The sequence below is a fragment of the Lampetra planeri genome, chromosome 1 (genome assembly GCF_965212315.1).
Source record: "Lampetra planeri chromosome 1, kcLamPlan1.2.h2, whole genome shotgun sequence".
Classification (NCBI taxonomy): Eukaryota; Metazoa; Chordata; class Hyperoartia; order Petromyzontiformes; family Petromyzontidae; genus Lampetra; species Lampetra planeri.
Genome location: NC_136107.1, coordinates 10213504 through 10483167, shown reverse-complemented (window position 1 = coordinate 10483167; position 269664 = coordinate 10213504). Strand labels below are relative to the sequence as shown.

Here is a 269664-nt window from a genome sequence, read left to right as displayed (position 1 = left end):
CAAATGCTCGCCCGAATCTGACCGACAATGCCCAACGAGCCCCCATTTGCCGCGTAACATGGCACGTCCACCGGGAGCAGAGGTCGACATTGGACGGGGAGAATGTTATAAATGAGATCGGAAATTATAGTCGCCGACGCTCCTGTGTCCACCAACACCCTGACCTCGATACCGTCTATGAATCCCGTAACGACAGACGAGCCGGCCGACGCAGCCACTATTCTGTGGCCCAACTCGGACCATTTAATTTCCCCCCGGCCCCGTACGAACCCCCCTTTCCGAACCGAATCCCCGGCCCCCAATCACACATCCTCCGCCGCAAAGCGGCGGCCCATGTGTGTTGTGTATGTAGGCCGAGCATGTGAAGTGCCGCGACTTGCCGGGGGTAGTTGGGACGACTTGGGGCCTTGGTCGTCGTCCAGCCCTGGTCCCGTGGCGCGCTGACGTGGAGCGCGGCACCCGGACGCCACGTGGCCCCTAAGGCCGCAGTTGTAGCACGTGACGAGGGACGTCGGAGGTCTTGGTTGCTCCAGCTTGCGGGTCGATCGCAGAGGCGAACGACCCCCCGACCTCCAATCCCCTGGTCGTGCTGCAGCGAACGCCTCCTCCCGTGGGCGAATGACTTGGGGCTCGGCGTCCACCGGGGCCGGAGCTGAGACCGTGGCAGAAGCGCAGACGATCACTTGTCTGCGACCTCGTGCGCCTGGATGCTCGTCGCCACTCGCAACGAACATATGTCCACCTCGTCGGCTGTGTTGATGGGGTCCCCCAGGTCCTGAGCCAACTTCAGCAGTTGTTCCAAAACCATAGCATCCTGCCCCTCCTCGTCCATATGAGGGAACGCGGCGTCCGCGAGAGCCAACAACGCCGTGCGGTAGGCGAGCGCGTCTCCGTGTCCGCCTTCCGTCGCTCGTAAAATTGGTGGCGGCAGGCCGAAGGTGGTCCGTACACCTTGGCCATGAGGCCCAACGCGGCCTTGAGCGTGGCCGATCTCGGGGCGGACCTAAAGGCCGCGAGCGCGTTGTCGTCCAGCATCGCAGGCAGTGCCCGCAGCGCCGTAGCGTCGGACCAGGCCTACATCTCTTGATGGGCGAGAAATCTTCGCTGGAATACGCCCCAGTCACCCCCTTCCGCCTTGAAAGCCGTCAACGTGGGAAGACGCTGCTGGAAAATAATGTCGTCCTCCGCCTCGTGTTTTTCCCGCGCCGCACCGTCGACAGGAGAAATGGTGGCCCCTATGACGGGTGTCTGATGGCGGCCCGTAGCGCACGCTGATGACGTGAGCGGCAGAGATTGGAGGACCTCCCCCACATGTTGCTCGCGATTCCCGCCAATAGACGGCCGCTCGGTAAAAATGGCGGGATTTTCAAAGTCATTCGTGTGAAGCACATTTTGGCGGGAATCTGCAACGCGACCCCTTTCGATGTCCGTCGACGTTCTCCCTCCTCCAGACGTGGTGATCTCCGCTAGGATGGACGCCGTGGCAAGTAGCAGCTCTGCCAGGCGGGAGTGCGCGTCGTGGAGTCCAACATCGGACCCAAGCTGCTCGTTGGGCGCCCATGAGGGGTCCTGTGGCGCCGGCATCTCCTCCTCTTCTCCCCCCGATGCCTGCTGGCCCGAGTCGTCGTGGTTTTCCTCCCGGTCACGCTCGTGAGTCCGATGAGTCTTCCTGGTATCCATGGCTGGAAGACTGTTTCACTTCTGACGCCAGTTGTAATATTGTAAATTACGGCGGGAGACCACTTGACGGGTAGCACACTTTATTAACACTTTTCTTTGCCACAATAACACGTGTGGTCACTACAGCTCACGCTACACGTTCCACCCGGCTACACACACACGGGCTCTCCAGCCCCGTAGCTTCCAGGGAAACTCACAGACCCACCCCAGCTTGGGTATGGATCACGACCACTGGGTCCCGCAGCCCGGCCCTCACACGGACGTCCAGCCGCGGGTCCCAAGGTCCCGCCTCTGAGCCACACAGGGTCCCGGCCCTTACAAGGACAGCTGGACTAGGGGTCTCAGGGCCCTATCTCTTCCTCCTCCGTCTTCCGTCTTCACTGGTCACCAACTCCCCGAGCACCCACGCGCATCGCCTTTTATAGTCCTCCGCTCCCGAGGGGACGGAGCCTATGCGGACCGCGATGCGAGCACCCACTCTAGTTGACCAATCACCACGCGCTGCCACACGATCCGTTTTGCCAGCGCGTGTTACCACCACATAACCAATCACCCCGCGCTGCCACATGATCCCTCACTGTCAGCGCGCGTCACCAATACACAGCCAATCACCACGCGCTGCCACACGATCCCTACTGCCAGCGCGTATCACCACTACATTTGTACAACTCTCGTCAATTCTGCATCTTTGCGAGCGATTGCGGCAACGTGCAACACGCGCAGCAGAATCTTCATGGCGGGCGGTGAAAGTGACCGTCATGAGGCCGAGCGCCCCCAGGGGACGTACATACCCCAGGCTGCCTCATGCTGAGACGGCGCCAATCCGTGCGTGCCAGGCCCATGTATATCACCTGCGTGATCGATCGCTGTGCTGTTTGTCTTGAAAGCCCCACGCGACTCTACTCTTCCATCAAAAGAACGGGCTTTTATGCACACTCACATAAACCATTCGAAGGTCAACTAATGATATATACAAGCATTCAATTCTAGTTACGAGCTTAGAAAACCTCAGCTGAATTACGCCATTCATATTCCCACGATTATTATGGCAGTGCTCGCCGCGTGGTGTGGAGCTGCTTGCCACGCCAGGATTTATTACGCCTCTCATCATTGGCAGCAGCTGAGAAACCGAGTTCAGAAATTAGTTTTGAACCCCTGCTGCTTGCTATAGGTTGCTCTAGAAGGACGCATCATGCCTGATTCCCATTATCGACAGTGCAACTGCGAACATAGAAATGTATAGCTTTTACGGACGATGACATCGAAATGAGACACGCTCCTCGCCCTTGCGTGCTTAAAAAATTGTTGTGTCATCATATATATACTTTTTTTTTTACAAAGGAAACCAGTACATTTTCATCCCCACTAAATTGTGTCCACTCCTAAAGGCAGTTAGGTTTCTCCATCCACATATCTCAATCTCTGTATACAGAAGAAGATCACTGTATTCGCCCTACGATAGCTTCACTGAATCCCAAGACTCATTCGGGTACTGCTGTGAGAACAAAAACAACCGCACGTAAATAAGAGTCTGCTGGCGGTGTACTGCCTGATGATATCTGGTTGCCCACGCCATTCATTAAAACATTACGTATGTGTGCAGTACTGTCTGTAACGTAAACATTTATGCGAACCATGTTTTGTTATTAGCAGGTCCATTACATTGCACATTCTTCCACCGTACAAATTGAATAACTGATCTTAACAGTGAGAGATTAACAAACGCGGTGAATGCAAATGTGCTTGTTAATATTCACAGTGAATCCCAGTGGGACTTCCTCGCCGCCAGACACTGCAGTTGCTGGTCTGTTGCAAGGCTGCGCCGACGAGCTTTGCCCAGTCGCTGCTCGATCGTGTGGCAATTCAGGCTGCAAGAGTTGATTCAACGAGTCCGATATGTCCATAGTCCAAGCATACTACAATTGCGCACGATGCACGTTAATAAGACGAAGACTGAGCAGCCAATCTTCGAACCTTCGTGAGAGCGTTGAGGGCACAGCACGATGAAAAGAATGACATTGGTAAAATGCCGTGAATAAAATGAGTGGCCGTTGCCCTTATTGGTGTGTGTGTGCGCCTGTGTGTCGCGCCTCTGCATGCGGCTACGGTGCTATTGAAATGCACATCCTTTCCATGATATACCATACCAATGATATCTCCATCGACACCGATGCTGTCGTTTACCATAATTAAAACAGACAGTAGGAACATGTCTTATGTTAGCATTTTTCAACCGGCGGAAATTAATGGCACAACCGGCATTATGCAAAATGTAACACCGAAGGTTGCATGCTGCCAATTGGTTTAATTTTTGTTCAACAGTGGTGGCATTATTTGATTTTCAAATGCTGGCACTGTGGCGGTCGTGCATAAAACGGTTGAAGAATGCCGTTTTAGGCGATGGTCAGTTAGAACGTGTTTTAGATAGCTTAGTTACTTCCGTCTCTGCTCAATGCGCATTGTTGCCTGGAACAATAGCTAATTAAGGATGTAATTCTGTTATAAGGTGGATGATCATATTGAGGTTTTTGTGTTTTGCGGCTGTGCTTGTGTACAGCTGACAACACATTACCAACCCTTGTGAGATTAAGTAACCCGTCACAACTACCCTTCAATTTTTTTTTTACAGTTACAGCTTGGCGCAGCAATGGTGAGCTTACAATGGTATATACCAGGGGTCGGCAACCTGCGGCTCCGGAGCCGCATGCGGCTCTTTTGAACCTTGACCGCGGCTCCGGGGCGGATGCTAGCGAGGGGAGGAGGCGCACTGTGACACCTGCTCTGGCGTTGCCGCTGCTGACAGGTCGCCGCTCCGCTCCACACTGCCCGCCCGGTGACAGGCAATAACATTGCTGTTGCTTTGTCACATGTTTGGAAGAAGTAAAAACCTTCCTGGGCAGCAAAGAGCTCACCTTTGCTGAGCTGGAACAGCCAGAGTGGCTGGAAAAATTACATTTTATGGTAGACATGACAGCACATCTAAACACGCTAAATACAACCCTTCAGGGGAAAGGAGGCACAGCCCTGCACATGCTGGAGGAGGTTTTGGCATTCGAGCGCAAGTTGACAGTGTTTGTCAAAGATTTACAGAGAGGTACACTGTCTCACTTTCCCTCTTTGAGAGAGTTCAAACAAAGTCATGATACGATAAATTTGGAATATTTCAAGTCTGCAATCACCACAATGCAAAGTTCGTTTGGGAAACGATTCTGTGAGTTCAGAGAGGAAAAAACGACATTATCCTTCCCTGTCACTCCCCTGGCGATCGATCCATCCCTATTGAATATGACTGCATTTGCAGGTGTAAGTCAACCTGATCTTGAGATGGAACTGGCCGATATAGCCGACAAAGATATATGGGTGTCCAAGTTCAAATGCTTGACCGCTACTCTTGAGGATGTTGCCCGTCAGAAGGCCATTCTGGCTCAGAATCATAAATGGAGTGATATTGAAAACCTTCCCAAACAGGACAAACTTGTATTCGAAACATGGAATGCCATCCCCAACACTTATATAAACATGAAAAAGTATGCATTTGGAGTCCTGTCGATCTTCGGCTCCACATATGTATGTGAGCAGGTCTTCTCCAACATGAACTATATTAAAAACAAACATCGATCACGCCTCACAGATGACAGCTTGCAAGCCTGTGTGAAAATGAAGGTGACGTCTTACAGCCCTGATGTGCAGACACTGTGCACTGAGGTTCAGGAGCAAAAATCCCATTAACCAGGTAATTTAGCTATTAATTTGCAAAAATATATTTTACATTGTTAAGTGAAAAAGTCCTTTTTTTATTCAGATTGACAGCTGACTGCACGATCCTGTATATAGCAATAAGGTAAGAAACAATATATGCAGTGTTATATTTGTTTTAATAGTTGCAATGGTTTTGCGGCTCCCAGTTTATTTTTTCCTTCGGAAACGGGTCCAAGTGGCTCTTTATGTCTTAAAGGTTGCAGACCCCTGGTATATACTTAACGGCATAAGTTTGATTTATGACCACGGTGCAGAGGAGGATGTAGGTTAGATCCTGACCGTGACGATGGCTGCATATTTGGAGTTGATGTGTTCTTTCCCCATAGTCGCGTGGATTTTTCTCGCGATACTCCGGTTTTGCCCTCAGTAAAATTGTTGAATTTCTCCGAGAACATGAATAATAAATAGCTATGTGCCGCATTACTTGCAATTGCAGCTCTCTCCGGCTGTGCTGAATAAGCAGCATTGCCTAAAACTCCATACATTACCGAAAAGTATCCCATAATTAGTTTTAATCAACCCTGTACTGAGCTCACACTTCAATGCTGCACCGAGATCACACCTCCGATTAGCGCGGTTGTCTACGTACAGTGAGGGAAAAAAGTAATTGATCCCCTGCTGATTTTGTACCTTTGCCCACTGACAAAGAAATGATCAGTCTATAATTTTAATGGTAGGGTTATTTGAACAGTGAGCGACAGAATAACAACAACAAAATCCAGAAAAACGCATGTCAAAATTTTTATAAATTGATTTGCATTTTAATGAGGGAAATAAGTATTTGACCCCTCTGAAAAACATGACTTAGTACTTGGTGGCAAACCCCTTGTTGGCAATCACAGAGGTCAGACGTTTCTTGTAGTTGGCCACCAGGTTTGCACACATCTCAGGAGGGATTTTGTCCCACTCCTCTTTGCAGATCTTCTCCAAGTCATTAAGGTTTCGAGGCTGACGTTTGGCAACTCGAACCTTCAGCTCCCTCCACACATTTTTTATAGGATTAAGGTCTGGAGACTGGCTAGGCCACTCCAGGACCTTAATGTGCTTCTTCTTGAGCCACTCCTTTGTTGCCTTGGCCGTGTGCTTTGGGTCATTGTCATGCTGGAATACCCATCCACGACCCATTTTCAATGCCCTGGCTGAGGGAAGGAGGTTCTCACCCAAGATTTAACGGTACATGGCCCCGTCCATCGTCCCTTTGATGCGGTGAAGTTGTCCTGTCCCCTTAGCAGAAAAACACCCCCAAAGCATAATGTTTCCACCTCCATGTTTGACGGTGGGGATGGTGTTCTTGGGGTCATAGGCAGCATTCCTCCTCCTCCAAACACGGCGAGTTGAGTTGATGCCAAATAGCTCCATTGTGGTCTCATCTGACCACAACACTTTCACCCAGTTGTCCTCTGAATCATTCAGATTTTCGTGGGCAAACTTCAGACGGGCATGTATATGTGCTTTCTTGAGCAGGGGGACCTTGTGGGCGCTGCAGGATTTCAGTCCTTCACGGCGTAGTGTGTTACCAACTGTTTTCTTGGTGACTATGGTCCCAGCTGCCTTGAGATCATTGACAAGATCCTTCCGTGTAGTTCTGGGCTGATTCCTCACCGTTCTCATGATCATTGCAACTCCACGAGGTGAGATCTTGCGGAGCCCCAGGCCGAGGGAGATTGAATTTTTTTTGTGTTTCTACCATTTGCGAATAATCGCACCAACTGTTGTCACCTTCTCGCCAAACTGCTTGGCGATGGTATTGTAGCCCATTCCAGCCTTGTGTAGGTCTACAATCTTATCCCTGACATAATTGGAGAGCTCTTTGGTCTTGTCCATGGTGGAGAGTTTTGAATCTGATTGATTGATTGATTACTTCTGTGAACAGGTGTCTTTTATACAAGTAACGAGCTGAGATTAGGAGCACACTCTTAAAGGGAGTGCTAAAGCTCGTTACCTGTATAAAAGACACCTGGGAGCCAGACATCTTTATGATTGAGAGGGGGTAAAATGCTTATTTCCCTCATTAAAATGCAAATCAATATATAACATTTTCAACATGCGTTTTTCTGGATTTTGTTGTTGTTATTCTGTCTCTCACTGTTCAAATAAACCTACCATTAAATGTATAGACTGATCATTTCTTTGTCAGTGGGCAAACGTACAAAATCAGCAGGGGATCAAATACTTTTTTCCCTCACTGTAGATGTCGGCTTGCCCACGCGTCACCCAGGCAACAGCGGGTTGATGAAAGGGGCTCCACATGGCAGAGAAGAGTGGTTTCTCTGCGGTACGGTGATGAGATGTTGTGCTTTGCTCAAGGTGATCGAGGAATATTTCTGCTGAGCCATCGCTGGATTGAGCAAGGCTGTAGTATTTCTACATTACATGGCAGATCATGGCAACGGCGATGATGCAGCTACGACTGAGCTCTCGTGCATTGCTCCTGTTAAAAGTAACGCAGAATACGTTGTCCTGGTTACATTTACACCTGGTGTAAAGTTGAACTCTGGCCAGGCCTCACATCACTGCTAGGAAGTCGCATTCTGATATTGAAGGCAGATTAACCAATCCTTCTGCATTGAGCAGCTGAGTCAATAGTAGCCGTAAATTTAATAAAAACGAGCACTTTAACACAAATATAATTACCCAATGAACAAACATAATACATTTTGAAATGTTCATAAACAAAATGTTCATTTTAATTACATTGTGTAGCCCCAGGTACCATGCTGTCAAACGTCAAGGCCTGACAAAAGACTGAGACTCTGCAGGTAATTCCCATGATAGGCTTCCACCCGACATCTCGTGAATGCCTCTGACAAGTCTGATGTTTTGTCTGAAGCAGCAACCGCAACGCGCTTTGTTCGCGCGGTGTTATTGGCAGCACCGAGCAAATTGCGTTCCCCGAGACTTAAAATACAAATTATACTTGTCACAATAATGTCAGCGGCTGTATTATTTTTTAAATCCTTTAATATACTATATCAACATAATTATAGCGGTGTCGACTGCACATGGCGTATGTCGGGATAACGTTTATTAAATAGAGTGGCAGCCACAACATTCTGAGGAAATGAGCTCAAATCCAATCCAGGCAAAACAAAACTTACTCTTCGGTTTTTTTCGGTAAAGTCACGTAGGTAAAACAATTGTAATACCGTTGAGGACTCTTGGACACCCGGGGTTGAGGCACACGTATTTATTCCGCAACAGTTGTCACAACCGCGGACATACAATACTGGAGGGGGTATCGGCCCCCTCACCCGGCTAGCTGGGAATACACTGCTAGCTATCTCTGACCTACCTCCTAGTCCTCCACTAACGGGCTAGGGGAGGCTGTCTGGCCCGACACTGGTAAGTCGGGCTACGGTACCCGGAGTCCCAGAGCACTAGCTCTGGTTCTCGGGACCACGCCGCTGGCTCGGTCCTGCGCGGCCCTGACAAGGGCGGCGTCCCAGGGGAGTCCAGGGCTCTAGCTAGACGATCTTCGGTCTTCACTGGTTTAGCTTTAACATTCTGCCCCGAGCCCTCTGACACATCCCCCTTTATAGTCCACCCCCGCTGAGGGGTGGGGCCCCGGGCTGCCTGGTGCGGACGTCGTTGAGAGCACCCCCCCCCCCCGTGCACTCACGTAGCCCCGCCCACTGTGTTTGTTTCCCATAAGCTGCCATGCATAACGGCTCTCTCTCTAACACCCCTACACAATGAATAAATTTATTTTATTTTATTAATTGTTTTACCTACGTGACTTTACCGAAAAAAAACAGAGAGTATGAATCCTTGCAGTCACGAAAGCTTCAAATCGAGAAAGAACAAAAATTGTTATGAAGCAATTAGAGACCCGGTGGCTTCGAAGTTCGCCTGTATAAATTGTTCGTTCACACGTGGCCAATTAAGAGGCCAACCGACTGCGCGAGCAAGCAGCGTGGTGCTAATGAAGGAGCTGTTAATGAAGGAGGTGGCGAGGTCACTGTTTCGTTTGTGCTGCAGTGCAGGCTTGGAGGAGCCTGCTTGATGTTAAGAGCTGGCTTGGGGAAGAGCTCACGGGGAGGAGGAATTTGCTCGGAGGAGCTTGGTGCTGAGAGACCGCAATTGACGCTGCGGCCGTTCATCCGTCCTCCTCCCCCCCAAGTGGAACCACCCTTGGAGGGGCCACCAGAGGAAGGAAGCAATGGGCGATTTCCTTTGATTAGCCCTCCTAAGGCACCTCCCCTGCGCGATCTCAACCCGATCCCACTTCCCCTCAACCACAAACAATGCCCCTATAAGGGCATGTGAAGGCACACTGTATAAAGCAATTGTTGCCTGGATCACCATTAGTGATGGCTTCACTGTAAATCATGTTCGGAGAGGGGCTGATCTGATATTTTTACAAGTTAGGGGCCGTCTATAAATGACGTCACGCACCTAGGGGGGGTGGGGGTCAGATATTTGTGACGATGTGTGACAAAGGGGGGGGGGGGGTTGAAAAATGTGACGTTACATCAAAATGCGCAACTTTAAATAAATATAGACAACACGTTCTACTTAATTAAATATACTTTTTAATAAATGTTCTCTCCTACAACATCAGAGTGCAGCGCCACATTAAATACGCACTACAATGACAATAGTTTAAAGCGATTTGAAGCATGTTTTATTTTGGGGGGGGGGGGGCAGACCTTTGTGACGTCATATTTGAGGGGGGGTGGTCTGACTTTTTGTGACGCCGTGTGACGACGGGGGGTCAAAAATTGTCCAAAATCGCGTGACGTCATTTATGGACGGCCCATTGTCTATTGTCTTTGTTTTAGAGATTGTGGGAAAATTCCTTAAAGTGATCTCTTGGATTGAATGTATTCTTAATCAGGATATTCTAACATAATCATCTTCTACACGTCCAACTGTTGAACATATATATACGTGTCCATCAATATATTCTATAGATAGGGCAAGTGCAGCAGGAGTGGAGCGAACAAGCATTAGTATGACTCAACACCCATTTGTATCGCCAGCGCTGATGCAAAAAAAAACACGATCTACTGTGTATCCATTTCTTTTGGCTGAGTTGACTTCAGTGAAGTCTCGCTCAGGCACTGATAACAGCTGTCAGTGTGTGCACATGGCCAGAAATCGAATTCGGGATGATTAGGTCTGAGCACCATACCGCTAACGACCTTACCACTTCGCCTCATCGTCGCACACACACACACCAGATAGTTACAATATTTGAATCGCACCCTCGTTGAGGCTTGTTCACAAACACGATTGCCCGCTCTGTGCGTCCATGGGGTTTGCAGGCTGCGTGTGCTGCCTGGCGTTTGTATGAGGCTTTGCGTTGGCACTTTACAGTGACCTCCTAAAGGAGGCCTCCTAAAGGAGGGCACTGCAAGGAGGTCACTGCAAGGGCATGCAGGGCGAGTAGCTGATATAAATCTCGCAGTCGCACTGGAAACCGCAGGTCACCCAATGTAGATTCAAAGAGAGAGAGAGAGGCGGTTACGAGCAAATGCCTCCAAACAATGACATTTACAGTCACGCTCCAAACAGGCAAGCAGTCCAGCAAATGTATGTATGCATGCACATATGTATGCTGAACTTCTTTCGCACCGTACATAGTCAACCGTGATAATCGGAGGTGCGGGAGAAGGACAGCAAACTAAACACAAACAGCAGAATATGGTGGCATGCCATTTGTACTCTGCGGAGATAATTCATTCCATCGGCCATTAATTGTCGGTTCGCTTCTGGATGAAGGGTTCGCCAAGCCATTGCTATCAGTCGCAGTCTTTAATCCATCGAGCCCCACACGCTTACAATCGCAGCCCCCCACATCAACAACGACCACACTCCCCAGCTGCACCCATGCGCTGAACCTTCAGCAATGGGAGTTCAACCCCGATGAAGCTTGGAGAGCAGTGTGGAGTTCAAAAGAACTCACAAACAAACACTGTGTGAAAGACCCAACGCAGAAGATCCCCGGGTTTGACCTTCCACGAAGCTCATGGTCCACCCTAAACCACATCCGGACAAACCATGGCAGATGCGGATACCTGATGCACAAATGGAAAATTAAAAACCCTCAATGTGCGACTGTGGTCATCCAGAACAGATCATACAACATATAATGATGCAATTCCCGATGCACAAATACAAAGGGGACATCACACCAAGGACGTGCGGTCAGGGGAGGCAGGGGAGGCAGAGCTTCACCTGTCATACTCCAATGAAAATAGCTGTTACGAAAAGTAAAAAAGAATGAACTAAATATTAAGATTTTTCCACTGATCTGTGTTATAAATGTTATTTTTATACGATTCCAATAACTTTTATAGTCAAAATCGCCAAATTTGCAGAGCTCTGCTGCCAATACAGGAAGAGACGAGAGGTGAGGCAGCGACGAGCTCAGCCTCCCCTCTGATTGCGCAACCCCTCAGTAACTGGATGGAGCGCGGGCAATAAGCGCGTGCCTGTTACTCTCTCAGTATGTCACCAATGTAATGTTTGTAGACCCCTTCATTTCATGGCCTCGCCTTCCATACTCCAGGTAACTTATTTCACGTATGTGTATAAAGATATTTAGGCTCGCTGGTCTCGTCATGAAACTGCAATGAAAAAGCACCAGGGGAGGCAGCTGTCACATCTGCCTCACTAAGGGGGCGTTTCAGACACGCCCCCTCAGCGAGGCCACGCCCCCTCCGCGAGGCCACGCCCCCTCAGTGAGGACACGCCCTCCTCAGTGTGTGAATCTGGCTCTGACACTAGCCAGTGCCTCCCCAGCCATTGACCTCACCGCACGTCACTACATCACACGATACACTCCACTGCTCCTGACGCGGTTGTCTGGCTTGAGATCACCTGAATCTGAAGCTACACTACGGCATGGAAATACATATGAGTCAATATTTCACGGTGATAGATTGCAGATGCGTTGGTGTACGTACTATAATAGGGTAAGACAATTGACAATTTAGACGGACTGGGTATTGACGTCACGCAGAGATAATTGCCTCTCTATTTTTCATACCCGCTATTCACATGCAGATGCACGCTGAGAGGCACACTGACATTTGTTGAAACGGAGCGTTGTGACACCGGGGCGATAAGAGCTTCCACGGCCACCTGGCGGGGACCGGGGGACGGGATGTCTCCGAACATCGATCGATGTAACGAACGCACATGGTTTAACAAAAAAAGGGCCACTCTTTCTTTCGTTTGCATGACACGCAATGCATTATCAAGCCATGATTGTGCGATTTCCGTATTTTAACGAAAGAAATCTCCGAGCACGTGCAAGCGAAACGTCGGACCTCACGCTGAACAAGTCGAGGTACAACCCGAAGACGCATCGGAGAGCTGCACAGCACAACTGCTAAAACCCTACGTGGTACAACTCGTTTTAATTAAAGGTTGACAAATATTGACAAATTAACGAGGAATGCAATAGGTATTGCACATGGACGCGCTGTGATGATTATGTTTACAGTGTACTATTTAATGATAAAGCACACACGCGTTAAACACAGGTAAGGATGTGTTCGTCACTGAAGGGAGCGCAGGAACACGGTGAAGGCCATTCGGCTGAGACGTTTACAATTAGTTTGCCTCTCCGCGACAACATTTAAAATGAAATGGTGTAATCTGTTATGTATTTGATAAAGGTCACTAAAGCAGCAACAACTCAATTTCAGAAACACGACATGTAAACATCACCTAACCTTGTGCACGGTACAATAAGCGATGTTGATGTTGAAAACGAAAACGAACAATGCTGATTTTCAACAAATAAAACGAGATTAAGTCGTCTGCCCTATGAATGACCTCTGCCAAAACGTGACATTCTGTCGACGCGACTTGTGCCCCATGCGCGCCAGCTCCTGCTGCTGAACTCGTGCCCGCTTCGCCACTGTGGGTGCCCACCCCCAACCCCATCTCTCAGGCCTTCTTCTTGTTGTTGTTGTCCAATCATAACTGCAATGCTTATCGACGCTTGCAGACTGTAACGGGACACGGTGTATCCATTGTGCCCTCTGTTGAGCTCCTATTTTAAGGCAGTCAAGTGCCTCGCAAGCGTTATTTTCTCTCCACCACTCCTTACTGTATTCCTCATCCACAACCCTCCCCCTCCTCGTGCGAGCCGCTGCGAAATGTTATCAAGCGCTTGGAGCTGTTTCCTTCCCGTGCGAAATTAATTGATCCCATTGTCCGATGCGTTGCAGCGCAGCAGGAAATTCGAGGTGGAGCTGAGATACAGCGCGAGGTGGAGTTGAGACAGATCGCTTTAAATGCTTAAATAATGGCCCGTCCGTCTGCATGGCGTGACACCCCCAAGCGACGAAGACTCTCCGTTACTTTCATGCAACCTTGCACCATCAAGCAGCAGGTCGGACAGAGCCAGCTTTGTGGGGGAGCAGGCAGCTAGGGAGTGCACTACCCACCCTCCCCCATTATTTATATCCAGATGGTGCTCTTTGGTGTCATCGTCATGAGACTAAGGACCTAATCAGATCTCTCGAAAAAACAGTGCGAGCCCTTTATGTTTAGAGAATGGCCCAAAGAAGCAGATATCACAACTACCCTTTTGAGTGGCTTCTGGTCCATATAGTACAGAGCAGCACTATCTCGCACACTCTTATCACAAAGAGCAATAATGCCTATTGCATGACAGTCAAACTAATAAAAAATGTTTTATCTCACAGCTGGAAGAAATCGAATTTAAATCAAGATCCAAAATGTAATATGATAATCAAAGGGTGACCAGCCTGAGACCATCATGACACTTGAGAACCTAGTTTAATCACAGGCGCGGTTCGTCCACTAGGGGGCTTTGGGGCGCTGCCCCACAAAGCAGTGCGAGATAAGAAATTATTTTTCAAGTAAAAATGCTTTCTGTAAATAGTTTTTTTTAAAAATCTAATTATCCTTTCATCGTTATTTGCCTAATAAAGATTAAATTTCAAGTTGTTCATATTTGAAACCGCTGCAACCCCACAGACTGATTTGTGCCTCGGGGAGGTCTAGGGACGGCTGTGAAGGCGTCCCGACTGAGAGATGTCCCCCTTCATTCATTGCGATCAGCTTTGTTTTTTAGCCCATTCAGGGCGGTGAAAAAGGCGTCCATGGCTGCAATGAGACGATGTCACAACGCGAGGTTGCGCTGTGCAAATATATAAGCTCACTCTCTCCACGCTCTAGGATTGTGTCGTGTGGACTTGAGGGTCATGGGGACAGCATTCGAGTGCTTTGTTTTTTGCTTGTTTCGTAACGTTTATAAATGCCTACTGTTGGTAGATAGTTCTATCACTTTCAAGGGAAGGCGAATAACGTGACGATGTTTTAATTAGAACACCACATTTCCAGAGGTCACTTACAGCAGCCCCGCCGTGTGGACATGCCACGAGCCGCCACTGCAAGTGGCCGCCCAGATTCTCAACACAGGTCTCAGTGGTACCAGCTCAGCGCTTGACTTCCTCCTCACCAATGAGCTGGAGTATATTGGTGAACAGCCGAGGCATTTTCTGCTTGTTATTTTCAAAGTGACCGGTGACGCTTCTTGAATGTGTGCATATGTAATATCCGTGCATTGTGCTGGGTGCAGTGGTATAGTGGCCAGCGCACCGTATGTTTTTTACAATCTCCGTGCTGTGTATGAATTTCAGTTTTTAGGAGACAAAGGGGGTAATATTGCACATTACTGGCCTAAATTAGCTATTTATGTGTGACTAATAGGATGGCCGCTAACAACATTTTCAACAACAGTCTAAAGCGCTGAATAATTCGCTGTGTTTTTGAAGACACCATATATATTTTATATCAACATATTTATCTATGTTGTACGGCGTTATGATATCAGTGGTCTGGGTCACTGCCAAGCACCATTGGCATTGATGTCTGAAACTCAGCCTGGGCCTCATCTCAGCCAAAAATAATTTACTGGTATGGTCTGCCAACAATCAGTGCTCCCCCTTGGGATACAAAGGTGGCTGATTGCGGTGTTTGCTATACCACCCATTCATTGTGTGTTGCTTGCCTTGACTGGTGTATTCACTTTAACAGTTCGCTGCGGCTGCAGAGAAAACTGTTTTATTATACACGAACACACTGTCCGTACAATGCAATTTAGTTGCATTTAATGTGAAATGTTTTACGGAGAGTGAAATGCAAAGACAGTAACAGACACGACAGAAATGGTAACATCAGCTCGTTTATTTTAACAAAAATAACACTATTATACCTACCGAAGGATCGTAATTTTATCATGGTGGTGGCGTCTGTGTGTTCCAATGACCCTCAGAGCTATGTCGCCTGGAGTCTTGTACTCCTGGTAGGGTCTACGTTGGCGAACAGGTCTGGGTTCCAGATAAATAACGGCCCCAAAAAAAGCCCCTTATGAGTGCTTAAATTTTTTCATCAGAGAACCTCGCCCGGACAAGGGAGACCGGGATACACCGCTGGAGTCAGGCATTGGGGTGCTGTTCGCCGGCAAGCGCCTGGTGGCCGGGTGACCCACGTAAGCCGGTAGGGCCCAGCCCGAAATGGCTACGTGGCGCCGTCCTGCGGGCCCATCATCCGCAAGACAAAGGGCGTAGGGGAAGGTGCGATGCCAGTATGACAGGGAGAGAGATGGTCTCAGACGGACCTGGACCTTGGCGATGGACACTGGCGGGCGAAGACCCCGGGGCCGGCCCAGGACACGCTGGCGGGACTATGTCGCTCAGCTGGCCTGGGAACGCCTGGGAATTCCCCAGGAAGAGCTAGAGTGTCGCCAGGGAAAGGGAGGTCTGAACTGCCCTACTCAAGATGCTGCCGCTGCGACCCTCGCTAGAACAAGCGGACTGAGAAACGAACGAACAAAGTATTGTTGGATTTGAGCGGCAGTCATGGCCAAATCTGATCAGGCCAGTTTTCCTTGGGTGTATGTTTTGTACCGGCCATGAGCATTCGAAACCTGCAAGTTCGCTTTTGTGAACTGTGATTAGTTGGTGAATACGTTACGTATTGATTAAAACACTTAATTTTACTATGTCATTGTTTTCATGAAGCTAAAGCTATAGATGCGCCCCATGCTTTGAATACCGCACACTGACGCGACTCCACATGCACTGGCGACAATGCCGACAGGCTGACGAAACTCATCGTTCTCCACGTGTAATATTTCCCCTGTGCTTATTTTGTATTGTGACCATTCTCTTTATATCCTCGTTAACATTTCCTCTACTTTCCATTGCATTTCAACCTAAATGAATAGATATCTGATAGAATAATAACTGCTTACCAGCAGGGACAGTTTCCATCCGTATATTTTTAGCAGAATTGCAGTTCTGACAGTTGATCTGAATTTATCTGAACACCAAATGCACAACTGCCATCGTTTTCTACATGACAGGACACTACAGATATTTCTATTTCAATGACATATTTCCAGAAACATCACCATACGCAAAGTGCCTAGAGGGACATTTCAAATTACATCAACCAATGATTGTGGCTATTTTAATATTATCTTCGTACATCTTTATTCAATGAACCGGTGTTAAGTGGTGTGATTTATACTGTTTGGCATTTGGAGATTAAAGGGTAATCTGGCGTGTGTACAACACACTTATTGGATGCGCGATCATGGACATCCATCTGTGGGATTAATGAGTCCAGCTGTTCGCGACGGCAAGGGAGGTGGAGTGGGCCCACGGGCGCATGAGCCCAGGGATGTGCATGGAGCAGAGGCACTTATCATCTGACCGCAATACACGGCTACCCGGAGCAGTCCACGCCCGAAGACATGAGATTGATGGCTGCCCCAGAAAGCAACCGCCCCGTATGGTGTGATTCATCAAACACGTTTGTCCGACATTGTGCGGGTGATTTGTAGGAAATATGAAAAGTATACACCAGGCCTCGTTAATGTTGTACCCGATAAGTGACTATTCATTAAATACAGTAATATTTAACTCGTGGTGAAGCATTTATATCCTCTGTGTGTGTGTGCAGTCTGTGAGATTAACATTTTTTTAAAATCAGAATGTCAATTTAGCTCCGGACTCTACATATATATATGTACATATAATAATACCGAGGATTAATGCGTTTAGTTCATACCCGTATCTGGTTGAGATGCTAAAATAAGGATTCCTACCTAATAAGCCGAACATCAAGTTTGTGCAATTTTGATGTTTTTACAAAAATATATTGCAATACTTTTGTAGGGCTTTGCAGTGTTCATACTATTTGAATGTTTAGTTACGTGCAGTGTTTATATCAAACCTTGGACAGACATATTCTCATCGTAATTTACAAAAACTGTAAAAAAATACGATAACATATATACTGCTGCCACTCTTCTATATCTGCTGTCACTCATGAAGCAACTGCAGTTGATATTGTAGAATGAGTGAAAATATCTAAACATGCCTTAAAGTCACAAAATTGTGAAGGAATGCAGCTTTCTCCGAGCAGGCAGTGACACTACCAGATTGTCGATCGGCAGGTGTAGTGAAGATAAATACATGCGCCTGTCACACCGACAGACAAATCACCCATTAAAGTGTCTCAGCAGCCGAGGCTGAGTCGTCACGACGGGGAGAAGACCGTGCAAGCAGTAAGTATGTGACCTTACTTCCATTAGCATATGCTGAATACTTTGCCAGCTCCCGCATGACGAAAAGTGACTGTTAGTGTGAACGAAAGCTTGCCCAGACATGAGACCCCCTCTGAGTTAATTGGGCAACGAGGCACAGAATGGTTCGTGGAGAAAATATTAATAGTAACTGAGAGAGGTCTTCCACACTTTACATATCCAGGTTTCCTTTAAAAAAGAGACTTTGGGCCCAACATTATTGTACCAATTGCAAAACAAACTTCAGTGATGATTGTACATGTCAAGTGCAGATTTTAATGGTGGAAAGTGGCTGATACTTGCTGTCGCCATTAAAGGCAAAGGTGAGATGAGGTGAGAGGCCAGGTGAGAAGGCGACAGAATCAGAAAAAAACATGGTGTGAAGTGAGTTGACCCCGCGGTCAGCCAAGCCGTCTCCTTCCTTGTCTTCAGGGACTCGCCTGCCCGGCTGCCCAACCAGAACTCCAATAAGGAATTAGAAGAGGTTATGCATAATTGGAAAGTAGGCTCGCATCCACTATATCCTTTTTCAATGGCATGTATGGTATCAAATAATAAACTTGCTTCACACCCCTCACTGCTTGTGATGAAATCTACTTTAATTGCATTACCCTGTGTCTATATAGAATTTGGTGAACTGAGGCCAAAATTGGCTATTTTTATGCTGTCTGGTGACCCTTGTGGTCCTTTACATTTACACTTGGGACCCAGAATACGAGGGCAGTTGTGGTTCAAATGGGACAATTCCCAAGCCATCAAGAGTGTTCGTGATGTCACACCATTAGCAAGTTAACAGATTATGCATTGGCTTATTGGGAATGTTTTGGCTTTTTTATGCAATTAGCATGATGTTTTTTTCCCTTTACAAATGTCAATTATTTCTTGAGAGAATTTCTCGTGATTAATGTGTACACAACCATTGGTACAACTGACTTAATACCAACAGCTGTATATTTATCAGTGCAAACCATGCAGAGGAATTAATTAACACACGATTACACAGCTTACACAAGACTCTACCATTCGGGCAATGCAAGTGAGTTATTGAACTCCAATGACAAACCAGAAAGAATTCACAGAAGATACAATCATTGTTCTACCGATATGAGGTGAAGATTACACTTGCAATGTAAGGTGCGCTGTATAAACAAAACATCATAAGCCAGTTAATTAATCTGTAATTATTTTTAGGCATCATCGTCACTACCTCTATGCCAAAACTATTATTAGTTGCAGTCCGAGCCATACTTTCTTTTGGGCAGCCACTGTTTGCCAGCCACAACTTTCTAATTTTCCAATTTTATTTGCCAAGAAGCTAATGTCATTATATTGCCGTTACACGCTTTGCTATAGCCTAACTATAATGTGCACGCAGCCGCTGCCACTGGATTCACTGGATTTACCCAAAATGTTCTGCCTCTTAACACATTTTTTTCCAGGTTGTAGGGTTACAATTGATTCCGAGAAATAAGAACAATTACACTGTACTCTTTGCTTCTTTCGATAAAGTCGCGTAGGTAGAAATAAGATAAATAAAATAAATCGCGACCTTTCAATCGCAACACAAGCAACCTTCATCAGGTGGAACAACCACAGCAAGAAAATGCTGAAGTAGGCGAGAGAGCTGCCGTGGCAATAGGTTATAAAGATAAGAAAGGGGGAGGCAAGGGGGAAGAGAGAGGGGGGGGGCATCTAGATATATAAACATAGACATAACTTCAACCGAGAAGATGGATACAAAGTGAACAATCATTGGAAGGATGTTATTAACCAGGTAATCCCTTGACAGGTTGTTGTTGTTTCCATCCTACCTGCCGTTTACTAGTACATTTTAAATCCCCCCCCCCCCGTGTCCCACACTCAGCTTCCCACTTCTAACCCCGCCCACTTCCCCCCTCAGCCTCACGTCCTCTTCCCCTAGCGCTCAGTCGCTCACGCAGCCCCCTTCCCCCTCTCTCTCCCCCCTCTCTCTCTCCCCCCTTGCCTCCACCTATATAACCTCTTGCCACGGCAGCTCTCTCGCCTACTTCAGAATTTTCTTGCTGTGGTTGTTCCACCTGATGAAGATTGCTTGTGTTGCGATCGAAACGTCGTCATTTGTTTTATTTTATTTCTACCCACCGAAAGAACCAAAGAGTATGGATTCCTGTAGTCACGAAAGCTTAAAATCAAGAATGATACTGTAATTACATTGGCATGTATTCACACCAACAGCCTTCACACCTGACAGTGCATACTCGTGCGGTCAGCACAGTAAGACACGATATTGGAGGTCGGAGCCCATTGTAAATATGGACATGTGGACGTATGTATGTATCGTATGTCGAACTTCGTTCGCATCGTACGTAGCCAACCGTGCTAATCGTAGGTGCAGGTTGCGATTTAATGTGCACTGGCATCCAATAATCGGTATCCACTGCCAGATAGGTCTTCAACCAAACTTGCAGTTCCAGCTTACCCGCACTCCATAGAGCCATGCTGGCAGTGGATGTTTCATCGGACCTTGATTTTCCGTATGGTCCCATGGGATTACGGCTTTGTGTCCTGTTATAAATGCCTATAGCGCCACATTGTGGGCTGCACGGTTTCTGGAGCCTCAATGCGACGCGAGTGAAAGAAACGCGAATGATCCATGGCAGATGGAGAGTCAAAACTCTGCCATGGCCTGATTTGTGGTCGACTTTTGGAGTCAGCATGCAATCGGTTTTCTTCAAATAACAGTGGGCTTTAACAACAAATTTGCCTGTATTTAGATTACTACTGGCCAAGATATGGTTCCATGACATAGCTCTAACCATGAGGTCATAGAGGCCATGTACTGTACTCAATAATCCTGGAATATTGAGTTTCCTAGCAGTCTCCCTTGGTTTATCATTTATGGATGGTTTTACCAGGTCACCATTTGAACCATTTTGGGTAAAATCAAGGTGAAGATAATGGTGAGCATAATGTAACAATTGCACATAATTATTGTACGTAGCCTACACATGCTGTGTAATGTAACATGATTAGAGTAGAGAGTTTTGTTTTTTTATATATATTTGTTAGACTGCTCTGTAGTAACCCATTGATGGATTGCAATTTATACGCAAAATGTCACAAACATTATGGGGCTATGCATTTGTTATGTATTTAGGCTATGTGCTAAATACATGCCAAATTAGGCTATGTGCTACATAAAAGCTGTATTCTCTGTATACAATACATCATTACTGTACTAGATTATTTATGTAACCATGTTATCAGGATGCATGAGTGGGACAAGACTCTATATCACTCGTGTCAAACTTCTGGTCGCGTTACAGTGATCGTGTGTTATAAATCATTTTCATACAGAACACTTGGTGCTGCCAGGAGCATGCCCTGGTACCAGTACACCGTTGTGCTCAGTACATCCCTTCTTATGAGAAGTGGGGGGGGGGGACTTCTGTGAGCGTGGCGAATGTGAGAGTGAGATTGGATATTGGATTACAGTTTCACAGGCAGGCCCATTGGTAACGATTACTCCCCCTGTGTGCCTGTCAGCGGGCACAGCCTGTTAGGACACGTTGACCTTCATGCAATAAAGAGTTGCAAAACAAAATTGTGGACAAAATAATAAAGAGTAAAATAAATTCTAGAATATGGTGTTGTGCTACTTTTGATATGTAGCTCAATGTTTTAAGGCTCTACAGTCGCAAAGCAAAATAAATAAAAACTGCACCTACTCAATGAAGGAACACTCGTGACATTTCCCACGTTATGGATCACAACTCTACAGAAAAATACATACGACAATAGCTGAAGAGACTACTGCTCATGAGCTTCCAAGAATGTCCCATGAACATGTGAGCATGTGGATAGTATTCTCCATAATGAGTCTCATATGTCCTCTCAATTTGCAGATAAATCCACACAATATACAAAAGGCGTAAGAGTGAATACCTGTGGGGACTTGTCTAATATAAAATGTACAGAGATGGGTCTCATGCCAAAAATGCTGGTGGTGAAGTAACATTGAGCTTTAGCTACCTTATGTCGTCCGTCACAATAAATTATTCAGCTTAAAAGGTGAGCCAGTTAAGTCTGATTTCACGTTAAGAAACCTTTTTCGGGAAACTAAACTTAGCCCTAACCCTACTTGATTATTACATTGGCAGCAAGGAATGCTGTCTTGTAAACATGCGGCAGAAGTGGATAGGGTTCGCCGTGTTCAGGAAATGAAATCCAAAATTTTACCAGCAGAGGGAGTCCAGAGTGATAAAATTAATAACACTAACAAAACATTTTTTGTTCCTGGGAAGTGTTATTTCCTAATTGCTAATGCCTCAAAAGTACAGAAAAAAGCTATTATTCCCCACAAACTTTGCCTTTGTGACCAGGGCAATGATATTTTGAAATTTACCTATTTTCAATGAGAAAATTGGCGAATTTGTGTCTTTTCGTTCCCATAAAGTGAGAAAAAAACAAAATGTGAATCAAAATTAACATGTATTTATACTAAAGTAATACAAAAAAGACTACAAATATTTAGACACCAAGGCGCACTACCACAGGCGGGACTGGCCACAGCGGACCGAGTTCTCTGTGGGGAGGAACAACGTCAAGTGGGAGCCACTGGTGGGCCTCCGGAAGGTGCTGATGGCACCACTGCACAGCAAATTGCGCCTTATGAAACAATTCGTAAGAGTTGTAGATAAGGAGTCGGAAGCCTTCAAGTACCTTCAAGACTTCTTCCCTAAGCTGTCTGAGGCAAAGGCCAGTGTCTTCGTCGGACCACAGATAAAGAATATCCTGGAGTGCAATGAATTCCCCAAGAAGCTCACTAGTAAGGAGAAAGCGGCTTGGAATAGCTTTGTCGCAGTGGTTCATGACTTCCTGGGCAATTACAAGGTCGAAAACTATGTGGAGCTGGTTGAGACTCTAATGAAGAACTACGGCAAAATGGGCTGTAGGATGTCCCTCAAAGCCCATATCCTTGATGCTCATCTTGACAAATGCAAGGAGAACATGGGAGCGTACTGGGAGGAGCAAGGCGAGCGCTTCCACCAGGATATACTGGACTTTGAACGCTGCTACCAAGGACAGCATCACAAGAACATGATGGGAGACTACATTTGTGGGATGATGCGTGAAAGTGATTTACAGTATAATCGTAAATCTCGAAAAACTACTCCTAAATCTTTTGTAGAAAATTTTGTATTACTTTAGTATAAATGCATGTTAATTTTGATTCATCTGTTGATTTTTTCTGACTTTATGTGAACGAAAAGACACAAATTCGCCCGTTTTCTCATTGAAAATAGGTAAATTTCTAAATATCACTGTCCTGGTCACAAAAGCAAAGTTTGTGGGGAATAATAGCCATTTTCTATACTTTTTAGCCATAAGCAATTACTAAATAACACTTACTACCCAGGAACAATTTTTTTTACATAGTGTAATACGTTTAGCATTTGAATAACATGCAAAACCATCTAAAATAATGGCTGAAAACACCATGAAAAAATAATTGAGCACATAAGTGTCAAGATGTTCGATTGGAATTGAAAAATGTTATATATCATACTGTAGTCGTGTAAAAGGTGATTTCATAAATTTATAAGACCGTGACATTTTTTGTATACATGTGTAGTGAGTCCAACTGAGTCGCAGACGTTGTCTTGGGAGCAACACTATTTATTCAATAAATCGACACAACATAACACAACCTACACTTGGGTGTTGAATGCTCATTTTAGCCACGCGACAGCAGAACTAGACACGGTTCGCTATCCCGGCCCAGGCCACAAGCTAGGTCCCGGACCGCGTGGCTAGAGGCTTCTTTTACCCGACGTGGATCTTCATCACCAGCAACACGAAGAACCCCGAGCCCCTCACGCCCCCCCCCTCCCCCTTATATCGGCCTGGGCTGGAGCTGGCTCTGCCCCTCGCCCCGCCCACCTTCTAGATCTCTCGAGCTCTTTCCTGAAGGCTCTCCGAGAGCTCTTTTAGACCACGTGACCGCCCAGCGGCCCCCATCCACCGGTGGCCCCCCTCCAATATCATCCGGTCACATGTTGGCAGGTCAACCAGCGCATCATGCCCCAATGTAACCCTGGCTGGCTGACACTCCCTCTCGCTCCCTCACCGGGAGCCCGCACACTGTACGTGGTGCCTCCGCGCTGACCAGCGCTCACCCAAGCCCCGCTAGGGCTGGTACTATGCCCAGTAAGCGGCTACACGTAATGCCAACACATTATCCGCCGTGGCTTCGTAAGTCCGGCACCACACAGTGACAATCACAGTCACTACACATGCATTCATACGGCGATAAACTCCCAAATAATGCTAATCTCTATGTCACCTCCTAGCCAGTTTCAGTTTCATTTATTAGGTATAGCCCTGTGCGCCATGCGGCTCTTGACTCGGGTGCAACCGCAACAAACAAAAACATGAACAAAGAACATCTTTAAGTGACTACGCGCAACAGAAAAATACAGGAAAAAACAGCAAAGTCTTCCAGAAAAAAACACTGTCTATCAACGCTGTGTGCAAAATCTCAGTGGGATGCAAGTCAAACAATAACAACAATTTCGATTAAAGTTATCAGGCTAACTCTGTACTTCAACAAACAATTGTGGATAAACCATTCGTTATTGAAATCACCAAAATAAAGCTATAAAAACAATGTAATAGTGATCATTGGTACTGTGATTCAAATTTAACAATAAACGATATACATAACATGAACGACCAAACTTTGCAGCCATAGCTGGCAGCATGAGTCACTTCATAACAGCAGGAGTATCAGCAGAACTATCAAACATTTTCAATAAACCTTTAAAGATCAGCACACTATAATCAAAACTCAAGATCATACTTAGCAGCGGTCATCCGGAGCGATGCATTTCATTTCAGGCCACTCTGCACAGCAGTGGCAGCTATGTGTACAGCTCCTCAAGAGCAGTTTTGAGTGAAGATCTCACAGGTAGTGATCCAAGTTGCAGTTAATTGGCGATAGCATTCCAGACCCTGGGGGCATCAACAGCAAAGGCCCTTCCTCCAATATTTGTACGGCAATAAGGAATGTGAAGCTGATAAATGAGCGAGGACCTTAGGTCACATTTGTTCTTCGAAACAGTAAGGAGATCCAGCAGGTAGTCTGCTGATTTTTTTGCAAGTACATCATTAAGAGATGTTAAGTTTGACCCGATGTAGAGATCGCAGTGGTGGGTCCTATATGGGCAGTTCAATGCAAATCTTAAGGCCGAGTGATAAATTGAGTCAAGCTTCTTCAGTACAGTATTGGGGGCTGATTTATATACGATATCACAGTAATCAAGTAAAGGAAGTATGGTAGCTTTTATCAATTCCAAACGGAAATGGGGGGGAAGCAATGCTTGTGTCGATACAGAAAACCAATTTTTTATTTTGTCTTTTTACCAATAGAATCAATGTGATCTTGAAAATTCAGTTTTAAATCAAAGATGACCCCAAGATACTTATAGATCTTGACTTGCTCTATTTGATAATTATTTAAGGAATGTAATTGGGGAAAAATAACTTCCTGCTTTAGTCCTGGTGAGAAGCATAGCACCTTGGTTTTGGAGGTATTCAGGACTAGTTTTAGGGGAACTAGCTGATGTTGTAGTTTGTTGAAATCACCCTGGAGCTTAGCCAGTAAACACGGAACGTCGGGCCCAACATTAGCATGCGGTTGGAACCTTTGGACCAACGGTGGCCCAAGGTGTCGTGTTTACAGTGGCTTTTTGAGCTTCAAAATTACGTATTGTTACAACCGATCCTTTTCTCCAAAGTGCAATGTATATAAAGTTAACTTTAAAACACCTACGGTCGTGTACATAAAACATTTTTTATTTTGGAAGGATGTTATATGTATTAACATCTGTATTGACTGTTTGAAGTTGTATTGATCCACTTTTATTATAAAATGTGTTTTCTGCAAAATTGTAGTAACGGATTGAAATGTGCTGTTTTCTGAACTTATTTTTACCACAGGTCTCCCTTTAAAAATCGACTTATGGTCTCGAAGGGCTGTTATCTGGTCATAAATAAAGGTCATCCATCGACAGTATCTAACTGGCTACAACCCTGCTGATGAGTCTCAGATAAGTCGAATCAGTCCAGTTATCCACTTAAACCAAATTCTGCTGTATTCAGACAGATATCCGAATGTAAGCATATATAAAATAAAAACTCACTACATTGGTCATGAACACCACCCGCCAATCATAAGTATAGGCTATACTACAACTGCTCTTCGATCTGAAAGAGGACCTTTGCCCAAAACATCGGCCTTGTACAATATTATAATGTATTTTGTGTTGATAGGCAAGTGATCGAGAATGTGGCAAGTTGTTTTTTTCTTTTATGCCTATGCATCATTATCAAGACAGTCCCTTCATATTTACGTTTTATTTAATGTTACTCACATTTTTTGCATCTTACATTTTCTAAAACATTTACTTTATTATACTTCAACGTGGCAATTAAGGGACCCATTCAGTGTGTATATAATTTAGTGTATTGCAAGGAGTTTACACATTTTCTCGCCAATGACACCCTACCCATCAACCAGGACCTCAAAAATGTCCCAATTTCCCCTTCACTGATCCTGGAATATCACCCAGTAACGCGAACGTAATGAATAAACACCTCATTTGAGACCCAAACATTGCAACCTCCTGGCTCTGACATTCCTCGAAGACACCGGTGGTTAACCATCGACTGCATGCGCACATCTCCATCGTGAATGTAAACTAAAAGACAACACGCCACAGCGGTGCGATTGTGGCCATGCAACGCAAACTAGGGGACAATATTATAGTGAACCATTGTATGATAATTGTTTTTTTACCCTTTTATCTTTCAAAAAAAGTGACCCCTTTTTTTGCAAACAAAAAAATATAACTCTGGAAAGTGAGGTTCCAATGGTGAACCATTGTAGAAGCAAAAGTAAAACTACACGAATTCTCACTCTCTCCTGAAGCCCTCTCGTGGCTCGCAGCAGACCTCGACGTTGGCATTGAGCTCCTTAACACATTGCTGCTGTTGCTGCTGCTGCCATCATGCGCAATAATAGAATAGTGTACTGCATTGCAAGAACGTACTCACCATAATACTTACAACCTAAAACAGCTCTTACGTTAACCCAACAGTGGGGATTGAATTACCACCAATTTTTTTCGTCAATCCACTGCGGTAATGGGTGAACAGTTGTACACGGTTGTACGTTACTAACTTTAATTTAATATTGCGTACCGCATACACTTGTTACTGTGTTACTATATACTGCTAATAATAAGAATATTGTTGTGCATATAATTGGTGGTGTTGGAGGAGGAGGAGGGAAAGGGCAGTGACGCACGGTCTCATGGCGCCGCCACGCGAGGTGAGTTGCCCCTGGGGTCTCGGGCAGAGCAAAACTACCACGAAAAGTCGCCAAAGTGGCGCTGGAGCGGCCGATTTCGTGTCAGAGACGTCGACAAAGGCGGCCACAAGCGTGCCAGTCTATTGCCGGGGCGCCGCTAAGCCGCCAATTTTAAACTTTGTCGCCGTAACGCGCGACGAGCGAGGAATTTTATTTTTATTTTCGCGGGGGGTGTGGGGCTTGACCGGCCTCGCCTGGAAATTGCGCCGCAGCCTGGCGCTAGGCCTCAGGCGGGGCAGCGCGGCGGCGATCGTCTCCCCCTTAAAGAAAGGAAATAATTTTTGTAATCGTTATTTAATGTCAATTATATATTTTTTTAAATAAAAAAAGTCTTCGTGCTTTAACATCGGGGCAGAATTGGCAATCTTTGTTGAAGACATCGAGATTTCCGGAGCCCGTTTGCGTAACTTTCACGCCGAGTTAATTTTGTTGAACAAAAAAAAGTGGAAAACTGTGGAGCCGGGTGAGGAGGCCTGGTCCGAGGTGGCAGCGTCAAATGTTTTAACGTGAGACAAAGCGGGACGACGAGCGATACAACACAGCAACGTTTATGGTGTGTTGATTTGTTATTTGTTTAATAAAAGTTCCGTCATTTCTATTACATAGGGCGGCAGCCAATTTCTTGGCAGCGCTGTCCCCATGCCTCGGCATTGTTCGACGCCACGGGGTTTGCGTTGTGCAGCGTTGTGCCTCGTTATTTATAACATTTGCCACTTTACAGTGGGGGCACTTTGTGGCAACAGCTGCATACTTTCTGGGGCCTCGGTAAACCATCGAAAAGCAACTTAAAGCGAAAGACGCGGTGGTGTTGACCCCAAGTAAACGTGGGGCGTAAGTTTACGACGCGAGCTGTAATTGCTTCTCTCCATCGCACAGAGAGGAGGGTGACCGCCCTCGTTTTGCTGTTCGTAGCCGTCGTTCTCGTCCTCTTTGCTGACAGCCTTGGTCTCTTTTTATGTCCACACAGTTCTGCTTGTCCAGGAGCTGACGGGAGGATGTGCTGCGTCCCGTTCACACGCGACAACAACGAGGCCGCATGCTTGAACATTCTTGGAGAGCTGTGAAGACGTTCATCTCAAAGCCATCAAAGAGGGCTTCTCGACTCGGATGTCCAGGAAACCAGAAGTTTTCCCCCCTTCTCTCTCCACTTCTTGTCGGAACGTTTTAGATCTGAAACCATCTTCAGATTCAACGACGAAAGCAGGAATTGAAGCAAAAAAAAGGGACCGGTAGTTTCTGTGTCGTCTTATAAAGAATCGAGTTAAGACAAACAATGGAGCAGAACATGGAGTATTTCTTGATGCAGGTCATGCAGAAGGATGTCAGCAAGCGACTGCAGACTGGGCAGGAGTTGGTGGACTACCTCTCAGATCCTGTGCGATCGTGGGATGTGGAGCAGGACCCATCGCTCCTGGACCGTATGGTGGACGGACTGACCGGCTGGGTTGGATCAAGCAACTTTAAGGTCAGTTTTTGAAGGATTCGCAGTGCCACGTGTTGTTGAAATAAAACATTATTCCGAGCTCGGGTATGCCCAGCTTGGGACATCTTCGGTGTCAAACAGTGGGGGTTATTGCTAACGTGTCTTATCAGCCAAAGGGAAGGCGATGTTGCCTGTTGTTACTGTACCTCTCTCATCAAGGGGTCGTTTTCCCCAATTCGTGGCTTGATGCTAAGATGATGGACAGGCCCTCGAGGTGTATAGAGTTGATGGACTTGTTTAGAAAAACGCTGACGTACCTTTCTTTTCAGAGTGTGAAGAACACTTGCTTATAATAGCCATGAAACGTTGAACTGATAGTTAATGTGTCGATTAATTCAAGGTGAATCGTGGTTTTCCATTACAAATTCCTTTTTGGCTTTTGTCTCATAGGCACTGAACCAACTTTCGACCATCACAAGTGGCCCGTTGTGTTGCAATATTATATTTTAAAGAGTTAAAACAAGCAATACTTGCGTTTCATTTGGCACTTAATGTTATGCTTCAAAAAGTCTCCTTTCAACTATAATTTTGCACATTCTTTAAAAATCATTCTGTAAGCTATACATATTACAGACGACCACATGACTTTATATGGAAATAGCTAATTTGCAAAATCCTCACTTAAAAAAAACATCTTTCCTGAGCAAGGAAACTCGTATATGTTCAAGATTTCATCAAGCAGTCATTGCTGTTACTTGAAAAAAAATCATTCCTTAATGCTTGAATGTAAGAAGCTGATTTACTAAGGATTATGCCGGACTGCCTTAGGGGAGCTAATCCCTCAGTCCTGCCCTGATCAGCTGTATAAGCTTTCGAGCAGTTCTCTAATTGCATTCCTAGTTGCTTATGTCATTGCTACTTTAGAGTACGTTTTGTGAAGCTGCCCAAAGTCGTATACAGTACGGTATGTCCATCTTTTTAAATGTAAAATATTTCATCGCCAACGTAAACCGAGGCGTAAAACAGTGATAATAATGTAATGCTTTACAAATTGCGAAAAATACCACGGTGCGTATGTTTACGTGGGGTGTTGCTTGTGTGCAATGGACCAAAATGCCCACGGTACAGTACTTGTATAGTTTTGTAGGTAAGTATTCTCAGTGAACTGATCTGGTGACTCCCAATTTAGCCGAGTGACCGAGTTTGACATGCCATGCCAGCTGAACCCATTTGACATGTGCTGGTCACAGGGCTGCTGAAGAAGAGAGGAACGGCTGTGGCAGCTTTTGTCGTACATTTTTTGCTGATTCCATACTTTTAATTTCCATTGCTGTCCCTTGGCCCTTTGTACGTTGTATTTGGCGGTCGAGGGTCTGTGGTGCTCGGTAAACGTGCGCCAGAGACATGCTTCAGTGAATGTTTGTGGGTTTGAGTTCATATATATTTAACAACTGGAATGGTACCGCAGATACAGTAGTAGTTGTGCCTGTTCGTACGGCACTCTGCAGCTGCTTGGCATCCAATGCAGCAACGTGTAACTAAACGGATTCATAAGATAGGGTGTACTTTTTGGTAACATTTTTATTTGCTATGGGCTGTTATTCTGTCACATGCAAGCTCGTCCATGAAATTGTGAAGTCATTGAAGTGCACAAAACAGTGTAGTTCATTTCACGAACATATGATGGCACCTCACTCTAGAAATTACGAAATATACTTTTTCCACATTAATCTCAGCAGTATACATTTTGTAAGTTTCAACGACACAGTGTTGCATCAAGCCAATGTGTATGCTCAATTAATGTCTCTAAAACTGGGTTTAGAAAAAAAAGAAGTTGAATAAAAAATGCCCTTTCTTTATGAGCATAATTTGAGTAACTTATCAATTTTTCGAAACAAACCTATTTCTATCTTGATTTGAAGGTTTCGTGACTGCAGGAATTCATACTCTTTAGTTCTTTCGGTAAAGTCACGTAGGTAGAAAAAAGAATAGATCACGACGTTTCGATCGCCACACAAGTAACCGTCTTCACCTGGGTTGACAAAGAGTAGAAAATAATTGCGTAATACTAATATTTGCTGAATTCATATACTGTGCTTCATGCGTTTTACAGCAGCTTCCCAATTCTAACTCTAATTGGATTGCATCAGTGCATGTTGCTCATTTTGACTTTAAACTCGTTCATCATCAACCACGCTGTCCACTGCTGGATGATGAAGGCCCCTCTAAGTAATCGCCATCCTTCACGGCCTTGTGTTGCTACAATATATCTTAACTATGAACTGGCCACATCGTTGCATCTCCTTAGTGGATGTTTTATTGATTGTTTCCTCTTGGCTGCAACTATCATCAGTCTTGACAAATGGCCCTCATCGCTCCTAACAATCCCACTTACCTTTACTCCCACTCAATATTACGTCTCTAATTCTCATCTGTTCTCTGATCCATGTTTTCATTTTACTATCTCTCACTGTATGATACACGTGCATGTTATCTTGCTTGTGTTCCTTTTTCATCGTCCATGTTTCCGATCCATGTGATAGCATCTAATGTGAACTGATGCAAAACATTCTTATTACATTTGTATTAGTCAAGTTGATCTGGAGCCCAATATTGCAGCCTTTATTACGTTCTTCAAAAATGTCCTGTCATTAATTCAGGAATGACTGTCCTTAGCATATCTAAGATGATAAAGAATTAGATACATTAACCTCCTCTCTCACTTATATATTCTTTGTTCACTAGGTCATTGGGAACAGACTAATGGGTAATGTAGAGGTGAAACGTTGTTTTCCGCCATCGACTACATGCATGTTATCAATCAGATCCTGGAAAAGACGTGATATAATGTTACGTGAATTAATGTATGTTGAACGTTTTTGCACCGTACATAGACAATCGTGCTAATCGGAGATGCTATGTGAATATAATCTAAATGCAACCACATCGCTAGATGCTGTACAGAATAAGTTGGCATTTATTTTAGTGAGAAAGAGGCAGTCAGACACCGGCTGAGGAAAATGGATGAGAAATTATATTCATCGACTTAAGCTTGTGGGGGCTGTGCTCGTTTTGCAAGACTACAAGTGCATCTTTGTTGTGGCCTACAGAGACTTGTGGCATTCATTTTGAAATACTTTTAGCTAAAAATAAAAATAATGAACATGTAAGCTACTTGTCACCCAAAGCAATTTAAAGTTTGATCAAAGGTCCAGTGTTTTACTGCCTTATTTACCAATCACGTGTAGTGTTTCATAGTCACTGAATGTTGTTTTCATTATGGCAAACACTTTCCTATTCAGTATGTTTGCTTAATATTCACCACATTGCAAGTACTAATTACTCAGCATTGCCACCTTGCAAACTGTTACACCGATTAATCCTTCTTGTCAAATTATACAAAAGTATAATATCACTTTGTCTTCTAAAATTAATTTTTCGAGCAAGAAAAATATCCAGACCAAAAATAAATATCGTGCATTCATTATTCTATAACGATGGCCTGGCATCATGCAGCATTATGGGAGGAGAGAAAGTGCATTCCCATGGCTGCTGACCGATAACTGGGACATTACTTAGCATTTTATATATATCTGAGAACACTTGCTCTTCATGGTGAATTGTAAAACAAAATGTAGAATCTTCTTTTGCAAAGCTGCTGTCCTTTGCATTGTGCTGTATCCCATACATATTCTCCATGTAATTTATTATTACGTATAAAGTAAAGTACTCAATTTAACATCAAAAGTATGTTTGAGGTGTTTTTGATGGAGTGAATTTGGCCACCAATTAATATGCACCTGTTTCCACAACAACACAGTTGGTAAATGTTGCATTGAGGTAGTTTACATGCATGAACACAGTGGCAAATTGACCATAGCCTTAAATGTTCAACAAGCGTATGCAGGCCATTACAGATTGTTTGGCATTCCCCCAGGTGTCCCTGCTTGGCCTAGAGGTGCTGGGTGCCCTGGTGGATCGCTTGCAGGATCGATTCAAGATGCATCTGGGCACAAGTAAGTCATAAGCATGCAACCTCTCACCATAACTTTGACTTTCTTTGGCTTTTGTTGGTCATTGTTAACGACAGATTGTGAATTATAAGCAGAAGAAGAATAGACTTTACCCTTTCTGGCAATAACACAGGTGTTAAGATGTTCAAACACCAAATAGGCAACCTATTGCAAGGCATAAAGTCTGCATTAACCACATGCTTGTGGTAAAATATGCAAACAAACGTGCACTGATAATATGCAATCGGTGACTATTTAGTGTTTGAACATCTTAACAACTGTGTTATTGCCAGAAAAGGGTGAAGCCTATTCTTTTGATCATATGGATACTGGCAAAAAGGTTATGTCGATATAAGCATGATGTTTTGATTGATGCATGTCAAGGCTACGATTTGCGAAATGATTGTGCACCATACTGTAACTTTGGCCTTTCAACACAAGCACAATTTCCAAAAGCCCGATGCTGTTTTACTACATCGTGTCGATTTATTATGTCACTAAATATGTTCTTTGAAAAATCACCAGTTAAAAAATAATGCGCAAGCAACTTTGCATCATTTATACTCTTAGGTTTTTTCGGTAAAGTCACCTACGTGACTTTTTTTCTTTACCGAAATAACCTAAGAGTATGAATCCTTGCAGTCACGAAAGCTTCAAATCTAAAATTGCATCATTTACCTTTGTTAAAACTTCAGCATTGTATGCAGGGACCAATCTCCTCTGACTTGCAAAGATATTTTGCATAAAGTTTTGTCAGCTGAACAGTACCAACAATATAATTATAACGAGAACAGGAAATGGGGTCAACACAACCCTCGTGTGTGTGTATTCCCATCAGTGTGTTCATATTGTATACTAGCTTCTTTGTCCCGTCCTATAACGGAAGTTGTAATATTTACAAAAAAATCGAGCAGAGTTTAATTGTATCTTGTGTCAATTTAATGGCAGTGAATCTTGCACAAGTATGTCATCAAACACTTCACTGCATTTCACTGTAGCACTGTATTAATGGCAGTGAATCTGGCACGAAACTATGTCATAAAACACTTCACTTAATGTCAATGTAGCACTGTATATAACTGACCTTCAATTTGTTCAAATCCACTGCTCTGATACTTTATTCTCTTCTGCTTTCGGTCGCTGGGGTTGAAATAAATTGGAAATCGATGCAATATGTGGAAAATCACCGAGAAAGGTCTATTTTACCATAATGTAGAAGCATAAATTATTATCTTACCTTTTGCCTCAAGTGCTGAATAAATAAATAAAGACACCAAATCCACTTTGTTGCTGCGTATAATTATTGATTACATTCACTATCAATGAAGAAACGTCAAACTTAAAGCAAATTTGCGTGAGTGTAAAAATACACCCGCTCATGATTATTAATGAGGGGGGTGGGCCTCTTTTGCAGTGACGTCATGTACGGATGTAGCACTGTGCCGCGTATATTTATTTTTGACTTTCTGTAAAGAAACGTCATATTTGAAGCAACTTTGCGAAAAAATATATCTTTCCGCTCGACTTTATTCCGCGCAAGTGTAAAAATCCACCCGCGCATGATTACTTTATTATTAAAGACGGGGGGGGGGGGGGGTGCGGCATGTGGGGTGACGCGCGTTACACACATTTCTGGGCTTTTATAGTAGTAATACATTGTCACTTCTGAAAAAGAGCTATATGGTACAGTTTGAGCAAGTCACGTCTATGATCTGGTGTTGGGTGAGTGTAGATATGATCCATAGCTCGGAGACAATCCAGGGCAGGATGTCGCGTCATGGGGCGCAGCAGCAGGGTTGACATCATCCTCAGAGCTATTGTGCTTAAGCTGCCGAAATCGCCCACAGCTGTTGTAGTGTCATAGCAAGGGACTTTACTGAACTAACATTTAAACAAAACATATTTGTACATTAAAAAAAATCCGAAAAGTTTAACAAATATAGATGTATTGTTTTGAGTAGGTGTGCCTGGTAACTGCACTAATTTCAATGACTCATTTTATAAGCATAAATCTTGAGAAGCAAGCTCAGACACGGTTAGATTTAAATTTTTGTGCTGTCATCGTCGCCTTGTGAAGTTTCGTATCTCAGAAACCAAAATACATTACCTGTAAAGCTACTGGCTTGAATTTGACACCTTCGGCTCCGCTACACATTCATCTTCCAACACTATCAGCAGACCGTGATATGAATATAATAAATATATTTTCACAGAATTCACACTTGCATTTTTTACATTCTGCATGCGGTAGAATTAATTAACACACGGCCGTCGTTGGCTGATAGAGCATTGTAGTACAGTTTGTTATTAATGTTCGGTCTGGCTCGTTAAGCATGACTTAAGTGTTGTCACTCTATACAGAAGACTGTCAGCTAAGCTTCAGCTGCCAAGACTAATAAAACTATGATAGAAACAGTGGCATGCCGTCTACACCCCACCACACCCTGCCCCTCCTCCCTCCCCTTGGGCTTGTACCCCTAGCTGCCTTCCTTTTGCACGCCTCTGCTTAAGGGGCAGCACATACTGGGATAGTCGTAGCATAAATCAGATGGAAGATGTGCTTGTCATGGAGGAAATATGTCACTGGCAAGCTATGTTGGTGTCAACAATAACTTCTAGGTGTGGAACTTTGTGGTCTTCAGAGCATATTTTGAAAATTCACGAATGCACTCTCAAAGTATTAGATCGTGTTTCAGATACTCTTGCCAATGTATAAATAGGTAATGATTTTTTTTAACTCCACTGTAATTCTCAGTCCAGGCATCGTGTATCGTTTTGATTCCTACTAAGAATCGTGCTAGCATTTTAAACATTGTATGCACGGGAGCAACAGGGGGAGCACATGAGTTGCTTTCATTTCGCGATCATTCACTGTATTGTCCCTGGATAACACATTCCTGCGGAGGGAGCTTGTAGGAACGTTGGGTTGCTCGGTCAATGGCCAGGGTCAACGGCGGCGTGGTGTTTTCCGCAAATATGCCCGACTGTGAGGGCGGGCACAAGCCAGCGTGAGTAGGTTAAACGTTGAGTTTTATAAGGGCACCACGGGGTGACCAGCCCCTCCCCTCCCACCCAGCCCCTCCCCACCCTCCCCTCCCCACCCAGCCCCTCCCTCCCCACCCAGCCCCTCCCCACCCTCCCCTCTCCACCCAGCCACATCCCTCCCATTTTTGGATGCATGACAGACGGACACAATAATTCCCTGTGGGCTGGTGTAACCAGGAGGTTCCTACCAGTATCATGCATGTAGTACATGGTGAGCTTGTATGATCAATATGATGTCATGTTCTGTCGGGTTGGGTCCTGTATGCCTCGGGATAATTACTGTACACCGTATTATATAGAATTTTATGCAAAACATAAACATGTAAATGCCAAGTCATTGAGGCACAAGGTACTGTGTACCTTTAACAGTGATGTCACACCTAATGTTTACACATGTATTCTAAAAAATATGTTGGATGATGAGCAGGCAGGTTTCAGTTTTCTCTTCCTGTCGACTTAACGTCAAAGTCACAAGGCATTACTCGTGCTGCTGCACGTGAATACGTTTGCTCCCGTGCCTCTCTCTTGCACTGTTTACATGGCGGATGCAGAAAGGTTATAAATAGCCTTCGACCATCGCCCTACAACATATTGAGCATGTGACATTGCTCTTTCAATCCTCGTATCTTGTTACTGGTTTGGGACAGCTGATAAAAACTGCTGAGTCTACTTGGAAAACGATCATGTAGGCCTTCCTACATATGTATATATACACACAACGACGTGCTTATTAAGGCCAACAATAAAAAGGGGGAAGTATGGCAAGGAACATGCCCTTTGCCTTCCTGTTGCTGATTTTTTACACACTGCACAAAGTGCAAATTTTAGCCCAAGTTAACCTAAGAGATGCCCAGGACCTGTTCTGATACCACTCGCCACTAATGCGAGCTATGGCTTGGAATCAAACTCAAGTCTTTGGGTTCATAGAGCAATGCACTCACCACTGCACTACTACTCCTTTTATACCCTCCCATCTATCCTAAAATGTAAACTAAAATAGTATAAATTGTGAACGCCATGTAATTTGTGTACTTTATATTTATTTTGAGCACATTTGTTAATATGTTGAACACATCAACTTTTGAAATTTTCAAAACTTGATATATTTAAACTGATGGGTTTAATATGATATGGCCAAATGTGCCAGGAAGGGTAGTGCTCATAGCTATTGGTGCATTGTGTCTTCACTCTTCAGTCCTGCCGTCCTTAATCGACCGGTTTGGAGATGCAAAGGATCAGGTCAGGGAGGCAACTCAAGGTCTCCTCCTTAAAGTCATGGACGTTGCAGCACCACCGCAGGTAAGAGGCAATCTATTGCCAGGCACTACTCTCACAGCTGTACTGTGACATTGTGACCAAAATGAAATATTGAGGACTGAACCAAGTGTGCTTATCTCTCAACTCATTGTGCACCATTGTGTAGGATTTGTGGATAATAAATCAATAAATAAGCTCGAGGTTGGCTATTTATCTATCAACTTATGCACCTTCTAGACTAATGTTTTCCAGTAAAAAATATAAACAGGCAAGCCATGAATTGTTTTTGACTCTCTGATGATCATCTTATTCATGTTTACCCCTGTTGGCCTTCCTGAGTCAATGGTGGAAATTTCAGTAAACCTATAGCAGAGACCAGTATTACAACTACTGTTGATTTCCCATGAAAGGAATGAGTCTACTTTGTCTGGGAATTTAACTCATGACTCGTGATATATTGCATGCTGCTCCTACTTACTTAACTATATCAAAACTGTTATGTGACACAGATGTGTAAGTGAAAATATGAATGCATCAAGTTGCATTTAATTTGAAAAACATAAGTGACAGTTTTAACTTGTAAGGGTACTAGCATAATAATTAATATTTCTTTGCTAGCATAATAATATAATAATTGGGTGATGTCTGCTGTTATTTTTGTTCACAGTTTGTTTGGGAGCGGCTGTTGGGAGCGTTTAAGCATAAAAACTTTCGCACAAGAGAAGGAGTCTGCCTGTGCCTCAGCGCCACCATCAACAAGTAAGGTTATTGGCGTGAAATAATATAGGGATTTTATGTGAGATGTCCCTGGCACGAAGCTCAAAACACTGCTGAGTTGATTGTTTTTAATGGCTTTTTTACACCTAAGAACCTGACATGCCCTGCATCTATCATCATTAATTTATTTAAATATAGTGGTGCATCAGCACAAATCACAAAATCCCAACACATTAATCAATAGCAATCACTAAATAAATATATCACATGTGATATTGCGGGCAGTGTACCTTCTGACATTTTAGACAATGGCTTGTTCATAGTACATACAACATTTACATCATATTTCTTTGGATATTTAGGTAAAGCCACGTAGATAGAAAAATAATAAAATTAATAAAAATAATAACCATATCACGACATTTCGATCGCAACACAAGCAATCATCATCAGGTGAAAAATATAGCGGGAGAGCTGCTGAGGCAGGAAAGGATTTATGTCAGCAGCGCTGCTAAGGCAGGGAGTTATCAAGGTTTGAGATGGGTGTAGCCCAAGGGTCAGTGGGCGGGGCTAGAGATGAAATTTGCATGTAAATGTAAGATCGGGTAAATCTTGACAAACGAAGCTGTAGGGGTGGCCATTGTATTGTGAGAGATTAGCATGCCAATGTAAGAAATTTGCTTGCAAATGTAAGCTCGGAGAGAGCTCGGAAAGAGCCATCGCCACATGGAGGTGGAAAAGGATGGCAAGCCGCCATTTACTAACACAGCTAACGGTGGCTGTGTTAGTGAATGTAACTCAGAGAGTCGAAAATAACTGCTCACATAGGTAGGTAGGAAGGGAACAACACAGCCAGTTATGACCTAAGCTGGTTAATAACATCCTTCCAATGATTGCTCAGTTTGTACCCATTTTCTCGGTTGAAAGTGTGTCGGTTTTTAAATATCTGGATGGCTTCATGAACGAATCTTTGCTGATAGCCAGTGGGTTTGCAGAGTACCTTCGTCTTGGCAAAATAAATTTTGTGTGTGCACACAGCGTTAAAATAATGATCAGCCACGGCTGAGGTATTGGTCCTACCGTGTTTCAGATCTGCCTTATGTTCACGAACCCGGTCCGAGACATGTCGCTTGGTTTTCCCAATGTAACTGCTGCCGCAGATACAGCTTCGTTTGTAGACACCGGGGTATTGCATGTCAGGGATCACATCCTTCACAGATAGGATCAAATCACGAATTGTATGTACTGTGTTGAATCGTATCTGGATCTTGTGTTTGTTCATGACTTTGGAAATATTTTGGTGACCCCTGCTATGTATGGCAAGGTGATGGTTTTGATTGGGTCCTCAGATGGTTCTTTCCCAACGGTTGGGGTGATAGCTTTACGGATTGTGTTGTCTGTATATACATTCTTCTTGAGTGCTTGGTGTACGTGTTCCAGCTCACTGGCTAGGTGGTGATTGTCGGAAATACAACGAGCTCTATGGTATAGAGTTTTGATGAGGGAATTCTTCTGGGATGGATGGTGGTGGGAGTCAGGTTTTGATGGCTGGGTGTATGGAATTGATGTGGTTGAAGAAATGGTCCAGAGCTGGTAGGCCACATGGCCAGATGACGAACGTGTCATCTATGTACCTTTTCTACAAGGACGGACGTAGAGTGGATGCCTGGATGGCATTTGTCTCAAATTTCTCCATGAAAACATTGGCTACAACTTGAGATGAGGGAGAACCCATTGGGGTACCTTCAACTTGTTTGTAGAATGTTCCATTCCAGGTGAAGTAAGTGTTGGTGAGGCAGTGTATAACCAGGGCTGGTACATCAGCATTCAGTCCTTGTTGGACCAAATTTTCAATGATTGCCCATGGTGTCAGGCACAGGAACTTTGGTAAGCAAAGATACCACATCGAAACTGATAAGCAAATCACCTGGAGATAGTGAGATGTCCTTAATTGAAGATCTCAAGTGAGCTGAGTTAAGTACAGCTGAGATGATCTTCCCAGTGAATGGTTGCAAGGTCTCAGACAGAAATCTGGCCAGTTTGTAGTGGGCGAGCTAATGGTGGAGACGATAGGACGGAGTGGTGTACCTTCTTTATGGATTTTTGGTAAGCCATAAAATCTGGGTGGTCTAGCAGCAGAGGGTTTTAAGGAAAGCCACGATGTGGTATTAATGATGGCAGCTATGCCAATGATGGCAGCTATACCAAAATCAATAGCGATCCTACCAACCGCCTGGTTACGAAAACCAAAAATATCATCACTGATTCTCTACATCTTTAATCGAACCAACCATCTGTAATGGCACCTGTTGCTATGCCTAAACATTCCAGAACCTCTTGAACAATATATGTTGCATAGCAACGTTTCAGAGTGTATAAAATACATCACTAATAAGTCAGTGTTTTGTGTTGGCCTGGTATTTGGGAATATAAACACTGCGTTGCCATGGTTTTATTCTCAGATGTTGATTGTTTTATGTTTTTACTCATTGCAGGTTTGGTGCCCAGTGTCTGACCCTCAGCAAGATTGTACCTCACATCTGCATGTTACTGGGAGATGCTAATGGCTCAGTAAGTGTGCTATGCACATATGAAGGATGTAGGCTTTTGCATCAGACTTTAACTTATTACGTAGGTTTCCACAGCCATTCTTATTATTAGTCATTGATTGTTTGGTTTGGTCCCAATGATCTCCACTAATTTATGTCGTTCAGACCTTCATCCGACACAGCCAGACATTTATTGCCACGTTTACAAGTGCTTAACACGCCAATTGTTCTTGTGTGAGCTCACCGGTAAGTGAAATAACAATTCTCATAATCAAATTTAGCCATTTGATATGACGTGTCATTTCAAACTACGTCAAACATCATCAGGACAAGATACAGCAAGTCAGAATAATCCAGGAAACCAGCATAACTCTGTAACCTGACCCAAGGTCTTAAACAGAATAAAAATAGAATATATTAATTTGTAATGGCTAATATCTAGTTTAAATCTTATTGGTTGATCTTGTGAGGTTGTGACTTCTACTTGCGAGCCAGGTCAGGTTAAAAGGTTTGTCTGACTTCCTGAATTGTTATGCTGGCTCCCTGAAGCTTGTCCTGAGGATATTTGATTAAACGATAATTGGCATGTTTAATGCTTGTATACTTGACAATTAAATTGTTTGGCTGTGTTGAGTGGCGGAGGGTCTTATGATACAAATTTTGTCATATCATCACATGGCCTGATCCAAAAAAATATATGAATCATCAGCCTTTTTTGTTCAGAATTTGTAAAACTAAATGTGCAATAACACGAGAGATGTATGTGCAAACGTCTCAGTAACTGTAGATACCTAAGTAGTTATTGTTTACCCATGAAGCTCGGTTTTAACGTCATGTTGTAAATGATGATACAATGCAATTGTTTTATGTGGCCTTCGCAATTTTTCATTTTGCTTAGATTTCATTATCAGAATGTTCATCTCTTAAATTTTATTTTTTCATAGTCCACATATGAATTCATCATCATCAGTCACCAGCCATTGCTAGTTGAAGGCATTGCTCTGCTAGCTGTCTTGGGATTAATCCAATGTTTTATTAATCTGCGCCTCTTTGGATGATTCAGTTTTTATGATATTGAGTGAACGAGATGGGGCTAGCCCTATGTAAGAGACAAGGCTGGAGGTACTTGTGGGTAGTTATGCTTGCTATTTATTGGCGACTGCTCTCCCTTTGTTGTCCCATCTGCACATAGGTACGCGACGCAGCCACGCTGAGTCTGGTGCAGATCTACCGGCACGTTGGTGAGAAGGTGCGTTTGGACCTCAGTCGCAAGGGCCTTCCTCAGCAGCGGTGCGTATCACGTGCCATGTGGTGTATCGCGTGCATGGCATTCGCTGAAGCTGTATTAATGTGACAATGGGCGTGCTCCATCACGAGCATAAAAAACTGACTCGAGCCGACATTTATACGCTCGCATTCTGGCTCTGCTTCAAATTGACAAATTCACAATGAGCTTTCTTTAACATTTGTTACTTTTGCTAAGGGATGATTATTTAAATCGGCTGTTCTAAATAAGTAGAGTAAAATACTTTGAACATGTTTTTGCTTATGCTTACGCAAAGGTTTCTCGAAGCCTCGAGAAATCCTATTTAGTTTTTGGTTAATTTGGTTGATTTGACCTGTGTTTACATACAGTGTTAATTTCTGTTTTGAATATTGTTTGCATACATTCAACACAGCTGACACTCTGGGTGACTGGTACACTCCATTCTGGCTGGAAAAAATCCAGCATGGGGCCTGCCATCCCCGGTGTCTGGCTGCTTCGTACCGCTCATTGTGTGTGTGTGTATACTTGTGGCATGAGCGTACATGGGGCTGACATGAACAGGGTAGGACTTGCTGTAATTTTGTAATAGGTCACAGGAAACACTGACCTTCACCTGCCTGGTTTGTTTTGGGTATTCATTGTCAAAACATCTGGAAACATGTATTTAACTATCACTACTGATAAGTGTTTTACTATAATTGTTCATATTATTCGCATGTACCCTGTCTTTAATATACATAACCATAATAATCTGTATCCAGTATATATATTTTTTTATATGTAATTGTAATGGTATTTATGCATATAACCTGCATTTGCTTTACATTGTCTTCTGACCTTGCTATCTGGAAGGTTGCTGCCCAGAGATTTCACACTATGTCTGGTTCTAGTAAGAGCTGACCAATGCAGCATTTGTAAAAGTTGGTCCTCAATTCCAGGCACAGGCAACGCCCCACATATGATTAACTGTGGCCAGTTTGATGAACAACCAGCATTTGCCTATGCCAGCGGCATACAGTAGATTACACAGTCATGTTCATTCAGCCCACTTAAAATATGATTTCTTTCCACCCTGTTTGCAAGTGGAGCGTATGTATGCTCATGAAAGGAGCATGCGATATCACATGCTTCCAATAGCCATCTTTGCTCATGGGTGGAAACTGCATGGGCAAAACAGGGGATCAGTTATTCTTTTGAAAATTCTAACTTGTTCTCGACGGAGTTTTTTTTTATTCTGCATGAATCCAGATACTTGTATTCAGCCAAGTGCCCTTGAAATTATAACATAGTTCGGCTTAGAATTGATGGATTTGAAAGTATTTCTTATAATGTGGTTAACTATATTTAAATGGCCATGTTGCTGAAAGCCAAAGGCAAGATCCTGTTTTGGGTTGCTTGATAGAGACTATTGTACCAATTTCTTTGTATACACTGAAAGTAAAGCTCTGTTTTGATAACTAATCTGAAAAATAGTGAAGTTTTACCAAAGTGTTGCAAAATTATTTTAACTAGATAATGAATAGTGTCTTCATTAAATCCACAGTTATATTGACAGTGCTTTAACATTCCCATGTTATTGGTTTGTGGTCAGCCCTTCTTGTCCCTCACCTATCCATAATGCATGGCTGTAGAATAGTACGTGTTGCATGAATTATCCCCAGGAGGGTATTTTATTTGCTGTGTATACACTTGTCCACAATATATTTCCTCTAAATAGGAGACTAAAAACAGTTGCTTTGAGATGCCTTGCTTGCACACCAACAAACAGATTTAGTGTTTTTCTTTGTGTAAAGCTGTGGTTTTGTAATGTTGTCTATGTCATTTGATGGTAATAGGAAGTAAGTAATCTTTACCAATTAATTTTCACTTGGTCGAGGGGCCCGTCCAGTTGTATTATAGCTCAGAATCAAGTGAAATGTAAAATCCTGACAAAGCAAAAGGCAGGGCACTTGAGGTTGCTTTTCTCATCGCAGCACATTCTTACACAGCAGTTGGACTCACAGGACTTGGCATCACATGAACAGCTTCTTCCACGCAGTGCCGCAGGAGCTCATTAGTGGCAGGACAAACCTTGTAGTAGGAAGCAACACAATAGCACAGCACAGCAGTGAAAAATTGGAACCAGTTTACTGGGCAAATGCTGCTTTCATTGTGCTTGCTTAATGTGTTTATCTGCGTCACAGGACGCAGTGTGGTAGCCACTTAAAATGGTGGCATCCTATCGGAATAAGATTGTAATTAAAATCTATTTTTATCTTGGAGCTCTCGAGAATTGTGGGTTCCATGCATAGTGATGCTGAAGCTTTTAGAACATGGTGTTACGATGCCAATGTTTCTATATGCCCTTTGTGTGTCCTGAATGCCTCCTGTGTTGTCAGTAAGAGTACAGTTGTAAATTCGCATGACAGCTAGAGAGGTTTTGTAATTACTTCGCACTAACGTGCATTCACCATTGTCGACCCCGCGAACGGAGCTGTTGCCGAAATAATAGTGGCTTCGCGGGGAAAAAAATACGTGACAAAATGACGAGGCGTCCGGGCTGTGTCACAGGTGTGCTGGCGCATGTGTGCGCGTGTGTGCTTGTGACCGGCATTCCAAGTGGAAGGAGGACTGCGTGAGCCAGGGGCTGCGGGAAGGGGCACAGTCGAGGGAAGGGGTGGGGGCGTTGCGTCGCGCAGGCTTATGTTTTATTCATGAGGGAATCTTTTCTCGTGTCATCGCTGCAGCTCTCTGCGTAGGCTGCACGAGCCGAGCAACCGTTGTGTGTTTACCTTGATCTTGTGCAGCGTTCATTCGGACGACCCATTCATATTGTTGTTTTTGTTGTTATTGTGTATGTTCGTTGCAGGTTAGCTGCATTGTTTGACAAATTCGATGAGGTGCAGAAGTCTGGCAACATGATTGCTACAGCCACGGCAGGTGAGCACATTCGGTCTTCCTCTGCCCTCCCCCCACAGCTGTCTTGTGCCCCCCCCCCCAGGCTCGTTCTTTAAAAAAATCAGGCACTTGTAATTGTCTATGAATGTTTAATTGGTTGACAGATCCTCACAGCATTTGTAAAAGAGCATAGTTTCTCCTTACATTGTTATAATTATATTTTTGATTTAATTTATATGTCCATTGTATTTGAAAATGTAACGATTTATTAACATTAGCTTCATTCAGCTGCTGTACGGCACTGTGGTCGTTTGTTGCACATGGCGCCTCGTGTGTGGTTAGGGAGAATTTTGACGGCTAATTTCAAAATAGGCTATGCAGCCTGCAAGTTGCACCCGTTGTGTCCTCAAGCAAGCCTCATGAATATGCATGGCAGTGACATTTAGCAAGTGCACTGTGGCATTTTATGAAAGTATGATTTTTAATAACGCCTCTTCTATGAGGTCTGCCCTTGACAAATTGTATATTATTAGCTTTACTACCCGGCTTCGCCCGAGACTTGGATTCTTGTCTTGGATTAACACACGGCCTACGCGGAGGGTTGGGGGGGGGGGGCGTGATGTCAGCAGGCACACTGCGTAACGCTGCCGCATGCGGGTAACATCACAGATGTTACTTGACCGCTCAGTTGCCGTGCAAAATATATGCATTATTGCGCCCCCCCCCAAAATACAAAAGTATTTTTTTATACGTTTTGCATTGTGTACAGTCTGGAAACTACCCATATGCCAAATTTCAAGTTTGTTGCATGTCGGGAAGTACTCTAAACATTTCGAACAGACAAACATATTCACAAATGTCCCTTTCATATATATAGAGATATCCTTTTGAATTAACTGTTTCTTTAAATTCCATACTCATTTCAAAGCAAAGAGATGGCAGGGTGAAGTGTCAGAATGTGCTGCACTTTTTTTTACAAACTGTACCCAATGTGACAAAGTCATTCTGACAGTCCAGAGTTCATGACGTCATACGGCCTACTTTCCTTTTATACGGCACACACTCCATGCGTGTACATGAACCAAGCAGCTCATGTTGAGATTCGTGGTGAAATTACATTTTAACGTCTTCGGGAGTCTGCTATAAGCATTGAGCTTCATTGGTGTTGACGATGTGTGCGAGGTTTTCCACTCTGGCTTGAACAAACACAGTCGACACCTTAATGAAAATATTAATCATTGTGCAGTTATTGACAGTTACAGTGTAACGAGCAAACATTTTTAATAAATATCGATTTGATAAACGAGCGAGGTCTTGCAATACGAGTAGTACGTATACGCTTTGTCTGCCGAGCGTCACGTGATCACAACTGATATACGAGTGCTTTGGATTACAAACACGTTTCCAGAACGAATTATGCTCGCAATCCAAGGTTTTACTGTAATCGGGAACATAATTTAGCATGATCGCTGTAAACGGTGAATTCAGTCGATCATTCTAGTGTCACACTCATAACTGAGGGTTGATGCCCATGACAGATGCTTTTCATCTTTCATGATCTTCAGTGTCTTTCCCAGAGTCCCATGCAATATTCCACATTGTCCTACCAACAGAATCATCTTTGTCATATCTTCAACTGGCCATCTTAGGATATGGCCTGCATATAACATATGTCTTTTAATCAGATCCTGAAGCATTCTTTGTTAGAGGTTACAGTGTTTTTCCTTAGAATATACTTGTTTGTGCCATAAGTGTGAATTTCCAACACTGGATCTGCCAACAAAGGTGAACACTGCTTGTTTAAACATTTATTTTGCTCTTTATAACAGCGTTAGATTGGCTAACCCAAGTCTAATTAGAATAGTTGCAATCTGTACTCATCATCATCAGCCATGATTTCTACCCTGCTGGATGATGGACTCCCCAATTTGTCACCATCTCCCACCATCTTGTAAAGCAAATATCCATCTACAAGCTGATTTCTTTCATCCATTTTCATGGTGGATCTACTCTCAGCTTGTTCCATCCCCTGGCTGCCACTCCATAGTTTCAACCACCTGCCATCATCCCTTCTCGGGACGTGTCCTGCCCAATCCATTTACTTAACAGTCAAAATGACTCGAACTTGTGCATGCTCTCCAAATAATGTGTTCCTTTTCCTGTCTCTCGGTGTAATTTAAAGCGTGTACTTCCCCAGTACACATATGCATTTCAGAATTTCTATAATGCTACTAAATTTAAGAGGTTATGATTACATTTTCAATGCACCTTGATTTATGCACAAAATCTACAGCTTTAGCCAATTGGATCCCGCTCGAACTCGCTTTAATTAATAGAAAATCTGTTCATGTTACAGTTTTGCACCAGCTGTTCCATTTCCCAAATGGAGGAATATATTCACTATTTCTTGTAGGGAGCCCGCATGCACTTTGCTTTCAGAGTTTTTGTATTTTCGCTCTCAGATTGTGGGCCGAGGATTAGCAAAATGCGCTTTGGCGAATTCTGCTTTCCCTCTGTGGTGTAGTCCTCGCATTGTATTTCAATAGCTCTAGCTGAAGTCTTGTATGTCAAGTGGTCTTCAATAGCGCTGCACTTAATTCTCTCTATAGTTCAATATCTAGCGTGAGCTACATTTTTGTTAGTTGCAATCGCTTCGTGCAGTTTATTAAAAAAATGTGTGTGTGATGACCAGACCCCTCTCATCTGCCTGTAAACTTCCAAGACATTAATATTATCCACTCAACTTAATTAGGTTAAGTATGTGCATCAATGCTTTATTAATGGTGATATATAAGGTTTGTAGAAGTTATTCTTGACATGGAAGCCTCAAAATTGTGGAAAATAATGAACCACAAGTATAAAACTAAAACGTCAGAAATGTTGTAAATTAATTTTTAAACATATCAACTGGATGAGTCAGTTGGATATTTGTAACTTTTAAGTCCATGAGACATGTCTCGTTTGCAATAGAAGTCTGGGATATATGTAAAGCATAAATAAACATTTTTGAAAAATTAAGTTTAAAAAAAGACTAATTCACTTTGTAAACTCACATTCTTATAAAACAAAGTTGTTATCTTTTTTTTTTCACATTGATTCTGATCAATCAGTGCTACTCTGCATGAATTGTCTGCCCTGCAGCTCAGCTAAATCTGGCTTGCATTTCTTGAAAGGAAGTGACACCCAATAAAATTGTTTAACAGATTCACCGCGGTGAGCTGGGTTTGCATGCGGCACTACATGCTGCGGCAGGACAGGAGAGGGGGCCACAGGGTGGCCGGGGGAGGGATGTTGGTGGGAGGCTCTTATTCTGAAAGGCTGGCAGAATGGGGCTGAGGGATTGGATTTGTAGGGTGGATGTGCCCAGGCTGCGGTAGCCTAGGGCACAGAGAAAGCAGCAGTAGGCGGCTCTGTTTCATGCTCATCTCTCCTAGTGCTACCGGTGTTGCCACCGTTATTGTCAAAGCACCATCTCTTCATCAGCGCTTCCACAATGGCGATTGATCACGGTAAGACATTCTTTATTGATCAGTGTAAAAATATTGTTCGTGTTGGCTCATCAGTTATATTGTGTTGGAATTGGTTGCTATCCAGAATGAGCATGTCATGCTGAGAAGAAAAAAAACAAGCTGCATGATTGCCCGGAGATTTCTGCACTACAGCCTCGTGTTTGTAATGGGTAAAAACAACCGGAAATCGTCACAGTCCAAATGGTTTGAGATTTGTTATTTGGCATTACTGTTATGTTATGCTACCCTCGGTGATCTGCACAAGGGTATGAATAAGCATTTTCGAATATGGTATCTGTTTTTTTATGAGTGTCTTGACAAAGTATGTCAGTGTAACATCGAATCTCTCAGTGCAAAAATTCAAGAAAGGGTGAACAGCATTTTATTTGTGTTTCAAATGTCAGAATAAAGGAAACTAATACTTTATGCATATGTTTTCACTGATAGCAGTCCATAGCAGGATTTTGTAGCTTTAACAAACCATCCACTTAGGGTATTGACGGCACAATGATGTGTGCAGGGGCCGGTGGAATTAGGAATCCTATGAATATTCATATTCCCTTCGACTCTTTCCCTCTTGCTGTGATCATCAGGATCTCATCAATGCTCATCTGCTCATTTTGCTCAAAAAAATTTTTTTTGCCCATTGTGTTTTAACATGCAATGGGGAGTGCAGCTCAATATTGAGCTCATTTTGGCTGCAAAGTTCACCACATATGACTTGCCCTGTCACCCCATATCTTCCTCCCTCTGCCCCTCCCCCACAATGGCATGCCTCTGTTGGTTGGGGCTCCCTGTTGCCCAGGCGCTGTGAACGCACCGCTGTCATGGTTCATGTGTGTGCCGCCGCTGACTTTTCGGTGAAGTCTCTCCTTGGGGCATCAAGGCCGGCCCGGCCATGTTAAATGCCTTTGCACTATTGCAGCCAAATGTTAATCACATCCTACACGCGATGTTCGGTTGCACTTCAGGGCTCATGGCCTCAGTCAGCCGTCATGGAACGTGAGCTCTAAATCCTCCATCGCAATGTTCATCTGCCTTTTGAGTCTTGGATTGCCCCAGTGCTTCATCTGTAAGCTGCTTATCTCGGTTTAATAGCTGAATAGTGGCTTCTGACTCACATTCACAACGAGGGTTTTAATGTACTTCCGTAAAGTGGCTTTGGAGGTTTCAGCCATATTGGTTCTGGGTTTATTTTTTTTTGTGCTTTTTAATGCGTTTGGTTTTGGCATTTTTAGGTTAAGTAAAATCAAAGATCTTTGTTAAAAGAAATGTTATTTCATGTTGCAGTATTGTATTAAATCGCCTGGAGCCATTCAGTGCATTACGATTCACATCTGATATAATGCCCATCAAAATTAAATGGTGGTGTCTTTACGCTACAACGGAATTGCATTAAACACTTTCCCTCTTCTAACCCCTCCGCCCCAGACAATTGACGTTGTGATTGTGTGTCATGCACTGCTGCTGTTTACATTTCTGATGTCAAAGTCAAAATATGCCATAGAGTACAGCGTGGCGGCATGTTTGCATGAGTGCTGTGGCAGGGACATGACGGCTAGCCACGCTCGACGCTGGCATTACTAAGAGAAGCCAAGCCTGCCGTAGCGTCGCCCACTTTATCCTAAGAGCATTATGCCCCAGGCGCAGTGATGCATCTCCATCACCCCGTTTCTTTCGTGCGTGCTTCTTGTGCCTTCAGCAGGCGTGCTACAAGTGAGTTTGGTCTATTGCATGAAATCCATTCAGGATGATGCCATTCTAAATGGATTTAATACAGAATGGTTTGTGCTGTTTTGTATGATATTGAATATCTTTGCATTCGGCCAGGGGATTCAGCAGGTAAGCGAGCAGCTCGCAATCAAAAATATGCTAATTAAAATCCTGTTCGGAAGTTGACCAAGCCCATCATCCCTCCAGGGTTGATATAAAATGAGTACCGCTTCATGGGAAAGTCAGCAGTCATTGTTTTATGGATTTACTTATTCCCACCATATGGAATTTATACCACTGACCAGCAAATCACTTGGGCTTTTTAATCTTCTCTTATGGCATTTAAACACGGAATGATCAATGTATGCTTGTCTTTTTCGTTGTTTTACTTCACATTTTTCACTTAAATAAACATATTTTTTGTAAACAATGAAAGTAAATCTAAGTTAAATCTTTTCTAAAAGAAATTTAAAAAATTTAAGCTGACTGTCATTGTCTTTACATTGAGCTTTAGCTGTAACACTTGGTCGCATTCCACATTAGATGTACTACATAGTGGTTATATAAACATTGGAGTACAATCGTTATGTTAACATGACTTAAATGAAAATGTAGGTAGGAGGGAAAAAAACAGTTTGTTGATGCTGAACCTATCAGTTCATTACAGGCTTTTCGTTGTCTTTACGGAAATATAAGTTGTGTTCGAACCCTCCGTTTGTCGACACAATCTATTCCAGTCCAGTTCAGGTCTAATCCTTTGCATTCCTCCTTCATGAAGAATTGCTGATGTCAATGATGATAATCACGTGAATCCACTGTATTTCAATGCCCGATCAGGCCTAGTTCCAAAATATTTTCCCAAACGTATTCCTATTAATAAAGGGGAGCATTATTTATTTGTACATCATTGCTACAGGTTTAAACTATATTTTGTCATTGTTCATGAAGAATTGCTGATGTCAATGATGATAATCACGTGAATCCACTGTTTTCCAATGCCCGATCAGGCCTAGTTCCAAAATATTTTCCCAAACGTATTCCTATTAATAAAGGGGAGCATTATTTATTTGTCCATCATTGCTACAGGTGTAAACTATATTTTGTCATTGTTGAGTGCGTCAATAAATCGAGTACATTTTGTATTTGTACCATTCTTATAATGTGAGGCTTTTTATAGTGTAAGGCTTTCACAAAGGTACTGTGTTTCACAGGCAGAGTGTAGTAGTATCACAGGAGGGTGTGATGCTACTGTGCCATCTCAAATTAGTAACTTGCTGGTGATTTTTCAAAATAGGCAAATATGGACCATGATACTGGACCACAAGGGCTTGAAGTTTTATTCTTTAAAGCTTAGCCAATTATGTTTTGAAAGAACTCAGAATGGACTTTATTTCAAGTCATAGCTACTATTTAGTGGCAGATGCAAACAAGGTAATTGCACTTTCATGTATTTGGCACATGCATTAATTTCTAGGGATCCAATGGGCACATTTCTCTGGAGAGGTGAGTGAGCAGATCATGATCGGTGTGGGGAGGTCGCAGGGGTTGCATTCTCAGATATGTCGGGTAAGTGATATCTGGGACAGATGGGTGATGACTTCATTGCGTCTCCTGGGAGTGGTCACTCTTTCCCCAAACATGCCCTAATGCTCGGTAAAGTGCACCATAAACATCGTACCATCTGATGCTCGGATCAATGGCAAGTGTCTTCTAAGTCCATTATCGAGTGTGAATATGAACCTGCAGCATCTGCATGCAGTTAAAGGTCTGAATTTTGCATGCGGGGCATGTAATTGATGTTGAACGCGCTCATTTGATATGTTTACAACGATAAGGCATCAACCCACGAGGTCTTGATGCAAGTTTGATGCGAGGATTTAAACACACTTTGCTTCCGCTACATTTTTGGTCCCTGTTATCTTTTAAAAACATGATGACCCACTTTGAATAATCTTAGTACAAGTGCTGGGGAGCATATGTGCTGTACGCTTTCCAGGACATGAGAGAAATCCCCTTAACGGGAAATAGGGAAACCAGCATTAAAATAACATCCTCGTCCCTTAGCAGGTATCTCGTACACAAATGGCCTCAGAGACTAAGCACGCTTTTTCCTTCTGTTGAAATATCTCATGTCTAACAACGTCACGGTCCATCCGGCTTGGACTCACTGATACCTTGAGTGGTTTTGTCTAAGCTCGTCGTTAATGTTGAGACCGTTGTTACTGAGTATTTTGACCAGTTATACCCTGTCGCAAGTGTAGTCACCAGCAAATTTTGTTCTAGCAGGGCCTTGTGCGCATTAAGCAGGGTGTATCTAGACTCAGAAATCCGTTGATGGTTCTTTGTTATTTGCCCTTGAATATATTTTCCAGTAAACAAGTGTGTATGTGTGTGTGTCGTGTGGTGAGTGCTGGCTCTGGCCTTGCCAGGCCAGGCTGGTTCAGACATGGTTTCTCCTGGTCAGGGGCTGCCACTAGCTTGTGTACGTCGCTGTATATTATCTACTGACCTTGGGGTTTACTGGGAATCAGAAGTGGGTCAGCATTCATAGCTTTCGCAGTTGGCAAAGCTTGAGCCCAGCAGTAAGGGTTGCTCTCGAGCAGAACAAGGTATGTGGCTTTCCTGCTCTGCTATACATGGCGTGTACTCAAGCATGAATGTGTTCTTATGTGCTATTTTAAACTTGATTCGTTTAGTTGATGCCACTGTGCTCATAGTCTTTACCAACACCTGCCAAGTGCTGGCAATTGTGTTTAGGTGAAATTATATATTTTTGTAAGACTAAGTTTAAAAAGCAAAACGTTTTTTTAAATTAGATCAACGTTTAGGTTGATTGGCAGTGTTTTTCCAACCCACTTGAGAGGCATGCATACACATTTAGAAAGCAAAATATTTAGCTTTTGACCACAGTATTTTTTACGTGGACTTAACTATTGAAGACTATCAGTGGCACGAGGACAAACGTTTACCCGTTGCCTGTCGAGTGATAAGACCAAAAGGAGAATCGTGTCGGATGCTGTGCGCAGGCCAAGGATGCGTGGATTTATTTAATGTAGATCAGTTGCAGTCGAATGTGATTAAGAAGCACTGGTGCAATTGTTGAAATGTGCAGACAAAAACGAATGGTTTATTGACAAATGTGTTGTCCTGTTCATAATAGGTATGAAAGGTTGCTGATGCCATATATTACATTTGTAAAATGACTTATAGTAGAGCATTATAGTGTGGTACTAATTTATTTCAGTTGATTGTATTAAAACCATTCGTTTATTTTATCAGTATACTTTACATAACCGACTTCATCAAGTTATTTGATTAATTTTGTAAATAGCTAATGCAGTGTGTTGGTGGTGAAATTGTCGTGCAGTAATAAAAAACCTTATTGCTCAGGGCATTTGGATAATGCAAAAATGCTCTGCGTTTATGGAGACATATTCTTAGGTTTTTTCGGTAAAGTCACGTAGGTAAAACATCAAAATTAATGAAAATAAAATAAAATAAAAACAAAAAATCACGACGTTTCGGAGGCAACACAAGTCTCCGTCATCAGGTGGGACCGTCACAGCCAGCTTCAAATCTAGAATTAAGTTTATGGAGACGTTGACTGGCAGTTGTGCCGCCGATCATTGGGCAATAGTGTATATTGTGCATTTCTGAAATTTTATATTTTATTTAGAAAATGCCACACACTATCGCGTAGAGATGAATGGCAATCTCAGGCAGCAGCCTCTCGACAATTACAGTGTGACATTTCATCTTGAGTGAAACCGTGTGGCGTGGTGTGTGTGTGATGGGTTCCGCGTGAATTATTCCGCCTCTTTCGAACTGTTAAGCACAAGGGAATGATTGTCGTATTTTTAAGGGCAGCAGAGAAACTGTGCCTAGCACTAATTAAATAACGTCACTCTCAATCGGGCCCATTAATGAGCTCGGCTCTTTGAAGTTCTGTTCTTTGGCCAGGCAACCTTTAATGAAAGGATATCGTGTGTGGTTTAGCATTAGTGTGAATAATGGAGCTTGTTTCAGGACGTGAATTCATCGTAACATTTTGGTCATACTGAATTTATTTACTAAATAGGTGCACCTGATCTTGATGATATGAAATCGTTTCATCTCTTAAACTGTAACCGATAGAGAAATTACATTTGGTAAATTAAACAGTGCTCATCCTTTATATGTTTACGTAGTCTTGGACATTAAAGTGCGAATAGAGGATCACCTTTGCATTTTCTCATCATTAGAGTGAATCATCTGGAACTACAGTCACTTGAGATTCTTAAGAGCCCTAATTGCCGCTGATTGCTTTGTTGAAATGAGCAATTGAATTACCATGGCTGGTCAAAGTTCTCCGAGTGCATGCCATCCTCAGTTCATGGCAGCTTTATTGTCATTTGGGTCGAGGCATGGGAGACGTATGCGATGGCTAAGATGACAATGGCTTTGTCGGTCATGAATAGCATAGGCCTGACGCACCCCAAGCGGATGACATCATCGGCTCGAGGCGAGAAAGCGACCAATTTCAGGCCGAGCAGCAGGGTTCGCAGTTGCCACGGCAACGCGGAGGCGAATTCCTCCTCGGCAGAAAAAAAAGAGGCTGCGTTCGGTCAGCCGTGCGCGTACGTGTACGCGTGTGCAGTACGCATCCCCGCCGTCCGTGTCAGGGGTCACTGTAGCCAAACAATGGACAAGTGAGTGCACGCTTGTGTTGAGTGCAAATTGCTCGCTCATAGCGAGACGGTCGTTGGGCGCCATCGACGCTTTGAGTGAGGCATGAGCAGCCGGGCCGTGGGCGTCTGCATTAAAAATGCGAAGGTCCATCTGCGAAAGGCTCTGCTTCCGTGAGTTTGGACCGCACGCACTGGGTGCACGTTAATCGTGACGTAAAGTATTTTTGTGGGCGATGTTAATGCACCGGGTTATAACTGTGAAGTGTAATTTTTTTTGCATCTTCGATGCTATCTGGTTATGGCTCACGCTTTCTGCAGAGAGCATTAATTTCAGGGCTTGAAAGCGACCGGCAGTGATTGACCGCTATGCTCCTGAGACTGAATGCAGTGTGTTGATGACATGCCCGCTGCCTTTACCTGCAGGCCTGAAAAAGCAGCATTGCCGTAGCAGCTGTATTGTATTAGCGTAATGGAACATGCACACGCCCTGATGCCAGAATATGTTTTATTTTACATATATTTAAGGTAGCTTTAATAGGGAAACAATTCTGATAACCAGCACTTTCCAATGTGACTTTCATTGATTATCAGTTCAATAGGGGTGTACAGTTTCCTTCCCTTCAATTAAGTATTAACCGCTGAGCAGCACATATTTAATTAATCCAAGGACATGTCTTTGATCGTATCAAAATTCACTGACTATTAAGTCTTTGGATGCAGTTTCCTTTCATTATTGTGTTCATTTCTTTGCAGCTTTGTATTATGTGTGAATGCTGTGCCATTGCTGCCTGTGTATGCACTTGGGCTTTCAATTCGTTGTGGATGAATCCAAGTATGTTCTCTCAAACATTTACTGGACTTTAATTTGTGTCTGAAATTCGTCATGGTGTTTTAAGTGCATTTTTAGTTTGATAAACTGTAGCTTTACTTCCGTTGGTAATACCGTGATACTGTATGATGGACCTCAGTGTTGCTATGGCGTATTTTAATAATTCTTATGAAAATATGGGTAGATTTACATATTTTGATTCAATATTTTAATTGTTCACTAGTTGCCTTTAACCTGCGGTTACATATAACTGCAATAACTTGTAACGGTAAGCATTGTGTATGTATAAATAAGCAAACGACGTACCTTATCCTGTTACAAAACAAAGGTAATTTTATATCGACACCGTACGGCGAAGGCAATTTTAATGTCCTATATTTAAAACGTTGAACAAACTATGAGCTTTGGCAGCATACACTGGAGGTAGAGCCAGCGTGTTCATTGCCAGTAAACGAAGCCTTGGTACATTCGTGCGCGTGTGCAGAGAAGGGATTTGAAGAGGACGACTGCCTCGATGGCAACAAGCCGAGCTCGGCCCAGGCGCAGACCTCATTCCGTGTGCCCACGACGAAGAGGGTCCCAACAAACACGGCCGGCGCCAGTGCCAGCGCGGCCCCATCCCGGCGACCCACGCTGCCCACCGCTGTGGTCCGGCCCACCTCTGCTGGTAGGTGCCTGCCTCACTCATACCTACGGGGGCCTGCAGCACCGTGTGTGGCCCTGCCGCTCCTCGCATTGGGGTTGCGCCTCCTCACTCGATTCTACAGACTGTCGTCGATTGCTCTCGTCCTCAAGAAATTAAGTCCTGGACGTAAATTGGTGTAGGATTATAAGACTAATGAATGCTGTACAATGTCAATTAAATTATTACAGCACTCTTAATGGTTTGTTGATGAGTTGGAATGTAATATGCATCCGTAATTGGCAGTTGATTGGTGCCCACTTTCTCTGGGGAACGGTGCATAAACGTTACTCCTGTGCACCATATCTTCTCCATGACCTAAAAATGTGCCTGGAGAAAAATTAGCCTTGGCTTCAAGTTGATATTTAGGACAAGTCTTCACTTTGCACCTCGCCAAACGCTTGCCCTTGGTGGTCCACCTACCTGGTGAGCAGCCGCACACATGCACGTGACCTGTGTGAGGGCATGGGTTGCCAGATCGGTTGACTGGAGGAGAGAGAAAGGTCATCCCTCAGGGCCATTGTATATTGCGTTCGAGGGTTGCCTCATTATAATGACTTGCGTGGTCCTTTATTTGGTACACTGGGTATATTATTAAGATTTTTATTTAACTTAATATAAAATGCTTGTGCACGTGTACATCATATGCCGGCTTTCCACTCGATAAAAAAACTATGTTTTACAATCACGATAATACTAAATGCATTATTTTCCTGGAATTGTACACATTGCCATGGAATGCCACTCCTGCAGATTAATCTAGGTTTTCTATCTCATTATCTTAAGCCTTTCTCAGCTGCATGTGCTTGAATATTAATAACCAGGGAAATGTCCTCTTAGTGTGAAATTTGCATTCAAATGACAGAAACATTAGTGCTTGGTGATTATTTTCTCTTTGCATTGACAAATGCTGCTGCTAATGTAATTTGCTGCACTGCTCACAAAGGTTTGTGGATGTCTGCAGTGTTATAACAATAAACATCTAATTAATGTTATCTTTTTTTTCCTTCCAAAAGCCACAGCTGGAGCCGGCGCTGTGGACGAGGAAGATTTTACTCGATGCATAGAGGATGTCACTCCCGCACAGGTCAGAGTTTACCCCCCAGCCACCACTAATTAATGAGCTCTTGTCATTCCTGCAGACGGTTCTTGTTTGCCAAGTGTTTTTGAGAAAGAGCTAATCGACATTGTTGAAGTGTTTTGCTTTTGCCAGATGCGGTAACAGATATACCACTCGTCATAATGGTAATTCCCCCAGGGATGTTGTTTTTTTTCTTCAGATTTTCTCGACCCGAGACCTAGAAGAAAGCCTAGCCAAGGTCCGGGAGGTCTTGGCAGATGACAAGCATGATTGGGAGCACCGTGTCACCGCTGTGAGTTGTGAATCAAGAACACAATGGAAATGTTTTTTTTAAGTAAATGGCTTCCTCCGTTTTTACAAGATTTGTCATATAAAAATATCTATACCTCTTTTTATAGCATGCATTTATTTTTGTTTTCGTGAATGCGTTTACTTATGTATTTTAATATAATCTGCTCCTTACTGAAAATTGCATAGGAGACTTTAGACAAAAGCAATTGGGGCTTGATCCTGCACACACCAGACCTGTGTAGAGTTTGACCACGAACAAACCAGTCCTTCACATCCTTTTTGTCAATATGCACTGTGTGTGTGTGTGTTTAACACAGCTCAAGAAGCTGCGATCACTGGTGATTGCCGGTGCCACGGAATACGACTGCTTCTTTCAGCACCTCCGTCTGCTGGACGCCGCCTTGAAGCTGTCGGCCAAGGATTTGCGGTCCCAGGTTGTGCGGGAGGCCTGCATCACGCTTAGGTAGGTGCTGTGACTCCTGCGATCACCCTGCCGAGTGAGTGCTGCTCAGACAGAAGCTCTTGCTCTGACATTAGTCCAAAGGCACAGTAGCGATTGCTGACACTGTGTCTCCATTACCCCCATTAGCCACCTGGCCTTGGTGCTGAAGAACAAGTTTGACCATACTGCGGAAAGCACCCTTCCTACACTCTTAAACCTGGTGGCCAACAGTGCCAAGATCATGGCCACTTCCGGAGTCGTCGCCATCCGCATCATCATCCGGGTGAGCGATTGAGCGTTGGCGCTGCGTGGGGTGGCATGGCTACATGTTTTTGTATGCTCCATTCTGTCGTTTGGCGAGCAAGTGCCACGTATCTGGATGTGCAGGTTCCATCGGATGCACATACCTGGAGCTTTTACTGTGTCTTTTAATGGCTTGCTTGCTCCTGGATGGAATGTTCATTCTGGATTTGAAGTTTTCGTGAATGTAGGGATCCATACTCTTTGGTTCTTTCGATAAAGTCACGTAGGTGTAAAAATAAACCCCTTAACTCCGGCATCTCTCCCACTTCAGCATAAAATGTTTTTATTGCTGTGGTTGTCACGCCTGATGATGATTGCTTGTGTTGCAATCGAAACGTCGTGATTTAATTAATTTATTTTAATTCTATTTTTTCACCTACATGACTTTACCGAAAGAACCAAAGAGTATGGATGGAATGTGTTGTAAAAATATTAGTTTTTCTATGTTTGCATTGCAATTGGTCGTGTATTACGTGAGCTGTAGCTGGAGTAAATTATGCCGTGTGAAAATCTGCTGGTGTTTTGTGTGTATGTTGAACTTTAGCAAACCAAGTTAATCGGAGGTGTCTATGGATTGACAGCTGTGTACGCTGTTCAAACCGAATGCTGCACCTCGCTTGCAGAGTCACCTGTCTTGTGATTTGATGCTTTTTTAAGAACTTGTTTTCCTTTTGCAGAATACACATGCGCCGCGTCTAATTCCACTCCTTACAAACAACTGCACATCGAAATCTGTTGCAGTACGAAGGTATGTTCTTTGCAACTGTAGAGGTATAAAGACTATAGACAGTTTATCTCCATATATATAAAAGGCAAAGCTGTGAATATGTGTGTCTGTTTAAAATGTTTAGTGTACTTGCCGACATGCAACAAACTGGAAATTTGCCATGTGTGTACTTTCCAGACTGTACACCATGCAAAAATTATAAAAATACACTTTTGTGTTTTTTTTTTTGGGGGGGGGGGGGGGGGGGGAGCTCAATAATGCATCTACAGTGATCCCTCGTTTATCGCGGTTAATGGGGACCGGAACACCTCGCGATAGGTGAAAATCCGCGAAGTAGGATTGGCCCCCTAGGAATTTCCGTATATGTGTGTGTGGGTACCAGAATGTTTAAAATATGTATATTTATACTTTATATATATATATTTTACTTGAATCTATTTAATTATAAAACCTTAATATTATACATTCTCTCTCTCTCTCATACGATACGTATTATGGTTTTCTACACTCACCAATGACAGTAGTATCTTGAGACTTGACTCCAGTAATGACGACGACGACGATAACAATGACGATGACAATGACGACGATGACAGACCTGTGCAGTTCGATGAATGTGATGATGAATGATGATGATGATGGTGTTACTGCACAGGTATAATGAGGCCTTTAAATCGGTTCGAATAATCCGCGATGCACTGAGGCCGCGAAACTTGAACCGCGAAGTGGCGAGGGATTACTGTATATTCTTTTTTGCACGGCAAGTGAGCTATGACGTCACATCTGTCATGTGACCCGCGCATGTGGAAGCGTAACGCATTGTAGTGTAGTGGTAAGCGCGCTGCGCTACGAACCCGGCGACCCGAGTTCAATTACCACTCACGGCCACCACCGGTGACGATTATTTGAACTGGTCCTGGACCTCCCCTAGGTCTACTCGGCCTCAAACGAGTAACTGGTGTGCTGTGTAAACATCGCCACTGGGGGGACAAAGGTGGCCGGGCGTGGTGAATTCAAGTTCCGGGCGAAGCCGGGTAGTAAAGCTCGTCATCTATATGACAGCGCTGCACCTACAACTGCAGAGCTCACATCAGTCACTAGGAGCAGTAGCAGCAGTTAACCATTTTCTGCAGTACGTTACACTGAGTTTTTCTGTGCCTCTTAAAGTGGTAGTCAATAAGTCTGGGTGTGTGGAGAGTCATAGGGTCATGGTTCATCCACTTTGCTATATTGCTGATGATTACTATTTAATTAGTAGCCATGCACACACTAGTAGTAATTAATATCCCAACTTTGCTTGGACCTCTCCTAGCTTGACTCGACCATTAATTAGTACTCAAGGCAGTGTGTGAACATCGGCACCGTGGCTAGTCATTGTTCCTGCCATACTCGTCCCTCCTGTGCCATGCAGCTTTAATGGGTGCTTCATAACAGCCAATTACTGGCCTTATAGTCTATGAGGCTAAATGAGTGTTTCTGTTTGTGTGTCTGTAGACGCTGCTTCGAGTTCTTGGATTTGATGTTACACGAGTGGCAGCAGAACACCTTGGAGAAGTAAGTATTGACACAGGCTGGCGCCTGCCCCGCTATATGAACAGTAACATGGAAACTGTTCATAATTAATACTTTCTTCATTGTCGTGTCTGTTATACTCTATTCTGGTTAAAACACATACTCTATAATATAAAGAATAAATATCTCCTGAAAGTTATTTTACACTGGTTTAATGTTTTTATTTATAATTTCCCCAGGCGGTAGGCAGTGATAGATAGTCTTTTACATCTGTGATATGTATGCATTACATTGGTTGTAGTGTCAAAATAATGTGAGGTATCTAACAGTGGTGTGTTAAACAAGACCGCTTTGATTCAGTCGAATCTGGCTCTGCTGATGACACTATATTGAAACTGGTCCAGAGTTTGCTTGTATTCAACCAATGCTGCTGAAGTTATGCACTCACAGGAGGCCTCGTCGCTGATGGCATGTGTACAAAATATGTGGAGGGACAGATGTGTGAAGGAGATGTATTGTCTACTTATTTTGTTCTTTATTAGTGGTCCTGCAGTAGAACCTAAACATTCTTTACTGCCAGTGATCCCAGTTATTTATTTTTCCTAAGTCCACAGAAGTTCTTTATGTTGTGTGAAAATGGCCATTGCATAGCACCTATTGGTGTTTAGCCACTACGTAGGCACTTCTATTCATATCACTTACAACAAGACATTGGAAAACCAGTGGCTGATAATATTTGCCTAGCTCGGATAAAATGCAGAAGCGAATGTAGGAATCCGACCCCATATTCACTTGGCACGAACTACTTATTCGCTGATTACACTGCCATTAAGTAAATACTTTGTGGATGATGCTTTTGACGCCTTAACGTGCTCGGTGTTTTTTACAGACATATCGGCTTGTTAGTGGATACGATCAAGAAGGGAATCCACGATGCCGACTCAGATGCTCGTATGGAGGCAAGAAAGTGAGTGTGCATTACTGTATTCCCAACAAATCAACATTGGATTGTGGTATAAACATTTAACTTATTCCATTTTAATGGCAAATAAATAAAGTCATTGTGCATTTATTACATTCATTTACTAAAAAGTATATTTAATTATATTATATTGCATTTCTTACTTGAGAAAAAGTCTACAAATTTTAATCGTCAGCCAAATAGTGTGTTTATTGCTAACATCTCCCTTTCCTTCCTTGCCTCCTCCCCTCCCTTGTTATCTCCACCCCTGGTTAAACTTATTTTTCTCTCTCTTTTTGCCATCCCATAACTCCCGCAGAGCATACTGGGGCTTGCGAGGCAATTTCCCGGCCGAGGCAGAGACCCTGTTCGCAGCTCTGGAGCCCAGTTACCAGAAAGCCCTTCAGAGCCAGCTTCGAGGCTCCTCCAGCGTGGGCTCTCTGCCACGCTCAGACCACTCCACCTCCTCCTCCCAGGAGAGCCTCAAGTAAACACACCCAGCTGGCCAAGCCACACGTGTGCAATCTGTACGCATTCTCTGTCATGGGTCTCACATGCTAGTGTGTGCCGGTCCTTGAGCACGCACCTGCATGCCACTTTGTTGGCATCCCACAGCACTGACGTGGTACTACAGCAGAGTGTTCACAAAGTAAACCAGGAGTTAATGCCTTCTGCTTGTTCGTGGAGTTGGGCGACCCCTGGAATGCAGTGCAGAGTATTGCAAAATATTTATGGTGGTGTTAAATGGGTGTAAAAAAATCAATGATTCCTACTTGTAAATGTCAAAATGTGATTGTCTTGCAGTAGGCCAGCGTCTGCCAAACGCCCAATGAGCAGCCCCTCAGCAAACGCAACAGGCAGAGGTAATGTGGCACACACTGACTTTTTAATGTTTTACATATACGACTGAAGGAAGCATTCTTTTTTATAATCATGAGGATGTAGTTTTATATGTAGATTTATATTTCTGAAGAGTCAGGTTCAATGTGTATTAGAAAACATTTTCAGGCTCTAGGAAAAAGTGTTAAGAAGTGAAACCACCTGTCCATTTCTTGCATCAAGCCAATGTTTTCATGAGGATGCCCATCAAATATATTTTACGGCCCTTTGTCATTTAAGTGCTGGATAAAGGCCTCCCTGTGCCTTGTTGGTTTTGAGGATATTTTGTTCATACTTTATCATTCAGGTTGGGGAGCTGTGAACTCAAGTGAATATGTTTTAGAGTACTATCCACTGCACCACCGCTCCACCCCATGCCTTTGCATCACCCCTTTTTGAATTACATTGGGTTACATTTCTTGGAATCCATTAACACAGCTTGTTAAAAGCAACAACACTGCTTTCATATGCACAGCAGTGACCACCATTTGATACATTAAAAATTGCCAGCAAGTTCTGTGGATACTTAACGAGTCTACCTTTCCTGCACTTGCTGCTGCTGTGCGTGGTACCGCAGCCTGCAGTAGTGCGTGATTAACGTTCTGTGACGTGGCGCGGCCACGCTCGCTGTGTGTGCAGTGTCTGGCTCCTCCAAGTCGTTGACGGGGGTCCCGGCTACTGGCTCACTGACTCGCTCCCGCAGCGACATCGACGTCAACGCGGCCGCCAGCGCAAAGTCACGCGCCACTCCCCCCTCCTCCTCGGCCGCGCCGCCCGGCCTGGCCTCCCGCAGCGCCGCACAGCCCAGATTTGGTGCGGCAGCCGCCCTACCACCGGGATCCTACGCCTCACTCGGTACATCTCGCAAAAGCCCTTACAGGCACACTGCTGAATTCGTTTTGTCGTGTGGACTGGCAGACAGCTTTGCAATCAGGAAGTTTAGAGGAAAAAGGAGGGGGCGCCACTTGAAGCCCCTTGAACCCTGTTCAAAGTAGCAATCACACTGCGCTGTTGGTGACTTATTCGCAGCTTTCACGGAGTGACACCAAGTTTGTATTAGTGTCTATTCGTTATCTGCTGCTGGGGTGGAAGTCCAGAGGCCAGCAGCAGTGCCCAGTTAATCCAATAAACAAAATTCTAAACCCTCTGATAACTTTTTGAACAACACTTATTGTGTAAATGTTTTAATTTTGATTTTGTAATATTTTTAAACAAATGTTTTCATGGAGAGCATTCCCACCGCATGCACTAAAACAGGCTTTTTCTCACCATTAACACTAAAGATCACAAGGTATTTAACTATCATACATTAATGTTTACAAAATGAGAGAATACTTTATTGACTTAAAGCTTTCGTGACTGCAGGAATACATATTCTATGGGCCTTTCGGTAAAGCCACGTAGATAGAAAAATAATAAAAATATCACGACGTTTCTTACCTGAAGACGGTTGCGATCGAAACGTCGTGATATTTTTATTTTTCTATCTACGTGGCTTTACCGGAAGACCCATAGAATAGAATACTTTCTTTACATTTTCAGTATCCCTGACAAAATGAGAGATTACTTTCTTAAGAATTCTAGTAGCCCAACTCAGATTGGCTGGCTCCTTGCTCTCTGGTCTGTAAATTAACACCATATCCTTGCCCTTTGCCTGCTCCCATAGCAAACGGCACACCAGACAATCCTGGGGGTAAGCTGTAAATGAATAGTTGTTCTTTGCCCTGGTGCTGTATTGGTCATTTAATGTTTGTGGCCCTTGCTTTTTACGAAGTATAGTCAACCATTTTCATCCATTGTGTCTCTATTGGCATTTATTCATTCTCATATCCTCTCAATATTGCATGCCAGCATTACCATGTCATTTTCATGGTTGTTTTGGGAAATTTGGTGGCGGGGGGAGGGGGGAGCCAGGTTGGTTTATACTGTTGACATTTTTTTTGGCAAACCTATCGTTTTTAATACTTCCAGTTTTAAAGGTGTTGCCACATTTAGAGGCACAATTTTGATGCAAAATATTATTTTGGCTTTGATATGTGTTGATGTACATTTGTGTTTTTTGTGGAAGGTTGACCACGCGTCTTGTGCTCTAATCACCGCTAATTCCACGTTTGTGATGTGCAGCATGCGGTTAGCATCATGACATGTGCCCGTTATTGTTTTATTCCCAGACGTAGCCTACGCTGACTATGCGTACGGTAAGGATAGAACAGGAGGCTGCTTTGGTGTTGCTGAGTTGCTGGAGGGTAGGCTGTGCATGGAGCCCCAGTGCAGGGTTAAGCACGAGCTACTCCCTTGAGAATCGGTCACGCATTGCAGAGGCCTTGCCAGGCTCCCCAGTCTTTTTTAGTTGCTCCACATGGAGACGACAACCATTGCCAGTATGCACCACTTGCCAGTGGTGACTTTGCACATGGGCAGCTGCTCGTGCCTATCCCCTTGGAAACAGTTGGTGTTGGTGCTTGGTTGCCATGTGCCTGATTCTGTTGGGGTTGCTTTTGAGGGATTTTTTTGTGTAAGACTTACTATTTTCTGCCATTCTATATAAATATAAAAAAAAATTGCCACAAGGGCGTTCCATTTCTGATTGCATTTTTATCTTTGGAAGCGGTCATTCTTTTTGAAGCGTTGTGGCATCACCATGATTGTCTATTAAGTGTGTTAAGCGTTTTCCTTTCGCAGCCCTAATTTTTGAAAAAAACAGACACAGCTTGCTGTGTTTCTCACTTGAACATGCGAGCGTTTTTTGTACTTTCGGATCGTGTCTCACTGTATGTCCCGTGGCGCGCACGGCAGGACGGGTGCGCTCGCGCCGCCCCAGTGCAGGCAGCACCCACAGCACCCACAGCACCCACAGCACCACGGCCTCGTCGCCCGCCGACTCCCGCGGCCGCACGCGCACCAAGATCTCCCAATCGCAGCGTGAGTGATGCGGCTTCCACCTACTGCCGGGCCCCTCAGCTGCAGCCCACCCCGCCTGTTGTTGCATTCGTTTGTGCGTGCGATTACTCCTGACAAACTGATAGTGGCCTTTTATCTGACTGACTTTCCCTGCTGCCTGTAGTGATCTTAGTGTGGTATAAAATATAACATTCAAATCCATGGAATTGATATGAATTCTTCTTGCAAAGCATGTGTTTGTTGGTGATAGCCTGTGAACCTACGTGAAGTACTTTTTTTTCCTGGAAAAGTTTATTGAAATGTTCTTGAAGAAAACTAACAAACACATAGCCCTGCAGGGCACCTGCCCGCCGTAGCAGTCCGAACTGTGGTAACCGTGTCTGCACTAAACCGCAGTGATTCTGAGACTGCATGGTGTGTTTGCACAGTGTCTGCCGCTAACTGTATGTTCCTATCCCTTTGACATGCTCCCCCCCCCCCCAACCTGATTGCGCTCTCAGGATCCAAATCCGCCAATCCTGGTGGTGGTAAGAGAAATTTGAACATTTGGTCACAATCCCACTCGACAAGTCATCCCTTCTGCCAAAATCATAATTGCTTAGTCGCCCCATATAATCTAAAATGAGTTCCACAGAACTTGAAGCAATAACAACTGCCTCAAAATGTCATATGCTTATCATGATCCTCCTCTTGTGAGTCACAGGCTGTTCAAGTTGTACTTAAATCTGAATACAGGGGGCGCTCAGTGCACATCACTTTCCATTCCTATTGGACGCTCCATTCCTTGCCAGCATGTCCTGCGGAGAGATGATGGCGGCTGTCTCCTTCCATTCTTCTTCAACGTTGCAGTGGGATCTTTGCTTACAGCATCATGATGCCGCACATTATTTTGACCTCAATTTGTAACATAAAAATTGTTTCTACAAACTATGGCTTTTTATACACCAAAGATTATTGTCACACAGCAGAATGGTAGTTGTTTAATTACAGTAGACTATCTATTATCCTCGTGTGGTTTATCTAATTTTTGGATTAACTGCGCACCTGAGATTTTGACAAATTAATAACTCGTGGATTTTCCCTTAAACCCAAATTAATGATTTCAAAACAGTTATACATCCTTTTTCTTGGAAATGTTTATTACAAGTCAAGTGTTTAAACCGAGCAAATATGTGCTCCAGTTATTCCGAAATTCACATGATCACCTTTATGGTACATTAGTTGCATATCTTTACAACAGTGGGTGGAGTTTGCTTGATGTTGATTGGCGTGGCTTTGCTTTCCACTTAGTGGGTTGAGTCTTCTGCACTGAAGCAGGAAAGTGTTATCACGGAGGCAGCGCATCGATCGATCGATTCTTTCCTATAAATTATTGTTCATTAAGATACTAAAAAATTTTAACTGAAACATAATTTATACCGATATTAGTGTTTTTGGTATAGAGATCCGTGAAAATGGTTATTTTTGAGTTATCCACGATTTTAATTAATCGCGGCCATCCTCCCTGTCATTAGTGTGGGTAATTGACAGTCTACTGTATCTGTAAATCTTAATTAGTTGACATAATTAAAAACCTCTTAATTAATCACCTCCAAAGGTTTGATTGTGATCATCAGCTAAAATGTTTAATCTCAATTGGCCCTTGCCTATATTACTTGGAAATTGTAAAGTGGAGTTAGAATCTTCTTGTGTGCAGTTTATTGGCTTCTAATCCAAAAGAGGGATATATATTTTTTTACTGTTAAATTTTGCATCCAGGGTGTTTATTTTCATCATGGTTGCTGAGCAAAGGCCCAAAGCTCCAAAAACACCAAGAGGCCAGGAACAAACAACACAATTGATAGTGTAAATATAAGAGTTAATGTTTGTCTTACATTATGGTATTTGAGTGTTGCAGTCATTTTTATGTATATGTGCATTTCTGCTTGCTCGCGGTTGTTTGCGCACGTAGCGGGCAGTAGGTCGGGTTCCCCAGGCAAGATGCTGAGTGTGGCGCCGGGCTCCAGTTTATCGGGCGTGGTGCAGCGCGTCCCTCTACCGGCCGCCACGTCTTCGCCGGCCAAGCACAGCCGCATCCCACGCAGCCAGGGCTGCAGCCGCGAAACGAGTCCCAGCCGTCTGTCGCTGGGTACGCACTCGGGCACACGCATGCGCGCAACGCACGGCCGCTTTGTCTGCAGTGAGTGTGTGAGCCTTCGCCGAGCTTCCCTCTGACTTCCAAATAAATTGTGGATGAATTTCGATTTAAAGCTTTCGTGACTGCAGGGATTCATCTTCTTGGTTCTTTCGGTAAAGTCACGTAGAAACGTCGTGAGAATTATTTCATTTTATTATGTTTATTTTTATTATTTTATTACTTCCCTTCTACGTGACTTTACCGAAAGAACCAAGAAGATAAATCGTGGATGTTTAAATTGGTGTTGTCAGTTGTGCAAACCAGTGCTTATTTAAACAAGCTCCAGCTGTGTAGTTCAACACAGCTGCTTTTAAAATGTATTTCTTGTCTTTTACATTTTGTGTCTTTCCATCTCGTTTTATATGTGGTAAAGAAAAACACTTAAGGATTTAGCTTTCGGTTTTCACCCGTAGAATATATATGTAATTTCTGTTCATTTTTGCATCCATGTTTATTATGGCTCTATTTGATCTTCCTCTTACGGATCACACGTAAAAGTGTCTTAAACCTTTGCTGAGAAACGTCCTTGGGGGGGGGGGGGGTAGAAACCTCACTGCTTTCAACACTCACGGCAATGATGTTGTTGAGCATCATGATGTTCAACTCCACAGGCTCCAAAAATTGTAGCAAGAACAGTGACCTTCACCATGTCTCATAATCTCTCTTGTCAGTCTCAAAGTGAGAAGATAACAATATCGTTCACTCAGGTAATATCAAAAATGTTACCTTGCAGTCACCGTGAAGCAAGAAATCGCTTCGCTTTATTTAGCAAGTCACTCAAGCACATTTTCCAATTCAAAGTTGAGGCTAAAATTACATTATGTTAATCTTTAATACATCAAATGGCATGTCACATTTGTGCACTCCACTGACATTTTTTTCTGTTATCTGTGAGGTGATATCCAGTGTTTCATGTCCTACTTAACTTCGTCCTATTTTAATTTTAATTTACTTTCTCATTAAAGTGAAACATGTTTACTATTTGCTCACTGCAATTTAACCTGTCAATTTTAACTCATCGTTGACAATTGAGGGAGAAGTTCTCACTTATAATATGTAACATTCTATATAAAAAGGAGTACACATTAAAATATGAGATTGTTTATTCGTCTTCATTTATGTTGTGAGGTGTTATTAATGCCATTCTTCGCGATTAATTAGTCAGGTCACCTTTTTAAAACCGTCAGTCTGATTTTTCCTTCCTTGCCAAGTTGCAACTCAAGACACCACAGACCTATCCCAGTAGCTAAAGGATTAGAGACATCAGCTTATGTGTGCCTGCTGCCCCACCCGCACATCCTCCTCCTGCTCGCGTGCGGCCTATCCCCCCCCCGCCGGCCCCCTCATGCGCCCGTCACTAGCAAGGAGTGGCAGCAGCAGAATTCCCCGGCCTAGCGTCAGTCAGGGCTGCAGCCGGGACAACAGCAGGGACACGAGTCCGGTGCGGGGCTTCCCTTCCCTTGGTGAGACGCACGTAATAGCATGACCGCTGCGTGCCGACGGCGCTTTCCCGCACGTGGCCTTTGCGAATGCTGCACGCAAATTGCCACTGAAGCATCTCGGCAGGACATATGCCTCGATTCTTTTTCTGCTGGGTTATTTTGCAGTTATTCCTTTTTTTCAATGTGTCAAGCTTACTACCGCAATTGCTTTAGTGGAACTTAACTTTTCTCAGAGGTAGAACACCTTTACTGTACTTTTATTGTTAAATTTTATCATTTGTATTGAGCTTTGCTTTGCAAACTTTCCCTGCTATTATTTACAAAGGCTGCTTACATTTTTTCTGGAGTACATGCTCATTTTTGGCTGAAGATCCTAAGCCCTAGAATTCTCCTTCTGCCTCCCAGACCCTGGGGTCCCTGGGCTTGCTGTTGTGCTGTGGGGTCAATTGACAAGGTCCTGGCTTTGGAAGCTATTGTTATCCAGCTGTACGTGCAATGGAGCAAAGCTGCGTCTGTGGTCATCCAGTTATGTCTTATATGTTGTCTTGTGTTTGTGCTCATGTATCTCTCATTTACCGTACATGTTGATCGCAACGGAGGTTGTGTACCATGCTGCTTTCAGATGAAAAACCCATAAGGTTGGCCTGTTGCTCACAATATCATCAAGTAAAATCATGCTTGGAAGATCCTTCGTTCTATAGTCGCAACATGTAGTACTACATGTTGTGACTTTGACTTTACCACAGTCAATAAACCTTTAAAATCTACTTGAAAATCTGCTGTAGAAAAAAAATCTGAAAGCTCATGCAGAATCATATAATCAATAATTATGAGTTATTGGTCTATGGATAGAGAATATCACTTCATAATAAAACTATATAATACCATGCTAATAAGCTTAAGTATCGAAAAGAAAAGTGACCAATGAGTTAAAATTTTCGTCTAAAAAAGTGATATACTATGTTAAAGAAAATATTAATATCTCAGCAGGCAGCCATCTTGCTGAATTAAGTATCATGATAGATTGAATGTCTTAACAGCAGACAGCAGTCATAGTTCAAATAAATAAATAGTCAAAGGTGGTTGTACGTCCCGCACCCCAGTTCTGACGATGTTGGCTGGGGCGTGTAAACCCCATCCCTCCCCCGTGCCGTATGGCAGCCTCTCGCCACCACTCCCGCTCTACCAGCGCACTCTCCTCCTCCGAGCCGCTCGTGCCCGCAGGTGAACACGTGCCGCCAGCATGCGCATCGTAACCCGCGGAGGATATTTTTTTTTTCTTCCATCTGATTAAAATATATCTCTAGTGATGATGTTTTTTTTCAGTCCTTGAATGGGCATGAATGTTTCTTTCCCCCTCCCTCTTTTTGTTTTAACTACATCGTGTTTTAGTTGCACTCGTTTGTGACATAGGTGCCCCATTGCCTTTGGAACCCTAGTGTCTGGCCAGTGACTGCCACGTTTTGTGTCCCTGTGTTGTGTTTTGTGAAAGGCCTGTGCATTTTCCTCGTGTAACAGTGAATCGTGTGTGATGAGAGATGGTGTGTGTGCTGCATGGCCCGGCAGCGTGACCTGTTTTAACAGAGCGCATGGGTTGTTTTTAAATTTGTTTAACATGGCCACGTGTCGCTTCTCTGCAGCCACAGCACTGCCAAAACTCTTGAGCAATAGCTCTGTGGTTTTCCTGCCAAATCTGGATCTGTAACCATTAACCAAATATTACTAATTTAATTAAGAGTTGCTTATAGTATTATATTTAAAGGAAGCATCTTAATTAAAATTGTAATTTTTGACAGGTTAACTGGATCCATTTTGGCAATTTGCATTTAGTGCATTTCTGCTTGTGGTGTGTTCTGTATTAGTTAAGGATCTGCCTACATTATGCTTATGGTATTCAATCTGATGATCTTTCCTTGGAACCTATTGGTAATATCATAAGTCAAGTGGACACTGGCTCCTCCTGGTTCTTGACAGCTTGGGGCTTTGTTATGACATTAAATGCACCTACATTGTCATGTCTTGGTTAACCCCATTATTCTGTTACTTTCTGAGAGGGCAGATAATGCAATTGATGTATTTTATTCCCAAGAAAAATCACATTTCCTAATGAATACTCGTGATGAGAGGCATCGTTTTTTTCTCAAACAAAGAGCACAGCTGATGATTAATTCTTGGCATATTTCTGACCAGTAAATGTAACTCTCCTGTTGAGCGGCAGTGGCCAACCAGTGAATGGTTCCTGAACAAATACAAGGCTGTGGCTGTGCCGTTGGTTTGTTTAACGACTTGGATCTCACTGCGTGCCTCTTGTGGTGTCTCCCTAACAGACCGGTTTTCGTTGAGCCACTCTGGGCGGCTGCTGGGAAATGACATCGAAGCGGCCGTAGCGGACGCACTGGTAAGACGCAACTACGCATCTCTTCGAACCTCTTATCTGTTCTGTACCTCTCTTTGCTCTCTCTTGCCTCTCACATTTGCTTTCCTTTTTCCGCTGTTTTTCTTTTCTTCTATCTTCACCACTTTCCTTTCTTCATTTACTTTGTGCCACCTGTATTAATTTCCTGTACTGCACCTGCTAACGCTAACACCCGCTGTTCTACTCGCAAGTAAGATGGATCATCTGTGCTGTTGCACAACTGGTGCTTTGGGTTACATGTAATAACATCGAGTTTAACCTCTTGCCCCATAACCACCCTGCTACACGCAGCTGCTTGGAGATCCTAGGAGCAAGGTACTCCATGTCGGGTTTGCATTCTTCACTTGGCATTGACTGATGTTATAGCTTGTGTTTCAAAGTGCTCTTGATTTTGCCGAGTTTCCACTTTAATTACACGAGCACTTTGGGGTCTATGTGTCTGTTTCACATGTGCATTTGTGTTTAAAGAGTGAATATTTTTTAGTGCAGTAACATCTGAATAATTTCTATTTTAGGCTATTGAATGTCGATAACAGCGCGGCCTTCTTTCCTTGGCTCTCCTGTATCAAAATTATGTTCACGACAACATGTTAAGGTGGTATCTTTTTGTTATTATTAAAAGGTCAGCCTTTCCAAACAGCTGTTCCTTGTGTTATATATAAATAAATGCTGTACATATACACTTGTAAATGTGGCAGTCATTCTCGCATCTCACGGAAATCCGCACGAGTTGTGGCATCAGTACGGCAGTCCACACGTGCGATTTTTTTTCCATACGCACTACAACATTGGATTTCATAGTCAAGCCAAATTAAGTAAATACAAGCCTTAATCAATCAGCCTTCTTTACATTTGGACTGCCATGTTCCTTGACGGCTTTCCGCGAACGTGCACTGTGAATTCTCAGTGTTCTGGCGTTCTTATCACACGTGTGCTCATCGTCCTCTTTTTCTCCTGCTCCCCCCCCTCCCCCCCCCCTTGCACTTCCCGTCTTAGAACAAGCCGCGACGGAGGTACGAGCCATACGGCTCCATGTACTCGGACGACGACGCCAACAGCGACGCATCGAGCGCGTGCTCAGAGCGCTCGTACGGCTCGCGCAACGGCTCCACGTCGCTCTACCTGCGCCAGATGGAGGACGTGGCGGAGCTGCTCAACCGCTGCGCCAGCGCCAACTGGACCGAGCGCAAGGAGGGCCTCATCGGTCTGCAGGCTCTCTTCAAGTCACAGCGCACGCTCAGGTGCAGGCCCCCCCTCCCCTCTGCACCAAAGCCACTGAGCAGAGGACAATTGCAGGCGCATCTCATTGCATGGGACTCACGGATGGAGAGTGCCAGCAGCATCAAATTCCATTGCAGATAAGCAGCAACGTACAAACAGATGCTGTCGTGAATAAAACACCTGCGTTGTACAATTGCAGTCCATGTTAAAGTTGTAAAGCAGTGTTTTATTCATGACGGAGATGGTCGAATGTGTCCTGTGCCAGCAACTGTTTGGTTCATCCTGGTTTGTGCCTTTGATCTACTTAACAGTCGCGTGGAGCTGAAGAGACTCTGCGAGATTTTCACAAGGATGTTCGCTGACCCTCCCAGCAAGGTAATTTGACATCACCACTTTACTGGCAGGAATGCATTCATCACATTGTACCAATTAATGCATGAGGTGATTAATCAGTGTGTTGATCAATGAGATGCCTGTTGTGTCAGCTGTTGTGTCTTGTGTAAACATTTCAATGTAATATGCTGGATTTTTTGTCTTTTTTTTTAATAGCTCAAATTAAAACTGTGGAAATAAACTTCTGGAAGTAACAAAAAAATTACAATAATATATTGAAAAAAATTATAAGTTACTAGCGGAAGTACCCGGCTTTGCCCGGGTGAAAAATATATTTCTTAAAAACCTTACATATATATACACAGATACTAAGGTATTGTCAAAGCCCGGTGGGCTGTTTGTACATTTCTCCACCAACAAATATATAAGAGGCTTTCACAAGTCCAAAAAGTTGTAGAAAGTGTGGGGTAAATAGTTGATGTCAAAAGGTTTCCGAAAATTGTGGTCTCCACCCCCCCTCAAAAAATATCTTTACCCCTCGTAGGTATATATACTAACAACACCTTACATACAACAGAGGAAGTGGTATCTATTGACTGTAGTAGTATCTACTGACTGTACCGTAGTATCTACTGAGCCAGTAGTAGCTACTGACTGTGTAGTAGTATTTAGTGACTGTAATAACTACTGACCATAGTAGTATTTACTGGGCCTACAGTAGTATCTACCGACTATATACTCGTAACGACTAACTGTATAGTATCTGCTGACTCTATAGTTGTATCCACTGACTATAGTAGTAATTATAAATTCTATAGCAGTATCTACTCACTCTATAATAGTATCTACTGACTCTAGTAGCTACTCACCGTGGTAGTATGTACTGACTGTATCGTAGTATATACTGACTGTACTCATCATTCACCCTCACCATTCACCACTCACAACTCACCCTTACCACTCATCCTCACCACTCACCACTCCCACTCACTATTCACCATTCACCCTCACAACTCACCACTCACCAACCTCCCTCACCAATCTCCCTCACCACTCACCCTCACCACTCACCCTCACCACTCACCCTCACCAATCACCACTCACCCTCACCACTCACTCTCACCACTAACCCTCACCACTAACCCTCACCACTCTCACTCACCACTCTCCCTCACCACTCACCACTCACTCTCACCATTCACCCTCACCATTCAGCCTCACCACTCACCCTCACCACTCACCCTCACCACTCACCGTCACAACCACCACTCACCCTCACCACTCAACTTCACCCTCACTACTCACCATTCATCCTCACAAATCACCACTGACCAATCACCACTCACCACTCTCCACTAACCCTCACCACTCAACCTCACCACTCACCCTCAAAACTAACCACTCTCTCACCACTCACCCTCACCACTCAGCACTCACCCTCACCACTCACCCTCACCACTCACCGCTCACCACTCACCCATCACCACTCACAACCGCCACTCACCCTCACCACTCATCCTCACCACTCACCCTCACAACAACCACTCACCCTCACCACTCACCCTGACCACTCACCACTCATCCTCACCAATCACACCCTCACCAATCACCACTCACCCGCACTGCTCACCCTCACCACTCACGCTCACCCTCACCACTCACCCCTCACTAATCACCACTCATAACCGCCACTCACCCTCACCACTCACCACTCACCCTCAACACTCACCCTCACCACTCACCGTCACCACTCACCCTCACTACTCACCACTCATCCTCACCAATCACACCCTCAACAATCACTACTCACCCTCACAACTCACCCTCACCACTCACTCTCACCACTCACCACTCACCCTCACAACAACCACTCACCCTCACCGCTCAGCACTCACCCTCACTACTCACCCTCACCACTCACCACTAATCCTCACCAATCACACCCTCACCAATCACCACTCACCCTCACCACTTGCCACTCACCCTCACCACTCACCCTCACCATTCACCCTCACCACTCTCCCTCACCACTCTCCCTCACCACTCACCAGTCACGCTCACCACTCACCCTTACTACTCACCACTCACCCTCACTCACCCTCACCTCTCACCACTCACCCTCACCACTCACCCTCACCACTCACCCTGACCACTCACCACTCATCCTCACCAATCACACCCTCAACAATCACCACTCACCCTCACCACTCACGCTCAACACTCACCCTCACCACTCATGCTCACCACTAACCCTCACCACTCACCCTCACCACTCACTAATCACCTCTCACAACCGTCACCCACCCTCACCACTCACTCTTACCACTCACCCTCATCACTCACCCTCACCACTCACTCTCACAACAACCACTCACCCTCACTACTCATCCTCACCAATCGCACCCTCACCAATCACCACTCACCCTCACTGCTCACCCTCACCGCTCACCACTCAACCTCACCCTCACCACTCACGCTCACCCTCACCACTCACCTCTCACTAATCACCACTCACAACTGCCACTCACCCTCCCCACTCACCCTCACCACTCACCCTCACCACTCACCCTCACCAATCACCACTCACCCTCACCACTCACCCTCACCATTCACCCTCACCACTCACCCTCACCATTCACCCTCACCACTTTCCCTCACCACTCTCCCTCACCACTCACCCTCACCACTCACCAGTCACGCTCACCACTCACCCTCACTACTCACCACTCACCCTCAACACTCACCCTCACCGCTCACCACTCACCCTCAACACTCACCCTCACCGCTCACCACTCACCCTGACCACTCACCACTCATCCTCACCAATCACATCCTCACCAATCACCACTCACCCTCACTGCTCACCCTCACCGCTCACACTCACCACTCACCCTCACCACTCACGCTCACCCTCACCACTCATCCCTCACTAATCACCACTCACAACAGCCACTCACCCTCACCACTAACCCTCACCACTCACCCTCACCACTCACTAATCACCTCTCACAACCGTCACTCACCCTCACCACTCACTCTTACCACTCACCCTCCCCACGCACCCTCACCACAACCACTCACCCTCACAACAACCACTCACCCTCACTACTCACCCTCACCACTCATCCTCACCAATCACACCCTCACCAATCACCACTCACCCTCACTGCTCACCACTCAACCTCACCAATCACGCTCATCCTCACCACTCACCCCTCACTAATCACCACTAACAACCGCCACTCGCCCTCCCCACTCACCCTCACCACTCACACTCACCCTCACCACTCACTACTCACCCTCACCACTCTCCCTCACCACTCTCCCTCACCACTCTCCCTCACCACTCTCCCTCACCAGTCACGCTCACCACTCACCACTCACGCTCACCACTCACCCTCACTACTCACCCTAACCACTCACCCTCAACACTCACCCTCACCGCTCACCACTCACCCTCACCACTCACCCTGACCACTCACCACTCATCCTCACCATTCACACCCTCACCAATCACCACTCGCCCTCACTGCTCACCCTCGCTGCTCACCCTCACCACTCACCCCTCACTAATCACCACTCACAACCGCCACTCACCCTCACCACTAACCCTCACCACTCACCCTCACCACTCACTAATCACCTCTCACAACCGTCACTCACCCTCACCACTCACTCTTACCACTCACCCTCACCACGCACCCTCACAACAACCACTCACCCTCACAACAACCACTCACCCTCACTACTCACCCTCACCACTCATCCTCACCAATCACACCCTCACCAATCACCACTCACCCTCACTGCTCACCACTCAACCTCACCAATCACGCTCATCCTCACCACTCACCCCTCACTAATCACCACTAACAACCGCCACTCACCCTCCCCACTCACCCTCACCACTCACACTCACCCTCACCACTCACTACTCACCCTCACCACTCTCCCTCACTACTCTCCCTCACCACTCTCCCTCACCACTCTCCCTCACCACTCTCCCTCACCAGTAACGCTCACCACTCACCACTCACGCTCACCACTCACCCTCACTACTCACCCTAACCACTCACCCTCAACACTCACCCTCACCGCTCACCACTCACCCTCACCACTCACCCTGACCACTCACCACTCATCCTCACCATTCACACCCTCACCAATCACCACTCACCCTCACTGCTCACCCTCACTGCTCACCCTCACCACTCACCCCTCACTAATCACCACTCACAACCGCCACTCACCCTCACCACTCACCCTCCTTACTCACCACTCATCCTCACCAATCACACCCTCAACAATCACCACTCACCCTCACCACTCACGCTCAACACTCACCCTCACCACTCATGCTCACCACTAACCCTCACCACTCACCCCTCACTAATCACCACTAACAACCGCCACTCACCCTCCCCACTCACCCTCACCAATCACCACTCACCCTCACCACTCAACCTCACCCTCACCACTCTCCCCCTCACCACTCTCCCCCTCACCACTCTCCCCCTCACCACTCTCCCCCTCACCACTCTCCCCCTCACCACTCTCCCCCTCACCACTCTCCCCCTCACCACTCTCCCCCTCACCACTCTCCCCCTCACCACTCTCCCCCTCCACCACTCTCCCCCTCCACCACTCTCCCCCTCACCACTCTCCCCCTCACCACTCTCCCCCTCACCACTCTCCCCCTCACCACTCTCCCCCTCACCACTCTCCCCCTCACCACTCTCCCCCTCACCACATGTTAAGGGCGATCCTAAAGGAATCTACAACCTTCGATGATTCCTTTGCGCGATTCAAAGAATCGATTCCTGGCGCATAGGAGGTTTCCATTTTTAATTACAGAGTTTTATTTTCATTGTTATGTTATGTTTTAAAGTTTTCAGGAGTTTTTAATTATATTTTAGCCCCGGTCAACGCCGGATATTTCCCATTCGTAGCAGTTTATATCAACTCTATAACCAACTAATATTAAACGGAAATAAGGCGATTCTAAATGAATCTACAACCTTCGATTGCTTTTCGCGATTCAGAGAATCGATTCTTGGCGCGGTCGGGTTTAGAGTTTTAATTACACAGTTGTATTTTCATTGGGATGTTATGTTTTAAAGTTTTCAGAAGATTTTAAATGTATTTTTCCCCCGGGCAACGCTGGGTATATCGAGTTTATACCACAAAGTCGACGCCTGACAGACTTGCGTGTCGAGGCCTAGTACCGTGCAGAGCCTCCCGCCTCGCCTAGATTGCCCACCCGGCTGAGGCTGGGTACTGGGGCCGTTAACCCCCCCCCCCCGCGCTACAATAATACTGTCTAATCTCTGTAATTTTATTATCTACCGACCCTATAATAGTAATTGCACACATTGGGGTGGGGGGGAGTGAAGAGGACGTGAAACTTTGATGAATTTACCTCATAGTCGCGTGTTAATGCGTGCGCATATTTATAACGGGAATTAAAAATGGCGTCCACCCCGCAGCGAAGTTGTTGCTACCCGTTGCCAGGGGCAACCGCCGTGGTCCGCGCCGGTCGGCGATATTAAATAAATAAATAAAGCGTTAAATAAATAAATAAAGCGAAATCGCACTAAATCGATAATCGGTCCGATTTAAAGTTTAGAGACGAAAAATCGGAAATGCCTAAGTTTACCGCGGGGCCGGGGGCGTGCCCACCTGCAAAATTTAATCTCGGCGAACCCCACGGTCCGAGAGCTACATCCCCCGCAAGGGAGCGTACGCAGACGGACGGACAGACAGATAGACAGACAGACAAAAAATGAATTATATAGGTTAGATGGAGTTTGAGTGGATGAACCTTATCATTATCATCAAGTGTGTTGTGTGATCTACTCACAACTATGCTTTGTGGTTTGATGTGGGTGACCTAACCGAATATGCAGGGCATGTCCGAGCCTGTCTTGTGGTGCCCAGACTTGTGTTATTCACCACTGTACGACACTGACATTGTCTTCATTTTCTTTTTTGTCACATTGATTTGCATCCTGCGTTCTTGTGCTGGGACGGAATAGAGAGTAAGTGTTGTGCACTTCCCTGCACGACACTAACACACTCATGCTCACCATTAACATGCTCCCTTCCTGCGTGAGACACTAACCCATGCCTAATTCTTCTGTCCGGTGATTTCTTCTGTTGGGAGTAACGGTGTATTGTTGGAAAAACAAACGTAACATCAATATGCAGTGGTGGAAACAATGTTTTGGTCATCAGCAGTAGTTTCAATTGGAAGTCTTCAGCTCTCAACTTTTTAAAGTACATTTGTAAATCTTGATTTGAAGCTTTCGTGACTGCAGGAATCCATACTCTTTGGTTCTTTCGGTAAAGTCACGTAGGTATAAAAATAATAGATCACGACGTTTCGATCGCAACACAAGCGATCGTCCTCGGGTGGAAAAAATTATCCAAAAGTAGAACTGCTGAACACAGCGAGAGAACTGCTACAACAATAAGTTGTATATGTTGGCCACGGGCGAGCAAGGCGGGGTCCAAGCTGGAAATGAGTCCCATCCCCGCACGCAAGCCACAACAGTTGTGTTAATCTCCCGTGCGGGGATGGGACTCCTTTCCAGCTCAGACCCCACTTGCTCGCCTGTGGCCAACATATATGACCCCTTGTTGTAGCAGCTCTCTCGCTGTGATCTTCCTGGTTCAGCAGTTCTACTGCTGGATTATTTTTTCCGCCTGAGGACGATCGCTTGTGTTGCGATCGAAACGTCGTGATATATATTATTTTGATTTGATTTTTCTACCTACGTGACTTTACTGAAAGAACCAAAGAGTATACATTTGTAAAGTCTAATCAATGAACCTCGAGGTTTAAGTCTGTGCTAGCATGTATTTAGAAGTACAAGATATTTTAAACTACATGGCTGGCCTTGTCTTTGCATTATTCTGCAGTCACACTTGTTTTTTAAGTAATCATTTTATAATTTCCCGCATACTAATATACAGAGCTTTAATTAATATGTTTAGGTCTTTGTGTGTGCACTTAAACTCAGCTGCATTTCGTATTTTCCCCCGATCTGTCCGCTGCACCCGTGTGTGCCCGTGTGCGGGTATGCACGTGCGACAGGTGTTCAGCATGTTCCTGGAGACACTGGTGGACTTCCTGGTGTTGTACCGCGACGAGCTGCATGACTGGCTCTACCTGCTGCTGACCCAGCTCCTCAAGAAGATGGGTGCCGATCTATTGGGCTCTGTGCAGACCAAAGTGCAGCGCTGCCTCGACGTGACAAGGTAATGGCACATTCTGGCTCCACCGGAAGCTGTGCACTCTCTGCCACTGCTGCCCTTGCCTTGGGTGGTGTAGATTGAGAGCTCAGGTTTACCAGAGGAGGATTAGGTGATGGTAAGGGACCTATGTATCCAACCTCTTTTAATTTTCGGTAATCACAGTATGGGCTTGATGTTTATCTGGCTCCTTGAGACATCAGTGCTGGCCAACACTGGTAGTTACGATGTATATGAGCTACTAATTATTGAATTCCTATCAATACTGACCAGCGTGGTGAAGTATAATGAAACATCTCGAATGACCTACACGACGTTGAGAAACATCTAGCAGTGGTCCCACCTGATGACGGAGACTTGTGTTGCCTCCGAAACGTCGTGATTTTTGTTTTATTTTATTTTCATTAATTTTGATGTTTTACCTACGTGACTTTACCGAAAAAACCTAAGAATATGATTCCTTGCAGTCACGAAAGCTTCAAATCTAGAATCTAGCAGTGGATTGATAAGTGGCTGTGAATTAAATCTGCCACCTGTCAGTATCTTAGATATCACTGACATTTGTGTACTGCATAATTGCGAAGCAATGTGAAGTGAGTCCAACTGAGTCGCAGACGTTGTCTTGGGAGCAACACTATTTATTACATCAACTCAACACAACATAACGTAACCTACACTCGGGTGTTGAACGCCCATCTAACCACGCTACGGCAGAACTAGACACGGTCCCGCTATCCCGGTCCGGACCACGAGCTGGGTCCCGGACTGCATTGGCTAGAGGCTTCTTGAACCTGACGTGGATCTTCACTCACCAACAACACGAAGAACCTCGAGTCCCTCACGGGGCCCCCTTATATCAGCCCGGGCTGGGGCTGGCTCCGCCCCTCGCCCCGCCCACCTTCTAGATCTCTCTCGCTCTTTCCCGAAGGCTCCCGAGAGCTCCTTTATACCACGTAATCACCCAGCGGCCCCCGTCCAATATCATCCAGTCACGTGTCGGCAGGTCAACCAGCGTATCACGCCCCAACGTAACCCTGGCTGGCTGACGCTCCCTCTCGCTCCCTCACCGGGAGCCCGTACCGCACACTATACGTGGTGCCTGTGCGCTGACCAGTGCTCACCCAAGCCCCGCTAGGGCTAGTACTACGCCCAGTAACCAGGCTGCACATAATGACAACATATCCGCTGTGGCCTCGCAAGCCCGGCACCACACAGTGACATTCACAGTCACTACAAATGTATTTTCCACTCGCAAGGTACTCCGTAATGCTTTAAAGAATACAATGTTCACTTGCAGAAACAAATGAGTAAAAACATCTCTTCTCTGCTATGTATAGGGACTCATTCCAGTTTGATCAGCAGTTCAACATCCTGATGAAGTTCATTGTGGACCAGACGCAGACACCCAACCTCAAGGTGAGAGATCTGTTAATCTGCATTTACAAAACTACTTGCTTTGTCATGTCACTTCACGACCAGCTTTCCCCGATCAAAGCTGCTTGCTTTGTCGGGAGAGCTGGTCGTGATGTGGCACGGCAACCATTTAATGGGTGTGGCTAATGTACCACGTCTCCCTCAGGTGAAGGTCGCCGTGCTGAAGTACATCGAAAGTCTGGCCCTGCAGATGGACCCGGCCGACTTTGTCAACTCCAGCGAGACCCGTCTGGCCGTCTCGCGCATCATCACCTGGACCAGCGAGCCCAAAAGCTCTGACGTCAGGAAGGTAAAAGCCGCAGGGAGAGGAGAGAACCACCGTATCTGATAGCCAGTGTGAGGAGGTTCTCATCATCACCTGAGGGACTGTGAGCATTGTCCCCCTAGGTATCACATGGGGGTATTGCATCGGCCGCCACAGAGAAACTGCTTTTCTATTCTAGATTTGAAGCTTTCGTGACTGCAAGGATTCATACTCTTAGTTCTTTCGGTAAAGTCACGTAGGTAAAAAATGAAATAAAAATTAATAAAAATAAAACAATAAAAATCACGACGTTTCAGAGGCAACACAAGTCTCCGTCATCAGGTGCAGCAAATCTGGCTGTGACGGTCCCACTTGATGACGGAGACTTGTGTTGCCTCCGAAACGTCGTGATTTTTATTGTTTTATTTTTATTAATTTTTATTTCATTTTTTACCTACGTGACTTTACCGAAAGAACTAAGAGTATGCTTTTCTATTATAAGAAACTTGTTTTGTTGGCCTCTTTCCTCATTGAAAATAAATGCCACTGCTGTTATGTATTTCAGGTGTCTACATCATGTACAGCACAGATTCCGAACCTCCAATCCTTATCCCTCCATGATGCACCTTGCGCATTCGCCCCAGTCGACTGCATTCAGATGCATATATTTATTTAATGTATAATTATTTAAACAGTATTTGGCACCACATGGATTTACACTTAAGCATTCTAACCCCAAAAACAATTATGAATCCGTGTGAATCATTAAACCACCCGATGATGGATAAATACAGAAACATGGACCGCAGTGGGTTTGATCGCATTAAGGAAAGGCAACATTTGTTGGGCTAACGTTGTTGATGTCCACATTTTGTACTAAAACTTCATATTAGTTGACAGCGTCTCAGATGAAAATAGAATAGGCTTTACCCTTTTTGGCAATAGATCAAGGTATCCGTATGTTCAAAGACGTTTGAACCTATACCTAACTTATACAAACATGTTTGAACATCTTAACACCTGTATTATTGCCTGTATTATTGCCAAAAGAGTAAAGTCAATTTTGATACTGCCAAAAGGTCCCATAGATAGTCTTGACAAGTTAAACCGGTAGATCTGAACACGTATCGTCGGTTTGTAAATAGATGCATGGAATAACATCGCTGTAATATGCAGTAGCTGTGCGCTGTGGCGCAAGACATACAATGATGCACATTTCCTAGCCGCGGTCGTAGGCCACTGATATTTTGCAAATGTACAAAGGCTTGGCGCAAACCCACGCGCTAAATAAAATACAACCACGTTACACTCTCAGCTGCTTGCATGCTGGCTTCCAGGAGAGGGCACCCTTTCCCAGTTCGTAGCAGCTTCGAACTGGTCTTGAGTAAAATGTTTTACCTCAAGTAATGCATGTTTTTATTTTATATATGCACAGCGCGTGTATACATGTTTACAAAGGTGCATCAATAGTGATTTACACTTGAGCGTGGTGTCAGCATTCACTGGTAGCACAGGGGAAATTGGGTTCAAATACTGTTGTCTAAACATAGCAAATTGAGGATTTTTTTTATATGCGTTCTTAGAAATGCAAGGGCATATCCGATGTAGTTTTGTGGCACGATTGCAATTTAAGTTAATTATAAACCGTTGCTGTGGTTTCTTTGGTTGGCGTGGGTTGGCGCATGTGTTTAAGTGTTGTGCATAGAGGACATTTGAGCCTACTCAAAGTCTTTTAATTTTTGTTACCGTTCTTCTAACATTGCGTTATGTGTTAACGCATGCAGTCATTTACAGTTTCATAGTGAAACATTTTAACTTTATAATTTTAGTTTAACACGTAGGCTTTCAGTATATGTACTTTGAAATATTAACATGCATGCAGGCTTAGCCTAGGGAAATAAGTGGAGCGTTTGTGTGAATGTGTCTTAATAATTAACCACAAGCATAATTCAGATATGTTTGCATTCAGGTCACAGTGACTTCAAGCTATTTGACCTTGAATGTGACTTTGTTTTACTACCGCTAAATGATACCACAGAAGAACGTGTGTTTGGGAATCGGCAAGCTTACGGTTGTGCCTTTAGGCATTTCTTTTGCTTTATATGTAAACTCACGCAGTGGACAAGTCTACAAATTATTCGTCAAATGTTGATGCTTGTCCATTATTGAACCTTAACCATTTATAAGAGCAATACAATTTTAAAATACGTTATAACTTGCATTCATATATAATGTTTAAATTTAAGTACATTTCATTGCCGTATAAAACAGTAGACATTCTTATGTTATAGAGAGGGATTGTTGGTCATAGGGGTAAAAAAAAAAAGGTCTTGAGCCTGGACTTGGAACAGAGGCGGAGTCGAGAGCACAGATGGCTGGAGGAAAGGGAGTTCCAAAGAATGAGTGACCTCAGACTCGTTGGAGGCTATTGGGGGCTTTAATAGAAATCCTTGGTTGTTAAGTGGATATGTTACCAATCGAATGTGCACTTTGTCTCGCTGGAAGTAGTGCGTAGATTTCATTTTGGAGCCACAAACTGGAAACATTTAAGAAGCTTCAAACATTTTTAATCATAAACTTACTTTCAGATGTTTTCCTTTTGCTAGAATGTGATCACTTAATCTACCGTCATCCTGATGTGTCAATATAAGTGTATTCACAGCAGTATAGGGTGCAATGAAATGTAGTGCAAACTCTACTGATGTGTGGACGTGTGTTCCAAGTGCAGTGTGTTCCCTATGTAGTCCATGACTACTATTTAATATTTAGCCCAAACATAACCACTCACATAATGGCCCACAGCAAGGAAATGGAGCGTTACACATTAGTTGTGGAAATGGTCACACACGTAGATTTACAACAGTTGACGTTGGGGATATGTGGTGTGCGAGTCCTCGGCACTGCGTACATTTTTCTGTCACACTTTCAGCACATCTGCCCATCTGAGAGAACTTCAATACATGCTTGTGTTAATTTAAAAGACACAGCCATTGTGGCTTTCCAAGATTTTATAAACTATACATTGCAGTCTCTCCATCAAATGAAACGTTTTTGCCCTGTACCTTCCCAACCCCACCATCAGACCGCCCCTGGTTTGTATGCCGATGAAACCTTGTACAGATCTTGTTCTTTGGAAGGATCCACAGATGGGCCCTGTAAAAAGGTAGACCACAGGGCAACCGTGCGGCGTCACTCGGAATGCCCCTTAACTGTGACCGTCTTGTTCTGCAATGGACATTTTGTGTACCCTTTGCCAGAGCTTGATCTTGAACTCGATTTTTATTGAATGAGATGGTGCAACTGAGTGACTTTCATTTCCAAATGGGGATTCTACCTGCTGCTTGGTCACCCATTATAATTTTAATAATGTAACAGATAATCAAATATCTAGAAGTAGCGATTTAGGTAAGCCAGCCATCTAAAGAAGTTATGGTTACGGACTGGAATGTTAATCAGCACGTGTGTCGGTTTCCTACCTTGCACACATTTTCCACAATACATTACACTAAAATGTACAAGTAGCTATAGCTGCAGGACCACACAGCTAACAGCACACAAGTCAATCTCGGCAACGAGTAGTTACTGCTGAGGAAACATGTGCTGGATGCAGTATCGAGGAGTTACAGTTTCGGTCTAATTAAACTTAATATCCATTTAAAATGAAGGCCCATTGGACAAATAAAGACATGAACAATGCACAGTAGAGATCAAGCCCTGGCTGGTGTGATGGGTCGGTTGAGTTTGGCGATTCACCGTGGTGCGTGTTGTGTGGCACGGGCATTTTCTTAACATTTTGCCGTGCCATCCTCCATAACCTGAGGCAGTAAAAAAGGACGGGTGCTTTGTCCATAAAGTGCTGGCGCGGTCGGTCGGACGAATGGACAGGGACGGCACTGTGTTGGGCGGCAGGTGGTGGGTCCTGGCTGATGCGGTTTGCGGCATGGGTTGCTGCGGGCTTCTGGTTGTGTGCGCTAAGGCTCTCTCATGGCACTGTCCTATGCAGCAGGAGGCTTCAAAGCTCTGGGGCTTCTGGGCACTCAATTAAGACTCACTCTCTCTTACCCTCTCCTCATATATTTTGCAGCACCCAACAACAAGAAAGGTTTTGGCTTCAGCTGACAAAACCTCTCTGTTGATGTTGTTTTTGCAATCAATATTCCTTGTTTAACTTCAGTGGTAAGCTCCGTGTAACATCAGTGACATTGCTAATTAGTGTTCATTTGCACCTTAGGCCATCAACATATGCCATTGGCAATCTACGGTGTGTACGTTCAGTCACCATTGTCATTTTACAATTTTAGTTTTTTGATTTTACTAAGTAACTGTCATTAGCTGCATCGGTCTAAAATGAAAGGTGACAAGTATGCATATGTTTGATGAGCAAAAAATAGTTTTGACCATTAGTGTATATGAAGATTCCCCGTATAGCATTAGCAGGCTATTGGGGCAAGGGCTGTTAGCGAGCACCTATGAAAGACGGCACGGCCCACGAGGGAGCGGGTGACCAACACCACGCCCGGCGGCCATGTTTACACACCGCACCAGGTACTCAGATAATCGTCACTGGTATTTACCATGAGTGGGAATTGAACCCTGGTTGCCGGGTTCGTAGTGCAGCGCGCTAACCGCTACGCCACCACTCACACACACACACCCCCACAAGCGGGTCCCTGCCGCCCTTTGCGAAGTGATGCTGATATTGCATTGATGCGGTCGTTTGCCTGCAGGCGGCACAGGCCGTGCTGATTGCCCTGTTTGAGCTCAACACTCCCGAGTTCACCATGCTGTTGGGGGCGCTGCCCAAGACCTTCCAAGAGGGAGCCACCAAGCTTCTCCACAACCACCTGCGCAACACCAGCAATGCCGGCACAGTACGCCCGTTTTTCCCTTGCGCTGCACCGTAATTATACTAATGTGCTGTCAAAGTATATTTTCCTTCTCCAGACAGTGTCCAAAGGGAGAAATTGGTAGTGGAAATGTTTGTGAGATTGTAAAGTCCAGCTTGAAGCAACCTAGAGGCTATGTTAGGATTGCACCCGATACATGATAGTTGTTTGTACACCCACTTATGTGCGTGTGCCACTGTTGTGTTTGCAGAGCTCTCCTAGCAGCACGGTGACCCGTGGGACACCACGTGCCTCGCTGGGTCGTGTCAGCCCACTCACCTCCCCTACCATGACCTCTCAGGGGGCCCTCTCCCCCAGGTGAGATTCTCAAAAAGGCACTGTGGCCTGTTAGATAGAGAATCTGTTTGTTAATCACATTGTGTATGCATTCTGTTTTCCACTATTGTGTGACTGAGACATTTTCTGATGATGTGCCAATGTCAAAATTGAGATACGTTTGTATCGACAAGCAATTTAGCTGACATTTGGCATCTGTCTTCATGTGATGCAAGTGTGTTAAGTATAACTTATTTTACGTAATCATATTAATTATACCAGTTACAAATCACATTATGTTTGTGTGTGGCTTTCTTCTTTCCCTTTCCCATTCATTCCACGTCCTTTAAAACCTACCTTAACAAATGAACCTTTACCCCCAATCGCTTGGCAAGTCGTGCGTGGGGCTTGGGTGCTGACCTATCCCCTCGGTCCCTAGCCCTCCCTACTTTCCGCCCCCAGCCTCTGTCCCCACTCTCTGCCTATGCTCCCAAAGGCATCTGGCGTAAATATTCACCCAGGTAATAGCACAGTTTATCCCTGGCTTCTTCTAAGCTGCTGCTCCGACTGCTCCTACTGACTCTGCTGCTGCTGCGGCTGCTGCTGCTCCGGGCTCCCTGGGTCCCCTCCTCTGGGTTGCATGGCAAACACAGTGCGGCCACGGAATGCTCGAGTATCAGTGGGGCAAGGAAGGGTGCTTTTTGTTCACCACTCGCCTCATCTGCAGTGGCATGAGCGCATGTTGGAACACTGGAAAAAAAAAGTATTTGTGCAGCATTACTTGTCACAAATACTGCCGTCTGTGACGTTCACTTTCATGGCTTTTGGCGACAGCAAATTCAGTGTCGTATTCGTGCCAGTTCGTGGTTTGTGCAAAATCTGTGTTGCAATCAGCAGTTCTCAAACTCCAGTTGTCACGCTGCCACACTCTTTTTCTTTGTTTACCAACAATCTCCTTTCAAACATTACTTTGGTAGTAATTTACTGCAAACACCTGTTGATTGATAAGCAGGGAACTCCAGAACATTAAGAGGGACTTTAGGACTGGAGTTAAAGAACAACTGATTAGAGAAATGCAATATCAAACAATTATTATATATGTTTGCAGTAACTGGTGAGTTTTTTCATGATATAAATGATCATTTTCTGTTGGACAAATATCTATTACGAATGGATTTTTTCCTCCTCGGATTTCCATAGTTTAGTCTTTGTATTGCCTTTATTGGAGCATGCAAGTTGGTGTGGCATGAATAACAATGACACAAAACAATTTCAAATGTTCTGATATCTAAACAAATTAAATATGAACTCATTTCTAGGTGTGCATTTTTGTTAGTATATTATATAAACACTTTGTACCTCTGGTGTACACCAGTAAAGCCAACTGGGGCGGTGACATGGCCTAGCAGTAGCACGTTTGCCGCTTGTTAACCTTAAAAATGCGTACCGTCTGCTTGCGCGTAGACGTCAAAGATCCCGTTACGTCATTCTCAAGAGTAGGCCATTGTGTGCCGGCGTCATGGTCCAAAATTTCCAGATATAAAAAATTGCCTGCAAATTACTCAGTTGGAATATACATAGCAACCATTGCCCCCCTATTGTGAAAATTTGGCAGGCCCCATCTGAAAACGATTCATGAGACTCAATTAGCCTTTTCTAGCTAAACTATTTTAATTAATTACTGCAATAGTTTGGCCCAAAGCCTGCCCGAGGAACCAAACAGAAACTAATGTCTGTGCCAAAAAAGTAAATAAACTGACACCATAGGTTCCAGTCGGTTAGACTGTTGCTTGTACTTAGAGTACGTCTGCATGCGTGCGAGTGTGCACTTGCGTGTTTGTGTGTCACGATCCATGTCTCATGCATATTTCCCTTCCTGCTCGTGTGCGCACTAACCATTGCGTGCACCTTGCGGTGTGCGTGCATTTGCAAAAACACATTGCCGGCGGGATAGCCTGCTGGACTACGACACGGAAAACCTGAATGCAGAGGACATCTACAGCTCCCTGCGCGGCGTATCGGAGGCCATACAGAACCTGAGCTTCCGTAGCCAGGAGGACCTAACCGAGCCACCACGCAAGGAGAGTGACACAGTGAGCAGCCCACCCCATCTCCCATATCCTACACATTTCCCATAGCTTCCCTGTCTTCCATTCTATCCCCATCTCCCATAATCTTTCAAATCCCCATACCCTTTCCAGGCCCTGCACCACTTTCTTAACCCCATAATTAAGGAGAATGGCTGTTTTCAACGGGCAGCGTCAAGAATAGGTGGAGGATCTGTCAAAACAATATTTATCAACGGAGATTAATAATGCCTGCTCTGTGGGTGCACACCACAATTTGTGGTTGTAGTCACATTCTATATTGTTTATAGGTTATAATTAGGTGACGAAGGAATAGCAAAACTACACGAACTCTGTCCTGAAGCCCTCTCATGGCTAGCTGACGTCGACATTGGCATTTAGCTCCTGAACATATTAGATTACACAAGGTAGAATAGAATTAGATATAAGATTCTTATTTTGTGAGAGGAACAAGAAGAACATTGGGAAAGTGAACTATGTATCAATAAGATGATAACCCTTATTCAGTCAGATGATCCCAGAGGTCTGGTTATCAACTGCCATTGCCGAGGGTGCAGAATAATCACTGACAGTGACATCCGACAAAGATGTAGTTTTAATATAGTGTGTAAATACACGCACACTTAGACTATGACCTATTCTATAAGTAAACAATGAGTTTCCACTTTAGTAAATTAAATTATTATACAAATGGATAAAAAAAATTGGCTGAAATATTATTTTTCAGCAGAACATTGTATGGAATTGATGTTGGTGACAGCCAAAGGAAAGTACAAATTATGGAAATTTCTGTGGCATTTTTATTTGTTTAAAACAACCGTTGATAGACATACATTTTAATAGTTTCTAGTGTTGGGGTTTTTTCCCCCTAGTTTGTTGCCAAAACTCGTGAGGAATGTTGTCCCCATGTTTATCTTGCCAACACAAGAGGCTGGTCTGTGCTGGACCATTCTTGCATGTGTTTTGTATTGGCATAGAAGTTCTGCTGTTAGATGAATATTGTTGACTGCAATTTGAAGAATTAAATTATATATATTCTGGCTGAGGCTCCTTTATGGACATTTGCCTTGTTTGCTGGAAATGTTTTAACATCTGTTTGAAGTTAAGAATCCGTAGGCACATACCGCAGTAACGAATTCCAGCGACACAATATCAATACAATAATGGTTGCGTCGCCCCAGGACTACAGAGGCAAGCATTGCATCGTTACGGAATTTTGCACTTACATTTGCCAAGACATCATCTCTCTTTGGATTGTTAGGCAACAAATTGCCTTGCAATCCAAAGACGAAGCTCCTAACGTACCACCAATCCCGAGCACCCTACCACTTTGCCAGGAGCCAAATCGCCCTTATGTGTCTCCCTTTAATTCTGCTTTAAATAGTCCCATCCTGGCAGAAAAATAACTTGGAAGTACAGCTAAGACATATATATCATGACAAACTGACACACGCATGTTCCCAAAATATACAGTTCTGCCGAAGACTGGTATGTGTTTTTTTCATGTAGGAAAGATGTGTTGATACTGAATGTGATGAAGTTTGACAGTCCTTGCTGAAAGTAGTATTCGTGACATTGTAAAAGCTGTTGTGGTTAGGATGTCTCCAATATCTTAAACTATTCCACATCGACGGCACCACTAGAAATTCATTACAAGACAATGGTGCTATATACATTCACTCTGCCATACGTTTTGAGAAAGGAGTTATGCTGCTTGCACATGTGATCCTAGATCCTATAATTTGGTTAAACATTTGGATTACACCACATTTTCTTGAATAAGATCATTTCTAAGATTCCCTTGTTTTTTTTTTAGGAAAGCCTCACTGCATATTAACTTTCAGGAGGGTCCTGCTTGAGCTATTTGGCCATTTCCTTCACGTGTATTTGTTTGTGTAGAAGGAAGCGTATGTACTTAAAAATAGATCGCACATATAAGGCGTAACCATTGCCAAATCCATTCAACGGGTCTGCAAAACACTCGCCATATTGACGTCTGCTGGCCATTTTATAGCCTGCGTTTAGCGCAAGTGCGGCGGCTCTGTGGATAGACACGTGCGTGAGTGCGCTCTTCCCATTCCCCCCCAAAAGGCATCGCGCGACAGCGGCATCGCGGCCTCGCTGACGGACGTGCGTGGGCCCAGCTCGGCAGACTCTGTCGACGGTCCGGCCGGCCGCACGGCACTCGACAATAAGACGTCGTCGCTGCTCAACACGCTGGCTCCACGCCCGGCGGGCTCCAGTTTGCGGCCCGTGCGCGACTACAACCCGCTGCACTACGCCGACACGCTCATCGCCATCGGCTCGGTGCACGAGGACGAGGCTGGGCAGCTTCGTCACGGTACGTGCAGCGGCACTGAAAGCGCTCTGGGATGCTGCTCTGTATGAAGACCACTGTATCAACGGAAAATGTTGTCATCAATATTTCCCTGTTCAGCAACCCGTAAATAAGTTTAGCTTTTCCTCCAAAAGTAGCTTTTTTGATTATCCAGTTTACTTGTTGCATTTTGATGTTTTCGTATCTTTTTTAAACACATTCCTGCGGAGGGAGCTGGTAGGAACGTTGGGTTGCTCGGTCAATGGCCAGGGTCAACGGTGGCGTGGTGTATTCCGCAAATATGCCCGACTGAGGGCGGGCACAAGCCGGCATGAGTAGGTTAAACGTTGAGTTTTATAAGGGTACCACGGGGTGACCAGCCCCTCCCCCACCCAGCCCCACCCCTCCCACCCCCCACCCAGCCCCACCCTCCCCAACCAGCCCCTCCCCACCCTCCCCACCCAGCCCCTCCCCACCCAGCCCCTCCCTCCCCACCCAGCCCCTCCCTGCACGACGGACGGACAGGCACAATAGTCCCCTGTGGGCTGGTGTAACCAGGAGGTTCCTACCAGTACCAGTTAATTATCATTGAAACTGAAATAAAAGTACAAGTGTTTTCCTGCTCAAGTGTGAGTAATTAGAGGAAATCTATATATATAAAATCGCAAATCTGTCTGTCTGTCTGTGTGTGTGTCTGTGTGTCGCCGGACCATACGCAGTTTCATTGGACGGCGGTTGCCCCTGGCAACGGGTAGCGACGCATTCGCTGCCGGGTGGACGCCATTTTTAATTCCCGTTAAAAATATGCGCACGCATTTGTGGTATAAACTCGATATACCCAGCGTTGCCCGGGGGGGAAATACATTTAAAATCTTATGAAAACTTTCAAACATTACATACCAATGAAAAAACTGTGTAATTACTTTTAAACCTGACGCGCCAAGAATCGATTCTCTGAATCGTGCAAAGGAATCGAAGGTTGTAGATTCCTTTAGATTCGGACGATTCCCGTTTTCTATAAGTTGGTTAAAGTCGATATAAACTGCTACGAACGGGAAATATCCGGCGTTGACCGGGGCAAAAATGTAATTAAAAACTCCTGAAAAAATAATAAAATAAAATAACAATGAAAATGAAACTCTATCATTCAAAATGTAAACCCCCAACATGCCACGAATCGATTCTTTGAATCGCACAAAAGACTAATCGAAGGTTGTAAATTACTTTAGGATCGCGCTTCCTGTTTAATATAAGTTGCTTATAGAGTTGATATAAACTGCTACGAATGGGAAATATCCGGCGTTGACTGGGGCAAAAATATAATGGTGAGGGTGGTTGTGAGTGGTGATTAGTGAGTGGTGAGGGGAGGTTGAGTGGTGAGGGTGAGTGTTGAAGGTGAGTGGTGAGTGGTGATTGGTGAGGGTGTGATTGGTGAAGATGAGTGGTGAGGGTGAATGGTGAGGGTGAGTGGTGAGTGGTGAGGGTGAGTGTTGAGGGTGAGTGGTGAGTGGTGATTGGTGAGCGTGTCATTGGTGAGGATGAGTGGTGAGGGAGAGTGGTGAGGGAGAGTGGTGAGGGAGAGTGGTGAGGGAGAGTGGTGAGGGAGAGTGGTGAGGGTGAATGGTGAGGGTGAGTGGTGAGTGGTGAGGGTGTGTATATATGTAAGGTTATTAAGAAATATATTTTTCACCCGGGCAACGCCGGGTACTTATGCTAGTTATACATTTATATTGCTGGGGCTGATGATATCTGCATTGAACAAAACTACTGTTGAGTAGCCATAAAGTGGTACTTATTTTAATCACCTTGCCGTGTGTTGTTACCTGCCTTAACTCTACCTGGCTAGATAATACACCTGCTGGGGAATAAACTTTTTAAGTTGTATAGGTATCATGGAGGTGGTCATCATATTTAAAAGATGCCTGTGTGTGTATGGTCATTTCTGCGTTAATGAAATTTACAGCATGAAACAACAGAACCAAGTTTAACACAAACATAATTCACCTTCATCATCATCAGCCAATGTCTATCCACTGTTGGATGAAAGCCTCCCCAAGCCGTCGTCATCCTACATGGTCCCGCCATGCACACAAACTCATCCCGTCACTCCATCTCCACAATGGTTGTCGGTCTTCTTGGGCTCCCACTACCAACAGCGTCCATCAGCCATGATGCCTTCTCACGCTTAGTCCTGCCCAATCCCACTTATTGTACCAGCCGATGGGTGTCTGTCATTTGCATTTGTTCCTTCCTCCAAGTGTTTCTTCTCTCTCTTTTCTGTGATTCCTAGCGTGCATTTCTATAATGCTTATTTTGTGCACTTTTTGGGGCGATTGTAGATTCTAATTGTTTTTATACAGCAGTTTCGTGCACTGCATAAAATAGGCTATTTTATTGCTATGTAATATACATGCCTATATGTATTAATAAGAAACATATGCCACCATTGGAACCTCCTTTGCCAGTAGCAAAATATGATAATTGTTTTTTTACCCTTTTATCTGGCAACAAAACTGACACCTTTTTTTACAAGGAGTCATGTTTGCATTGACCACAATACCTGTGGTCAGAATGCAAACAAAAAAATACAACTCTGATAATGTATGCACTGTCCTTGAAATTGATTGGTCCACACCCGAGACAGCTTTTCTTAGAGCCTAGTCTCACATGGTGTAAATGCTTACCCCGAGCTCTCATACTCTGATGGTGCATTGTCTTTGAGTTGTGCGCCTTTTGGCGTCATCTGGTCCAACGCCATGTGAGACTAGGCTCTAAGAAAAGCTGTCTCGGATGTGGACCAATCCATTTCAAGGACAGTGCATACATTGTCAGAGTTGTGTTTTTTGTTTGCATTCTGACCGCAGGTATTGTGGTCAATGCAAACATGACTCCTTGTAAAAAGGTGTCAATTTTGTTGCCAGATGAAAGGGTAAAAAACAATTATCAAGAAATATATGGCTAATTCAAGAATCAAATTTAATAGCTACAGTACAAAACCATTCCTACTCTGTTTACAATAATAAATACCATAATGCCTGACCTTTATAGTTATTTAAGAGGCATTTCATTGAGTATAAATTGTCAATCAAGGTTTCACAACCTAAGGCTTAAATAAAATATGAATAAACCCATTTACAATATGGAGTGGCTTCATTGAGATTGCATGAAGAAAATAACACGATGTTATGTTTTAATTTAACATTACCTTATTAATGTCAGTGTTGAAATGCGCTTTTATTACCACATTAGCAGTATAAAATAATAAGTTACGTATCATTTACTCTGGAAGTACAAATACTTGAAGTTGTGTAAATAGTTTTTTCCTGTTTTGCTTACCATAATTGGGTGATTGTGGAAATTAATATCAGATCAGTGTATGCAGGTAGAATACCAGTGTCACAGGAGGTAATACACAGGAACATGTGAAAATCCCCAAAAAATCTAATCCATAAATAAAAAGGTGTCTGTCTGGTTTTTCAAGTCGTAGGGTTAGGGTACAGCCTCGCATACAGTTGCATGCAATGATTAATGGTCTGAGGGGTTTCTATCTTTTTTTATTGAGCGTGTTGGAATGTTGCTTGAAATAATACCTGATCCAGACAGGATCACATCATGCCTCTCTAGTCAACCTCCCAATTGCAGTGTGTCTTTGAAGCAACAAACCTCATTCTGACAAAAATATGGTCTAATTTGGCACGGTTTACTCGCGTAAACCATCATTGACGAGATTTCAGGCTATACGGAGGTTATTCTATTTTCTCAATCGAGCTCAATCCACTGCTGGATGAGGCCTTCCAATGCCGTTTCTATTTTGGAAATTATTGATCATACTTCACCACGCCAGTCGGTGTAGGTTGGTGAAGGTGAAGGCCTGAACCAGTTCCGATAACGCTCCCCACTGGCCGTTGCCACACATTTTACTTAGGTGAGTCACAGGAAGTTGCTTAGGTCACACCAGACTGTTTAAAGTATCATAATTCAGCGTAAATGCTCAAACTAACCAAGGGAATTAATGATAGATCCTAAAGAGGAGAAATTGACATGCCTCAAGCTGTGTGCTGCATGGCTGCCTTCCTTGTTGGTTATTGATATTACTCGCGTGTTTACCTCGTCCTAGGACGGAAGCTGTAATATTTACGAAAAATTTTTGCAGAGTATCATTGTATCTTGTGTAAATTTAATGGCAGTGAATCTTGCACGAAAGTATGTTATCAAACACTTCACTGCATTTCACTGTAGCACTGTATTAATGGCAGTGATTCTTGCACAAAACTACGTCATAAAACACCTCACTTCATGTCACTGTAGCACTGTATATAACTGGCCTTCAATTTTGATTTAAAGCTTTCGTGACTGCAGGGATTCATATTCTTGGTTCTTTCGGTTAAGTCACATAGAAGGGAAACAATAAAATAATATAAGTCACATAGAAGGGAAACTATAAAATAATAAAAATATAAAACAATAAAATTCTCCACAGCAAGAAAAGTTTATTGTGAAAACCACAGCAAGAAAATGTTCTTGCTGTGGTTTTCACACCTGATGATGATTGCTTGTGTGGCAATCAAAACGTCGTGATAATTTTATTGTTTTATATTTTTTTTATTTTATTGTTTCCCTTCTACGTGACTTGACCGAAAGAACCAAGAATATGACCTTCAATTTGTTTAAATTCACTGCTCTGAAACTTTAATCTCTTCTGCTTTTTGTCACTGGGGTTGAAATTTATTGTAAATCGATACAATATCTGGAAAACCACCGAGAAATTTATATTTTACCATAATGTAGAAGCATAAATTAAACTTACCTTTTGTCTCAAATGCTGATAAATAAATAAAGACACCAAATCGTTAACACGTAGGCTTTCGCGACCAATATTATTCATAATAAACGTTTTTGGGTTAGATCGCGCTATTTATAAATGTGTTGTAACCCTCCACTACCCGACACGGCCAATCGGCAAAAAAGTGTCACGTTGACAAAAGACAAATAGTTCACTACTTTAGCCCACCGGTGTGTTGGAAGAGTGAATCCACAACATTTACAGTTTTTGAGTACGATGTTTCGCTGGTAATTACATGAATTATGAAAAAGGAATTTGAATTATGCAAATTCCTTTGTCAAGGCGCTCCTCCCCCTCCAACCCAGCTTAAATATACGCTGCCGAGCCTGGTGGTGTTCATTCAGGCGCTGTCTTTCCGACAGACCTGTTCTTCACCTGAGGACGGCTACTTGCGTTGTGGCCGAAACGTCGTGAAAATTATTTTATTATGTTTTATTTTTATTATTTTATTATTTCCCTTCTACGTGACTTTACCGAAACAACCAAGAAGATGAATCCCTGCAGTCACGAAAGCTTTAAATCGAAATCTAGTAATGGTAATTTATATTAATTTTATGTAATGTATTATGTTTAGCGTTATATCAAGTCAGGTGGATCTGATTTTAAAGTATGTATAAATAAAGTTATTTATTTGTAAATCACTAATAGCCTTTACAGAGCAAGATGACACCATATCTTGACTGCAGGAATTCACATTCTTTGGGTCTTTCGGTAAAGTCACGTAGATAGGTTCAAAGAAAATAACAAAAAAACTACGACGTTTCGATCGCAACACAAGCGGTCGTCATCAGGAAAAGGGTCCTGATGACAACCGCTTGTGTTGCGATCGAAACGTCGTAGTTTTTTGTTATTTTGATATTTTCTTTGATCCTTTCTACGTGACTTTACCGAAAGACCCAAAGACTAAGATGACGACATAGTGTGATAGATACATAATCACAAAAATAAGTACAGGAATTTTGATTTAAAGCTTTCATGACTGCAGGGATTCATATTCTTGACAAACATTTTGCTGTGGGTTTCACACCTAATGATGATTGCTTGTGTTGCAATCGAAACGTCGTGATAATTTAATTGTTTTATTTTTGTTATTTCCCTTCTACGTGACTTTACCGAAAGAACCAAGAATATAAGTGCAGGAAGTTTATGAATATCTCTACAGCAAAAAAATATATATCCCAGGAAAAAACTAATTTCAAATGAGGAGGAAAACATTTCAGGGACCATACTTAAATAAAATAAATAATGTAACAATAGATTCAAAGCTTTCGTGACTGCAGAAATTACTCTTTGGTTCTTTCCGTAAAGTCACGTAGAAAATAAAATCAAATAATAATAGAATACGACGTTTCGGTTGCTACACAAGCAATCATCATCGGATAAGAATGAATGATAAAACACAGACACGGAAACAACACAGGCAGACACATGCAGAGAGAGACACACACAAAGACACACCGAACGAGACACACACCAAGGAAACACAGACACGGAAACAACATAGGCAGACAAACATGTATTTGTGTGTGTCTCTCTGCATGTGTGTCTGCCTATGTTGTGTCTGTGTTTCCTTGGTGTGTGTCACGCTCGGTGTGTCTTTGTGTGTGTCTCTCTCTGCATGTGTGTCTGCCTGTGTTGTTTCCGTGTCTGTGTTTTATCATTCATTCTTATCCGATGATGGTTGCTTGTGTTGTAACCGAAACGTCGTATTCTATTATTATTTGATTACATTTTCTACGTGACTTTACCGAAAGAACCAAAGAGTAATTTAACAAGATATTTCAACTTAAATAAAATAGCAAACACTCAACCGATGTTCAAATTTTTGTTGTAGTTTTCCATCACAGCTGTGAACGTGTCAGCCAACCCTCTGTACCTTTCCATGACCATTGCTTGTTCTTGTAATATCTGTCCAATTCCATCCTCATCTAGCTAAAGCCAGGACAATGCCCTTTCATCATTCTAACAGGGCTTGGCCGAATCCAGTTCAGGACCAAAATAACTATAGATGCAGCGATGAACAGCGGTGTCAGATTGGGCACGACCTTATAGGTACAATGATTCCTTAGCCACACCCACTTAACCCACCGACGATCAACACCCGCGAACCCTGCCCTTCAGCAGCCCACATGAAGGCACTTTACATCTATGTTGTGAAAATACACGTCCAGCGATTGTGTGGGGCCGGCTAGAACAGCCTCAATGGACCACACGTATTTGATCAGCATTCCTGTGTGCACTTCGTCCTGGAACCATTTAGGAATATTCATCGGGCATAACATGGATCCCAGTTCAGTGGACCAATAAAAAAATGAATTGCATTCACAGTAGCGCTTTATCTGGAGAGGTCTCAAAACATTTGTGGTAACTTTTCAATATATAATAGTTTGTTTTTGTGTTTTTATTCATTGCTTATGTGTCTTTGTAGCTCGGAGGTTGAGTGCATTATCAGTTCACCATACAAGTCAAATACACCTTAAAATAATGTTTTAATATGATGGAGTCAAATTAAACTGGTCACTATTTTTTTTGTCTCTAAAACATTCCTCTAGCTTTGTTGTAAATAAATGCGGTGCCTGTTCAGTTGGTTGTAGCCAGAATAGACCACTTTGTTTTGAAGACAAAATGCTAATTTCAATGGGCAAAAAAATTTATTTTGCTGTTTGTGTACCATGTCAAGCACTGAAAAAAACACAACACAGTATTTATTGATTTCAAGTAGCCTGTTGCACAAAAGATGAGCTACACATGCACAGACGCACACAGGGTGAGTCTTAAGTAAACACACATTCCAACTGTGGAGCAGTTTAAGCTGGGTTTGGGTTAGAAATTGTGAGGGTTAATTTTCGTTTGTCACGTGTTTATGTTGTTATTGAGACTCACCTTGGCTAATGGAGCCGGCGCTAGAATGTCAAGGTATATCACTAACAACATTGTGTCATCTTGACATCGTCTCACTAAAAAACTGGCTTTGTAAATATCAGTTGCGTTTAAGAAAGCGAAGTTTAGTTTCAAACTCGTATTCATGGCAAATATAACTATCGTATTTGACGAAGGTACAATGTCTTCACAATTGCAAGTAATTAACGAAGATGCATGAGGCTTTCCTAGGCCAGGGCAGGTTATTATGATTCAGAATATAACACTATGTAACACGATTTTTGTTCCTGGGTAGTAAGTGTTATTTTCTTATTGCTTATGCCTCAAAAGCATAGAAAATGGCTATTATTATTCCCCATAAACCTTGCTTTTGTGTCTACAACACTGTTTTGTCTCATTCATATAGTGTTCAAATAACATCGCCCCCCTACTCGCAGACTCATGCCCCATATTCCTCCTCTTGTAATTGAGACCATCCCAGTCTCTTGAGCTCTCATTTGGTTAAATAAAATTAACTTGAAGTTGGAGCATGGTGCAGGTAAAAAACACCTGTATTTCTGCTTCATCCTTCCCACTGCTTGGCTTTGGAATTCCCCCTCATCATATTTTTTTTCCCCAAGCGCTTATAACCGTGCTCAAGAAACGGTTAATCTCTTTATCTACACCTTTGCAACTTTGATTGTGTTGTTTGTTGCTAGGCACTTGACATTTAGGGGGCTTTGGACCTGTGCTCTGCATGCCAGTAAGCCCTCGCTCTCAAGCCGTGACGGTTTCCCACGATCTTGCCGGCGTAGGTGACATGTCGGAACAGTGCGCCATGGTTTCGGACATCCTACGGGAGCTGGCGGCGGACGCGGACGGCAGCCGCGGGGAGGAGCGCCGCACGGCACTGCTGGAGCTGCTGAAGTTGGCACGGGAAGACGCGCTGGGCACCCGCGACGAGAGCTTCAAGGCCGTGCTTGTCACGTTGCTGGACACGCTCAAGGACGCGGACGTGAGGACACGTTGCACCACACCACCTCGCTTCCGTCACCTTAAACACTCCGACAATTCAAACTGCACGCAACCTGCATTCTACATGGGTACTGAGTAAAGCGGGGGCGGGGGATAATAGTGCTCGCGTGTGATCTCTGCGATCGGACTCTCGAGGAAGCGCGAGCTCCGACGTGTGTCCGTATGCAGGTAGTCTTGCATCACCCATTGAATGTTGTGTCCTGAATTGGACTGACCTCGGGATGAGGTTCAGAGGCTGTATGGATTCGGTTCAGAGGCTGTGTGTTTTCAGTAAAAGTACAACTTAAAAATTACTTTAATCACATTTATTTTCGGGTGCAACTCCAAATGTTATTTCTTTTGGATGTTTGCAAACAAAACGTACCAGTGCTCTCAATTGCATGGTGCATCTGTTTGCATAATCACAGACGCTATATGTAAAACAAAATTGGCATTAACTAAATTTGTATGCAGAGAATATTCCTATGGTAGTAAAACTGCTTATAATTTAATATTCTATAGAACACCTGTAGTTTCCTCCCACGTATAATCGCTCATGAATTGGCTGAAAACGTTTTGATATATATACAGAGCTTTGACAATTGTTGGTGCTGGCTCACTGCCTGGCTGCCTTCCAGTTTGTCTGTGGTTCCTCAGAAATTGTGAGACGCAGTTTGTACGAGTGATGCAATATAAAATGAAACATTGTAATTATTGCCATGTCATTTAAGGTGTGAAATGACAAATCTGTATCCTAATTTGTGGAATTCATAGATAAATGGCAAGCAGTGGTTATGGTTTAAGATCAGTAGAATTTGCATTATACTTTAATGAAGCGTAACATGAAACACCATAATTAGGGGTGCTTTACCGATATATTTAAACTTTTTCAAAGTTGAATATGGCAAGGAGCGATATGACAAGGTGTGAAAAAGTTGGACATTTTCCATACAATATTTTATCCATTTGCATTCACTATTTTTGCATTCAATGGGTGCTTTATTTGTGAATTGTACAAATTAAATCTGCTGATGATAGCAATTATAGTGATGAAGCATTGAGCCTCTACGTTGACACATCGGCTGTGGTGTGTGCCCGTGCGCATGCTGTTCTCACTCTGCGAGCGCAGTACACGGTGCGGACGCTGGCTCTCCGTGTGTTGCGGGAAATCGTGCGCAATCGGCCCGACCCGTTCAAGAACTATGCCGAGCTGACCATCATCAGAAGCCTGGAGGCGCACAAAGACCCTCACAAGGAGGTGCGTCTTTTGCTTTGAGCGGTGTTTTCATCGTTTAACGTTCACCAGGTGTGCTGCTGCCTTTGCCTATATTACATTGATTTTGAGGAGGGGTTGGTGGATCATGCATAGATCCAGCCGGCTTTAGACACCCACCTGCAGGGCAATTAGGGCTCTAGGGAAGGCAGTGCAGTAAGTAGGTTTCTCTTATATAGCTATCTGCGCTAATTATTACATTGAAGCCAATTTTGAGTGCCTGAGTCCAAGCTCAAACCTACGCCTGCGACGTACAGCCCTGGAGTAAGGTCGCGGTTTGTATGGTTGCGAGATTCATGTCGATTTAGAGTGACATTTGGTTGAGAGGCTCATTCTGACTGTGCTATCACGATACTCAATACAAAGATGACCCAGCCACACTTAGGGTATTTTTCAGGCAAAGCCATTATCGAAAGTTCCAGTGTGTGGGGTTTGCTTTCCACATCTGTCATTGGCTTATAAAGGGAGAATCTGGTCAATTATGTCCCCATGAGCAATTCAAGGAGACGTTGTAAAAAGGTCCAGAAACCACAATGACAAAGATCCCCCGTATAGCCTTAACAGACTGTTGGGGCAAGTGGGTGGCCAGGACCATGCCCGACTGTCTCTGTCTCCCCATTGGCGATTTTTACACACAGCAGGTACTAATTTCAGGCTAAATTGACCTAGGGGAGGCCCAGGACCAGTTCAGATAAAAGTCACTGGTGTTGGCCATGAGCATGTTAACCGCTATACTATCGTTCCCCACAAGAAACCACGCGCACTTGCTGACTGACATCACACCAAACTAAGTTTAGCAATCCGCTATATTAATGGCGCTTTTATCTTGAACTGTGGAGCATGGTGGGTGAATATAATTTTAGGGTTTGCTGCACGATATTAGTCGAATAAATTGCCTGAATACAGTTGATGGATTTCTTTCTGGCATAACGTAGGCTATATTGAACTTTTAGATCACTTTTATAGAGACTTTTAAGAAAATCTTCTCCTGAAAAATAGCAAAAATTATAGGCCCAAGCTCTTTATAGATGCAATTCGCTCCTGATGACAGTTGGTTTTGGTTTCTAGATACTGAATTAAATGTTTCAACAAGTTAACAGTTAAAATGAATTAATTTAGCTCCTTTGATTATTGAAGCTTTGTGTGTGCTCTTTACACTGCATTGACACGTGCACAATATAAAATAACCTTCAGTGTTGCCATCGATAACGATCAGTGTCATTCTAATAATATGGAGATTGACGCTTTCTAAACAAGAAATCCGAACTGACACCGTGCACCTCCACCCATATGCGTGTACACGAGCGACTGTTGTGTATGACCTAATGCAAGGTTTTGTAAACATTGTTCTTGTTGCTGCAATATCGATTTACATAATTTGACATGAAGATGGCCTGATAAGATCTTGAAAAATGTTGCTCTGTCTTGGCTGAATATTTTTTTTTCCTATTTTGAAAGCGCTTTTTACTTTGTTCTAACATGTTCACCTCCCTGTGCCAGATTCTGAGCATTCCCTTTGGCTCCTATGTCCACTGCATACAAGCGTCGCTTGAAAGCAGCCCTGTGTTCTTTGAGGCGATCCCACCTTTCCAGCCAACAAGGGGGGGCAGCATCACACATGAACTGTCCAGAACACATATCGGCCATGTGACGCTCACATCATGTGTCAAAGGGGCACCTCAGTGTGATGGGTCAGAGCGTCTTGCTGAAGTTAACTAGTAATTTTGTGACATCTTTCTTAGAGCGGGTAAAACATGTAAGTGTACATTACATTGGATGACACTCTTCAGCCCTATGGTAGCTTCTCCCATATAAATAAATTGTCAGTCATGTTCTATCCATTGTCATTATCATCGTTCTGGGATGCCATGTATTCCATCTCACTCCTGCACATGAGCTGATCTCATCGCTCTACTACTGTGGTGGTCATCCTCTGGGCGGTGTTCCCTGCTTTGCTATTTCATCGCCAATCTCGTCTCACCTATTGGCCATTATCGCTTCTCGTGATGTGTACTATATAAGCCCACTTACTTTTCTTAAGAATCGGTATATTGTCTCTGTTTTATGTTTGTTTCCCGATTCATGTGTTGCTATTTGTCTCCATGAAGTTCCAGTCATGCACCTCTCCATACTTCTTTGTGTATTATTCAGCTTTTGTTCCATTTGCTTTGTCAGTGCCCATGTTTTTTTATGCTCCCATGTTTTATATTACAACCAGTGCACTTTAGCTATTTCCTGAGGTTAATTTCCATTGGTGGTTATCGTGTCAATTCCTGTTCTATTAATAAGATATATATTTAAAGAGTGGCAAGTGTCAGGAAATGAAGATGCGTTGTGAGCAGTTGGCAGACAGCAGAATGTGCATTTTGCCACTTAATCGCGGTGCCAAAGACAGAGGGTCAAAAAGCCAATGTGTGTCACCTGACGGCTGGTTCATCTCCCTGCCTGTCTCACACGCGGGCTCACGGTAGTAGCAGGAGAGGCAGCAGTCAGCTTGGGCCTTTGCACCTTTCGTTTTATTTGCTTTACCTGTGTAGAGTGGTGGACTTGTGCATCCTTTGTTTACATTAAAAATACTGTGTACGTGTATACCCCGCTCAGACGATGGGTCTTGGTCTGTAGAATCAAATGCGCACACTAAGTTGCCGTGACTTAATTTTACACTTGCATTCAGGGGAGCGGTCTGTCCCCCTAACTTTATTTATTTTCCCTTTAACTCTATTCATTCGATTTCTTCCCACTTCCTTAGTTTATTTACATGTCCTTTAAAAAAAGATCTTACATTCAGTTACTTCTAATTGTTTTAATAAAAAATATATATATTTAGGCTTGATATTTACAAAAAAATTATTTTGGCTTGATCTTTACTAAAAAAAATTAGTTCTGGATTTGCTGAATATCCTCATGCACCCCAGCTCCATTCAGTCGCATGTGGCTTCTTCAGTGTTATGGTGATTACACTTTTAATCCCGCCTGGCTCCACTCTTTGTAAGAGGAGCCACCGTTGTAGGTGAAAGGGTTCAATAAAATGCATGAAGCTTTCTTCGGTTTGCAATACATTGCACCAAATACCGGCCACGGGACTGTGTTTGCGTGTTTACACAAGGGGCAGGGGGTCTTTGCCAGCATACAACTGCCATCGGAGCATTGTTTTCACGTAGATGTGAACGGCCTTGCATCATGATCTGTATGCAAGGTATGTCAATACAATGATGGCAAATTAAAGACCAAGCAGGAAGGTGGCAGGATAAGGATGAGCAAAAACTAAGAGGTACATGATTAAGATATATTCTGTATGGATATGTGGAATGGAAGTGAAAGAAAAATGTTTACCGATTGATTTTAAGCTATTCCATGGTTATATTTTTCAGTAAAAACTGCATCTTGAGCAACAGTAGAAATGTGAGTAAGACAATTATATTAGTTTGCAATTTGCGCTAGGCCCTGGCCCACACTTATATTTCCCCTGGGTTATGCAGTTTAGGTGCTCCACATGGGGAACAGAAGCATATTTATCACTGCTGAATTATGGTCAGGCACATGTAAAGGGTTAACAGCTCCTCTGCAATTCAATGTCATTACACTGACAGTGTTGGTTAGGGTTGGGACACTGTTAGCAATGGAGTTTGCAATGGTGTGTACTTAGTGCTCACCTTTATTAAATGCGTGTCTTCATTGAAGGGAATCTCGGCATGCTAGAGCATATCGCTTTTGCCAGGTGAGGCTGTCAGCTGGAAGGTTAGTATGTCCGTGCACACTGGTTAACAAACCGGACCACTTTGCGCACGTGTCAGAAATTCCAAAGCAAGGCAGTCGCTCACGCCATGGCATGCTGCCTGGCTTGTTCCTGAATAATTACATGGTCTATCCCTAAAACCATCAGTTGTATGTTATCTCAAAAGTGGCCCCATTGTGTTCTGTACTGCGATGAATTAGTTGACCAATTAACAGGTGGCAAATAAGTGGTAAACAGGTGTTAGATTGTTTTTTTTGTTAATTTATTTTTAATATAAAAAAGAAGCCAACATAAACGAGCTAAGAACACCTCTGACATCAGGAGATTGTGAAGGTATTTTGCGAATGCCCCTTAACGTCCAGATATCTGTGATCTGTTGTTACTCAGAAGACATCGATTTGGGTTTTGGCTGGTTCGATGCAAGGCCAGCCTGGATAGAAGTGGACAAAGAAGGCACTGGTTGTTTGTTATGATAGAAATGTATGTTAGATCATAAAGATGAGCAGCTCAAGATTTTTTCAGACTGGGGTTGATGGAACAGGGTGGTACCAGAAAGCAAGCCTGCTGTGTTTTGTGCAAATATGACCACCGTAGTTTCAGCAGAACAGCAGATGCTCGTGTTTTAGCCAGACATGTGGGAACAAATTATGTTTAAAATTAGTTTGTGACATAGATAAGGAGCTTTAAATTCATATATTTTCAGTTCTGTCGTTTAAAATTAGCACCCCCCCCCCCCCAGCAGTCTTGATGGCAATGGGTTTGTGACTAATTAATAAGACTAAGTACACGTGATATTTGTTTGTAATTAATGCAGGTTATTTTTCAGACCACAGTGTGTATTTACAACGGAAATTTGAACTTGCGGTGATATTGCACAATGTTATCGTGGTTGTTAAACCTACTGTGAGTCAAGGAAAAAATAAAGCAATTATTCTGCTGCTAAAATAAGTTGATCCTAAATGGAGATAATTGCATTCTTTGTGTGGTATCATTATCTGGCAATTTTAATTGTGTTTATATCAGGTAAATGTTTATGCAATAATCACAAAATCATGATGTAAAAATTCTACTTTTAATTATAAAGTTAAACTTAAATAACCGCATTGGCAGTGGAAAGTGACAAATATAAAAGACCAAACTAAAAATAAATTAGTACTACAGTAAAACCTTGGATTGTGAGTAACTTGGTCTGCGAGTGTTTTGCAAGACGAGCAAATTTTTTTAATAAATATTACTTTGATAAACGAGCGTCACGTGATCACAACTGATATACGAGTGCTTTGATATACGTGTGCTTTGGATTACAAACAAGTTTCCGGAACGAATTATGCTCGCAATCCAAGGTTTTACTGTACTTTATTATTGCCGAAGGCAGTGCCAAATGTGATATTATTACGTCATTTTGTAAGTTACTCTATTTTTTTTGGCCTATTACCATGAAGAAAGTTACAATAAACTTAACAGAAATGGAGTAAGGCAAAGATACATATTTTCACCAAAGTTCACATTATTTATCTTGTAACAGTGATTAAAAGTCGTATTACACTCCACAGCATTCATTATTCAGATATGCTTGGCATACAAATGCAGCTTTTACGTCTTCATTTATTTATCCTTTTTATAATTGCTCGAGTGAGGCCAATACAGTGGAGCCAGTTCACAATGAGACCTATTTGACTGTACCATATGTGGAAAACAGTTAATGATAGTAGAGGTGGCTGCAAGCCCTCTTTTATGCCCAATATATGCAGCAAAGTGGCTCATACTCTCCACTTGCCCTGACCCTCATACTTCAGCGTTAACGCACGGATATCACCACCCTGACTCCCCCGTGTAGGTGGTGCGCGCGGCAGAGGAGACGGCCATGGCCTTGGCGACATCGATCCAGCCTGAGCAGTGCCTGCAGGTCCTGTGTCCCATCGTGCAGACGGCCACCTACCCCACGAACCTGGCGGCCATAAAGATGCTCACGCGGGTGGTGGAGCGCATTTCGCACGGAGACCTGCTTCCGCTGGTGCCCGCAGTCATCCCGGGCCTGCTGCAGGTACGACCATTGGCATCGTAGCATCGCGTCTACAGGCCACATCTCGTGAGCGTACGTCATCGTTGAAGAATTTCAACGAGTGAACGCTTTGGCTGGAGTTTGTTTGCGTGGAAGCAATGCTAAGCCGTGCAGCACCATTGTCAGTACTAACTGTAGGAGTCATGATCAGCTTGAATTGTGATGGTTAGAAAGGTTATGTTGCTCAAATATGTGGAATTGGTTTTTCACGTCTTATAGTTTTAGAATGAAACAAGATTGGATATTATTTTTTTATGTTACCTTTCCACCTGTGTATGTGGGCTATAGTTTGTACAGAAGTACAAAATGTGGAATACCATTCCCAATTAGTCACAGAGATACTCTGGGACTGCCTTTCCCTACCCTGTCAATGTTTCAGTATTAGAATGGTTGTGAAGATCGAGTGTAATTGGAAGTATGCAGATGCTTGATAGCTGACAAAGTCTTCGCCGTTGTTTCTTACATTAACATCGTCAATTTTCCTTCAATAAATCTCCTGAAGCAGAAGATTAGTGCTGGATACAACTGCATTTGCAAACGTTATTTGTGACTTCCATCCTTACCCATATATATCGATAGTTCAATTTCAATGTGCAATTTTATTCAGGGGACTGTGTGCTGTCTTGGTGTGGCCTGGGATTGTTTTGCAGTTGTTTTGCTGCCTTGCTCAAGCTTTGGAATTGGTGTAATTATGCAATTTGAACTTGTATACTTTATCTATTTGATCTTTTTATTTGTAGTGATTTGCTTACTGTTAATATACTTCGTACTCCTATCTGTTTTTGTATTGTTTGTTGTAACTTTCTGACCCGCCCCTACTGGGCATCTGTGAAAAGGAGCTTCATAGCTGATTGGATTTCTCCAGCATGAATAAAGATTCTGATTCTATCTACACCACAATGCTAATTCGCTGCCCACTGATTTCCTATGAAGTGAACTTGTCACGTTAAGCTCTTATTCACGGCATGCAATCTGGATGGTGTGCGGCGGCCACGGGCATGCCGTCGTGAACACTGCATTAATCGGTGCAATTCGTTTATCGTGCTGCTCGAGAACAACTACGTACGGTCGGTTGTGACAGTTGATGGTTTTGTTAGCGATCGTGTTTCCTCCGCATCCTCGAGTAATTTGCGTGCCGGTGTGGCGGGCTTACGTGCGTGCATCTGCATGCAGGGATACGACAACACGGAGAGCAGCGTGCGCAAGGCGAGCGTGTTCTGCCTGGTGGCCGTGCACTCTGTCATTGGAGATGACCTCAAGCCGCACCTTGCACAGCTCACAGGCAGCAAGGTGCTCTCTCCGATTCAATATCGTATGGGCACCCCCCCGTGCAACCTAGCTCTTTTGTATTGATGCGTACATCCCTTTTTATTAATGCACATACAACACGTAAAGGTAGCCAATATGAGAGACCTGGCTAAAATGTTGGTGCAACAGAAGTTTCTGCCAGCTAAATTGCAATTGTTCAGTGTTAATTTGGTGATAATGAATTGGAAGCAATTGAAGGGATCTCAGAAGTAGTTCTGTGAAGCCACTTTCTAGAAACCATTGTCTAACAGGTAGTGGTGTACTTCTTTTGCAAGAACTCCCGATGGAATTTCTTCATCTCATGATGCAATGCCGATAACAACCATTGAAGTACGATTGTTAAATTAGATGTTTAACATGTAAAGTAGAATCTTTCGGGGGTTCGCCCGATTTGGCGAGCTGGAATCCTCTGTTGCTGTGATTTTATGACTCTGTTGAACTGTTGCATTTTCTCAAAGTGCTCGCACTAGTGTAGTTATGTTCGGTGTTTGATGCAGTTTACTTTCACACGAGTGACTTTGCACCACAGAATGTGCTACATGTGACCAGTGGTAGAAATGGCAGCTGTGGCTGGTCCATGATGTCCCTTGGCAGCCCAGTCCATGAACCCATGGTTGCCAACGCAGTAGAAATAAGAGACTCCTCTGAAGTATGAAGTTGTAAGTTTGGATAACAACATTTAATTTAATGTGAAGAAACGTACACTTGAAAAACATTCATTGAATTCACACCTCCATACACGTTAATTTAAAACATTAAAAATATTCCAAAACGTCACAAGCATGGATATTTACTGGCCTGCGTGCTCTACATCAGAGGACATTCGCCTTGTGCAATATCATCGCTGCTTACATTGTATATATTCTATTACGCCATTTATTTTATTGACACTTTTCTATTTATTTGCAATACAAACATGAAAAGTAGTCAAATATTTTTTGCGCGATTCACAGAAGTGGAGGGGCCCTCAACCACCATTGGATTTACAGAAGGGCTGTACATGTCCATCCATTAGGAAAGCTTACGAACGTGTGTTTATCTGTATTATAACTGCTTTTTGTGTTTAGTTTCGTTGTCCTTCCCCCACACCTCCGATTACTATGGTTGGCTACATACGGTACGAAAGAAGTTCAACATACATACATCTGGCCATGACCAAAATTTGCATAATGTTATGATTAAGAGAAGTTGACTATCAACCAATGGTGGAGATCGATGGACTTTTTCTTACGATAGGAATGTGACATTTTCACCGTTTCGGCCATCGGTGGATAGGAGTGCATCTGCAGCATCCAAAATCCTTGAGCGGGTACAACCTGGACATGTGCACTGAGCGGCAGAATGTCAGAAGCGTGAACGCCTCATCCTCATCACAATCACCCTCTATAACTCTTCAGTGTTTCATCGACCTGTGTGCCTGGTACAGAGGTACAGCTCACTCCCTGCAATTGCTCTGACCTGTTCTGACTTTCAGATGAAACTGCTGAACTTGTACATCAAGCGTGCACAGACGGGCAGTGCCAGCAGCAGCGGGGACACCCTCGGCCAGTGCTGAGCGTTGGCCGGCCAGCGCGAGGCGTCTCCAGCTTGCTGCCGATGAGCGACAGAGCCGCAGCAGTGGCGGAATGGCAAAGGCTCCGGAATGAGCTGTCCTCCTGATGAAATAGAAGAGGGAGCCCGTGTTGTCCGAACGTGTGCACTGCTGTATCAGTTTTAGTGCCCATTGCTGTGGATTGTAAAGGGAAAGGGGGATTAAATGAGCTGCTGCCTGATGCTGCCTGTTAGGATATTTTTTCGTGCTCTAAGATATGAATGTTGAGGCCAAACCACGGAATGGTATTTTGTGCACCAGATGTTTGAGTGCAATCGTCTATTTTTTAAATGCGGTATGCTTCCGAGTCAATCCCAGGTCTCCAGTAGGCCGTTTTCATCAGGCTGCTGCATTTCAGTTGTGTAACTCGTTTGCTGGTGTTTTCACACTCCATGCCACTCCACACAAGGTACATGTGTTCACTGTTGCTGGCCTCGTAATGTGCGCGCTGTTACCTGCACCGTCCAACGGCCTTCTGGGTTTGCCGACGGGTGTAAACACTGGCTTGGATTTGCCGCCTCATGCATGCACCACACCGATCATTTTAACACTGTTATCGACGTTTTTACCCGAACTTTTGTACAAGTTGAAGCATTGTGCTGGATATGCAAGTGGTTATGATGCTGGGCTGCTCCTGACTCCAATTATTGCTGTACACTCTGTGTGTGTTGGTTTAATAATTACCTAGGGCCCAGAAATGGCTTATTCACTGCATAATTTTTCATGTTTATGGGCGAGTGCAGCACAGTGTAGTAGAATAATGTTAAGGCACAATGTATATGCGGTATTAGGTAATGAAATTTAACATAACCCGCCCGCCACTACATACTTTGCTTACATATGTAAAACATCGTGAAATATTTAACGAACATTCACATCACTCATTTTTTCACCAATGTTTCATTGCGCTTTGTTGAAAATGTTGTAACTACTTGATGGATTTAATTCAGACATCCATTTTAAACAATAAACTTGAACGGCCATAACAGAGTCTGCAAGAGTTAACTGCTCAAACCCAATTGTCACGTGGGCCGTTTACCACTGGCCTGGCTCACAACAAAAATACATCAATTTAAAAGTTTTAAAAGTGCATCCAATAAAGACTAACTCAAACTTCAGCTTACGGCAAGAGGGGCCAGCTTGGAGATTGACGCTTTGCTTGGCATGTCTTCTCTTCGGTGCTGTTTTAACTGTCTCTATAGCGTGGCACGGGGGGGGGGGTCCCTTAAGCCTGAGTCCCCTTAAGCCTGAGTCCCCTGCGATCAGGTGTTGGGCAACCGCATGCCACGGCTGCCTCGCAAGGAGCCGGGTCGCACGCTGGCTGGTTCCGCCCAACTACATGCGCTATTAGCCGAAAATAAAATAAAAATAGGTAAAAAAAAAGTGCCGCCACGTGCGAAAGAAGGGCCGGGTGGATGGTCTCGCATCAGACGTATAAATAGGAGGCAGTGGCCGGGCAGTATGATCCGCTTAGAGGCGACGGCGTCATGAGTGCAGACTTTGAGCGCTTCGACTGTAAGGGCCAGGCTCCCGCAGACGTCGGATTCAAGGATGTGTACAAGTATGGATTTTAAGTTGGGGTTTTTTTTTAATGAAAAATATTTCTTGGTAGTTCGTGAGCGCTTTTATGGTTACACCCTGTGGGAGTAATGGAATAGAGCAATTTTGCGACTTTTGTCAAAATAAATTTTATTCCAAATGTGGCTGTCACCGATACGCGGTATAACAATGCCGTGGGCAGGTCGCCCGAGTCGGAGCTCCGCAGGGGGCGAGAGGGGTGGGCGAGCTTGTTCATTTCGACGCGTGGTAAACAGATAAGTTATTGTGCAGTAGATTGCTCACCGCTAATTGAGTATTATACGTTATAAACGAACTACTAGACGTGGCCAAAGTGTAACTCTATGGTCTCTTTAGAGTCCAGGATGATTTTCAGTATAAATGAAAGAGCCTAAATCACTGTAAAGTTATTTCATCCGAGTGCGTGGTGCGTGAGAAGAGTGTTCGTACAACTGTCGAATGATAAGTAGCGCGTTAATTACACAGTCTGAATCCGGGCCGGTAAATGGTAAGTGTTTTCTAAGAGCTGGGACGCGGTTGACTTCAGATGTTACCTTTCGGGTGACGTTGAGGGCCTTGAGGTTGGGGGGAGACGGGATCCCCAGCACGTGAACCTTACCCGTGCATGCGGCGGGTTCAGTACGTTTTTATTTCGTTATTATCTCTTATGTATTTAATGCCTTTATTTAGCACCTTTATTAAACTGTACAGAACATCAACAAAAAACAGCGCTCTCGTTTTTTTACATGCGAAATTTCGGCTTAAGTGTGTGTTACTATTTCGGTGCACGACCTCTTTGATGATTAGATGCGCGCTTGCGTAAAAGTATCGCGTCGTGATGTTGCTGCAGTTGATCTTTATTTGCCATTCGGTCGATTGAACGAATATTGTTAACGTCGCAATCATACTTAAGCAATTACTTGATCGCACTGTGGTTTTTGTGTGACGGTAACACTGACCTCCGGATGTTGCCATATAAATTAGTGCGCGCACATTGTTGTTGCGCGTGTCTTTCAATACGAATGTTTTCTCACAACATAGCCGTCGCGTGATGACTTGTGTTTAAATAACAGTTCACAATTTTTGTACGGATAATTGCGATTTCCTGACCGTCGGGGAAAGGCATGTGCTGGCCGTTTGACAGCCGTGAATTTTTGCGGCGCACGTGGACAGATAGTCCCCGAGTTACGATGGGTCCGACTTACGATATTTCGATCTTACCATGGCGATACGACAAAAGTGTAAAATATGTAACATTTCGCGCGGCAGGCAAACGCAGCAGCGTACGAATCTTGGTGAGTACAATATGATACGTTACGTTCAATGCATGTATGATAGGTAGCTTTCGCGATTTCATTTTAGTATTACCACGATACGATACGTTCAATGCATGTTAAAAGTCCGTTTAAAGATGACAAGACTCGCTCTGCTCACTGATCTTCACTGATATCGTCAGCCCTCGTAGACATCTGTGAAAAAGAGCTTCATATGTCATCGGAATTCTCCAGGATAAATAAAGATTCTGATTCGTGACATAACAGGACTGCAAAATGCATGCCGTTACGTTTCCTGTAGATTTCTGGATACTTCTGCGCAATGCGCCCACGTCTCATCACTAATACCTCACGTAGGTGAAAATAATAAAATAAAAAAGCGAAAACTAAATGAAATCACGACGTTTCGGGCGCAATACAAGCGTCCTTCACCAGGTGGGGGGACCACCACAGCGATTTAATTTAGTTTTAATTTATTTTTTTATTTTCACCGACGTGACTTTACCGAAAGAACCAAAGAGTATGGATCCTTGCAGTCACGAAAACTTCAAATCTAGAAGTGTGAACTGCATAATTACATTCCATAGACATACAGACGTGCAGAATGGTGGGCCGACATACCTTAATTTGCGATAGAACACATTTTTTTGTTTACACAGGTGTAACCATACGCGTTGAATCCATACAACTCACCTGGTGGTCGATTTGATGTAGAATTGAGCGGCTTGATGGGAATTCAGAGCAGTTGTGGTGTCAGATTAAGCACACCGGCAGGTTAAACATCGATTCACATATTTGTAAAACGACTGAAACACTTCGCCTGTCCTTTTTATCCCATCGTCGACGATGGAGACATCAGCGCTTCTCCAAAAATCGATCGAAATGGAATATTCGCCAACAAAAAAATAAATCGGGGGCTCTCCCTATTGCGCGATCCGCTGCTTGCACATCTTTCAAGGACGCCCACGTGGTAGTACAATCTACATTTAATCAATTACACTGCATGTGGTTTGCTTTTACGCGGACCACAATGGGTTGTCACCGCAACAAATATATATCTGGGATTTACACACGGTTTGGTTTTAAGGACAGACCCTTTCTGTTAGCGCGTCGGATTTCTCATAGATCATCATAGCTCATCGGATTTCTCCAGGATAAATCAAGATTCTGATTCGAAAGATTCCCTTTTTAAATCCTTTATATTAAGTTCGCTTGCTTGCTTGCGTGCTTGCTTGCGTGCTTGCTTGCTTACGACCGTGCAAATCTTTCGGTCGTTTTTTAACCCACTTCCCGTGATCCAATCGAGCTGACATTTTCCACACAGACTCGTTGTGCGAGACAATGGTCGTGAAAATTTTTTTAAATTTTTTTACACTTTTTAGGCAAAATTTTTTTATTTTACATTTATTCAAATACAACTCATTCATGGCTTTGGCTGAACGTCACAGTGTAGGAGCCCAGAGCGTAACCCCTCCACAGGCCGTGGCGGAGTAGCGCAGTTGGTAGCGCCCTCGCTTCCCATGCCAAAGGTCGCGGGATCTATCCCCGCGTCCTCCACAGGCGAATATATTTTTAAATCCTTTATATTAAGTTAACTTGCTTGCTTAGGACCGTGCAAATCTTTCGCTCGTTTTTTAACCCACTTCCCGTGATCCAATCGAGCTGACATTTTCCACACAGACTCGTTGTGTGTGACAATTAATTTTCGTGAAAAAAATGTTCAAAATTTTACACTGTTTAGGGAAAACAAATTAAATATTTAATTACCAATTGCTTAATACTGGCAGACAATCATCTGACCCATAGGTGGCAGCCATCTCAAGCCAGAGGACGAGAAGACTCTAGCCGCCACGCATATAAAGGATTTATAGTGAAAAACTTTGTTTTTACGGGTTTACTTGTTTACACATTCCTTTAACTCACTCTGTTGTTGTCGTTGTATCCTCAAATCTTGTAACTCAATTTTAACCCACTTCTCAATGTGGTATCGACTGCAAACTTGGTATACTTATGTCATACTGATGACAATACTATATTGTATCATACATTTTTTTTTACATTCTTTATGTTATGTTTCGGCTTGGGTCTAATTGTCCACGGTCAACTCACGTTGGCTGTAATTGGCCACGGTCTCTTACGTTATGGCAAGCTTCGGGGCCACCTCCTGGAGTCGTGGACTTCTGCCATTACTAGTACGTTTAATAAAAGCGTGTTTTAAAAAGAAGTGTGTTTAAAATATTACTTAAGTCTCAACTTTAATTCGCGGAACTGCAGTAGCTCGGCACTGCACGGTCGCTGCGTGGCCCCGTTCGACCCTCCCCGTGCGTGACGCGGGCCACGTCAGAGCCCCGCGTGAACTCCCCAGGGGGAATAAAGAGGCGAGGTGCAGCCGCATCTATCCGCGCGGTCAGCCGTGTCCTAAATCTGGCCGCGTGCTCTCTGCTGCCTGCATCTCCCTCCCTTCCTCCTCCAGCGACTGTCCGTCCGAACGGTCCCTGCAAGCGAAGATGCTGTTTTGGCACGCCCAACCGGAGCATTACCACCCTCACCACCACCATCACCAGTACGCGCCTGCACCCAACAGCTACCTGCGGTAAGCGTGTTCGTTGTCGTTTTTTGTGTGTATGCTCTGCAATGTCACTTGTTATGCGTAAAGGAGATACTTGTGCTGTGAGGAAGGGTCATTGCCAGAAACGCCAGTTTGTATGTGTTTAATGTATGCGTATTATTAACTCCGTGTTAATGGTGAATGTGTTGAGTTTATGTTTGTTTTTATAATGGAGAGGCAGTGCACGCGGGACTGTGTGCACCAGTGTCTGTACATGTGCCATGTGTGCATTGTGTCTGCACACGTGTGGTGAGCACAGTCTTGCCATGTGTGCATTGTGTCTGCACACGTGTGCATTGTATTGAACGTGCGTCTATGCTACTCCAGGGCCGTGGCCAACTGTAATCGCCCACCCGTCCAATATAGAGTTGATGCAGCCCTTACCTCTGCTAAACCTTTAACTGGCGTACCGTGAATAGTTGATACGGCGCGACGACGTGAAGTAGAATGTAGAACGTCACCGATATCTTCTCCGGTAGCCGATCGTTTGCGTGAACTTCAGTTTTCCGCCTCTGGGTGAGTTGCCACCTCTGCCCCCCCCCCCCATGCATCACAATTCATATGAACTCACGATGTTTATATCCGACCCCTTTACATTAAGTTCGTTCCTGTAAGTTAGGTGGTAGCCCAAGCAGTGTATTACATGAACGTGCGTGCATGATTGCGTGTAGGGACAGTTTTGCCCGCTCTTAATCCCAATCAAGCCATAGCGAATGGCCCCACAGCACGTGGTCCCGCAGCACATGCTGCTGCTGCTGTTGTATAAAATACCTGCCCGCAGCCGGCGCCACGTGTCCCGAAATCGCCCCCCTACTCTGCCCCATGCATTTGAGTGGCCGTGTAAACGGCCATGCGCACAACATGGACAAATGCATCGCCGTATTGGTGCTCAACACTGCAGGGGGAGGGGGGCTCTCGCTTTTTTTTTTATTGTCCAACGCGATGTTTCCTGAACGAGGCCAGGTGACCCGAAAAAGTCAATGTTTTGTTAATGATTTCAGATGACGGTCTCCATCGGCAATGGTTTTGTTTTGCCTCCTGAGAACAGGTATAGGTTTCTGAAAGTATCCGCGAGTTTGTGACCCATCTGTACGCACAGCCTTATTACTACTTGACGTGTGGGGGAAAGGTAGAACAAAGTAGAACCCTTCTTGAAATGAGTCATGAGACTCTGTAATATAAACAGTCACTTATCATTACTCTCTACCATACCACCCATGGACCAACTTGGTGAAGTATGGTTAAATAACGTCCAACTACCCACGAACGGCATGGATTGACAACAGATATGTCTGTGCATGTACATACCACCAATAGGCTGGCGTGAATTAATAGCGTATCTTATTATATGTATAGCGCAGCTTCACTCAAGGTGATTGGCATAGTTAAAAACTAAATGGTGACAAAATACAGGGTGTTTGAAAAGAATGGACCCGATTTAAAATCGCTATATCTCTGCAACCACGAACCGCCCATGAATGAAACTCTTACCACTTGAAAGGACGAGGCATAGAGTTTCAAATGATTACCGATAAATTCCTCTCCCAGCTTCAGTCATTCGCAAGATGGTGACCCCGCAACACAAAGCATGTTGCGTTCTGCAGTTCAGCAAGACTGAATCCGTAATTGCGGTGCAGCGTGCGTTTGAACGGCGTTATGGCATTGATCCGCCAATGTCAAAGAGCATTCGTCATTGTTACCGACAATTTGAGGAAACAGGCTGTTTATTTAAGGGGAAGAGCACAGGGCGACCACGCACCTCAGAGGAAAACGTGAGAAGAGAGGCGTTTGGGACGAATTCAATTATCGTCTCGATGTTGTCCGTACAGCAGGTGGAGGGCACCTAGAGCATTTATAAAATGGTTACTAAAACCGTTGGTAACTTTTTGTGTAAATTGTAACATGTTACCATCGTGAAATATACTGCTTTGAAATTGGGTCAATCTTTTTCAAACACCCTGTAGAATGATTTGGTGTTCTGCCATGGCGCGCATGCTTTCACTCTGGGTACCGTAGCTTTCACGCAGGGCTAATACAACAATGCCTCAGCGAATTGGGTTCCAACAAGTCAAACGGGACTCGTCTCAAATGGGGACCCTTCTCAAATGGGACCCATCTCAAAACTATTCATTAGACCTGGTGGTGGATGAGGCTTATATTTTGAATGATCGTTTTACTGGTAGGAACCTCATGGTTACACCAGCCCACAGGAGATTATTGTGTCCGTCCGTCGTGCATCCAAAAATGGGAGGGGTGGGGCTGGGTGGAGAGGGGCTGGGTAGGGAGGTTGGGGAGGGTGGGGAGGGGCTGGGTGGGGAGGAGCTGGGTGGGGAGGGTGTCGAGGGGCTGGGTGGGGAGGGGCTGGGAGGGGAGGGGCTGGGTGGGGAGGGGCTGGGTGGGGAGGGGCTGGGTGGGGAGGGGCTGGGAGGGGAGGGGCTGGGTGGGGCTGGGTGGGGGGTGGGAGGGGTGGGGCTGGATGGGGAGGGGCTGGTCACCCCGTGGTGCCCTTATAAAACTCAACGTTTAACCTACTCACGCCGGCTTGTGCCCGCCCTCACAGTCGGCCATATTTGCGGAATACACCACGCCGCCGTTGACCCTGACCATTGACCGAGCAACCCAACGTTCCTACCAGCTCCCTCCGCAGGAATGTGTTCAAGCTCGCACCCATATGCAGGGGGGACTGTCTCGTATTGTATATTGGTTAGATATTATAGTATGCATGTGTACTGAGTATAACGAATTCAAAATAGAGTAGATCAGTGTGTACACAAGACATTCAACGTGCACTTTCGGATCTATAAGAATACCTACCCCCAACTGGTTCTGCCTGCCATTATTTTCCAATAAGCCCTCCTCACCAACGAAGAGCGAATGCCAGCAATGCGTTACACTCGGTTAGAGGATGAAACGGACGTAGTTTAGATGTACAGTGGCCAATTTAAGTGTAAATAGTGATTAAACTAGCATTTAGTGGAAGTCCTCAGCTGTCTACCTGAAGCTATGTGAACCACACACCTACATTCTTTCCCCCCAATATTCTTTGCTTAAAGTTATTCTCAATCTTTACAAATATGAGGAATTATTAGTTAACCAGGAAATACCAGAAAATGGGTGAGATTAGGGGAGCCAGAGCCTGACCGTACTAGCCACGTGACGGCGTATCGATTTAGCTGTTACAATTTTTCTCAGTGATTTGCAACGTTACATAGAATGGACAAATCAATTACTTGTTGCATGTTTTCAATTTTCATACACACATCGCACTTAAAATAGAACATTGTTTTTAATGCGACATCGAAGGTACCACATTGTAAAATGTGTTCATATTTTCATATACTGTAAAAGTATATGACTCTGCTGTACAATACTTCCAAAAAATGATTTGTTTTATTTCAGCCACGTAAATCTCGCGATAATACAGCAGTAGATTGACAAGATGAGCTGTACGCCCTAAAGCAAAGAAAATCCACAATACGATTGTGGCCATGCGATACAAACTATGAACTACGTAGTGAAACCACTGGAGTCTGCGCTCCTTCAATGGAAGAGGAAAATATCAAAACTACACGAATTGAGCTCCTGGACACAATGCTGCCATCATGCGCAAGAACAGAACAGTACGGAAGTCGTGATGGCGTGAGAGATCAGCGTTGGCAATACTGTAGTTGAATATTTATATCATAAAGTAATGAACAGCTGTACTATTATACTGTGGCAATACGGGACTTATAATTCCGAAGGTTGCCGTTTACATTCGATTTCCCGGCGCGGCAGTTGAAACAATGGTGCGAGAAAGTCTTCAAATCACCCTCCCAACTTCTGTCCAACCCAGCAGTTACAAAAATGGACAGAACCGCAATTAAAGTCAAATGGCAGGGTGGTGGGTTAAACCAAGGTCGTAATTATAATATATAATTATAATGAGCATATTTGAATATTGGGGACACACATCCCCCCCCCCAATATTCAAATATGCTCAAAATGTCCCCCCCCCCCCAATATATTGCTATAAAATAGATTTCTGTTTATATGATTGTGGTTATGGTTGGACTTTATTAATCCCTAATCTCTGTCATTACAATGAAACAAGAAAAGGCTAAAAAGAAAAAAACAGAGCAATGTTATAAATACAATACGCTATTAGACAATATTGTAAAAAAAAAAAAAATTCCATCCTATGTGTTAGTGAATTTTATTATATTTTAGGCAGGAAATTCGTTTTCAAACTTAGATTTTTTTTTTCTGGAGGGGGGGACCCCCAGACCCCCTGGAAGATTTGCCCCCCCCCCAATGTTGACTCCATGGCTTCGGCCTTGGGTTAAACTGTGGGTACTCTCACATCTTCCAAGATAGCCTTAGCCAGCTGGCAGGAGTCAGAACTTGTTTTGTCTAAAGAGGACTTCCCCTAAAGCAGTGGTTCTTAACCTTTCCTGCAGCCTTGCACCCCTTTGGTTCTCAACAGTAAAACATTCATGTTAATAAATGCATAGGTTTCATGAAACGAAGTAGTCGTACTTTCGTGCCCGTGCTTAATTTGTGTTTCGATTATTTACCTTCTAAAAAAATCTAGCCATGCCTCGCACCTCCCAGAGGGTGCGTAAATCCCAGGTTACGAACCACTACCCAAAAGAGACCCCCACCACACTCGTGCGAGGCCCTTCCACACGAGCATTGGCCGTGAGCGAAGCCGTTGCAGGGCTGCCCCTTTACCCGTTTTGGGCATGGGAGTTTGCCCCCACCCCCGGGCCCCCGCGGTGACGGCATAGTTGCTGACGTCATTTCCTCGTGGGCGGGGCCAGGCAGGGCTCAGCTGTTCGCTTGCTGCGACGACTCGGCACTTTAAAGCACAACACGCGTACGCCGACACACACACACGCTCTCCTATACACACCACACACACTCTGATATACAATCACACACATGTTCCTCTCATACACTCGATACATCTACGGAAACATCAACATTGCTTAGTTCATATACTTATCACACACTCGCCTCGAACACGTGTTTTTAAACTACCGCATTACCAACACGTGTACCCACATCGTTCTTTACATTCACGCGCTAGGCAGTAATTACACAGTCACCGCTCGCATTACACAGAACTGTGTCGTGGCACACAAAGTGTGTTGAGTGTGAGCGCCTGTGGAGTGGAGTGGAGGAACACGTGTCCACGAGTGGTAACGCGGGCGTGAGGCGCTCACTGCACTGTACACACTGTACATACTGTACACACTGCACTGTACACACTGTATCCACTGTACACACTGTATCCACTGTACTATATTCACACACCTCGCCCGCTTGCAACTAAAGTCCGGTTACTCCGGGAAATATTTGAGAGGGGAGACCGGTGAGGAAGGGGGGGGGGGTCGTGCTTTGTAGATGAGGGCACACAGGTGATGAAGGGCGACTGGCAGGTGATGAAGGACGACTGGCAGGTAAAGGAGGAGGCTGATAGGTGAGGAAGGCACACGGGGGGGTCGACGAGTGAGGGCGCAGTGGAGAGGGGGCAGGCTGGTGGGGGGGGGGGGGGGGGCAGGAGGTTGAGGGTGAGGGGGGGGCAGGCTGGTAAGGGTGAAGGAGGCAGGTGAGGAAGGAGACAGGTGAGGGTGAGGAAGGAGACAGGTGAGGATGAGGAAGGCAGGCTGGTGAGGGGGGGGGGGCAGGTGAGGGTGAAGGAGGAGACAGGTGAGGGGGGCAGGCTGGTGAGGGTGAGGGGGGGCAGGTGAGGGTGAGGGTGAAGGAGGAGACAGGTGAGGGTGAGGGGGGGCCTGGTGAGGGTGAGGCAGGCAGGTGAGGGTGAGGGGGGGGCAGGCTGGTGAGGGTGAAGGGGGGGGGCAGGTGAGGGTGAAGGAGGAGACAGGTGAGGGTGAGGGGGGGCCTGGTGAGGTTGAGGCAGGCAGGTGAGGGTGAGGGGGGGCAGGCTGGTGAGGGTGAAGGAGGAGACAGGTGAGGGGGGAGCTGGTGAGGGTGAGGAAGGCAGGCTGGTGAGGGTGAGGTTGAAGGAGGAGACAGGGTGAGGGGGGGGCTGGTGAGGGTGAGGAAGGCAGGCTGGTGAGGGTGAGGGTGAAGGAGGAGACAGCTCGGCCATGGCGCTGTGGGCTCTGCGTCTGCCCCCGGTGCCGGGGGAGACGTTTGAGTTGTCGCTGTCTCACGACTTCGAGGCGAGTCTGTCTGGCATCGGACAACACCTCGACCTGGACGCCTACAGCATGAGGTGGGGACGGTGAGGGGGGGGGGACACGACCCGAGATACGGAGACACAAACCACACATCGCAGGGACGCCGCCACCTGGCACACCTCAACACACCTCGACACAAGCAGAGACGCACATGGAGACGCCAGTTATAAACCATATGAACAAGCACAGAGACACAATCGGAGGTACGCATGGATCACCGCTGGTGGACACGCACAGGGAGACAACCAGGCGCCAGAGACAATGAGAGAGAGACGGATGACACCAGAGCCAGAAGCTCCCATTGACACACAGATGATGCACTTCGTACCAGAGATGCCACTAAAAACCAACCAGACACACATGACAGGAAAGTCTTTTGGGGGGGGGGGGGGGCACAACTTGACGCACAGGACGACACCGCCAGGGACACGCACATGACACTTTGTAACTCCCCTAGACTCCCCCTGGGGGAATGAGGGGCAGTTCTTGGTGCTTGGGTCTGTCCTGGAGACTTGTTTTGAGAGGATCGTCATCGGACTCGTTCCTGGGGTGTTTTGTGTTGTGCCTCCCTTGGTTATGCCGTCGGTGGTATTGATTTGCATGGCGGTGGTTGTTGCGTGCCAAGGTGGAGGGTGGTGGCTGGATGTTGTTGATGGTTGTTGCGTGGCAAGGTGGAGGGTGGTGGGTGGATGTTGTTGATGGTTGTTGCGTGGTTTCTGTGTACATCTGGCACCTACCAAAGAGTGTGCACTCGTGGTCAGATCTCAACCAATATTGGTGCATATTAACTCGGATTAAGCCTCAGTTTTGAGTACTTGCTGTGTCAGTTATTCCGGATTTCGTTCGGCTTTCGTGGCGAGTGGATGCAATGGCTGTTACATATTTTATCAGATCCACATGGCATATAGTGTCGTCTCCAAATCGTATCAATGCTCCTTCTGACCTGTGTGCTATGAAGAAGGTCCATTGCCCGAAATACCAACTATTGCAATGTCTTTGCCTTCTAGGCAGTGTTATTAACGAATGTGAGTTGTTGTTGTTGTTAAACGTTGGATAAAATCCCACTTTACATTTCGTAACAAACAATTGCGTGTTTTATCTCGACCGTTCTCCGTTAAAGGTGCGTTTTCCTATTTAATAGCCTTCTTCAAAGTTGCCAAACGCTGATGATTAATTGAGCCAGTTGTCATGTTGTGGCTTTCACCTGATTTTATGGATCGGTGAACCCGCCAAGAGCTTCTGTCTTTGATGCTAGTTCATCTGCGTGCTGTCATCTTGCTGTGCTGTATACCCGATCCCTCCTTGCGCTGCTAACGGCCTGGCATTTTGGTGTGTCCATTTTAAACACTGTTTTATGCCACATCCGTCTTGGGTTTCCACTGCTGTACCCAATAAACAGCAGCTGATGTTTATTTGAAAAGTAAATTCTACCTCCCACACTTATAAGCTCTGCAGTTGTTTTGCAAAGTGTGCATGCTTGGTCAGGGGGGGGGGGGCTTAGTTCATATTTACTGGCCAACAGCATGGACAGTTGATAATTGTTTTTTTACCCTTTTATCTGGCAACAAAACTGACACCTTCTTTTACAAGGAGTCCTGTTTGCATAGACCACAATACCTGCAGTCGTAATGCAAACAAAAAACATAACTCTGATAATGTATGCACTGTCCTTGAAGTTGATTGGTCCACACCCGAGACAGCTTTCCTTAGAGCCTAGTTTCACATGGTGTTGGACCAGATGACGTCAAAAGGCGTCCTTGTAAAAAAAAGGTGTCAGTTTTGTTGCCAGATAAAAGGGTAAAAAACCAATTATCATATTTTTTATTCTGGCAAGCGAGGTTCCAATGGAGCATGGACAGTTGTTTCTATGCAATTTTTGTGAAAACGGCAACAAACATTAAATTTATCGGCTGAAAGCAATTTGACAGCCTCGCTGTGCAGGGCACGTCTCCATCACTCAGGAACGTTATATATCTTGGTCTGGCGGCGTCTGGATGTGGAAATAAACTTCCGGCGTGCGTGTGATTGTGCAGCGATGTGCTGGCGCTGCCCATCTTCAAGCAGGAGGACTCGCATCTGCCTAGCGAGCCAGAGTCGAAGCTGCCACCATTCCAGTATGTCATGTGCACCGCCACGTCACCCGCTATCAAGCTTCACGATGAGACTCTCACCTACCTGAACCAAGGTGAGAGATTCCACCTGTATGCGCACCGTGCCACCGGGCCCACAAGAGAGCTCAACTGGTATAAGCCAAGGTTAAAATAAATTAAATTCACATCTAAGGACGAGTAATAGTGTGTCGAATATCAAATCCTATAAGATAAGTTTTGCGGTGTACGTATTTGTTGCATAATTCATAAACTACCATTGTCAGGCCCATCCCATTAAAATACCAGGAAATTCTGTTGCTTAGATTTTCTCAGTTGTGCCGTGTGGATCTCCGATGTGTGTTGTTTGGCATGATGTTCATTGCTTCTTTCCATGCTTATAAAATGTCCGCCTTATCCTGCACTTTGTATTTAAATCCCATTAATGATTACTAAATGGCGATATTGTTGGTGATTTATTTATGAGCAGGTGAGAATTCATTTAGACGCGCTTCTTTTCAACGAGATGCGGAAAAGCAGCATCATTTGTGATGTAAAACTAATTTGGTTGCAATTCCAAACCGGTGCTCGATAAATACTACCACCACAGCACTGCCGGCATGGCCTGGTCGTTATTATGAATTGGAGGCTAAATTCAAGTTTATAAAATGATTATGTATCTGCTTGTGTTCATGTCTGTGGGCCCTTCGTAGGAATCGCTAAACCCTTCACCATCGATTGAATGTTCCTTGAAAAATGTTCTGGCTGAAAAAAATAATTGGGCCCCCATCGTTAAAAGAACATGATGTTTTGGCAGAAAAATCAACTCCGTAGGCATATTTGATGTTATGTAATGTGTGCACCCGTTGGCTTGGCTGTCTGTCAAAGTCGGAGGGACAGACTAAAAAAAATATTTTTGGAGATGTTCAAAGGTTTCCAGTTAGGCATTCCCGATTTCATATTCAGCTAAAACTCATGTTATCTTACTGCACCTGTGACATGGGGTGGATTGACATGAGCACCGTAAGGAAGCATACTGTGACAAATGCAAGCGCGGCATTTTCGTTCGTGTCTGCCGAAGCATTTGTGTCAAACATCGTGAGAATTATTTTATTATGTTTTATTTTTATTATTTTATTATTTCCATTTTACGTGACTTTACCAAAAGAACCAAGAAGATGAATCCCTGCAGTCACGAAAGCTTTAAATCGAAATTTAATGTGTCAATGTTGTCAACTTTTTTTCTACACTCAGGACAACCGTACGAAATCCGCATGTTGGACACCAGAAAGGTCGGAGAACTGATAGAGGTCAGCGGAAAGTACGTCAAGGTGAGTGTAAATAAATCAGCTCTGGTCTCAGCTGTTGTCAGGCACTGCATTCTTATGATTGCAGTAGATTGCACTTGAAAAGTTTGCATGGATCTGTAAAGGTCTCTGTGCAAGCTGACCCGTTCCTGCAAAGTGCTGTGTAGTTTCCTTTAGTCCATGGGCCAAAACGGATGTTGGTACCACCTTAGGTAGCAAACCTGTAGTTGTACTGATTTCATTATACGTCTCATAACAGATAATTATCATTTCATAACCAACTTGTTTCAGATTGGAATCGGATAATTCACTGGTATTGGCTTCATAAAGTAATTCGAGCTACTACATTTATGCTACTACATGTGGTACCGCCAATTGAAGTGCCTGCTCTGGGCTCCATGGACTGTTTCCCATATTGGCATAGCAACCCTACAGTTTTTATAACTTGCAGAAACCCGTTTATTGCATCATGCTTGGATTTTGCAATGCATCAGTTATCATCATACCCAGTGCACAGCACAGGTCTTGATGCTTAGCCCACAAAATTGATTTGAAAATCTATCATATTTCCTGTAAATCTATTGCTTGGTTAGAAAAATACATCAGGTGTAAAATCAATGGCAGTAGATAAGCTAAAATATAAGCTATGAAAAAACAACCACTAAAACACAATTACTACAATTCTAATTGGATTTCAACCCACATGCTGTTTTGAACCACTGTTTTAGAGCTGGGCTGTCCGATTGCCTTAGTAATCTCTTTTAGCAATTATTGGTCTAATTATTTGACTAATTGTAGAACACGAAAGTAGTGTCATACGATTAGTCATATAATACGAAAAGAGTTTGACTAATAAAAGGTCTCCCCTCTCTTTTTCCATCTGACGCTGGGCAGGAGGTAACAGAGGGGGCTTTACATCGGTATCAGCCGCGTCATGCTGGGTGTGGGTTGTTGGGACTGCTGCCATTTTTAATGGGGCATGTGTAATCGACCATAAAAATGTGGTCGATTTTAATTGTCGGCTTTGAATGGACTTCACTCAGTCCCAGCTGAACGCCGTTTTCTCGCCGTTGAGACGTGGTGTCGTCTTTGTGCCGACAGAGCATCGTACGCGTTGTGTTCCACGACCGGCGGCTGCAGTACACGGAGCACCAACAGCTGGAGGGATGGCGGTGGAACCGCCCGGGAGACCGCATCCTTGACATCGGTGTGTGTGCAGTGTGTAGTGCGCACGTAATGAACAATAGCAACTTAATTGTGAGTAACGTGGTGCAAAATGCTGCGTGCTCAACTTGATGGACAACGTCCAGGAGGCCTGTCGGTCAAAACATCAACGACTTTTCTACATTTTTGTCATCCGTGTGTAGTGGACATACTGGAGACATCCGTAATGAGGTTCAAAGAGGCAAGATACACTGGCTCTGTGAAACAAAAATTTGTGTTTTAATATGGAAAATGCTATGCCTAACATTAATTAAAATTATTACTTGAAATATTGTAACTTGACTGAAAAGTCTTGGCAAGATATGTAAGTTGCCGGGAGATGGCTTGAGAGAATTTCTCATTAAAACTGGTGCTTACCTTGTGTTGGGGTGTACCGCGGTCGACTGGGGCAATTTTCTTCTTATTAACACATTGACTCTTTGCCGAATGCTCGCTCGCACGCATACGGGTACACAATGTGCCTGCATTTGGCATTGGTTCAATAAAAAACTTGAGCAGCTGTAAAGGTCAGCTGCAGTGCACGTGCGTCGTAAGAAGGGGTCTGTTTGCGCGTGTTTTCATACCGGGCAACATGAAATTATGTTGCAGAGATCTTGCCATGCGATTTTTCGAAGCGACGATATTATTGTTGTGATTGTGCTTTGGAACTTTTAATTTGAGCTTAAGACAGAGAGCAGATTGTACTGCAAGAAAAATGACTTGACGTCATTTGCCATGGATGTTTGGCAGGATGCAATTTCCTGTTTTATTCAGAGTGCATGAGCACCACATTAGTGTTTAAAATTGTGGAAGTATAAATAGATGATAATTTTCCATATTTGCAGGGTACGGCTACAACATTGAATGAGACATTTTGGTTATCCATTAGTGTGACGCACATCATACGTTAATGGGCAAAGCTCGTCGGAACAGCAAACAAATACACAGAAAATTTGTGAATTAACAATGGTCTATTAAATTTAAAGTTGACTGGTGTTATTATTTTACCCGCTCGAATTTATATATATATGAATGTAATTTTGTTTTAAATTCTGTAGCACATTTTTTTAGAGATGCCTGACTTTAATCATACATAATTTAAAACACCGAAAACCCCATTTCAAAATCAAGTATCCTACAAGGAAGGCTGTAGATCAATTTAAAGACAAAATTTGCAAGCTACTGCTTACGCGCTGTTGAAAACAATCCGTGTAAACAGAAAAGAAACATAATTGTAGTTATTGCATACAATAATAAAATACTATGGAGACAAGGCAGCTGCATTAGAATCATTCTGAAAAGAGTTTTGATATTCAGTGTGTTTACAATAGAGGTAACACATCAGTGTTTCCCCGCATGTAACGAGGCTTGCGGGATGTCGATTGCTTGCGGTGCGTTACAGACATTCCACTGTCGGTGGGGATCGTGGATCCCCGGGCGAACCCCACGCACCTGAACACGGTGGAGTTCCTGTGGGACCCGACCAAGCGTTCCTCCGTCTTCATCCAGGTACTGCACCAACCGTAGGCTGCTGCTGGTTGTTGCTAGCACTTCCAGTTGCAGCAATGAGACGGTGTCCTCCTGATTTCCTGTTGTTGCTATCGGGACAATATTTGTCGGGGTAAAGGCTTTTTTGTTCGTGTTTCGTTTAGGTTGTAATTGCCTGAATTGCTGTCCCACGGAGTACTTTAACAGTGCAGTCCTCCCGAGGATTTTTTTTTAATCTCCAACAGTAACGATGAGTACCGCTCTGCTGACAGCATCCCCCCAAACTGGACTACCAGGCCCCTGTGGCAGCCCTGAACTGCTTGCGTTGGCTCGCGGATCTAAAATTTTACAGTTTCCCTAAGAAGCCCAGATATCCTGACTGGCGGGGGTTCGGGTCTTTAAAAAACTCCCATAAATAAGTTGAGACTTTCATCGAACAACCAAAATGAAAACGGTCTCTCATGAATGGAATTGGTCAAGCATCCTAATGCAAGACCATCCATAAAAATCTTGAGACTGATTAATTCCAGGATAATTAAAGGACAGTGCAGGAGAATCGTTAGTTCTTCAGTGTTCTAATGTCTATACTCCTCACCTTCTCCAACCCACACTGATCAAGGTGGTGAAGTATGGTCGAACAATCCCCACGATCCACACAGCGTAGGGAGGCCTTCATCCAGCAGTGGATTAAGAAAGGAACTGTAATTGACATGATGTGTCGGTGTTCGGAGCCGGGCTTTGTATATATTTTGTGTTGCAGTTGGCAAGGGTTGATTTGAAGCCGTTCTTATTTAGGCTCGCAGCGTAAACTTTATTTCAGGTTGCGCCCCATCTGGCGAGACGAAGGGTAATGCTTGCCTGTTGTGCTGTGCCACCCTCTTCAGGTGCACTGCATCAGCACGGAGTTCACGCCTCGCAAGCATGGGGGAGAGAAGGGCGTCCCGTTCCGCGTGCAGATCGACACCTTCAAGCAGAACGAGGGCGGGGAATACACGGAGCACCTACACTCGGCCAGCTGCCAGGTCAAGGTGTTTAAGGTAAGGTTAACAGCTGCACTCTCCCCGTTGCCTGCACTAACGAGATGGGCGCATTTGAATGGCAATTAGAAATGCAAGTTGGGGGAAAAGGCCAAGCGATGTGATCAACAAAACAATTGATATTCTGAAAGAAAAAAAACTTATATGACTGCTGAAGCACTGCTCTGAGTCTGCAAGTCTCTACTAAGGAAGCCTCTCTTGGAATGTTGGGCGAATATTATTGTTAAATATACGTGCGATGAAATCGGGAGGTTTTCTAGAAAGCCTGGGCAAAAGAGGGGATAACACTCAAATTCTGCACCAAATGGTCACATGCAAGAGGGGAGGGATGGTTTATACGTATGATGGCTTGATCTCTGTGATCCAACCCAACTTCCCAAGTCACTGGAGCAGTAGCTATACAGACCTGAAGCTATTTATATAGCCATCAAGTACGGAGAGGCAGCGTGCAAACACACGGGTTTGCAATGTGGTTCAGCCTGGAGCGAAGCCCACATTATTGATCACAACCTCTCACACAAACCACGTCCAGAGAAATGCTAGTTTGTCCCGAGAAGCCAAATCCTCATGCTTTTCCATCCTTGGGACTTCCTGCCCCATTGCCTGCCACTCCCATATTTGGGTGACTTCCTGGCACAGACCATATGTTTTACCACTGATAATTTCTGCTTGGCACTGATAAAGAGAATAAATGGCACAGCTTTGGATTTGGATAATGCGGTTGAAATTAATGTCAATACAATCCCAATCACATTTCACATTTTCTACAGTGTTGCTTTCCAAATGGGAAACGCGCAACAAAAAATGCTGCCGGGACCACCTTCGAGTGCACTAAAATTTAATGAATTGCCTCATTCATTTTACAGCACGAAAAGCGGTAAGCTTTTCTGCACTTGTTTGAAAATGGCATGGCCTTTCATTGTAACGACTCAATAAGTTTTGGATTCAAGCCCCCAAGGGAAGGTATTTAATAATCTGTTAAGAAAAGTCAAAACCTTTTGGTTTTTGTTTCCTCCACCCTGTGCAATGAAGTACTTCCAATACAACTATGCACATGAAGCTAAAGCATGCTTGCCTTGCCCACAGGCTAAGAGCTTGTCAATGTTTACATTTTACTGGCAAACAAACACATACACGTGGGGAGGAGAAAGGGGAAGTCTGTCTGCATCACGCACTAATGTGGAAAGCTTGCACAAATGTCAAGCATGACAGATTCAGTCTCGTGTGCAAGTACAATCTGATAAGTGTGTGCTCTGCCATCGGCTCTTCGGGCACAATTTGTCCGCCTATTTATTTGATTAAATAGTACAGATTTTCAACTAAAGTGTCGGTAGTGTGCAATGAGTGGTGATGAAATAGGGACCATGTCATTTGGATGATGTGAGAAAGGTCATTCTTCACAAGACAATTTGGATGTACATACCATTGAAATACAACTCCATCTTAAGATGCTATATGAAACATTGCGACATGGACATCCTGGGTGAAATGACGCTTATTATTTATTTAATCAAGATAAAGAGGTAGTTACAGTGAGATGAGATGCAGGCGATATTGAGCATGGGCTGAAACTAGGGCCGAGATTGAACAATACGGATTTCTTGGAAAAGAGCGTAGGAGAGAGAGAGCAATCTCCCACTAAATAATGGTTGGTTAGGAGAATTTTCAATAAAAGGGGTCAGTTGCTGAATAAAGCAGGGGAGAGGCTTTGATGTTTTCCTTAAGCAATGTGACCACGATGGGGTTAAATTCTACATATATGCCCCCATGCTGCCACCTTAGCCCAAGGGCGCTGACCGCAAGCAGAAAACGGACCGCGACAAGATGGAAAAGAGAACGGTGCTGGAAAAAGAGAAATACCAACCATCATACGAGACCACCATCCTGACCGAGGTACTTGCTGTGCCGTAACTGCTGGGGGGGTGGCAGTCACCCCGACGCTAGGAAGTGAATGGGGTGCTGCACAGCGTCGTGATAGAATGTATGGAAACCGATCACCTGGGGACACTTCAGCAGAGCATTCTGTTCTCTGTTTTCTAAAACCACTGTTTAGGCAAATATTCTTGATCAATGATGATTGAATACTTTGGCAGGGTTGGGAATATGGGGGTACCAGGATTGTTGTTGTTCCGCACAGTTGGGCCGTCTGTAAACAGGCTCAATGAATGGGTGGTTTTAAGTTGCAGGTGTTCTCTACTACAACGTACATTTTATACTCTATTGCAATCTCTGTTTTAAAGTTATTTTATAAGTTTTGTTTATCGATATATATTTGCATTCTTTACTTCGACAGTGTTCTCCGTGGCCTGACAATTCTTACTTGAGCAAGAGCCCCTCGCCCACACCAGGGTTGGGGTCCACCACCCAGCCTAACTTCACCGTGTCGGAGACGTGAGTGCTTTTCGTGCAACGCATGCAACTCGCGCAGTGCACGAAGTGCAAACAAACATTATCCGCGGACACTCAGACAGTCAGTCGGCATCATTTGTCTCACGGCCACCCCAATGGCAACACCAGGCAGCACAGCAGTAGCAAGTGTATCATATTGCCTTGAGCTGTAACAGGCCACATCAGTTGTCAACTCTGCTTGGTAAACCTGTTTCCCTGAGGACCCAGATAAGTGTGCTGTAATCTAGCACGACTCTGTTCATGATGGGAAAAACGCAATGGCGAGCAGCTCTTTTCAACTTCATAATGAAAATTAATTGTATTTTATATAGCGTCATTCATGCTAATTGCTGGGTGACAATTCCACCTCGACACAAGTGCGATGTGTTTTTGCGTTTGTATTGCCTGCAGAGTGCTTCTCCGCTGGGAATGTTACTCGCAGCCAAGCTCAAGACAGTCAGTTTGAATATGCATGGCAAACTTATCAATTGGCCACATTTTTAATAAACCAAAGGTGTTTCACCACCTTGTTGTTATGTATGGTCGAATGGAATGGTTGACAGATTGCACTGATTGGATGTAAAGGCCATTGTTTATTGATTAAAATTATGACATGATATACGAGGTTGACTGCAGAATCCCTTTGTGTGATGATCATAGCCATGCAATATGACTTTGTTACATTTGTGACATCCTTAAGGCGAGTAAGGTAGTCTAGAAATATTTTTTATTTGTAGCCCACCAGGGTATGTTTATATAATGGTTAAAGGGATTGAATGTTTTATTTATTTAGAATGTGGTTGTATTTAGACTCTTAATTATATAGAGTACATTTGCATCTTTTTTATTCTGTCTGGTATTACTTTGTAATACACAACAGTCTGTAAAAGTAAAAAGTTTTTTTTCTCCAAAATATTCAGGACGTGAAATGGCATTCTTAAATTTGTTGAAATTGGAGCAGCCTTACAAACCCCTTCCTAACCAGCTGTTCCTAATTGAAGCTGTTTCATAAATGTCTATTTTTTGGTTAAACTATGAAATTCACGTGATAACACTAATTTTCCACAGTTGGATCACGCATAAGTGAACCTCGCATTTGCCCACATTATTTACCGGGCGTGTTTTTTGATAGCGTGTTACCATGGTCGCTCACAGAGTTGCACTGTCTATTTTCTAGGTCTGGAAATTGTTCTTCATCACCCACACATCCGAGTGAAAACCTTCCAGCCCCCACTGGAGAGGTAGCCCTCTTACGCATTAATTTCTTCGGGATGATCATCCTACACAGCTTAATACACAGCTGTTGCCATCGACACGCGGATACTGCGAAACCCTTCCTATGAACCTAATTTAAAATTGTATTGTGGAGGAACATATATTTCCTCATTAACTTTGTTCTGTTTCCTATTAAGGGGTGAATATTAATTATTTAGTTCATGATGTATACGCATTGAATGGAATATGTAAGAATGGATGTTTTTTTTCCATTTAGTGTGTGTTGTTTGTAATCCAAGCAACAGTGAGAGGCTGCTGCATTCACCAAAGTGTTAAATATAATTGATTGAATTTCGATTTAAAGCTTTCGTGACTGCAGGGATTCATATTATTGGTTCTTTCAGTAAAGTAACGTAGAAGGGAAATAATAAAATAATAAAAATAAATCATAAAATAAAAACTCTAACGACGTTTCGGCCACAACACAAGCGGCCGTCCTCAGGTGAAGAAACAGAGCTGTCGGAAAGACAGCGTCCCATCATCATTTGGGACGCTGTCTTTCCGACAGCTCTGTTCTTTACCTGAGGACGGCTGCTTGTGTTGTGGCCAAAACGTCGTGAGAATTTTATTTTATTATTTCCCTTCTACGTGACTTTACCGAAAGAACCAAGATTATAGTTGATTGATATATCAAATCATGACCCTCCTGAGCGATTTATCGATTCTCTGTATTTGATAAATCGTTACATCCCCAATGCCACTGGATAATCTTTATATTCTTTGGGTCTTTCGGTAAAGCCACGTAGATAGATCAAATAATTTAAACTAATAACAATATCACGATGTTTCGATCGCAACACAAGCAATCGTCATCAGGTGAGAAATATCACGGGAGAGCTGCAGAGAAATAATCTTTCTCTGTTTTTATTTCTCACTTGACCACTTTGGCATTGTGCTTCATTTATTTTCGTTCTCGCAGATATCTCTCAATTCGTGCTTACTTGGTTAAATGAAATAAATACCTCTGTGTTAAAAAGCACGTGATTTTTGTGTCCTTAATTGTAACGCGTGTTGTGTTTGTCAACTGGGCGATATGCCCGGGGCGAGATATTGGGAGCTCACTGTGCATCGCTATCTCTGCTTGTGTCCACGTGCATCACGCTCACAGCAGCTGCCCCCGGGGGCTTCCATCCAAGAGACCCAGCAGTGGCTGCACAGGAACCGCTTCTCTCAGTTCTCAAGACTCTTCAACAACTTTGCAGGTAGCGCCCGTGAGAACTCTCACAGCCACATACAAACCCAAGTGGGGAGATTCAAATCAATAGCATATGCAAAAAGGTCTTAAGGCCCTAGAGAAACCGCTCGGGCTTTAAAGCTGCTCACACATTGTATAGCTTTTGGCAATGTTTGTCTTTCTTGATCACGATAAACAAAATAAAAATGTATCCTCCTGTAAGTTCGTTTTTTGTGTATTCATTGGAAGCACTTGGTGAACCAGAGTTTGTTGATAGTGTTTCGCTAATTTAAAAGTCTATATTGTATTGTGCTGTTTCTTCAATATGCATGCCACATTTCCTTGATTCATAAACAATATTCCTTACTCTCACAATGCCTACATCAAATCCTACTTGTTAGCATCAGTAATATTTTGATATATGCAAAGTATAGGCATATTATTTGCAAGTGATATATTTCTAGAAAAATGTATTCTTGAATTCAGACTGACCCTGAATCTTGACGATTCTGCGAATCACGGAGGAATCATTACGTACCAAGTGGATTGAATTTACTGCTTGGATTTCCCCAGGCACTGACCTTCTGAAGCTGTCACGAGACGACCTCATCCAGATCTGCGGCCCAGCAGATGGCATTCGCCTGCACAACGCGCTCAAAGCCAAGTAGGGGTGACACCTGTGTCACCGTTTTGTATTAATTGCAGTTATTGGGTGTGTGGGCCTCGGAAGGCATAACTTGACTAAATTACTCGTGTTTCCTTTCTCCCCACACACCCAGATCTGTAAGGCCACGGCTGACCATCTACCTCTGCCAAGAGCCGCAGCAAGGTAGAGTTACATTTTTTCAACGATTGTTAAATTTAAAAGTCAAGCGAGCACACAACTTAACTCTATCTGCGAGAGAGATGCATTCGATCAGTGGCTGTCCCGTTGTGAAGAGCTCGATGAATGAGGCTGTTAAAGGGGCTTGGTTTGTGTGTCGTGTTGCAGTGTACCATGCCATATACCTGGAGGATATGAACACACTGGAGCTGACGGAAAAGATCGCCACACTGTTCAGCATCCTGCCCCAACAGATCAGCAGTGTGTACCGGCAGGGCCCCACGGGGATCCACGTCCTGCTGTGCGACCAGGTGCCGACCGCAGTAACACCGTGTCAACGGTGTAAAGTGTGTGTGTGTGTGGTGTACAAGTGATGCATCAATGTAAATATTGATTCTTAAAATCGCAATAAGTGCATCGAATTGCATGTCTAAGAAACCAAGTTTCCCGACGGTCACTTGAGTCCACTTGCATTCGCTGTAATGTAACTTAAACATTTTCTTGAGTTAAGCCGCGACCATGATTCACAACCATTGATGTAAGGGGGCTGGAGGAGTATATTATAGCACCTCTCATGTGTTTGTATATTGTACCACCCCTTTGAGCAATATCTTGACAAGAGATGCGATTTCAATTAATTTTAATGAGTTATTCATCTTTGCATATGTTCAATTGAGTCCCAATGTGCTGTACACATCAATCCACTACACTTGTACACATCAATCCACTGCTGCGTGTGGGATGTGGGGGTTATCTTGACCATGCTTCACCACAGTGGTCATTACGGGTTGGTGAAGTTGGGAAGCAGAAATGGGAGCATAGAAGTACAGCACAACAATGGCTTTTGCAGTACTGCCTTCTACTGCCCACCACGTATCCCTGCAGCCGATACAAGCCTGGTTGCCCCTCATCCAAGCACTAACTAGACTCAAACCTACTTGGCTTCAGAGACCTGACACGATTGGGTACATTCCAGGTGATTTGGTCACGGCAATTGGACATTTTGGGCCAAAAAATGTTCAACCACAGAATCCTGGCTGCCCTGCCACACGTGCTCAGCAGGGTGTTTCGGGAGCATTACGCTTTTCCAGCAGAATAATGGATCGTGGAGAGGAGGAAAGTTCAGCGAATAAACGTGCCTTTAGGAGGTTGCTTAATTGAGAGTGCTACTTAGTTACAAAAAACACTTTTGGGAGAGCTGTGCAGTGCACACTGGAGCATGTAATGGGCGTGTGCACTGGATTAAAAGTTCACGAGGAACCCCATTGTAATTAAATTTTAAATCTCGCTCCAGGCAATGGTGTTGTTAATGATTCCGAGGCTCCATTCTTTTTTTACCTTTTACAGGGCTTAGAGTGCTACAGCGTGGCACCAGCTCCCAGTGCAGTTGTAAATAATAACCTTTCGGTGATATACATTATTTAACTCGTTGCTTTTTCAACACTAGATGATCCAGAACTTCCAAGATGAGGCCTGCTTTGTCATCAACATGGCAAAAGGTAATTAACTGGTTTTCCTCCTAAGACAGTGGCCTGGTCAAGTCCTCTTTATAAACACTCGAACATTGTTTATGCGATGTCTTTACGTTTTGTGATTCGGTACCGTTGTTTTGATAGCACTTGATTTACATTCCACGCGAGTCACATTCTGGATGTTCTAAAACGTTTTACTTGCAAACCTAGGAGATGCCACAGTGTAGGGCTTTTCACGAGTAGGATATCAGTATTCTGACAGAAGATAGCAGTAGCGTCTCAAAGGAGATGAAATACCCATGAAAAAAACAGCATTCAGGAGGAAACGGGAGCTGCTGGTTAGACAGATGCGCATAACATTGCAAAATATACTTGTAAATACCCTCGCATGGAGCAGTGATATACATTTTTAGCAAAGCGCTTGACTTGGTCATAAGATCAAAGTTCAAATCCTCGTTGGGGATTGACTCACCCCAGTTTTCCTCCATATTCCAATGGACTTGAAAGTTGAATTTCCACCACGGCCTCAGAGCCACTTGTGGATGTGATCACCACTTAATGCCAGCTTGAGCTGAGAAATGTTTACCTTGAAAGTTGGTTGTGGTTTACCTTTGCAGATGAAAGTGGTGACTGCTATCACGTGATCCTCAAGTGAATCGTGTTGAGAAGCTTGTCGTGACCACGGCCGATGCTTCTGTGGACCCTGACCAGGGATGACTACAACCTCCTTGTACAGAATGAAAGAATGCCTCGTGGGCGAAAAGGAAGAAAACAAAGATATTTAATGAGCGCTGATGAAAGGCAGCTGATGGGAAGGGATTCATCATTGTTATCTCCGTGCTCTTGACGACACAACTATGGCGTGGAAGCAAAAGGAAGTAGCAACAGAGGCTGCCTCTTACATTCCAACGGGTTCTGACACTGCATTGTATGAACGCGTTTTGAGATTTTTCCACTACAGCAGATCCTTCAGATTGTACTTGTTGCTGTATTTGGTGTACATACTGCCATGTAGTGCTTCTCTAACACTGTCTCAGGTTTTATACGCTCTGAAGTGAAGTTTCTATGGTGACAAATAGACTGTCTTACTGCCAAAAAGAAATTTCTCTGAACTGTACATTTTTGTGTAATTTGCTTATTTTTGAAGAGGCAAACTTTCAACTGACTAAATATGAAGTAAACATTTATATAAAGTACATATTATGAACAAGATAAACATTTGCACTGTTATTTGTAAGTGTATAGTTTAATAGGGGAGGGGGGGGGACTGACACAAATTGGGATGTGGCATAGGCCTAGTTTGGTACTCGACACTCGGATGAGCTGAATTAGTATATTCCCACAATGCACAGTAGTTCTCCTTAAGTGACAGCCATGACCTAAAGTGAACTTGGGAGCAGAGTGCATTTCATTCATTCAGACTCTAATGCCATAATTCACGTTCAAACGTAGAATTTCACAACTCGCGTTAACTCTTTCGGTTGTAATTCCCCCTCTTTTAACTCAGGTTTTAACGATAAGGAGCAATTATCAACAGGCGCCACAGAACTTTTAGCGGAAAATCTGCATTATTTGCATAGAAAATACTCCCATCACAGTGCAGGTGATGTACAGATGAACAGATTGATGCATGTCCTCCCAAAGTTGTGTACTTTTGTAAAAAATTAAAGGGGTAAGATGGTAGGCGACTTGTGGGGATGCCTGCTGTCAGCGGTGGCGTCGTGGGATAAGATTGAGGTCAATCGACAGTGACCCAGTGAAACATTGCTTTTCTAGCTTGAACGTCTGCAGGTGTATTTCGAGCCAATACAATTTTTTTTTCCTGGGCTTCAGTTTTACTTGCACACGTGATGCCCTTTTGATAATGCAGCTTGCAGGCTCGTTTGTGAAAACATTGTTTTTAAATGTACAAAAAACGTCTTGGTTTAAAACATTCTAAATCGTTGAGCAATTAACACTGGTCTAATTGACGCGTAATACATATTGTCATCTGATTTTTTATTGTGTAAACACTGAAGCAGCGTTGGTTAAGCGGTGCTGCCATCGACTGGCTTTGTGAGGACTGTTTTATTGGCAATGAGATGTAAATAGAACTGCTGCAAGACCAAACCGCGTTGGGCACGTGTACCAAAGATTAATACCGTCTGGCCTCGACTTCAACTCGTGTGTTTGTTTTGTATACAGATGGTGGCATTGTTGACGCGTGCTGCTTGTGGTCGCGTTTCACTCTGGCGTGAGCAGAGGTGGGGGGGGGATGAGTCGCCGCCTGTATTTCTTGATTTTCCAGTTGCATTTTACCTGGGTTCACGGGAGTGCAGCAGAGCTTCGCAGTGAGAGTGATTCACGAATGACGACGTCGGCCCTGGAAGATTGGCGCCTCATCCTGCCCGAGCATCTTTCCTCGTTTGGCTAAAGATGAACTTTTGTCGAATTACATTGTAATTATTATTTTGCGTTACATAAACACACCGCACGTTGGCGTTGTTACGTAACCAAACATTCAAACATTCAACGCGGGGTTGTGTGTTGACTGCGATCTCAAATAACTATAGCCATGTACCAAAGTGAATGCCTGTATGTGCCTTGATCTGTGTTCCAGTGTCACTGTAGTGTGCAGAGAGTAAATCCGACAACACGCGATGCTTCTTGTAGGTCGCTTGTTTCCCGTACGTTCGTTTGTGTTTGTGTGCGCCTTTGGGTTTCATGTTTCTGGCCGACTGGTACCCCACCGCCTCGTTACTTTGTGAAGACAATAGGTCCCACGCGAGGGAGTCGTCTTGCTGGGAACGCCGCGACCCCCTTGTCCCGTTGAGTTTGTGATGAAACGCGAGAAGCGTAGTGGGTGGGAGCGCTCAGGAATAAAACCGCCCGTTCCTGATCACAGCAATAAAACGCACACCCTCCAAATGGCATCTTATAATTAGTGCTTTTTTTACTGTCAGTGGCTGGTGTAGGGAAGTGGAACGTGTGTGGATGGTAAATTGTGCGCCTGAAACGGCTTGACTTGCCGACTGCGTTTTTCGACCTTGTGTTTCCACTCTGGTGAATGTACGAATCAACTGAAACAATCACATGACCTAACTCAGCGGTCGGCAACCAAAATAACGAAGTGCCATTTTTGGGGAATTTGATCAAAAAAACTAAATATTTTAAGCGCCGCAATGCATGTGAATAATGTCACGAAGCAGTTCTTAAAGAGCCGCATGCGGCTCCGGAGTTGTAGTTGTGTCGACCCCCATCGTAGTGGAGAATATACATAACAAGTTAACAACATAGATGGGCAGACAATGTCTCTCCACAGACGTGTCTCCACATAACAAATACAGATATTTCGGCAGCATTGATTCAGTAGAAGCAAACTGGTCCGGTGGCAACAGTCATTACCGGTCAAGATTGCTGAAATCAATGCTCGTGAACTTGCAGATGTTAATGGAATGATCTCTTGAATATATGGTTCCTAGTTCGACGCAACATAACTTTAAATACATTCATTACATTACGAAAATCGATTCGTCCTCGCACGATTCGACATGTATTGTGAGCTGAAATATCGACTTGTCAATAAATTGATGCACCATTGTATGTGTAATGTACGACTCCGGAGACAAACTGTAGAGGCACCTTATTTATTACTCGTAACTCGCACTTACATTCGCTAGCATGTAACACAACACTTACCGCCTAGCAACGACGGCGCTAACTGACCAGATAGCTGGCTAACCATCTAGCAGTGGCGACGACGACCCTGACTCCCATGACAGTCCCGAGCTCCTTCTCTCGCGCCCCCTTTTATCCTTCCAGTGGGGACTGGCCACGCCCCCCTTCTGGAATCATCTCGGCTGGTTCCTGGGAGCTTAAAGATGGATCCCTTGCATGACCCTTGCCCCAGATCTTCCGCATGGGTGGGCACACCCATAATTGCTACTCCTGGTCGCCAGTCAGCGCTGCTACACTACAAGATGTATCAACTATTTGAATGAATAGGACATCTGAGGCGTACTGTCTCGGCCTCGCTGTGCGCTGCGTTGCACCACGATCCGAGTAGTTAACCTCGCAATCAATAAACCTTCAGAGCTGGGGTGAACATCCAACTCCAAACGTATTTAATGAATAGATCGAGGTAAAACTGACGGAAAAACAGTGCAAAATACAGCATCTATTAATACTTGCAATATCGATACAATGGATTAACACAAGGAGTATCATCACATTGTCTTAGATAACATGAAACTCCACAATAGGTCCTGGATGGACCAGGCACCTACATTAGCACTGAATAGCTATACAAGAGAATAAGCTACTTTGTTGAATAAGGTCACTTCGTGTAATCACCATACTGCAGCATAAATGTACGGCGCTGCACATAACACTGAACTGTGGATGAGATACTTCTTCATCCTTGCTCTCAAGATCAGATTATTTAAAGTTACATGGGTACAAGTCTCACTCGACTTATTAAATTACAAGTAACATTAACAATAATGCAAGTGGCAGGCTTCGTTGTTAGCTGGGCCTCATATTTATCATAACAATTTAACAGCATTATAAATGAATTTACAGCATTATAATGGCAATCCTAACATTATAACAGCATTCCCAGTATTATAAGAACATAAACGAATTCACAGACAATGCTTCTTAAAGTCCCACAATGAACAGATGCACCAGTCTTCACTGAGACGCTATTTGTGCCTCCATTTTGTACTCTGTGTAATGGCTGACACCCTGCCTCATGGCTTAGAGAATGTTAAATCGTCACTTCCTGGTCACGTGACCAACTCAACACCATATCAGGAAATTCCTGTGGAATCAACACTCCCATACCTGCCATGGGGCAGAACACGGACATTCGTCCAACCTACATTGTCAGATTAGAACTAATGTGGTAGGGAATTCCGTTTTTTTTTATGAACGAAAATGAACATTTCGTTTTTTGACATTCAATTTGGCGACATCCTTTATCTGTTGCATACAGTATAGGGTCCAGTAACCCATCCAATGTTGCATTTATCGCCCGTTTGTAAATCTACTGCTTGATGACGGCTTGCACATGCCGTGAATACAGGGTCATTTGAGCATACTCCACCATGCTGGTCAGTGCGAGTTGGTAGTGGAGGGGGGCAGGGCAGGACCTGTTCAGATGTCACTCGCAAGGGATGTTGACCGCGACCAGGATTCAAACAAAGGTCATGGGGTTTTATGGTGCAGCGTGCTAGCCACTGCGTCACCGTTCCTTCCCTATCCAATCGTACCTTTTTTTCACGTCATAAGGATTTTGAATAACGTGTTGACTGCCTGGTAAGTGCAAACATTCTTAGGGTTTATTCTTGGGGCTCCTGTTGCTGCTACTGCTATTCTAATGTTGTGCCTGTATCCCTCCTTTGTAGTGTAGCGGGTAGCGCACTGCGCTACGAACCCCGCGACCCGAGTTCAATTCCCGCTCACGGCCATGGGTATCCCCGAGGTCGATGCAGCCTAAAATGAGTACCCGATGCGATATGTAAACATCACCACTGGGGAGACAAAGGCGGCCGGGCGTGGTGCTGGCCTCATGTGCTGTGCCGGCCTTCATTGGTGGTGCTACTTGCTCACAGCACTTGCCCCAACAGTCTGTTAAGGCTACACGGGATATCTTTGTATTGTGGTCCAGTTTTTCAGGGAAAAAACAGTGCATGGTGTCTGTGTGTTGTTGAAACTAGACGTCCATATATGTGTAACCCCATTGCTCGTGTATTAAGACTCATTTCCAGACAAGCCGCGTGTCTATTGCACCACAGATGCAACACTCACACACACGGACGTACGAGAAATTAAAACATCGCCATGCGCTGTCTCATGTGTAGTAGGTTCGAATTAGGTGCACACACACGCAGCTTGGAGGCAACACTATTTATTAAACGGTAAGTAATATAACACTGTACATAAGGTGGTGACCACCTTCCTCAACTCACTAACACTCTGGAACACGACACAGACTGGACCAGGCAGGCAACGGCCTGCCTGGCCCAGGACGACGACTCGGGACTTGACGACCGATGATGTCTTCACTTTGGAGTACAGTACAACAGCCTCGCTCTGCGTTCACACCACGATTATATCTGGTTTGGCGTGGCTGGCTCCGCCCCGGCGTGGCTGGCTCTCTTCAGGCCACGCCTCCCTTCCCAGGACAGGCCTCACTTCCCCCACCTCTGGGAAGGTCCGGATCCCTCCAGCACGTGACCCCCCAGGCACCCCCTTGGGGCCCCCAGCCCTCGTACAGGCCGACACAGTAGTGACCATTCTATGTCACTACATCACCCCCCCCTGTATAAACACACAGCCGTCCCCGGCTGTAACACAACTGTGAAAAATCGAAAAGGTGTGCCTCCGAACCAGCAACATCAATAAATGACCGGCGACCGATAAGAAATACAATCACGTAATATATACAGAATCGACGAGGGTAAAAGGGAACCGCACAGAAAACGGGGAATTAACAACAAATATACGTGAAAACTGGCTAACCCACTTACGCTCCAGCACAGCCCCCCCCCCCCCCGTTAGAATCGCGCATGCAATGACAGTCACCCGTTAGCACCCCCCTGCCTTTCCGACGTGGCGTCACAACCAGTAGCACGCGTCGGCCATATCGGGGGGGGAATTTCCATGTTACCACCCCACCGCCTTTCCGATGTGGCGTCACAACCAGTAGCACACGTCGGCCATATCGGGGGGGGAATTTCCATGTTACCACCCCACCGCCTTTCCGACGCGGCGTCACAACCAGCAGCATGCGTCGGCCATATCGGTGGGATTTTAACCCAGTCTCTCTTCAAGAGTCGCATCGCAGCATATAGCTGTACCGACCGAGCTGAGACGACCCAGTCTCTCTCCAAGACTCGCATCGCAGCATATAGCTGTACCGACCGAGCTGAGACGACCCAGTCTCTCTCCAAGACTCGCATCGCAGCATATAGCTGTACCGACCAAGCTGAGACGACCCATCGTTCACTCACTGCACAACATGCACCCTAACAACTGAGGGATACAGTCTCAATGTAACAGGACAACTCCACCTGAACCTTACGAATCTCCAGCCCACTGTTTCAACGCGCCTCGGAGGGTCTCAACCTCTGAGCCGTCAGGTCAAGCTGTCAGCCATAGCATGACGGGACCACACTCCCCGAGCCATGTGAGCGCACAGCCCACTAGGCTAGACAAGCCACGGAGTGTCTCGATCTCCGGGCTGTCAGGTCAAGCCGTCAGCCATTGCATGACGGGACCACACTCTCCGAGCCATGTGAGCGCACAGCCCACTAGGCTAGACATGCCACGGAGTGTTTCAATCTCCGGGCTGTCAGGTCAAGCCGTCAGCCATAGCATGACGGGACCACAACGTTCATGTTAGACACGCAACTCTCACTGGGCCATCCTGGTCAGGACCTGCGCCCCAAGATAGGTGACAGCCAGCAGCACAATTCCAAATCCCTGGCAGCACGTCACCATCGCAATTTAACACCATCACAACACATACAATTTGAATTATGATCCCCCACAAAACTGATCCAATGCCGAACAGGTACGCACAATTTATGACGATCCCGAATATTCAATGGTCATAACAATACACCTCACATCCCGTATCCGTACACATCATCTCCGAGACTCGCATTGCAGCATGCAGCTGTACCAACCGAGTGGAGAGAGCAACGCAATTTGACAGCAATTAACGGAAACGCACCCCTGATCGATGTAGAACACAAGGGGCATTCCCGCACAAAAGACATCATCTGTGCAACAACGGACAGGGGCCAACCAGTGAGGTTGAAACACACCGAACCTGTCATTTCAAAAACCCCTTCAACATTAACCATGGGACTTAGGGCATTCGAATTTTGAGAGCAAAAAAACTATACACAAACCCCAAGAATCGCCGAATTGATTAATACAGTATATGCAGTATATGAAATTCGTACAGTCAATCATTTGGCGCAATGCTCCATCCAGTCCCCACATGGCAAAACACACAACCAATACTCCAGACAATCCATACATAGTAAATAATCACAAGCAAGTACCCAACAGTCCCTACACTGTTAACAATTTCAAGCAAAGCGCCATACGGTCTGTACATTGGCAACAATGACGATCAAAGTTTCTGACAGTTACAAGTGACAATCACGAGCGAAACTCCATACAGTATATACAATAACAATGGCGATTTCGCAACACAACGATGTAACAACACGAGTCATTAACACGGCAACATACAGGATATCAACGGAACTCGGGACACCAACAACGAATTAATCATTAACTACACCCAGAAGATACCGATCTCGACGCCGTAATTAACAACAACACTGTGACAAGCAGAAACCCGCATGGTCGCCGCGTCATTTTATCACGCACACAACCGGATGAACACGCTCCGCAAACCTTCTTCTTCTTTAGTGCTGCCTAACGGCGTGTGCGACTTCACGATGATATTGGTCCCGGTCTAGCACGGCGTGTAGAGTTTGTGCTGTTGTTAATTGTAGCCATGTTTTGATGTTACTTAGCCATGTCGTTTTTGGCCGTCCTGGTCGTTTTTTCCCTTCGATTTTCCTTCCAGGATTAGCTTTAATAGCTGGTATTTGTGGTCGTTTCGGGCAATGTGGCCTAGGTAGTAACACTTCCTGCTAATGATGGTCTTCAGCAGTTGCCTGTCAGTGCCCATATCTTGCAGAACTTGTGTATTGGTGGTTTTGGCTGTCCATGGGATTTTCAGCATTCTTCGATACAGCCACATCTCGAAAGCTTCGAGCCTTTTTGTTGCTGTTATTGTCAGTGTCCACGTCTCAACTCCGTACAGCAAAATTGACCAGATGTAGCATTTCAGTGTGCACAGTTTCAGTGATGTACTCAAGTTGCGGTCTGCAAGGAGTGTTTTCCATTTAATAAATGCTTGCCTTGCTTGTTCAATTCTGCTCTTGATTTCGACTTCATGGTTCAACTGATCGTCAATGATTACACCAAGGTATTTAAATCGGTGTACTTGTTCCAATTTTTCGCTACCAAGCTTGATTGTTATTTCGCTTGTAGTTCGGCTGACCTTCATAACCTTTGTTTTCTTTTTATTAATTCGTAAGCCCCATATTTGACTCTCTGTGGCAACCTCGTCCAAGATTTGTTGTAGGTCTTGTTCCGAATCGGCCAGCAGTGCAGTGTCGTCGGCATACCTGATGTTGTTGATGTATTGTCCATTGACTTTAATACCAATGTTTTTATCTGCTAGTGTTCGATCAAAAATCTGCTCCGAGTAGATGTTGAAAAGACTGGGTGAAAGTGGGCAGCCTTGTCGTACACCTTTTTGTATTGGTGTTGGGTCTGTCAATTCGTTGTCATATCGGAGTTGGGCTGTTTGCTTCCAATAAAGAGCAATGATGAAGTTGATGTCGTTTTTATCTAGTCCCAGTTGTTTTAATAGAGCTGCTAGTCGGTCGTGGTCGACTGAGTCAAAGGCTTTCTTGTAATCTATGAAGCAGATGTACACTTCTTTCTGATGTTCGTAGCATCGCTGTAGTAGTATCTGTAGACAGAAGATTGCTTCTCTTGTGCCTAGTCCTTTGCAGAAGCCAAACTGTGTGTTCTTCAATGCATTTTCGCATGTGGAGCGTATGCGCTGTTGGATCACCTTCAGGAAGACTTTCAGCACGTGGCTCATCAAGCTTATCAGTCTGTAGTCCTCGCATTTCCGGCTTGTTGCTTTCTTTGGTATGGCCACAAAGATGGATTGTAGCCAGTCGGATGGAATTTTATTGCCATTGTATATTTGATTGTACCAATTAGTCAGTTGTCGTACGTTGTTACTGTCTAATAGTTTGAGCAATTCTACATGGATTGTGTCGGGCCCGCACGCTTTGCCTGACTTAGCTGTTTTGATTGCATGTTCTACTTCTGATGTTAAAATGTGTAGAGCGTCTTTCGACATCTGTTGGTCTTTTTCTGCAGGTGTTCTCATGGCGCCATAGAGCTTGTGTATATAGTTTGTCCAGGTGTCCATTTTTTCTTGTTTATTTAGGATTGGTTGGTTGTTGTCCGCATACAAGGTAGCTGTTGGGGCTGGTCTGTAGATGTTACCAGCTTCTTTGAGCTTCTTGTGCAGAGTAAAATTGTCATGTTTTTTAATTAGTTCTTCAATCTCGGCGCATTGTTCTTCCATCCACTTTTCTTTTGCCTGTCGGATTGCTTCTCTTAACTTCTGTTGCATTTGTTTGTACTTCTCCAAGTTGTTGTTTTTGTACATTCTTCGTTGGCTCATTAGATCGAGAATACAATGTGTCATCCATCGTTGTTTCTTTTTCGGTGGCTGATGTCCCAGCATGACTTCTGTTGTTTCTGTGATGCATTGTTTGAACGAGCGCCAGTACTCCTGAACATCTGCTGTTTCTGTTGTTATTGAGCGGATGCTATCGTTGAGATGTTGCTGTACTTGTCTTTTATCGGCGCTGTTCTTCAGTTTCTCCAGGTCTGCTCGTCTCGTCTTTGTACATTGTATTGATCGCAATTTGAGTCTTATTGTAGCTGTTACTGGGTTATGATCTGACGAGATATCGGCTCCAGGGTAGGTTTTTGCTGTAATCACACTGGACTTAAACCTGATGTTAATTAGGATATAATCGATTTGGTTCCTGACGATGTTGTTGTCGGAGTCTTGCGGCGAGGTCCACGTGTACAGTCGTCGAGGTGGTAATTGGAACCACGTGTTAGCAATTCTGAAACGTTCTTCTTGGCAGAATTGAACCAGTCTGTCGCCTCGTTCATTCCTTGTTCCTAGTCCGTGTTCTCCGACAATGTTCTGCATTCGACCGTGGCCAACCTTGGCATTGAAATCGCCGAGGATTATAGTGATGTCTTGCTTCTTCAGCGGCTTCAGCGTGTTGGTTAGTTGCTCATAGAACGATTCGATTTCATGATCTTGTTTATCTGCTGTTGGAGCATAAACCTGTAGAATGTTCACGTTGACTTTGTTGCCTGCTAATTGTAGTAGTGCTATTCGTTCTGATACTGGGGTAAAGTTGTTGACTTTATTCGCTAATTTTTTGTGTACTATAAAGGCGACACCGTATGTTTGTTTGGTGTTTTCTTCTCCTCCGGAGCAGAAGATGTGGTGTTCGCTCGATATAAACTTTTTTGTTCCAGGCCATTTAGTTTCGCTTAGACCGATTATGTTGATTTTAAGTCGATCCATTTCTTGTATGACATTGGCTAGTTTTCCTGCTTGAAGTAAACTTCTAACGTTCCAAGTTGCTACTTTGAAAGGGTTCTTTGACACAAGCTCGGAGATTCTTAGCACCCCTGTCCTATTTAAAGGACGCCGATACTCAGGGCCTTTGTTGATTTTGCTTGTCATCATTGAAGTTTTCAAGGGAGCAATAATCCAAGTAGTTTCCCGTTGCTTTCTTGGATCACCATTTATTTGAAAAGGTCATGTGGGGACCTTTCGAAACGGGTTTTGTCTGACGTCTCCACTGAAGTCTTCCCGCCTTGGGTGACCCTTCTGAGAGCACTAGGCTCTCGACAGTATAGCGATCAGCTTCTCAGACGTACACAAACTCTCTCGCCGCGTTAAGGCACCGTTTCTCGAGAGAGCTCCGCAAACCAGCGAGTAAAAAAAAAACCCGCGATCGCAACCCGGCACACGCAAGATCGGTGAAGTTATTATTATTTTTCTCGTGTCATGTCACGACTCGCCTGGCAAACTGTGAATATCGAAGGGCGGCAAGGTGGAGCACTGGGACGGCCCGAAGAATCTTGCATGGTGAACACGGCCTGCTCTTGCGAACCCCCATCCACAAGACGGGGGCGCCACCTGCACGTGTGGAACTCCCCCTCCGCAGGCGTTGATGTCGGCGGGAGCGGCGCTTTGGCGGGAACAGCGCCCCGACCCGCCGCCGAAATGGCGGGAGCGGCGCTTTGGCGGGAACAGCGCCCCGACCCGCCGCCGAAATGGCGGGAGCGGCGCTTTGGCGGGAACCGCGCCCCAACCAGTCCTCGAGTTGGCGGGAACCGCGCCCCGACCAGCCCTCGAGTTGGCGGGAGCGCCGTTTTGGCGGGAACCGTGCCCCGACCAGCCCTCGAGTTGGCGGGAACCGCGCCCTGACCAGCCCTCGAGTTGGCGGGAGCAGCGTTTTGGCGGGAACCGCGCCACGATCAGCCGCCGAGTTGGCGGCCCCACCGCGTGGCCCGCATGCCTGGGCCTCCCCCCGCCAGCCCCCGCAGAGACGACGGTGTCCTCTCCCCGCGGCTCCATCGCTCCGTTCCCGATGGCGGCGAAGCAGCGGTGCGATGCCAGTCCCGCCGCTCCGCGTGCAGCGCCATCTCTCTCTCTCTGTCACCGGGGCTGCCATCCCCGGGGCTGTCCGAAGGATGGTCGTCACACCATCCCCGTCGTACGAAGGCGTCCAGATGAGTTTTGTCTTTGTTTTTCGTGTGCCCATTTTACTTCCCTAGGATAACACCTAGCAATATTTATATTTCCACAACTTCTGACACCAAATGTAGTAGGTTCGAATTAGGTGCACACACACGCAGCTTGGAGGCAACACTATTTATTAAACGGTAAGTAATATAACACTGTACATAAGGTGGTGACCACCTTCCTCAACTCACTAACACTCTGGAACACGACACAGACTGGACCAGGCAGGCAACGGCCTGCCTGGCCCAGGACGACGACTCGGGACTTGACGACCGATGATGTCTTCACTTTGGAGTACAGTACAACAGCCTCGCTCTGCGTTCACACCACGCTTATATCTGGTTTGGCGTGGCTGGCTCCACCCCGGCGTGGCTGGCTCTCTTCAGGCCACGCCTCCCTTCCCAGGACACGTCTCACTTCCCCCACCTCTGGGAAGGTCCGGATCCCTCCAGCACGTGACCCCCCAGGCACCCCCTTGGGGCCCCCAGCCCTCGTACAGGCCGACACAGTAGTGACCATTCTATGTCACTACACATGCACCACGCCCGTCAGCGTCGTCGCTGGTGGGGGACACGAATGAATGAATGAATCAATGAATGAGACAATGAATTGATAAATGTGGGAACGAATTAATTAAGGTTCAAAGTAGGGCTGAACAATTAATCGATTTCAAATCGAAATCGCAATTTAAAACAATGCGATTATAACTTTATTTATTTAACTTAACAATTATTCTATGTTTGATTGTTCTATTTGAATTAAAACACTTACATGTTGGAAGCAATTAATTTATTTTAAGTTCTCATCCTTGATTAGAATATATAGAGCAGTTCATATTTTTATGGTATCATGTGGTAATACTCCATCACGTGTTTTGAATCTATTACACAGTGATTATTGAATTGAAGCTTGACTTAAACAAATTTAATCGCAATGTCAGAAAAATCGCAATTAGATATTTTCCCCAAATTGTTCAGCCCTAGTTCAAAGCAAGGCCGTAGCCATGGAGTCAACATTGGGGGGGACCAAATCGTCCAGGGTGTCTGGAGGTCCCAACCCAGAAAAATATCTAAATTTGGAAACTAATTTGCTGCCTAAAATATAAAAAAAAATTCACTAACACATGGGATGGACTTTTTTTTTATTATTTACAAAAATGTCTAATACATTGCTCTGTTTTTACTTTTTTAGCATTTCTTGTTTTATTCTATGTGTAGTAAGTTGCAGGAGGATTGGACGACGGAGTCGGAGGCACACTTATTTATTAATACCAACTTGTGTACAGTAACGGGAATACAGAGCACTTGAAGGGGTATCATCCCCTTCACTCTTCTAACAGGGAGACCCCACGTCTAACCCCGCTAACCTACGCCCGAGTCCTCCAATACGGAGCTAGGGGAGGCTACCTATCCCAGCCCTGGTCAAGCTGGGATCCCGGCACCCTGAGTCTCCAGACCGGCTCTTATAAGAACGTCAGTCTGGGCTCTCGGGGCCACGCCACCGGCTTGCCCTGGTCGGCCCTGACAAGGACAGCGAGCCAGGGGAGCTCCGGGGCCTATTCTAGCTGGTCTTCACTCTTCGCTGGTTAAAGCTAACACTCGACCTCGAGCCCTCCGGCTCACCACCTTTTATAGCACTCGGCCCCCGGGAGGGGCCCGTGGGGGATGTAGGTGCGGACGTCGGTGCGAGCACCTCCTCCGTGTACGGCCCTAACCACGCCCCTTGTGTTTGTTACCCATCCGTGCCCATACATCTACACAATTACACCTCTACATCACCCCCCCCTGTACAGCCCGCAGCCGTCCCCGGCTGCAACAAAATCACAATAAAGGTGCATCACCCCCCAAAACCGTGTGTGCCTCGCGTAATTTTAACAAGAACAACAATAACAACAGGAAACAGGAAAAAAAATAACCCGACGCACCCCCCCTGAATAAATATCCCATTCCGCAAAACCAACATATATACACGCACCCCGGACGCCTTCCCCCACCTTCCGCAAGGGCCCCCCAACGGCCGACCTCACAAAAGTCTGCGCGTTTTGGCGCGCGTTCTCGCGGCGGGCCCGTCCCAAGGGCCCGTCCCGGCACGCCTAGTGGCGGTTGTCGACAGTCCGGGTGCGAGAGTGTCTGGCTTCGCTGCTGAGTGACCCCCGACCCCCCCGGGAGGGGTTGGCAGTCGTGGACCCGTCACTCCTGGTGCACCTGGAGATGGAACAGTCGATGTCAGGTTAGGCGAAAGCAGCGAAGCCGGGGAGTCGGCGGACCCCTCACACGTTTGGCCATGCGTGTGTGTGTGCGAACCACGGGGCGGCGCAATGAACAGTTTCAACCTGGAGGGGTGCACGTACCACCGACGCCTCCCCCACTTGACGCGTACACATTGCGGCCGCAAGACCTGTACGACCTCCACAGGCCCCCGCCACGGCTGCACCAGCTTTGACGAGGTCGCCAGTGGCACCTGGGGACAGTGCAACCATGCCCTGTCCCCCGGTTTCCATTTGAACACATGTGCCCGCCCCAGCCTAAGCCTCTCGTTCGCCTTCTGGCGGAGTTCAGAATTTTGCACGGCCGCTTCCCGCGCCTCAGTTAATTTCCCGATGTTAAATTTAACGTGTTCGGACAATTTAGACTTCGCCTGAGGCGCCAAAAGCTTCAGCTGAGTCGTCACAGGCGGGTTAGCCTCGCGGCCATACATTAAGAAGAAAGTTGAAAATCCGTTGGCCGCGTGGGGAGCCATCCTGTAGGCTTGTAACACACCGGCAATGCGAAGGTCCCAATCTCTCTGGGATTCCGATACCTGCTGGGACAGCATGGACGTGATAGTCCGATGCAGCCGTTCCACCATCCCGTCAGTTTGTGGGTGATATGGGGAGGTCCGAATTTTCTCCGTACCCAAGAGGTCGCACACCTCGCGGAGGAGTTTCCCCGAAAATTTCTTACCCTGGTCAGTCAGCAGCCGTTCCGGAGCACCCTTGTCGAGGACATAGCCCTGGACAAAGGCCTCCGTGATGGCTGCTGCCGACTGGTTGGCCAGGGGCCAGGCCATGGGCCATCTCGTGAAGTATTCGACCCCTGTCAATAAGTACCTATTTCCCCTGGGTGTAGCGGGAAATGGCCCGAGAATATCCAGAGCAACGAGCTCGTTAATCCGGGAAACCTTTATGGATTGCAGCGGAGGGTTGGACCCCCTCGCCGGTGGCTTCCGCTGTGCACATTGCGTGCACGACCCCAGGAGATCCCCCACGTCCTTTGCCATGCCCGGCCAGAAGAAATCGAGCTGGAGCATGGCAAGGGTCTTGTGAGTCCCCAAGTGCAGGAGCCGCTCATGCGCAGCCCACACCACCTTACCCCTCAATGCTGCAGGCACCACCAGCCGTTGGCGGCGGGATTTTCCGTCCCAGTGCATTAAAAGCCCCTGGAACAACCCCCACGAGTCAACGTTCGCCGCCCCCTGACCAACCCCCCCAATGCGACGGCGCAGAGCGAGGAGGGAGGTGTCCTCCATTTGGAGGCGTCCCCACTCCGCAATGGACAACCTCAGCAAGGAATCCCTCCCTTCTTGCTCGATAGGACCCGAAGCTGAAGGCGCATCGGCGGTGGCCACAAGGACCGACTCCGTGGTCACGTTCGGGGGCCTACAACGCCCCGAACCCAAGAGGCAAGCGCACTCTGAAGTGGGTGGCAACCGCGACAGAGCGTCAGCGTTCGTGTGGCGGACGCCCTTACGATATGTGGTGACAAAGTCGTAGTCTTGGAGAATCTCCAACCATCGAGACAACTGCCCCGATGGTTGTTGAACCCGCAGGGCGTACTGCAGAGCCGCATGATCTGTACGGATGGTGAAACGTCGACCGTACAGATACGGGCGGTACTGCTGAATGAAATAAACGATCGCCAATAGTTCCCGACGGGTAACGCAGTACCGTTGTTCCGCCGGAGACAACACCCGACTACCGTAAGCCACCACATGCTCTACGCCACCAATGAGCTGGGACAGCACGCCCCCAATGCTCGTGTTACTTGCGATCGTAGCGAAGTCAGCCACAAACCGTCGGTAGTACGACGCGAACCCAATGAAACTCCTGACCTCCCCCACCGAGGTGGGAGTCAGCCAGGAGCTGACGCATTTCGTTTTGGCGGGATCAGTGGATATCCCCGAGCGTCCAACAATATGACCCAAATACCCCACCGATTCGCGGAGCAAATGGCACTTCTGCGGTTTAAATTTCAAATTGGCAGCCCGCATTTTGAGAAAAACAGCACGCAACCTCTGGAGGTGTTCACCGAATGTTTTGCTAAAGACGATGACATCGTCCAAGTAAATTAAACACGAATCCCATTGCAAGCCCGCCAAGACCAGTTCCATTAACCGCTGAAAAGTTGCCGGCGCAGAATGTAAGCCCATCGGCAAGCGGTTAAATTGGAAAAGGCCGTGCGGTGTACGGAAAGCAGTCTTGGGTTTTGATTCGTCATCCAGAGGAAGCTGCCAGAATACAGAAAGTAAATCTAGGGTGGAAAAGAATCGCGCCCCCGCCAAGGCATCGAGCGACTCATCCATTCGAGGAAGCGGGTACGCATCGGCCACTGAAATTTTGTTCAACCGCCGAAAGTCGACACAAAACCGCAGTGAGCCGTCGTGTTTTTTCACCAAAACGATCAGTGCGCCCCACGGGCTGTTGGAAGGGGATATGATATCGGCGGCTAGCATGTCATCAACGGCCGATTTGACATGATCCTTTTCGGCGGGACTCAGCCGAAAAGGATTTTGGCGGATTGGCGCGCTGTCACCCGTGTCAATATGGTGTCGCAGCAATTTAGTACAACCAATATCAAATTTGTGTTGACTAAAAACGTCGGCAAACTCTTTCAGGAGAACTCGCAGCTTCCCACGCTGTGAGTCGGACAGGTCCCCTGATCCCGCGCAAAGCGTATCCAGCCATCCGTCATCACAGTCCGAATGCGGTCGCGACGGAGGATCGGTGCTTACCTGACCCACGAGTGGTTCCTCATAGGGTGCCGGCGTTGCGTGTGCAAGCACGTTCCCTTGAGGAACCACGGCCGTTCGCGATCCCACATTAAAGACTGCAATGAAGGGGTCCCCATCCCCTTTCACCATGGTCTGAGCCGCTAGCAAATCGGGTCCATTGACCCCGGCTCGAGATGGTCCCAACAAGACCCCCCGATCCGCAACCCCCACAGCAAACGGCCGACGCAACCTAAGAGGGACGAGCATCTGAGCCCCCGGGGGTACGCGTACAGTTCTCGCCACGAGTGCCTGCACGGTCGCAAATGCCCGACGCTCCGTGGCGGGGGAAGACAAAAATGTTACACGTCGGCCCGACGGGAGCTCGATGCACCCCTGGTCGATCAATATACGGATAGGCATTTTGGCCAAGAAATCCGTCCCCAACAGGCACGGAACCGCCAGCGAGGAGGAAACCAATACAGGGCCGGATAATTTAATGTCCCCAATGCAAATTTTGGCGCGGATTTGCCCAATGATGCCCAGCGAGCCCCCGTTAGCAGCATAGCATGGCACGTCAACGGGGAGCAAAGGACGACTTTGAACGGGAAGGATGTTATAAATCAAATCAGATATAATGGTCGCCGATGCTCCCGTGTCAATTAAAATCCGCACCTCAACCCCATCAATATGACCGACCACGACCGACGACCCCGCCGACGCTGCACCGACACGATGGGAGAGCTCCGACTACTGGCCCAGTTGGAGCGCTCGCCGCATTTCAGAACAATCCGACGCAACGGCCGGCGATTCGCGAGCCCTGTTCGTTTCAGCGAGTGAGTGTGTGACGGATGTGTGCATGGGCCAAACGTGTGAGGTGTCACGACTCGCCGTATTTCTCTGCTGGAGCTTGGGTGGAGACGGCGCGGCGTCCTGACGAGGTGTCGCCCCGCGCTGACGAGGAGCCCGGCACCCTGAAGCCACGTGGCCTTGAAGGCCACAGTTGTAGCAGCGTGTGAGCGCCCCAGATGGCCTGGGCTGCTCCTGGCGGCTCGGTCCGTCCCGAGCCTGTGGTCCCGCAGATCTCCATTCCCCCCGCCGCTCCACCCCGCAGACCTCCTCCGATGGGAGGGCGGGAGCCGCCATGACATGGCCGACCACCCCCTTGGCGGCCTTGCGACGCAGGGACCGCAAGCCCCCGTGGATGTGGCGCACGACCAGCAGGGAAGACATCTCTGTGTCGTCTTGAGCCAAGACGGCGACGTCCAGCTCATCAGCGAGTAGCAACAACTTTTCCGCCACCATAGCGTCCACTCCCTCCTCATCTATCCGCGGAAAAGCTGCCTTCGCCAGGGCCAGGAGAGCCGTCCGGAAAGCCAGAGGCGATTCGTTGGCGTCCCGCTGGCGATCGTGGAACAGCTACCTGCAGTCCGAAGGCGGGCCGTAGACAGCGGACAGTAGCTGCAGCGCCAAGTGCAGCGTGGCGCGCTTTTCCTTAGGCGCCGAGGTGAGTGTAGCCAGGGCGTCGTTGTCCAGCATCGCTGGCAGCGCGCGTAGTGCTTCACTGTCCATCCAGTTCGCCATCTCCTGATGAGCGAGGAACCGTCTCTTGAAGCCACCCCAGTCACCGTCCGCGCCCACGAATTCTTTGAGAGGCGGCAGTCGCTGCTGTAACGCGACGTCCGTGGTCGTGGATCGCGCTCCGTCGTTCCCAGCACTCGTTACAGTGCGGGCGGGCTGCGAGCATGGCATCGCCGGTCGCTCCGTTGTCGACGCCCTGGCCGGTGTTGATGATGTCACGGCTTCTGCTTGGCCCTCGGCAGTCACCTGACGTGGGCCGGCCCCGCCCTCTGCTCCCACTGTAGCGATGGCGGGAAATTTAACCGCGAGCCGCGTCGGGGTGGCGGGAAACGGCGCCGCGCGTCGGCTGCCGTCGTCGTCCCGCGCAGCCCCTCCAGCCCCCAGCCGCGTGATCTCCTCCAACGTGGCGGCCGCAGCGTAGAGCAACTCCGCCAGGCGGGAGTGAGCCAGCCGAAGTCCTTCGGCCGATGCATCCCACCCATCCTGTCATAGCGGCGCGGGTGTGCTCGGCCCCGGTTGCTCGGATCCGACCTCGGCCATCTCTGGTGCCGAGTCGGCCGAGGTGTCCTCCATCTCCGATTCCCTGGTACGCGTCGTCCCTCGTGTGTCCATCGTTGAACGATCACTTCTGACCCCAGATGTAGGAAGTTGCAGGAGGCTTGGACGACGGAGTCGGAGGCACACTTATTTATTAATGCCAACTTGTGTACAGTAACGGGAATACACAGCACTTGAAGGGGTATCGTCCCCTTCACTCTTCTAACAGGGAGACCCCACGTCTAACCCCGCTAACCTACGCCCGAGTCCTCCACTACGGAGCTAGGGGAGGCTACCTATCCCAGCCCTGGTCAAGCTGGGATCCCGGCACCCTGAGTCTCCAGACCGGCTCTTATAAGAACGTCAGTCTGGGCTCTCGGGGCCACGCCACCGGCTTGCCCTGGTCGGCCCTGACAAGGACAGCGAGCCAGGGGAGCTCTGGGGCCTATTCTAGCTGGTCTTCACTCTTCGCTGGTTAAAGCTAACACTCAACCTCGAGCCCTCCGGTTCACCACCTTTTATAGCACTCGGCCCCCTGGAGGGGCCCGTGGGGGATGTAGGTGCGGACGTCGGTGCGAGCACCTCCTCCGTGTACGGCCCTAACCACGCCCCTTGTGTTTGTTACCCATCCGTGCCCATACATCTACACAATTACACCTCTACATATGTAACGGCAGAGATTAGGGATTAATAAAGTACAACCATAACCACAATCATAAAAACAGAAATCTATGCTTTGATTTATATGAAGACAAGTCCAGATATTGTGGCCAAGGTTTAGAAAATTGTTGCTTTTTATTTACATAGCATAGCAATATTTTTTTCTAGCAATATATTGGGGGGGGGGGATATTTTGAGCATATTTGAATATTGGGGAAGATGTGTCCCTCCCAATATATATTATAATTACGGCCTTGGTTCAAAGACATTACGTGACTGGCCGTTTTGGGTTTCTCCCGCACGCAGCTTCCATCCTTCGCGGGAGGTTTTGACTATATCCATCCAACATGAATAGTCTCGAGTCAACAGTCGACGTGTTAACGCTGTGCTAATTGCAGCGGCCACCAGCGGTTGCAGCGGTGACGTTACCCCCTTCTACAAAATCAACGTACGAATGGAAAACAAAATCTATTCTTTTGTTAGTTGATGCAGATATGGTGAGCTTGAGAATTGAATATTAATTCGTGCAAAGAGCGACACGGCCATTGCTCTATTTACGTTCATCTATTGCCGGAGACTTCCATTCATTATAGGCTGTGAATTATACATGCACATCCCCTGTCCAAAACGCTTCGCTGTCGATGACCGTGCAGGTTCACAATGTAAACTATGCAGGCCACCGCACATTATTCACCTGCGCGCCTTGTAACGCCATTCGTTGTGAGCCGCAGTGGTGGGCCGCGCTTTCAACGCCCGTTTTTCCATTCACGAAATGAAATCGATTTTGTGCAATCGATTTGACTAAAGCATACGAGTCTTGGTCCGCTTTATTTCTCAACTTTCCGGATCATGACCTCTTCCCCCTCCCCCATCATGCGGAGGTTTCCACGCCCTGTGCTGTTTTATCTCTCGTATGTTGTAGGGTCGTACCGCGGTGCTGTTCGGCATGACGCTTAATGTTCGTGATGCAGTCATTTTTAGTCTGTTGATGGTCGGGGATGCGGCTATCGACTCATCTCGACGAGCTGTACACACGATGCACCACCACTACGGTGCGTGCAAGCGTTCAGGGTTTCAGCGCAATCGTCCTCGCTGCGTTTCAACATCACAGAGTAGCACCGATTCCGGATTGATTGGTACCAAGGCCGTAGCCATGGAATCAACACTGGGGGGACCAAATCTTCCAAGGGGTGTGGGGTCCCCCCCCCAGAAAAATATCTCAATTTGAAAACTAATTTTCTGCCATTTCCTGCTTAAAATATTTAAAAAATTCACTAACACATAGGATGGAATTTTTATTTCGTTTTGACAATAATGTCTAATAGTGTATTATATTACATTGCTCTGTTTTATCTTTTTTACCTTTTCATTGTATGTAATGGCAGAGATTAGGGATTAATAAAGCACAACCATAACCACAATCATATAAACAGAAAGCTATTTTATAGAAATATATTTGGGGGGGGGGGGGGGACATTCTGAGCATCTTTGAATTGGGGGGGATATATTGGGGGGGGGGGGGAGGATGTGTTCCGCCCCCCCCCCCCCCCAATATATATTATAATTACGGCCTTGATTGGTACCCCAGTCGCGGAGTTAAGTAGACCCCTGGAAAAATAGTGTCCCAGAAATAAAATATCAAATTGCCTCGACCATTTAGTAGTATTGGGTACACCCCCCCCCCCCCCCCATAAGAATAATTTGTGTGGTTCGGTCCGACAACGCATCAGAGAGTTGCTTTCTCAACGAAATTTGGTCAAAGAGGCTGCGTTAAGCACCGTGCGTTTATTTCCTTTCCACGGGCACAGGGAAGAAATCCCGCGCTGCTTAACGCAGGAGAAAGCATTCGCCCATTCATCCGCGTCGCGCGTTTGCACGCCCCGTGTGAGTCTCATCCCTCCACCCCCCGTCCCTTTCCCCTTAGCGGGACACGGCGTGGGACCCACCGGGGGTGGGACGACGCGTGTGTGGGGGGGTGGTGCTGGTGCAGGAAACACGCGTTGGTGAAATTAAAGGGCACACACACGGGGAGGGGAGGGGAGGGGGGGTGGCGAGGGGAGGGAGGCGAGTCCCCTGCTCACCAGGGGTTCGCCGGTTACCGGGAGGGAGCGCAACGGACGCACGGACAGACGAGTCGCGACCGACACCTCTGCCAGCCGAGACATGTCTGCCCCGGGACGAACCGGCGAGTGAGTGACGAAGCTTCGTGTTATCGACAGCGGTGTTGTGACCGGCTGTTGTCGACGGTGACTGGATTGTCGTCAGCTGTTGTTGTGGTGGAGACGGAACGTTGCGCCGGTTCGGCTGTTACAGTGGTGTGTTCGATGTGCCGGTTGAATTTGATGCTGTCGGTGGATGTTGTCGGCTGTCGTGATGGTGACCGGGATGTGTTTGTCTGCTGTTGTGATCGTGACAGTCGGTTGCATGTCTCCACTGTACCGGCTGCTGTGCTGGACGGAGGCTGTGAGTGATGCGCGTGGTTTGTGGCTGTTAGCCCCGACAGTGTGTCATGGTGATTGTTGTTGGTGGTGGTGATGATTGGTGATAGTGGTTGTGGTGGTGGTAATAATTAGTGGTTGTGGTGGTGGTGATGATTGGTGATAGTCTATGGTTGTGGTGGTGGTAATGATTGGTGATAGTGGTTGTGGTGGTGGTAATAATTAGTGATAGTGGTGGTGGTAATGATTGGTGATAGTGGTTGTGGTGGTGGTAATAATTAGTGGTTGTGGTGGTGGTAATGATTGGTGATAGTGGTTGTGGTGGTGGTAATGATTGGTGATAGTGGTTGTGGTAATGATTGGTGATAGTGGTTGTGGTGGTGGTAATGATTGGTGATAGTGGTTGTGGTAATGATTGGTGATAGTGGTTGTGGTGGTGGTAATGATTGGTGATAGTGGTTGTGGTAATGATTGGTGATCGTGGTTGTGGTGGTGGTAATGATTGGTGATAGTGGTTGTGGTTATGATTGGTGATAGTGGTTGTGGTGGTGGTAATGATTGGTGATAGTGGTTGTGGTAATGATTGGTGATAGTGGTTGTGGTGGTGGTAATGATTGGTGATAGTGGTTGTGGTGGTGGTAATAAATAGTGGTTGTGGTGGTGGTAATGATTGGTGATCGTGGTTGTGGTGGTGGTAATGATTGGTGATAGTGGTTGTGGTAATGATTGGTGATAGTGGTTGTGGTAATGATTGGTGATAGTGGTTGTGGTGGTGGTAATGATTAGTGGTTGTGGTGGTGGTAATGATTGGTGATAGTGGTTGTGGTGGTGGTAATGATTGGTGATAGTGGTTGTGGTAATGATTGGTGATAGTGGTTGTGGTGGTGGTAATAATCAGTGGTTGTGGTGGTGGTAATGATTGGTGATAGTGGTTGTGGTGGTGGTAATGATTGGTGATAGTGGTTGTGGTGGTGGTAATGATTCGTGACGGTGGTGATGTTTTTGATGGTGGTGATTATGATTGGTGGTGGTATGGTGATGATGGTGGTAATGATTGGTGATAGTAGTGGTGATGCTGGCAATGATTGGTTGTGGTAATAATTGTTGGTGGTGTGGTAGTGATGGTGGTGGGAACGATTGGTGATGGTGGTAATGATTGGTGATGGCAATGGATAGTGGTGGTAATGATTGGTGGTAGTGATATCATGATTGTTGCAGGTGTTTTCGTGATGGTGGTAGTGATGGTGGTGGTAATGCTTGCTTATGGTGGTAATGATTGGTGGTGGTAGTGATCCTGCACGTAATCCCAGGTGGTGCTAATTATTGGTGGTAGTGATCGTAATAATGATTGTGCTGCGTGTTCCCCCCCCCATCACGGCGCACTCACACAATGCGTTATCGCGTTCGCCCGCATTGAGCAGAGCCACACGCGGTTCAGGCCGCACGAGTGGAGGGAGCAGTGCACATTCCCCTGTAACCCACGGTGACACTCCCACACCCCCGATACGTCCTTGCGATATGAACACGCACATCTCGTTATCGGCCCACCACTGGATGAGGGCATGGATCGGCCACGGCGTGCGGGTCGTGGGGGTTGTTTTGGCTGTGACGTTCACCGCGTTGGACGGTGCTGGTTGCTGTGAAAGCATCGAGGCGAGTGCGACAATGACGACCCGTCACACATCACAATGCAAATTCACACGGATTTGGGCAGGGTGACGCGTGTGGATTTTAATCACGCATGGTCCGTCCTACGTTGTGGGCCAACTACAGGTCACGTCGCCTGAGCTAATTTTTTCTAGATTTGAAGCTTTCGTGACTGCAGGAATCCATACTCTTTGGTTCCTTCGGTAAACTCACGTGGGTAGACAAAATAAAAGAGCACGACGTTTCGATCGCAACGCATGCGACCGTCTTCAGGTGAGAACTGGTGTGTTTGTCTCACCCGAAGACTGTCGCTTGCGTTGCGATCGAAACGTCGCGATCTATTATTTTGTCTACCTACGTGACTTTACCCAAAGAACCAAAGTGTATGTGTCATTTTTTGCCGTGTGCTGTGGAGTACAGTAAGACGATGATACGATTATTGTGCCAAATATGTCAGGAATGGAAACACGCGTGCTCTGCGAATGCGGGCAGAACAGTTTCACGTGACTTCAAAGGGCAGCCAACCAGCCTTACGCCATGGAGATAAGTACGTTATATGGCCTTGCACCATGAACCAGAGGTGGGACAAAGTCATTGTTATGCAAGTCCAAGTCGAGTCGCAAGTCATCAAATTCATGACTCGAGTCTGACTCGAGTCCAAGTCACATGACTCGAGTCCACATCTCATAGGTGGGACAAAGTCATTGTTATGCAAGTCCAAGTCGAGTCGCAAGTCATCAAATTCATGACTCGAGTCTGACTCGAGTCCAAGTCACATGACTCGAGTCCACACCTCTGCCATGAACCCGGTCACCTTAGGTCGGTAACCGACCATTGCTGACATCCGTGGTCGTCATATCTGAACAACCCCAACCCCCTCGCCCGCCTCATCCACGCCATCCATCTCTTGACTAACCCCGCAGAGACCGGCGTGGTTTACCAAACGACCCTGTGGCTGACTCGGCGTGCAGAGAGGAGAGGAGGACTTAACAGTAGCTTTATAAGGGATCATCTATATATATAAAAAAGGGAAATGTGTGAATGTGTGTCTTTTCAAAATGTTTAGCATACTTCCAGACATGCAACAAACTTGAAATTTGGCATGTGGGTAGCTTCCAGACTGTACACAATGGAAAAGTATAAAAATAGACCTTTGTATTTGGGGGGGGGGGCGCAATAATGGATATATTTTGCACGGCAAGTGAGCGGTGACGTCACATCTGTGATGTCACCCGCATGCGGCAGCGTCACGCAGTGTGCCTGCTGACGTCACGCTCCCCCCCTCCACCGCGTAGGCCGTGTATTAATCCAAGACAAGAATCCAAGTCCCGGGCGAAGCCGGGTAGTAAAGCTAGTTAATCATAAGAAAAAACTTTTTTTTATCAGTTACCTACACATTGTTACGACAGTTTTCAGTCATCTTGTGGGGAAACAGAACTGCTGAGCAGTGGAATTCTGAGCCGGGTCGTACCGTGTGTGTGAACTTTGCTCGCTGGGTGCTGCACGGAAGGGACTGTGCTTGGTTTACACAGCGCGTTCCCGTCACACTGAACGCCACGGTTAATTTGTGACTTCACATGCCCTTGCAAGTTCAGGTGGTAGTGACTATATGCAGCTGGCCTGTAATCCAGCACTGTTGGAGGCAGCGAGGGGTTGGCGGATCGCACAGATGTGAAACTCCCTTCCCCGTTGGCGTTGAGGAAGGTGCTATAACCTGGCTCGCCAGGAGAGGGCAGTGCATAAAGTGGACTAATCGCCATCTTTTTCCATCTGTACGGGGGATAAAGTGTTGTTCCCGTGGATTTTCTCTCCGGGTGCTCCGGCTTCCTCCCACGCGTATAATAACAAAACACTCTCTTTATTAATTGATTGAAAACAACTTAAAATAAAAAAAACCCAATGCACGACCCTCATTTTAAACGAGTTCTACAACTCAGTGTGGCTTTCCTGGATAAGTAAATAAAGAAAAAGTGATTCCGGAGTGTAAGAATACTTTACAGAACTCCATTTGTCCCTGCGCTGCAACTTGAAGGTCTCGACACGTTGTTGACCGTGGGGGCTGTTTGGCCATACTTCACGACGCTGGTCAGTACGGGCTGGTAACAGGGCAGTGTTTAGACGGCACTCGCCACTGATGTTGGTCGTGAATCTAACTCAGGCTCCCAGGTTCAGTTATTCGTAATGAACTAATAACTATTGTTTTATTTTATATTAGTATTTGCCACATAAGGCAGATTGAGTATAACTGCCTACAACATCCAACACAAGAGTGGAAAAAGCTGACATCGTGAACCATTGTTAACAACTCCATCGGAAACCGCTCCCAACAAGGCTCGTTCATCCCATAATCTCTCCCAAAAAATGTTGTTCGCCCATAACCACTCCTCGAACGCATTCAGTTTCAGTTTCATTCATTTGGTATAGCCCTGTGAGCCATTCGGCTCTTGAATCGGGCGCAACCGCAACAAGCAAAAAACAAAAACATGAACAAGAAAACATCTTAAAGTGACTATGCGCAAACAGAAAATCCAGGAAAAAACTGCAAAGTCTTCCAGAAAAAAAGCACCGTACACCAACGCTGTGCAAAAATCCCAGTGGGATGCAAGTCAAACAACAACCACAAGACAACTTAGATTAAAGCCATCATTCTAACTCCGTACTACAACAAACAGACATGGCCAAACTAAACAACTTTTCGAAATCACCAAAATAAAGCCATACGCAATGTAACAGTGATCATAGGAACTGTGACAGAAATTTCACAATAAACGACATGAACAACATGTACCACCAAACCCTGCAGCCATAGCTGGCTGCGTGAGTCACTCAAACAACATTGACAGGGACGCCAACACCCTGCTCAGACCCCTCTGCCCGGACCCACCCTCTGCTCCGACATCCTCCCCCACCTCTTCGCCTCCCACACGCAGCCCTCTAATGAATGTAGCGCACAGAAAGCATTCTGGGTCACGCTGACCCCACTCCCTTCACATACTGAGCTCCTGCGGATGCTGCTGGCTTTGCGTGTGAGACGGAGGGGTTGAAGAGGGCGGCGGCGGCGGTGGTTGGGGATGGGTTGGGGTTGATTGTGAAACGAAGGGACCGCGGCTGAATGCAAGAAGCCATATCATGCCTCCCTGGAAATTGCGTAAATCACGTTGAACTTCTTTCGCGCTGTACGTAGCCAACAGGGCCAATAGAAGGTACGGGAGAAGGACAACAAACTATACACAAAAAGCAGTTCTAAATAAATTAGTTTTCCATGTAGATGTTTTAAAGTACATAGCTCCAGTGGCTTCCTAATATCGGCATGAAGAGTGTTCCAGACGGCGCGCAGAAGTGCATTTGAAAGCGCGCGATGCAGTGGCCGTCTTTTATCTATGGTCTGCCAAAAGCTGCTGCGAGGATGACCGGAGTTTGTGTGATGGTTTATGATCCTTGACAAGATCAGAAAGGTGTTGTGGTTCTTTTGTGGCGAGCACTTTGTGTTGAGTGAAGAGCGTGATGGACGGTTCTTGAGCAGCTCACACAAAAACGACTAATTGGTACCACGCAGAGTGGCAAATACTCACAATTATTTTCTAAAATTAGATAATCTCAAAATTTACAAATACATATCATAGCAACGTCACTACAGTAGATTACGAGAAATACTGCTTTTAAGGAAGGGTATCTTGGTATGTTCGATATCGAGTGTATCGTTTTGGAAGCGCGAAGAATGCAATATTAAACATCCACGGAATATGAAACTAAAAATGAAGTGTGGCTGTAACTCGAATAGTTTGGTATATACCATGGGTTTTCTTCTGCCCATGGTGGACGGGTAGAATTTGCCTCTCCAAGTGGTACCGACCAACCCAGCTTGGCTCATGTCACCGCGCGAGCCATCGACCCTTGACCCCGCGTGTGTCGGGAGCTGTTTGTCGCGATAGTTTAATGGCTTATTGTCTTCTCTCTAATGTAAGATGCAGTACGTGCGTATTCTTTATGGTTCACATGTTCCACATTGTTACTCATGGAAACGTATGCATCATGCAATTATTACTGTTAAGGAAAGTATGTGGGTTTCCGCAGAGTGTGCTGCTTGGAAAAGCAAAAACTCAACTCTTTCTTATTTTACCAGGTAAGGCCCACTGGGCTATGTAGCTCTTTTTCAGAAGCAACCAGGTGACAAATGATAGCTCAACGAAGTCGCTTATCACGTAAGAATGGAGAGCAGCCAAATAAGTTGATTTTAAACGCGGAGACCTGGAGAAAAAATATACGCGACCACGGGGAGAACGTGCAAACTCTAAATACACAGGCGTCATGGTCTAAATATACACGCGTCAGGTTCGGGACCGAACCCACGACCTCCTGTATTACAGGCGAGGTAGTTAACATCTCGCCACCGTGGCGGAAGGCATCATGGACAGTGGTCGAGACTAATGATGGAGTGGCAGCCCATCGAGTGAACACACCCGGCGGGCACACCCACCACGGAGATGGATCAGCTCATAGGCGGATGCGAGACGAATTGTTGCATCCCAGATATGTGATGGATGGTGACGGCTTGGGAAAGGAATGCCTTCATCCAACAGTGGATTGATCATGGCCAATGATAATGACAATGATTTATGTCATACCACTGTGTGGTTGTCCCGTATATTGCAATGAGCACCACCCAAACTGTTTTTTTGAGTTTACGTGCTGGCTGCTTAATGACGCAATTGCTCAATTTACATCAGTGCTTCTATGCTTCAAATATTACTGTTGCTGTGCATGCATGTGGAATTGTACCGCTGACGCCTGTTAAATAAATAGCCGTTGTTGCCATAAAGAGACTCACTTAGTGAGTGCCAGGTGGTAAATCGTTGAATTGCACACCTCTACAAGTGGAACACCTGTGTTGGCTTGCCTCTCCAGGGAGGGGAGAGATTGTCGCTCGTTCTGTCACCTCACTTGATAATCTCCATCACCCTGTTTCTGGTCTGCCCTCTCACCCCCCTCCCCCCTCTCGTACTCAGTGGCCTCGTCAAGGTGATAAACCCTCACCTGGCCTCATTGCAGGATGACGTCCTCTACCACTTCGGCCTGGCCACCAAATCCCACGACCTCCCGGCCATGTTTGGGGACGTCAAGGTGGAGTGACTGACTGACGCGCACACACCACACAGCGTAGTAATGTTGTTCCCCTGGGATATGAGGATATGACCCTCACAGTATCGTAGGAAGAGCGGCAGAACCCGAGTTCGATTCCCGCTCATGGCCACCAAACACCAGTGACGATTATCTGAATTGGTTCTGGGCCTCCGTTAGGTCGACTCAGCCTCAAATGATTACCTGGTGCTGTGTGTAAGCATCGCCAGTGGGGAGACAAAGGCGGTCGGGCGTGGTGCTGGCCACCCACCCTTTAAAGGTGCTCGTTAAATGCGCTTGCCCCAAAAGTCTGTTAAGGCTATACGGGGGGATCTTTGTTTTTGTCTTAGTGCCTGTGTCTGCCGTGTGTGAATCATGTGCGTGTGCGCGCACGTGTCAGTTTGTGTGCGTGGGTGGCAGCGCGTGGCGGATGCTGGCCTTCGCGCGTTACATCGCCAAGGAGCTGGAGCTGCCGGACCAGGGAGATGGGCCCACCAACCTGTGCGAGGCCACGGACCGATACTGCATGTACAAAGTGGGGCCCGTGCTGTCCGTGAGCGTGAGTGGCACCTCCCTCTCTCCGGCACCAGCGCCACTCCGCACGAACGCAGTCCTCAAATGCGTCACCCTCATACTCAATTTCGGACGGCCGAAGACAGTCCAAAGTTTCACGAGTCGCGTTGTAAGGAGCTCGCCAAAAGCCATGCCCAGTTGACATACTCATGTGGGATGTCTAGATGCAACAGCATACCGTGGGCAGCGTGACGCTTTTGGATTCTCGAGTGTATCGTGGGCCAAGGGACTCGGAGACAGACACTTCTTTCATTGTTTAGCTGGTACCTGCTGACCCAACACGACACTCTAAGGTCTGTGTTGAAATACCTGTCATTACCTGTGTTGCTACATTAGGGGACGTGCTCAGAACACGTTACCCGTACAAATGTCTCGCTCACCTTGGATGGATCCCCAATGCACACTCCTCCACGAAGGCTCACTGCCAAGTTGTAGAGAATGTTGTGGTGCCGTTTGCCTTCACCCACTCCCCCACTTACCGCCACCACCCCCACCACTGTCGCCACAGCACGGCATGGGCGTTCCGTCTATCGGCATCATGCTCCACGAGCTCATCAAGCTGCTGTTCCACGCCAAGAGCCGCAACGTGCGAATCTTCCGCATCGGCACGTCCGGCGGCATCGGTGCGACGCACACCCCTCACTCCGTCTCAACGCCAATGTAGCCTGGCACCCAGCAGCACCGGCTCGCCTTCCGCTCGAGAAATTAAACCAATTGTTCGGCGGTGACACTAAATTCAGCTAGTGTGTTAGTGTGTACGTGGGGCCTTGAAGGGAAACATATCACAGGCGACGTTTTGAGCAATGACCCTTCTGCATAGCACATATATAGAAAGGCCAGAGGGATAGAGTGAATAAGAGACTGCAACGTGGGGCCTCCTAAGAAAACGATTTTGCGTTCAAGACTTACAATTGTCCACTTCAGACAGTCGGCAGAGTGAAGTATGGTCATAGAACCCCCCACGACCCTCATGGTGCAGAGAGACCCTCATGCAGCAGCGAATTGACAGGAGGACTGTGTATCAGCATGGACTCACAGTCGTGAAAATCACAATTATCATGGTTCGCAACGTAGAGTGGGAAAGAAGTTCTACATGCATACTGGAGCTCATTGCAGTCGAGCGTGATTAACAGTGCATGTGAGGACAAAAACGTCAAGGCATTAGCCACGTGAATACTCCTATCCCTGTCTTCTGATTGGCTAATCTGGACCTTTCTATGCATCATTCAAACCTCAGGCTTGCTGAACATGCGGCGAATTTCAACAGGAGACACGTCTGGTGCTTAATAATATTCGACCACAGAGGGCACGTTCCGTCTTCCAGCATCTCAACATTTCATAAGACTGTCCTGCTTAATTTGATTAATTTTCTCATTTGAAAAAACGTTATTTGATCATTTAAAATTACATTCAATTAATACATTACAATTGTATAAGGCATTCTTGTACGACAGTACTCCAACATACACGGCTGGCACACCGCACCGCTGGTGATTAAAGTCGTGCGCTGCATACACAAGACTCTTATTTGTGGATAGCGTCCAACACGAGAGGATATCCAGACGCTGGATGACTCTTGACCGCCACACTTCCATCGAGTTGACGGCTGTCACCGGTTGATGTCGCACGCTGACCGTGACGCACGGGGGGAGGGGGAGGGAGGGAGGGGTCGGAAGGTCATGTAAGTTTCCCATTTCGATCCTCGATCTCATGACCACGCAGGGCTGGAGCCGGGCTCCGTGGTGGTGTCGCGCACCGCCGTGGACGAGCAGTTCCGCCCCGAGTTCCGCCAGGTGGTGCTGGGCGAGGTGGTGACGCGCGACTCCGAGCTGGACGCCGAGCTGGCGCACGAGCTGCTGCAGTGCGCCAAGGACTTCGCCGACGAGTTCCCCACCATCGTGGGCGACACCATGTGCACAAACGACTTCTATGAGGGTGAGCAGCAACGCCACGCAGGTGTGAGCGACGCCTGCGCGGCAGTGGGCATGCTGGCGACGGGGACCCCAGTGGCGCAGCGGCGTTGGCATGGGCTCTGGTGCGAGGAATTAAATGGGACCCCTGTTTAATTTCTACCCCCCCCCACCAAACCCGCTCTCTCTGTAGCCCGGTGCCATGTGGCCCTGGTGCAGTTGCACTGCCTGCACACACGATAGCTGCAATGTAGTCGAGAGAGGGGTCGGTGAGACATTTGGGTGGCCCTTATTTGGCAGTAGCTGGCACGTCGCTCAGAAGAGGACCGTTGCTCCCTGTCTCGAGATCACAAGGTGAATGAAGTCTTTGTCTGGACCAACTGATCTCCACCATCATCGTTCCAGGGTTAATTAAGTTAAGTACCTCCTAGTAAGAATCGCTCAGCGGGACGTCAGTTTTGGCTGTCCCGGTGTCTGCTGTGGAAGCCGTGGAATTTCCAACACAGGCACAGGACTGCCAATGAGCGCATGTGCGGCCCAACGCTCGTCTGAGTTTTGAGTCATCTCTTTGTTTTTTAATTTGGTTCATGTTGGTCCCTTACAAATCCCAGGTTTATCCTATTGCCGATTCACCGCTGGTGACCTCCCTATACTTGTGACCTCTCTGTGACCTCGTGCTTTGACCTCTTTGCGCACGTAGGTCAGGGTCGACTGGATGGGGCACTGTGCTGCTACACGTCGGTGCAGAAGCTCGAGTATCTGAAGCGCGCCTATTCGGCCGGCGTGCGAAACATCGAGATGGAGTCGTCCATCTTCGCCGCCATGTGCAAGCTCTGCGGCATCCGCGGTGAAGCCCTCGCGTGGCCCAGTGGTGCCAGCTTCGCGATGCCGTCGGCTTGATCCAAAGACGTTTTGGGGGTTTTGTTAAAGCGACTAGTTTTGACAAATCTCGGAGACTTTCTGGGATGAGGAAATTATGCAGATTTAAGAGCGATTCCCGGTGTGTGTTGAGGATCGTGTATTAGTGTACGACGTTTGTTTAATTTGTCATTTGTCCAGAGATATTTTTGAGGATGCTGGAAAGTCTATCGAGTGACATCTACCGATTCCTCAATGTCCGTTTGCGTACTTTTCGCTTTCACTGGTTGGCAACGCTGCACATCACCATGTAAATACGCCTATAGCAGGGTATTCAATTACAAAACGGCACGCACATCTGGGTTGAGAACCCCAGAATGGGTACATCCCACTGTAACCGTACACCCGACCATTTATAGATTATACGTTTCAGTGTTCTCCCCACATGCATCGGGTTTCTCCAGAAATTAAGATTTCCTTTCACGTTATTTTTAAAAGGTTAAATGTCCCAAGCAGGATCATCCTTCTGTAACTGTGTTGAGAGTTTTTTAGAAAATAATGAATATGAATTGGTTGTAACAATAGCAATATGTACAAACTAAAAACAAGGGCATTTAAAAAACCGTTGTCATCAACGTTCTGAAAAACATTGGGTAGAAAAAGCCTTGATGCATCAGGGTCTCGGTATTACTTCAAGAAGATTTCGTTATCGTCCTTTGCCTTGGAAGTGATGACGATCATAATGATCATGAATAGATTAGAAGGTAATATCAGGTGATTGCACGACCCTTGCACACAATTACGGTGATGCTCAGACACGTCACCCGAAACCTTTGTAAAAAAACAACAACATTGAACTCTTCGTGACCTGGCATCGTAGCTATGCATGTGTGCGCCAAGCGTGCGCCAAGCGTTCGTGGTGCCACGGTGGTGTCCCACTGACCACGAGCAAGCCGACTATCCTGTGTTGCTACTCAATTACAAACCAAAAAAAGATTTTGCCACCATCAAGATTCGCGTGGCCTTATCGCTGAAACATATGCAGGAAGTTAACGTTTTGGCCAACAAGCCCTTATTCAGAGGAGGAGGAAAAATTCATATTTTTATTGTAATTGGAGCACAAACCTTACTTTGTCGTGCCGAGAACGCTGCCAATTTTGAAAAGAGCTGGTTTACGAACAGTTCTCTGTTAGTCGACACTGACTGACAATCCTTCAAGCAATCCTCAAGTGATCCTTATCCACTGTTGCCCCCAATGTGTGCAACCCGTCGACCACCATCAAACCTCAGTTTTATTTTGCCGACCGCCATGTACCAACAAAATCGTTTTCAGAATTGAAACGACTCTAAATCGTAACGTCGGACCACTTCCCATGGTCTTGCAGACCACTAGGTCCACGGATTGCAAGTTGGCAACCACTGGCTTCGATCGCTGAAATTGATTTTGATGGTGACCTGCTACAATAAGAGGACAACAATTCAGTTCTTCGGGAACTGCCGATGGTTTTTGCACAACGCACGCAAGCGGAATACTTTTGTACACATTTGTGTGCTCGAATTGTAAATGTTGTGAGTTTACTCTCCAACACACTGGTGTGCTGAATTAGTTTACGTGACAAACCTTACTAATTCGCGGTGTCAGGTGGCGGCGGGTTTAACGACACATTTGTATTTATGCGATTTAACCCCCCAAAAAAACTCTGTTATGGATAATATTGGTCCCGAAAGCCTACTCGTATTAATCTGACATTTCTGTGCGTTGTTTAAAAACGTTTCGTTTTCCGGCCTGCGCAGTTTTCTTCTGCTTCTGTCACGATCGCCAATGACCGACAGATTCGCGATTTCATGGATCAAGATTAAAGCGCACGAGTTGCAGTACCACCGTTCACCCGGCGGGTGACGCTACCACCCCCTCACTCGGCAGAGGTCCCCGCCGGGAAGCAATGGGGGGGGAGGAAGGGAGCCCCTTCGAGTGAACAGCCGCTAGAGGGAGGCAGCGACCCGGCACTGAAGCGGGAATTATTCGAATTTGAGAAGCCACACCGCGTGCCACATCCCCCCCCCCTCCACACAGACTGCCGCTCCGGGAATAGCCACGATTTTGGAGTCGAAATTCCGTTCAAGAATCCACGTGTTGTTTTCTTCTCTCTGCACCTTGTCGTTTGTATGAATGGCTCGTCTGTAACTGCCTCCTTTTGTGCCGTCCCGTGTGTGCTCTTGTCGCGTTGCAAGTACGGTCACGTGTTGTCGACGGACGGCCAGGTTCGATTGTGTCAGTCTCATCGGTGACGCCTCCTAAATGCAGCTGCCCCTTGCTTCCGTTCTTCGCGTCCGCACTTTTCTGTCTCGTTGGTAACGGCATGCAGTCGTCTCTATTGCTGTGTATTGTTTCTATTGTCTCATATACGTGCGTGGTGTGCGTCGTGTGCTTTGCAGGGTGTGGCGTGCTATGTGTGTTTCGCAGTGTGCGGTGCGTGGTGTGCGGTGGTTCGTGGTGTGCGGTGTGGTGATCCTCTGCGTGCTGTGCGGTGTCCGCAGCTGCCGTGGTTTGCGGTGTGGTGATCCTCTGCGTGCTGTGCGGTGTCCGCAGCTGCCGTGGTGTGCGTCACGCTGCTGGACCGCCTGGAAGGGGACCAGATCAGCAGTCCCCACGCCGTGCTCTCCGACTACCAGGAGCGGCCGCAGCGACTCGTGTCGCGCTACATCCGCAATCAGCTGTCCAGTGCGAGCGGCCGAGCGCATGGCCTCCGAGGGCCCGGCTCCAAAAGCAGCAACGAGGCCACGGCTCTTTGAGTCTCCACTCTGACCGGTCACTGCCTCAGCAGCGTCACCCTTTACCCGAGGACTCTGCTGCAAGTTCAACCCTTTACACCTAGAATGTTGATGCTAGTTCCACCCTCTACCCTAGAACTCGACCTCCCTGCCAACTCTGCACCCAGCACGCCCCACCCTGCAGCACTCTACCTCGAGCCTGGTTCCCAAACCCAGTTCTCCATAACACCATCCGATACCTCATATGTCCCGACTCTCCACCCCTGAACATCCCACCCCGACTCTCCACCCCTGCACTCACTCACCCACTTTTCTTCAACTCTCTACCTCTTCACTCACTCCCCCTACAGCCCGACTCTCCACCCCTGCTCCCACTCTCCTACTCCACCCCGACTCTCCACCCCTGCTCCCACTCCACCCCGACTCTCATCAATGCACCCACTCCACCCTGACTCTCCACCCCTGCTCCCACTCTTACACTCCACCCTGCAAACTCTCATGACTCATGTGGCCCAGCCTGTATCCGTATCACTCGTGAGTTCCTGTAAACAAATAACTTCAAGGCGGGGGGGAGCGGGGGGCTCCCTTTGTTGTGGGTGCAGGTTACGCAGCAGTTACCCCGTGGTTATCATGTGGTTACCCCGTGCTGTACGCTCGTAGTGTATCGAAGACTGTTCAACGTGTCTTGTATGTTCAAGTGTCGCTGTTGAAGCGTACAAACAAGAGTTTGCTCGTTCGTTTAGTATTTATACTCAAATTAGTTATGTGCATTTCATTTGACATTGTACATACTCAGGCGCCGTATGCTGAACTTAATACGTCACAAAGAGTGTTACTGTGTGTACACGTCTATGTATGTGTACGCGTGCTAGGGTTTCACTGTGTGTGCACGTGTATAGATCACGATAGCGATGGATACTGGTGTTGTAGCTAGCGTCTAGGACATATCATAGAGATGACTGCAAGAGTTGTATTTTCATTTGCGAAAAACACAACACATTCGTCAATAACACCTTGGCCGTATCAATGATAATAAGCCAAGAATGTGTGTCCCACGTGTGACGTCACTCCACGAGGCCCACCTCCCCCGCGTGATGTCACTCTACATAAGGCCCACCCCCATGCGTGACGTCACTCCACATGAGGCCCACCCCCTTCATTAATATTCATGAGTGGGTGGATATTTACTCTAACGCAGAGAAAGGTCAAGCAGAATTAAATAATTTATTACGCAAAGTCACTTCAAATATGACGTTTCTTTACAGAAAGTGACGATAAAAAATAAATATACGCAGCACACTGCTACATCCGTGTGTGACGTCACTGCAAAAGGGGTCCCCCCTATAATTAATAATCAGGATTTTTACACTCCCGCAGAAGAAGGTCGAGTGGAAAGAAATCTTAGGCAAATTCGCTTTAAATTTGATGTTTCTTTATTGAAAAAGTGAATAAAATAAATATTTCTACGCAGCAACAAAGTATTTGTGGTGTATTCTTTGGATCTTTCGGTAAAGTCACGTAGATAGGTTCAAAGAAAATAACTAAAAATAACAAAAAACTACGACGTTTCGATCGCAACACAAGCGTTCGTCATCAGGAAGAGGGGGTTAGCTTCTAAAGGTCAACTGTTTATAAAGGTTTGAAATGGGCGTAGCCCAAATATCAGCAGCCAATGTTAATGTAAGTTGTGGACAGCGACCGTGACGGTGATGGGTTTTCCCACCAATCAAAGGGTTGCCCAGCAAAAATGATCATGATAATGTAAGAACGTTGAGAGGACTCCATAGCGGGCGCCCTGAGGTGGCTATGTTAATGTGAGAGATTAGTATGTTAATGTAAGATCGCAAAGCAAAAACCTCCAACTCGGTGAGCGAGATGGCTGTGTTAGAATGAGAAATGTAACCTGTTCATGTAAAATCAGAGAGCCGAAAGTAACAACTAACATCAGAAGGTGGTAAGGATGGGAACATCACAGCTAGTTATGACTTAAACTGGTTGATAACGTTCTTCCAATGATTGCTCAGTTTATACCCATCTTCTCGATTGAAATTGTGTCTGTGTCTATATACAGGGTGTAGATGTTTTAATCGAAAGGAGGCCAGATAGCTCAATGAGTCACTGTCTACAGGAAAGCCACCCATACGGATGCATATCTAAAACTTGACTCCCACCATCATCCTTCCCAGAAGAATTCCTTCATCAAAACTCTACACCATTGAGCTCGATGTATTTCCGACCATCATCACCTAGCCAGTGAGCTGGAACACGTACACCAAGCTCTCAAGATGAATGGATATTCAGACTACACAATCTGTAAAGCTATCACCCCAACCTTTGGGAAAGAACCATCTGAGGACCCAATCAAAAGCATCACCTTGCCATACATAGCAGGGGTCACCAAAAATATTTCCAAAATCACGAGCAAACACAAGATCCAGATTCGATTTAACACAGTACGTAAAATGTGTGATCTGATCCCATCTGTGAAGGATGTGGTCCCTGACATGCAATACCCCCGGCGTCTACAAACTAAGCTGTGTCTGCGGCAGCTTTTACATTGGGGAAACTAAGCGACATGTCTCGGACCGTGTTCGTGAACATAAGGCAGATCTGAAACACGGTAGGACCAATACCTCGGCCGTGGCTGATCATTGTTTTAATGTGGTGGGCTCACACGAAATTGATTTCTCTAAGACGAAGGTAATTTGCAAACCCACTGGCTATCAACAAAGATTTGTTCATGAAGCTATCCATATACAAGGTGTTTGAAAAAGATGGACCCAATTTCAAAGCAGTATATTTCACGATGGCAACATGTTACAATTACACAAAAAGTTACAAACGGTTTAATGAGTTATCAAGTTTTACTAACAATTTTATAAATGCTCTATGTGCCCTCCATCTGCTGTACGTACAACATCGAGATGATAGTTGAATTCGTCCCAAACGCCTCTATTCTCACATTTTCCTCTGAGGTGCATGGTCGCCCTGTGCTCTTCCCCTCACATAAACAGCCTGTTTCCTCAAATTGTCGGTACCAACGACGAATGCTCTTTGACATGGGCAGATCAATGCCAAAACGCCGTTGAAACGCACGCTGCACCGCAATTACGGATTCAATCTTGCTGAACTGCAGAACGCAAAACGCCTTGTGTTGCAGGGTCACCATTGTGTGAATGACTGAGGCTAGGGGCTGTTTGTGCGCTGGGAGAGGAATATAGTGGTAATCATTTGAAACTCTATGCCCCGCCCTTTCAAGTGGTAAGAGTTTCATTCATGGGCGGTTCGTGGTTGCAGAGATATAGCGATTTCAAATCGGGTCCATCTGTTTCAAACACTCTGTATATAGACACAGACACAATTTCAATCGAGAAGATGGGTATAAACTGAGAAATCATTGGAAGGACGTTATTAACCAGTTCAAGTCATAACTAGCTGTGATGTTTCCATCCTGCCTACTTCCGATGTTAGTTGGTATTTTCGGCTCTCTTATTTTACATTAACAGGTACAATGTCTTACTCTAACACAGCCACCTCGTTCACCGAGCTTGGGGTTTTTTCTTTGTGATCTTCCATTAACATGCTAATCTCTCTCATTAACAAGCCACCTCAGGGCGCCCGCCGTAGAGGCCTCTCAACGATCTTACATTATCATAATTTTAACTGGGCAGCCCTTTGATTGGTGGGAAAACCCACCACCGTCGCGGTCGCTGCCCACCACTTACATTAACATTGGCTGCTGACATTTGGACAACGCCCATTTCAAACCTTTATAAACAGTTGACCTTTAGAAGCTAACCCCCTCTTCCTGATGACGAACGCTTGTGTTGCGATCGAAACGTCGTAGTTTTTTGTTATTTTTTGTTATTTTCTTTGAACCTATCTACGTGACTTGACCAAAAGACCCAAAGAATATGAATTCCTGCAGTCACGAAAGCTTTAAGTCAAGATTTGTTTGTGGTGTTTTATTTTTTCAGCACTTATGAAACAAAAGGTAAGTCAAATTTTTGCTTCTAAATTATGATAAAAAATATATATATTCCTCCGTGAGTTTACATATATTGTATCGAATTCAAATTGATTACAACCCCAGCGAGCGAAAGCAGAAGAAAATAAATTATCATAGCAGTGATTCTGAACTAATTGAAGACGACCGCTTGTGTTGCGATTGAAACGTCGTAGTTTTTTGTTATTTTCTTTGAACCTATCTACCGAAAGACACAAGAAGATTAATTCCTGCAGTCACGAAAGCTTTAAGTCAAGATTTAAATGAAGGTGAGTTAAATACAGTGCTACGGTGACATGAAGTGAGGTGTTTTACGACGTAGTTTTGTGCAACAATCACGTTAATACAGTACAACAGTGAAATGCAGTTGTGTTTGATTACATCGTTTTGTGCAAGATTTACTGCCATTAAATTTACACAAGATACAATAATACTCTGGTACATATTTTTTGTAACTATAATGCTTATGTTTGGTCTTCTTTAATTGAAAACTTACTTCTGACAGCATCAGCAGTCTACTTTCTTCACTCTTTGCAATCCGTCATAGGACTGGCAAAGTGCTAGTTACTAATAAATGAGCCAATAATGTGTGTGTCCCGTGCGTGACGTCACTCCACATGAGCCCCAACCCCTGCGTGACGTCACTCCACATGAGGCCCACCTCCGTCATTAATAATCATGAGTGGGTGGATTTTTACACTCCCGCAGAAGAAGGTCGAGCGGAAATAACTATTGTTATGCAAATTCGCTTTCAATTTGACGTTTCTTTATTGAAAAGTGAATTAAATTAATAATACTAGCTTTTTTGCCCATCCAAGGACGGGTGTATATTGCAGTAAATCTGAAATATTCAATAACAAAATTGTTCATGTCATGATTATTAATGAGGGGGGGGGGGGTTGCCCCATGTAGAGTGACGTCACCCGTTAATGGTTATTGTGGAGCGGTGCGGCATGTGGAGTGACGTCACCCGCTCATGATTATTAATGAGGGGAGGGGTGCAGCATGTGGAGTGAATCCACCCACTCATGAATATTAATGAGGGGGGGGGGGTGGGCCTCATGTAGAGTGACGTCACGCGGGGGGGGGGGGGTGGGCCTCATGTGGAGTGACGTCACGCACGGGACACATTCTTGGCTTATTATTTACTAAATATATTTACCCAAGAATGTCAGTGTGTAACGCTCGTGACGTCACTTCACGTCGACCAGCTGAACCTCATTAATAATCATGAACAGGTTACATCCTGCCTTAAAGCTTTCGTGGCTGCAGGAATTCATATTCTTTGGGTCTTTCGGTAAAGTCACGTAAGTCACTTTTCTACGTGACTTTACCGAAAGATCCAAAGAATAGGTTACGTCCTCCACATGGACCCGCCCCTCACGAATAATCATGAGCGGGGACATCACTCCGCATGGAGAATCCCTCCCCTCATTAATAATCATGAGCAGGTGACGTCACTCCACATCGAACAGCCCCCCTCATTAATAATCATGAAGAGGTGACGTCTTCCAAATGGACACCCCAACCATTAATATTCATTAGCGGCTGACGTCACTCCACATGGGGGCGGTGAGGCGCCCCCCCCCCTCCTCGGCGTCAACTCACAACCCTCACTACAAAGGCAGAACCCTCACGTCACGTGATCTCCGTAACGCTGTTGAGACATCAAAGTAAATAGGACGTCATGATGAACAAGGGATTATAACCTTTAAATGAAATTAGTCTGTGTCACCACGGCCTTACAAATTTCACACGAATGGATACAATGAATATCACGTCGCAGTCTGCTTTTCGCTTGCAAGTTTCAGATTTACTGTAATACACCCGTCCTTGGACGGGCAAAATGCTAGTTATTATATAAGCGACGTTTAGGGAAATTGCTCATCTTCATAGCACACACATCATATGAAGGGTCATTTCACAAAACGTTGCCTATTGTCTATATTATTTTTATTTTAAGGCCACAGTGTCATTATTGACATGTGTTGAGTGTTGTTAATTGTGCTTGTGCACCACTGTCTTTCAGTTTAGGGTTGCTCAACGATAATCGGCAAATCGTTAACCGTTTTCAGAATTGATTATCGCTTCCAAAAGTCAAAAGTGGTAACAGGCAGAATTTTAAGCAATGCACTGATAAAAAAACTAAATATCCCATTGTCTCAACTGCCGTTCCGGGAGATTAAATCAAACCGGCGACCTTTACTTTGCAAGTATATTGTGCTAACCATGAAACAACGGCACGTGGCTTAATTTTTTAGTTGAAAAGGTAACAATATTTTTTTGCTTTAAATTTCGATATGTGGCAAACCGGTTTTTCATGCGGTTACCGGTGGTGCAAAAAAAAAATCCAGATTTTAACAACCCTTATTCACTGACGTCATTCATCGTGATCGCTTTACACGGGGCTTAATTATTCACTAAATATTGTCCGGCTCGCTGGCACACTGGAGTTGGCATGTGAGGGTTATACAGGCTGGGATGTGCCAGGTCCGGAAATATTTTCAGATCCGGATGAAAGTAACCTGACTTGTACATCTGAAATGTAGAAAAAACCCAACACAACCTCCACCAAATAAATTGTATACTCTTTGCTTCTTTCGGTCAAGCCACGTAGGTAGAAAAAATAATAAATCACGACGTTTCGATCGCAACACAAGCAACCGTCTTCAGGTGAAAAAGAGGGGAATTTGCTGAGGCAGGCTGTTTATAAAGGTTTAGAGATGGGCGGGGCAGCTAATGTTAATGTAGGAGCGAGCAGGAGAGTGCGAGTAGGAGAGAGAAATTTGCTTGCAAATGTAAGCTTGGCGAGGGCCGAGCTCGGCCAGGGCCCGGAAATTTGCTTATAAATGTGAGCTCGGCAAGGGCCGAGCTCGGCTAGGGCCTGGTTGATCACGTCCTTCCAATGATTGCTTAATTTGTATCCATCTTCTCGGTTGAAGTTATGTCTGTGTTTATAATCTGGATGGCTTCATGAACAAATCTTTGATGGTAGCCCGAAGGTTTGCAGAGTACCTTGGTCTCGGAAAAGTCAATATCATGTGAGCTCACCGCATTCAAACAGTGATCAGCTACGGCAGAGGTATTGGTTCTGCTGTGTTTCAAATCTGCCTTGTGTTCGCGAACACGGTCCGAAACATGTCGTTTCGTTTCCCCAATGTAGCTGCTACCGCAGACACAACTTAGTTTGTAGACACCAGGGTATTGCATGTCAGGAATCACATCTTTCACAGACGGGTTCAAATCACGAATTTTGTGTACTGTGTTGAATTGAACCTGGAGCATGTGTTTGTTCACGATTTTGGAAATCTTTTTGGTAACTCCTGCTATGTATGGCAAGGTGATGATTTTGATTGGGTCCTCAAATGGTTCTCTCCCTATTGTTGGGGATACAGCTTTGAGGATTGTGCGATCCGAATATCCATTCATCTTGAGGGCTTGGCAGTCATGCTCAAGTTCACTGGATAGGCGGTGTCGGTCGGCGATGCAACGGGCCCGATGGAGCAGTGTTTTGATGAGGGAATTCTTCTGGGCTGGATGGTGGTGGGAATCAACGACCTTAACCACAATTTGACGGGCACGTCAGCCTTTGTCACCCGCATATGCTGTGCCACGTGATGTTTCATATGCACACGTGCGTACGAGGTGCGGTCGATTCGTGTCGAGAGCTGGGAATGATTAAACGCGAGTGGCACTGGCCTCAAGTCTTTTTATTGGTGCCATGCTGGGGTGTAAGCTACCAGCGATGGACTGTAATGCCACGGGATGTAAAAGTAATGGGGTGAAATACATTTTCAGATGTTGTTTCATGTTCAAATTCAAGTTTACTTTGTTTAACCCAGGCGAGACCTCAAGAGACCAGGACATACGAGTCTCATTTGCAAGAGGGACCCGAGTCGCCAAAAATAACAAAAGCAAGAAACAAAAAAAAACAGTGCAGCAATAATGTAGTAAAAACATAACACGAACAAAAAACATCACTTGAGGAATCACAAGTTATTAAAAGAAAGTTTATTCTATCCACTGACAGTTTTTACATGTCATTGTTGTGTCAAACAAGGAAACCGTGGGGCGTATTTTGACATCACCGAGTCTCTTCAGGAAGGACGTGGCCTCGATAGCCAAATGCCTCGTGGTGTCTCGATGTGGACCGGAGCCACTCAACATCGAGTGTGGATTGACAAAAGGGCTGTGTTTGTACAATTTGAGGTTGTAGCAACATAGCAGTCAACAGAGAGCTGTGGTGAGTCATCAGCCGCGGACCGGGCAAAACTACTCAAGTCGAGTTTTTTCCTCAGATTTCACTATCAGTGATGCCTTATTATGACCATTCCAACTCTTTACGCTGTGATTTGCTGCACACATAAACCCACATGTGCTGCGTGCATAATTCGTGTTTCAATTAACGGGATTATGTTTGCGTGGCATCATCAATTGAACCTTATGGCGGGACCCCGGGGTCCCATAAGCCCCCGGCTCTCGCATACACATTTTATTATAATGATGGTGGCAAGTGTTGTCTTGTTAAGCTATGCCTTTAAAACTGAAAACTACTTACCTGCAGTACCTCTATTTAAATTTATATTTAAAGCTTTCATGACTGCAGGGATTCATATTTTTGGTTCTTTCGGTAAAGTCACGTAAAAGGGAAATAATAAAATAATTGATATATAAAAAAAAAAATTCTCACGACGTTTCGATTGCAACACAAGCAATCATCATCAGGTGTGAAATCCACAGCAAAAAATTTTGAAAAAAAAAATCTTGCTGTGGACACTCGAAAAAATAATTTACACCCCTCTGTCAATCATCGTGTTTCTCAGTGTGGATTTGTGAACACACTTTGTAAACAGTACATAAAATAGTACGCGTTTTCAATGCGCTGTTCATATTATAACAAGCGTTTATACCAATGTTACTCTACGGAGTAGTGGGTCTCCGCTCCTCTTATCCGCATTGATACGAGCGGTATGAATGCGGATAACCTAAAAAAAACAATCTGCACAGATGCATACGGACAAGAGAAGTATTATCAAACAGGAGGAATTCACGGTGCAACGCATCTCATCTGTTAAATATCTGCAGGTAATAGGATTGTAATCGATTGATCCTGGCTGCAGACATTGGTAGGTCACAAACAATAATGAAGAAAGCCGTTTCACTGTATTATGCATACCGTTATGACAAATAAAGGACTTAAGTCTTGTAGGCAGTTTAAGCAGCTTTGGATAAGACATGATCCTGCCCATACCCGAACATGGAGTGCATTCGCTTGTTTAGATCTTCTGAACATTCGTCCTCGCTGCACTTGGACATGACATGACAACAGAATGATCCACGGCAGGCGGGTCGCGGCGTTTATGTTGTGCGGTGAGACGAAGTCGCCAAAATAAAATAAAATATTTACGATTTTAACTTCCGTTTATTCGGGACCCCGTGGTCCCGCCATAAGGTTCAATTGCCCGATCCACATTACGAAGGAGACATTACAGCGCCCCGCTGCTCCTGACGCGGTTGTCTGGCTTGACTATCTGAATGTGAAATTGTAGTTGTTTGCTCTGCGTCTACATCAGCCATACGAAAGAATAATACATTCATCACCATCGTCATCATCAATTATTTATTTGATGAAGCATCTTTCATATCCCGTAAGGTAGGTAACACTCCACACACCACTCGAAATAAACGCGTTCAATTGCCTTTTCAGGAAATTGTATGAATCATGTTCAGGCGTATCACAGGTATCTGTCGAGCGTCTGGTATTCACCCCAAGTGGCTGAGCGGTAGAGCGAGTGGCTCACAATCGGAAGGTTGCAATTTCAAAATCCTGCTCGGGGGTTTAACTTGGCCCATCGCCCCTTTGGGAACGATGCAATGACTCCCACGTTATGGGGAAGTTAAATGTTTTTTTTTTATTTTGGGGTAGACTCACCCTCGCCGTGTGAATGTGCAATTTCCCATCACCGGCTCAAGGTCGTAAACTGGAGATGAGCACTGCGCATCTGCAAATTTGTGCAAGAAATCATTTTCGACTTGTGTCCATTATTTTGGTAGTGATGTCACCAAATACAAACATCTGCCTTTATTATAACGCCACCAACAAATGTGATTCTTCAATGTATATCGCGTTTCATGGACGAACATTTGAGTCTTGATTTGAAGCTTTCGTGACTGCAGGAATACACATACTCTTTGGTTATTTCGGTAAAGTCACGTAGGTAGAAAAATAATAAAATAAAATTAAAAATAATAGATCACGACGTTTCGATCGCAACACAAGCGATCGTCCTCGGGCGTAAAAAAATAATCTAGAAGTGGAACTGCTGAATAATTTTTTGTTTTATTTAATTTATTATTTTTCTACCTACGTGACTTTACTGCAGAGGTCGCAAACGAGTTTTGATTCCTTACCCGTACCCGGCCACACCAGGGTCGCAAATGGGTACCCGTACCCGGCGGTACCCGACGGGTACGGGTACCCGTTCCCTACCCGTACCCTACCCGAAATGAGTGACAAACGGTTACTCACCAGTGACTCACGGCCTACCCGTACCCGGCCACACCAGGGTCGCAAACGGGTACCCGTACCTGGCCAGGTACGGGTAGCCGGGTATCGGGTAGGGTACGGGTATCAGGTACCCGGTTGCGGCCTCTGCTTTACCGAAAGAACCAAAGAGTAACATTTGAGTGGCTGGGCGAATTTATTTTTAGTCGAGAACCCTGTGAAGTGTGCTGAGGCTTCAGCGACGCCACCACATCCAAAGATCCCCCGTGTAATTCTAGATTTGAAGCTTTCGTGACTGCAAGGATTCATATTCTTAGGTTTTTCGGTAAAGTCACGTAGGTAAAACATAAAAATTTATAAAAGTAAAATAAAATAAAAATCACGACGTTTCGGAGGCAACACAAGCTTCCGTCTTCAGGTGGAACCGTCACAGCCACGACAGCTGTATCAAGTAAATGAGAGATTGCAGGAGCTACCACTCCGTTTAAATAATGGTTGGAGAGGGGGGGAAGGGCCAAGTACAGCACACTTTTTTATTATTCATATGGTAAGGTGAGGCTTAAGAGGGTGAGCCTTTGTTATGGAGAGGTACGGTTTGTGACTCAACCTATGACAAGGAGAAAACAACTGAACATGGTAAACCTGTAATAGTTGTCTGTCAAATAAGATTGGCCAAATAAGTGTAGTTAAATCTTTTTTGCATGGTTAATCACATCTTTCCAATGATTACTCAGTTTGTAACCATCATCACGGTTGAAATGATGTCTGTGTTTGTATATTTGTATGGCTTCGTGTACAAACCTTTGATGGTAGCCAGGAGGTTTGCAGAGAACCTTGGTCTCGGAAAAGACAATTTCATGAGAGCCCACCGAGTTGTAGCAATGAGAGCCCACCGAGTTGTAGCAATGATACAACTCGGTGGGCTCTCATGAAATTGTCTTTTCCGAGACCAAGGTTCTCTGCAAACCTCCTGGCTACCATCTAAGGTTTGTACACGAAGCCATACAAATATAGAACCTTGGTCTCGGAAAAGACAATTTCATGAGAGCCCACCGAGTTGTATCATTGCTACAACTCGGTGGGCTCTCATGAAATTGTCTTTTCCGAGACCAAGGTTCTCTGCAAACCTCCTGGCTACCATCAAGGTTTGTACACGAAGCCATACAAATATACAAACACAGACATAATTTCAACCGTGATGATGGTTACAAACTGAGTAATCATTGGAAAGATGTGATTAACCATGCAAAAAAGATTTAACTACACTTATTTGGCCAATCTTATTTGACAGACAACTATTACAGGTTTACCATGTTCAGTTGTTTTCTCCTTGTCACAGGTTGAGTCACAAACCGTACCTCTCCATAACAAAGGCTCACCCTCTTAAGCCTCACCTTACCATATGAATAATAAAAAGTGTGCTGTACTTGGCCCTTCCCCCCCTCTCCAAACATTATATAAACGGAGTGGTAGCTCCTGCAATCTCTCATTTACTTGATACAGCTGTCGTGGCTGTGACGGTTCCACCTGAAGACGGAAGCTTGTGTTGCCTCCGAAACGTCGTGATTTTTATTTTATTTTACTTTTATTAATTTTTATGTTTTACCTACGTGACTTTACCGAAAAAAACCTAAGAATATGAATATCCCCAGTGTAGCCGTAACAGACTGTTGGGGCAAATGCTGCGAGCGAGCACCTATAAAGGCCGGCGCAGTACACGAGGGGGTGGGTGGCCAACACCACGCCCGACCGCCTTTGCCTCCCCAGTGGCGATGTTTTTACGCATAGCATCCGGTACTTTTTTGAGACCGAGTCGACCTAGGAGAGGCCCGGGAGCGGTTCAGATAATCGCCACCGATGTTGGCCGTGAGCTGGAATCGAACTCGAGTGACCAGGTTCGTAGCGCTGACCGCCGCTACCACCATCACCGCTCCACACGCGCGGGAAGCCCCCCACCACCATCGCACGCGGAATTTACGCACGCGCGCGTGGCACGGACCACTCAAGCCGGCGTCGTTCACGCGCGTGCCAGCGGTGTTTGCGCACACGCTGGCACGCGCGCGTGGGCGCACTTGTTAAGGGCGTCGCTACATATTTCCTTTCTTTATTGGCGCGATTTCATTTGCGGCGCGGAATAACGACGAGAACTGGACGAGATTGGCGTCTGGCGGGGCACAAGAGACCGTTGCCCACATGTTGGACCTAAAATCACAGCGGCATTGGTGCACCTCACTCAGCCCGAAAGAAAATCTCCCGCCCTCGGCTCTGCCCGCGCTGGTATATCGGGTGTCAATTGTCAACACAAAGGCACTCACGCACACAGACTCACGACAACAGCCGCCGTTCACCACTGAGCGAAGGGGACAGGCAGACGCAAGTCAGCTGCAGATTACCCTCAGAGGCTGGTAATCCTTTCCAACTTAAATTGAGTTAACCACGGAACCACGGAGGGGAATCACGCCCGCAACACAACAACCGCCTTTCACCAATTTGTATGTTGAACTTCTTTCGCACCGTACGTAGCCAACCGTGCTAATCGGAGGTGTGGGGGAAGGACAACAAAACTAAACACAAAAAGCAGTTCTCAAGAAATTAATTTTCAATCACTACGTTGCTCTGACGTCCCCGCGGCGCTCGTGCCATGCTCGGTGCACTTTGAGGCAACGTGAAGCGTCGAAGGCCCGCTGGCAGGAGGTCGTGGAACAGACTGACCCCCAGATGCCGTAGGTTGACTGAGATCACTGGCAGATGCACCAACGCTGCTCCCAGCACGCACGCACACACGCACTCGCCGCATCTGCAGTAGCCAATGACGGCGGCGCTGGAGGAACATGGACGCACTAATTAACACAAAGCCACATCTAACACGCGAGCATCGTTTTGTTTGTTTGTTTGCCATGGAGTGGCTGCCCGGCTCACGTGCACGCTGCAATGTGCAGTCATTGTTTAAACGCTCGCACATGGGGACGGGGCGTAATCGGAGAAAGAGGCGATGTACTCTGGGCACCGATTTCGGTGAAGCCTGCTCTCAAAAAATTCCCAATAAAATAACAACACGCTAATGTGGACGATAATCGCCGCACCTCGTGGGTGCCCGCGGCGACTCCACTCGGTTGAGCCTCTCTGCTCGCCTCCCGATCACGCGGCACGCGAGATTCCACGACTCGCACTGAGCAGCCCCTCCGTGTGTCTGCCTCGCTCGCTCCCCCAGCGAGCGAGCCCCCCTCGGGAGGAGCCGTCCGGGCGACGACTCGGCAACATCTGTTACAAGTTTGTTCCCCAACTCGCGCCGCGGCGAAAAACGAGACTACACTCCAGACTCCATCCTGCCACAGTAACGCACGGGGCTCACAGTTCTACAAAGAAGGGGCGCAATAAAACAGGGGGGGGTGGACAAGGTTCTACAACGAGTGTGGAGGTGTGTAGAGGTGGGGGGGCATGAAGACGCGTAGGGGTCGGTTGGGGTGGAGCGGAGTTACTAGGCGTGTTCACGTCTCGCAGTGATCCGCAAGGCATGAGCCGGACGGATACGCGAGCTGGCAGCGGGGAGGGAGGAAGGGGTGTTCGGGGGGGTGGCGGTGGGAGGAAGAGGTGGAGGAGAGAGCGGAGGGAGTGAGAGGAGCGGCCAACGAGCTGCGCGACGAGCCGAGGGGCGGGGGGGCGGCTGTCAAGTTTGAGAAGTGAGAAGTTTACAAGCGGCGCGAGTTAATATGAGTCCCCTCTTCCGCTGCACCCACGTGGGCTACCCGCGCTCCGCCATGGAGTAGCGCGGCGCGAAGAGCTGCACCGAGTTGGCGAAGGAGCCGCCGTTCCCCGCCTCCCTCCCTCCTCCTCCTCGTGCACCCGCCCAGCCAAGCCCGATCAGGCAGCAGCCTCCCCCCCCCCTTCACGGCAGCCCTCCCTGCACCATCCTCATCTTCTGCGTTCCTTCTCGGGCGGCTTGGATCGCCGCTCGAGGGTCGGCGTGCTTCTCGGAGCCTCCCGCCGCCGCGGCCTCCTCCTCTCCCCTGGTACCAGGTACGGGGTCCCGGCTCACTCCTCCCCGGGGTGTGTGGTCGCTCATGCGCGCTGTTTACCCGCACGGTCACACGCGCACAATCACATGCACCCACATGCACGCGCGCGCGCGCACCGGGCCGCTGTTTAAAAGCGGCTTGTTGGTTTTGCCGACAACAAAGCCGACGCAAATCCGCCGGGGTCACTTGGCGTTTAAAAAAAGTCCTGGGCTCCGCGTCCCTACGACAATGGGGCTTTCCCAGCAGAGAGTGGAGGAGACAGCAGCCAGTCTCCTCGAGTCGCGCGTTTCTCCTCCGCGGTGTTTTTTTTCTTCTTCTCGCGAGTCGAGCGATTCCTCGCGCGGAGTCAGTGACTCGCAACACTCAAGTCCCGCGCGCTCCAGGGAAACTTTGTGCGCCGCGCAGCGATCGTGTCTCCCGCGGGTCGCTGGGGAAGTGTGGCGTGGTGAAGGTGGCCTTCTGTGGAGACTGTGCACCTCACCACGCCAGGGCGCCGTGACCTGCTTAGAGCACCTTTTGTGCTGCAGGTTGGCGCGTATGATGATAGCGATGATGATGATGGCTCCACGATTTCCCGGGACATGAACACAGCCCCGCATACACACGCGCAGAAAACTAACGCGTGGCACGGGCCATGCTTTCATTGTTTGAGAGCTCGAATCGAAGTTCTGAATCAAACGATGTCGTTTGAAACGGTCAGAAAAAAAGACACGAGGCTAATCGCAATTGTCGATGAAAATTCGTCCGTTCCCAGACAATTACGCCTGCTGTACCTTGCGGTGTTCGTGCAAATGCGACGTGAGCGGGTTTTGACGCAGAGCAACGCGTGTTGGCTGCCTTTGATCATTACGAACTGAGGTCCGCGTAGTTCGGTTTTGAGAGTTCGACTCTGAGTGCAAGCGATGAGACCTCTGCTGTGCGCATCACGCGTACGCGATGGGGGAGAACAATCACGTCTCCCAGTATGCTGGGTACTTCAAGATGTAGCGGCGGCTTCACAGAAATCCCCGACGTGTCGCACCTGTCCAGATCGCAGTGGTATAGTGAGATGTAAGTGGTGTTTAGTAGTGGTGTTTGTATTATACGGAACTTTTTATTCCAATTTTCCAAAATAGTTTTGGTGATGCTGCTGCTGCGTTGGCAGCGGTGCACGAACACAACGCACCAACTCGGCAGATTCGTCAAAGACACTGGCCTTATAAGGAAAACGTAGATAATAGACGATTTTTCTGGAATGGCTTTTCTTTCTCCGGGTACGACGAAGAAGGGGCCGTGTTCCGAAAAGTCGTCTTTTACACTGGTCAACAAAAAAAACACATTTTTTTTCTGGCCTGGACTTTTGCAGCTGTTTTAGACTAATTGCAGGGTGCTGATTCCAAATCTGATCTCCGATTTGCTCTATCACATCTCATTTTATGCTATCGGCATACCCCATTTTCATTGATTTTACCAGAAATGTACTCTGTCACTTATGATTGCAAGTTGTTGCGAGTCAGTGACTGCTTTAGTGTTAAATATGGTGCTGTATTTTTAGGATAGTGTGTTTATAATATAATTTTATGTAGATATCCACATTTATTTAATATTTTTCTTCTGCAGTTTTTATTGAAAATGCAATATTTGATATCTAAAAAACCTGATGTGATAGACAAAAACTGATGCCAGATTTGGAATCAGCACCCCAAAATTACCTTAAAACCGTTGGAATACCTTATGCCAGAAAAAGTGTGTTGACCAGTGTTATATATTTGGCATTCGAATGCTGCAGTGTTTATTGCCGAATGGGCAATTTGATTTTTCTCAGTCGAATGACACATTAACAGGGAATACACATACTATTTGGTTCTTTCGGTAAAGTCACGTAGGGAGAAAATTAATAGATCACGACGTTTGGGTCGCAGGAGAACCGCTGCGTCAGCAGTTCTCCTGGTGTGTTTGTCTCACCTGATGACGGTTGCTTGTGTTGCGATCGAAACGTCGTGATCTATTAATTTTATACCTACGTGATTTTACCGAAAGAACCAAAGAGTTTTGATTCCTGCAGTCACGAAAGCTTTAAATGAAGGAATACACAGTTTAAAAAAAATGTAATAGCGAACTTGCCACGCTGATGCGCGCATAAAATACAAACATTGAAAATGTAATCCATCTGTACGGATGTTTGACCATTTAATGTGTGTGTGTTCTCTTTGGGTATTCCAGTTGGCTCCCACATTACACTCATTTATGTAGTTGGTCCAACAATGCTTGCATTAATGCGAAACCCTCCGAGTAAAAAAACAAAAATGTTAAGACAGCGAGGCTTATTTTTTTTGTTATAAACTAAGGGCATTATTACCATTATTGACGGTATTGAGTTGCGATTCGTGAAAATATAACGCACTATATACTGTGGTATCGCTGCAACATGAACATTTACTTATAGATGCTCCAACTGATAACCTCGGAAAACCCATCGTCCTCCTCCTCCACGTGCAGTTCGGTCGCATTAAACTCGCCCAACACGTACGCGTATCGTGTAATCAATTGATAGCGTTGGATAAACACGTTGCACACAAAAAAAATCCACTGCCAGAATGGAATTCAAACTAAAAGAGTATACCGCCTTTAGGTTCGGTGAAAAAAATAAGAAGGCTTGGCGTTGGTGGTATACGTGGTGGTGGACATAATTGGCTGAGCGTGTGGTGGAACTTTCACATTCTTATGGCGAGAAGAGTATTGCCCTCCCTGGGTTCACCACCGCCAAGTCATACGGAGCGGAGCATCCCCCCCCCTCCATGTGTTCGCGTTTCATCAGAGCGGCTTGGGGCGGTGTGGCCGATTCTGACAAACCTCGACCCCTGGCCGCAGCGGTCAGCGCTACGCTGCGCTACGGACCCGGCGACCCGAGTTCGATTCCCACTCACGGCCAACACCCAGTGATGATTATCTAAAACGGCCATGGGCCTCCCCTAGGTCGACTCAGCCTCAAATCACTGCGTGGTGCGGTGTGTAAACGATCGCACAGAGGTGGCCGGGCGTGCTGCTGGTCACACACTCCCTCGTGTGCCGTGTTGGCCTTCATAGGTGTTCGCTCGCAACACTTGCCCCAAGAATCTGTTAAGGCTATAGGGGCGGATCTTTGTATGCAGTTGCATGTGTGCGTGTTTAAAATCATTACCTGCGTGGCTCGTGCATTCCCGAACACCGCTACACTTACTAGTTAACTTAGGAATTCCCGAACATTACTGCAAGTAGAGTTAATTTAGTTTCAGTAAGATACGAGCTCTTCTCGAGATGAATACCGCGCTATTGTTACTCCTGGGACCAACGCGAACATCGTCGTGGCCCGCAATGGGGGAACACGTGGCGTGGATTATTTGTGGCAAGTGGAGCAGATATCACAGTTCCACACAACTGCAGGTCAATCACCGACTCGCACGGAGACGCGTTTAATCGTGTCGTCCTTTCCCCGCACGCCCGAATAGCACGGTTGGCTACGTACGGTGCCCAAGAAGTCCAACATACAGTACATACATCCAGGACAGCACTGTCTCAAATCCCCTGACCGTTTGTTGAAAGCATCCCAAGCAGCCGCGGCGCGTTGCCCAGGACACGCACGCGACATCCCTTGCCGACGAATGCTCAAAGAGAGCTTACAACAGAGAAGGCCGATTTCAACGAAATGGGTAAACAGAATTAGTGGCAATTTACTCCAATAATTGCGGGCCGATTGGTTAAATAGCTGTGGAGGTGGGCGGCGGTGGCGGGGGGGGGTGGTGTATTTAAAGTTGTTGAGATGCGTATCACTGCGCGCGCGCGTGTGTTTGTGTAAAGCCTCTCTCGTACAGCGACGAGCGAATGATGACGAACGCTGCCTCAATGGAATTGCGATAAACGGGCACAATGGACCCGGCCTAGCGAACAACGACTCCTCGTGAGTGGGGCAGGCATCGAGAAGGCGCCACGTTCACAAAAGCGCAGCCCGCGCTCTTGCGCGCGCGCGAGATGTTTTAAGTCGACGGGGTTGGTTGACCGCGCGCGTTTGGCGATCACGCGCTCGGTGTTCATCCACCGAGAAATCCCTCAACCACCACCGCCCCTCCCAGCAACCTCTCTCTCTCTCGCCTCTCCGCCGTGAGGCCGGGGTTACATTAGGGCTCTGCGGCACTGCGCGTTCGCGCTTGACGGGTTCCTGCCGAGGATCTTCTCCGCACCTCCGATTCCTCGCGCTTGGCTACGTATGGTGCGAAAGAAGTTCAACGTGCATACGAGAGATTTTTTTTCGTCGTTTCAAGCGACTCTCGTATAATAATATACGTTTTAATAGCGCTTGAAGAAACCCCACGAAATAACTGTTTTAATGGAGTTCACATTTATATAAGAGTTAGTTGTTGGGATAGCTTAAGGCATGGATCTAGGGTTAGAGTTACGGTTAGGACTGCGGTTAGCGTTATGGGTATGTAAAGTGCATTTATCAAAGGCATTTTTGCGTGGAGTGCGAGTGACCGTTATAGGAGTCATTTTGAGATAATTGCTTTGTTGTATCAGCTCTGAGATTCCCGTTCCGTCCTCCGGACGGAGAAACGGGAGGAGGTGTCTGTGGACAGACGCCGGTAGGAGTGGCCGTGCGTGTTTGTTGGTACCACTGGGTCCGTGGCTGTGGACACGATGCGCAAAGTCTCCCAAAGCCGTCGCTGGGCAAATCCCACCGCTACAATTGCCACGAAGCCGCGTCTCACCTTGTGATTAAATCACACGTGGAGTCGTCACCCTGCACGATACAGCCGCAGCATTCGGGCAAACCGCTGTAATTTAATAGCGATGTAATGTGCGCGCGTGTGTGTCTACGGTCAGAGAGAGAAAGAGAGAAAAAAAAGTCTAAATAAATATCGGAACTTAAATAAACAGTTTCCGTAGTTCGGAAACGCTCTCAGGGGAGCCAGTCCTCGCGTAGACCTTCTCAGTGAGCAGATGTTCTGTCACTTAAACAAACAGAGCCGCCCATAAATAACGCGAGACGCCTTCGCCGCGCAGTGCGACGCGTTGGCTTCAGTGCGCCGCAATCCGAGCAGCCGTTCTGATGACTGCACAACATGTAATGAATGACGCGTGTACGTTGTACAATCGTCGTCTCCATCGCTCCCTGACCATCGCCAAAATGTAAAATTCACAACAATGGCACGTGAGTTCGCAATCCGATTGGCGCAGTGCACCATAAACCCAGCGACGTGAGTTTGATGCCCGGCTGCCGGCCAACGTTAGCGGCCACGGGATATCCGAACCAATTCTGGGCTCCCCTTTACAAATCGGCACTGACCAGCATGATAAAGTTTGGCCAAACAACCCCCATGATTTGAAACGCAATGTGGAGCATCGGATTGACAAAGGGGTGTAAAATAATAGATATATATACACACACACGCATAATATCATGGAGTGTATATATGAGGTTCGTATGTATTTGTTGAACTTTTTTAGCACTGTACACAGCCAACCGTGATAATCGGAGGTGCAAGGAATGATAATTCAGCCAAAATCATTACGTGTGACGTTCTGAACAAGGCAAATACTTTGCAGGAATGTTATATAATTATGCTGTATTACGCGTGAAATGTTATATCACAAATTCTCCAACATTTAACACCACATGCTTATAGGCAACTCGACATTGTTTTATACTCATGTGCTGGACTTATGTTCTTAAAGTGGTGAGTGTTGATTGGTGTAGCGTATCTCTTCAATGACTGCTTTGTGATGTTCTGTAACATCACTTAACACAACATCACATGTACACACCGTGGCTTTGCGTTTTCTTGCAACATGACCGACACGATTTCAGTGGAAAATGGGTTCACATAAAATTTACTTCATAAAAATCGTGCTTTTTTCAGTCTGCTTCGCTCGCACTACGTCGGCTAACAAAGAACAGACTCTTCCTTTATGGCTGAAAAAGTCCCGTCTCTCAACATCGTGTGCCCATCCGATATCTCTGCTGACAAGCGCATCTACATCATCCACAGGCTTAAAAGGGAGGCTTTCTGTAATTGCCTCCTGGCCGTGCTTTCATATCCACCGGCGTGTTGATGGAGTGATTAGTGAAGAAAAGGAAAGCCATGATGGACCACAAAAATAGGTTATGATGAAAACAAGCATTCCGAGTTCCTTCTTGAACCCTGGCCGATACGAGACGAGAGCATGACTGATCCGACACTGTGTAAACATTTTATGAAGTTATACAAACACTTCGCCGCAAACGCAACTTGTTATTTCAGCTTAATGTCATTAGGATTTTTGCTTCGTGTCGCATGCTGTTACCGTGAGCCTTTCCCCTCACCTCGAGCTCGGAGCTCCGTCTCTCCCTTGGAGGAGCTCGGAGCTCCGTCTCCCAGAGAGTAGATCGCGGGTCGCCGGGAGACACCACCTCTGTGCCGTGCCGGGCTCGGCGCATCGAGCAAGGGAGACCATCTCGTGCCGGCTGTATCTTAACTGGAATTCACCACCCAATGCCTCAAGTTACCCACGGGCGTAATTCAAGCTAGCATTGCCATGTAGAGGTGAGAGGTCATTTTTGAGTAAATTACGGGAAAATTGGCAGTGTGGGTGCTGGGACTATTTAAGGACAGTGCGAAATATTCGTGTATGGGAGCAGGAAGGAAAATGTTGGGATGATGCTGTAGCTGTGTGATTAGAATGACTGTGAAGCTTTGGCAATAATATTTCCATCTGAATTCAGTGATGAAATGGATCTAGAGCTGTTGTTTTTTGCAATTGTCTGGTGCCAGACCTTGTTTGTTAATTTACTGCAACTCAGGCTTTGGCAATACAACAATCTTGGAGGTTCAAAGCTGTGTACACTTCATGTAGCATGTGATTTAATGGACTGAATATGGGGAGCCCCACAGCGTTGTAGATATCTAACTGGGAAGACCTCAGACCGTTCCAACCTGGGTACTTTCCTGATGGAGATGCAGACTGTCGATCTACGGTATTTAAAAACCGTGTTTATTGTTCTCTCATTTGTACTGTGAGAGTTGTACTGAGGTGGTCACCACCAGTCCTTTCGGTGAGATGTGTGACCTGACATTCGCCTCCGTGATTTGCATTTATTTGGTGGGCCAAACGTAGGGGCATTCCTGTAAAGTTACGAGTTCACTTAGACTACTACTGTACACTGTGGTTAATACTCACTCCCTCCCTCCCTGCCCAATATCCCACAACACGGCCCAGCCTGGTGATCCACAGAGTGAACCGCTGTGCAGGAAGTGACCTCACATGGCTGCTATTGCAGGCACAGCTGTCTCGCATTAAAGGTGGAGCCACGGATGCCAGAGATGCACGCCATCAAACTGCTACGCTTATGTTTTTATCGCGTGCATTTATTTTTGCTTTTCTTGTGTTAATACTCGTCGAGAACACGATTGCGTTTAATACTGAATCACTTGCGAAGGGCAACGATTTGGTTTTCGTCCGTAAAGTTCATGGACGCCGCGCTGTTGCCGACTGAACTCGCTTGCATTCCTCAGATTCTTGCAAAGATACTTGGGGGAATTAAAATGGAGACTTGGAAATAAGAGTGGGAATCGGTCAACATTTCACCGTCGAGAATTGGGACTCTTTATATTTTCCTTTTGCCGCTATAATTTGTAGACCCCATGTGTTCTTGTTTACCGTCAATTGACCGTAATTTCTGAGCAGCGATGACGTAGGTTTGTGGAGGGCACGTTACTTAATTTAAGAAAATTACTTTTTAGAGATCGTGCTGTTTGTTGCGCTCTGTAGTTTTCGGTCTGTAACTCTTCATGTTGTTTCAAGCGGTACTTGTAAGTTCACATTCATCCCTGTCGGATTCGTGTTTTGGGCCACTTTTATGGAACGTGTTAGATTACGACCAGGCTGCATTGGGCCACTCCCCAACTCTGTGATTCTGCCGTGACTTATTTGGCCTCGGGAGGTAATGTGGATCGCAGGATGCTTGTTAATTCAAGGGCCTCAGAAAAATAACGTGTAACGCTTTTTTGTGTCAGTGAAAATTATTCTACTTTGAGTTAAACGGAAAAAAACACTGCTCTATAACATATAAAAAAACATCAGCTGCAATGGTAGTGGTGTAGAAGCACAGCCTGAAAATAGCCATTTATTTTCTCAAAACTACCTTGTAAAGCAAGATCTGAAACGTTACCATGTTGCATATTTTTTCCATTACAAGTCAATGGTGGGCTATTTTCACCACCAAAACTTTGGTGGCGTTGTAAAACAAGCCTCCAGTTTTGAGCTCACTTTATGAACCGTATCTTCATAATGAGATATGACGGGGTACAGTTTTAATGTACAGTACAAACATTTCCATGGTTAATGTCTTAAAGTGAAGTATGTCCTGTCCACCAGTGCTGTTTCCATGGCTACGCTGCGTAATGTGCATGGCACAGCAGATGCCCCTTTTCCATGATGTGGCGCACGGCAAATTTGCTGAAACATGGCCGGCGTTGGTCTGATTTGCCAAAACAACCACTCTTTCGACAACTGAGCAATGTTTAAGAAACATGTACTCTTATTTAAGGAAATTAAAGGTTCACAATGGGTTTTCTTTCCCCTACAACTTGAGCCATTCTTTTAACACTCAACAAGGAATTGACCAAACACCCCAAGCAGCACACTCGCTGTGAGTGTCTCCACACTCAGTGCAGCAGCATTCCTGGATGGACCAAACGGCGTTATTGATCTTCTTCTTGGTTCTTTCGGTAAAGTCACGTAGAAGGGAAATAATACAATAATAAAAATAAATAAATATACGCTGCCAAGCTTGGTGGTGTTCATTCAGACGCTGTCTTTCCGACAGACCTGTTCTTCACCTGAGGACGGCTGCTTGCGTTGTGGCCGAAACGTCGTGAGAATTGTATTTTATTATGTTTTATTTTTATTCTTTCATTATTTCCCTTCTATGTGACTTTACCGATAGAACCAAGAAGATGAATCCCTGCAGTCACGAAAGCTTTAAATCGGCGTTATTGATGTTAATATTATTTTGTTAGCTTTAGCTGCTGGTGTTGAGTTGGTGCCCCATTTTATTGGCGTTGCGTTGTGACGCACAACTTTGCGGCACAACCAGACACGCACTTCATTTCATGGATCGCACGTGCGCATTCTAAGGGATGTTTTCCCCCTTTTCAAAGGGACCGCCTGACAATTTGCTTGCGCGTGCAACAGCACATCAAAGGAGGTGTGCGTTTCTTGTCTGCGTGCAGCGGCGCCGTGCCCCAGTGCCGCCTCCTCCTCTGTGCGTGCGAGGCATGCTAGCGTTGGGATGGGGGTGCGAAGGCCCTTTCGGGGATCCTGCCGACAGGAAATTACCATAGGCACGTAAAATGCTGCTCGCTCGTGGTGCAGAGTGTAGCTGGGTGCTCTGCAGTCGGAGGAGATAGGAAAGGGGAGTTCCCAAGTTGCCTGAATGCATGGTGTCATGCAGCTAGACTGAGGGCCTGCCAGTGTACAATAATTCAACTCCCGGATCTACGGAACATGGCTATTCATCACAGGGAGGGGTCTGGCCGGTGTGATGATCAAGTGAAGAATGGCATAAACAGCGCCGAGCGTGGGCGACTTTAACCGTTGCGAACGCTTCGCTGCACAGTGTTGCTGGGACGGTTGGGGTACGCGTCTGCGGAGTCCACACGAGGGCAAACGACAGTGGCCGTGTGCGCACAACAGCTCGTGTTCACGCATGGAAATGTGCAGCTTGCACGTTTTAAGGGCCTGCAAGTGTTTTACTTAAAGGCACATTTTAGCCAAACTTTTAGGCCCCAATTTGGTAATGATGACAGGCGGGGCTTTGGGATTTGGTGCCAGGTGCGGAGTGCCCTGCAGGGTCCACAGACCTGACCCAATGCAGAATTGAGGGCAGCTCCCCCTGGAACCCAGCAGCTGAGTCCTTATTTCAGAAATCCCACGGCCGGCTCTGAGGATGAGGCATCTTCTTTAACCCGCTCAGAAATCTCCAGTAGTTCAAGTGTCGTAACGTGTTTTCTGCGAAGCTTTGATTTTATATGAAAGCCATTCCACTTGCATTAACAATACCAAGGGAGAGGCACGTATCAGAACGTACTTGTTGTAGAGCCGCTTTACAATCCGATCTTGTTGTTTTTGCAAAGTTTGTGTGACAATGTGGTGATGTATGGTGTCTCAATGGCAGACGGCCAGATTAGCTTGACCGCATTTGGAAACAGGTCGATGTCTCTCCGACGATTTGTTTTAATGAAAGCAAGTCTGGCAAAGCCAAAAATATTAAAAAATAAGCACCGCAAGGGCCTCCGCATGCCAGTCTCCACAACGCTATTGTGAGCTTAAGTGCCGTGTAAATCTGTGATTATTTTCTCTAAGCCTCCATTCAGGCCTAGAGTTACCTCACCCAATGTTTCCGTTCAGTCACCGCCGAGAGACCGGGTTGTGGGGGTTGGGCAGTAAGGAGGGTGAGGCTGAGGGTGCTGAGTGAGAGCCACATGCCGGCCGCTCTGCAGGAGATGGCGCTTGTCCACGGTGGTTGTCCATCTTTCAGGCATTGGAGCATTTTTATTAATCATTTGTTTGTACCCAAGATTTCATTGGCAACACAACATTTTCGAGTCTGTGCAAGCTCACCCGATCACGTAGATGCCCGCTGAATTGAACTGTACAGGGTGGCGATGTTTTTAAGTTGACCGTGATGGGAAAAATTCAACCAATGTGAAAACAAAAATGTGAACTTTTAAAGGAGCCCACCTCATCATTCTGTCCCATGCATAGCACGCCGACTTTTCTAATCAAAGGCTCCCTCTCACAAGGCCTTGGCTGGCTATTAGCAAGAAGACTTTTATGCCTCCAGGGTAAGATCAGGGCATGGTAATCTGTTGTGAAAACCTGACCATTTTATGGCCCATGGGGGCTTAGGGCCCACATTGCAGGTCCGAAAAGCTGGCCGTGTAGGTGTTAGATATACACATTCTCGCGTTCAGATGTGTGTTTCGGTTTGTATTGTGTGTTGTTTGACATGATATCTGATGTTTCGTTTCACGTGCTTGGAGCTTAGTGACACCATCGGACATTGTGCCAAACAACACGTGACACAACCCACAAACAAATCTTCTGGGAGCTTCACGATAAAATGGCGACAAGGTGCGCAGAAGTAATGGACACATCGCTGCCGACACGTGTTGTAATCGTAGCAGAATAATGCTCGCAAAAGTTGATTTCGTTTTATAAAAAAAAAGAATCCTTGAAACATCGGCAGGCTGCAGGCTATATAACAACATCTAATGAATGTCATAAAACAGTGCCATGCTTTGTGGAAATATCCCTAAAAATAGGGTCAAAGGCATTTTTGGGGGGTCAGGAGTCATGACAGGCTTATTACGCGGAATAGGCCAGGCAGTGTTCCGTGAGCAATGCTGTCGAGTGCCGATGTCGCTGATGAATTCACGCGAGCCTCTGAGGAATGAGCCGTGTAGAGGTAGCGAGGAGAGTAAGCACTGCCAGCTCGGTGGGTTCACGTGGGCAACACAGCCACGAGGGCTTGTAATGATGACTGTAACATCATCGCTCGCCATGATCTATCCACTGCTGGACGAATGCCTCCCCCCAAGCCGTCGCCATCCCCCGTGGTCTCACGCCGCCAACAACAATTCATTCGTGCAGCTACATACGCACAGCAAATATCTTGCATCAGATAATTCGAACATCGATAACTGTGAAATAACATAACCTAATCTCGTTCAAACTGAGTTGGCACACGACAATCATAAAGTGGTAATAATTTTTGGTCTCGTAAAATTGGAACAGATGTAAAATAGCATCGCAGTTTGTAGCTATCATGCCTATTTCACTGGATGCAAACACGTTGCCTGTATAGCTTCATGAATGTACAATTCAAGTCTTTACAGAGCAGCACTTTCCGTGAGTTTACCTGCGCAAAGATATTTATCTGGATGAGGTGTAATGTCTGCTTAGGAGACATTACGCAAATTGCACGTCATAAAATACATTGATGACGGTGATGATGATGATGATGATGATGCAACGCGTTGGGACCGAAGCTGTGACAGCAACTGAAGGTTTGTGATCAGGAGGTCCTGGGGTCGATCTGGGCGAAGTATCTATTTGGGAGGGACCATGCTTCGACAAACAGCTCCTCGTCGAGGTGTCCGATGTTGTAGCTTCCAGTGGCACCCGCCACGCTCCTCTCAGACCTTGTTTCAGGCCTCACGGCACTTTTCCCTCCTCGCAAAGTTCAGCCTGTGGGAGATTCATTTGGGAGACTTCGAATCAGCTGGAGCAGACGCGTCTGGTTTTTCAGCAGGCAATGTTTCCATGATTAATGCTGTACAACTTAATAACAGATTTATGGACAGGAAATGTGCGTGTACACTGCTGCAATGCAGGAATGACGCCAATGCTTGTACGTTTGTTAAGGGCGGTAAGTGTGCACTTGACTAATGGTTTGGTCACACGGTCAAACCCTTGGATGAAAAGAAAAAGCATTGGGTCGGCTTTCTGATATGATGCCTTATTTTGAAGTCATAATACTTTTAGAGTATAAACAATTGGGATCTCTTTATTACTAGTGTCCTGCCAATGTAATCTCCAGCGGCCTGGTCTCACCAATATCATCAAAACAGTTTTTTTTTCTTGATGTGAACTCCCAAAACTTCAAGCTGCTTTCAAGGCAATTAGCGTGGGCAGGACTTACAGCATGAATTATGTAGAGAAAGTGTCTTCAAGGACATTACAAATTAGATGTCGTTAATTTAAATATCGGTTAAAATGCAACGAGCTCGCCTAACAGCGGCACACTCTTTTGATTATGACAAGGAGCGTGCCTGGGTGGCAGACAGATGCACATTTCAGCTGATAGATATACAGAAGCATGAAGACAATCAGAAAATGTTCTAAACGTTTCATCTTTCTTTCATGGCCACGTCGAGTTGCCCCCGGCAGGGAACTTTTTGTAGGCGCACGAGGCCTTGGTAATAAACCTCACTTTGTGGAAGATCCTCAATTCGTTACCACTCAAGGGACCATTGAAATCGGGCCGCCGTGCAGTAGCAATATTCCTCTTTGCAATGAACGCTGGGCCCTTTTGCACAAACGCTTTATACACGATGAAAGGCGAAAATCACAGCTTTGCCCCCGAGCCCAGCTCCCGTGGGTCCGTGACCTCGGCGGGTGCGACCTCTGACACGGCGATCCGGGGCCCCTCTGGGCGGCTGCCTCAGCTCTTCCCTTCCCGGCCGGCGGAGCCCCCGTAGAGCCGCTACACGTCGGGCCTGGCTCGCGTCGCGTGTGGGGGGCATCTGCAGCGAGTTTGCAAAACTACGGCCAATTATATTACCGGCGGCTTCGCATTCCCCAGCCGTGCGCGTCGACCACTCGGTCCGTCGTTGCTCTTAATGCTGCACTTAAAAGGCACATATGTAGCATGGTTGCGATTTACACGTATTTATATATGTTCCCAGATATGGTGATGTGGCATTATTTATCAGGTGATAGTGGTGGTGGGGGGGGGGGTTTCTTTGTTTTTAATCAGGAGGTAAGTGGAGGGGATATATTTCTTTGCAATGCAATTCTGTTGATCTTTTTACAGAGTGGGAATGATTGTGGAGAGGTCCGTTTGGGTGATGTGGCAACACGTGGTGTGAATGTGCTCACCGTGAGCTCCACTCTCACTGTAAAACAAGCGCCTTACATGACCGACTACTTATCAAACATTCTGATGAAAGCTACCAGTCTCTCATTATCATAAACTATGATGTAAATAAATACATAATGCATCCCCTGTGTCATACCACTGCTGCTTGAATGCCCTCCCCCATGCCATATTAGTCATACAATGGTCAACAAAGGTTGGTAAAAATAAGGTGGGGGAGCAAGGCAGGATTAGTTCAAACGTCAAATGTTGTTCTGCCCCCTCTGCTCTAAAAATGGGGTAATCGCCTAAAATATTGGCTACTGCTTATTTTATCTATGATAATGGAGGTTTTCTTTTTTCCATTCAATTGGGGAAAACACTGGGTCTTCCTAAAGAGTTCAGTTCCATTTTAACCAATAGCCAAACTGTGTTTTACCTCTCACGATGACACAATTCCGTGGGCAATTTGATGCATTTTAAGCCTCCGGGCAGATTCAGTGCCTTTTGTAAACAAGCCAAAAGCACAGCTAATTTAAGACTTTAGGTGAGGGTTTTTGCAGCCTCGCAGAAAGGTCCGTAGTTTATTTGGCCTGTAACAATGCACGCAGGAGGATTACTGGCGCGATGCACGTGTTTACTCACCCTGGCGGGACAATGCACAGGACATAATGGCCCAACTTGGGCGCAAATAGTGGGAAGGGTTGGGGGAGGATAGGAGGGAGGGAGGTGCAGGGACGTGGATGGCATTGTGAGTGAATTCGGGCCTCCTGCCGCACACACGCAATAAGCTCCAACGTCAAAGACAAAGGTCCCACGTGTAGCCTTAACAGGCTGTTGGGGCAAGTGCTGTTAGCGAGCACCTATGAAGGCCACGCCTGGCCGCCTTTGTCTGTCCAGTGGCGATGTTTACACACCGCACCAGGTACTCATTTGATGCTGAGTCGACCTAGGGAGGCCCAGGACCGGTTCAGATAATTAATCATCACTGGTGTTGGCCATGAGTGGGAATTGAACTCGGGTCGCCGGGTTCGTAGCGCGCTACACGACACACACGCGCAATATCTCTCACACAAGCAACTCGTGGACCAGAGACGCGGAAAGTGCCGTCCAGTCGTTGTCTCACGGGACAACAAAATCAACAGTGCGGAGTGTTTTGGTGTAATAAATGGAAAAGGAACGATTATAATGTTCGTAACATAATACGTGTGATTTTTGCCCTCTGTCATTTTTGTTCTGGAAGTCATTTTTTTACGATGAGTTTTAGATTCAGAAAAAAATTTCAACGGTGGTTCAAATTTTTGGACAATTTGGTAGTGATCGCTGAAGATCATGGAAAAAGTAAAAAAAAAGTGCTCATAAATGATGGAGGAGGTGAGTAAGCTATTGGGGAGGTGAGCGAGTTCTTTATGAGTTGACTGTCAGCAGAGGAGGTGAGTTCACGGGGAGGCGAGTAACTTCTGGAGGAGGTTAAGTGAGCCATATGAGTTGGACGGTGGAGGAGGTCGATAGTGGAGGAGGTGGGCGACGAGGAGGCGAGTCTTTGAGAAGATCAGTAATGGAGGACGAGTAAGCGAGATGCTGGGTGAATTTATTTGGTTGTTTCGGTAAAGTCATGTAGATAGAAAAATTATAATAAAAAATAAAGTGAAAAAACCCCCCACTAATGTAGACTGTAGCCTGGTTCTTAATCGGAGTTAGTCTACTGGCAATCGATAATGTGGACTTTAGCCTGGTTATTAAGTTCGTTTTTATTTCACTTTATTTTTTATTATCATTTTTCTATCTACGTGACTTTACCGAAAGAACCAAAGAATATGAATCCCTGCAGTCACGAAAGTTTCAAGTCATGCTGGGTGATGATGTCTCGGGACAGCTCCATGCCTGACAAGGTGGCTTCCTTTGCCCCCCCCCCCCCAGGGGTGCCCGAGTGATGCCGGTAACCATGGAGACACCCGGGCGTGCTGAGCGACCAGCGGGCAACTCCGGGGGGCCCGGGGGGCGCGCGAGATCGACGTCGGACGCGGCCCCCGAGCGAGTTGCCGCGTCGAGCACCACCACGTCGCAAGGTGAGGCGCGGCGGGCCGAGCCCCAGCGGGTCGCGGGGTCACGACCCCGCCATGGGGGCGGCGAGTGGGGCCCACGCGGCGCGACTCAACAGCGGTAGGCACCGCAGTGCGCACTCGGTTAGAGGGGGGGGGGGGGGGTGGAGGGGGGCACAACGCAACAACGCAGTCAACTTTCGGTGAAGTCACGTAGATAGAAAATAAAAATAAAAAATGTATGAAATAAAATTTAATATAAAAGCAAAAAAAACCCATGACGTTTCGATCGCGACACAAGCGGTCTTAATTTTTTTTTCTATCTACGTGACTTTACCGAAAGAATCAAAGAATATGAATTCCTGCAGTCACGAAAGTTTTAAGTCAAAATGTAACGCAGTCAATGTTAAACGAACTGTGAACAAAATGTTGAACGCAAAACTGAATGAGGCAAACGGGATGATCTGCTCGTGTCTGTCATGCACGCTGCTCAAGCACTCGCCCCTTGTGTTAGAAAAGGCTGACTTGCCAATCCTTTAATTGGACACGTGACTCTTAAGAAATTCGACGGGGAATTGAGCCTTCAACAAGAAATGGTGAGGGGGTTAGGGGCTGGGGTGGATCAGCTCCCTCAAACCACCACCCCACCCCCCCATCGCACACGACAGGGCTTGCTGCTCACATGCGACAACATCTCGCACTCGGGTGCGGTAAGTTCGAGACTGTTCAAAAAGGCAATACGTCGGATGAGACAAAATAGCAAAACAAAAATCCTTGCATGGATCGGGCAACAACCGCAAACGAAAGTCGCTATGTTGGCAGTAAATAAAAATGGGCTTGGGCAGGACACATCGCGAGATGGGGGGGGGATAGCCGATCGACGAGACTGTTGACGGAGTGGTAGCCAAAGGAGAGAACGTGCCCACGCTGAGGTGGAGCAAGAAGATGGGTCCATGTGCAAGCCGTGGGATGGACGTTGGCAACAACACTGAGGCCCCAGGAATGGCGACGGCATGGGGAGGAGGCCTTCATCCAGCAGTGGCTATACGGTGGCTAATGATGACGAAGACAAATCAATCCCGTTGTTTATCCATTGCTTCTAATCATGGCAAATCGAAAAATAAGGATGATATTACGAGCAGAAATGTAGTTTCCACTAAATATAGGGGGTGTAGTGGCTTCTTTGCCACTAATTGATGGAAAATAAGTTTTCACCAGCACATCATTGGTAAGAATATATCGCCAGTGATGATAATTCTGAATTATTACCATTATTGTTGGTTTTTCGTTACTGTTAATATGCTGCTCACGTAATTTGTGGTGCTTTTGGTTTAACGAGAGTATAATTGTGAAATGTTATTACAATGTATTTGTTTTCCATTTGAAGGGGTTCGTATTACCTCAGGATTAATCTCTGTTGTGTCATGAGTAAAACTAAATAGAATACAAACTTGATTTGAAGCTTTCGTGACTGCAGGAATTACTCTTTGGTTCTTTCGGTAAAGTCACGTAGAAAGAAAATAAATTAAATAATAGAATACGACGTTTCGATTGCAACACAAGCAATCGTCGTCAGGTATAAAACAAACCTAGTGAACTTAAAAATACAATGCAATCCAACATAGAGAGTTGGCTAATACAACAGTCAGCACCTTACCTAGTTGATTACATTCTTCCAAAGATAGCTAAATTTCAGAGAGAGACAAAACACAGACACGGGGACACACAGACAGACACACAAGCAGAGAGAGACAACACAGAGATGCACAGATAAAGACACACAACATAGACACACAGAGACCCAACGCCTCAAATAGAGAGAGACAGGGGGGTGGGGCAGAGAGAAAGGTGGGTCTGCTGGAGCAGAGAAATGAGCATGTCAATGAGAGAGCTGTGTGGAAATCCACCCCAAAGCGGCCAGGGGAGAGAAAGCGCGACCTATGAGAGCCTGGTAAATTTTAGAGAGAAATAAGCAATTTGAGAAAACAAACTTAGCTAATTGTTTTGTCTCTCTCTCAAATGTAGCAATCTTTGGAAGAACCTAATCAACCAGGTAAGGTGCTGACTGTTGTGTTAGCCGACTCTCCGTGTTGTATTGTATTGTATTTCTAAGTTCACTATGTTTGTTTTCTACCTGATGACGATTGCTTGTGTTGAAATCGAAACGTCGTATTCCATTATTTAATTTATTTTCTTTCTACGTGACTTTACCAAAAGAACCACAGAGTAAATAGAATACATTTGACAAATATTCTGACACAGAAGTTGTTTCTATTACAGTTTTCTGCTGTAGTATGAAAATGTTTTATCCCCTTATGCCGTCATTTGAATATTTTATTTTTAAACGTAGTATATCTTATTTTTTGGTTTTGCAGTATTAGTACAAAATAAAATGTAAACCAAGTTGAAAACAAAATGTCAACTGAAATCAAAAGATGGTGAAATAAACACACCCCACGTGACTGAGGCCAGAGCCTATTTGTCGCCTAACAAGCCCTGTCACCGGGCATCTCTTTCGAGCCCTCTTCTTTTTCAAAACACTGCCATTTTTCGCTTGGATGCACCCTCTACGTCTCACTTGGCTATCCTTTTTCGTTCTCCCACCGGAAGAGCAGAGTGTTTCCTGAGTTCTAAACAAAATCAAAAGCTTCCCTCGCGAGTGGTGGGAGATCAGTGTCTCCTGCCACAGTCGCACGCCTATGGGCACACACATTTAGCTCATTTAGCTCGGGTCCTTTCTGCCTACGTGTCCATCCGTACGACTCTCGGCCTGCTTGTCTGTCTGCCTTTTTGTCCACTCATCCACCCAGCTACCCAGCAACCCATCCATGTGTCCGTCCATCTGTTTGTCGATATGTCCGTCTGCCAAGGTGGTTGTCATGGTCCGTGCTTCCTGAGTGCTAAGGGTAAGAGAGGCTTGGCAGAGATACAAGCGGTCGGGAAGTTTGTACTATGGAAACTGTGTCTCTGGAGCTTTATGATCTTTTCTCTAGAAGGGACACATTGTCGGTTGGAAATAATATTTTTTTTAGTTTCTTCATACTCGGATAAAGACCCATATATGATTATCTCTCTGCTGATTATATAAAATTGACTTGAAGAATTCCTTTCTTCAAACAGATATTGCAGTCCGCTTGCCAGAGATTCAGTCTTATGGTTTGTAAACTTGGCTTTAAAAAGAGGAGCAAAAATAAAGAATAAACTGTAGACGTTCTGGAACACAAATGTTTCCAGTAATAGAAAATAATTATACACATCTGGCATTTTTAATATATATCAATTTTATTTTGGCTACAGGGTTGAGTTTGTTCAAGTTAGAGGCATGTTTAAAGCATCTGGTCACAAACAATAAGATTGGTGTGCGGTGGAACGCTTTGTGCAGTCGGGCTAGAGGCAGGACCGTGTGTTATTGTCACGAGAATTGGCCACACATTTTCTCAAAAAGCTCCTGCTCCGGGGCTGCCCAAGGAAGTGTAGGCACAGCGATGATGGCGAAGCAGCTTGGTCCAGCGCTTGCTGGGATGACTTCCCTCTCGCCTGACGTAGTGAGGGTAGCTGTCCCCCCCTCCCCCTTCTTCCGTCCTGTGAGTTGAGCCGCGCGGAGCCGCGCAGAGCCTTGTGCACCTGGCGGAGAGAGCTGTGTGTCCTGAAGATGCGTTGCGAGTCCCCAAGGGTCCATCTGCGCAGCCTTGGCTCCATCTGCCTGCAGGGGCCTTGGAAATGCCTCCCCCCAGACTTGGCAACATCCTGCGCCCTCGTGCCAAAGCCGAGCGTAACCCTCACTAGATTTAGACGGGGGCTCTCAAGGTATTTAACAAAATTACAACCGCACTCAGGGACCGAGACAGTACAGTCCTTTGTGTCAGCTTGGAGATAGTGGCTGAAGTGAACATGAAGTTCTGGAGGTAGTTGTGGGAGATGAGTATGAATGAAAGTAGTGTTTTAACGAAAACACTTGATTCGAACGTTAAAAAACAATATCGGTTGCACCCTCACACACTCAAAGGTGTTGTGCCTTCCGGTAGGAACCTGGTCTGGCTCCTCGCTGGTGTGTGATTATTTGTTTGTTTTGCCGCTGAGCCATTCAGCAGGTGTCCGGTGTCCAGTGTGTCCTGACCAGCCGGCTCGCCAGTTATTGGCAGCACCGCGATGCGCCGTGATGATGGCCCAGTCTCGAGAACTAAACTTCAGAAGCATCGTCTGTAGCCGCTGGCTTAGGGCCTTGGCTATGGATAATGGAGATCAAAAAGGGGCAGCTCTGGTGAATTTCAACAGGTGCTGTGATCTGCACGCAAGAGGCAAAGTGATTCTTAAACCCTGCTGAGACCTGCATATTTATCCACCCAAAGTTCAGTGAATATGCGATAGAATATTTTTTTCAACTTTGAGTCTTGTTACCAACCTTTTTTTATTCATATAAACATATATATAAGAGTTTCATTTTTGTTATGCATTATTCGAAAATGTCACCAGCAACAACAACACATTCCAACAATACAAACCTTGCAGGAGCTTTTATCTTGCCTTTGACAATCTGGGAAGGCTTCCAAAAACACTTCAGTGGGAACGCGCAGGAGAACAGAGCGAGCCCTCACGCCAGCATCGAGTGCGGAGCCGAGTCCTGGGATTGTGCCGTGTGGGGCTGTTGACAGTTCCGGCGAGGGGTAATGTGATATGGCAAACGCACCGTAAGTGAAGACTGATGCAGCCCCTAGCGAGCCAGTGGCCAGAAAAACCCATGTCCCACAGCCACCAGTGCCAGATGAAAAGGAAACATCAACAGAGGTCTGCGTTCAAAGCGAGAAGTCTCCACGGGAAACTGCGGGACTTTTGCGTTTTAGCACTGATGGCTTTTTAATTCCTCTCAGGCTCAGCTGTTGGCTTCAGGCCGCTTATCTGAGCTCTCATCTAATGGGTTTGTTTAACGTCTTGCAAACCTGCGGCCATATTCATCTACACATTTTTCATTAACCTCTTTCCAATTATTTATTAAGTGGGTACGGTCGAGCGATGTACATCTCAATTTTCTTCCCGTCCCAACCGCATCGGTGGCACCGAGGCCTGTGGAGCGAGTTTACGGTGCAGATTGGGTGGAGATGGACAAGGGAAAAAGCAGACAGACCTTGACGTGGCCCACATCATTCCACCGACCAGACCGGTTCCCTCTTAAAAGGAATTTGGCATGTGGTGATTACATGGGAGCCGATGACAGTGGGCCACTAAGCTGAGGACATAGGTGAGCTTTCATTGTCCCCGGCACTAAAGGGCCCTTTGCCTCTTACAGCCAACAGGGAGGGATGTCATAACACGGCCCCACGGCAGGTGAATGTGTGCATCATATTTTATTTTTTCTCGTCTACGTATTCGCTCATGGGTTATTTTGAAATTAGAATGTCTTTTCAATAAAACAACTCATATGGACACCGCTTGTTCAATGCCACATGCACTCAGTTTATAGGAACCCCTTAATATATTGTCAGCACCAGCGGGGCGAGAGCTAAGGCGGTGCTGGGATGGCCCTTGCACCACCAAACGTCCCTTTGGCCCACCCATGTTCACCCTCCACGGTGGCTAGAAGATGTTAACTACCTCACCTGGTATGCAAGGAGGCCATGGGTTCCACACCGACCATGACGCCTGTTGTATATTTGGAGTTTGTGTGTCTCTTTCCCCATGGTCGCATGGATGTTTATCTAGGTACTGTTTTTTCCCTCCATTTAGAACCAATGTGCGTTTATATTATTTGGCTGCTGTACATTTCCACGTGATAATTCACTTCGTTGAGCTATCATTTGTGGCCAGATTGCTTCTGCAATAGAGCTATATAGCTCAGCGGGCCTTACCTGGTAAAATAAAAATAGTTTAGTTTATAGTTTACATTTCACTATTGTAGACGTTCTGCGTATCGCAGACCCCCCTACTAATAATTATAATCACAGCTCTGTGGAGTTGATGACATTAAGAGCCTTCGGATTAAACACATTGACTATGAATGGGCAAAAATAATAGTTATTGTAAAATCACTGATTAAAATACTCATGGACATATGGAAATGTACTTCTGTATGTCTATTTAATGAAAATGAAACTACACATTAAGAACCATCTTTATTAAATTTGAAAAAAAAAACAAATTTGATTGGCGGTGTTGACGTTAATCCAACAATCATAGTGCCGCAGCTAAAGGAGTTGAAAGGAGGCTAGCGAGCGTATTCCAGAAAGCGGGGGGTTGTGGTTTCAGGTGGGTGAGAGATAATGTGATCAGCAGCAGCAGCTGACGACAGGGCGCAGCGTGGAGTCTCTGATGCCGGAGGGCTCGGCAGAAGTAGCCTTGACGCCCAGCAGGCCACCGCCTTCCACCCCCGCGGCCCTTCGCTCGGCTGAGGAATGTCTCGGCTCGCCAACCGACCGAGCTCCACTTGCTGCTGCATGTGATGATGCCAAGATCGAGTGCCACCCTATGACAGTTTTGGTTTTACGGTCACGTAAAGTAAATGAAGACAGAGCACCCACACGGGTAATTAGCAAGTGCATCAACATTTGTTGTGCACGGTGCAAACGGTTTCATGGCTTCCACTGGCGGATTTTACCCCACGTTGTGATTTAGCGCAATGTCTGGATTCTGCAGCAAAAGAGTGCAATGGAATGTTTTGAAACCCTTCCTTGGTGTTTATTTTTTGAGAATACGTCGCACTGCAGGTACATTCTTTCTGAATACGTGTTTGTGATATGGAAAGGCAGATTTCAGCTACTGAGCCCACATTTTTTGGGGGCGCAGGGTGTTTCCACCAAATCGAGTTGAATAAGAAGAATCACCGTCGTGCGAGCCTGAGACCACGCCGTGAGTGGAGGAAGCTGTTTACCATAAGCAGAAGGTGGGCAGCATCTGTCCTCCCAGCGGCTCGTGAGTGGCGACCGCCGCATACCAAAGAGCCGTCCCAGACGTGCCGTCAAACATTCTGGTGTCATGTTCTTTTGTGCCGTTAGCCGGGCGCAGAGAGAAACTACAGTTGTTGTCCGTCGTCGCGCTTGTAACAGTGGAGTCTGTGCACTCACCTGCCTCTCCACGCCGTCTGCCGGCAACTTTCACCCGCCACTGCGCTCGCAACGGCACCGGGTCTGAAGGTCGTCACCCCTGCACGTGCGATTGTCAGCAGATGCTGTGGTTAACAAACATCGGCCAGGCCCACGTTGGATCGGTGATGAAGCCAAAATTGCAACACCTTTGTATGAGGCACGGGTCTGTTTACCCGGGGACCGTGATTCGCAAATGAACGTGGCCTTTGAATTGTTTCCTACTCTGTTCAACTGTGATAAAGCTCTGTTTCCTGCAAGCGGTGGTAACTGATTTAAAGTAACGCTCAGCATGTAACTGTTAATGTAACAAACGTTTAGAAGTCTCCTCGAGCCTCAACATATTTATCAAATCACATCAGTATCCAGCGAGGACCACCTCGTTTTTAAGTGATGTAGGTAGGCACGAGATAGGTAGGTGCTACTGTATGTAGGTACGAGGCAAGTATGTGGTAGGTCGTCAACAAAAATCCAGTTGAGAGTGCATTGATAATGAAGCCTCTTTCGTAAGAGAGACCTGTGAGGATGGGGGTTAAAACACACAGTTAATGTGCCTGTAATTACTTTCGCATGTCTCTTAGAGAATACGCTCGGATGGAAAAAAACCCTGCTTTTTTTTTCTTCTGCGCACAGCAAACATGCGAAGCGTAGGGGGTGGTGGGTGCCTGCGTGCAAGGCAGCAGTAACACAACTCCTCTTGTGCATGCCCAAATCGCCGTTATCTCCCCGCCGCCGCCGTGGATTTGAGGCAGCTGTTGTTAGCATTCTTTACTCGAGGGTGTCACCTGAGACACCGGCACGAAGGAGCCGAGTAAAATCCTACCCGGATGCTGCTGCTGCTGCCGCTGCTGCTGTGTGATGGTGTGGGGCTGTGTCAGGTCTGAAGGCAGTGAAGGGCAGTGGGAGGGCAGAGGGGGGAGGAAAGGAGAGGCCACGGGGGTCAGCAATCACTTCGATGCCTCGCGCGCGTTACCATTCCACTTTCATGGAGCGAGCGCGCGAAAAGCTTGAGCATGTGTTTCAACTAAAACCCAAACGTTTGTGTTAATTCATTTGATTATTTGGTTCTCATTACTCCTCCGGGTTTCACATGTGGGTGCCCTGCTGAGTGGCATTAAAAGTAGGCAAATTGCCTAACGATCCAAAGTTATTTTTTGTTATTTACCCTTGAAAAGCATAAATAAACAAGTTGGACTCGATACACATGCTGCTGCGGATGGGTGATTTTAAGGAACTGGCCATTGCAGAGCTAAGCCCAAAACAAATAGGGCCGAGCTGACCCTCCCCGTGCACGCCCGCCGGCCCGTAGATCAGATTCGAGTGTGAGAACGAGGAGTGGCTGAGTGGTGCTCGCTCCCTGGGACTGCGGCTATCGGTGCCAATGGCGGAGCCAGGATTTTCAGGTAGGGGGGGCAACCCCTCCAGCAATGAAACATTATAGAGGAGTTATTAGTAAGTAAGGACATGTCCCTTTCTTTTTATTCGACGCGTGTGCGGCGATCGCGCAGCCATCGATCGAGGGTCGAATTCGAACCGCGTTGTGTGATCGGCATCGCGCTCGCTGAAGGTGAATGCCTTCAGGGAAGTCGTGTCCTGTATACGCAACTGTGCACAATTCTGTGAGTCACTTATAACTGCTTTTCCGTTACTTATTGCCAATTATGGACTCAGACTATTGTCCTATCATCTCATAGAGTCCCTGACACATAATAATATGCTACACAGTGGCAGTGGGGGTCGCAAAATGCCGATGTATTATTAATAAACCCCAATGATCCGATCGAAATTAGGGATTTTGATCGGATCATTGGGGAGGCACGGCCCCTCCCACTCCGCCAGTGATCGGCGCAATCTTGGCACGAGCGTTTGCTCTCACGGAATCAAATCCCGGTCATTTATATACATGCTCAACTTTCTTCACAACAATCAGAAAGAGACGCAGCATTCGATTGGAGCGACGGTACTTAACAAAAGTAGTTTATGCCAACATTATAACGTTGATACGCAAAATCCTCTCCGAGTCATCAATACTCTTATTCAGGACGATTCTGGTGATGATGTCACATCAAGTTACTTAAAATGAAGAATTACTGGATTGGAATAAGAACGTATTTGATGTTCATTGAACAAAACACCGGAGGGATGTTCCCAGCAAATACGTATCGTGTGTGATGACATCGATAAGTGTAAAGTTTACCCCAGAGTTGAACATTCACAGAACGACTTGAACATCCATGCGCAAGTTGGCAATGTTTGGTACCCACATCCAACTTCTGGACCAAATTAGGTACGATTATTCATAAACGTAATCACTCATCATTACGTCACCCCCCACCCCCTGCGAGATTAATTGAGAGGGATGGCGAACGAGAGAAGGAGAGAACGAGCGAGAGAGAATTTGAGGAGAGGGTAAGAGAGAGGGGAGGGGATTATATCTGTGGTCAACCACCCCCTCGGTATCTCAACCCGCGCCGTGAAATCCCCGTGTGCTCGCGAGCAGCATCCTCGCAGAGCCGGCCCTGCAGCCAGGATTAGAGCGCACGGTTTGAAATGGGCAAAGGCGGCTTGCGCATCGGACTTTAACCAAGCGAGTGTAAAATGCGTTGGGGAAGGGGGGGGGTTAGTTTCGTTTTTACCCTTCCCCGACACCACAACGCCTTCACTGCCAGGGCCGCACGGCGCGTGCAAGTAAGGGACGGGCACCCTTCACGGCGGCCCACCGCGTCCCCTCACTTTTGTGTTTGTTATTGGGTGCAATTGCGAACAAGAGCCATATCGGACACGAGTACATCGAGTCGGCATGCCCATTGGTTGAGTGCGGCTCGAAGACTCGTGCCTACAAGGCGTGTGATGAAGTTCTAAGATGCCCACGTGCGCTCGGCATCTGAAGGCCTGAAGACCAGAATTGGTGATTTCGCCGACGTGCTTGAATCAAGCGAGGCAGTTCCATTATCGGCACAGCAGAGCGAAAGGGGGGCTTCTTCTGCCCAGGGAGCGATGTTCTTCGCGTCGGCTGTTCGCGCCTCTTGACGCCCGTTGGGACGCATCGCTTTTCGTTGACAAGTTAAAAGCACGATTGAATATTGCCGAAGCTGCTCTTGGCGGCGCATTTGCCAAAAACGTATGGTCTCTTTTGTTTCATACTCTTTGGTTCTTTCGGTAGAGTCACGTAGGTGAAAATAAAAATAAAAAAAATACTAAATCACGACGTTTCGGAGGCAACACAAGCTTCTGTCATCAGGTGGGACAACCACAGCAATTTTTGTTTTACTGTTTTATTTTTTATTAGTCGCAAGAGCCGCGTCTTTACTCATTCAGTGCTCCGAATCGCACACTTGATTTAATTCGCTTAAAACGAGGTGGTTAAAATAAAAAAAACGTGATTAAAATCAAAGTGAGCCTGCTCTATTTTGCAAACGGTCTTGAACAAAAGTTGCAACCGTGGGGGCCGATGTTGCCTTGAAGAAGTTTATAAACCACAGTTTCCCAGTGGGGTTCGCTCATTGCTAAAACACAACTCGGCACTTGAGTTCACAGTTTCCAGTGCTTGCAAATGTATTCCATTGTGAGGGGTCGAATGGGCGCACGACACAAGCACACGCTGTGTGCGCGGGGTGAGGTCAGCACTCCTCTGGCGCTGACAGCAAAACAAACGCAGCCCCCAACCGCCTTTCGAGTCGCCTCCAAATGGGCCGCGGATTAAATTGCTCGTTAAATCTAAATTCGAGTATTCGGTGTGCTTATGTCGGTGGATTGTAAAACTTACCGAGTTGCAGACCGTCGGATGTCAGGCGGGCTTGTTCCCTTTTTTTTTGCAGGTGCGCATTTGTGTTTGGGCGTGCACGAGACAATTGATACTTTGGCAGTTACACATCACAAATAATACACTCGCAAACTAATGCGTGCGCGTTGATTTGTGCGTGCGCACGCGTTTTTGTGCTTGTGTATTTCTACGTGCGAATGTGGATGCATCGCATAAATTTAGGAAAGTGTTCTTTGTGTCTTTGTCTGTACATATGCATGACAATGAACCACTATTTCCCTTGCCTACCCGTACTTGTATGCCGTCTTGTCAGTTGTACGTTGCTGCGCATTTATTCCACCGTGTCCTCGCGAGTATCCGTGCACTGCGCCACGAACGCGGCGACACGAGTTTGATTCTCGCTCACGACCAGGACCACTGACGATTATCTGAACCGGTCATGGGCCTCCCTTAGGTCGACTCAGCCTCAAATGATTACCTGTTGCGGATGTGTAAACATCACCACTGGGGAGACAAAGGCGGCCGGGCGTGGTGTTGCCCACCCACCTCCCTCGTGTGCCGTGTCGGTCTTCAAAGGTGCTCGCTAACAGCACTTGCCCCAACAGACTGCCGAGGCTAAACAGGGGATCTTTGTCTTTGCGCGTGCGCGCGCGCGCTGATCTGCCACTTATAGCGTCCTCGGAATCGCATCCCTCCACGCTCATCAGCAGTTCGCATAGCCTCGTAATCGCTGCCACCACTGCTGGCACCGCCTGCACTCGGCGGCATCTGTAACCAGGCACCGCTCTCACGCAGGCGGCCGCTGCTGCCGCTGCTGCGTTGGAGGGTGCCCGAGTGGCTCGTTGCAGCTTTGTGGAGACGTCTGAAGCCTTTGCGTGCGACGCTTGATCAAACAGGGCCATGCGTCGAGAAGCGCTGGTTTCCGGGGCAAATGCTTGGAGCAACCACTTCACACTCACTTACTCACGCGCGACACTTACTCGCAAACACGCACTCGCTCGCTCATACACACTTAGCCCGCTTGTCCGCCTCGTGTGTGTGTGGTGTGGATGCCTCTCGAGGTATTCCGCATGAAATATAAGCTCGACGAGCCATTACCTCGTGCTTGTTGTGAGTAAATGTTGTTGTACAGTTGTTTTTGGCTGTGGAGAAAAGTTCATATTGTAGGTCAAATTTTACAAAAAGCCGTGGTCGTTTCAGATTTTTACACTGATTATACACTCCAGTTTAGATTTATGTCGTGCATAAATGCCACTGCATCTCCAGACGCTGTACTAATAGGGGGGGGGGGGGGGGGTGGCGTGTGTGTCTAGGGAACAAAGGGAAGAAGAGAAGCACCTCATTTTCGGTTATTTTCAGAAAGGAGTCGAGGGTTATAAGGCGAAGAGGGAAATAAGACGCTGCACAGAGAAACACGGGCAGCCATAGGCAGAGGGGATAAGGAAGTTGTTGGGAATGGTCTCAGCTGTATAGATTATCAGAGGAGGGGAGTTTGAGATAACGGTCACTATAGAGAAGCAGCAACGTCCCATTAAACAGAAGATGACCCAGGGTTTTTACGAGAGGCCTTGGTTGATGGAGCTACACGGGGCATATGAAAGGACAGATACTGAAATGGGATAGCAGAGGCAGGCAGTGGTGAGTTCTCATAGGATCTTGGAAAAGGTGAAGCTGAACTTGTGATCGATCTAGGATTGAATAAGGAGCCGAGATAGGCAGGTAAGTATCAGGGTTATATTGTCTCGTTAATCAATATAGGGGGTATGGCTTGCACTGTGGGCTATTTGGAGGGCGTACAAGAGAGAGCTCGGGTATAGCTTCAGTTGAATGTAAATAAAGCATTAGCTATTGTGATTGTCAGCATTATCATAAACATGCAAATAGCATGTGTACCTCCGATTAGCACGGTTGGCTACGATACAGTTGTAGATGGGTTTTTTCAAAATTGTTAGGTTGAGATTTTTTTTGGTTTGCAAATCAATAGATTACTTAATTAGAAATGTTACACAATTTGTATGGATTTCCCGGGTACTCCTCGGGCAGTTCGTGAAACACAGTCGGTTCAGATGTTACCTTTTACTGAGCGGAATCAGCAACTTTTGTGATAGTTGTTGCATTATTTGTCTTATGCATTATATTATTTTGGTCTTTAACAAAAAATCCGAGTTTCCAAATTTAGAGGAAGCATCAGCAAGTGTAGAACAAATCAACATTGGTGTCGTACAAGGAGTCCAGCGTTTGCAATCAAGGTGCCATTTGTAAGCGTTTGCTTGGTGTTCGTTTGCTGATGATCTCTCTTGGACTTTGAGGTTGGAGCTTGTGGGCTGAAGGATTGGGAATAGGGAAAGAATGGGGGGGGGGGTGTGGCAATTCATTTTGGTGGCATCTATAAAAGCATTCTACAAGTGCTGAAAAGACATTTTGCCGGAATCCTATCGCGCTCGGCCCAGAAAGAGGTTTCCTCATGCATGAGCCGCTCTATTCAGGGCACAGCCCAGGGCTATTGTGACAGCGCCGCGTGGAGCCAGGGAACCTCGGCGTGGAGGCGCGGGGCGAAGGAATGGGAGGGAGCTCAGAATAAAGGTCGAGGCAACAATAAAGTAGGCAGCAACGGAGGGACCAAAGGGAGAAGAGGAGGAGGGGGGGGGGAATCCCCAGTAACGGCGGAGAGTGCATGGAGCTCTGCGGTTCAAGCAGCTCAAGCGTAAATCTGAGCTCTCTGCCACAGCTTCGGCAAGATCTCTCGTTTGGTGGCACTTTTTCGCCAACAAAAAAACCGAACCGACACGCACGGCGGTGTGTGTCCGGTGCGAACGCGAGAGTTTGCGCGCCTCTTGTAAAGTTTGCCTTGCCCATTGAGTTCGCTTATTGACCCTCTCCCGCGCGGTGTTTGTAAAGTGATTTGTCCCACGTAAACGGGGATAATAGACCATCCTTCCGAGCCGGCTGCTCTATCCCCCCCCTTCTCATCGAGGCGCTCCCCTCTCGCTCTAACCCCCCTCTCGCACTCGCCCCCTCTCACACTCCCGTGTTTCTGTGGGACCGAGGAATGAATCTAAAGCAGCCCACGAAGGAGCGGGGTTGTTTTAATGATTAGCCACCCGACCTCTCTGCCCCAATAAAGAGTGCGGGTCTGCAGAAGGAGGGATCAGGACTGCGACAATGGCGAGGAATGCTAATCGGGGCCTGGGCAAGGGGAGAGGTGGGGGGGGACTCCGTTTGGAAATGTGGGAATTGTTCAGCTGAAAGGCACTTTGGGAGGGTAGAGCAGGTCTCTGTGGGGGTCTGATCAGTCACGCTGCCACGGACAGTGTTTCTGAGCATGCGCTGTCACAAGTTTGAGCCAAACACCACAACGGAGGTTAACATTCAAACGCATTTGCGCCTATTGTCGCAAAGTTCCATCTATTTTCACTGCCTTCACGCACACGCTTGCTACGATGCACGTGACGTTGTGCAGAAACGTTGGTTTGGTGAGTGTGCCCGATTTCTTCTCACTTGAAGTTATTTGCAAGTCTCCGGCTACGAGTGGATTTATTTCCCGTGAATTGGAGTAACGCTGACCAAATACAGATGCTGCGTCCTTGTAAAATGCCAAATCACTGTCAAACATCCTCTTGTGGAGAGCTCGCTGTCGCCTCCACGGCCGTTTTTTTGAACCCCTAACGCACGTGCGAGGAGACGACACACGTGTGGCCACGTGGCAAGTCTGTCCCCGTCTCACCGTGTGTGGGGACTGTGCCCCGTGGGAGCGCTGGTCCATCATCGTTGCTCTGCTGAGGCCCGGGATGGGGTTTGCTGCGTGGCTGCTTTGAGCAGCAGCAGCAGGAACACCAAGAGACAGGCGGGAGGCGTGGGCGGTGTTGGAGGAGGGGGGATGGGTTCGTCAGCTGGCACCTGCAGGGGGCCTCGGAGAGTGGGCCATAGAAAATTGCTTGCGGATCAAGTGGGGGGTTCTGCTGTACAGAGCGCTCTGTTTTTCTTTATTGGGGGGGGGGGGGTATTAATAAATAAATACATGCCATTTTATCAGTTGCCTGGATCTTGCACTATGGAATGTAGGGGTTAAGCATACCAGCCTTCGCAATCCGTTTTAACTGGACTTCTCATGCTGTCGACGACTGTGCTTTGAAATTGAATTAATGACGCCAGTGTGGAGTTCTGGGGCCTTTCATTTCTCAGTCTCTCCTTTCGCGTTTGTTCCAATTTTACAACCACGTTGTCGTCACACCGCTCCCACTCCGCTTCCTGCACCCCCCCCCTCACCCCGCGTTTTAAAATGTCTCGATCCATCGTTGCATCGATGAACATTGATGTGCGAGCATCTTCAAAGTGAAACTGCTGAGGGATATTCCGCAATTAAGAATGTCGTCAAATTGAGGGCATCCGGTTTGACACATGCTGCTTTCAACAAAAGCACTCGTTAGGGCGGCTAGCTATGCTGGCCTGAAAGGCCTGAATGGGGCTTGGGGGCCTGAAGCCACAGGCATGTTGATTGGCTTCGGCCCATTCATCGCAGAGACGCAGCATTCACAAGCGCGCGCGAGTTCAGCGTTTGGACCCGACTCGCTCGTCACAAAGCAGCAGATAAAGACCGTCTTGCTTCCCACCGAACGGCTCGTCCCGTCTGTCGTACATTTACAGTATAACGTGCGCGAGCAATAATCAAGAGCGGCACGGAGGCTAGCCCTGGCTTTGCAAGGATGCGTCGGCAGTGTTGGTCATGCCAGCTTCGGCAGCGTAGGTACAGGTGTTTATTGAGAGCAGGCTTGGAGTTTGATGGCCCGCAATGAGTGCTTTCTGTGACGAATTGTGTTGAGTGACAACGGTTGAATCACCGAGTCGGCTTGGCCGTTTACCTACGAATAAAGCAATTGCCAGCAGCGCAAAATTGCAGAGCCATCAGATTGACACGGAGCATATTTTAACTGTTAAATAAATGCTATGATGGGGGCCATAAACGTCCTCTCTCACCTGGCAACCCGCCGAGTGAGTCTGCTCATCTTCCTTGTCACCTTGACATCTCCTACAGAGTGTCTGTCGGTTAGAGGAGTGGACTTTCTTTACGCAACTCGGCACAGGTACCAAATAGAGGACTGTGCCCGGGCAAGGCTGCCTGCATTTGTCCTGTCCCAGTGTGTACCCTAACATTCTGCTATGATTTCACAAACGTACAAAGAAAGCAAAAGAAAAATTTGAGGAAATCCTGATGTTAGAATCACAAATAAGAGACAAAGAAACCATCTTTGTTCTAAACGTTGAATATTTTAGGCTAATTGAAGACACCTCGAGTCAGGACTGTGCTTCTCCGTGTTTCCTTGCAGAGGAAGAGAGCCCTGGAGCCGGCTACGTACGAGAGCGCCGCGACGCGCTGCACCTCCTGAGCACTGCCGGCACAGCTGGCGGTGGCGGCGGCAGCATCAGCAAGCCAGCCCTGAGTCAAATCCCCGAGGAGCCCAGCACATCCACCACCGAGGAGGGGCCCGTGCCATCATCCTCCGCCTCGTCTTCGTCCACCTCGTCCACCGCTGCCGCCAAGAAGGCTTCTGCATCTTGCCACACCCTGCACTGCCCGGGGGCATCCCTCGGCGGGTTCCGCCCGCCTGGATACCCGCTGGATCCGAGGAACGGCTGCATCGACTCGCCGTACGGTGAGTGGCTGGCGCCGGTACCTGGAGATTTGGGGCGAGGCACACCCGCGCCACGCCAGTCCAGCCGCAGTTGGGGGCGGGGTTGGGGAGGTGGTCAGGGGGACTCGGTGGGGTCACGCTCTGTTTGTTATTGTTTAGCGAGCCTTCGTTTGACCGCGCGCGCGAGAACTCGAGCAGGAGACAATCGCCCGCTTTGTGATGTGGAGGCTCGCGCAGGCCGAGAGCGGGGCACGGGGCGTGAAAACCGAGAGATGGCACCCAGCAATGGGACGGAGGCAGTGGCGGTGAGATGGGGTGAATGTAAATGGCACGTAGAGTCCGTTGTACAGCAGAGTTTGTCTTTGCTGTGACGTCATATCATATATTCATGTTTTATCGTGTGGATGCTACAGCGGGAATTCGATGCACGGTACTTTCAGAGTCACTTCTGGCTTCTTTGATCACGCAAACATTCTCAGATGTTTAGTTTGTTGTCCTTCCCCCGCACCTCCGATTAGAATGGTCGGCTACGTATGGTGCGAAAGAAGTTCAACATACATACGTACAAATGGAACCCTTTGTAAAGAACAAATCGGATTTTTGTTGTTTTTATAATGACTCCAAAAATACATTCAAATGTCGCAGCTATACGAGGACCCTTCCATTCTGGGTCCAGGGAAGATCGTGAATGCCTTTGCTTCTCGGCAGAACACGTCAGCGGCGGTGAGGCTTAACGCCCTCGCACTTAACCGCCCTACGATGTTTCTAATAAACGTTTCGGCCAAGTCGCGCTGCGAGCACACCTGCGCCGTTGCGCGCAACCGCAGAACGCGAGAGCGAGCATGCTGCACGTGATGAGTCTCCCACGCTTGCACCTTCATTATGATCGATGGAAACTCCTCACCTGCAGCCCGACGCAGGAAGTCACTGTGGTGATGAAAGCTGTGTCCTCACTCCAGGAATGTCGCGTAATTGAAAAGACGTCACTCCGGCACATGTGGTCGTGAACCCTGACCCCCGAGCACTGGGCGTATTTTGTATGGGAGTGCATTCCTCCACGCAAGTGCCCTGATGGTGGGTTTCAATGTCAGGTTTGGTCAGATCCAATGAACTGACAAAGAGCACCTGGTTTAACTGCAATAGCGCTGTCAAATCAGTGAACGCTCTGTGTAACTTGGCAAGTTGAGGCTTGTTTTCTTCACTTTTACTTAAACGGTTTTCAAATATAATGACCGAAACTTTATGCTGATCACAATGCAGAATTCGCTACTTACGTAAGTTTGACGAACATACATTGTTTGTGAACAATTCTTATCATTTAGAGCACTTTTAATATCTTCCTATATGTCACAAACACTCATTAAATATGCGGCTAAATTTCACAATGCAGGACACTCCAGGAAAAATAATTTGAAGCTCAGCGAGGCTTTCCTGCATACATAAAGGATTCTTATCACTAGCTGTCAACGTAACTAGAAACATCTCCTGATGGCAAAAGCAATGAGCTAGTTATTTCAATTTTAAGTCCCAAAGAACGTAGGAATAAATACATGAAAAGAAACCTGTGTTTTTAAGCACTGCAAATGAATCGTTGGCTATGCATATGAAAAGTTAAGGGGATCAAGCCTGAGCACCTCTAAGCCCCCAGCCCTCAATAGTATTCGCCGAGCAGGATTAAACGACAGAGGTCTGCAAGGAGAGTGGACGGTGGCATATGCCACCGTCGCAGAGAGGGGCCGATGTGACGAGGTGCGGACTTTTGTGGCGCTGCGCTAGGCGGCACAGGGTCCGCCGTGCCTTCTAGACGAAGGGGACAAACAGTTTCCCTTCTGACCCTGGGATGGACGCGGAGAAAAACTTTGCTGGGCTGATCGGAGCCAGGGGCTAAGGGGAAGTTTGGACGGAGGCTCGGGGAGGAGGTGGTGGGGTTTTTTGGGTTGGGGTATTTTTTTTCTCTGCAGGGGTGGGGGGTATGCGATGGGTTGGGTGAGGCAAAGCCTAAATGAGAACACCCACGTCGAAAAAGGGCAGGCAATCGGCAGCCAAGTGGAAAACATGTGGGGCAGGGGCGGGGGCTACCCAAGCCCCACGGTGGTGTGGCTCGGAGTAGCGGCGGCGCTCTATTCGGACGGCAACGCCGGCACTCCTGTGCCGGTGCAACCGTCCGCGCCGCGTGCCACCGCCGCGAATTCCCAGATCGCCCGGAGAATCGCGGATGCCACCAGCGCGCCGTCCCGCTGCCGGATTTACCTCCGTTTCACCCGCGATGGGATCTGTTGGTGCGAGCGAGTGAGGCTTGATGCGCGCAAGCCGCATGTCATGCGAGACCCAGTAAGTCGCACTTTTGTTGTTGTTCTCATTCTTTAAACCTGTGTGGTGCAGGTGCGCGGTGGCCCGCATTTAGACGCATTTCTTAAAGGATGGATTTAATATTGGGGCGTGTGATGTATAACCCCAATCTTCTTCGAAAGTGATGCGTCTACAGCAAATGTTACTTTACGTGTTTCAAACGGAAATGTCAGCGAAATCAAATCACTTTTCCCACTGACTCATCAGCAATGTATCCTTTTTATGATCCGGGAGAATTTTTTTTTTTATAACTTTATAGATTTCTATAAAGCACTGCCAAATGCATTAACCATATAAAGGGGATTTACTGCAATCTGTAAATGATTGAGAATTGATAGAGAAATGTTCTCATAAACGACTGCGTCTGTTTAAGTAGCGGAGGAGCGTCGGGGAAGTTGTGGTTAAAGCAGCACCACTGCTCCTTCGGCTCAATTCGTTGATGCCGCCTCCTTGGGCCCAGATTTAACTGTGACCATGAGAGTTCAGCGTCCACGCTGCCACAGCTCGTCAATGGTGGTCGATACCTCGGGGCGCTCGCGACGTGATGTTGTGATGTCTGGTGGGACGCTGCTGGAGTCTGGGCAGGTCCTACAGCGTGGACAGAGAGAGAGAGAGTCCGCTAATAACTTTATGGGACAGCTTATACTCGTCGACGACAAAACACCCCATAAAGGTGACGGGCAGTCTCCAGACACGCTTGTTTTATAGCGGTTTGCCAAAAAAAGAAATTCCAAAAATTGTTAACATATTTTGGTTTCATTTGATCGGACCAGAGGAGAAAGTGACTGAGTGCTTTTCACTTGTTTAGCGAACAAGGGGCTGTGAGGTCAGGGCAGCCGGTGTGTGCACCAGCGTTTCCTCGTGTTCCTGTGACCTGCTACATCTCCCGTTGCTGCGTCTCGGCATGCTAGCTTCACCATGGCTCTCGCTGTCTTTAAACTGTGACGTCTTCTGGCCGAAAAGGCGACGTGGATCTTTCAGATGCAGTGCATTTGAAAGATCCACGCTATGTCAATGTGAGCTGGGGTAAGGCCGGGACACCGTCGGGGTGGGAGTGTGCGAGGATACGTTTAGCTGCTTTACACGCATCTAATGTTCTCGGTTTTCCATGCTGCAAATGTCAGCGGTTGTTTGAATTTAAATGTTTACAAAAGCACTAACTGACTATGAGGCAGGTTTAACATCCAATGTCATCACATGGACTGGATTGAATCGTGTAGTGGTGAGCAGAATTGATTTGTATACGAGTCCAAGAAAGGAACCTTGGTTAGTGCAGTAGCAAAAGGGTCTAATGCAGAATTTGTAGGACAATTAACTTAGCTCAAATTATTTTGACATCATTGCTGTCAGCAAACAGTGCTGTATGATGCAATCTGAATGTAACATGATTGCAATTTTGTCAATGGCGATTGAGAAGGGGGCACCAAAATGTAGTTTATGTTGTATCCTTTATTTAATCAGAAGTTGAAATGAACCAAATTGAGACTCACAACATATTGCTTCTATTCCAGTGTGACCTGCACTGACAAGGGGATAGTTCAGAATCCAAATATTTATTTATACTGGAGGAATCCGATGAGCTATAATGCTCTTTTTCACAGATGTCCACAATTTCACAGATGACATCAGGCTGATGCTGAAGTTCGATCTCCACAAACGATCAGTTTCAACGTCTCCTGGCATGCGTGACTTTATACTCAAACATAAATCGGCGTGAGTTGGTGATTACGTGCAGGTTGGTAGGTGATTAATACGAAGCCAGAACGATGTGGCTGGACAGCGCAATGTACACAATCAAATCCGTGTGACGAAGCCCTTTGTGAGACACTCACAGGCGCAGACCCCTCACACCCAGTAAGCAGCTGAAAAGAAACTGCCGACTCAGGAGTTTTCGCAGGTGGGAACAATAAGGATGGAGCGCAGGTTCTATGCGACCACTCCGCACATTCTACATACACGCATGGAAGCTTGTGTTGCCTCCGAAACGTCGTGATTTTTATTTAATTTTTATTTTACTTTTATTAATTTGAATTTTTATTTTTTACCTACGTGACTTTACCGAAAAAAACTAAGAATACGCATGGAGCAGTCACTTGCTTTAATTTTATTTTAAAGCTTTCTTTTATTGAAAATATTACCTGGCAAGCCAGGTCCAGCTTGTCACGTGGTTGAGCCAATGCCCTTGTATCCTGTGTGTGTGTGTGTTTTTGTCCATGTGAGAGGAAACTGGACAGGCCAAAGGATATGTAACGAGCGTGAGGAGTGCACACAACCTCCGCACGCACAAGATCAGAGTCATACTTGTTGTGCCATCTCCTTGGCAGGCACCAACCCCCGTCCCCTTTTGGGGGCGCTGCGCTGAATTGAGATGTGCGTGAGGCGGTGAGGAAAGCGGGTTGCTTCACTCCACACGGGTGACTCTGAGAAAGCCCTGGACACGAGGCACTGCTCGAGACACAGGGCCGAGGGGCTGCCGTGTGCCTCCCCCTACCCTGTGCCGGGTGCTGCGGCGTCACCGTTTTAATGCATTTGGCAGCAGTCCTTTATTCCGTGGGTGGTCCCGTTTAAGGGCAATAATGGATTTTTTTTTTACCAATGAGTAATAAAACTCAATGAAATATCTTGCAGGAACTTGTGGCGTGTATGGCACGGCATGTATATGGATCTTCCAGACGTTTTGTTATTCAATTAAGAAAACAGCTGACTTGAGAACCAAGTCGCCAGGGGATTAGCTCAGTGCTGTACTCTGTCCAATTTTCCCCTTAGGCAACTGATTCAATTTTTCCCTCCATTATAAACGCGAGTGTTTGTGGAACTGACGGGTTATACATGTACGGTAAATATTTAAAATATCGAACTGGTCAGTTTTACTGTGTAAGTGTTTGCACAGAGCAACGCGATAAATAATTTTCTTTCATAGCAAAGCGCCAGGGCACGTGCCCACGCCCACACATATGCACTCTCCCGCACGCGCGCACGCACAGGTGCACGCACACGTGCACCAATGTTAAAACGTCGTTCGCCTCGGAGGGAGACTGCAGTGATGGGAACTTTCCAAAGTCAACTTTGCAAGCTGCACCGAACGGATGCGAGCATAGTTCTGTTTTTATGATGGAAGCTTCTGGCTCTGTTCTGGGTCAGGGTCTCACTCAGTGATTTAACTATTGAGCGAGCAGGCGGTGCAACTGCTCTGAAGTCCATTGGTCAGGGGGGCCCAGGCGCTGAGCGACGACGATGTTCCATGCCAACCACTGGCCTCGTTGGTACCACCTTGTGAGAGATGCAAGCTCACCATGGCCAGCTAGTTGCTGGTTGTAGTCGAGGGTCTGCCGCCCAGCACCAACATTCTGAGCCAAGGCCCCCACGTCCCATGCCGTGTGAGGTTGCCTCAGGAGTACAGTCTGTCCCAGGTGCACGATTGTGCCACTTTGCTAAAAACTAAGCCTAAAGTCTTTGCTATGAAGTTTTATGGTTTGATATTTATCATTTTTTTTGCTTTATGAAAGAAATGATAGGTATCCTTCTTGTCCAAATTCCAGTTCATGTTGAAAGTGAATTTAAGGTTCCGTGTTTGCAGTGGTGGTGTGCAAGCACAGACTGGAAACACCTCCCCAAAGTCGTCGTGAAAACTTCTGCAGACATCTACAGTGGTTCGCTCACATTTTGGCCAGTGCATTTTCTTCAGAGCAGGAAAAGGAGGGAGTTGCATGTTTCAGTTCATAGATTTCAGTGTTAATAAACAACTGCTGCTTGTTAATAACAAAGACAAAGATCCTCTGTATAGACATTCTGACTGTTTAGGGCAAGTCCTGGTACCCAGAATAGGACACAAGGGGGTGATTAGGCCAGCACCTTCCCAATGCTGATGTTTACACACTGCACTAGGTCCTCATTTAAGACTGAGTTGACCGAGATGGGATCCAGGGCAGGATCATATAACACTCACCAGTGATGTTGGTTTTGAATAGAATGAAATTCAGGTCATCAGATTCATAGCATAATGCGCTCACCACTGCACCACCACTCAGTCACTCTCTTAGTATTATATTCTACAAATATTGTAGGGGTCCCCACATGTCCGTATACAGTTCATGATCATTTATATATGCGCAGAATAGGTACAATATAGACCATGTATAAAAGACTGTGTTAGGTAAACCTCATCTGCTGTGAAATAGCCAGTGCCGTCTGCTTGGTAACCGAGCGAGCGGTACGCGAGGAAGAACTTCGAACGTCGGGCTCCGTTACCTGAGAGCCATGGCTCAGGGCTGCCGGCATCCCGGTACGGTGGCCTCCAACATCGCACTGTTGTGATAAACATTTCAAACGAATAATGAGAGCCGTGTTAACATCACATTGCTCAGTGAAAGAAATCGCATGGTAAAACTGACCGGTGTAATATTCTATATGTACAGAACGGTAATTCCCTCCCTTCTCTACGCTTGCGAAACGTGGACCCCCCTAATGGAACATCTTCGCCGGTTAGAAACATTTAGGCTGGCCTGCTAACGATCCATCCTGGGTTTAACCATATGTGTGTGTGTGCGTCTAAGTCCATGTGTTTCTATGTGTGTGGGTCGATGTCTGTGTGTAAGTCCATGTGTGTGTCTGCCTTTTTCGCCGGGCAACGCCGGGTACTTACCGCTAGTATATAGATATATTTGTTACGTTCAGCGCACATATATAACTCGTCGGTTCCACAAACGTTCAAGCGTTTATAATGGAGAAAAAAATGGACATTGAGAGATGGCCTGAAGCCTTCATCCAGCAGTGGCTCGACCATGGCAGATGATGATGAATAAGAGTTGAGTGTGTGAAACCAATAAATACAAATCCCAACGCAGACAGCAAAAATCTAAAGTGTGGTTAGCCACGTTGGGCTGCGTCTTGAGCTTTTATTGTCACACTTAATCTGTTACAAAGCGAAAAGGTACTAACCTTTTTTGGCAGCTATTATAAGAGTGCAGCTATACTCTGTATACGTTTATGAACTTTGTAAAATTATGCAGGAATGTTCACCCAGGAAAGCCATGCTGAGTCTCAGCATGAATTTTCAGGAAGGTCCTACTTTGCGAATTTCTCTCTTCCTTTTGTTGTCGAGTATTTTGTATGTGGGAGGAAACAGGAATACCCGGAGAAAACACACGCACAGAAGAGGATAACACCCAAACTTCACACAGATTGCTTGTTTGAATCCTACTTGATTTACTCCCTCACACAGAGGCACTCTATTGTACCCCATGTGGGTATCTTGTGCTCGTGATGATTTTATCACTGCATGGCTCACCAACCTAACCTCAAAGTGGCCAGAAACAGCGACTGTGGGTGGTGCGTCACTTCCATACCGGGAGGAATGAAAACACGAGTCGCTGCAATGCCACATCTCAATACTAATTACAGTCTTCGTATTTTAATCAATATAGTTAATCGCCTATTTATTCAACTAAGCCATTCTTTGAGCAGTCTAGCACCTCCACCGAGGTGCGTACAGCCTCTGTTTTCCCGAGTGACTAATTGCTCACTTCGCTGTGCCATGACACAAAGGTTTTCCTTTTTTTTTAATATGGAGAAGTGTCATGGGTCATTCGCCATCCACAAGCAAGCCGCTCACACGTCAGCCTCGTTGTCTCCTGTTGTTGTTGTTCGTCTCCTGTGTTGTCGTTGTTCGTGATCTCTCCCGAACCAGCCGGCCGCGAAAACCGCCAAGCCGCTCTCATGCCGGCCACATAATTATTATTCCCGTCCTGCTCTCTGTGAGGGCTGCCCAGCAGGCATCTGTTGTGGTTCCCTGCGGTAGCGCGGCGTGCACTTTTATGCCCGACCACGGGAGGTTGCGTCTGAGGCCCGCTCGTTCTTCGCCCCTTCCTGGCCGGTCCCCTTTCCCGCGAAACTGTAGTAATGACATCTGACCTTTTTGCCTGGTGCTGCCTCGTTAGTGGCATGGGAATGCAAGGCTAATCGTCTAATCTTGTACTGCCTGTTGTAAAGAATACCTCTCCGGCCCTTTCCCCAATAACAAAAAGCTCCCCGTCTGGCCCGGTTATTAGAGGTAATTATGGTGACTCGCGTTCTGTGACCGTATAGCCTTACCTTGTTTAGCGCAGCCAGAAAAACCCCATTTACTTTGTTGTGGCTTTGGCTTTATTGGAACCTTCTGCTGCGGGACCGTGAGTGCTGGCGTTGGATGTGCATGGTTTTTAATAATAATACATTCCACCCTCGAAGTAACTAATTCACCGAAACAGATGCAAAAGTTATTTTAAATTAACATTTGATATTCTTTTTAGAGCTTTGACTTAATATTGAGCAAATGTTCGATTTGACTTTGCCATTTGCTTTCAGAGCGTCCGAAACCGCACGGCTCCGGTTAATCTGGGCAGCGTTACGAGCATCTTGCTGGCAGTCCCGTTCGTTTAATAGAAGTACAACCCCCCACTGCCCCCCCTCCCTCCCCCCTCAACCGCTGCACATTTACTCTCAGCGCACACCCCTCCTGCAGAAGCTGAGGGCTGAGCATTGGCTCACTCCGTGTGCCGGTGGAGGCTGCGGTCGTGGCGGTGGAGGAGGAGGAGGCTTTCCGTGCTGGCATTTCCCGTCTGCGTGAGGCCCGGTTTCCTGCCGCAGAAGCCGCCACCAGCCGCATGGCAGCCCCTGCCGGCCCCCCCACCCTGCAGGCCTCCCACCCTGCCCCTCAGCACAGCCGTTCGAGAGGAAGCAATTCCCCTGCCTCTGTTTGGCTTGTGCCACTGATGGATTTGTTCTTGGGGTGCGTTTGTGTGCGCATGTATGCACGCACGCGTGTTTGCGTGTGCGTGGAGAGGGTTGGTGTACGGGGGCAATCTAGTAGGAGGGGGTTGATTATCTGGACAGAAGTTAATATTTGTAATCTACGCCTTCCTGTTTGGAGACCTTTCGTGGGTACGTGTGGGCTGTCACCAAGTCCGATCGGGCACGTTAACGCGTGCGCGTGTGCACGTGTTTACGCCACACTCGTGTTAGCACTGAGGTCGGCAACGTTTTCTGCGTGCAAGCTCCGTCCTAATCCCTTATGTGATCATGGGTTGAACAAAGCCATGGAGGGCATCGTTGACAAGAGGTTCATAATGCACAGTGTCAGTTTTGACCTTAAACAAGACATAGTCAAATTTCGATTTAAAGCTTTCGTGACTGCAGGGATTCATCTTCTTGGTTCTTTCGGTAAAGTCACGTAGAAGGGAAATAATAAAATAATACAAATAAAACATAATAAAATAAAAAATTCCGGTGTTGATATGTAAACTCCTTTGTTAAGGCGCTCTCCTTCCCCCGACCCAGCTTAAATATACGCTGCCAAGCTTGGCGGTGTTCATTGGGACGCTGTCTTTACGACAGCTCTGTTTCTTCACCTGAGGACGGCTGCTTGGGTTGTGGCCGAAACGTCGTGAGAATTTTTATTTTATTATGTTTTAGTATTATTTTATTATTTCCCTTCTACGTGACTTTACCGAAAGAACCAAGAAGAAGGCATAGTCAATCACGCAACTTGGACTGCATTCTTTTTCAAGTGTGTTAAAACTCCAAATCCAGCTGAACTAAACCTTAGTAGGGGTGGGGGGGGATGAAATGGAATAAGCACCCAGTTATGGAGTCTGGAGTGAAAGCATGGAAACTATTTATTTTTCGGTGCAGTATGGTGGGGTCTGAGTAACGAATTTGCAGGCGCCCACTAATGACGGCAACCTTTGAAAGCGCGGCGGTGGCGGCGTCGGTGGCAGCAGCACACACGTGTTCTACACACGCGGGAGAGCAGCCCTCCACCATTAGGAAACATCACTCCTGCTGTCGCTGGGTGCCGGGCGCCCTGCAGATGCACTCCACCCTGCCGCACGGGAATTGAGGAATGCTTGAATTTTGTTAAAGCAGCTTGACGTCGTATGCTCTGGCTGAAGGATTTGTTTTCTTTGTGCGTCTCCACCGCAGCATTCTGCTAACGGATGTGTTTGACACAGATGGCAGTTATTAGAGGGAAGAAACCAGTAATGGATCAAATAATTCCCCCCATCGCCATTTTGTACCTTAATCCTCTCCGTGAGCACCTGAGTGCTGTTCAGCTTAGAGACCCACGTAGCTCCGTGTCGCTGGTCGGGTAGCTTGGCTCTAAATGGGGCAGCTTTGGGTATGATATTCACACACGCCAATGATGTCTCAACACGGCCGGGTAGCAGCAGGAACATAAACGGAGAAACAGTGAAACACCATGAGGAGCCAGAGAGAACAAATGTAGATCTAAACCAGTTTACGGGATCCTTAGCGTATCACAAGAAGTAGCTAAATGTAATATTTGAAGGAGGAAACTTAGATGCTAAGAAACAGCTAGTTTCTGTTGACTGTAAAAAAGTGTGTCGCCACTTTAGTGATCATGGAGCAGTGGTTAATATCAGTTGATAGCTCGGTTTAAGTGGCGACAATTACATATTTCTATGGAAAAAGTGTACGAGTTATATATGGCTCGGCATATGAGCTGGTTACCTGAACCTTTTAGATTGAATCAGCGTGAGAAACTAATCGTTCTAAGTTATTTTTTTTACTTTACAAGCGATTTAAGCAGCAGTCTTGATTTTAAACATTACAGTGTTTGAGAAACATTTTCAAGATTGGAAGAGGGATGGAAAATTGTCATTTGGTGAAGATATGTTTATCTTTCCACTCAATTAAATAAATAGATAGCCATCAATACCACTTTTTTCCCGTTTTATGTTGTATTTAGATGTGTACAGTATATAAATGCACATTTTTCAAAGCTTTTTGCTCATTGTATATTTCTACCACATTTTTGTACCTTGTAGGTATTTATATTTATACCAACTCTTCATGGAAACAAAGATAACTATTGCTCTATGGGTTCTCATCTGGTAGAATACGTTATCTATGTAGTGAGTCCAACTGAGTCGCATACATTGTCTTGGGAGCAACACTATTTATTACATCAACTCAACACAACATAACGTAACCTACACTCGGGTGTTGAACGCCAATCTAACCACGCTACGGCAGAACTAGACACGGTCCCGCTATCCCTTTCCGAACCATGGGCTGGGTCCCGGACCGCGTGGCTAGAGGCTTCTTCAACCCGACGTGGATCTTCACTCACCAACAGTCAAGAACCCCGAGTCCCTCACGGGGCCCCCATTATATCGGCCCGGGCTGGGGCTGGCTCCGCCCCTCGCCCCGCCCACCTTCTCAATCTCTCTGGCCCCTTCCCGAAGGCTCCCGAGAGCTCTTCTATACCACGTGACCACCCAGCGGCCCCCGTCCACCGGTGGCCCCCCTCCAATATCATCCGGTTACGTGTCGGCAGGTCAACCAGCATATCATGCCCCAACAAAACCCTGGCTGGCTGACACTCTCTCTCGCTCCCTCACCGGGAGCCCGCACCGCACACTGTACGTGGTGCCTCTGCACTAACCAGCACTCACCCAAGCCCCGCTAGGGCTGGTACTACGCCGAGTAACCGGGCTGCACATAATGACAACATCCGCCGTGGCCTCGCAAGCCCGGCACCACACAGTGACATTCACAGTCAATACATCACCTCCCCCTCCATAGCATTCAGCCGTCCTGGCTGCCAACTCCCCCGCAAGCAAGCAACCGACATACATATATAAAGAACAACAAGCAAGTGTGCTCCAACAATAACATAACAGCACAATAAATTACCCAAACCCAACTGTACAAATTTACACCGAGATAAAAGGGGAAGAGGGAAAAAAAACACAACAGCGAACAAATAACAACCCAACAAGCGCATCGCACAAGGTCCCCGCAGTCAACATCTCCCACTCACAACGTGTAACAATGCCCGTGAGCTCGATGGCGAGCAGAATCAGCCAAATACTCGCCACGACGCATGCGAGCACGACAACCCATGACGGTGTGGGAGTGTGCAATGTGCGGGGATCATGCGAATTGAGTCTTTGAGCGAGTCCGTGACGCTAGGCCTCCAGGCGGGTTGGGCTCGTCCACCCTGGAAGGCCCGGGGGGAACAAGAATTTGACCCGACGAAGCCAGCTCCTCACGAAGAGCAGTAGGCCAGGTCGTCGGGTCCTTCACATCCAGAGCACGCGAGGCCGACACAAGCGGCCGCGTGCGAGGTATCAATCGCGCAGCGCCTGGGGGCGGAAAAGAAACACACTCCTGAGGACCAGCGTCGGCAGACGCACGCCGCAGCTCGTCGGGCACACCCGTAACTCGGCTCCCGTGATATGGAGATGAAACAAACTCACATGGCGCGATAAACGGCTTAAGACACATTACAGGCGCACAACCCGAACCACATCAACCGGCCCTCTCCATGGTTGCAGCAATTTGGGAGATGTGCCCACCGGCACCTGCGGACAATGCAACCAGGCCCTGTCTCCCGGCGACCAATCGCACAGGGAAACACGGGCTCCCTTGAGCCGCTCGTTGGCCAACTGTCTGGCCCGGGAGTTAACATTGGTAGGTTCCCGCGCCTCGGAAAGTTTGGCAAGAGTGAAACGAACCGAATCAGAAATTTTGGACACTTTCGCGGCGGGCACAGCTTCTAACTGCACATCGATGGGAGGATCATACTCCCTCCCATACATAAAAAAGGGAGAGTCAGTGGACGTGTGAGGGGTCATCCTATAAGTGCCAAAGCATCCAACGAATTGTCCCTACGAAGCAAGGGGTATGCATCCGCAACAGACACCTTGTGGAAATCAACACAAAACCGCAAACTGCCATCGTGCTTTTTAACAAGTACGGTCGGAGCACCCCATGGGCTGGTGGATGGCGAGATGATATCTGCGGCCAACATCTCATCAACTGCCGCCCGAACATGTTCCTTTTTGGCCGGGCTCAGGCGGTAAGGATTCTGCCGAATCGGGGCAGCATTTCTCGTGTTAATATGGTGGCTCAAAAGGGACGTGCGACCGATATCAAATTTACTTTTACTTAAAATGTCGGAAAATTCCCGCAAGAGCGCTCTCAGCTTCCCCATTTGTCCCACGGATAAATCGCCACATGCAGAGCACAGTCCATCCATCCAGCCCTCATCCACCTCCCGAGGTCCGTGAGCCCGAACACCGACCCCGACATTCCCCACGACATCCTTCTCCGGACAGGCGGAGACGCATGCGCAATCACGGAACTCTCCTGAAAGACCATCGTGTCCGACCCGACATTAAGGACTTGTATGAAAGGTTCCTGGTCCCAGGACAGCGGCGTCTGAGCCGCTATGAGTGACATCCCCCGACTAAGCTTATTTGAGCGACCCAACACAATACCGTCGCCCTCAGCGCGCACATGGAGCGGTTTACACAATCGAAGGGACACCAACATTTGCACGCTGGGCGGAATCCGCACCGTTCGGCACGCAAGCGCTTGCACCGTGGCGTTAGCAGAACACATGCGGGTCGGAGACGGGAGAAATACCATACGCCGTCCCGACAGCAATTCCAAACAGCCCTGGTCGATACAAATCTTCAGGGGAATTTTGCCGAGGAAATCAGTCCCCAGTAAGCACGAAACAGCCAGGGCCATAGAAACCAAAACATGGCCCAACAATTTCGGTAATGCACAACTCAACAGTTATTCGACCGATTATCCCCAACAATCCGCCGTTGGCGGTGAAACATGGAGCATCCACTGGCTCCAAAACCCGACACGGGGGGGGCAAAATATTGTAAATGAGGTCGGAAATAATGGTTGAAGATGCGCTGGTTTCAACTAGCATGTGAATCTCAACCCCCTCAATGGTCCCAAGCACAGCTTGTGATCCCACGGCCGCCGCAACCACTTGATGTGCCAGCTCCGACCACTGATCCGGTCGGAGCGGCCGCGCGTTGCGAACATGCACCGACTCCCCCCGAACCCGAGCGCGACCCAGACGCAAATCGGACCCCCCCGATGGGTGAAGTGAACCCTGGGGCCGAGTGTGGGGTGTGCCGTGACTCGCCTTAGGAAGCAGGTAGTCGTCGGAAGGCGGACATCTCGGGGGCCGCCGTCGAGGAACTCGGCAGCCCGATTGGACGTGCCCCAGCAGGCCGCAGTTGTAGCAGGCAATCCGTCCACTGCTGGACTGGGATGATGCAGACCTCGCCCGCCGCCGGTCGTCCGGCTGCCGTCACCCCGACGAACGCTATTCCACTGGTGCAGCAAGCATGCAGGAGCAGGCTCCAACTCTGTGTGGGCCCCGGGCTCCGTGGAAGATGTAGCGCACGCCACCAACACCTTGTCACGCTGCAGGTTCTGCTGCCCCTGTATACACCTGGCAATCTTGAGAGTTGACCTCTCGGACGGTGGAATGGCAAGGAACGCCGCCAAGGCGTCGTCCTTGAGGGCGGCGGGCAGCGTTTTCTGCGCATCCACCTCCATCCATCCCGCCAAGTCGGCATTGGTGAGAAATCGCCGCTTAAACGCCACCCAGTCTCCGCTGGCGGCAACAAATTCTTTAATGAAGGGCAGTCGACGGCGGAGCGACTGAACGTCAATCGACGAGGACGTCCCCACTTCAAGCTTGGCGGGCTCAGCGCTCCGCACCGGCGGAAAAATGGCGGCCGCGAGCGCGGGTAGCGTCGATGGCGTTTCCGCCTTCAGTGAAATGGCGGCCGAGTCGCCCTGTCCGGACAACTCCGCCGCTCCCTCCTTCGCCGTCGAGGACAGGGAACGCATCTCAGCGAGGATCGAGGACGCTGCTTGAAGGAGGTCAGCAAGATGACTGTGCGCCTCCAACGAAGGCGAGGCGCCGCGTGCCCCGACTGCACTCTGCTCCGCTGGCAGCGCCTCCACTCCTTCTTCGACGGCCGTGGGTGGAATCAGCTCCTCGTCGTCTACGTCGTTCGACACCCGTACACGAACTCTGAGACGTGTAGACATGACTTGTCTAACGCTAGCTACAGCTTAGCAAGTTGGCCACTTCCGACACCAGTTGTAGTGAGTCCAACTGAGTCGTAGACGTTGTCTTGAGAGCAACACTATTTATTATATCAACTCAACACAACATAACGTAACCTACACTCGACTGTTGAACACCCATTTAACCACGCTATGGCAAAACTAGACACGGTCCCGCTATCCCGGTCCAGACCACGAGCTGGGTCCCGGACCGCGTGGCTAGAGGCTTCTTCAACCCGACATGGATCTTCACTCACCAACAGTCAAGAACCTCGAGCCCCACACGGGGCCCCCATTATATCGGCCCGGGCTGGGGCTGGCTCCGCCCCTCGCCCCACCCACCTTCTCAATCTCTCTGGCCCCTTCCCGAAGGCTCCCGAGAGCTCTTTTATACCACGTGACCACCCAGCGGCCCCCGTCCACCGGTGGCCCCCCTCCAATATCATCCGGTCACGTGTCGGCAGGTCAACCAGCGTATCATGCCCCTACGTAACCCTGGCTGCCTGACACTCTCTCTCTCGCTCCCTCACCGGGAGCCCGCACTGCACACTGTACGTGGTGCCTCTGCGCTGACCAGCGCTCACCCATGCCCCGCTAGGGCTGGTACTACGCCCAGTAACCAGGCTGCACATAATGACAACATATTATCCGCCATGGCCCGCACCACACAGGGACATTCACAGTCACTACATCTACATCACCAGTGACTCTCGCCATGAACCCAACATTGCTATCCATTTACATCGTGCATTGACGCAGCCTCATTTCCAGCGACGTATTGCTACGGCTGAAGCGCTCCTGATCAGAAAAAGTCCACACTCGGCATGCACGTCCTAAACTCTGAGGTTAAACCGGTAACAAGTGTGTGGGTGCTCGTTCCCTTCCAAAATGTGTCAAATCTGCAGGAACAAACGAGCGTGCCTCCTTTCCCCCATGGATGCCCACGTCCTACTGTTTTTGTGCAGTGTCTTGAGATGTGGGTGCAAGTAGAGGACGTGCTATAAACCCACATTGTATTGCATTGCATCTTGTTTCATCACCCCCTGAGTGTATTTACTGGCTTGAATTGTGCTTGGACTCGGTCGATGTGCCGTTGGCTTCGTTGGTGATAATTAACTACAACCGCACTTGAAGCTTTTGCGCTGACACCCCCCCCCCATCTCTTGTTGTTGTGCAGCCACTCCTCACTCGCTCTTCCCGGCGTTCCACCCGCCGATCCCCCTGGACAGCCGCCACCACGAGGGCCGCTACTACTTCGAGCCGCCCCACCTCCACCCCTTGCATGGGTAAGGGCCACGACGGCGGAGGGGGGGCGGGAGGGCACATCCACTGTGGGTGTCGTGGGTAAGGGTGGCAGTGGATGCAGCTCGGCTGCTTGTCCTACAGCAGGAATGACCAACTCTACCTCATTAAACATGTACAACAATAAACGAGCATTTAAGGATAGAGCCATTTCTCAAAATATTTGCATCTTACACGAACAGCATATTGACTGCAGTTTTTCAATGATGTGTTGGTGTTAGTAGTGTCACTGATATGGCATGTTCGGCCTACGTTTGTCAACACAGGGAAGCTCCTTATTAACAGCGCAGTGCATCATTCGCTCAGTAGGCATACTTTGTGGACAAATATTTAATGATGTTCGTTACGTCGAGCATGCTCTGGGGTCTGTGCAGCTGCCGTTAGCGCTGCTTCTGTGGCAGCGGCTGTGAGTCGACGTTTATTTTAAATCAGCGTCAGAGCTAGAAATGGCTATATTTTTTGTCACCCCATGCTTGGGATAATTATTTTTTTAGCTGCAGAAATTTATTTTTATTCTTGCATAAATATGCGTCGGGTAATTGAATATGCTTTCCCACCTTAAAAACATTTTAAAATAGAGTGTAACCCTAGGGTAGGATGAATGATAAAGCATTACTTTTAAAATCTGCACTTAATTCAAATACATTTTTCTAAATGAAAAAACAACTGCAGCTTCAAAATTGCTTAAGACTCAATGTCAAGTGTGGAGTCTGAATTTTGTGGACATTTTATAGTTTATTTTTTGAATGATGCCTAAAATGCAAAGCCCACCCGGCTTGTGGATATATCTTGAAAATTTACATTTACAAAACATTTGATTTCAACAAAGCATTTTTACCCCACCCACAAATATGTCCAAGCACCCATCCCTGACGTATGGACTTTATGTTGAATTTCTTTTGCACCGTATGTAGCCAACCATGCCAATCGGAGGTGAGGCGATGGCCGTACAGCTCCAGTAACCCCGCTGCGACGTAAAGTGGCTGGACACAAAAACAAACTTCAGCAATATGCTTAAAAGTATGGCGGAAAGTTGCCATAACGTTCTCCTTTGACCGATTTCCAAGCTCAGCAAAAAAAAATATTTAAAACCTTTTTTTTCCAAGCACTCAAAATTTTCTGAAGATTAGAGGCAGCGATCCTCCCCACATCCCGGCGCTGGTGCCAGTAATGCAATGTGCTGGAGAGTGACGCACACCCTTGCACGGCCAGGAGCTCGCGGCCATCCATCACGCCGGCTGTTTAGGTGTGCGAGAGGAGGGGGGGCGAACGATAACGCCACCGCCGCCACAGCCTCGGGGTTTGACAGGGAACAGAGCAGCCCCACAAAGGGACACCTAACAGCCCTGCGTGCCGTGATTAATGGCGCTCATTCGGACCGATAGCCTCCACTCGCATCCCACGTGCCGCCCGTGCACCGCTAACCGAATCAAACCGGGTGATCGGGGATGACTCGGTGACTGAGGCATTGTTCGGCAAATAGTGGAGAGATGGCGGGCGTCCGGACGCCAGGCGCATCGCCTTCCTGGCTTCGATAGCGGGAGGGCGGTTCCTCCGCACCGCCGTGAGGCCCCGCCGATCCATTTGCGGCACATGGACCGCAAGCAGGGAAAAGTGGTTTTAGCGTTGCCTGCACACCTTGCACCTTTTTACGGATTGAGAATATTGCTGCCCATGTGTGATTTATTGTGCGGCGAAGAGGTTCGGCTTAAAAAGATGCCGGTCATGTATTGAGGAAATATTGTCTTGAAAAAGAGACTTAAACGGTTTCGTGGAGCGATAAGCTCAGTAGGGATTTTTCCTGCACCGGAGCCTCTCCTTGACTTGCACATGGATATAGCAAATGCTTTCAAAGCCATTCCAAGATTTTTGCACCCATCCATCATAATTGTAATGATACATTTGCAATGCACAAAATGTCTGAGGAGTTATAAATGATGGAAACGAACATTTCACATCCCTGCAGTGACTTGCTTGTTTTGTAAGCAAAATTCTTAAAACTCAACAGCAAAAAAAAAATACAAATTCAACCACACGAAACAATGTTCCTCTACTCCCACTCCAAAGACCGGGTCAGTTTGCTTTCATCATTTTCTTTCATGTGTCTCATAAAAGGAAGCGTGCGCCAATGAGTTTATCTGAACACATTCTCGGCTAATCCAAACCTGCGCCCATTGCTCTTCAAGGAGATAATGCAGACAGCGCGGGCGGGTGGCCTCCCCTCTGTTCCTTTGCCATGCAGCTGAGTGGGTGCACGGACATGCCATACAGCACCTTCCACCGTGCGCCACCCATTGCTTGGCTTGGACAAGCTGTCCGCGGTTTTAACGCCTCTGTTGGGCACGGGGTGATCAATAACATTCCCCTTAAAGCATGTGAGCACAACTCCATTGGCTCCTTAATCAATATGGCTTATACCCACACGTATAAATCAGACTCCTGAGTGAGCCATTAATATACTCAGTCTTCAACCTCGTGCAAAGTTGCAGGGTGACAAGATGCCGGTAAACGCTTTCCGATTTTCCACAAGAAAATCTTGGAGTTTGAATTTTGCTTCTAATGTGTGTTTGGTAAACACCCATACATCTTTGTACAGCCAGTAAAAAATTGATGTTTTAATAGCGTTTGCTGATGGAGTTGCAATTATCAAAGCCCGGGTGTTGATGTCGGTGAGACACGCAGACACTCATGTGGGCCATGTGGCGGCAAGAAAAATGATTAACATGTGGGACTTAAATGAGCATGCACCTACAACCTCGCACTGTTTTTTTCTCCTTGTCTTGTTAAAGAATTGCATTCCTGAGAGAAACACACGTGCACGTGTGCGCGTGTGTGTGTGTGGGTATTGTGTTACATTTTATATGCCGGAATGCAAAAAAAGAGAGAAAAGATAGCCTTCTGGAATCAACAAGAGAAATGAGTGAAGGACAATATGGCAATTATTCTGTTGTAAACATTGTCCAACAAAAACGTCTTATTAAATAAATACCAATTTCAATTGGTGACCTTTCTACCACAATAAACGATGGTTCTTTGTATAGTTTTGTGAGGATATTTTCCCCTCAAAGTATTTCTTTTTGTGGACGTATTTCACTGAGCCCCTCAAACGAGAAACAGAGACTCAAAAACATTATTTTTGTTTTCGTTTCTGTTGGAGTGGAGTTTGGGAGTGGGAGAGCACAACATTGGCAAGGAGAGCTGTGGTGGGGGAGGATTGGTGGAGATCCCACTAAACCGGGGTTGAGTGTAAAACCCTCCTCAGATAGCATCTCGTCACGGGCAGATGAGGAAGGAGGGATGGAAGGATCAGACCTCTGCGTCACTCTTTTCTCAAATTACCATGGTCGGTGGGAGTGGGGCTGGAGGACCTGTGTGAGGAGTGGTGGGGGATGGGGCTGAATTATCCGACTCCAAGGAAGGCCTGAGGCCACAGAGTGGGGGCAGCCGCTGGCTGGGCCGCAGGGCTTTGAAACATCGCCCTATAAGAAGACGGGCATTTTGAGGGCTGCTTTATTCAAAGTACAGTAGAAGGCTGCTGGCAGAGGTAGGGACATGCAAGGTAACAAGTCACTCTGCTCTCAGATTCCTGAGAGCGATTTTTTTTGAGTCAAAGAAAATGTATCATTATCTATATTCATGAATTTCGGATTTTTATTTTCTATATGATTCAACAAGCTTTAAGTATGAAAAATACAACACAATTGCATCCAATGAAAGTTGTAAATGTACACTACATATGGCTTTTTATTGCTTTGATATTTTGTTATCGTTTTTTTTTCCTGGACAGTGTAAAGTTTGGAATTTTGATGATTTGAGCAATCTCCTCCCAGTGAAGGGGACTTATCGCCTTAACATCTGGCCCTGCCCACATCATTCCTAAAATTCTTTCCTTCCCTCCTGCAGGTCACGCCAGTTCCACAGAGAGTGCTCAGCCTCAGAGGGCGAAAGGCCACAGCCTCGCACCCCACCAGATCTACTGAACATCCGTGAAAAATATCTTTATAGCTCATCAGATTCCCCCCAGTATAAATAAATATTCTGATTCTGAGATGCGCAGCGGGGGACGGAATTTCCTGCAGACTTTTTATTTTGGACAAAAGCAGAATTGTACATTTTTTCATTCTGTTTCTCTTTTTAACCCACAATTTGGGAACTCGACGTAAGTTACGACGAGGTTGTTTATATCTACAGATATGCGCGTGGAAAATATTTCACGTTAATTGGATTGAACGTGCGAAGTATTGCCTTTGTTAAAAGGGGGGCGGGGGGGGCTGGTGAAAGTAAATTACAGTCAATAAAATTGAAAATGTTCTTGCTGTAATCCACCAACTGCTGGTCCCTCCTGGCCGCTGCACTGTATGGCCATGCGAGGCGGCGGCAGGTTGCGTGCGTGTTAATCTGCGACTGTCAAAACAACAGCGGGGCCCGTGGCTCGAGCGCTCACAGCGGTGGTGGAGTTCGCATTCTCATCCCGTGCTGCAAGCGCCACCGGGGCTAGCGGGTGGGCGGGCCGGCGGTTGGGGACGGGAATGGCACAGCAACACAAAGGCGCCTTGACTCGGGGACCTTAAGCAAGTTTAGCCGTGACCAGAAACGTCACCTCGTATTACTTGACGCCCGAGACCGTAGATTTTTTTTTGTGTGCGCGAAATGGCAAAAGCGGGGGGGGGGGGACAAAAATGCAAACCAAGGCTGACGTCCGCTAAGCGGTGGTTATGAAAACAAGATTGTGGGAAATCTGAAAAGAGGCAGTGGAGCTTACAGGATGTGGCGCTAACGTGAGACGAGAGCGCCGGGAAGAGTTTTGTCACACGTTGACGGGTTTCTTTAGGTCATTGATCCTGGGACTAATAACGGCCGGAGTAATCCATCAGTGAATGCTTATATGCGTCAGCTATGAGCACCTACGAGCGTGCTGTGTGGGATGTGGTCGGGGAGAAATTCTGCTGTAATGTGGCCCACAGTCGCATGTCTTGGGGCTTATTCTGGTTTAGTGTTGGGAGCAACTGTGCTGTAAATACCTGGGTGCACACTCACCAGGCCCATCAGACTGCTCTGAGTCAAAGTGTGCCAGCGTGTTGGAGCTGTAAAGACTACCACGTTTTTTTTTATCTGTGTTAACATAAAGAGCATTTACATTTTATATGCCATGTTTTATTAACATTTTTCATAATTCTCCGCTCAGAGTGTTCTCTGCACAACACTTGAACCAGATTTTTGAATTGCAGTGTAAGAGTAATTAAGTCCCCTGACGATTGCCTTTGTGAGGCAGCGTTTGTTTCTTTATGCCTTCCCTGTCAATTTTAAATAAACAACTCTCCTCGTATCCAGGCAGATCTTGCTGGTCAGAGTGGCAAGCAATTTTATCCTTAAACTTTTGAGGGAGGGCGACCTGCCCCAGGACACCAGGGAGCAGCGCCCACCGTTGGGATTCTTTGCCTCTCCCTCTGAACCATTTGGCACAGGTTTGACAGACAACAGAACCGGAACCCCATTTTGCAGCTCTCAAGCCAGCCGCTCCATCTTTCTAAAGGTAGTCGTCCTAAGCAGGAGCCATAGCGAGACAGTGTTGGGAACAGTGTGAGGTGGGATTTATGAGGGACTGCTACGGGAGTCAGAAATTTTTGCCGAGTTTGATCAGACATTCTCCTCGAGATAGCTTTTGCTTGTACCACGCTGGCGATAGAGTTGGAGGTTGGGGCAACGTTAACCATGTTCTTTGTGCGTCTTGCCTTGCATTGCCCCACAGCCCTCCGATGATCTCGTCAAGGCTCGCGATCTCGGACGTGCGATTCTCCCCACACCACGGAGTCTCGGGGCTGGAGGCCCCGTTCAGCCCGGCCCACGCGCATGCGCACGCACACGCGCACGCGTTCGTCAGCCCGTATGTGGAGCAATACCTGCGCTCCATGCACAGCAGCCCCTCCCTGTCGGTCATCTCGGCTGCCCGGGGGCTCAGCCCTGCCGAAGGTACGCAGCAGTGCACGCCCTAAGATTGCCAACTCTTGGGTACAAAACCAGGACATATCATGGGAAGAAGAATATCTCACTGCACTAGAAGAGGAAATAACTATAGGCAAATGTATTATTTTGAGTGGTATATCATTAGGTATCTGATCACTAGGATTTGTAATGTTCCAGGAAGACTTACAAAATTCCCAGGACAGCTACTTCAGGAAGAGCACGTCTTGAGAAAACCGGGACTGGTGGCAACCCTGCCATGCTGCCACCATCCTGCAGTATGGGTCCTGCCACTCGGTTGAGCTTGTGCTGCTGGGTCACCGAGATGTTTGGCCCGATTTGTGTGCTGGCAGTGAATGCTCAATATTGCGCTGGAAAACAAGGAGGCCGACTACCGGCACAAACGTCCTGTCGACCAACATATACATCAGGCAAAGATGTTTTATTTCCGAGAGGTGCAGTTTGTATTGTTTTCAAATAAAAAATTAACAGAGCCCCATTCGACCATGTGTTCCTGTCACAGTATTATTGCTACTTCTTTTCATCAAAGTTCTTGACGTGGTGAACAAAATCCCAGTATTGTCAGACCCCTAATAAAGTGCATGAGCTAGGTAGGCCCCGCAATTGGCTGCTACAGTTGGCATTTGTAAATGTGAAACACATAACAACATGTGCTTTCACACACCCAAATATGTATATTTCCCAAGGGAAAGGATGTTTAGTTTTCCTGTTCATGTAATTTTCAGAACAGTGAATTATTTATCATAAAAGCTTGTGGTTTAATTTTATAACTTGCTAAATTACCATTACAAAAACTTAAAGTGACTACCAGAAGTTCAGTGATTAAAATCCACCTCATTACTGCCTTAATGCTTTAATAAATAAAGCATGCCAGTAGTTTAGCAGTCAGCTTTAACGACATTAATGCCTTGAATACACATTTAATGACCACGGTTTTTCTGCCACGCATCAAGTGATTGTTGATATTTGCTGTTGCTTCCTGTAGTATTTTTAAGAAATAAGATTAATATTGTCTCATTACTGCAACATGCACATTTTTCTTAATTCTGCAAACAAAACTTGTGTTGTGAAGACAATGTTTATGGCAAAGTGGCTTTTTATTCCAATACCTTTAAATACAGGCGTCCTAATTGTGTTCATGCACACTGGTCAAAAACATGGCCAAGGTCTTTCCTCTGTCAAACAGAATTGTATCCAGTAAATCTGTATCCAGCTAAAGATACATTTGTGGTCTATCTCTTCATTATTTTAATACACACCCATAACGATGTTTTTTTAAATATTTTAATTTAAAATCACAAGTGTTTATGTTATCTGCACATTTTTAGTTTCATACCTCTTTAATAACATTGGCCCATGTTAATTACCACGGGCTTTGTTATTGTTCAGATGTCAGGAAGTCAAGTTGTGTGGCTTTCCCTGAACCTCACAAAATCGTCGTCCCATTGCCTTGTCTCCCTTGTGGCCTATTCAGCTTCCCATGAGGCCCTGAAAGAGCGGGGGGCCTTCACCTTCCCGACGCCGCCACCTGGCGCCGCCTCAGCCGAGTACTACCAGCACCTGGCGCTCATGGCCAGCCATGGGAGTCCGGCCTACTCAACGGGAATGCTGCCACCCCACCCGTCCCTGGGCCCCACCGGCCTTCCCCTTGACTACATGCACCACCTCGACGGTAGGCCCCAGGTTTTCACCAGTAGGCCTCGGCAGCAATTAGTGGAATAAAACACCTCCGTTGGTATTTTAAGCTGACCAAAGATAAACTAAATCAATGTAATCGCCTGCGGTGTTTTATGCAACAGTACGCCGACTCCCTGGTGCCCCTTGACGAAATGCGCTACCAAGACAAGATATGTTGTCACTTATTTACACTTATTTATTTAAAGGCATTTCCATCAACCTTTAATTTTAAAAAAAATATCTGAAATGACAAACAATAAATTATTAAGATTTGTATAAGTTTCTAATGCCTCAAGTGAAAAAAAAAACCTCATCAAATTGTCCAATTTTATAGACTAAATTTGCATTTGTTGGGGATCTGCTTCTAGTCTGTGCCTGTAAAACAGGAGTTGGCCGGAAAAAAAGCTAAGTACAAGCCTCTGGTGAAAGGTCCATTAAACAATGAGGTGTAGTGAACAGGTGCGAGAATATAGAGATTATGTCGTCTCTTGGTGCATCGGCACAGAGTGGCCCTCGCGCTGACAGCTGGATGGGCAGAAGTGTCAGGGAATCGATTTTGGCCGACACCTCGGCGTGAATGTTAACAAAGTATTTTTGTCGTGGAGGATATCCACCCAGCTGTTCTGCCACACCCCCCCCCCCCAACTACCCCTCCCCTCTAACACCTTCCCCAAGTGGCCCTCCCTCTTCCTCGATCCCTAAGGAATCTCTCAGCATTTGGCAGACTATTTTGCTGCCGACAACAGATTCCAACAGCCACGATCCAGCTGGTGTCGAGAGCAGAATTTTTTTTGTAGATTTTGGTTCATGGGTGGAGCTGGAACCGGTGGTCAGTTCTCCATTGGTCATTGCGTTTTGGGATAACACGAGGCCAGTCCTTAGGCGGGCTTGCCGACAGTGAAATCTTCAACGTGGCGCTCAGCCATTGGTAAACGTCTCTTGGCTTTGGCACGAGGTGACGATGGCAGTTACGGACTTATAGCCTTGAAACCAAATCCTTGATCCTATTAAAAAACAACATTTCACATTTTGATGCCTGAGCAATAATAAACACGAAGCACAGTGCTGTGTTTGATGCATCAATATTTAGGCCAAATACATAAAACATGCCTTTAATGGTATCATAAATAATATATGGCTTTTTGCAATCATTTTTTCTAAATACAATACTTGGGTTCTTGAACCAGACGAGGGAAGGATAGTTGAAGTGGCTTCCGCTCGCTTCCTGAACAGTGATCTTTCAGTGACAACATCGCCGTACGTGGTTTAACGTCACGACCGGAATGAATTTACCTCTCAGCTGGCTAGAGGAGGTCTGTCTTCTACTTCCACTGTCAAGCTCGGCGATGTTTTTGCTTTAAGGTCACTGGAGGAATGCTTTCATTCAGCGTTGGCTCTAAGGGGATGCTGTTCTTGTGACTGCACACCATTTCTCCTCGGATATTACCGCCCGGCGTAATACTACAGTCCTAATGCGCAGTGCAGTCCTTCCTGACAGGGCAATACGTCTAAATCTGAATAAAGAATGCGCCTGCTCATTTTACACGTGGGCCTGCGGTGATTCCTTGCTTACACGGGTTTTATTTGGGGGGCCCGAGGCGGGCAGGTTTACACAAAATTAATGGTGCGGGAGCTCACACGCAGCGAGGCCGTCGTAAATCATGCACGGGGCAGCGCTGAGAAATGGCTGTGCGGATTTTTTTCATCCTCCTCCAATCCCCCCTTTTCTCCGGGTTTGATTCGGCTTATGAATACGCGAGCGGGCCTTATTAATGAGGCAGACTGCACAGGTGATTTCATGGAAGATAAATTTTCTTCCCGGTTCAGTGGTTCACAGTCAGCAAGCAGCGTGCATGTGTACAAACAGTCGGATATTATTTAATCAGTGCTGCTCGCATACGCTGGACAGGGACCAGAAGGCTTATTCACTGTCCCTGGCCTCCGATCAAGCGTGAATTCCAGTCGAATATCCACAATACAAAACACACGCACAAACCTCTGAAAATAAAGTTTGTGTAATAGTAGCTCTTGTAATGCTGTGGCAAAACGCAAGGCAGGCTGAGATGCGAACTGGATAAACACCAGTGCTTCAAATTGCACTCAACTCAAGCAGAGCAGCGTTAAAGTTATAGGCCCCCTTGTCCCATCTGCCTTGTTTCACTGTAATACGTCCAGCTTCTTCCATTTTACTTGGCAGGGGAGCTTTAGTTTGCCTTTGATCCTTGCGCTTTTTGGAATCTTAAGAATCCTACATATTTATGTCTGTGGAAGAGGAGAGGAAAACCCACAATATTTACTGGAGCAGAATGGACAGTGTGATTCATGCTGCTGTGGGTGTCTCAATGTCCGAGAAAGTTTATCGTTTTAATCACCGCGAACACAAAAAAGGATCAAAATACTACATGGCATGCATCTATGTACTTATTCAGCAGATTCTGTGTAACAAAATAAATACATGGGATGTTTTGCCAAAATTTAATACCCTGCGGAAATTATACTCTTTTCAAGCAGTGGATGATATTTTCCATGATTATTAATAAAAAAAAAAGAAAATCCTGCACTGGCTTTTACTACACGGAGCCTCATCAGCAGCATGTGGCCTCTTAAATGAATACCTCGTGGTGAACTAATAGACAGATTTTTGGTTGATGGCATAAAAATGTAATAAATAACCTCTCTAATTATTAATTAAAATTTTTTTTTTATAAGCTTGTTTACCCATAAACGCCTAACTGAGTCTCGTGACTCTTTTCCAGCAGCAGGTTGCGACGTACAATTCCAATTCATTAGTTTACCAGTAACTTAAAAAAAATTGGCAAATTCGGACCATGACGCCAGAGTACAAGGGCCTACTCTTGCCAATGATGTCACGGGGTCTTTAACACCCGCAGTGAAGCAGATGCCGCGTTGTATTTTTTACAGTTAAATACACGTGCAGTATTACCCAGGGAGGACCTCCGGAATCGACCCGTGAACCTCGTGTCGAACCAGTGGCAAACACACTACCGCTAGGCAATGTCGCCAACCCAAACACATCGTTATCAAAACTACATCTGGTGCATTCAAACACGTCTTGCTGTCTCGGTCGTATGCGTGGTCCTCACCTCAATGATTTGTCAATGACGTCGTCGTGAAAAAAAACGGTGAGGATTTCTGAAGATGAGGCTGACGCCAGGGTCAATGCCTCTTTTGCCACCCCCCTATAGCCGCCTCCCGCTACTCGAGCCCACGTCCACCGGCGGCGTTTGCCGGCGTGGGGGGCGCCCGGCTGAGCCGCAAGCGGGCACTTTCTATCTCGCCGGCGTCCGAGACGGGGCTGGACTTGCACGCCATGATCCGCTCATCACCCAACTCGCTGCTCGCCTTCCTCAGCAGCTCGCGCAGCAGCTCGGCGGCCAGCGGCTCCTACGGGCACCTGTCGGCCAGCGCTGTCAGGTGAAATGGAGTTCTGAGACATTAACAAACTGGGATATTAAAAAAATGCATATTCATCAGATTATTTAAGCCGGCAGGTTCTTGTCAAAGCAAAATGTGTTTGCGTATTGGCAAATAGTCCTTTTGACTGAGATGCTTTGATCAATTTGTCTGGTTTTCAATTGGGTACGGCCCTAAAAGCTACAAAAACTTTAGAGCGAAGTTTTGCTCATATTGGATAATTTTTACAACAGTTTTCGTGCCCTGCCCAATATTAATGCATAAACACGGTACGGAGAGCGGCAGGGGTGAGAAGGTGCAGGGACAGGGCCCCGTGCGAGGACGCAGCACATCGTTTATAATTTATTGTGAATAAACCGAAGTTGAGTATTAAAGGTCACTCAGCTCTGACGTGGTTTTTAAGACGCTTATGGAGTAAATATTTAATGTTCACAGTGAGCACGTCTAACATTTTCCTTTTGTGAGATTTTCATATGAATTTAATCTCATATCGCGAAGGCTACTTTTGTGTATGCAAATGAAAGAGCAGTGCTGAAATATACAATTCGAGCGACACACACACACATTGTGGAGTGTATCTTGTGTGGTTATTTAATTTCAGTGAGTCAGAATTTGTGGCAAATTGCTGTTCAGGTTCATCTAATGATTCAACATCATTGCTTAATGCATATGTTAACGATACAGATGTATAAACAATACAGGCGCATTTAATCGCATTTCATGTTTTCAGACAATTGAAGTTATCACGATCAACATCATGATGGGGGAGAGGGCAGTGGTGCAGTGGTTAGTGCACTGCTCCATGAATTCTGCGACCCGAGTTTTATTCGCGACCATGCCTAACATCGGTGGCAAGTGATATCTGAACTGGTCCTCATACCCCCCTCCCCCTAGCCCACTTCCCCAAAGCCCACACTGACCAGCGTGGTGAAGCAACATCAAACGCCGTGACCGTCGTGGCATGAGTAGTCCACCAACCACCGGTGGATTGATTCTTATCGTGAAACATTTTCTATGTATTGCTGGATGGAGGCCTTCTTACACTATCACCTCATGTGCCCACGTTCCCACAATCCAACTCTTCCAAGTCTGCCGGGGTCGGTCGTCCTCTGGGACGTATTCCCTTCTTTTGGCTGCCATTCCATCACCGCACTTGTCCATTTTCCATTATGTGTTCGTGCAATCAATCCATCACTGTGGCATCTAAAAATGTGGGTGCTGTCTGTCCCTTCCCTCCTGGTTGCATCTGAACCCAGCCCGGCCATCGGCTTCCCGAGTGCCCCCACACCGATGGCCTTGCAGCAGATCCTGAGCCGGCAGCGCTCGTCCTTCGGTCACACGCCACCGCTGCCGCCTCTCTCCGCCACGCACACCCCCTTGCGGCATCATTTGAGCTCCGGTGGCTCATCAGGCCGGACCGACGCCACGGAGGTACTGCCCCTTCCATCGCTCCACTCTTCCACTCTAGAGTCCCAGGCTAGTACAGGGGCCATCGCTCTGCTGCCTACACAGCGGTGTTAGCCCTGCGTCTCCCTCTCAAGAGGGCTGATTCAATGAAAGCAGATAGTCATCAAAATTATTCATCAATGGCATCCGTCTGTCCATTTCATGTAAGAAAATGGGTGTCGTGTGAGCATGAGATGACAGAAATTAACGTGAAAGGCGTCAACTGCGTGAAGATCCAATTTCTCATCACAGTGGCTGTTTTTTTCATGGATGGCACATGTAGCTGAAGCCGTGCCCCCCTGCTTGCCACCCTGCAGAGTAAGTCGGGCGGCGAGGCGGCTGTGAGCAGCACGGGCGACCCGCAGGCCCACACCAAACGCACCAAGGCCAAGATCGAGGCCTCGGCCATGGCGGCTGCACTCGTCACGCAGGTGAATGTCAGAGGAGCGACCGTCGGGTGGTTAAATGGCACGTGTGTGACTGGCATCCACGAGACTCATCTACCAGCGGCCCACAACTCCACCTCATCTCCAGCCCACCATGACAGTAATTTTGTATTGACCACATGATAATGCACATCACACTAGCTTAGCCAAAGAGAAGAATGGCCATTATCCAAACATGTGTGTCTCATGCCATCCGTCCGTCTCGTAAAACGATGGTGTCAGCGCTGAAGGATTTCATTGACTGTAAGTCACAATGCGGCACCATTAGTGGCTAAAGAGGCCGTATCTCAAGCTGGTGCCTTTGCCACACACCGTGCGGGCAGCATGTCATCCAGCACCAGAGGACGGCTGATCACTGTGGTTGCTCAAAGTTTTTCAATACTTTTCTCCACATTCTCTTTGCTTCCTTCCTTCTCCCTCAACCACTTTTCCTCAGCCACTTTGACCCCCTTGCTTAGCATGAATCTCCAGCGTGGCCTTCCACTTGCTATAGTTATGAGTTCACGGTACAGCATATTGCGGGTGTTTTGTGTTGTTTTACAATGTAGTATTTATTAAAGGCAATACTCTGAAGCATTTTTAGCTTCAGGCGTGTGTCCCATGAACTCCGTCTTGGACTCTTTGCCAAACAATAGTCCAGACTGCATCCCACCTCCTCATGGAGATCTTAGGCCAACTGAGGATGGTTGTGGGAAGATGGCACGGGTCTGGAGGAGACGACACGGGTCTGTAGCTGCAACTCAGTTGTCTCTCGGTGAGGCAGCGAGATGGGCGGCAGGTGCTGTTTACAAGGCACGGGAAATCATAAACTAGCACGCAGCAGAACGATCATGCTTGGCGCTGCACCAGCAAGCTTACGGCACAAACGAGAGGCGTTTCAGCTGTTGTACATAAACACGTGGCCCTTCGGTCGGTGAATTAACATCGCTGCACACTCGGGTTCTGATTTGTGGCCTCGTTTTTTGTGAGTGAACTCGCGCTGGCAGCCTTCCTGTTTACTCTTGGCTCTGGGTCAGGCTCTGAGCGCTGTGATTAGTGTCTTGGAAAACGGTGCAGAGCTTCGGAGTTGTGTATGAATAAATGTGGACAGCTGCGTTTATCTTACTTGTGAAGCTGCTTGACGCGACCTTAAAAATAAAACACAAAAAAAGATATTTATTATCGTGAGCTCAAAGTTTGTTAGTTTAACACTGATTTAAATTAAGACAAAAACTGTTTTCAAGGGAAAAGGCCCCTTAATAGCAAACGGCGAATGATAGAGATTGTAAACAGAGTATTAGTTCACATTGTATTTCTACCAGGATTCCCTTTTAAAAGATGGAGTTATTATGGTCAGTGGGTATTTAATTGCTTGAAATAACTTTTTATTGATTCACAGATTGATATAAAATGTTTCAAAATTGGTTATGTGCCCTATATATGGTAGTTGGCAGAAGTGTTTAAAGACATTGGCTTCATTCATAAATGGAACTAATATTTATTGTAAGAAACGTAATTTGCCTGTCTGTGAGTCACCTTTCAGGCACAGCACTGAACTGAGTATTTTTTTTTCTTGTTGCAGAGAGCAGAGACAGGGCTTATTTTGATTGGAAAGCAACTGTGATGTACGAACTATGAATTTTTACTCATTAAAAAAAAAGACGGAGCATATATTCACCATGTGATACTTACGGTGTTTTTAGAAGTTTCTAAACCATTCTCCCATTTATCTCATTCTCTCAGTTGACAGTTGGGAACAGTTTTGTAAATCTTGATTTGAAGCTTTCGTCACTGCAGGAATCCATACTCTTTGGTTCTTTCGGTAAAGTCACGTAGGTAAAATTAAGAAACATCTGGGTAGCACATGAGGGACACAGTCTTTTGGGTAGGGAGTTAAAACCATGCAACTCCATCGGGTTTTATCAACCGACATCATTCCCAAAAGCATCTATACTAAGGTTTGTTGACTATATTTTTCAGTGGACCACAATGTTGGTGGGCCACATGACATCACATGTCACATGTTATGATGTCACGTGATATTATAACATCTGTAAATTTGACCACGTATTTGTACCTCTTGTCTTGTTTATCTCTACTTTGTATCGCTAATCTCTATCTCTTGTCTACAGCTCTCATGTTAATCTTTTCTATCTCTTCATCATCTCACTAATCTGTATCTCTTTATGTCTCGGCAAGCCACCATCTCTCGCTAGGGTCATAGATCGGCGTAGCCAGCCCAAGAACACTCACCAGTCGCATCTGGCCCACGAACCACTGGATGATGTTATGAGCTACCCGTCGGAGGCCGTTGGACTGCGAGAAGGGCTGCGTGCAGAACGAGAGAGGGCGAGAGAGCGAGAGAGTGAGCGAGAGAGTGAGCGAGAGATGGGGGTTTACATAAAGCAAAGTTTAAATAAAAAAAATATATTACGAAATGATGAACGAAGCAAAGTGCCGACTACACCGAGCATCTTCTTGTTTCCACTGATCGTAAAAAAAAAAGAAGAACCCGGTCGTATGTGTGTTGAACTTCTTTCACACCGTACGAAGCCAACCGTGCTAATCGGAGGTGCGGGGGAAGGACGACAATACCAAGCACTCCATCCTACACAGTAGGGAGACGGCGCACGGGCCAGGGAAGGAATCCCCACGTCTAGCTTGTGGCTCTCCGGCGTCTCTCACGTTGGACTTACGTGGCGCCGCCGGTCCCGCGAGCAGGAGCAGATGACCCAGTTCGAGGAGGATGCCGACCGCGACGAGCTGAAGCAGGAGCCCGAGGCGGTGTACGAGACGAACTGCCACTGGGAGGAGTGCTTGCGCGAGTTCGACACCCAGGAACAGCTCGTGCACGTGAGTTGCGCAAGCCAGCCATCTCGTGCCACTGTAATAAAACATAGACCGCATTCCTCGCGTCGCAAGATGCATTTTTTCCAAGGTATATGAAAGCAAAAGTTTGGGGGGTGCCTGTTATAATCCAGGATGCGTGTGCGTGTGTGTGTGCCACTAGATTAATAATTGATTAATAATTGAGCTGGGCTGTATGCCCAGGTTTGCTTGTGGAGGCTGTGTGAAATGTGGAGTCGGTGATAAGACAATGTATTCAGCCGTCCCACATTTCACTTGCACACCACAAGCAAACACCCACGAGTTCTCACGTACGATAGACAATTTACACCCGTTCGTGACATGGGTGTGTCTTGGATTCTTCAAACTCAGCAACGTTCGTGTAGTCTCACGTTGCATATCACCATCTAGTGGTCACCGCGAGAGTCTCACTCAGCGCCGTGTTTTGTCGCGCGCTGCTCGTCGGCTCGTTTCGGATGTGTGAGTGGACGCCTCGCGTCGTGGGGCCTCGCCTCTGGGCGCATTGCGGGGTCTGATCCCGCGCCTCCGTGTTCAACAAACGTTGTGCCAGCGCATCGGCAATCCGTCTCGGCGACAGGCGTTATTCACGCAGCTGCCCCCACCCCCCCCTCCCCAATTTTTTCCCAGATAAATAACGCAGGGAAAATGAGCGGTGGCGGGTGGCCAACCCCTGTCCAGGTCCTCTCTTTTTTTGACAAATGCCACCACGACTCTGTTAACTCGTGGGGCAGTGTATTAACCCCCACCGGCGGTCGTGCGTCAGAATTAGCGGCGTTGCGTTTGGCTGGCCCGCGGGAGGGGGGGGCGATGCTGCCAAGAAGGACCTTGACACGGGTGTCATTTCCGTGAGGAATGGTCCCAGCGTTGATTTATTTTGGGTCGTGGCTCAGGAGTGCGTGACTAGGCCTGTAGTGCGGGGTTGAGGAAATGGATGCTGGGACCCCATTAATCCAGGTGTAATTACCAGCGGCACATCGACCCCGCAAAGCGCCAGCATGCGATGATGCGATGGCGTGTAGGCTCAGCAGGCGGGAGATGTCTTTACTTTGGGTTCCGTATAATTAATTGGCGTGCTGTCTTTAATAAACAATGATCTCAATTGGGCAAAAAGTTCAGGTGGTGATTGCAGATTGACGTTAAGACGAATCAACCTTTCAGCACTGTACTGGAGAAAAATGTTTATTAGAATGATATTTACTTGAACAAATGTGTAGTTATATGATACGGATGCTGATGGATGGCGCTAAATTGCTTGTCCACTCGTACATACATTATTGTAAAGATATGCAGCGATTTTCTCAGGAGCAAAGTTAAAATAACAAATCACTGCGAGATCCCTGAGGAATCATGTATGCAATTGGCTACCTTTGCACAAAGCCACATTAATTTTTAACAGTTCTCATTTCTCGTACATCATTATTTGAAGGTGACATATGCGCCTGCCACAGAGGAGGCATTTCCAGGAATGAACTGTACAATACATGTCATAATAAAATATTTAAATATATTTTAGGAGTTATTTTGGCACATTTTCAGTATCTGCAGACTTATGGCAATTGAAAACACTGTTTATCTTGGTGTTCAAATTTGTGTAAAAGTTTACGTAAAAATGTTATTGTGTACCTGGATGCCTGGGTACAATTTTTGTGTTGAATAAATGGACAGCGGTAACAAAAAATATTAACAATCAGATATTATAACTCTATAATTAACTGAGTGGAGAGTTGCGTGGGTATTGCAATGTGAGTCCTGGATGTAGCACCTTGGGGTATTTGTGCAGTTTTGGTCTCATAATGCCGGCTCATTGCAAATGTATAATTTAAACTCCTATCGAAAATACGGAATTCACCCAGCAGAAACCCATCCCGTAGCACATACTCCACTGTGGCGTGACAGGTAAAATAATTGTAATGAGAAAGTTGTTTTGTGAATACATCTGTGAAGAATTATATCGCATCTGAAAATGATTTTCCAGAATTTTCGAAAGTGTTGACTGAAAAGGTCATTTAACTCCGTGCAAATGTATGACGATATCCAAGTTCTCACATACCAAAGCACAAAAACCGTAATATTTTAAATTATGGAGTGGCAGGCAAAAGTGGTAAATGCAACTGAAAGGATGGCCACCGTGGAGATGGAGTGATAAAAAGCAGCTTATGTTCACGAACTTGATGGATTCTCGTGTCACGAGACCGTGAGTGATGGAAATGACTTGGGAAGGCCTCCATCCAGCAGTGAAGATATCATGACTGATGATAGCTTTGAAAAAGTAACGCTGTTTGCCACAAACATTGGCGGGAAGTGTTCTGTTCATACCAGAATTACATTTTTTATGCTCTTCTTATTCTTCACATTGTGTACCTTTGTTCTTTGCCCGTCTCTGACCTGCGACCTGCTCTGCTCTGCCTGCAGCACATCAATAACGAGCACATCCACGGGGAGCGCAAGGAGTTTGTGTGCCGCTGGCGTGACTGCAGCCGGGAGAAGAAGCCCTTCAAAGCGCAGTACATGCTGGTGGTGCACATGCGGCGCCACACCGGAGAGAAGCCCCACAAGTGCACGGTACGTTCGCTCGCAGCGGGCGTAGCCTCACCCGGGCGGCCCCTCTGCTAGGGTTGCCCCCCCCTGCTCCAGTTTTCTCAGGATTGTCACTCTTTTTGAGGGAGCCATCCTGGGAAAATATCTCATTCTTCCCAGGGACATTCAAAGTCATGATTATTTTATGTCGCGTAACAACGCACCACCTAAGACAAGCAATTTGCACGTATTTTTTAGTATTGTGAGATGTCCTTCCCAAGATATGTCCTGGTTTTTTGACTGTCAAAGGTGGCAAACCTTCCTTCTGCGCCCATACCCTCAGATCTCGCACCGTTCACTTCACCATCAACAACTTTACACGGCGTGCAGCACTGCCACGCGTGGCGCTGGGAAGCCTCAGCAGGGCGGCGAGCACCTAATGTGCCGCAGTGGGTCGGAGACCTGTGCCGATTCGGTTCATCAGGGCCGGGAAACAATCACTGGTTGTGCTCTGTAACTGTCTGGCCTCGATTATGAAAGTGGCCATGGGCTGAAGGCCATCATAATTAATATCCCTCGATGAGACAATGACGGCACTATATGGCGGCGTCCCCACCTCAAGCAGGCTCGTGTGCCAGCAGGGTTAATGAGGCCATGTTTAGGCTCACTGGTGTTTATTTAATATTTCCTCGAATTGATCAAGGTGAATTACTAACGGTTTTGTTGTGTTTTACGGATATGAGTAACAAATACGTTTTATTTTTTGTGCGTTGAACTGATCCCTGATTTCTTATATTTTGACACAGGACAATGCATATTTCTATGACGGTTAATTTTTTTTTCTTTTTTTCTGACACATAATTTATACGTTAAAAGAATGCACGTAGATGTAAACTGGTGTTGCAGTTCGTTTGCAAGATTTGTATGTTGTGTATATTTGGTCTAAAACATAAAAAAAATCTAAAACGTACAAAAATAAATGGTCGCTCATTCCCATTACTGGTCCTGAGCCAGTGGTGGAAAGTCCACTTCGCTTCGCTGGCGACAACCGCTGTTACTTGTAATGTTTCATGGGTGAGGCTTGTCTCACACCTCAGTTATGTATTAATGTCCCATAAAGCAGCGTTTGTGAATCAATGCATTCATGAATATCGTGCACAGTTTGAGGGCTGCGCCAAAGCCTATTCTCGCCTGGAGAACCTCAAGACGCACCTGCGCTCACACACGGGCGAGAAGCCGTACGTGTGCGAGCACGAGGGCTGTAACAAGGCATTCTCCAACGCGTCCGACCGTGCCAAGCACCAGAACCGCACGCACTCCAACGAGGTGAGTGCCATCCCTCGATGCACGCCCCCAAACGCCCCCTAGAGGGTGCACAGAATGTCGTTTCAGTAACGTCACGTATGGACGTAAGTCCCTCGTGGATGGAGCCATCTCTTGAATATATGGATTTAATTTTTATGGTTGTATTGTTTAAAAATTCCAATCAACTAGGTCCTGTAGGGCATGGTGTTTGCTATTGCTGGGCGTGCTGAGGTAGCTGCTCTAGGAACCAGAAGCAGCCATGGAGATAGGGCCTGGTAAATAGTTTTGTACCAGACTCAGTTTTTGTTTTTGCTGGACCTGATGTGTATGAGATAACGGAGCCTCGTACACTACTATTCAATATAAGGCAAACAATGGGACAGTGTGCAGCATCGCTTGTGCATCGTGAACAATTTCCGTGCTCCCATTCAAATCTCTGATAAAGTTCCGATTCTTCTTGGGAGTGTTATCAATTCATCGTGGATACAGTAAAAGCCTTTAATGGACTTTACAACATGCACAGTTACGAAAAAGACGTCAAGTATGGAATGTATATCAAGATTTTAATCATAGAGAAGCTCTTACTGTATGGCATGCTTTGCGCAGTCATCGCCAGTGCTTGTGCTGTCTGGCATTGACTATGATGGTTCCTATTTTACTGTCACGGTGATACATTGTGCAGCCTGTGATATTTGCTCATAAACTTTGAAGGAGATAATATTTATATTCATGCTTGATTACATTAATGATTATAATTTTTAAATACTTGTACAATTTACAAGAAAAAGTTTCCTTACCCACGCCTGGCCTCGAGGAGTGGTCCCATCTGCTACCATCTCGTCTCAAAGGAATGGGATGAAAACTTGGCTTGAGGCTTTTTAAATTCAGAATGTGCCACATCCACCTACTGATGTTTGGCTTCTTTGAAAGTATGCCAAAGAGAATGGGACTGCTTACGCTGTCTGCACCACATTTGAGTGAGGCAAGTCCTGAGCCAAGGTGATTGCTGGAGGCTAGTGTGTTGGTGCGCACACTGCTGCATTTGGCCCAGTGTGTGTAGCTTGGCCTAGAGAGTCAGAGTGCAGATGTACGGTGGGCAACAGGGGCCAGGGAGAGCTGAGGATTGACTTTCATGCAAAGAAAGTTGTTCTCAGCTGCTATTCCCATGTTGTCTCTTTCCTCTTTTTCAAATATAAACAACTTTTATTTTACCACACAAGAGCCCACTGAGACAATATCTCTTACAAACAAAAAATATGTGCAAAGAAGGAAAATATATTTTAAAAACTTTAAGAAATGAGGATGTAAATTTTTACTTTACTGAAAGAACCAAGATTATAAATGACGATGTGTTTTAAAATATATATCGTTTTACATGGGAATATACTCAGATTATAGCAACATTATACTATATGTAACATTCATTTGTCAACTACTGTACCTTTTTCAAATCCCATCTCTCGTAATTGCAATTGTCATATCGACCTCTCACAGTTTATAAAACTTTATTTGCCAACGTATGTACGCAAAGCATCACTGAGTGACTTCAAAATGTGTCCTTGTGTCTTGTCCTTCGCCACCAACTCAGAAACCGTACGTGTGCAAGATTCCCAGCTGCACCAAGCGTTATACGGATCCCAGCTCCCTGCGCAAGCACGTCAAGACGGTGCACGGGCCCGAAGCGCACGTCACCAAGAAGCAGCGTGGCGGAGATACCCCCAACCCCCGCGGGCCGTCAGGCGGGGGGGCCAGGGACCAGCCGGGCAGTGGGGGTGTGGGGGGCATGCCTGGTGGGGGGGGCAAGATGGGCCTGGGTAGCCCCGGCTCCACGCACTCCGACAGAAGGGGAAACGGCAATGACGTGGAGATAAAATCCGTCAAATCAGAGAAATCGGTGGTGAGAGAGCCTTCAGAGTTTTGGACTCACTCGAGTCAATGTGCGTTACTTGGCAGCTAGCAACAAATATGTAGGTATGGCATGATAACTGTGCATGGAGATTGTGTTTTCTGCATGCGGTGTGGCCATATTTCACCTTTTCTGCTCTTCAATGTAATCATTCCCCGTGTGACTTCATCATTTAGAGCTGTCTGCATACTGGACATCATTTTTTTAGTGTGCTCTTGCCATTCCCAGAGCTCGGCTTCTGAGCAATTGTCACTAACGTGCTGCTGATGGATGTGTACTAACTCTCCTGTGCACCTTGCGGTCCATGCGACTCTCTCCTCTCAATAACCTCCGCTGCGTGGAAGCGTCGTTTTGGGAGTGGGTTCTGGGCTCTCCCGGGAGAGCTGTGTGCCCACCCGCTCGTGCCGTGGGAGCTCTGAGGCCGGGCCTCGGCCTGCAGGCTGGGTAACGCCTCCGTTCCTTTTTCTCTGTTTCTGTTGTCTGTACCCCGAGTCACCCTTCTAGCTGCCAGATCACTTGACCCCTACAGACAGCAGTGAAATGTTAACTTTATGAATGTCCCATGATGTATTAAAGATAGTGTCACGTGCCAGCAGCTCTGTGACCACACAATGATCACATGCAGATGAATACTTCAAACAACATGTTCGAATATAACAACACAGACATTGTAGACATTTTTTATGGCATAATGAATGTGGAAATATGGTTATTACCATTATTATATCATAATAATCATTTGTTAAACAGCACCTTATGTGCCGAGGCCACAGTTATTTTCAAGTAAAGATATATCCTGTATTCATGAAAGGAGTTTAAAACACCCCAAATGACAATCATCCTGTGTCCTCTCCTGCAGCAGAGAAAAAATAGCGAATGAATTTACATCTGCTGTGTAGCTCTCTGATGTGTTCTCGGATTCTATCGTATTATGTTGTAATGATGTCTCACTCAACGTGCTGGAAGCTTCTTCAGGGAAGTTGGACATCGTGCTGACCAAAGCACGGTAACAACCAAAAAACACATCCAAGAGCTGTACCCCGCAATTGCGAAAAACCTATTCAGTTTCGCACGCCATATCGTCACAAAATAAAAGCAGGGCGGCTGCTTCATGCGAGTGACCCCACTGAAATCTCTCGCAGATGTCGCCAGGGAGCCAGTCGTCATGCAGCAGCGAGCTCTCCCCATTCAGCACCCAAGAGGCGACGGCGACGGCGGTAGTGGCGGAGGGGGAGGAGGCAGAGCTGGGCGAGGGTACCGGCCTCTGCGAGGTGGAGGGCGGTGGCGAGGAGCCTGGGGAGGATGGGCCCGGCGTGGGGCTGCACGCTCGACGCTCGTCGGCCGCTTCCTCCACCGCCCACCGCCTCGAGCACATGAAGCAGGAGCGGCTGCGCGGCGTCATCGCCGCCGACTCGTGGGCTGCAGAGACCAGAGGGGGCACGCGAGGGGGACCCGGGACTGTCAAGCTGCCTCCCATCAATGGTAACATCCTCGGGACACTCATGAAGGCCTTTCTGGGTGGCCCGAGGAGACTCCTGAATAGTTTTGAATGCATAGAAAAGCAGTTGTCAGTTTAAGAACTAATTGATTTATTGCAGATTTTGTCATGTAAACCAATTGAATATGTTGTTTCTTTACATATTTCCTTTTTTACGATGTCAACAAAATGAAGCATTTCATGAATTCAGAACGTAAACAAAAATGGATCACGTGTTTTTACTCGTTTTCAGTTCGTACTTGTATTTTTTACGCAATTGTAATTTTTGCTTTTTTTGCTGAATCTCACAACACACAGGTCACCAAAACGTCAATGGCTGCCCAACCATAATCCCAGTGAACCCCCGCGGGCCTGAGCTTTACCCCAGTGACCTGATGTCACTGAACCGCCTCAACGAGCGTCGGGATAGCGCTACCAGTGACCTGAGCTCGGCCTACCTGAGCAGCCGGCGCTCATCTGGTGTGTCACCCTGCCACCTAAATGGATACCGCCGCCATCTCAGCACGGCCGATTCCTATGACCCGATCTCCACTGACGCTTCACGCCGCTCCAGCCAGACCAGCCAGGGCGGCGGCGGTGGTGGTGGCGGCGGTGCAGGGCACCTGCCAGGCCTGCCAGGCCTGCCAGGTCTCACACCTCTGCAGCAGTATCGTCTGAAGGCCAAGTATGCAGTTGCCACAGGGGGGCCGCCCCCAACGCCGCTTCTGCACATGGAAAGAATGGGGCTGAGGAGCCGCTTGGCCCTGATGTTGGACGGCGATGGCGACATGCGGGAGTCAAGCGCCGCATCACACTCGGGACAGCACTTCTCTGGGCAGCAACAGCAGCGGCGGTGCAGTGATGGAGGGGTGTGTGGCTACGGCACGAGCCGCACTCCGCTGCCACACGAGATCCCGGGCATCGGAACGAGAAGAGCGAGTGACCCGGTACGCAAACCCGGTGATAACGTCAACCATCCAGGCCTGTTCCACAGTCAGCTGCCGCAGAGGCTTGGGCAACCACTAAATACCACTCATCAGTATCAGAGTCGCCTTCAGGAGCAGCAATATCAGCACCAGTACCTGCAGCAGCAGCAGCATCAGCACCACCAGTATCAGAGATACAACAGCTTGAACATACTGCCGCACCTGCCACTGTCGGACCGCCGACGCGGTGGGCTCAGGGCCAGCGGCTACACGCGCTCTGACGGGAGCCTGCAGCGGAGCATGTACTCGCCACGACCACCCAGCATCAGCGAAAACGTCATTATGGAGGCCATGGCGATGGAGGGAGAGGGCCACATCCCAGAAGAAGACATGGTTCTTCCGGACGATCTGATGCAGTACATTGTGGCTGAGGAGAACGGCCTGACGGGTGGCCCGGGCACCGTGGATGGAGGTATTGGGTACGGGGATCCGCAGCACGGCTACCAGGGCGCCATGAACATGTACAGTCAAGCCAATCACAATACCCTCAATGCATCGACCAGCCATCAGCAAGCGATGGTCACGGATAATGGGTTCTCTCAGTCGCACCAAGCAATGAATTCTTGCCAACTGAGCCCTGCCAATCAGGCGCAGTATCATAGCCCCAATCATATCATGCCATCGGATTCGAACAAAAATAATTTGCCCATCCAGTGGAATGAGGTCAGTTCAGGCAGCATGGACAACAGCCCTGGTGCCAACCCTGCTGTGCCCCACCGCAGAACAATTACAAATCCCAACCTTGGGTTAATGCGACAGAACGAAGTTTACAGCCAATACCAGGCTCCTGTGGGTCCTCAGCAGAACCACTATCAACAGAATCTGACGAACGGAAGCACCCAGCACCAGCAAAATCAGTTTAATTCCTCACGACCCAGTCGCCTGCAGGCCAGTGCAAGTCAGGGCTACGTAATGCAGGCAGGCCCGGCACAGGCAAGCCCGGCGCAGGCGCAATCACAGCACGTGTGTCAAAGTGGTCTGGTGGTGAGCCCAGGCTCCGTCCAGCGGCCCCACGCATGTGGCAACACGCAAGCAAGCCCCGGCCATCAGGCCAGCTGCATGCAACATCCACAGATTAGGAATGGCCTGCATGCCTGTGCACAGGTGGTGTCTGCAACCCCAGCCAAAGGAATGACCAGCCAGAACTTTTCCCAGTCCCAGCAAGGGTACATAGTGCCCCAGCAGGGACTAGGTAGCCTCTGCGGCGATCAGAATCCAGCCACGATGATGATGAACCGAGGCAGTGCACAGCAAGTTGGGACGATGGGTGCGGGAGGCCACTCGGGCTACGGCTCTCCAGCCCACACAGGCGTGAGCCCAGGCTGTGCAGCTTTCCCATCTCAGTCGCAGAATCCAGCACTGGGCCTAGGTCAGCAGAACTACAGCTCTGCCCAACTCCCGCAGGGCACGATGCGCCCTCGCCCTCCTGCTTATGCAAAATCAGGTGGAGGACAGAACCCCTTCTCATCAAATGGAAACCTTCAACAGTTGGCGCACTCGGGAAGCTGTGTACAACCTGTCAGTGCAATTGGTTCCAATTCCAGCAGGGCAATGAGGACGCAGGCAACTGGACAATCCAACGTGATGCTCACCCGTGGATCAGCAACACACTATACTGGGCAGATTCAAATGTACGATTGCGGAATGGCAAATTTCAGCGAGCATAACAATGTCGAGGGAGGTGGCAACTTCCATCGCCAGTCGATGAGCTGTAACCCTCACCAACACCATCATCATCAGCAGCCACAGCAGCAGCAGCCTCACGTGACAGAAAGGGATAGCCTACAGAAGCCCACAGAGAAAATGCTGTCACCAGGGGCTGATCAGGTGACGAGCAGCACATCCATGGACATGTTGAGCTTGGAGGCCTCGCTGCCCTCTCAAATAGACTTTGAGGCCATGATCTTGGATGATGGTGACCACTTCAGCCTAGTGTCGGGCCCACTGAGTCCCAGTCTCCTCCACAATCTCTCCCAGGCATCGTCACGCCTCACAACCCCACGCGACTCTGTCACTCTCCCTCCAGGGCGGGTGGGCACGGTCTCCACTGGCATGGGCCTAATTGGACTCCCCGGGGTGGCCCCACCGCTCCCAACAGTCACCTCAGGGATGTCCAACATGGCCATCGGGGACATGAGCTCCATGCTGTCCACGTTGGCCGAGGAAAGCAAGTTCCTCACCTTGATGCCTTAACAATCTGTATTCAAAGAACTGTTGGAACTTGAGGAGCACATCTGAGATGAATAAAGGTTATTTTTAAATGCTTAAAAGGCACGAACAAGGGATATAGATTTATGCAGATTTTTTGATTGAAAACTTTTTTTCAAGTGAAATGCCAAATCTTGATGAAGATTGTCTTGTTAACTGAAGGCCAACATCTATATAATTATGTAAACATGTAATAAGAGTTTTTCCTCTGTGTATATAGGTGCACAACGGTCACTTGAAAATGCTCATATGCATTCCTTGAAGCAGTAACACAATGGTCACGTGTTGGTGCATTGGATTTTGTTTGAGACAATGAAGACGTACTTCTTTCGTCTTCAAGCAACAGCAGCCATCAGTACCTGACACTCTCATTTAATAACACAGGGTATACTGACTGCAGTAAATACAAGCCATCCCCAGTATAACCTGAATTGTTACAAAGCAGCATTACAAACAATGTGACTTTTCCACCCATTTGGCTTGTGTGGCACAAGAATGCTGGGCCGCTGATGCATGTCTTACGTGCCCATGACGTGTGCGATGCAGGCACATGTCACTGCCAGTGATCCTGAGCAATCAGAAGGCCTCACCTACAGAGCTTTCATATGCATTGAATGTTCACAATTCACTTTGTCATCAATTTCCGATCAGTTTACATGCATATTATTCACGCTATCAATTCTTTTGAAAATACACTTTTTTGTCATGCATATTTTCAAATGCATATTAAAATTTCAATTCGAAAATATGCGAGTGAAAAATACGTCGTGATGCAATCCACTATATTGGTTTATTGCCTCTGCTTTTGGTACCTACAACGAACGTTGGATCTTATTTAGTTGAACGCTATTTTTCATTGAAACACAGTTGAATCACACCGAGTTTATTTTTTTGTACCTGACAAGCGACAACCTCAATATTGTTGCCAACTGTTTGAGATACATTGAAAGTAAAAACAGCTGCGACTATGTTCGTCCTAAGTGAGTCATCAAATGTTACGCCTCCCTATCGCACAATTATGTGGCATGCAATGCTGGATGGTGTTTATTTTTTAAATTTAAACCTTTTTTGCTGTTCGTCTAATGTTTAACACGTAGGCTTTCGCGACCAATATTATTCATAATCAACGTTTTTGGGTTTAGATCGCGTTATTTATAAATGTGTCGTAACCCTCCACCACCCGACACGGCCAATCAGTAAAAAAGAGTCACGTTGACAAAAGACAAATAGTTCACTGCTTTAGCCCACCGGTGTGTTGAAGCGTGAAACCACAACATTTACAGTGTTGTGGTTTCACGCTTTTTACAATGTTGTGGTTTCACGCTTCAACACACCGGTGGGCTAAAGCAGTGAACTATTTGTCTTTTGTCAACGTGACACTTTTTTACTGATTGGCCGTGTCGGGTGGTGGAGGGTTACGACACATTTATAAATAACGCGATCTAAACCCAAAAACGTCTAATGTTGCCCAGATAATTGTTGAAAAAAATCCAACACCTCCAGCCAAGCACATTCATAACCAGGCAGAGCATGATGCACAATAATTATTTTGTCATTCTTTTCTTGCGAGCCGTTAAAATGAACACATTACTGCAATGATGTCGTTTGAAAAAAAAAACACGATACTTTTTGTCACGACTTAATGCTGGGAATTAGGATGACTAAATTGAATATGATTTCAGGACGGCTTTTAAGAGACTGTCGTTGGCGGAGCTGTGAGCATCACACTCAGCACGTGGGAACCAACGCACACTACAGAAACCACGCATAATGTGAACTGATCCATTTGTTCAGCACTACCCTCAGTTCCCATGTAGGGACAAAAGCCCGCAGTCAATTGTTGAATTTAACACCCCGCTGAGGCTCACATAGTTGCAACAAATAGAGGCATTTTTCCTCCCATCTTTACGGAGGAAGAAGTTCCATTTTAGATTTTTATTGAGCTCTCGGATGAATAAAAATCAAAGAATTCCAAGGCAAAACTAGATGTCATGAAAGACGACTTTTACAATCAGTTTTAGGTGTTGTGTGCATTTCAAAATGGACAACTTAAAAGCATTGATGCTTTGCATCATGTTTCATGCATTTATAAGCTTGTACTGGAATACAGGAGCTTGTGTTTCTCTTTGAAAGGAGTTATCTCTTTTCGGTAACACTAAACATAAGTGAACAAACAGTAATGCAGAGAGCTGGGATTGTCAGAAATGTTCTCACTGCTTGAAAAATGTGTTCATATTTGTACATCTATATATAAAAGGGAAATTTGTGAATGTGTGTCGTTTCGAAATGTTTAGCATACTCCCCGACATGTAACAAACTTGAAATTTGGCATGTGGGTAGCTTCCAGGCTGTACACAATGCACAAAGTATAAAAATAGACTTTTGTATTTTGGGGGGGGGGGGGGATGCAATAATGCATATAATTTGCACGGCAAGTGAGCGGTTACGTCACATCTGTGATGTCACCCGCATGCGGAAGCGTCACGCAGTGTGCCTGCTGGCGTCACCCCCCCCCCCCTCCGCGTCGGCCGTGTGTTAATCCAATACAAGAATCCAAGTTCCGGGCAAAGCCGGGCTAGTTAAAATATATAACAAGACGCATGTCATCCATGAAGGTCTATGTAACATTGTGTTTTTCTCCCTGAATAATTTCCAGGGAAAGCATACAAATTGTAAATAGGTAACTGAGATGGCTCAGTGCTATTCAGTGTCTTGGATACCTATCGATTACACAACTTAGTAAGTTATGCTGTATTGTTGTGTTTTACAGTGTTTTGTAGGATATTTTTTCAGTTTAGCATTTTTACGTTACTTAAATTTTATAAGTATATGTACTGTAAACCGTATTTCTATGTTACCAGGTACTGTATCTTATCATTTACATACCGAAATGTATTTACTGCTGTGTATATGGTTTTTATTTTGCATTGTTTCGAAGTTTCAAACCATTGTTTTTGGACATTTGAATTATAAATGCACTGTTTGAGTTATCGGCAATGATGCGTTTGGCATGTGCAACAAAATAAGGTTTTTGTTGGTCAGTGCCTTACACTTAAGATGCTGATTACAGTCAATATGTTTTCTTAAATGAACGTGAAACAATTAGATCATGTGGCTACTGCTTTTATAAGCTTGCACGAGGATTGAGTCAGCATTACTGCAAAGAGAAGCAGTGGAGAAAAGTAATACCTCAATATTTTCTACTTTACGAACAGTCAATGAACATGTAGGGAAACACAGCAAGCCATTATTACATCATGACCAAGGAATTTTATTAAGCTGTATTATATACATATAAGTGGATCAAAAGTGATAGAATACACAAAATAACGAACAATCACTCTAAAAAATCCGAGAATAAAAAAGGGAATGTCCTTTTGAATGTCAACACTGTTGCTGAATGTTAACGGGGATGCTTACGACAGAATTTTTTTTTACAGTTTTTAAGTGTTTTACTCCTGACAGCTAACAACAATGTAGCATCATCAGCAACTCAACATTCCACATTATATACAAAACATAACTCCCTCTTCCAGCAGACTGCAACATTCACGTTTATTGATGTTTGTCAACATCAGGCATCACAGCTAAGTGCTGTAGCTCGGTGTTCTATTGTAAACGACTATATATATACAAGCAGCTGTAGTTGAGATTTAAGAAATGTTATCGTTTCATTTCAATGGACTGTCCTGCATTAAAGAAAAAAAGCTCTTGATAATTTCGTTGGCTTCATGCCACTGACAACTGCAATGCAATTGTCTCTCTCTCTCTGTATATGTACATGTTATGAATTGTTTTAAATACATGGCCAAAACTAATGAAAACAGTCGCCTGCCGTCGTCGTGTGTGTGTCGTGGTGTTTGTGGCAATAAATCTAAATGACCAAAGTATGCACACAAAGTGTCAAAGGACACCTCCCGAAACCATCCAACAGCTGTGACTGGATTTCCATTGTTTGTGCATGCGTGTCAAACACTGGTTTGTCGGCGGTGGTTGATGATTGGTCGCTGGGGTGGCTATAAGGTTGGTTTGTTTATCATCCTGAGAATCCGTCCACGTGGCAGATGGATGGTGGGGAAAGTACGTGGGAGGGTTTTCTGCCTTCTGTTTCCACTCTTTCCACAGGGCATCTCAACCACACTCCCCTGTGTGAATGCCCTTAGAAATCTATTTTTAGCGATCTGCAATTTATTTTCGTTAACAGCATATAATTCTAATTACAGTATATAATGTGTGTGTTGCACATATTTCACCTGATTTCTACAGTATTGGCGTTATCTTTAAATGTTAAGTGCTGTGAACTCTACTTGGACTGGCTTGCTGACAACCTCTCGTGGAATGTTAAGAGGTGAGAAGTTTAAACTTTTTTTCCATTTCTCATTCTCCCTCTAACCCGATCCGTCCTACATAATCATCACTCATCGCCAGTGATGAATCACCGTCCTCGTGTGCCCACAGGGTGGCTATAACAAAAGCAAAATGGCACGCCGTGACAGTACTTCCTTGGAGGATTGCATCACAACTTCTCAACCCTTTTACGTTAAAACCCACGACATGACCACTGAACCTCTCATTTCAGTCCCTTTTATGTCATGGCATCAATGTGATCGATGTGGCATTCTCAGATATCTACGAAGTTACTGTATTTATTTTCTTGGTTCTTTCGGTAAAGTCACGTAGAAGGAAAATAATAAAATAATAAAAATAAAACATCATAAAATAATTCTCACGACGTTTCGGCCACAACGCAAGCAGCCGTCCTCAGGCGAAAAACAGGTCTGTCAAGTAGACAGAGTCTGAATGGTACGCCCCAGGTTTGGAGCGACTATTTATGCTGGGATGGAGGGGCGAAGAGCGTCTTGACAAAATAATTTGCATATCTAGAGGAATTTAGCATATTTATGGGAAATGCAGATATGCGATTAGTACTACTTGTGAAATGCGTAGGAGGTTTGGCGAGGGGTTTAAAGTCATTATGCCCATGCATTATGCAGGATTATCAGTATCAAAGGGAGGGAGTAAGGTTAGAATTAATTAAGGGATGGAATGTTAATAATATGGTGCCGCAGCAACTAATATGCTTATAGACTATACATTGTAATATTACACGATGTTTTATTCTACCCACCCAACTGTATACCACACTGCTATATATTCACTATAAAATTACGATTCTATATATTACCTTATACATTTAGCTAAAGGACTAAACTTTGCAGTCACACCTAGACACATACCAGTTAATGATATCATTGCCCGAGTAGATGTGGCTCTCAAGGGCCTAAGTCACATCGCTGCAGACGTAGCAAGATCTGAAATCACTGCAACCCTCAAAAACGCTAAGATGCCAGCTAGTAACATCAGCAAAGGTGAGCGTTTTGAATTAGCTCAATTAAAAAAGAGGGATGACATTGTGATCCTCAGCCGACAAAGGCAATGCCACTGCCATCATGGAAAAAATAGAATACAACAACAAAATTCAAGAACTACTCAACGATGGTAGCTATACAAAAATAAAAAGAGATCCCACCAACAGCCTCGTCATTAAAACCAACAAAATCATTTCTGATTCAACCGCATTATTTGATGAAACCAAACAGTTCTCGTTGAAACCTTCTGCAGCCAGGCCACCAAGATTATATTGCTTGCCAAAGATACATAAAGAAGATACACCTCTTCGTCCCATTGTCCCTACTATCAACTCCCCCACTTACAAACTGGCTCGTTTTTTTTTGTCTGAAATCCTGCGGCCTTTTACTGGAAAAACCACCTCTGCGGTACTAAACTCTACTGATCTGGTATCGACAATCAAGGGAATTTCCCTGTCCCCAGACGACCTGCTTGTCAGTTTTGATGTGGTTTCCTTATTCACCAAAGTTCCTGTACCTGACACCATCGCAATCATTGAAGACTTGGTTCATCAAGGACTGGATACTGGGGTACCCCCCCTGGTGAGACACTGCTTAACCAACACATACTTCACCTGGAATGGAACTTTCTACAAACAAACTGAGGGCACCCCAATGGGCTCCCCCCTATCTCCAGTTGTAGCCAACGTTTTCATGGATAAATTTGAGACTGACGCCATCCAGACTGCCACTCTACGCCCGACCTTATGGAAGAGGTACGTAGATGACACTTTTGTCATCTGGCCACACGGCCGGCCTGCTCTAGACCAATTCCTCGACCACATCAATTCCATACACCCACCCATCAGATTCACCATGGAAGTCGAAAAAGATGGCAAGCTACCCTTTTTGGATGTCCTAATTAAAAGGAGACCTGATGGTTCAATGAGCCACTCTGTCTACAGGAAAACCACCCATACGGATGCTTACCTAAAACCGGATTCCCACCACCATCCATCCCAGAAGAATTCCCTCATCAAGACTCTATACCATAGAGCCCAATGCATCTCCGACCAGGAACACATTGCCAGTGAATTCAAACACGTACGCCAAGCTCTTAAGGCTAATGGTTACTCCGACTACACAATCCGCAAAGCGATCATTCCAACCATCAAGAAGGATCCTGTTGAGGAGCCTTTCAAAACCATCACCTTACCCTACATTGCTGGAGTCACAAAAAGATCTCCAAAATCCTGGTAAAACACAAGATCCAGGTCCGATTCAATACAGTACATAAAATCCGTGATCTGGTCCCGTCTGTAAAAGACGTGGTTCCAGACATACAGTACCCTGGCGTTTACAAACTAAGTTGCCTCTGTGGTAGCAGTTACATTTGAGAAACCAAACGACATGTCTCGGACCGCATCCGTGAAAATAAAGCAGACTTGAAACACGGTAGGACAAACACCTCAGCCGTGGCAGATCACTGTTACAATTCAGTGGGCTCACATGATATTGACTTCTCCAAGACAGAGGTTCTCTGCAAGCCATCCGGCTACCATGAGAGATTCGTCCATGAGGCGATCCACATATACAAACACAGAGACAATTTTAACCGAGAAGGTGGATTCTGGCTCAGCAATCATTGGAAGGACGTAATAAACCATTTCGGATCTTAATTGATTGTGTTCACGTTTACGGTGACTTTCAGACCGCAGTCCACTCACTGACATTGACTATATATCTTGTATTCTCCGCAGGGAATGGATTCTTTGCTCCGCTGCAAGCTTCCTACCACCACTCTCCCATTGACATATTTCGTTGCTTCCTCTTAGTACCTTTCACGCAACGGTCAATGGTATAGTGTATAGCATATTGTATAAAAATAAATAGTATTAAAGTGTGATGTTTAATACAATGTATAAGGTAATATATAGTATCGTAATTTTATACTGAATATATAGCAGTGTGGTATACAGTTGGGTGGGTAGAATAAAACATAGTGTAATATTACAATGTATAGTCTATAAGCATATTAGTTGCTGCGGCGCAATATTATTAACATTCCTTCCCTTTATTAATTCTAACCTTACTCCCTCCCTTTGATACTGCTAATCCTGCATAATGCATGGGCATAATGACTTTAAACCCCTCGCCAAACCTTCTACGCATTTCACAAGTAGTACTAATCGCATATCTGCATTTCCCATAAATATGCTAAATCCTATTGATATGCAAATTATTTTGTCAAGACGCTCTTCGCCCCTCCATCCCAGCATAAATAGTCGATCCAAACCTGGGGCGTGCCATTCAGACTGTCTACTTGACAGACCTGTTCTCCACCTGAGGACGGCTGCTTGCGTTGTGGCCGAAACGTCGTGAGAATTATTTTATTATGTTTTATTTTTATTATTTTCCTTCTACGTGACTTTACCGAAAGAAACCAAGAAGATGAATCCCTGCAGTCACGAAAGCTTTAAATCGAAATTTACTGTATTTAGTTATTATATCTTCTTGGTTCTTTCGGTAAAGTCACGTAGAAGGGAAGTAATAAAATAATAAAAATAAAACATAATAAAATAATTCTCACGACGTTTCGGCCACAACACAAGTAGCCGTCCTCAGGTGAAGACAGGTCTGTCGAGGCGACACCACCATGCTTGGAGCGTCTATTTAAGCTGGGTTGGAAGGGGGGGAAATGCGCATTGAGAAAATAATCTGCACATCAAGAGGAATTTAGCATATTTATGGGAAATGGAGGAATGCGATTAGTGCTATTTGTGAAATGCTAATCCTGCATAATGCCCATGCATTATGTAGGATTAGCAGCATCAAAGGGAGGGGGATAGGGGTAGCATTAATAAAGGGAAGGAATGTTAATAGTATGTAGCTGCAGTAACTAAACAACAACGTAAAACGCTAAAGTATAAACCACATAGTATTAAATTGTATACTGTATTACTATACACTACCCTATGTCTTAGAATAATACATAGTGTAATATTACACTATGTATTATTCTACCCACCCAACTGTATACCACACTGCTGTATATTCACTATACAATTTCGATACTATATATTACCTTATACATTGTATTAAACATTACACTTTAATACTATTTATTATTATACAACATGCTATACACTATACCATTAACCGTCGCGTGAACGGAGCACAGAATCCATTCCCTGCGGAGAATACAAGATATATAGTCAATGTCAGTGAGTGGAACGCGGTCTGAAGTCACCGTAAACGTGGACACAATCAGTTAAGATCCGAAATGGTTAATTACGTCCTTTCAATGATTGCTAAGCCGGAATCCATCTTCTCGGTTGAAATTGTCTCTGTGTTTGTATATGTGGATCGCCTCATGAACGAATCTCTCATGGTAGCCAGATGGCTTGCAGAGAACCTCTGTCTTGGAGAAGTCAATGTCATGTGAGCCCACTGAATTGTAACAGTGATCTGCCACGGCTGAGGTGTTTGTCCTACCGTGTTTCAAGTCTGCTTTATGTTCACGGATGCGGTCCGAGACATGTCGTTTGGTTTCTCCAATGTAACTGCTACCACAGAGGCAACTTAGTTTGTAGACGCCAGGGTACTGTATGTCTGGAACCACATCTTTTACAGACGGGACC

General features: G+C 46.2%; 4 protein-coding genes across 24 annotated transcripts; all 4 read left to right on the top strand.

Moving 5' to 3' along the window:
• The first annotated feature begins 27042 nt into the window (after window positions 1-27042).
• LOC144717543 (CLIP-associating protein 1-like) lies at window positions 27043-110834 on the top strand. 20 transcript variants are annotated; one of them, XM_078592988.1, is made up of 40 exons: window positions 27043-27392; window positions 28399-28896; window positions 32792-32870; window positions 37108-37211; window positions 37837-37928; window positions 40382-40457; window positions 41628-41725; window positions 44551-44621; window positions 55782-55964; window positions 56996-57066; window positions 57260-57352; window positions 57669-57814; window positions 57941-58076; window positions 58774-58844; window positions 60318-60377; window positions 61225-61302; window positions 61616-61783; window positions 62101-62159; window positions 62815-63030; window positions 63842-63868; window positions 64972-65097; window positions 65577-65603; window positions 67028-67204; window positions 69856-69918; window positions 71022-71092; window positions 72107-72351; window positions 72643-72706; window positions 79761-79924; window positions 81256-81334; window positions 81498-81641; window positions 84679-84759; window positions 86324-86467; window positions 86694-86800; window positions 88713-88851; window positions 90937-91186; window positions 99680-99879; window positions 101008-101136; window positions 106725-106931; window positions 108123-108239; window positions 109732-110834. In XM_078592988.1, exons 2-40 carry the CDS (start codon window positions 28705-28707, stop codon window positions 109810-109812), a joined length of 4635 nt encoding a protein of 1544 aa, XP_078449114.1. In that variant the 5' UTR covers window positions 27043-27392; window positions 28399-28704; the 3' UTR covers window positions 109813-110834. The 20 variants fall into 20 exon arrangements, with proteins under 20 accessions (XP_078449114.1, XP_078449071.1, XP_078449106.1 ...); XM_078592945.1 differs by lacking the exon at window positions 69856-69918 and adding an exon at window positions 68614-68715; XM_078592954.1 differs by lacking the exons at window positions 27043-27392; window positions 69856-69918 and adding exons at window positions 27419-27984; window positions 68614-68715.
• On the top strand, window positions 109862-138639 carry LOC144717619 (transcription factor CP2-like). Of its 2 annotated transcripts, XM_078593131.1 has the most exons (16): window positions 109862-111409; window positions 115153-115272; window positions 123509-123660; window positions 124817-124893; window positions 125971-126076; window positions 127475-127581; window positions 128445-128597; window positions 130380-130490; window positions 130891-130988; window positions 132163-132226; window positions 133369-133462; window positions 134008-134098; window positions 134214-134263; window positions 134426-134568; window positions 135705-135756; window positions 136347-138639. In XM_078593131.1, exons 1-16 carry the CDS (start codon window positions 111336-111338, stop codon window positions 136382-136384), a joined length of 1530 nt encoding a protein of 509 aa, XP_078449257.1. In that variant the 5' UTR covers window positions 109862-111335; the 3' UTR covers window positions 136385-138639. The 2 variants fall into 2 exon arrangements, with proteins under 2 accessions (XP_078449257.1, XP_078449266.1); XM_078593140.1 differs by lacking the exons at window positions 109862-111409; window positions 115153-115272 and adding an exon at window positions 121333-121510.
• A 19343-nt stretch (window positions 138640-157982) lies between these two features.
• Window positions 157983-172708, top strand: LOC144717525 (uridine phosphorylase 1-like). Its single transcript, XM_078592922.1, is given in 8 exon segments — window positions 157983-158103; window positions 165006-165120; window positions 165518-165676; window positions 166199-166313; window positions 167413-167625; window positions 168301-168447; window positions 171049-171213; window positions 171216-172708. Coding segments are annotated over 8 exon segments (1059 nt in total). The 5' UTR covers window positions 157983-158077; the 3' UTR covers window positions 171335-172708.
• A 12766-nt stretch (window positions 172709-185474) lies between these two features.
• Window positions 185475-261893, top strand: LOC144717534 (zinc finger protein GLI4-like). Its single transcript, XM_078592933.1, has 15 exons — window positions 185475-185758; window positions 201311-201459; window positions 217593-217919; window positions 234319-234427; window positions 240193-240413; window positions 241900-242097; window positions 245309-245537; window positions 246794-246968; window positions 247301-247414; window positions 250130-250261; window positions 252689-252838; window positions 253955-254119; window positions 255687-255995; window positions 257147-257486; window positions 257800-261893. Exons 2-15 carry the CDS (start codon window positions 201324-201326, stop codon window positions 260658-260660), a joined length of 5466 nt encoding a protein of 1821 aa, XP_078449059.1. The 5' UTR covers window positions 185475-185758; window positions 201311-201323; the 3' UTR covers window positions 260661-261893.
• Window positions 261894-269664: the final 7771 nt, after the last annotated feature.

What these genes read in the sequence shown, in the direction of transcription:
- LOC144717534 (XM_078592933.1), top strand. Translation starts at nt 201,324, where the DNA reads ATGCCGGTAACCATGGAGACACCCGGGCGTGCTGAGCGACCAGCGGGC. An exon ending in CACCTCCACCCCTTGCATGG is followed by an intron (nt 234,428 to 240,192) that starts GTAAGGGCCACG and finishes ATTGCCCCACAG; the next exon opens with CCCTCCGATGATCTCGTCAA. An exon ending in GGGGCTCAGCCCTGCCGAAG is followed by an intron (nt 240,414 to 241,899) that starts GTACGCAGCAGT and finishes TGGCCTATTCAG; the next exon opens with CTTCCCATGAGGCCCTGAAA.
- LOC144717619 (XM_078593131.1), top strand. Translation starts at nt 111,336, where the DNA reads ATGAGTGCAGACTTTGAGCGCTTCGACTGTAAGGGCCAGGCTCCCGCA. An exon ending in GCCAGGTCAAGGTGTTTAAG is followed by an intron (nt 128,598 to 130,379) that starts GTAAGGTTAACA and finishes CTGCCACCTTAG; the next exon opens with CCCAAGGGCGCTGACCGCAA. An exon ending in ACGTCCTGCTGTGCGACCAG is followed by an intron (nt 134,569 to 135,704) that starts GTGCCGACCGCA and finishes TTTCAACACTAG; the next exon opens with ATGATCCAGAACTTCCAAGA.
- LOC144717543 (XM_078592945.1), top strand. Translation starts at nt 28,705, where the DNA reads ATGGAGCAGAACATGGAGTATTTCTTGATGCAGGTCATGCAGAAGGAT. An exon ending in CAAGATGCATCTGGGCACAA is followed by an intron (nt 32,871 to 37,107) that starts GTAAGTCATAAG and finishes TTCACTCTTCAG; the next exon opens with TCCTGCCGTCCTTAATCGAC. An exon ending in CTCAGCGCCACCATCAACAA is followed by an intron (nt 37,929 to 40,381) that starts GTAAGGTTATTG and finishes TACTCATTGCAG; the next exon opens with GTTTGGTGCCCAGTGTCTGA.